The 220287-nt window shown below is 39.7% G+C and overlaps 3 protein-coding genes across 6 annotated transcripts; 2 read left to right on the top strand and 1 right to left on the bottom strand.

Annotated features, from left to right (window-relative positions):
• The first annotated feature begins 12004 nt into the window (after window positions 1-12004).
• On the top strand, window positions 12005-161231 carry TULP4 (TUB like protein 4). 2 transcript variants are annotated; one of them, XM_066546915.1, is made up of 15 exons: window positions 12005-12035; window positions 38273-40558; window positions 105127-105255; window positions 105572-105733; window positions 121857-122037; window positions 124507-124641; window positions 128898-129064; window positions 138360-138584; window positions 140805-141039; window positions 141530-141674; window positions 142539-142683; window positions 143936-144029; window positions 145370-145513; window positions 148991-151575; window positions 153281-161231. In XM_066546915.1, exons 2-15 carry the CDS (start codon window positions 40307-40309, stop codon window positions 153395-153397), a joined length of 4716 nt encoding a protein of 1571 aa, XP_066403012.1. In that variant the 5' UTR covers window positions 12005-12035; window positions 38273-40306; the 3' UTR covers window positions 153398-161231. The 2 variants fall into 2 exon arrangements, with proteins under 2 accessions (XP_066403012.1, XP_066403011.1); XM_066546914.1 differs by lacking the exon at window positions 12005-12035 and adding an exon at window positions 12079-12153.
• Window positions 161232-176744: 15513 nt separating this feature from the next.
• TMEM181 (transmembrane protein 181) lies at window positions 176745-210231 on the top strand. Of its 3 annotated transcripts, none has more exons than XM_066546911.1 (17): window positions 176745-176906; window positions 187992-188095; window positions 191982-192037; window positions 193304-193394; window positions 193952-194070; window positions 195137-195259; window positions 197189-197269; window positions 198221-198320; window positions 199044-199174; window positions 199778-199869; window positions 200970-201027; window positions 201678-201780; window positions 201877-201928; window positions 202519-202601; window positions 203680-203769; window positions 205382-205448; window positions 206334-210231. In XM_066546911.1, exons 1-17 carry the CDS (start codon window positions 176776-176778, stop codon window positions 206410-206412), a joined length of 1560 nt encoding a protein of 519 aa, XP_066403008.1. In that variant the 5' UTR covers window positions 176745-176775; the 3' UTR covers window positions 206413-210231. The 3 variants fall into 3 exon arrangements, with proteins under 3 accessions (XP_066403008.1, XP_066403009.1, XP_066403010.1); XM_066546912.1 differs by lacking the exon at window positions 206334-210231 and adding an exon at window positions 205638-206322; XM_066546913.1 differs by lacking the exon at window positions 176745-176906 and adding an exon at window positions 183270-183330.
• A 2875-nt stretch (window positions 210232-213106) lies between these two features.
• On the bottom strand, window positions 213107-218208 carry DYNLT1 (dynein light chain Tctex-type 1). The gene is made up of 5 exons (XM_066545709.1): window positions 218105-218208; window positions 215375-215416; window positions 214103-214226; window positions 213811-213888; window positions 213107-213514 (listed from the first exon to the last, which is right to left on the bottom strand). Exons 1-5 carry the CDS (start codon window positions 218129-218131, stop codon window positions 213444-213446), a joined length of 342 nt encoding a protein of 113 aa, XP_066401806.1. The 5' UTR covers window positions 218132-218208; the 3' UTR covers window positions 213107-213443.
• Between the last annotated feature and the right edge of the window lie 2079 nt (window positions 218209-220287).

Below are 220287 nucleotides of genomic sequence, written 5' to 3'. Positions count from 1 at the left end.
TCTTGAATCACTAGTATGGTGAAGGAAATTCAATGAGGAAACTTTTAGAAATTTAGTATGTGTATGATTTTAAAAAGCAAACAAACAAAAAACCCAAGCAAGGGTTTCTGTGATTTGAATAAACTTGGACCTCTGAAAGGTTTTGATTGTTTTTAAATGCATATAGTCCTAGAACTTTCATGCTTCAACAACAACAAAAATATTTGCCCAAATGGAGAAGAATAGAAACTAATGTTAAAAATATTTATACATTTTGAGATAATCAGTATTTACACTTACAGATTTTAAACGTTTGTGCTGTTTTTCATTCAGGTGCGAAATATTATTAGTGAGTACAGCTTGGAATGAAACACTGTGTTAAAGATACGTTTTTTAAAGTCTGGAAACATTTGAGAATAAAAGCTGTAGGAGATCTGTTTAAATATATCCATGCTTTGATAAAAGAGTTGATAGGGTGAGAAAGTCAGCTCTCACTGTATTTGGAATATTGTATGTAATTTAATGTTTGTATCCATAACTAATATGTTCACTTTTTTACTAGTGTCTATCAAAGAATTAGTGTTCTCAGGTCCTGCTTGAGCAGCAAAAATAGAGTTTGAATGACAGACTTGTTGCTGCTTGTAAAAGCACCAAATTTTATCTTGAAGGGCTTTCACTTCTATCTCTCAGTTTGAGTTGAAAGTATTTTGTGTACTGGAAGAAGAGCATGGTAGTACAATTACATAAAAGACACTTACTTGAACTTCTTTTATTACTTGCTACTTATTTATACTTAGATCTAAATAAGATTGCAAGTTCACTTGTTAGCATTTTGTGATGTAAACAGTTGTTCTTGTGTAGTTATTGTAACTTGAACATGCTCATAAATTCTTTTGTTAACACATGCAGAAGCTAAAGAGTTGTATTTGATAGAGGATGAGACATGTATTTGAGAGGATGAGCAAGGTAAGAGAATTTGAACAACTTAAACAACATGTTATGTGGGAAGAGAGGGATGGAAACTGGAAGTGCAGCTTCCTAGTGAAATAAAGCAATAACATTTCATTTTTATTGAAGATTATACTTCTGGGCATTTTGGTTTTTTTGTTCAAAACCTCAGATTTTTTAAAAATTTTGCTTATTAATGGCCTTCAAAGAAAGTTGTGTAAAAAGCAAATAAGTCTAAATGCTGTCACATATTTAGTCTTATAAATTGTGGGATAAGCTAATTCTGGAGAGGGGGTTATTTTAGCAGAGGGGTTGGCAGCACAATGAGTATGACCCTGGCTGGTTGGTATAGATGGGGGTTGTAATGACTTGGTTCACTTGTGACCAGTGCCTGAGTCCCTCTTCCTTCTCTCTGGTACAACAACTGGGCCAGGAAGAATAATTGTCCAGTATGGTAAAGGAGGAAATGACCAACAATCACTAGAGAGAATGGATGTGTCCTCAAGAAAGAAAATAGAGAATGCTTTAGGAAATTCTATCATTTTACCAGAGAGTGGATTTGATACTGTAGCTAAACTGCCTGTGTTTCACCAAAAAAAGTAGGCATCTGAATCCATTTGAATAATAGTGGTTTTTGTTTATTTGTTTAATCTACTTATAATGATAATTGGAGGACTTGGGGGGGGGGGGTTATTTCAGATTTTTAGCTTTTGGTACTTAGTGGTGAGAGCTAGATGCTGTCTGATGTGCTGTACTAAACCTCCTCCAAGTGCTGTTATACATTAAGAAATCCTGTTCTACAGTCTTTCCAGGTTTATAGGGTACATTCAAAAGCATATCCTCTAATTCCCTCTTTTTTTTTTCCTAATGTGCCATAACAACAGATTTTACAGTTTTTTTCTCACTCAGCTCTGCATGGCCACCTCATGTGCGTGAGAACAATTCAGAGAACATGTATTTTATGCATTAACAGGATTGTTTACTGTGAGCTGAAGTAAACAAGATTGTTTGCTATGAATTAAAGATAATGGTATTTCATGGTGTCATTAAAATTACTTATATTTAACCTTTCTTAGTTGGCATCTTCACCATAAAAGTTCAGTCAGCCCCTAGGCTGAATTTACAAATACAGGGCACTAAAAATCATATATGAATGGGTATACATACATACATATCTATATCTGTGTCTATACATGTATTTCAAGCACTGTTTAATCATATAAACCAGCACAGTCTGAGAGGTATGTTTTGCTCTTAAATTCAAACAATAGGCCATTGAAGCTTTCATAATAGATTTTTTTTGTAGTTCCAAATTTCCATGCTGACTCCTGACTATCCCACAAATGATCCCATTGAAGCTGGTGGTGGTTACTGTGAAATGAGTGCATTACTCAGTATGTTAGAATTGGATGTTTGTTCTGTAATTTAGGCTGTAGCAAGGCCTGTATGTGCTGTACAAAATCAAGGATTCAAAATAAGTTAAGGTTCACAGTGATGGAAGAACAATTTCTTCCTAAACTAAGTTTAGGGTTTATGACCTAGCAGCTAATCAGAAACGTAAACAATAGGATATCTGATATAAATTTGATGTAGACCTGGGTTTTTGTTTGGTTTTTAGGTTGTTTTTTTTCCAAAATGTGGAATATAAGTAATGTTTTACCTGTCTTTGTTTCAAATAAAATATTTTCAGGACTGAAGAGCTGATAGTTTGAAAGCAGACCAGTAAGGGGAGCTCTTGCCAATATTTTAAGCTGCTTTAAAAAAATTGTTGCAGCCTGGGCCGTGGTAGGTCAGAGACTTACTGTGCTTTGGACCATCAGATATGCTTTCAGCTAGAGATGAATATTCAGCTTCAAAGTGTCCTTCTAAAGAGATATTCACTGTTGGAGATTTTGGAATATTTTTAGCTCAGAAATTTCGTAGCTGTTTAGGTATCCAGTGTTTTCTCTTTAAGTGTAGGTACACAGCCGTGTCACATTAAAATGATGAGTCTGAAATGTGGTCTTGCTGTCAGATGTTACTGGTAGGTCTGTGTATCTCCACACCATGAGCCTGCTTTAGAAGTTGCTCCATATTAAGTTACATAGATTTTAGTGAGTGTAAATAAAAAGAATTCATTGTTGATAAGAAGTAAGATTTATTAATTTTTTCCTCTTTATTTCCTCATAATACAAAATGCATGTGACTGTAGGGTACCTGTTCCTCAAATCACATGCATCATACTGTGTGGAAGACCATACGACATTCAATCTTACTGTATTTCAGTCTGCACTGGGGATTTCTGCATCTTTCTCCATACAGTGTTGCTCATAATGCATGGAAGTGAGACATACAGAAAGTTTTTCCCTCCTTGGCCCCCAGATGAGTAGCCTTATTGGTTTTACGGATATGTGATGGTAAAATTCAGTACATTCCCTAACCAAACAAAAAACTACAACACCTACCAATTAAGTTTTAATATGAGGGGCAACCCCCTCCCATGGTCTGTGAATATTAGGGATTTTATTTTTCATATAGACGGAAAAAGTAATTTTCTTACTTCTGATTGCTTAGCACTAAAAAGAAGATTAAGACTAGAAACAGACTATAAAATTGCTGCCCGGTGAAAAAGAATTTAAAGTTTTAGAACATTTTAGAGCATTACTGCTCGCTTTTAGCTTTTTGTGCTTGAGCAATTCTAGGTATTAGTAACAAGAAGTGTAAGGTTCCTGGAAGAAGTCTTAAGACTCATAATACCAATGCTGGAATGTGCTTGAACACACCAAAGAAAACCCATCCAACACCAAAACTGACAGATCACCGACTGGCCACATAACTAGCCCCTCAGGAAAGAAACAGCAACATTTCTGGATGACTACAGACTGAAGAAGTTGACTGTCAGAGCTGTACAGCTGTTCATTTTTCTATTACAGAAAAGATGGCCCCAGCTGTAAATGGCAGGATGTGCAGAGCCATGGGTACCCTTGCAGCTCTGAAGATCTCCCTTGCAGATAAGAGAGTGTTGCATGTTTCTGCAGTGGTGGCACAGCTCATATACACTGTCAGTAGAGAGAGGTACATACAATGAGCAAATGATCTCTCACCATTTCCTGTGTTGTGCTCCAGATGTACCAAAGCTAGAGGGGTGACATGGGAGGGCAAAAGAGAAAAAAGGCAGGAAAGAGGGGGAAGAGTATTTTAGGCTTGTAATTATTATTTCTTGTTAATTCTGAAATTTAATGAGATCAGGAGCATAAGGATGAAAAAATTTATTTGCAATTAACTAGATCTTAATTGGTTTACAAAAGGCTCTGTGTTTATCCAACCAGAGACCAATTATATTTCTTAATATTTCTCCTACTTAATATTTCTCAATATTAATTTCTTAATAATTAAATATTAATGACTAATATTTTATTTAATATTAAATATTCATTTCTTAATATTTCACCTACCTTTCTTAATATTACACCCACATTCTACTTGGCTCTGTCCTGAATGGGACCACTTTTCTCTGTGGAATGATAGTATATTTTTACTTCCTCTTGATCTCTTAATTCTCCTACACTGGCAACTTTATTGTGTGTAAGACATGTTTTGCCTGTGTGTCATATCATTAGATATACAGGTATTCCAGAACCTAGAGTTTCAGCAGAAGTGAGTAACCCTGGAATAATGATGACCTTCTGAATCATCAACCAGATATGAAAGAAAAATTTCTCTTCAGCTGTAAAATGAAGCATGCTCCCTATATTTAATTTTACTTTTGGTCTAATCAGAGACTAATTTTATCTTTTAATATTAGGAAAGTTATAAAATCAGTATAAAACTGAAGAAAAAAGAAGCCTGGTTTCTTAATGAATATTTGAACTCAATATTGTTAAACACAACCACATCAAGGCCAATGTAATGAAGGACTGTGAGAGCTTTTAGTGTTGGTCAGATTTTGGGGAGAGGGAGCTGCAAATAGCACTTGAGAGGAGCCCTAGAGGAGGGATGAGGAGTGGGCAAAGCTAAGCATCTGACCAAATCTGTCGGGAGGACTAGGGAACCTGAAGTCTTGGAGTCAGTAAATGTTTCTCCTTTAGGTTTTGAGTAGGGTTTTTTAAAGCTATTTCTGCCTGTTTAGCCTGCTGTGTGACAGCAGAAGCCAGAAGGAGCTGTAAGGAGTGGGAAGGAACAATTCTGAGGGTGGATGTGTTTCAGAAGGTGGTTCCTAAAGTAGTTTGCTGCAAGTATGAAAAACTAGACCAAATTGAGACTGTCTTTTCAATGTGCAGTTATTCTAGCTCATTTTTAATGTACTATAAAACAAAAGAAACTGAAGGTTTGTGAAGGTCCAACAAAAAACTTTTATTGTTTGACTTAGTAGCTATGAGAAGCAATCCACTACACTCTAAATTTGAAACAGCGAAGGAAGCTTTCATGTAAAGCATTTTTGCATTGTCATCATAGTTACATGAATATCATAACCAAAGCGAGTCATAAAAACAAATAGAGAAGACTGTGAATATAGTGTGCCTGGACTTTAGTAAAGCCTTTGACACCATTTCTCACTGCATTCTCCTGGAGAAACTGCCTGCTCATGGTTTGGCCTGGTGCTGTTTGCTGGGTAAAAAGCTGGCTGGATGGCAGGGCCCAGAGAGAGGTGGTGAATGGTGCTGCATCCAGCTGACAGTCTGTCACTTGTGGTAGGCTGAGTCCTGGGGTCAGTCCTGTTTAACAACTTTATCAGTGATCTGGACAAGGGGATTCAGGGCACCTTCAATCAGTTTGCAGGTGACACCAAGCTGGGTGGGAGTGTTGATCTGCTGGAGGGCAGGAAGGCTCTGCAGGGACATCTCTGGACCTGTGGGCTGAGGCCAGTGGTACAAGGTTCAGTAAGGCCAAGGGCCAGGTCCTGCCCTTGGGTCACAACAGCCCCAGGCAGGGCTACAGGCTGGGGAAGAGTGGCTGGAAAGTGGCCCAGGGAAAAAGGACCTGGGGGTGCTGGAAAACAGCTGAGCATGACCCAGCTGTGCCCAGGTGGCCAAGAAGGCCGATGGCATCCTGGCCTGGCTCAGCAATGGTGTGGCCAGCAGGAGCAGGGCAGGGATTGTCCCCCTGTACTCAGCACTGGTGAGGCCTCACCTCAAATCCTGTGTCCAGTTCTGGGCCCCTCACTACAACAAAGATATTGAAGCACAGGAGTGAGTCCAAAGAAGGGGAGCTGAGCTAGTGAAGGGTTGGAGCACAAATCTTACAAGGAATGGCTGTGGGAGCTGGGTGTTTAGCCTGGAGAAAAGAAGTCTTGTGGGAGACCTTATCACTCGCTACAACAACCTGAAAGGAGGTTGTGGTGGGGTGCGGGTTGGTCTCTTTTCCCAAGTAACAAGTGATAAGAGGAAATGGCCTCCAGTTTTTCCAGGGGAGGTTTAGGTTGGATATTAGGAAAAATTTCTTCACCAAAAGGTTGGTCTGGCATTGGAACAGGTTGCCCAGGGAAGTGGTGGAATCACCAGCTCTGGAAGTGTTCAAATGGCATGTGGATGTGGCACTTGGGTACATGGTCTTATGGTAACCATGGCAGTGCTGGGTTAACAGTTGGACTTGGTGATCTTAGAGTTCTTTTCCAGCCTTAATGATTCTATGATTCTACAGCATGCTTAATCTCTGGGAGAAAGAGACCTTTCCTTGCCCAACAATATTTCTTAACATTTAGGGAGGAAAGGGATTTTGCAGTCCTTACACTGAGTGGCATTACTGTAAGATGGAGGTCTCAAGGGGGAACAAACATAGAAAATTGAATGCTAATAAGGATAACCAGACCCTTTCACATCTAGAAGTTATTTTTGTGTCCTTCTAACACTGGGATTAAAAGGACAGTGAAATCCCTAATCAGGTATTCATGAAAGTAAGGGTTGTTTCTTAAATAATTTTGTTTGGACACCGAGCTTTCTATCATTGTATTATATTTTGCTAAAACCATTAAAAATGCAAAAAGTCATCATATTCATGCAGTGTATTTTTCTACTCTTAAATCTAGGTTGAAATGTGGTTTTTTTCCCCAGTGGAATAAATGGACTTAAATATTTGGTCATGTTCCTCTATAGAACTACCCACAATAACACAGGCATTATGCTGTAATTAAGCTGGGTTTAATTTGGGTGTTTTTTAAAATGAATTAACATTTGTTTTTGCAACAGTCTCTGTATTTGTCATATCTTCTAAAATGGAAGGTGACAGTACAGGGTATACACTAATTTGGCACTCTGGTGCTAAACTGTGCTTAAGACCTTGAATATTTTGGTGCCTTTTCTCTTATTTCACATTTTCCAAGATTTCTCTCTTTATTTTTGTATTTGAATATTATCTCCATTGAATTTTGGAGGAAAAAAAAAAAGGACTGCTTAAGTTTTGCTGCACTGTCCTTTTACTCTTTTACTTAAGCTGCTCATGAGACCACACTTGGAAATAAGAGATTTTGAAGAAATTATATATGGTATGGGTCTCTTTAGATTTAAGCTGAAAAAGATATAAATTTATATCTCAGCCATTAAGGCACTTGTCTGAAAAGCCTAGGGACCTTGGAAATATTTCTACCAGCTGCTATTTGTTTTAATATTCTAATGTGCTCTTTGCTGAGAAAGTTAAATTAATGTATCTTTTTTATATTGTAGACATATTCAAAGGGCTCACATTGAACTAGGGTTTCATAATGCTGGACTTCTTGTGAAGTGCAAAAAAGAGGAGCCTAACCTGATGCAGTAAGTAAAATAGGCAAAATTACTCTGTTTAATAGAGTAACACACAGATAGTCATGTCTATTTCTCCTGGCCCTCCTTAGTACCCATTTCAAGTTTAATTTAATTCTTCAATGTAATTGATCAGCATATTGTATGGACCAGCACACTCTTTTTCATATTCCAGAACCTCTTTGAAATTCTGGGAGTATTAGCTTCTTTCAATATGTCATCAAACACCTTACATGTTTGATGAATAACCTTACAGGTTATTCTCTTGCTGACTGACAGATGCAGATTTTTCTTCTCCTGTCTTTTCACTTGATGCCTTCAGTTTAAAATTTTCAAGTCCTTCAATTAATGATTTTGTACTATCATATTTAATCCTATTCTTTTTAGTGGTCTGCTTCTGGGGGTCATCCATTGTTTTCTGAATGATGTATCTATTTTGAGTCTAGGCTGTATTGTTGATCCTCAGGTTTGTGTGATCAGCAAATTTTATTAGCACACTCATATTTTGGTTCTAGGGTCACCTAACAAAAATATTAGAAAGGACAGTATCATGACTAATGCTTCAGGGACTCCATTTATTGTATCTCCTCAGTCTGTTTTCTTTGGAGCACCACCCACTGCCACGCTTAAATAGTTCCAATCCCTTGCCATCTGTACTAACCTTCATCTCTTCAGTTATTATCTTGTATGCCATAATTTGAAACACTATATAAGGTTAAAAAACCCCAAAAAACAACCCACACATGAATACATTTCCCTTGTGTAGCAGTGTAGTGGTTTGACCCTGGCTGGGTGCCAGGACTCACCAAAGCCATTCTATCACACCCCTCCACAACTGAACATGGGAGAGAAAAGGGCTGACCTAAGGACAGAGAGAGATCACTCATCAAATACTGTCATGGCCAAATCAGACTTGAATAAGAGATATTAATTGCATTTATTACTAACAAAATCAGAGCAGAAAAATAAAATAAGACCTTAAAAACACCTTCCCCTCCACCCCTCCCTCCTTCCCAGCTCCACCTCATCCCCCTCAGTGGTGCAGGGAGACAGGGAATGAGGTTCTGGTCAGTTCATCACCATATGTTTCTCCCACTGCTCAGGGACAAGAGTCCTTCCCCTGTTCCAGCATGGGGTCCCTCCCATGGGAGACAGTCCCCCATGAACTTCTCCAGTGTGAGGCCATCCCATGGGCAACAGTTCTCCCCAAACTGCTGCAATGTGGGTCACTGCTCCATCGGATGCAGTCCTGCAGGCACAGCCTGCTCCAGCCTGGACTCCCCACAGGGTCACAAGTCCTACCAGGAATCCTGCTCCAGTGTGAACTTCTCTCCGAGGGGCTCCAGGTCTTGTTTTCCCTGTTCAGGTCTTGAAGAAGGGGGGCAAAATATATGTGGAAGGTTGGAGCTGCTTCCACAACAAAAACAGGCAGGAAAAAGCTGGAGTGAGCAGCCAGGCAAGTGGAGGGTTTGGTCAGTCCTCCTTCAGCTTGGCTATTCCCTCAGCTACGAAGGAAATCCTTGCTCTGTTGAGGAATCTGCCTAGGTTAGCTGACTTGTTCTTTTTTTGATGTGTTCCTCTGTGGTAGATGAAAATTCAGGGTGAGGTACATCAAAAGGAAATGCCTTTTGGAATCAGTTGAGCATATGAAACTAACAAAAATGCATTGAGTGGAAGGAGTGAATAGATTTGCATGTGAAAAAAGGGAGCAACTTTGCGTATGAAACTCTCTAATGCATTAAAATTGGACAGTCATTCATGCTGTAAATCCAGACAGAGGTGAAGGAGGAAAGTAGAATAATGGAGGCATCTACAAAAGCAGCTTTTGCATAGCAAGACACTTCAGTACCTATTCTAGGTTCTGTGAGGTAGTGTTCTGCAAGGTGAATTCTATGTGCCTTTTTTTTTTTTTTACAACTTATAAAGGAAATGTTTCTATTTCTTTTAATTTTTATACTGTTAGCACCATAATCCAATGAACTGGTACTTTAGGTCAGACTTTAGTAGACTGGAGGAGGAAGGGATGAACAGGCTAGTGAAGGAAAAAGTTGTCTATTTCCTTTGGGTTTTATATGTTTTGTATATATTTTCAAGAAATACTGTGAAGTGTGAATTAAGTATGCTTTAAAATTCTTCATTATCCTAAAGAGGTGCTCTTAATCACAGTAAAATACGGTTCAAAAAAGTACAAAATAGTTTCACAAACCTGATGCAGTACAGCAGTGGTATTTTCCCAAGAGTGATCTCCTGTTCCATTTATAGAGCAACAGTGTCCCATAGGCAAGTTACAGGACCATGGTCTATTGCTATAAATAGTAGAGATCTTAACTTCTATTTTCACTTTGGAAGATGAGGCCTTGTCTTATCTGTAAGGATACCCCTGGGTTCCACTCAATGAGATTACTGACTTCATCTGAGATTGCTGTAGCTTCCCTTCTGCACATGGAGGAATGCTGTAGTCCATTCCCAGCATGGAAAAAGATCTTGTTGATTCACACATGTAGATGAAAAAGATGGGGGATTGTTCCTCTGTTGCAAGGTTTAAACACCTGAAGTATCTGGTTCTAGTTCCTGGGACTCTTGTGCATCTGTGTAAATTCAATTTTGGAAAACAAATGTGTTATGTTGATAGAGTGAGACGGAACAAACATCTTCCCATGTATTTTCCTTCGGTCCTCATCACAAAACAGGGTGCAGAATGGGTGGGATTCCTGCAAGGTATCAGTCATGGTCATAGTGTGTAGAGGCTGGTGAACAACTACCAAACAGATTTCTCTTGTGATTAGGAACAGCCACAACTTCTCTTGCAGCTCATGAGGGATTAGTGGGCAGGGCAACACTTTTGCACCACAGTTAGTCTGCCTGGGGTGAAAAGGACAGGATTACAAAGGCAATTAAAGCTGCAGTGGTGCTTTGCAAACCTCTCTTTGATTTTTTTTTCCTTTCCTACCTAAATTTAATTCTTATGATGGCCAGTAAACTAGGAATTGAGCTAAGACACAGATAGCTGAAGTCAGACACAAGAATTGAGTGAACAATGGTTTGAATTCAATTGCTCCTCAAAATTTTCTACTGAAATATAAGCCTACCAGTGGTGGTGATGGCTGTCTTGTGAAAATATCCAGTGAGCAATTCAGGGAAGAACCTGGTCTTCACAGCTCACCAGTTGATAACAACTCTGTAATGCACCCAGATATTGAGCCTGACAGCTTTTATTTATTTAGCTATAGGATCTTTTAAGAGGTGTCCCAGGGTTTAGCTGTGTAGTGTAATTGAAAATCTTCAATAAAAAGCAACTTTTTTTCTAAATGAGAATTTTATTAACAGACAATATGTATACCCAACTCTAACACATTATCTCAGGCTTCAGTCTTTCAGATTTTTGCACACGTAGCTGGTCCTCTGGCACAAAGTTTGTCCCCTTCTTGCTATAGATTGTAAGATAAAATCCTCGTGGAGCTTTGGGCAATGGTGTGAAAAATATGTACCTTTTTAGTTTCTGAAATGGTCTGTAAGTTTTGTTTACTAAAGCCAGCAGGGGCTAGGGCCTTTTCACTTTCTGCTCCCCATGTACTATCCCTTGGATGGCTTTTCTAGAGCTGATAATTGCAGTTCATTCGAGGTTTTCTTAAACTACTGAGTGCTTCACACCTTTCATGTTCAGGCATTTTGTCATTCCTTTCTGAAGAAAGTGAATGTGCATTGAATGTGATACCAGAACACAGCGTGACAGTTTGCTTTTACCGAGGCTCCCCCAGGTCTTGTAGTGTTGGTATCTCTGGACTGTATCCCGAATTTCCAAGTTTGAAGGATAAAGGCATTCTCTCCGACAAGACACCCCCGTGACCCATTACTGTAAGCATTATTTTCTGGGACCAAAGATTACGCTTAGCACAGAACATTGGTCAGCACAGTTAATTTTCGCTCGCTGTGTTTGGTGTGAGTCAAAAATGCAGGAATACAGCGTTTGTTATTCCTGCGGGGAGGAGTGCGAAATACACGATGGGGCTCGATGCCCCCGATATTGGCACCCACTTACTCTCCTTCTTTCTCAGCCCTGAAGGCAGAAGGGGCAAGCCCGCTCTCAGCGCTTTGCTGTCACATCACGCCCGCTATTGTGGTTTCAGCGGGCGGTGAGGGGCTGGGGGGGCACAGGGATTTCTTCCCCCGTCAGACGAGCTGTTCCCACGCCGCGCTGCGGTGTGTCCCCGCCGTGGCCGTGGCCCGGCCGGGTCCCGCGGGCCGGGCTTGCGGACCAGCCCCGCTCCCGGCGGGGCCCATCCCGGCGCGGCCGGGGGGGCGGCGGGGGCGGAGCCGGGCCGGGGCAGGGCGGCGGTCACGTGGCGGGGTCACGTGGTGGGGGAGCCGGGCCCAGCCGCCGCCGCTCCGGGAGCGGTGAGAGACGGAGCCGGGAGGGCGGGCAGGGAAGGAGGGAGGGGAACAGGGAGCGGGAGGGAGGGAGCCCGCGGGCGCGAGTGGCCGCCGCCCGCTCCGCCGCCGCTGCCGCGCCGAGGTGAGTGCGGGAGGTGGGGCGGGATGGGCCGGGAGCTGTGTGGGGCCGCGGGCGGCTCCGGGGCTGTTTTCCTTTTGTTCCGGTGGGCGCCGGCCGCTGGCAGGGCGGTCCCGCTCCCTGCGGGCGGGGGTCCCGGTGCGCCGCCGGGACGTGCGTGTCCGCCGTGCGCCGCGTCCTTCCCGCCGCGGCTCCCCCGCGCCCGCCGGGCACCGGCCGGGATGAGCCCCGGCACGGCGGGCGGGAGGCTGCCCGGAGCCCCCATCCTGCCCGTGCACCTGCGGCTCCGGGCCGTGGGGCAGGGGTGGTGCCCGCCCTTCCTCCCCCGGAGGTCCGGGAGCGGCCGGGGGGTCCGGGAGCCCCGGGCGGCGGCGGCGGCGGGGAGGGAAGCGCCGGTTCCGGCATCACCTGTGACTCTCCGTGCACCGCCTGTAGCGCTGCCATTTGTAAATATTTTTGTCTTTTTCTTCCATTTTTCCCCTTTCCCGCTCCGTCCCCGCCGTGCCCCCGCCTCAGTGGGGCTGGGGGTGGCGGGGGCCGCACGGCTCGGAGCTGTGCCCCGCGATGTGCCCAGATCCGCCTCAGGAGCGTAACTCCTTCGCATTCTTTGTGTTGTGGCTTCTCGTCGTACCTTTCCGTAAGCGTCTGTGTGCGAACGCGTTCCAGCACCTTGGCTCTCTAAAGGTTTCCGAAAAAGTGTAGGAATCGTTCACCAGTTCAGTGCTTAAATTTGACTGAGGCATTAGAACAGGCGATTAAAAGCAGCTGTATGGGGTGAGATCAAAGGTCTGTCTTGTTTGGATTGCCGTTTCTGCAAGTGGCACATAGCAGATGCTTAGGAAACACCATAACAACAGGGTGAGCGTGCTGTGATTCTTTGGGAAACCAGCCAGGCCTCCAGCAATTTGAGGTTAAGGGATTGCCTGAGTCAAATGTGATGTTTTTGTATTTAAGAGTCCTTTTTTGCCCGTGGTTTAGATATACATGTTTTTCAAACAAGAACTAAACAAAGGCCTCTTAATAGAAAATGTTTATCTTTAAAAAAATACAATTGCACTCATATTATTGTCATAGGTAGTTTCATTTTGCCAGGATTAAATTTGCCTGTCCAAGGATTACTGATTCATGAGCAACATCCTGTGTTTTGAATAGGGAAGGGGTATTTGCAATGGGTATTTTCTATCTATGAAAACTGTAAATAAAAAAAATATTTCTTAATGTTTGTTTTTGAAAATAATTTGCAAATTTTGAATCTTAAAGTATCTGTTTAATAAAATGAAGTATAGTAAGAGCTGTGTCAAAATAGCAAGTGTTTTGCCATAATACAATATTGACAGCTTTGGAGACGATCATTTGAACCACTAACATTTAACTGTTTATACTTAAGCTTAAAGACTTAAATTGTTGTCTCATTGTGTCAAGATTTCTGGTAAAATTATTTTGAGGATACCATCACAGATTTTTCCACAATAGCAAAATCATGGTGATCCCCAGGGATGCTAGCTATCAGCTTGATCCTGTAATCCTAATTCAAGAAATAGCTTCATGCCAGCAGTTCCTAACCTGATTGCTCTTATAAGGAACATTTGTGCGAGTGGGCCTCATTTTTCACAGGCAGTGGGAATGTCAGGCAAAGTAGAGCTATTTCAAAAAACTGCATATTCCCCCACGCCCCCAATGGAATTTTGTAAGAAGGTCATTAGCAGTTTCTTGGGGGCTGAAAGGAGGTAGTGGGTTGATAGTATATATAGATAGCTATTTATAAGATTAAAAATAGCTTAGAAAACTGACAACTGGAACTGTTATGAATGATTTTCATAGAAAGACAATTTTTTTTTTGTACATTGCATCACTGCTTCTGACAACAGATTCGATTTCTCACCTAGTCAACAGATGTTTATTGTAAAACCTTTAACACATTCATTATTCTATGAAAACCCTACTCACGTTGAACTATACTGAGCCTGTGGTGGACAGCTTGAAATATTCATTATATTTCCTTCAGTAAGGCAATGAATAGATTTAAATGGTTCTATTGTGAACTTGCACCAAGAAAGCTGATGTAGTGCAGCTGATTCATTTTTGTCACAAAAAATTGATTGATTCAGCTGAACTTTCAAATAAAATCAGTTTTGTTTATAGCTAGCCTTTAGAAAAAGTTGTACTTGTTTTATGTAGTTATTAAGCATACTTACAATACGCAGCTTTTAGCATTGCTTTTCATTAGTAGGTCTCAAAGCATCTTGTAAAAGAATTCAGTGTAATTATTCTCTTCTTATCTTAGGGTAATTATTATGTTATCTAGTGCTCATAAAGAGATCATTGTCTGCTGTGATTGCTATAAGAAGCTCTATATGAAGGTCTAATAATAAAATCAGACTTTTTGATTTAGTTCTTTTTTTATACAATAAAACCCCAACAAACTCACCTTTCTGTTTCTGTTGTTCATTTAACGAGGACTGAGGTAATTTCATACCATACCTTCCATGCCAGTGTTGGGAGCTAAGCCTATGCTTTATGGAGGAAAGACTTCTCTTCCTAGTGTCAGAAGAAACCTTGCCTAAGGCTTAACTAAATTCATGGATGAGTTAGGAAATGTTTCAGGACAGTTCCTGTTAAGGTGATCCAGGTACTAATGCTGCATGTCTCTAGTTCAGTTCTCAGGGAGCTTGGCTGCTCAGAGAGTTTGTCCATATGTCTCTTGATATTGATCAGGATAAAAAAAAGTGTGTGTGAATGAGTGAGGTACATGGCCAGCATTATGTGTTTTACTTCATCTCTACTGTGGTGGAGCTGGTAGAAATGGTACAAAATCTTTCATTTTTTAGAGTCACTATCAGTGTCTCACTTGTGTAATGCAGCTGGTGGCAGAACAACTTCTGATGCTAGGGATGTGAAGTACACATCTTTAAGTTGTTTTCCAACTGTCTCTATCAGTTGGGATGTGCAGTTGATTATTACTAATTACATTATTAGTGCATTTTCATAGTTGCTTAGGACTTGAGGTCTTATGATGGCTTGATAGTTGGCAAAATAAAACAAAAAGGTGTTAGTTTTTCTAAAATTCAAGATAATATATTAGGCCATTGTCATTTAGGGATAAAATACAAATTAGGAAATGTATGGTAAATTTGATAATGGAAAGATTATGACTTGAAAACTGTATAGTGTAATATATGCTAAATAATATGGAAACTGTATTTCTAGACTGTGCAATGCTATCAAGAAATAGAAGCTATGATTATAGATCTAAGAAGATCTAGAAGGAGTTATAGAAGATCTGTAACTTAGATCTAAGTTGTAATCCTTTTAAGGCTTAGCTACTGTAGTAAAATGTTTGTCAGAAGTTGGGCAGGTTTAGTCAGTGATTATGGTTGGCTCTCTGTAGAAACAATGCCTTGTTGGCAGACTTGCATCTAGATTTTGCTTAGATTTGTGTGGCTTTGGATTATTTGGAAAAAGGTCCAAGAGGAAATGTTTTGAGAAGTCCAATTTCAAGAAACTGCCTGTTGCTGTGCTCATTGTTTTTGTTTGACTCTTGTTTTGATCCATGCTTTTATTATTTGATCCATTGTTTCTCTATTGTGTAATTTTTGATTAATGCCTTTGTTTACATCATTTTACAGTATTTAAAACTTTAGTATCTTTTAAGTGGTTCACAATAATAGTTTTCACTTTGTGCTCACACCCATGAAAGGCCTCAGTATTAATCTGCTTTGTGCCATATCCTTGAAAGCTGTGTATACCAGATCTGGTCTGGAGAACCTCCCACTGGAAAGCTGGGCTGTGTGGTGTGGAGGTCCTTTGTGGCCTTCTGCACAGTTTGAGGGCTAACAGACCCAGCTGGTAGTCATATACTTTCCTGGTGTCCTGGGTTGGAATAGTCTCCAACATCCTTGTCTAGAGCAAAATACTCTTTGCAAAACATTCACTTGAAGGCTGACTCTCGCATTAGAATAGAAAGATCTAGCATTTCTCAATACTCACATCAATCCATCCTATCAGTTCCTCCTCTGCTTTGTACGTGCCATGGAATAGATTCCTCTCCTTTGAAAACACTCTTTTCAGGACATGTTTGTTGAAGCAAATATCTAGCAGCTGAACTGTTTTCTAAATAAAATCCTTGTTTATCTCTTGTTTCACTAGTTTGAACAGTACATTTCAAAGGTGGCCAAATCCATGCATATAGCCATTTAAAGAGAATTGGTACAAATACTTTACCAGGGGTCTCTGGTACCACTTAGGCAGACAAAAGACACGAAAAGGAGCCATAAATGTTGGACACAATATGCAAGAAAAGAAGCCGTCTGCATGTATAGCAAGAATATGATAGAAGAGCAGTGTTTTTGAAGATAAGTAGCAAGTAAAGTTATTGGGAAAAGCAAAGGTTGACTGCCTGCTGTGATTATGATGGATCACAGTCCACAGGAGACTCTTTAGTTGGGGAAAGACCATAACTAACAAAATTCTTAAATGAGGGAGAAAGCACTCTCACTTTTATTCTCTTTTGCATGCAGTATCTAATACAATGGCAACCTTGGTCTTTTGAGTATGCAAGCATTAGTAGCAATGTTATTGCTGTCTCTGCTTTATAAAGAACAGATCTCTCTATTCTATTGCAATGGTGGCTTGACTTTTATGAAATCCTTTCAGTTGTAAATAACGAAAAAATGAAACACAACCCTAGAGATCTACCTATCTAAAATCTGATTAAAATACACAGAAGGTAGATTGACTAACACAAATCCTGTCTTGCAGATCATAGAGGGTATGGGTAATAGTTACTGTTGTATAAAAATAGAAAAAAATGTTACTCATAAAGCTATTTTAAGTGTTAAGCAAAACTTTTAAGGGGGAGTGAATTCAGCTAAGGGAGAGGGAGGAAGAGTTACATACTTGTGGTGTCTTCCCCAGCTCTCACGAGTCATGTAAGTATATTAAGAACTGTTACTATATAAATATCCTGGCTGCCATACAAGTGCCCTACATAGTGTTTGGAAATGAGGGACTTGAACAGTGTAGGTGTTGAACCAGCTTTAGATATTGTACCTTCTTTTTTCTCAGGCACAAAAATATGGACCTATGAATGGCATATCAGCTGAGACCAGAGGTATTTCTGCATTGGTATCTTGTTTTTAACAGTGAATGATAGCAGATGCCCAGGGCAGAGTATGATAGGGTGTGCAAATAGCTGAGTGTCTGAAGGGAAGTGTCACTGGGTTCTAGCAGGGTGGAGTTTAGGGGTCTGTGGGCAGGTATTTAATCATTTGGGTTTTAATAGTTGGAGTGAATTTATGCCATCTTTTTTTTGAACCCTTGATTGCTTTAGCATCTGCAGCATCCTGTGGCACAAGAATGACAGAAGTTTAACATGTATATTTTTAATTTGTCTGTTGCCAGCTTGAGAGTTAAAATCTTCCATGCATTTAATTTGTTTGATGTAAACCCCTGTTTTTTTCAGTTTGTAAAATTTGATAAGAAACTTTTATGGATAAAGTTGATGTGGAACACATGGAATGTCAGCCTTGTATGCAAACTCCTGTTTGCTGTAAAATTTATAGAAAGGACTCTTTATAAAAGTTCTTTTCACTTTGAGTAAAGTCCATTCATCTTAACATGGAACCTGAGAAATTCTTATAGGAGTTTTGCTCTTAACAGTGTTTCTTTTTTTTTTGTAAAAACTCTGTGGTTCCTATCTACTGTATATGAATTCTATCTGTAGAAACACTGTGAGCATAAAATATGGCCTTTCTATAGTTGCATAGTAGAAGACTGGTATTATATGCATATTTGTCCCATTAGTCATGCAAAAAAGAAAAGACATTCCTGAATAATTTGGAAACAGAACAATGTGTAAATGAAATAGCTCTTTCCTATGGTCAGTAAAGGAACTTTCACATTATCTGTAAAGAAATAATAATGTAGTCAAAAGGGTTTGATTTGCATTTCCCAGCTTGGATTGGGCTGGAGTCTGTTGAGGACTTTTCTAGTTTGATGTGGACTTATCCCTGGTTTGGATTTCTCTTTCTTTCTCTTATCTGGTAGGGTTTGTTAGAAGATCTTTAATTATGTTTGATGCTTAAGGCAGAGGATTCTTTACAGAACATACATATATGTATTTCTGTTTTTTAATTTCTCATCAGAAAATGGGGCTACACCTTCCATTGTCCTGTAAGTGTTTATGAATTCAATTTGCTATAGCAATTAAAGTGTTTGAATTCTAGGAGAGAATTAAATAAATGCATTTGTATTTTATATTGACATGGGAAGCTACGCAGTGAAAATCTGCTAACTTGCATGTATGATCAAGGGATAAAATTAAACCAGCTCATGTTACAGGTATGCAGTTTGGAACCATTTGCTGTTTTTCCAAAGTGAAGATGAAGATATAAAATAGATTAAAAATAGATTAGACCAGCGGGGAAGGGACATGGTTCTTCTGAAGATACCTATATGAAGTCTTATGGTGAATTGTAGCAGAGCATTATGAGCAAGAATTAGTCTGTTTTTCTCAACAGACAAAGCTTTGATGCAGCAATAGGGTTCCATTAAAAGCAAATACAAATCATAATATTAAGTCTTCTTTCTCTGAGTTGCAGACCTTTCAGAGGTGCATTCCTTCCAGATTTTGCCAGCCCACTGAGGAGATGTTCTGCCTTCATTTATACCAGTAGAATAACCCTGTGGAACATGTATTAAATCCAATACAAGTTATTTCTCAGTGTTGCAAAGAGAATTTTTGAATTTGAAAGTCTGTTCACTGGACCTGTAATAAGATTGAGGAAAGTATACTATATAAAAAAAGTATATTTTGAGCTCAGTACTTGTGCTAAGAGTGTGCCTGTGCAGTATTAGTCCCTCCATCCAGAGGCCTCAGGGGCTCATGCTGGGTGAGTGCAGTGGCAGCATCTCCTGAAAAACACCTCAGCCTTCATGCTGCAGTCTGATTAGAAAGGTGCTGGTATGCTCTTCTACAGAGGAGATGAACATAGAAAGAAGACATAAGTAAACTAGCAAAGATGAAGTGTACAGTCACATGTCATCCACATATTATCATGAGAACTGTGTATTATCTACTTTGCAGTAGCAAATTGCTGACTGTGTCCTTTAGGAAAACATATTCTGTCAAAAAATACCCATATCCAATGGATGAATAACCAACATGTGGACAGAGAGATGGTGGAGGTGCACAGAGGGGTGAAGTGAAGCAGTATGAGAATTTAATAACCATATTGGCTCTCATGGGTAGGATGCACGATTTTAGAGTCTGGCTGCTGTGGCTTTTGCATGGTATTCTTTAAATCCTTTTAAGGAGTTATAGAGGACTTTGTTTCCTTAGTTGTTATGAATTAGAAGGCAATAACAGACATCTTCCCCCCCTCCCCCAAACTAGTACTTACTCTTATTAATAAAGGAATTGGAAATTGCTCTTTCTTCCAAGGATTTAAATGAAAAACCACTGAAGAGAGAGTGATGTTGTAGCTTGGGAGTTGAGGAAGAAGATGTATAGAAAATTCTTAAAGTACAATTTCATTTTCAGTGATGTATTGGTCTGTTTTGCAGTTATTAATGCAGAAAGCAGGTGACCTGAATGAATGGTGGTTGTTCTGGGCTAGAAGTGACCATTAATGCTGCAAGATCTCATAAAAGATAGTCTCCTATTTCCATGAGATGCAACAGTAAAGTCTTTTGTCTCAGTCATAGGAAGTTTATGTTCCAAAGGTTGGATAGTTGTCTTCCCCTTCTCCCTTTGGAGTTTGCTTTAAATATTTCTGGTGGCTTGGAGAGAAAATATTTGTGATTTGATTGTCTGGTGCTGTGGTGCCAGAACAAGCTCTTGCAGTTTTAAAATAGTATTACTTGTTCAAGCTCCAGAAATACAGGAAAACTTTGTTGCCTGCTTTGGATTTGAAATTATGTCCATCCTTATCATCCAAGGATGCACAGGGAAACCAAGAAATAGTCAGCATTTGTTTAATGAAAATTCTCCTAAAAAAATCAAATTACCTTTGCATGGGAAATTATAAGAAAAATTTTATAGTGCCTTCAGGAGGAGATTTGCTATTAGTTGTCCATTTTTTGTTAAGAAAGACAGAATGGGACAGATAGAATCTGGATCATACTGATTTGCCTCCAGGGGCGTTGTTTCAGGTTTGACAAATACCATGCCTGATGACTGAGTGTCCATAGTGATGTGCAGCTGTCTGTTTTCACTTACATTTACTTCTGCTTTGTTTTCTTGGTGTGGAGGCTTAAAATCTCGTGGCTTTCTGAGCTTAACACTTGCTCAAGCTGTGAATAACTTTTCTGCCTTGGAGTATCCTGAGAGGTTTGGGTTGTTGCCTTTTTCACTGGCAGGACCAGTGTGGAAGGACTGAATGGAAAATCCTTAAGTGCTGACATTGCTTAGTTTTGTTTCTGTTTTGATTGTCCCTAATGACATCTTTAAGTGCACCCATCCACGTGTGGGGTTGATAACACTTGATGAGAATAGGCTTGAGGTGATGAAGGTTTAATGTAGAAGGCACTGGAGAACCTCCTAAGGAGTACATGAGTTCTTTCAGTTTGTGCTCTTAATTAGGCTGTGAGCTTGAGGCATGTATGGTGTATTGTTTAAGTGTATTTTCAATTGCTTGTTTGTTATGGTTTTGATTTCGAATTATTTTTCAATGTTTAGGGCAATTTCTTCCAGTCTTTCTGGTTAAGAGTTAGGACCATATTTCCTGGGTGTTGGTTGTTGTTACTATCTTTGCCTCCATTGAAATTCACAATTTTGTGATTTTGTGGAATGCCAGGCAAGAGACTGCATTTTGTTATTGCTTCCTGATTTCCTCTACATCTTTATAGGAAATGTGATCAAGAGACAAATCTTGGGGGTTTCTTTTGTCGAGTTTTTAAAATACCTCGTTCTTTTAGCTGATCTACCTGGAAAATTACTCCAATTTAAGAATAAATAACAATTGCATGCAGGCATACTTGGCTGCACAGCAAGATCTATTTTTGGAGAAGGTTTCTGCCCTGTTTTTACTTCATTTTAGATTCGGAGTTTTACCTTCCTTTGAGACATTCTAAGGAATTTTGGCTTATTTTCCAGTCCTTCATAATAGATAAATGCATGCATCCTCTGGATCAGATTTCAGAATTGTTTTTGTAAGGGAAGCCATGCTTATCTTCATGTAACCTCAGGTATTCTAGTAATTCCTAAGGGTGTGTTTGAGGTTCTGCCTCAGCTTGTTTGTTGTTTACTCGTGGGTCTTGTGGTTGGGAAGGTGAAGTAGGTTGTAGGAGGCTGCTGCCATGTGAGTGCAACAACTTAAAAAACAATTGCAACCTCATGCAAATGGGTGTTCTGATGAAATGATAATTTAGGAAAAAACCAAAGCCATCTTATGTCAGTCTAAAGTAACGCCTAAATTTTGATTTTTTTTCACTAGTTGATGATTACAGCAGCAGGCTAGGAGGCAGAACTCCTGTACTTCTCTCTCAATTCTGCCATAAGCTTGTGTACTCCCTTGAGATGTTTAAATTGTCTTTTACTTAGCAGTATAGTGGGAATAATGCTATTTTACTACTTTTCTTAGAATCGCTGACACTAGTAGAGCACTCCTAGGACACTGGATAAAGCGTTCAAAATATCAGGGTCATGTTAAAAGAAATCATGGTGTAGTTGCAATAGAGACAAATGTTCATTCAACTGAAGATGACTAGTCTAGGTACACCTTAAGCTAAAAAGGTTGTAGAAAGAGAGGGGCCTGAAATGGGAGAGGTGAAACTATAAGTACAGTTATGCAATTCCTTATTTCCTGGTGTTCTTGTTGATTCTTGATACTTGGCTTATCCCTTAATGTCTGTAAACCATCAGAGCAACACTGCTAAAGTTACAATACTTCCAAATATTATTAATACTGGCAAAAGTGCATGGCTGGATGAGGTACCCAGATAGGGTATGTGTTTGAACATATCCACTGAAGTGCACTTGTACTGAAAAATTCCTCCATGTGTTTGTAGCAGACAGTGAATCTCAGGGTCCACAGTGTTGCTGAGAGTACTGTGTGTTGGGAGCTTTGGGAGTTAGCAATGACAAGTCTTTATCACTCATTCATTGGTAAGGGTGTATTTGTGAAAAAAGGTTAGTACATTTTATTCACCCCTATATAATCAAAAACATATCTGTGGAGTGTTCAGCTTAATTCATAGAGACGCTTTTTGGCTGCAGATATTTATGTAAGGTTGTGGGAGTTTTCATTTTCACAGTCCTTTAGCAATGTTTGTATTTACTCAAGCAGTACAAATAAAGCAGGGATGCTGTTTTGTTGGATGGTCTTAGCCTACCTGTTTGGGATTGTTTCTGGAGAACAGACTGCTAATTCCAGTTACAATTTTCTTTAATACTTAACTCAGCTATTATGCCTCAGATTTATTTTTGGACAGTGCAGTATACAATATGCCAAATACAATTTATCAATGTCAATGTTAAGATGAAAATGAAACATTAGGGTTATGAAGTCTGAAGTTCCACACAGCACTGTCTTTGGATTATATGTGAAGATGAGTGCTTCCATTAAAGTGGTGTTCTTTTCAGAGGAAGTAAGATGTAAATTCATGGTGCAGGTATGAAGCTTGCTCTCAGACAGTCCACTGTTAATAGGCCTGCTGTTTTCTTGTGCCTGGATATAGGCAGAGACCTTGTGAAGAAGAGAATTGTACTCCAGGCAAAGAGGCAAATATAAAATTCCTCGGGTCACAGAGAGAAGTAGGAAAAGTCAAGAAGGTCTTTTTTGTGGTTTGTGGGTGTTTAGGTGCAAATATTTGTTCAGAAATTCACCTGAACAAATGAAACATGCCATGAAAAATGCAATGAACAAAATCACATTCTCCTCTGGTAATTTTCTTCACTATGTTTCTCAAGTTGTGATGCAAAGCTTCCTGTGTGTCTCACCTTGAGCTACTTGTTACCTCTCTTTGTTCACATCTCTTGTTCACCTATCCTTTTTTCTTTCTATTTTTTGAGGGACTTATTCTTTGCCTTTGCAGGTTTACTTGTATTCTTTGAGTAACTGAGTAAATTCAGGGATCTCTCAGGGTTTTAAATTCATCAGAAGATGATAGCACTGTCATTTTTCTTCCTTTTTCCCTCTGCATTTTTGAGTTGTTCTTTCAGGATAGGCTCCTGTGGCTATGTGGATGATAATGTGCACAGATCCTCAAAGTGAGACTGTTAAGGTTTTCGCTCTCTAGACTGTGATGTTTGTTAGGTGGCCTGTACCATAGTACTCAGGTCTTCTCTTTCAAGCTTTTCTTGCAGGATATTTCAAAGCTGTCTGTTTTAAAGTAGAATAAGTGATAATAGGGAGAGAGAAGTTGGGGGAAATGCTGGATTCCATACCAAATGAAAATCAAAGTGCACAGCTTGTTTGGCAGCATTAGGTTCTCTAGTGCACTTTGCAGCACACTTGCTGTGAACTGAGAGCCAGAGACCTTTTGTTCACTGTTTTAGAAAATTTCAGGCTCAGAACTCTGGCCAAAACAGTATTTAGACAAAAAAATGGTGTATAGACACTGCTCTGGAAAGCCATAGTTTCCCTTCTAACGTTGAGGTTTTTGGACCATTCTCTCTACTATTGTAAGGATCAAAGGCTTAATGAATAAGATACTTCAAATTGTGAATTATTTGCTCTAGCACTCGTTCACATGCAGTACCTTCTGCAGAATTTTTCTAGTATTTAGTAACAAAGTAGACAGGTTTTCCTCAAGTAGTTTTGTTTAGTCTGTGTGTAATTTTTTTTGTTTTGTTCCCCTCTAGATTCAAAATCTTTACTGATTATAAACAAGACATTCTCTCATGCTGGTGATAAGTCTAAATCTGCCTTGGGACAATTGCCTCTTTCTTAGCATGATGTTAGTGAAAAGCCTGAAAGTACTGCCACACTGCAGTTTGCTTTCTCAGCTAGAAAAGCATTGTTGATAGTCAGTGGTTGTTTGGCCCTTTGTGTCATAGAAATTGGTTGTGTATAACAGAGTAGTGACATCCTTTGGTCAAATGCCCTGACTCTTTATGGTGATACCCACAATCAGCAGGGTATCATGGTGTGTTCATGGCTTGAGAACATAAAGACATATTTTGCTGAACCTAGGCCTTGTTCAACTGGAAAGATTTCTTCCTGCTTTCTACTGCTGGTTATTTTGTTGTTGTTGTTGTTGTTATTGCATGTTTGTGTCATGCAGAAATGAAAATGAAACAAAGGTACACGGGTTTCAGCTGAGACAGATGTATTGGTTGTCAGAGAGGTGTTTTTGTGTGTCCTAATCTGTTCCTCCAGCTGTGTTTTGTGGTTACAGTAGTAGCCAAAAATATGTCTGGAAAGAATCCAGCATAAGGATAACACTCTTCTCTGAGGAGCATGCAATCTGTATAATTTTTTAAGGCAAACACCTATTATATATTTCTATCAATTGAGTCTTTAGGAGAATAATATGAAGGGAATCACTTCCCTTCTAAATTTTTCTTCAGCATTTTCCTCTGTTTTGCTTAATTGCTGAATGTACATTGTTTTTTAAATAAAACAGTCCTATCTCCCTATGTGAACTTAGTATCTGATTTATGGAGACAGGACTGTCTTGCATAGTGGATTTTATGGACATGTAATTTCTCATGTAAAACAATGTAGCGTTTCATTAGCATGCTGATAAAAATGCATCAGCAACTTTGGTTCTATATAGTTTGGGTTTGGTTTTTGTTTGTTTATTTGGGTTTGTGTTTTTGATTTTTGTCTGTTTGTTTTTGGGTGGTGGTGGGTTTCTTTGGGAGTTTTTTGAGTGTAAAAGTGTCTTACAAACACTATTACTAGTCTGAAGGGCACAGATTCTCCCACTTCCCTTCCCCTCAAACCCTGTATCCCTGCTTAGCTAATTAAACATCCCTTGTACTAGATGGCTGATGATGCTCTAACATGTGTGTACAGATTCTTGGCCTGTTTACTCAGTCCAGGTAATTGGTACCATGCCTGAAGTTTGATTTGAGCCTTTTGGCCAAGAACTTTAGCATCATGGCTTCAAAATGAAACTGCATGACTTCCACATGTTACTCTAGTGCTCTTTTTACCTTGTGAACCACCTGCCCCTTTCCAGTATGACCTTAATTCATCCCATTTTCCCAGAAGGAAGCTTGCTCCTTTTGTCTTTGCTTTCCTCTTAGAGGGATTCCCTCCGGCTCTGCCATCAGTTGCATGACTGGGATAATGCTTGACCTGACCTGATGTCACAGGTGGAGGGGAGCACATCAGCCACTGGTCAGGTCAGGTTAGAGCCAGCTTCTAAAGATGGGCTCACTGCTGCCATATGACACTGCATGGTTTGGCAAATAACCATTGCAATTTTTCTTGTCATATGCATATGTAGGTGGCCTTGAATGAGGGGAAGTAGAAGTACAAATTTCTGCATAGCAGTCTTTTATGGACAGGATATATGCATTGCTCATGTCATATTCATCCATCTGAAATCTTGTGGATGTTGAGATTGGAATTATGAAGGCTCTATTTTTTCCTGAAGTTTTAAATAAATAAAACTAATACATCCAAAGAGATTTTTTTTTTGTCTGCAAAGCAGACAAAATGTGTCAAAGTCTGGCTTTGTCCTTTCAATATGTCTTCTCCTGCTGTACCTGGTAGAGACTATCACAGATTTGCTGCTGAATGGTTAGAAGAGGATGTGTGCCTGTACCTCGTGCAATTCTCTTTAGAATTTGGCTTTTTTGATTTATCCTCAGTATTTTCAACTGAGATTTGGGACCTTTTAGTGTTGTGATGAAAATGCCATGGATCTGTCATGGCAGAGGAGCCTATGGCAATAGCATTGCCAAGTCTTTTTTTACTATGCTGAATTAGAGAACATTTACAGGGTAGCTAAAAATGGATATAAAAAGATACTATTTTTAAGTAGGACTTTCTTTGTCTTAGTCTATTGTAGTAAATTTAGCCTTTCATAAAAGTTGTCAAATTGAATTAAAATAGCTTTAATAATAAATTGTGTGAGTATGTATTGCTTAAATGTTTTTGCTGAGGTTTTAAAAGTGCCACAGATCACTAAAATGAGGGAAATTGCTGGGTAAATAACTGGCTTCAGTTTGCTGAAGGAGCAGATCAGCTTGCAACAGATTTTCTTCAGGCATAGAGGAAAAATTGTGTTTATTTCAGTATAGTTTATGTAATTTTTTTTTCAAGGAGAAACTGAAAAGGATTGTTTTCTTCTTGGAAAATGGAAAAAAAAAAGAAATTTGATGTTGAGATTAGCTATTTCTACTGATTTAGTGATTCAGCATCTAAAAAGTCACCTCAGGTCAGAAGCTAAAGGTAGTTCTTCCTTTTGTTTAAAAACAAATTAATTTTTGATGAAAAACATGATTAATATGAAACTGAAGCATCTAGTATGTAGTTTTATTAGTAACATTCTCTAAATCTTCTAAACCTTGAATTTCTGTAAATGGAATTCTAGTTTCCTTTGAAAGTAACTTGATACCATTGTGAGTTTGGAAGATAATCCTAAAATGTAATTCTTTAAAATACTACTTTTTTGGGGGAATTTTTTTTTCTGTTACCCCAGCATTGTTGGAGATTAGAGAGACATTAGATTCTGGACTGTTGTCAGCCTTGTTCTAGCCCGGGGCTTACAACACTTCTGGGTACCTTGTGTACTTGCAGTTTTATGTATGCATACATTGTGTGTCAGTGGGGCATATGTGGCAGTTTGGAAAACATTATTCCAGAAGGAAGGACCATTTAACCATTCATTTTTTGAATGCAGACTAGAAATGGGCAGAAATATTTTAAAGCAAGATAGAAATAGACTGGAAAACATCAGATGAGCTACACTCAGGGGTCATACCACCGACTGGAAGCCAGTAATGTTAAATTCTGCCTTCTCATTTATGAAGAATGCTATTTTTCCCTTCGGTATTAAGAAAGTTGCTCCAGCTCTGTCTCATGGGTGAAGTTCCATGGTGCAGCTGAGCTGAGCTAACATCTTTCTGTTTCTGAAAGGTCTTCCTGCACCTCAGTCTTGTGTCTGCTCCTTAGCTGCAGTTCCAACACTCACCTGACCCATTAGTGATTTAATCCAAATCCCTAAAGCCACAGAATATTTCTCACTTTTTAAAATATTTATTTTGTGGTGTTGTAAGAAACTGAGTCTGCCCAAGGAGAGGTCGGACGGGCACGGGGCAGTGAAAACAGGGATGGGGGCCAAGTGGACCTAGGAAGGGAAACTGGAGTGGCTCACTGAGGTGTCAGAGATTAAGAAGTCTTTTTACAGCTTAGGCTTCTTTGAACAGTTTGCTGTCTTGCAGGCCTTTGAGAAGGAATTGTACTTATCTATCTGACAGAGTTGCTAAAAAGACTCTGTAGTGTGTGCATTCAAGGCATCATGGGGTGTGAGAGATTTTATAGGAGCAATCCTGCCTTACTGTATATGGAATGTACTACTACTTTGGCCATAAAACTTTATTTCTCAAGAGACAAGATGTCATAAAGCTGTTGGATTGCCAGTGGTAGTGGTGGCTCTGCCAGTCACGTACCAGCTCTTTTGCTGAGGATGGATGTAGTGCTCTTAGTAATTTTGTGGTAAGAGCAGGGCTCTCTGAGTCATTGGAGGTTGCTATGAGAAACCCAGTAGTGTTTCCATAGGGCATAGCAATGTAATTATAGAAGCTTCATTTGAAAATGGGTGAGGTGTCAGTTATTTGTAGCTCTGCTTCAGAGCAAGAGAAACAATAAATGTTGAAATTATTTTCTCTGCATCTGCATGTGGTCTTCCAGGAGATAGGCTTGGGTTTGCTTTTTGTCTGCTGGAGCTCTTGCTGATCTGGGTACTGTTCTGAGAACCAACAATAAAGGACATTCCCTATCAACCCAGAACAATTGCTTTGTAGTTTGGCTTTTGGCTCTTGCAAGGAAAGCAACAGATCCAAGAATCACAGAACACATTGCATGAGTGAATGTTATTAAACAGTAAATGCCTTGCTATGCTCTGCTTAAAAATTTTGAAAAAATGTTGAAGCATTGAGAGAGAATAATCCTGCAACATCTGTAAGGCTCTACATAAGAAACACTGTTTTATTGTAGAACATCCCAGCAGATGTGCTCCCCATCCCAGTGGGAGGCTGACTGCCTGGCAGGAGATAGTCTGTAATCAGATCCCTGCAGCTCTGCATTGCTCTAGTGTGTCTGTTTAGAATCTAGCAGTGTCTTGCTTCATTTTATGGTTCATATTGCTTTCTGTGAGATGGATTTCCTCATCCGAAATGAAAATTGGTAAACATGCAAGTGCAAAATAAAGCTTGTGAGTTGGATTTATGAAAACCTATGTTATTGGTTTCAGTCAACTGAAAAATCAATTTAACTGGTTTTTTCTGGATGTGAGCTCTAGCTTCTCAAGCTTTAATCAACATAACATAAATTTCCAGCCTTTTTTGCTGACATTGATTACAAGACTTCATAAAGTATATTTAATTACAATTAGCATCTGAAGCAAAATGTAGGGATTGGAAATGATACTATTTTATTGACATTTTGCTCTTCAAGGGGGGGAAACATCCATGAAACTTGTTAATACTACCTCCTACCTAATTATCCATTAAAAATAAAAAAATATATGCATGATAATTAAACAGATTAGATAGGCTTTGCGGATAATTTATAGCTGCCTTAGAATACTGAGAGTAGAATATCTCAGTCTGCATGGATAGGAACAAGAAAGAAGTGTTAAGAGATTTCTAAAATCTAGTGTTATGCTTTGATTGCTCCTGAGAACAGGGGGAAAAAATTTTGGGTTTATTTGCAGGCCCCTTAAATGTCACATTTGTGTGGGATTTTTTTGTGGCTAAGTTGCTTAAGGATTTTGTTTACAATAGGGATTTGACAGGAAAGAATGGAATATTTGTTTTATGGGTTATCCATCAGTAAAGAATTGTTTATTCCAATTCTTAGTGATAGATTCTGGTAGGATTACTGTGGTATTGACACTGTGGGAATAAAAACAAAACTGATGTATTTGCACCTGTGAGATAATGCACATATCTCTCAGGTGCATTAATTTATAAAATTATTTGCTCCTATATGATGATTGCCTTTAGGGGTTTGCTTTTTGCAAGCTTACTGTGGAACATTTATCCACTCACTTCTATGTTAGGGTTATTTAACATTCTTGGAATGGTGTATGCCATCTCCTTGCACTGTCTTATGGCCTTGTGGTTTTGTTAATTACACTGAATTCCTCATCCTAGGAATGTAATGAGCAGATTATTATTTTTTTTTCCTCATAGATAATCCTAGCAACCTTTCCACATTCTGTTTTGACCAGTGGCACAAGCATTACACAGCCCCTTTTACAAGATAAAGACGTTGCAATATAGATGTAAGGAGAAAAAACAGCAGCAGTAAAACAGCTCTGCTGTGACAGTGTACAGGTATAAACAAGGCAGTATATTCACATGTAATGTAAATCTTGTTTTATGCCTTTTTAGAAAAGAAATAGACTGATTTCAGACAAACATATAATCTGTGAATTATATATTAAGTATAACAGATTTTTTTTAAATTTTTTTTAAGTCTTGCAGCATTTTAATCACACAGCTAAGTAGTGAGTTGTTACGTTGACAATCCAATGAAATCAGCATCTGTCAGGTAATGTTCGAGGTTTTAGAGTCACTGAGTAACTAGATGTTCCCATATTTAATTTAGGTATTTAATTCTTTTAATAGCTAGGAAGAGAATTTTTGTATTCTGATATTGTAATTTCTGTTTGTTCGTCATCTTTGTTTCATGCTGTCATTCAGTAGAAAAGTGAAAAGTAATATATCATTTTAGTTATTGGGATAGAATTTTCTTACAATATCATTAGGTTACCTAATTTCAGAAGCATTGTATGAAAATACTTTATCTAATACCATATTTAACCTTTTTCTCTAATGTTTATTGTGTGCATCCATCTGTTACAGATCAAATGTAATGTCAGTTTCAAGCAGATGCTGAACTGTTGAATTCATTGTAATCTAGCTCATAGAGGTAACAACAAAGCATATAGTTTCCTCATAGTAACCTGTGATTATGTGGTCTGTGAATAATACACAGTTAATGGAGAATGTATTAAGGTGTCAGTGCAGCATTAGGCACTGAAGTACTGCACTGTCTTATGTTCCCTGAATGTAAGAGGGAACTGGAATATCCTGATCCTCTTAAGCTACTGAATTAAAATCCTGAAAAAGATGTTTTCATGTAATTTGTTTTAATAGACTTTGTAAGCTCAAGGGGATGACTGACACTGCAAGATTATAATGTTACCTTGCCAAGCTGCTTACCAGAAAAAGCAGCAGAATTCTCCTTACACCGTTTGCCAGCAGACTTTTTAAATACAGATGTTGAACCTTCAGTACAGATGTTGAGTTTTACAGAGGGAACTATCAGAGTAGATTATCTGTTGTTTCTTCTCTCTGATTGTTCTGTTTTTTCACCTCTTCTCAAAACTCTTAACATGGTAAATATTGAGCTTTCATACAGTTCTGGGGTACTTTGTGAAGTACTTATTTAACTAAAAGAAGATTGTGCTGAAATAGGCTTGTCTAAACATATAGTAGTCTTAGGCATAGAAGGAAAAAAGTAATGATAAAATTTTACATCAAAATTATGAAATTACCTCAGATTGCTTTTGTCTTACTGTTACTTTTGTCTAGAAAATGTAAAGCGTGCTTGAGCAAAGTGTGATTGCAGGACTCTGACCCATATTTGTCAGACTTAGCAGGAGCTGTCTGCTAAGTAGCACATCATCTACTAAATGCAATCATATTACTTTCCCAAATCCAAGTTTCTAAAATGAAGTACAAAATGTATGAAGCTAATATTCTTCAACCAAATCAATCTTTCCTCTGGCTATTTTGAAAAGTTTACTGTCTTCCTCTGAAGATCCTTGTGTTCCTTGGGAAAGGCAGTAAGGTGTAACTTGGCAATGGGAAAGAAGAAAATCCAAAGGGAAAAAAACCCCACACCAGCATTCTTTCTCTTGTTTAGTCATGCATAACTTTAGCTTTAATTGTATGCGAGTGCATTTGCTCTGTGTGAGTGTTTATCTAAAAGATCAGATTTAACTGTGATGATGAATCTTCCCTTTTGATTCTCATGCTTTGTAGACTCTGAATCTGAGCTTTACAAAAAAAGCATTCCTTTTGGGTATAGGTTAGATAGAGGTGCATTTAAAGAGGCATTGAGAGTTTTCTGTTGACAAAGAGAAGTAATTGGGTCCAAGTAGTTTGACAGTTATTTCATTTATGTAACTTCCTGGGGATAAAAACAACAGAATGAAGTTAATTACAGCACTAGCTACTACCAAGTAATGAGAATATTACTTTTCCTCACAAAACCCATGCCAATTTACAACATTTGTTGACTTTCTTGATGAAACGTGAACACTTGTTCAGTGGAAGAGCATTTTCATAATTTTGTAGAGATTGGAGTTAGAAGCAACCACTATCTGGTAGTTGTACAGAGGGCATTGAATGAAATATTCAGAATTCCTACTTAAAATAACTCGTGTTGCTTTTTGAATATACTTTTCTAGAGTTTTTGCAACCCTTTTCCTATTCATTCATTTTCATCTGCGATCATTTTAACACATTGATTTTTCATGTTTAAGAGAAGAGAAGACACAGTCATTGGTAGCCATCCTCCCACTGAATACCTCTGTAACTGGCAATTTTTGGCTATTATGGATTTCTTAATAGAAAGGTTGTAGTGTTCTAGTCATGCATGAGGAGTAGTATACTGCTACTTCTTATCCCCACTTCAAAATTCTGTATTTTAAGATATCTACTATTTAATATTCATATTTATATGAAATAGACATACTTCATATGTCTAGCAGGAGCTAGGCCAGTAAGAAGAGAGAATTGTGAAGACATGTATAAAATAAAACTGCTTGGGCACAAGACTGCTCTGTGAATTTACCTAGGTGCAGATCTGCCTTCAGCTCACCCACCAGACCATGGCTGTGCCTGGTGGACACCTGTGTCTTTCTGACCTCCTTGCTTCTGTCTGGACAGGTGAGCAGTCAGCACTTGGCATATTAATACAGAGCAGATCAAAGCCATCATTCACCTAACAGAGCACAAGTGTATGCAGCTGATCTTGTGCCCTCTGAGCCTTGGCAGTGAAACAGCAACTTTCAGAGGTCTTTGCTTTGCTCCAAGCATTTATTTAAAGCTCCTGACTTTACTGCATTTGTTTAAAGCATTTGACTTTTACAAATGCTTCTTTAGTGATTCTTGATTATCAAGGCTGCCTCTAAAGGAACTGCTCCTTGAGTTAGTCTGTTTCCTTTAATCCAGAGATCTTGACATGACCTTCCAGAAACAAGAGGAAAAAACATGGAACTTGGAGAAAAAGAGAGGGATGAGATGAAGCTGTTCTTAAGGTTTGCATCTCTTTGTTGCAAGGGCAGAGTATCCCTGCTCTGCATCTGGACCTCTGAGCAGTGGTGGTGAGGTGAGTGCAGGTCCTCAAACCAACCTGGAATCTTGAGTTACAGCACGTTCGGGACAGCCAGGACTAGAGTTCAGTTCTTCATCCCAAAGCCAAAGACTGGGAAACCCAAGCTGTTTGAAAAATGCAACTCCTGTCTTTGTATTTTTAAATGCACACACACACACAAACACACAATCTCAGAATCCATCAACACCTGTGGTGCAGCTTGCAGGCATCACCAGGAGCTTCCTCTCTGCTGCAGCACACTGCACTTACACCGCTTCTCAGCAATTATCAGGTTTCTGACTTAAATATGTCTTGCTGTCCAAAAGACATAATTCTTGTTTATGAGGCTCTTCTGAATTTTAAAAACTGATGACATCTGTTGTTCTCTCCCTTCATCTCCCTTTCTTTTTTTTTATGTTGTTTGTTTCCATTGTAGTAGTGCATCACATACAAAGGTATATTGGGATTTTTGAGGAGAATATCGAAAGTTCAGTGTATGTTCATAAGAAAGTATTAAAGAGCCTGTGGGCAGATATTGGAGATAATTAGGAACTAGCTGGAACTGCTGGAGACTCGAGGGATGTTTGCAGGCTGCAGAATGTTCCTACGGGAAAGAAATTGCTCTGTAATTACCGGCAGGGTCAGCGCAGTCAGTTCAATGGAAAAGAGATGGTGAGAGCTGGGGCGCCCTCCCATGAAGGTCATTGAATATTCTTAGTAAGACACAGTTGTTGCCACTTTTTGATGAAGTCCCTAGTGAAGTATACATTGTCTAGGGCTTCTCTGTCCTGTGAGGGTTGTAGCCTTTTCTTGAGAAAGAAGATTGATACAAGTGTCAGGAATTTCTTGGTCACACTTGACAGTTTCTTTGAATCTCTAAAGTGTTTGGATGTGTTTTTCAGTGGTGTGAATCTCCCAACTCTTTAAAAGGCTACTATGTCTTATTTGTGCATTTTTATTTCCTGAAGCAGGTTTTTCAACACCTGTCTGGAGTGTTTCAGCTCACTTTTTTTTAATTTGAAAATGAGGCATATTTTCATGGCTCATGTGTAGCTTTGGCTCCAGGACATCCAAGCCATCTTAAATTCATCTTCAAGAGGAAAAACTTTGCTTCCCTTTCTTCTAAGGACAAAGACCTGAGTTCAGAAATATTCTGTGCCCAAACTTTGTTATCAGTAGTCTTCAAGCAGCATACTAGTTGCAGGTACTCCTCCCTTCTGTTTCTCACTTGTTTTGTGCCTTTCCCAGTTTGCCAGTGCAGCTGAATGTGGGACAACACTGGGGCTGTGGCGGGGATTGATTCTACTTAAAAGAGCAAAAACTTTTGGGCACAGCTCAAACTGATTGAAATTGCCACAATTCCTAACCCTTTTGTGCATGGTGACTTCAGGAAGGGAAGCTCTCTTAAAATCAATCGCTGTTTTTGGAGAGTAAGTTTTCAGAGAGATCAGCTTCCAAGCCAGTTAATTTTTTTCTTCAGGCTTTTTAGGAAAGTAGTTAGTCTTGTTAAATAATTTTCTTTCACTTTTTTGATAGAATTGTTTAATGATTTTTGTTAATTTAGAGATTGGACTAAATAACAAATTGTATCATCTTACCAGCTTCTGTCTCTATAGTATTTAGCCTGTAATACAGTAACTCTATTACATGATGTGCCAATTTTGTACTGTAGTGTTCAGCAGTGACCTTAGAGGTTGCTCCCACAGTCCCCATTTGATAGCTGGTGGTATCATCTGCCATGAGCTTGTGCCAAAGCAGTTGTGGCTGGCACTTTTAAAATACCTTGCTATCTTCATGGACACTGGTGTACAGTTTTTCCTTCTTAGACTGCAAAAGGAGGGAAAACTACAATTTCCTTTCACCTTATGCAGGTTTGGCAGGTAGGGAATCTGGTTAGGCTGAAAAGTCCTGAAGTCTTTTCAAAGACTCTTTATCTTCTATTTCTTTCCTTAGGATGTTTGGGTCATCAGAATCTTCCAAAAGCAGGCTGTGAGTCCTTATTTGTTTTGGTTTCTTGGAGATAATAATTCAGAAGTACTCACTTCACTTTTCCCTCTTTCCTTTCCTTCCCTTCCCAGTCCCCTTTTATCCTCGCCTTCAGATTCTCTGCTCTGCAGCCTTGAAGAGTAGAGGTTTGAATAAATATGAAATACTGAAGAGCTTGCTGCAGCATTGCTGCATTTGGCTGTGCTTGGCTTCTTTCTGTCAACAAAAGAGACACCTCAATGAAAGACGCATGAGAACAAACAAATATTTTTCTGGTTGTCCAACTGTGGCTTAATGCACTTTATATAAGTTAGTAGGAACAGAAGATAAAAATGATGAGTTAAATATTGACACTACAATAAGAGAGCTACTGTTTATAAGCACATTTTTAAAAATTAGTACCTAAATTTTCTGCAGAAACGTAACTTGCTGCTGGGTTTTGCATTTGAGAAGAGCTATGCTTTCAAAACAAAATGAAATAAAATAATTGTGGATCCTGCTTTCCTTTGTCACAGGTCTAATATGTTTTTGTCTGTACTTAAATGTCTTACATCACTGGGCTTAGACTCAACAGTATTAGAGGATGAGTTCAAGTAGCATCTCCCTTTGTTAAAGGGGAAATCCAGAGAAAATATATTTTCAACTATCTTTTAAGTGAGAGTGAAGGTAGAGAATTCAGAGAATTCATTGATATTTATTGTCCTAGTAGTGTCAGAAACAATTCACCAGCAAAATCAGATGGTAGTGCACTTCTGTGATTAGTCCTTGCACTAATTTATATTAGGAAGGAAAGGTGTAGAAAATTTGGTGATTAAAAATCTTCAGTTAAAAATTTAGTTTTGATGAGTTCCATCTGGAAGGCCAAGTTCTCTTTCTGTGGTCAGCCCAAACTGACTTTGGGCCTTTGGGCTAGTGGTAGGATTGTGCAGGTGACACCCAGCTCTTCTTGCTATCATGCTTTTTATCCTCTGCTATTACACACTTCACAACAGAGGTGGAAGCCATTACCCTGGTGTTCCATGGAGGGGAAAAGCTTGGTTTCAAAATATGAAAATGAGCAGAACTGTGAGGCTGCTGTAATGGTGGTAGAAGAGGAGCGTCTAAATTATGGATTTTTTTTAAGAGAAGACTAGCACTTGAATCTTTTAGTTAGGTTATTTCCTAGGAACTACAGAGTGCATGGAAATGAAGAAGAAGGGAATGGAAAGCATTAATATATAATACATGTAATCTTAATTCAGTCTGTATTTTGAGTGTTTGATACTACAGTCTTAAAAGTATTTTTTTTTCTTGTCTCTGAATGTAACATAAAGGTAGTGTCGATCCTCAGTGACTCAAAGGTACAATATTCTCAGAGGTTGTATTGTATTGAGAAAGTGTTGTGTTTGAATAATGCATTTGAATAATGGCTGATTTTATTACTTTTGTAGTTATTTTAGATTTTCATCTCTCCCTGACCAGCATTTCTAATGCAGTTAGGATATTTTTAAGAGGAGAAGCCTTTGGTCTGTCTAAAGGCTTAATAACTAATCTTGAAAGTGATGGTAAATGGGACTAAGGTGAGAGAAGGTTATTGACCAAGATGCAGATGAGTCCTTTTCTCAACCTTGTTAGTCTTGGGTGCAGTGAATAAGGACAGAAGTTGCATACAGATTATATGCAAAGCCACTGTATCTATAGTTACCTGTATTTTAAAATCCACTTGTAAACTCTGGATTCTTGTACAGTTCAAACAACCCTGTTTAGTGCTTATCTCTGCTCTGATATTTCAGAGACTTTGTTTTCTCAGTAAATATTTTTTTTTTATTTCTCTGCAGGATTAGTAAAGGCTTGCATCATAATACTCATGCTGCTAATATAAAATGTCAACTTTTGAATGCAGATGTCCGTTAGGAAGATTTCAGTGGGTACGGAAACAATGGCACTGATCCTTCAGAGGATCAAGTTTGCTTATGGGATAAATGCAGAAGTTTGTCTACAAACCATTGTACTCTGAAAGTTTTTCTATGTTTTCCTATATATGAGCTTTCTCTGGGCTGTAATTGATAAGCACCAGAAATTTGGAAAGGTGACATTTGTCATATCATCATCTTGCCATGATGAAAAAGAAATTAATAGCAGTCATTATTTTTAAAACTTCAGTGAGATGTAGTGCTGAAGAGGTCTGGCAGTGACTCACCAAATCTCGGGGACAGTGTTTCTGATAAGTCAGCCAGCTGTGTAGTGTTGTAAACTACTTTACAACTTTGCCTTTGTGTCCGTAAATTTGTTTTCTTATCTAGTCTCTTTTTTTTAAACAAAATTAATTAATATGTCCATGCTAGAATGAAATAAGTGGTTAATTACAGGAAACATGAGGTTAGTATAGTGCTTTATGTAATAAAGACAAGACCATTTTTACAGCTCTGATGACTATTATGAATGCAGCTCTGAATTTAAATGAGCTCTCTTTAGCAGTGACTGTGTAGATGCAATAACTGCATATGTGTGCACTTCGGATACAACTACTGGAATATCCTGAATGGCCTTTTGCTTGGTCTCTTGTGCTTTATTTGTGTACACTCTTTTGTATAAAATTGACTTTGGGGAATTTTTCTCCCCTTTTTTAAATGGAGATTTAAGCAGCATTTGAATAGTCTTTAAATTCATCTGTGTTGATTCAGACTTTTAGGCTTTAATTTTGAAGTACCTTAGATCTCTTCAAAGCAGTAGTTTAAGCCCTGGAGGAATCTTTCCAGTCTCTTTGAGACTGATAAGTTCAGTACTGTATTTTCATGGTTTGGAGCATCTTTTCTATGAGGAAAGTCTGAGAGCTGAGACTTCAGCCTGGAGAAGAAAAAGCCTAAGGAGATCTTCTTGTGTACAGTTGATGGGAGGGAATTGAATGAGAGAGACAGGCTCTTAATGGTGGTATCCAGTGACAGAACCAGAGGCAATGAGCACAAACTGAAACACAGATGGTTCCCTCTAAACATCAGGAAACACTTTTCTGTGAGGATGACTGAGCACTGGCGCAGGTTGCCCAGAGAATTCATAGGGTTTTCATCCTTGGAGATATTTAGAAACTGCCTGGATACAATCCTGGGTAACTGACTCTTTCTTGGTGACCCTGCTTGAGCAGTGTTTGGACCAGATGATGTCCAGAGGTCCCTTCCAGGTCAGCCATTCTGTTTGTGTGTGCCTCAGGGTCTGTGCAGCCACCCTGTGCCTGCTCTATCACTAACATCTCCCTTCCCCATCTTCACTTCAAAGCTGTGAAATCTTTAAGACTTTGCCCCAGAGACTGTGAGCAGGACAAAGCTCTTCCCCCTCCTCTCCCCCCCTCTGAAGTATCCTTCCCAGATACATTTCATTAGCTATACATGTCCATCGTGAAAGTTTTGGCAATTTTGGAAGTGAAAAAGAAAATTTTGTATTTTGTCTTTGTGTGTCTATCAAATACAAATATATTAAACATGTATGTTCTCAATAATGCTTTATCTATATATAATACACTGTGTAGGAGTCCAGTATACAATCCAATAGTTCAATTACTGTAACAGTAGTACCAGTATCTTTAACTTGTTTTGTGATTTATTTTATTCACTTTTTTCTTTTTGTGTGTGTGTGTGTGCTTTGCTTTGCAGAGTTGGAAGAATCCAGGGATTTCAAGTTTTGAGTAGCAGGCATCTTACAAGATTACCACACCTAAACTGAAAAGGGAGATGCAGCTCTGAGTACCAGACTGGTGTGTGCACTCCATGTACATGAAAACGCACGTGCTTTTGTCATCACGTAGACTTGCTCTGGCATATTCCTGAGAGCTTTGCAATTGATGAAAATTAATTTGAGAACCAGATGGAGCACCTTTGCAACACAGGAATCAGTAATCCATGGAAAGACACCTGCCAGTAATGTTCAACTTCCCACATGGTCTTCACGGGTGAAAAAAGTCTGCAAGAAGAGAAAGAAAAAACACCCTCTGTGCAGGAGAAGCCTAATAAATACCTCCACAATCTAAATCAATAGCTGTGAGGGAAACAGAAGAATCAAGAGGGCAGAAGAAACTGATTTAGTTCTAGCAGAGGAATAATGTATGGTCTTGGGCACGTTTTGCTTTGGGCTCAGTAGATGTGAATGGACAATAAATCGTGACCTTCTGCTGAGCAATGATGACTGGAAGTAAATAAGTTGAGGAACTATGGGACAAGTCTGGGCATTGAACTGAGCAAACCCTCGCCGTCCTTCTTGAGTTAACCAGGTCATCAAACTTGCATATCCCTTCTCCCTCTCCTTTTTCCTCTTTTCACTTAGTGTGATATAAATACTAGCTAATTGAGCTCATAAATGTTATTCAAATAAAACGATTGGAATACTTCATATGTTTCCTTCTTGTACAGCTGCAAATGTTGTGTCTGGAACTATGAATCTGTGCTGTAGACAAGCATCAAGAAGGAAAGATCCTGTCAAACAAGCAAGGAAAATACCTAGAGAAATAGTGAACCCAGGAAGTCAGATTTTTAATGCTGCTTCTCTTTCTTTTTTAGATGATTATATTTCTTCCTTCCTTGAATTTTAGAAGATTTTGAAAGAGTGCTTACTTGATGTGCTTTAATTCTGGCATTTGTTTTTTATGGTAGAATGAAAAGTCTGTGATTCCTTGTAGCAGAAAAAAAAGGGAAAAGTAAAGGAAAAACAGCTTGATGTTGTAGCCCGTTTCACAGGAGAAAGAACTTCATGGTTCACCTGAGGCAAACTTACCTACTTTGAAAGCTAAAAGCTCTTAAGCATTTTTGATTCTGCTATAAATGAAGAGGGGGTTCTTTTTCATTCGTGTGTGGCAGCAAAAAGTGGGAAAGCAGGCAAGATAGCGTGATAAACAGTTCAGGCTGTGTTGGGTCTCTGGTGGAAAAAAAAGTGCTGCGATGAAAATTGGATTGGCTTTGGATTGCAAAAACTTTTGAGTCCAACGAGCGGTTCAGTACCAAGAGGAATTTCCTAACTGGCCTGGCACACCAGTGCCTGCACAAGTTCGGGTCTGTTGTTTCACACGGTTTGTGTGCCTTTTTTTCCCTTTATGCAATCTCTTTCAGCTTTAGCAGCAGAAATACATCAGATGGAAAAGATATGCCAGAGGGCAGCTTGGAAAAGAGGAATGTCATATATATACATATATATGTATGTGCGTGTGTTTAAATTTCTGCAACTGAACTTTTGAAGAAAATCTGACTGGAGGAAGTTTTAAAAGCCTTAAGTTACTTGAAACCTACACATTTGCAACTCTTTGTCTCTGGAATTGCATTACGCTAAACTGGAATCTCAGGCTGAATAAAGATTATATCAAGTTGAGCAAAAAGATGACTTAACCATTTCTTGAGCGCCTCTTATGAAGTAGCTGTTTCTCCAAAGGATAAGTGCACCCCCACTCTACAGACTCAAAACAAAAATGAACCTGAATTTTTTTTTAAGTGTTACTTTTTCTTAGCCAACTGCCATCATCTTTTATAGAGGAATTTTTCACTATGCATTTGGTGGATATTTATAAACACTGACCCCATCCTCCTCCCTTTCAATGATCTATCCAGGTCAGTCTTATCAATAAAAAAAAAAAAAATTTGATTTAAATTTTGTGCACTAGACATATTACTTTCTTATGTCAAAAAATAAAATATTTAAAAAGCATGTATGCAGCAGTGGAACATGGGCCTGTTCTTTGCAGCGATTCCAACATCCTCTGCCTCTCCTGGAAAGGCAGAGTCCCCAAAAGTGAGAAGGAGAAACCGGTGTGCAGGAGGCGGTACTATGAGGAAGGCTGGCTGGCAACGGGCAATGGCAGAGGAGTTGTGGGTGTCACTTTCACTTCCAGCCATTGCAGGAGGGACCGGAACACCCCTCAGAGAATCAACTTCAATTTGAGGGGCCACAACAGTGAGGTAAGCAAAACATGTGTTACACTCTAAAGAAAATGATAGCTACCTTTTTTTCTTCTTCTCTTCTCTTCTCTTCTCTTCTCTTCTCTTCTCTTCTCTTCTCTTCTCTTCTCTTCTCTTCTCTTCTCTTCTCTTCTCTTCTCTTCTCTTCTCTTCTCTTCTCTTCTCTTCTCTTCTCTTCTCTTCTCTTCTCGTTTAAGTATTTCTGCTTGGAATTTGACAGAGTGATATGAAGGAGGCTCAAGACTAAACCAAATGGGATTTGGGTCAGTTGGAATTTTTCTGGTAAATTCAAGCATACACGACTGATGGTGGGAGGTTCTCTGGAAATGTGTCTTGTTTTGGTCTGGCCTACTTTCTCCTTCATTCCCCAGCACCTGCCAGTTTCCAAGCAAATGCAATAAATGCATGTTAATGGAAGTTGAAAGCTGTGAGAGTCAACTGCTTTCACACGGTGGTGAAGTCTGGCCTGGAAGACAAATGGAAAGGCAGGGCAATAGGAAAAAAGCTTGCTTGAAGTCTGCCAGATTTTCAGAAGCTGCAAACTGGAATGGCCTGTGACAGGAGATAGCTGTTTTATCTGGAAAAGCTTCTCATTTTGTTAGAATCAAGGCCAACTGTGACTTCTCAGAGAAATGCTGAGGTGCCTTGCAGTAAAATGCCATAACTTCAGTGTGCAAAACATTGTCCTGAGTACAATGATACAAAAACTTTTCCATTCGTGTTTTCTGAAAGGCATAAATCTGTTGGTATAAACTGGTATTTCAGCTGTGCTTTATCATCTTCCTGGCACCCATCTGTTTGTATAATGCTTCATGGAAAGTGCAGGTGATGCCCAGTAACATACCAAGTGTCTTAGACAACAGGGAGGACCTAGTTTGTTTCTGCCTTTTAGTTAGGATGTGTTTGGATGTGCTCTTTGAGAAGAGTCTGTTCAAATCAAAGATTTGCTGTTAGGTTGGTGGGTGGAATGGCATTTTAAATACTGAAATGAAAACCAAAGATACACCAAATTTACAATGTGTTTTTTCTTGTCTTTTTTGCTATTTATTGGGTGGACTCTGGGAATGTGTGTTGCCCTTTCAACCCAAGCTGCACCAAAGTTTCAGAAGTGGGTAGTTTTGGTTCTTGTGTAACATTAGTAACAATCCTCTTTAAGCAAAAAAAGGGAGCAGCTGTCGAATACTTAGTCCGAAATAATTGCTTCCACATGCTTTGTGTATATGGAGGTGTGTTGGTGTATGGTAAATCATACAGACTTCTATGTGTATAGATGAAAGACAGATTCATGTATATGTTTGTATCAGGTTAATTCAAAGAAATTACAGCCACATTTTCCTGAAGGGAAGAATGATATTTGAATCCAGCATTTTGGTTTGAATGACAGCTAGTTGTCTGTTTAATTTTTAATTACAAATTGCATTTTATTTTTTAAGTGTGTGTGACACAATGATCACTTTGCGTTTCTCCATATTTTGTTATTTAAATTTTCAGTGAACCTGGGCACTTGTTTCTCTTCTTTTGTGTAATATATGTTTTCACAACAATATAGGAAGTTTCTGTTTCTGTGAAGTCTTATTGCAGAACTTGGAAATACAAGACTAGGTTTCAGTATGTGCCCATTTAAGCGGAGAAGATGCTCATATGCATGCTGCCCTTTGGGTTTGGCTAGTTTTGCTTTATTTACTCCATTGGCCCTTGGAGTCTCTTTGTGGGTCATTGCATCATTGCTGTGTGGATTTAGCTGTGCTGTTTGCACATCCTTTCAGCTAACAATGATTGGCATGAGAGAGAGAGATTCAAATGAAATGAAACTTCTCTATTTGAATCTTTTTGTTGTGGTTGTTTGGGTCAAGCTTGTGATTAATAAAGGGTTGTGTTCCTGTAAGTAATCCTCCTGACAGCAGGAATTGTGTCAATGACCAGAGTAGAGGCTTCCAATTTATGTCTCCGTAAAACAAAACTGACATGGTGGGATAGAGAAGTGGCTTTAGTGGAACTAGCTTTCTGTGATGAGTCTGTGGCTGCTATCAGACTTTCCTACTGTTATGTGTTTCTGACCATCGTTGTAAATAAAAGTTCATTTTTACAAGATGATGTGTTACACAGCACTCTTCACCAGGCTTACTGAATTTAATCCTTTTATAGGAGAATCCCACTGGTTTGGATTAGAATGTTAAAGATATATAGTTCAATGGGCAGCGAGATTCTTTCTTTAGAAGACACCTTTTCTTCTAAGTCTGTCTGCTGAAAGATTCTTGAAAGAAAATATTGAACAGCAGTGCTTATTGCTACTATTTGCATAAGAAGAAGTAGTAAATGTTTTGTTTTCTTATTGTCCTGTTAAAAAAGGCCAACAACAACGTGGTCTCTATTGTGTACCACCATTCATAATGGAAAATGCTGATTTTGCAAGCACATCCTGGTATGTGTGTCTGATGAGGACCTATGTGTGTCTGATTAAAGCCACGTTTGTTGCTCAGAGTGGGCCCTTAGATTGTGGTTGACTTAAAACTCATAAGAGCCTGTTTGATTTGCTGACTAGTTCTAGAAGCATATTGTGTTATCTTGTTCCCAAAAATGGTGATTTATACCTATTTTAGAGTTGATTTATAAATGGTGATTTATACCTATATTTTTCTCTGGGATAAAGCTAGGGTGCCAAGTGAGGTTTATTGCTTTTCAGTCATACAGTGCTACTTCAACATTAGTATGTGTTCAATTAAGTATAAAATGCTGAAATGAGCAGAATGGAAGAGTGACAATATAGAAGCAATATAAATGTTTTCCATTTAGAGTGTAATTAACAATATGCTGTGGGCAGAGCACTACATTGTATTTAAAGTGAAAATCTAGAAGAAGGGGTAATGTGGCAGCACTGTGCTTCTGGCAAGAATGTGAGACTATTTTTAAGTAAGTCAAGAAGGTGAATGCTTGTGATGGATTTTTGCAATCTTTTTATGACTGCTGGAGAGATTCGCTGAAATCTTTTTGGTTTATTTTCTTGACTCTAATAAAATGCCTGTAGCCTATAAGAACAAACAAGAATGAGGAATCCCCAGGACTGAATTACTGACATGCATATTATAGTGCTGGATTTGAATGACTCATCATGTTGAACAGTAATTGAGAATTAAAAGCATTGTAATGTGAGCCACACTTATGTTTCTGCAATTGTTTTGCTTAGTTCTTATTTATTCTGTGGCAAGGGGTGAAAGTATTGCATTTTGTGATACAAAATTGTGAGCAGTACACTCTGAAGTGTGCCAGACTGAGTATTTTTTTATAGTGCTACAAAGATACCAACTTTCAGTATCTGATCCATCTTGAGTTTTCTGGGGAGAGATTTCCAGGGGGCTTTGTGAGAGATAACTCAAAAAAAAGAGCCCACATTTAATTTAGGAGGCTTCAATTAGCCTTATGGGGATTTTCCTTCCAGTGAAATATTTTGCAAATCTAATTGGTTGGATGGTGCCATTGTAAGTGTTTCTTCTAATGGTTTCTGTTGTGTCTAGAGTATTAAGATGGTACCAATTTTTATAGCACTTAATGTTTCTTAAATTGCTAGTGCTTAAAAAAATGTTTTGCAGGTGTACATTTACTTTTGACTTTGCTAACTAAAAAGACATCTTTGATATATTTAATAAGAATCAGTATGCTAATTGCTAGACTGAGGCATTAAAAAGTATTACAGGTATATGCAAATTAGATGCAGTGAATTAAGTAACAAGCTGAATACATTATTGAGCATATATAACATTTTTTACTGTAAAGATAAAGGAAATTATTTATTTACATCTGTCATTAATTGAGTGTTCCAAGCACATATCTACAGCTGCAAAAAACCCACCCTGTTTCATTTAGCACAGGTTTTAGTAGATAGGGATGTAAACATGTCTCAGCTGGACTGTCAAATGAATTAGTTACAGCTTTTCAAAGGAACACTGTCCTTTAAAAATATTCAATACATGTTGGTTTTCATACTGCATTAGTTATGGAAGTCTGCACAGTTCTTGGTTTTGTTTTGGTTTAGAGTAGAAGGAGCTTAAAATGTTTTTTCCTGGTTTTAAAAAGAAAGAAAGCTTTTCTTTATCCTCTCCCGTTTTTTTGAGGTTTTATGTATCTTGCAGAGCAGATTTTTTCCAGCAGTCTATTGCTTGTTTGGGAAATAAATTTTAAAAACCCAAACAAATAAGCGTTTTCAGTAGTGTTTCTTGGTTTGTAGTGTCACTGGGAAGAATACAGAAAAACAATATAGGAAAATTTTTTTGTTTGTTTAAACTTTGTTTTAATGTAACTGGCATTTGAAAGTTAAATGGGATTTTTATTATGATTCTTGGACAGAAGAATTGAATCAGCATGTGACTCTTTACAGTATGGATCCCTCGTATCAAATGTTGCTTTCAGACACAGCTGGAACAGTTGTTACTGGTGAATAATTAAAAAATCCTGAGGTAGAATGATGCCATGATGATCCCTTTTGGCTTTAGAAGTCTCAGTGGTACAAGACATACGCTGTTGTAAACTGCAGTGGTACTGCAGATCTCTTTTCTGTTTTTCTGTCACTGCACAAAGAAGACAGGACGTTTGTTGGCAGAAATACTGTCTCTTTGTTAAAGCAAGTTAGTGTAATTGGAAAAGACAGACAAGCTTTTGGGCATACAAGGTTCTAAAGAAGGACTTTTATTTGTGAAAGCCTGTGTTGTTTTTACATCCTACCTGATACAATGCTAAATCTTTCTTCAAACCATGCCCTTCCTCTGTCCTTAAGCTATTAGGGCTACAGAAAAATAGTGCTGCAGAGAGGCAGAACTAGTGGGGAGTGACTTGTAGGACAGTAGGTCCTGTGCCTGCCTGTGTGGCTCTGTTTGCTTTGTACTGTGGCTGGTATTGCCAGGCTGTTCTCACTGCCTGCTTACAGAAAGGACAGACACGTTGGGCTTTCATGCAGGCTCCTTAATGCACCTTCTTGAACTGCCTGCTCTGCAATTAGTCTGGGTGCTTGAGTGCTTTTATTTCTTCAAGCAAATATTAAAAGAGCCAAAATACATTTTAAACCTTTTTGGTAGTCTTTTATCAGTCTTTTCAACCTTTGCTGAAGTTTAAACATGCTCCATGGCATGCAGAGGTGTCTTTCATAGCCTTCTCTTAGGAGAATCGTTAAAGAAAATAAATGGAGTAATAAGTTGGAAATGGTTGATCCTTTCCCCTTAAATGACAAATAGCAGTCTTGCTGTTTCCCATTTCTATGTCCTGTGTCAGTTTACAAATGCCAAGGTATGGCCTAAACTTGTGTACCAGCACGACTCCTGTATAGTTCGTTCACTCTAAGAACTGTGACCACTTTCAGTGGGTCTTTTTCTTTGTGGTACTGTCTTTTTTCCAGCCACACCCAGCTCCTACTTTCACAAATATTTTTGTGAAAAGCCTTTCTTTCTGTCCATTTTTCTCAATTGCCTTAGAATCTCAGCCTCTCTGTTCAATGTTTATTCTTATGCAGTTGTGGCTTTGAAGCAAACCATCCAATATTGCCACAATTGTTGCTGAGTAATGAGAGTTGGTAATGCTGCATTGATCTGCTACTTGGAAATTGCTCTTGTAGGTCATGCAGCAGTTCGTTTCTTGCAAAGGTTAGGTCATCAGCTTTGGAAAATTTTACATTACAGTTTTTCTGGTTTGTAGTAATAAGCATCTAGATAATTACCCCGAAAGCTGAGGAAAAAAGGAATATATAATGTGAAAAAATACTGTCAGCTTTTAAGCAAAATTAATTATATTTGTAAGTGGGTCATCCATGCAGTTTAAAATTTTATCATGAAGAAAATGTAGCTATAGTTTTGTTGTTAGATAAGTCTACTCAGAAAAGTTTGAAGTGGAATCAAGCTCACTTAAATCAGAAATTACTCCAAATTTTTTTTCAAAAAATTGCTGAAAGATAACAACATGCATATTTTAGGATAATGACATGCCTGAGGGGCATTTCTTGCTTTTTGAATTAGGGTGAAAATACTTTGTTCTTCTGTACAGAAGCAGTTGTTCCACATGATAATTTGTGTGTTCAAGCAAAATAAATGCATTTTCTTTAACATAAATTTAATGATGAGGATCTATTGATGTACTGAATAGACGAGATTACTCACGTATTAGACAGTGGATACCCAAGCTTGGAACATGAGTACTTTCTGAGTAAAGTGTTCAATAAAGAATTTATTATGAACTTCTGAAGGCCTTGTATATATTGAGCATCTGAAGAGTAGAGAAATTCAGTTTTATGATGGCATTTCTGAGCCATAATAATCATTAAGGACACTGCCTTGGTTTAAACAGTTCCCAGAGGAGTTCATCAAATTACAGATAGTCTGAACAGATAAGATACCCATTACAAACTATAAACATTTCACAATATAATTGAATGTAGAGTACCAAGTAACTGCTTGTCAAGTGTAGCTAGAATGTAGTAGGACAGACAAAAGATATTTTATAGGCACTTATCCTTGGGCGACCAGCATCTCTGCTTTAATAGCAATCCTTTGTGAACATGCATGAACTTCTGAGGAAATTCTCAATATCCTCTTTGCATTAGGAACTTCTTTAAAGAGAAATAATCCACTTGTATAATACAATTGTTATGGGAAGTAATGAAATGAAGTTGAATTGGGGAAATTCTTGTGCATTTTCAAAAAGAAATGCTGGTTTATGATTTTCATCAGAATTGTGATATTCCAGTTCTAGAATTACTTAACAAATTCATATACTGGGAAATAGTATCCTTATGCATTGATTTTTCTATTATTGTTATTATTTTAAGGATATTACATGTATGTAGATGACTTTACTAATGAATAAAACACAGCTTTGTTTACCCTAATCAGAATGTTGAACATGAGCTAGCAGTGTAACCCTTACTGAAAAAGGGCAAATGTGTCCCTGGTGACATCAGGAGAAGTATTGCCAGCTGTTTAAGGCAGGTGGTCCTTACCCTCTGCACAGCTCTGGTGAGGCCACACCTGGAGGATCATGTTCTGGGGTTGGGGTTCCCCAGTAAGAGAGGTCAGTGAAGGGCCACAAAAATGACTGAGGGACTGGAGCACCTCACCTGTGAGGAAAGAGAGAGAGCTGAGACTGTTCAGCCTAAAGAGAAGGTCCAGAAGAATGTTTTTCATGTATGTAAGTACCTGCAGGGAGGGTGCAAAGAAGATGGAGCCAGGCTGTTTTTGGTGGTTCCCAGAGACAAAGGTAAAGGGCACAAACTAAACTGCAGGAGGTTACCCATGAACATCAGAAAATGTTTTTTTACTGTGAAGGCAGGTGGCATAGATAGCCCAGAGGTTTTGGAGTCTCCATCCTTGGAAATAATCAAAAGAGCCACCTGAACACAGTCCTGGGCAAGAAAATCCATGTCCCTGCTTGAGCAGGGAGCTCAGAATTTCCAGAGGTTCCACCCCAATCACTCTGAGATTCTGTGAAATATATTTGTAAATCTAAGTGAAATCTCTTGCACAAAAATTGGTGAAGCAGCATCAAAAAACAGCTCTTGAGGCAGGCAGGAAGTGTTAAGCATACAGAAGTGTGGAGAGAATCCATTCAAGTTTGGCTAAAATGAGAACAAACTGCTGTGCTAGAAGAGGAGGATTTTTTTTTTTTCCTGAGGAGAAATCCATATGGTTTCCCAAGTAGTCAAAGAGTTGGAGAGCATAGTCAAAATCCTCATGCAGAGTTGCAGGCAGAGGTTATTAAAATGCAGAAGAAAGTCAAGCTGTTGGATGTGAGTGACTTCATATGAGAAACAGAATTTGCGAAGGAAAATTGTCATTGAGCTGAAGAGAGGGAACTGTCTAGATGCACAAATCATGGTGTTTGAAAAGTTTTAGAAGAAGCTACAGAACGTGAGTCTGTTGTAAACTATAGAAACCTACAGCTTTGCATCAAACAAAATGATAAAAATGCTAAATTGTAGACACTGAAAGATCAGACTTCTGGAGGAAATTGTATCACAAGCAGTGCCCCAGTTACTGAGTTGGCTCATCTGCTTGTAAAATGAGAAAATGGCAAGTAATTGTTTCATCTGGGAAAGACAAGGCAGAAGTGTGAAGAAGCCTGCAGCAGCAGACGCACACTGCCTGGGAGAGGTGTGGGCAAGCACCTGCCCATGTTCAGGAGCCACAGGTGCAGCTGGAGTGCAACCAGTCTCAAAATGTCAGGGTGGAGAATGGCACTGGCTTTTGTGAAGCTGAGCAAACATGTGGGGGATCTGGCAGGCACTGACAGTCAGCAGAAGGCAGCAGTCAGTTGCACAGATGTAGCTTCCAGAGGATAATGGCCAACAGCAGAAGGCTGATTATCAGCAGTATGGCCATGTCCTGCTAATGTCTTGAGTGGTGTCCTGGAGAGGGAGCCAAATATAAGCACCTGCAAGAGATGTTGGAGAAGTTGGGAAAGAGTGAATATTTCACCCTGTTAAAGAAGAAATGCAGTCTTCTGAGTAAGGTGGCAAAAAGAGAGTTCTTCCACCTAGAGAAGAGACAGTTCTAAAGCCTCAAACCTGAAAGAGCTAGAGGAGGTTGAGTTTACAGGAAAACCAATTCCCCCCAAAGGAATATCAAGGTCATTCTTCAGGTAGATGCACAACAGAGAATTATGTCAGTGAAAAAAAAAATAAAGGTAGAAAGGAGACTCAAAAATCTTGATTATTTGATTACAAAATACTAAAAATGGGGATATTTAACCTTAAGCTGTGCCAGGGAAGTTTGGGTTAAAAATCAGAAAAAAATTCGTCACTGAAATAGTGATTGGGCACTGGAATCATCTGCCCAGGGAGGTGGTAGAGTCACCATCCCTGGATGTATTTAGAAAGAGTCAGGGTGTGGCACTCAGTGCCATGGTTTATTTGATAAGGAGGTGTTAGGTTATAGGTTGGACTTGATGATCTCAAAGGCCTTTTCCAATCTAGTTCATTCTGTGATTCTGTGTGATTCGTAGCTTCCCTAATGAGGACCTTTCTTGAGGAATGACCTTATCTGTCAAGGGTGCACCTGTGAAGATACCCCAGAAGCTGTTCAGAGGATAGAGTGAGACTGCTTTCTGGTGCTCTGCTGTGGGTAAAAGGAGTGTTGATGGCATACTAGAGAGCTTAGTTTGTAAGGGATACAACAGGACATTAAGAAAAGTGATCCTGTTTCTTCTTCTTTCCCTTTCCCCAATTCTGATTTGATCCTGTGCAGTATTTTTTGAGCCTGAAAATATACAAATATCTTCCTCTTCAGCTGAGCAGTTTCCTATGAGCATACAATGGAACTGTGGTTCCTGCTGCTGCACAGAAGTGAGAATGCCAAATGTCTGATTCATTAATAAAGAGTGTTGCTGTGGAGGGAGTTGTGTTTATTTTAAGGAATGGATGCTCAAAAGGTTTAGTTCCTTGAAATAAGGTGTCTTAAAAATATGCAGAGGATTAAGTGGCTAAGAAAGGCTGTAGATTGAGGGTACCTGTCACTTCTTGTTCTGGTAGTATCTTGAGCCAGGCCTATGCTTGATAACCTAAATGGGACCAGTATTGAACAAAATGTATGAAATGGAAGAACATTTTTTGTTCTTCCATCCAGGCTCAGATTAGTTTACTGTACAAAATGGGGCTTTAGCTTAAGTTATGTTTATTGGTGTCTGAGATAAATGTTTTCTCATTTACATTATCTTAGCAATTCTGCTTTTGGCCAGAAGGTACCCCATTGATCACAGATGTTAGAGTAGGAATTACTGTTTTCCTATGAAAAATCATCATCTATGTGTTTATTTACATTTCAGTGCATTTCCAGCATTCTTACTGTTTCCAGAATAATACTTTCAACTGGTTTCCTCAGATTTAGTAGTCCTCCTACTAATTAGAGATTCCAGACTCTGCATTTCACTTGTGAGAGAAATCTGGTGTCATTAACTTTCTTGAATATCAGCAACAATTATGCAAGTTACAAAAATGTAAACCAAGGCTTGTTTATTGAGAAATACCTGTTGGCATATACATAGATGTTCATGTTTGAAGGAAATCAGAAGTCTTTTGAAGCAGTGCTTCAAATTGAGAGTTGTTCATAATGACAGAATTTCTCCTGCCCTAACCTTTCTCCAGAAGAAACAAATCCAGCAGGGAGGTTAACAAATGAGATTTTGATATTGTCATTTTCATACATACTATTTATGAAACCAGTTATACTTTGTTATTATGCTTTATGGCTGCCATAAAGTTACTCTGTTGAATAAACAGATTTGAATTAGGTTTTGACACAATGTTGTTATGTCTTATTAAAGGGCCTATCTGAAGCTGGTGTTTCTTTGAGTTAATTATGGTAAGAGTTCTAGTCTCTGTGGTCACTTAGTAAGGGTTAAAATTGTCCTCCCTCAGCCAGGCTCCTCCTGGAGTGGAGAAGTGAGATCTACTTGTGATTGCACTGGTTGGGGAGATAACTGTGTGTACTGCAAGGCAGTGGGTGTCAGGAATTATAGGTGGAGGTCATTTTTCCATCCTGAAGGTCTTGCTACTGACAGCTAAAATGAGCCATCTAAAGCGTAAAAAGGGAGAAGAGGCTTCTCTAAAACCAGGTGATCCTATACTACCATTTGAGGCAAATATGTCTAATTTTGTTTCCATGCATACAGAATATTTTCATAATGCCTTGTTCACATTTTAATTGCTCTTTCTGCAGCTTTGATGCATAATTGTAACAGTAATCAGAACAGGTTTGCCTGATTTGAAAAACTTCCATCTTGTCCATAAGACTAGAAAGCACAGTATAAAGAATTTGTATGCTATGCACAAGGCATTTTATGACTTCATTTGAGATTTTTTCAATGTAATTTCTGAGCCAGAGACTTTTATACTGAGATGCACCAAGGTTTAGTAGCAAGTGTATCTCCTTTTTGAAAATAATAAGACAGAGACTTAAAATATTTTAAACTTGATGGGTTTGGGCAGCTGGTTTTTAAGTTTCTTGTGGCCTTTACATTTTTAATCTTAAGGACAGAAATTTGAAAGCTATTTAATATGAAAGACACTCTAGTCTCCTAGGTTGTTTTTTTCTAAAACTACTAGTAGTATCAGAAATACCTTGCTATTAAAATTTTCTTTTTAATCCATTGGTGCAAATACTGGTAGCAACTGAACTGCTAGTTTTACTTCTACTCACTCTATTATTATTATGGTTATGCTATTGAAAAATATATAGTATTACCTAGTGGGCATCCATTAGTACTTTTACTAGAATCTGTTCCAGCAGAGGTTTTGATTTACTTGATGTAGGCATCTAATATGTAATTATTTTAAACATTAAGTGATAGCAGCTTTTATGAAAATAGGGAAAGGGCTCAGAATTAGATAGAAGTGGGAATGAGCCTGAAGTGTAGGTAGGGTGGGAGTTTTGGGACTGTTTGGATTCAAGATGCATGGATAGCTGGAGGAAATAGATGTCAGAGAAGAGGGCAAACCTGCCTGATGCTTTTCCTATGTGGCTTTCTGCCAGGCCTTGGGGTTGGATCTATAGTTGTGATGTCCTGAATTCATAAACAGCTATCAGATGTCATCACAGTATCTTCATCCTCTGCAATGAGTGGTCCAAACCAGAGATGACAACGTTAATAGCTGTTAGTTAAATGTAGATAGTAGATATCAGTCCTGCTCATCGCTTTGTGGGTTGATGGTGGATGTCAGGAGCAACATGTAGGTTTATCCTACTTCTTTTGTAAAACCTTAGCAATTTGTCAGACAGCCATTGTGTATCAGAGAGAAAGATTGAGCTCTCAGAAGTTATGTAATGTCAGCATTAGCTGCACTTGATTTACCATGTCAGTTCATTTCTTTGAATGTGTTGGTGCACACGTATTGTGATTCAGTTTTCAATTACCTGGATGCATACTCTTTTTTTTGACTCCTTGTCATTCTCTTCCATTCAGTGCCTGTGCAGTGCTTGTGGGTGAGGGAAAGTTGCCCAAACAAGTTCCATATTACTTGTTTTGGAAAGGAGTAAGTATGCAGGGAAGAGCATGAAAAAAACCAAAGGCTAATGGTTCGGCAGCTCAGTGTTGCTGTGAAGGATTGGTTTTTTTGTTTGTTGTTTTTTTTTGTTTGGTTGGTTTTGGTTTTTTTGGTGTTTTTTTTGTTGTTGTTTTTTTTTGCACATAGCTTTTCACCATAACCTGGATGTATTTCTCATTTTCTGAAAAGTGGAAAAATGGTAGTTCTAATTTTTCTGTCTTTGGAACTGTAAAGATGAATCAATTCATTTTCATTAAATGATCTGATACTGTAATTCTACACAGGTAGCCAACATTTCTTGGCATTTGTCTTTGTCAGTTTAATCTTGGTATTCTTCTGAGTATTTGATTTCACGAGCCAATTTAAAAATAAATTTTCATGACTCATCTTCAGAGTTTGATCATGAGTAATATTTGACCCCACTGAACGTGGGCACCAGTACAGTGAGGTTTTTTGGTATATATCTAGCTAATCTCAAGGAATTCCTCAATGGACAGCATAGCTACCTTCAAAGCTCAAAACCTGGGTCTACAGCAGTCAGAATAAGGGGATATTTAGCTATGTTTTACATCCAGCTCGCTGTGATTCAGTCAATTAAACAGCTTACAAATCACCTGTTCTGAGCTTTAGACCAATTGTAATGATGAGGATTGTGCCCAGAGGATGGATAACATGATTCATGTCAGTGAGAGGTTTTAATAATTGAGTTTAGTGTTGTTGTAATAACATTAGTGATGTCAGATCTAACATGTTCTTATTAAGCTTGACTTTTAAAAGTATGCTAAAAAAGAAAATAATCTGTGATGTATTTATATGCTGCAGTGATTATTAAGACTGAGAATCACAGGTATTTGAGTCTGAAAGATGGTGTGTGACTCCCTTGGGTAGGTGTGAAAGCTAGAAGAAAGTCAGTTAGTAATTGAAGTTTCTTATTGCCAATTAACTTCAGAATCACTTGAGAAATGATGGGAAATGATGAGAAACTTGGCAGTTTATCAGCCAACTTAGTGTATCCTCACCAATACAGCAAATACCTCCCTGGTCCAAAAACCAAGTGGAGCTTTTAATCCTCACCAGTAAAGAAAGTTTTGTAGGTTAATGTAGGTTTGCTCACCTAGATATTCTGTGAAACGTGTATTTCAAACAGGTTTCAGTGTGTTTAATGGAACATACTGTTGCATTTCTTTACTGTGATAACTTTGAGGTGTTAACTTTTTATCTTGAATGTCAGTGTAAGTGAGTTTTGAATACACATGGGAACAAATTCATTGAGTATATAGCTGCTACTGTTAAATAAATCAACCTTAAGACTGCATTTTCTAGTCCTTACATTGCCAAAGTGAGGCAGAGGCCCATAAAATAACCTGCAGAAGGTGCATGAACTGTACTGGAGGCTGTAAAAAGAGGGTTAAATGTATTTTAAAATAATTTTTATACTTCCAGGCTGTGGCAGAGAATGCTTTTTCAGATTCACTGTCCAATGTGATGATGGCTGATTTTCTAAATTATTTTTACCAGTGTTCTTTAACAGTGACAGCTCCATCATACTGTGCTGTGGCACTCATGGATAACTTCTGTCAGTGTAGATTTAGCTACTATTCTTGTGAAATGGGTATTTTCCCTCACAGAGAAAGATGGGTTATTATTTTTTAAATATTTGTGAGGATGGTACTGCTTTTAGTGGAATGTGTTAGATTCTGTAAAATTTTAGTCTAATCTGTTTATAGTGACAACTTTGTTTTGGGTTTTTATTGGTTTTGCTTTTACAAATTGAGAGTATTTGAACTTTCCATTTAAAATACAAAAAAGCTTTTGAAAGCCATTTGCTTACTCCTCTTCATCTTTGTATTTCTGCTTAAAAATAGTCTGCTGCCTTCTCCATTCACTATTTGGGATGAGTAAGGAAGGGAAGCCTTGAAAACACTTCATTTGAAATTGAAGACACACACTTCTATTTCTGTGAGCCAATAATAGTTGAAGATAAGAGGTTTGTTTTGAGGTTTTTTAATCAGCTGAAAATTTTTGGAGCAACTCTAGTCACGACAGTCACAGAAATGTTTGATAGAAGGCTGCTCACCAATTTGTATTCATTTTTGGGTGGTTATTAGCAAGCTAATAACTCTGGCTGCTCTTTTGAAATTTCCTGTCACTTTGTCATTGTTCTGGAAGCAGATGAACAAAGATCTTATTCAGGTGTTAAGAGAAAATTGGGTGCTTTGGCTTCTCCTCTGCCACATGGCTGGACTTGGTGTGGGGCACTGCTGTGATGTCCTTCCCAGAACCAATAAAAGCAAACAGGTACCTTGTACCAGTGGCTTGTGTTTGTCCCTCAGGTGGAAGTTACCTGAGCAGCAGCTGGAGAATGGGCTGACAAATGTGCTTTGCTGGTGGTGTGTATGTGGAGCCCAGGGGCTGTGGCACAGCCCTGCTGAGGAGTGAGGTCTGCTGGCCTGGCTCCTTTGTGTTGTTAGCACCAGTGATGATAAATGGTTATGCCTTACACAGCTGCATGTCCACAGTACTCTGTGTTGGAGGTAGCTGGAGCTGATCTGTTGCTGGAGCCAGGTTATCCCTGAAGCTGGAACAGAAGCTCTTTGCTTGCTTCTGCTGTTCTGCAAGGCTTTTTTTCAGTGAGAGATGCCAGCAGTAGGTGACCAAGTTAAGCTACAGAGCAGAAAAGATGGAGGCAGGATCTCTCAGTCACAAGGATGCCAAACCAGGTGACATCAAAAAGCTGTTAAAATTTACAAGTGTATGACAAACTCTAGTAGAAATAGAATGCTGGATCTTTTAGGATATTAATCTATTTTATGATCTCGCTTTTATAAACAAAGCTGTATAACAATGTGCTCCAGGGTCCTTTCAGATGAAAGGCATTAGATAATGGCACCTTTAGATTTTACTTCTTGTCTGGGCCTGTGAAGTCTCTTTTATCACTGAAATGCTTTATTGCAACAACTCTGTTCTTGCCCGTGTGTGGTGTGAAACCATTTGAATGTCATAGTTATTTATTTTAGATAATTTATTAAGTTTCCTATTGAGGCCTCTATGGCCTGAATTAAAACACTAAAAGGAAATCTCTACATAAAGCTGCCAAATAAAATATATAGCCAGGCAAGATTAAAAATAAATAAATAACTAAATAAAAATCAGGGAAGAGGTCTGATGGGCTTGTCCTTGTGCAAGCCATCCACAAAGGGATTAGTTCCCAGTTACTGAAAGGAATGGAAAAAATATGAGTAGCAGATAAAAGAGCATAGGGAGGCAAAATAGACAAAAATAGCTCAGTTGGAATAAACAAGTCTTGCAGAAAAGGGCAAGAGAAGAAGTGCATGCTGAAAAGTTAACACAAAAATGTGAGTTGTTATACAGGAGTGGAACTCATGGTGCAATGGGGCATCCTGGGCCTGGATCTGATCCAGAGCAGGCAGGCTGACATGCAAACTGCAGGTTGCAGTTTGGTTTGGCCTGGTTTTCCCTTTCTACCTGCCCATGAGTGACCAGCTGCAAGAAAGGAGATGGCAGTGCTGATACAAGTAAGAAAGCTGCTTTTCTGAAATGCGAGTTTGCTTGCTTTGCTTGGAATTGCTGTATTAGGACCCTTATCCACCCATTAAGCACAGAATACTCATGCAATTCACTGTTTTGTAGGATGAAGCCCAGAAGTGTAAAGATGCATCCTTTTGAGGCTTTGGATGTTACTGGCCTGGGTGATATCTTCTTGCTGTCTTTCCAAAGGAAAGTCTTTTGGGGCCATCAGAATGTTATAGGCAATTGAAGATCAATGACAAGGAGTTATTTAAATCTTCCTGGTTTTTATAGATTTCTCCATAAGTGGATCTTCCTTGTTATAAGATAATTTAAATGAAATCTGTGTTGCTGCCATGTTTGTTATCTGAACTGTAATCCTTTACTGTGCCAAATTATTGTCTGCAAACAGGTTAAATGATTGAGGGCAGAAGAAAAGTTTATAACATGACTTAGTACATTGGAAGGGTCCATCTATGCTCTCAACTCTAAATTTCTAAACAAACACACTCTGAACATCATGCTGTGCTTTTATTATACCTTCTGGCAACCTGTGATTGGTTTCTGCATTGCATGGCTGCCACCTCATGATGGCATTGTTGATGGGGGTTTTTTCCACGTGACCCTTTGAGATGTTTATTTAAATGGTACAAATAAGCAAATGATGATGATGCTAGTAGCAATAATAATAACAACAACAACAATCATCATCATCTTAGCTTTAATTTTGCTTTTCTGTTTTCCTAGTATTTTTCATTTGGAAATGAAACTTTTCAGCTTTACCTCATTCTTAGTGCAACTTTGGCTCATCTGACTCCTTGTCTTAATTACATCTGCCTCAAACCCCATCTGTGTTTCTGAAATGACTCAGTCCTACTTTGTTGTGCCATTTAGGTGCCCTCTGCTTAATTGTTTGGGCCAGAGGTTTCTGCCTGAACTTTATGGTGTTAAGACAACTTGAGGAGTTTCACAAGGTCTTCAGGTGTTTATTGCAATTGTGATTTGAACATTTGGTCTGGTAAGGCTCAATGCTGACATGTTATAGAAAAAGAAGTATATTAAACTGCCTGTGTATGCTAGCTTGCTTATAGATATACTGCTCAATGTTCTTAAGATGTCCCTTGACAGAATTTATTATACAATTGAACTTTTGATGTGATGAGAAAATAAAAGATACTTAAAACTTCAAATATTGACCTTTTGAAAACAGGAGTGAAAAAGAAATGCAGAGCAGATTTTGCCAAAGGCAGAGAGAGAGAGAAAAAAAGGTTAATAATGTTGGATCTGGCAATTTTTAAAACTGATTTACAATCAATCCTAAAATATAATTAATAATAGAATTAATTGTCACTTGTTTGAGACAGGACAGCATGAAGTTTTACATGTTAAAGGCTTTGTCCACAGTGGTTAAAAACATCCATAGGGTATCAGATCAAACATCCACATGGCACAGTGTCCTGTCTCTTTCAGTGACTGGTAGTTAACACACAGGCAAGAGTTTAGGCACCAGTTTGCTCATAATTTTGCTTTTCTGGTACAGCTTCAGATGTCTGCAGCTCAGGAGCTCTCTGGGCCAGGTACACAGGTCTTGTTCTTATGACTTTCTTTTGTGAATTTGCCTTACTGCTATTTGCATCAAGTGTAAAATTTTGACCCATCCTGTATAATGAATTGTGCGATTTACCTATGGGTTGTGTGGAAAAAGTATTTCCTTTGTTGTTTGAATATTCATACTTCAGATTTTGTTCAATGGTCTTTTTTTCTTCTGCACTGGAAAAGGTCGCAACAGTTGTTAATTATTTATTCCATGCCACTTCAGTAATTTATTTTCCTGATTTGAATCATGCTAGTCTGTTGCTCATACAGAATCTAATGTACCCCTACATCTGAATCATGTTTTTTTTCCCTGTTCTGAGTGTTTTGAAGCTGATTTATGTGCGTTTTGAGACTAGAGGAACAACAGCTACACGTAGCAGTAATGAAAACCCTAGAGTGGCATAATGCTGGTCTCTGTTTTCCCTTTCTTCTCCACCTCCTTACAGTTACTAATGAAGGCCAATATAATAATGACAGTTGCCACTTGTTATAGTTAGGGCTGATGTTTCTTTGAAAGAAAGCCTAGTGGGGAACATTTTTACTGGTGACAGATAGAGGACCTGACATGGGCTCCCAGTACAATTCCTGCTTCTTTGTTCCATGTAATATTTGTCAAAACAGTGGTGATGAATGAGGATACGTATTTATTTTATTTTCAGCGTGAAGGATGGCTACATTCAGCATGCACACAGGCAGATAAAAGAAGTTGAACAGCTTCAAAAGCTGTGTCAGTCAGACTGTCAAAATCATACTGGCAGACCTGGAGTCCTGTAAGTACAGATGGGACCTGAAAGTAAGATCTGTTTGCTCATGGGGGTAAAGGGAGCTTGATTTGATGAGACTACTGCAGGGAACAGCTGGCTTGCTTGGCTGGGACTGCATCTTCACATGTCTCTTAAGATGCTTGCACTAAATCTCTATCTTTTCTTTTATTTTTTTTTTCCCTGCAAGCCATGTTTCTCTCTTAGAGATTTGCAGCATTTTTGCACCATGGCCTCTTTGCTGCCCTGGCCCTGGGGTGCTCCTGAGCTGCTCATTGCGTAGGGCTTCACATGAGGGGTGAACTGGCAGGAAAGCTGCTGCCTCAGTCTGCCTTTGCCAGTGCTCTGAAGAGCCTGCAGGGAAGGCAACAGAGGAACAGAGGCCACTTTCCATGTAGTGGAGTTATGGTAGGAGAGCACAAAGCAAGCAGGTTGCAGGCTGTGAGCCCTCATTCCTGAGCCTTCCCAGGGGTCTGAATTCTTACTGGGTTTTGTGTTGAGGTGTGTCTGTGCTCACGAAATCCATCCTGCATCCCTTGGAGAAATCTTATTAAGTGGCATCAAGCCTTGAAGCTAAAGCAAAGTCAGTTACCTGTTTGCTAGAAGATCGGGGGGGTTTTGTTAAACAGTTGTCAATTCAGAGCAGCTCTTCACCTACCAAGTGAATGGAAATACATGTATTTGGAATGTTGGGAGATTCTTCTTTCTGGCATCTGTAGCCTTTGTATATTTAATGTTGTTGTATAATCAGTTATCTGTATCTTATACTTTCGTCATAAGAAATAAGATCATCTTTATTTGTTTTAAAATGTGAGCACTAAAATATTTGTGCATGTAGGCAGTATATTTGACTTGTCTCTCTTGATTGGAGAATAGGTATGAATTACTTTGCTAGGCTTGATCCATGGTAATATTGGTGTACTGAAGTATTGGTCTGTTTTCTGGTGACTGGTTTCTGTGATTGCCTTTCTCAGAGAGATTTCATGCATTGAGGGAAAGACTTTTGGGTTTTACTGGAAGTGTCCACTTTCCTGGCTTTGATCATGCTGTGTGCAGTGCATAATCTGCTCTCAGTTAGCAGATCAAATAATTCAGTAACATTTGTCATCCCAGAAAATGGTGAGCATTTTAAAAAGCTTTTTTAAAGTTTTAGTGAGGAAGACATTAAATGTCAAATACCTGTGTTGTTGAATGTAGTAAAGTAAATATATGGAAATGATGCAGCTTAATGAGCATGTTTCTTTGAGAAAATACTAAACTGCAAAGAGTAGGTGAAGCACACAGGCACTTACAAACTATAGCAAACGTACAAATGAACAAAATTGCCATAAGATAAAGATTTGGAAAGAACAGAAAAAACTAGGACACAATAGAAGTTAAAGGGCTACCTTTATTGCTACCTAAATTGCTACCTAAAATGTTCTTTAAAATGTCAGAAGCACTTACTTTTATTGTCCCTTAAGTCCTTGTAAATTCTGGTTTTTGCAATTTTTGATTTTTGTCTGAGTAGAGAGTTGAATTATTCCCAGTGACAAGCCCAAACTGAAAGACAGAAAATTCTCTTTAAACAACAGAAAATGCTATTTTACTGGGAGGCTGACTGAGCTCTGGGACAAGTTGCCTAGAGGTTGTCAACTTAGAAGTACTCAAAAGCCACCTGAACGTGGTCCTGGGCAGCCAAGTCTAGGTGTGACGCTCCTTGAGCTTGGGCTTGTGCCAAATGACCTCCAGAGGTCCCTTCCAAGCTCAGCTGTGCTGTATTTCTGCAAAAATGTCCTTTAATTTTAAAAAGGAACATTTTATTGGTATTTGCATATGAAGTGCTTAGCCAACATAGTGGATACTTTTAAAAAGATACATTCACCTGTAGATACTAAAATGAGCTTTCCAACCAAATCAATGTTTAAAACTATTTATTTCAGTGATAAATTAGGGCAAAAGGGAAGCTTCAGACCAGTGTGAATTGGGGGTTTTATGTTCTCTAGCTGCAGAATAGAGGTTTTGCATAGCACTGTTGATTAAACATCTTATTATGGAGGATAATATTCAGAAACAACCTTGCTGGGGCCTTGTTAGCAGCACTGAGTATTCAGTGTTTGACTCACTGGGATGCTTACTAATGTATTCCTGGGTGAGATCTAAAGCCTTTTGTCTGAGAAATTATTTTTTTAAAGGAGAAATGCAAAATTAATGGAGAGATTAATTGCCAACCAAATCTGATTATTTGGCAGGACTTCATGTGTAAATCCATTGGCATCATTGCTTGGTCTAAAATTATTATGACATTGACACTAAAATGTGAAGCACTGGCATTTTAAGATGACTCACTTCAGGAAGAAATACTTATTTAAAATCAATCCTTCACTCTGAGCTGCAGACTGGGAGAATGTTATTTGCTTTTGATAAGGGATATGAAAAAATAATTGATCGAAAGTTTACTGAGGGACAGAAATGTTGCAGGCATGCAAAGTTAGACAAGGTAAAGCCCTCTGGAGAGGACTGTAGAGGAAAAGCCTACTTTCAAAGACACAGAATACTATGTGTGATCCAAGACAGATACAAGCTAATTGGCTGACCTTACTGCATTTTCTATGAAGTTTGGCTTGAAAAGCAGAGAAGGAGCATCCAGTGGAAGGAAATTTTGTGTCAGCTCCTTCGAACTTCATTCTATGACTTGCATTAGTAATTATCAATGTAGCTTGAGCTGAATTGTAACTTTTAAAAGTGGTACAGTATTCTTTTATTCTAGTTAGTTCACATTTTCATTGCTTTGAATGTGAAAGAAGCTGTGGGAGTGTAAAGGGTTGTTGTATCTTTGGACCACTAGGCCCAGTTTATTTACTTGCATTAATTTGTGCTCCAGTTCCACCCTCCCTATGATTTCTCTTTGTCTTCATATCTGCATCTTATATTGCTTGGAATAGATGGCTTAGCTGGGAATAAAGCTGAATATTTCAAAATTTTTCTCAGAATCACTTAATGACTATTTGTGATGCTAGTTTCCATAAGGAGTGCATCCATATTTTTCTTAGTTTTTTCCTTTTTTTTGAGATTATTCAAAACTTTACATTGTTTTGCTATGTCTAAATCTAAATGTTAGTATTTATTTACTTTTTTTTCTGAATGGCAAAAGTATCTTTTTATTACTTAAAAAAACCCCATACCTAATATGAAATGCTGTCTTAATTCCCTGATATGTGACACAGCAGTAATCAAATATACTGTGTTTCATTCTCCATATCAGAGATTTACATAACACTTGAGTCTTCTGTGACTGTGGAGTTTAATAAAATTTAAATTGCATCTTTGCTTTGATATAGAAGTTATTGTTTTTCAAGATACTGGATTTTGCTTCTTATATTTCCTCTCCACATAACTGTAACTGATAGATGCAAATCCATCTGCAGTTCAGCTCACTCTCTTGCTGCCTGCTACAAGATAAATTTGATTTTTATGGAGCAACTTGAAATAATACTTTAATAAGAAAGAATGGTTAAGTTTATGAAAAGAATATTGCTTTTTGCTGTCTGAGAAACCAGACTTTGCCTTTCTAGATGTCTTTGAAAAAAAGAAAATGCCATGGAAACAGAAGGTCGTCTTAATATTGGGGGGAAAAAAAAAAAGGAAAATTAGGGTAAGCAACATCTTGGTTCCTATTTAGTTGGCCTATTTGGATTTCAACATTTATGGGAAAAAGTGCTGTCTGCAGGTTTTTAAAAGTTAAACCATCCAATTACAGATTCTGTGCTGGTTCATAAACGGAAAAGATTCAAAAAGTTAATTGCAAGTAAAACTAGTCAGTTGGGATTAAATTGCTTCAGTCAGTAGGAAAAAAATGTTTCTGGGGAGTCTGACATATGTTTGCTTAGAAAAAAATTTGTGATAATAATAATGTCCATTTAGCAGAAGCTATTCACAGCAGGAACTTCACTTTAGAAGTCTGGTAGCAAGCACCATGTAGTTAAATGGTTTGGCTTGCTGGGGGAGCATGTAGGATGCTCTCTCTGGCTGCTGTGCAATGGCAGCAGTGTTTTCAGGGTGGTGAAAGAAATGAGATGGGAGAACACAGCAGAGGAAGAAAGGAGATTAAAGCAGAAGCTCACTCCAATAATAATGAAAAAGAAAATATCCTGCAAGACCCCTGTTCTCTTTGTCCCTTTTCCTACTTGATGGTACTGAGTAGTGTTTGAAGCAGAACAGGAAACAGCTTTTCTTTTCAGCAGCTGTCTTCCAGGAATTTCCAGTAGTGACTAAATAGATGTGTTCAACACTGGGGCTGCATGTTTCTTTTTATAGGCAGATACTATTTTTGTTATGATCCATTTATAATGCTTTATTTTTTTATTTCACTGGAGAAAAGCTTGTTTTTCATATTAGCATCTTTTGGTCCTCACATTTTCCATGCCTTGGGAAGCTTCTGCTGAGTTGTTTCAAAAGTTAGGGTTTTTTTAAAAAATAATTTTTAAAAGTGGTTGGTGACTTGAAGCTGCAGTGACTTCTAGATAGGTGATCAAGCTGTTGGGTTGTTAATAGGCTTAATTTTAGATTATTTTAATTTTCTTGAAAGATCTGTGATGGCCAGCACTGTTCAGTTCTCTCATTATTTGTAGAACTCTGCTTTTGAATGTTCTGAGTCCAGTAGGAAAAAACCAAATAAGCAACTCTGATTTTTTTGTAAACATTAGAGAAATCATTGAAAAAAAGAAAAGAGATTGAAAGCTGCAAAAGTCAATAAGCTTATATGATCTTCTGGAGAAAGAATGTAGATGTACTCTGCAGGTTGTCATTTACAGTGAAAAAAAAAATTGGTACTAGTACTATTAGTATGTCAGTGCAAGCTATGATGATGAGTTCTTTTAATCATTATGTCAATGTTTACATCATGAGTTGCAAGAATTAAACTCTTCAAAGTGGTAGGAATCCAAAGAAACAGGACAGTGCATCATCAGATTTGGCCACCAGCAGGTCACAAACTAATACCAAGTTCACTGCAGAATTCAATAACTTGCAAATTGATCACACAAGTTGTGTTGGATAAAAATTCTCTTTTGCAGTTTAAAAATGTCCACTCCTTTTGTCTCAGGTGTTGCAAGTTTCTATTTCATTGAGGAAATGAAAATTGTAAGTCCTTGTGATTTTTTTTTTCCTTGCCTCTAAGTAAATGTCTAGTGGCAGCATCATTGATAATCTGTAATTGCTCCAAAGTACACTGAAATAGTAACCCTCTGCCATGTAGCTGTCAGGAGAAGTGCAGAGGGCTACTTGATACAGATTAATTGGTGGGAGTTAATGGGACCCCAAGGCTGCCTGCTTGTACCTGTGTGCAGAGATAACTGAGGCTCCACTCCCAGGATTGCCTTCCTCATAGTGTCAGAAGCTTTTTAAGTGTCTGTTATTGTTCTAACCAAGGACTGCAGATATTTCACAAAATCAATTATTTCAGTCTTTTCCTCTGGGCAAAGGAAAATTGAAGTAGTGTTTCATGTGATTGCTGAATTGCTACCAAAAGTGCCCCAAAACCAATCCTTTGTGTGAGATGTCTCAACACATGCTGCCTTTTTCCACTCGTATACGGACTGTGGAGAGATCAAAATACAAGTGCAATGCAGCTGAGTTACCCCTCTTAAACATAGTGGAAAATCACCTAAATTATCTGAAGTTGCCAGAAAATTAATGCACTCAGGGTGGGTTATGAAAAAGAAAAAAACTTGTCTACATAATAGCTGTTCTTGGGATTATGTGTTTACGTGAATATTTTGGCTTGTTTTATACATTGCCTATTTTTTCAGCTTAAAATGGGTGCAGGGATTATCACCTACAATATTTTTAGGCTTTAGGGCAGTTTCTGAAGCAAGAAAGTAAATTATCGAATCTAAACATGGAACTCTTTTGTGAGGGGCTTGGTGAAAATCTATTTCATTTTGGTCATCCTCCTTAAACTTGATTTCTGTTCTGCCTTTAGGGGAACAGTGCTACCATGCATTTTAATAGTGTAAAGTAAGTTATTAATTTTGGAGTCTTGAATACTTGATAGTATTTCTATCAAGAAATACTTGATAGCATTTCTATACAATTCTATTGCTACCTCTTATGGATTGGTTGTGGCTCTTTTTTCTTTCTCAGCCTAGCAATAGGCTGGGGATTACTTCAGACCCTGTCACCACTGGTTCATATTCAAGCAGAAGAATGACAGCCAAGCTGAATGCTGGCCTGAGAGTGCAGCTCTGTAGCAGTTCCAGCTCCTGCAGTCCCAGGCAGGCAGACTGGGAAAAAGAGCCAAATTTTCCTCTCAGAAGAGCTGCAGCCACATCAGTGAAGCCACTTGGATTGAAGGCTGCTTAATGGTTCTGTAAGTCAGGTTAACTCTCTATGCCTCCTTTTGGGCTATGCTAAACTGGCCACTTCTGCACTGTCTGTACAGTGACAGTTGCCATGGATAAAAGAATTACATAATTTTTTCTACTTTTTTTGACATACAGTGCCCAAGCAAGGCACAAAAATTGGCTTCAGAGCCACAGGAAGTATGTCAGCCCTCCAGATGCTCAATAAAAACAATTAAAATTCTCTTCTGATTGCAGTAGAATCAGTCATGGTTTTAGCTTCACAATGAATAATGTATTTGTGAAAGGATGCATAGCCTTAAAAAATATTACGTGTAATAATTATTGTATATTAGGATTTTTCTTCAGGAGGATGAACTAGTAATAAAAGAAACACTGCTATATTTTTATGGAATGTTTTATTGCTTACAGCATATTAATGACAGATGGCAGTTGTCACTAATTATATTACTACAGAGGAAGCAGTCTAGAATGAGCTTCTTTTTTTTGTCTCTTGCTTATCTTTTATTCTGAGAGGAAAGTCCAATCCCCAAATGGTTTGGTGTATTGAAATTGAAAGCATCTGTGCTGGTAAGCCACCTTCTTACTCACTAAATGCTTTCATTTTACCTAAAGTAGGATTATGCTAGGCAGTTGCTTGGCATGTTGCACCTGTTCTGGTGTTGAAATGAGTGAGTACAATATATTTTAAAAAGTGTGAAAGAGCACTATGGCAGATGAAACACTGAGTGCCCAAATGTCACAAAATTCCTGAATTAAATTTGTCAGTGACACAAGTTTCTAATTTATGCACAGGCTTCATGAACAACTCTTTTAACTACACAACCACATATTGGGATTTTCTCTCTTTCCTAAAGCAGAATAGTTAGCCTGCTTGCATTTACTGTGGAAGCCTCCAAAACCAGCTTGGCATCATCGCTTGTTATAATGGTGCTCAAAAGTAAAAAGACTTCAAAAAGCCTGTGGAGGAGAAGTACCAACCTATGATAAATGTTTGTCACTGCCAGTTGTCTGTGATAGTACAGGATCCCTTGGAAATTGTTTAAAAATTAGTGTTTAAATCCTTGACCAGTATGCAGTAAGAGGTTTGCTAACAAGGTTTAAAGGTTAGGAGAGTTGTAGCACATAGCCACAGAAATTTATATCTGGAGTTTTGCAGCTGTGAAGAACAATGCCCATTTCACATATCAAAATGAAAGGTGCTAAAAATTACAAAACTAATTGTGTTTCTACTTTGTATTATACTTAAAGTAGCATAAATTTAAAAAGTGTAAGTACAGACTAGTGATGAAGAATCAACCTGAGTAGGTGTTGACGGATTAGAATTGCATTGTTAGTAATAGACAATAATAATAATTTCATAATGATAATAAAAATATGAAACTATATAATAAAATATTGCAAGACATTATGTATGCATAATAATAGAAAATATACTATATGCCCTGTACAATATATATTACATTATGTAATTATAATATAATAATAGTATAGGACGAGAATAGGCTTTGATCTCATAGTTGACCTTGCTTTGAAGATACTTGCAGTGATCTCTTCTGGAGTCAGTTCCTGGGCTGAGGCTGCATTCCCCAAATGCTGCAGTGGAGTGAGTGTTTGTACAGGCTTCGACACAAGAGCAGAGATTATCTTAAGGGACAGGAAGATAACTGTGCTCACCAGTTTTTCTGCACCAGACCTAGTGCTTGTTGGCTCTGGGGAGGGTCAGATGCAGTCCCTGAGTCCCTACAAAATTTATTTTGTAGAGGAATTAGTGCCATTTTTTCTCTTTTGGAAGTTGCTGTCCATTTTACTTATTCGGATCATTGTGTGTATGAGCTGTTCACTGATTCCTTGGGTTGTGCTTAGCAGTTTGTGGGCTCTTCAGTCATGTACACTGCACAGATTAACCTGTAAAGCTCATCATGTGCATTTTATGTGGCAGTGATTGGGGTTTTAATGTGGCCTTGTGTTTAGTTCTGAATGAGGAGAAAAGAGAATCACAAAGCCATCATGTATTTTAAAGGGGAGTAAGAAAGGAACCGAAGGAAGGCTGTGTGTGGAAAGCAGTTTTATAGGAGTTGGGATCTTGGTTGCTCTGGCTGTTCAGGGTAAAAGAAGCAATGAACCTGTGTTGCTGCAGCCTAGAAAATTAAGGGTGCGTGAATTGAAAATGCAAGAGCAGTTATCCAGTAAACTAAATTGCCAAGGGAGATAGTAGAATTGTTAATTTAAGCCCATGTAATCATAGGACAGATGAGGCTCCATTAGAGTTGTCTTAGGACCAGTGGCATTGTTTCTGAGATGTGGCAGCAAAACTGGCTGAGGAGCTCTCCTAAAATTAAAATAAGAAACACATTAGGTATCAGTTATTTGATGGCTGTGGTAAGCATTAAGTTCAGAATAAGCTTCTCTTGATATAGGTGCTCTCATCTGAGCTGCATCTTTAGTGTCAGCTCCTCCAAGCAGGTCTGGCTTATAGAGGGAATGAAAAGGCTTTGCTTTTTCCAGTTTCAATCTTAATGTTTTGGGGGTTAGAGGAGACATTTGCTCAGTCATTTCCTTGCAGTGAATTGTTTCTGCTCTTTTAATTCACTGCTGGATTTATATGAAGATAAAAGGTTTGGGTTCATTTAGGCACCTTGAAAGGTTGCTCCTTTATGGCCAAGAAAGCTGCTCCCCATGCAGCAAGTGACCGTGAGTTCTCAGCCTTATCTATCAAAGCTTGCTAAGGAAGATGAGAGTCTTTCAGTGAGCAATAGCTGATGATTTGGTACCAGCTCCAACTGCACATTCTTTGGTAAGTGACTGTTTTGGTGAGTCACTTAATCTTTTTCTGGCTTGATTTTCCCTTTATAAAGCATCAGTAATATTAATTCCCTTGTTGCACCCTTTTGTTCATATATAGATTTTAAACTTTTAGGATGCTTTATTGTAGAGTATTTGCACAAAATCTAGCACTGTGGGATCCTTGTCTTAGTTGAAGCCTTAGAGCACTGTCATAAGAAGTGGCAGAAATAATAAGCTCCATTCTCTATTTATAAACTTCACAATAAGTAAGAGAGCTCTTTAGGTTGGTACTTAGTATAAGTCCCCACAGACTGCTGAAGGCTTTAATCAGGAAATTGTTATCATATGAACTCAACAGAAAAAAAAGTTGAATTTATTAGAGAGTTAATTTTTCAACCATATATTCCCAGTGCAAGCTGAAAGTCATGTTTGGAATGTGCACAAATAATTTAGGAGAATCTACAAAAATGTTTTAAATACTGGGAGCCATGCAGCCTGACTTTAGGGAGAGTCCCCCAAACATGAAAAGTCCTGGAGTTAATGTTAAATTTCACGTATTTGGCTTTCTTCTAAGCTCAGAAATTTAAAATGTATGAACTACTGGTCCTCTGTGATGTGCTTTAGTGGTCAGAAAGCTCTGTTGTATTCCAGTTCAGATCAGGCTGACTAATTAAAACATGTAGAAATCTGTATTTTCTATCGTTTTTTTCCCCCAAGTTTATAGCCAGAGAACAAAAAGAAATCCTTACATGTTGATTAGCAAAGGCTTTCCATGTTGCATTTTTTCTTCCCTGTGGAGGGTGGTGATTATGTTGAAAGAAAGGGACTGTCATCTTTCCTAAAGCTAGATTGCATCACTGTTCCTTCAGGTGCACTGGGATGTGGCCATCCCTCTGCATTGGGTTCTTAATGGAATTTTCTGCTACAGAGCAAAAGTCATCAGTCCCTGTTAATTTAGAAAGAGTGGGGGAAGATGACATAGCCATTAATCCTTAAACAGATAAATAGGCAGAATTTTTGAATGATGCATGAGATTTCAGGGAGCTTTTAGAGTATGTGAGAGATTCTTACAGTGAGATCCCTTGGGATGCAGGAATGATTTAAAGCAAGACTTTCAGCATTTTAGTAACCTATTCTTAATGTGATTTATATCTAGGCTTACCTCTGAGTTCTGCATTTTGTGCAAGTGTTGCACTTGCAGATGTTGGTATATGTGGTATTATTCATATATAACTGTGATTGAATTTTTGGTTTACTTGGAAAGCCTTACAATGTATAAAAATGGTATTTGGTATTTCTGCAGTATCAGAAAGAGCAAAAGTAGAAATTTGTTTTTTAAGATAGATAGAAATGCTCTCTCCCCCTCCCCAACTGTGTTTTTATAGACAAATATTGAAATAGTGTTTTTAATGCCTGCTGAAACAAAACATGTTAATAAATATTTAATTTTCTGATTATTAGCCCATTTTAAAATCTCAGTTCGTAAATATGCAGTTCAGATTTTGTCTCACTTCATTACTAGTCTAATTTCTTACTTTGAATGATACAATCTCCTGCTGAGCTAAAGTATAAGTTGCCTAGTGGATAAAATCTGCTAGGGAAGCACCTGGGCAGACCTTCAATATATCTACTTATTTGAAAGACAGAGATAATCTGCTGCAGAAATAAAAATAGCATCTGAATTATCTAGAGGAGTCAGAGAATGAAGCTACTGGACTAGAATGCTGCTCATTTGTATGTAAGTGTACTGTCTTTGTTCCTGAATTTGCTCCTTAAGTTCTGTTAATATGGAAGAGTAAGGGATGAAAACCATTCTTGAAATTGATCCAGACAGATGCACTCAGGTTAGTGCTGTGTGGCTAAATCTTGATGTACATGGTGGGGATTATCTGGAAAAAAAATAATCTATACTTGAAAAAGCCAAGGTGAATGCCTTGGGAGAGCAACACGCTGCATCTACAATTGCTGAGGCTACTGATCCTCCATTACTTTAATCATATAGAGATTTATATTTGCTAGAAAGTTTCAGTACGTAGAAAATCAACTGGTAGATGCCTGCATTTTAGCAACCATACATTGCTGTTTACCTCTGAATAAACATTGCTCAAATGAATGGAAATATTAAGTGGAAGATTTTGGGTTTTTCTCCTGACTTGGGTACAGGTTTTTTTTCCTGCAGAAAAGTGAGGGAAAGAAAGCAGGGGGGAAAAATAAAGGGAAAAAGACCCTCTTGGAGACTGAGAATTCTTAGCCAAACTTGCAAATAGTTATTTGCATATTTGAATGTTGTGTTCAGTTACCTGCAGCTTAGGCTCTCTTAACTGAGTCCTGATGCCAGGCACTTCCAGGCCATACTGAAGTTGTCATTTAGAAACTTTGTGTCATGGAAATGTACCTAAGTAAGTTTGCACACCTGGCTGTGTGGGCTTTACATGGCATTCTGTCCATACCTAAAATTATACATTCAGATCTGCTGCCATGGTTGCTCATCATGTCATGAAAGAACAGTTCTGAATCTTTCTGTAGCAGGAAAAAAATCAGGAAATAAAAATGAAGAAAACCAGAAATGCTTATTTGGAAAAAAAACATAGATATGAAATGGAGAAATTGAGAAGTAATATTAGAATTAAAGCTGTTAGTCTTCCTCAGATCATCTTCTTCATATGTGTTAGGGCTGGAAAAAGGGCAGTTAATTCAATTAATTGAAGCACTATGCATTAGAAAGACTTCCTCACATTGCACATCCCAAGAGAACGTCCCAGCAAACACTGGAGCTAAACCAGTATGACAGATGATGCTTAAGGGAAATCCAATCAACAATAGGAGGAAGCACACCAAAACAAGATACTGATGGTGAGGAGTGGATGGATGACAGAAACACAGAGAGTGGAGGAGGAAGAATAATGGGAAGAATTATGGATGACAACCGGGTATCTTGGCAAGGGGTTGGGAATAAGCACGATAACTGCAGTCCTGCAGGTCTCTCCACAGCCAGGAAATGGTGCATTCTTACAGTTTAGCAATTTTTTTCCCCCTGAAATTATGTAACTTTTATAAGTCAGATCTGATGTTCTTAAATGAGATGTTGAAAGAGGGATTATTTGCAATGAGTTTTGGATGCAGTGGGCTATTTTATCTTACAACACAGAATACTGAAAATACGTAATTAGGCAAACGACAAGAATTTTTAAAAATTTGACCTTCCCTAATGTTTGCGTTATTATATGTTAGCTTAAACTTGCAGTCAACATTGTTTTTGCTTTACCGCACTTAATCTGTCTAATGAATAGAATATTTTATATCTTCTCATGCAGTACTTGCAGTAATCAGTCTCTGGACATGCTTTTTTGCATAGAAATCATAGTTTGCTGATCTCTTTAAGTTGCATCGTTATTGGTCTGTAGCACTTGGTGTAAAATTGAGAAAGGTCATCTGAAAATAATTGTCTTGAAGGAAGAAAGCATGCTATGTTTGTTCTTTCTTGGATGGTGCATTTCACAGTCCGTTATCTCTTCCATTTGCATGACTTCTTTCCCACTTAATTTTGTCTTTTACCTCCTGGCAAATAGCAATATGCCTCAGCATAATGATGAGTAGCAGCAAAGGTAAAAAAACCAAAAATTATATTCTTGCCTGCCTTCCAAATTTAGAACTGAAAATGGAAACTAGTTAATATCTACTGTTCAGAAGAGTAATAAATAAACATAGTTTGGAGAGAAGACTGGATATGCTTCAACATTTTTCTATATTATGCTTTTCTGTAGTATGGAAAGATTTTTGTAAAATAATTTAGGAGTCATGCTAACAATGAAAAGATAAGCAGGAGGATAATCAGCTTCTGGAAACAATGTGTAGTTTTCATTTCACTGAAACTTCAGAGGCTCAAAGCTGAACACTGAAATCTGTGGCACATAAAAAACAGCATAGTATTTGCATGCAGAGTATTTGGAGTCCATCAAGGCTTGCAATAGCATCTTTAATGCACATATCCACCTACTGCTGTTTATTAATTCTGCTTACTGTTCCTCCTCACTATTAAGTTAGCCTTCTAAATACTGCAGCAGAATCCTGTGTTTCCATTGTCACTTGGGTGATCAGATGCTGGAGGATGTTGCCCACAGAGGCAGCAGAGTGTCCACTCTTGAACTACTCAAAACCTGACTGGACACAGCCCTGAGCCAGAGCAGGGGCTCCAGCTGACCCTGCTCTGAGCAGAAACAAGGTGATCTCCAGAGATCCCTTCCCACCTCAATTCTCTGATGAGGTAGCAAAGAGAGATAGCTTTTAATAGAAAGTGCTGAAAGTGTTGGGTCATGCACAGACTCTGAGTACAAGGGAAGCTGGGGTTATGTAAAGGAGGCTTAAAAAATGTTGGCAGATCATGGCATAGATTTTTTTTTTAAATGTCTCCAGAACATCTGTAGAACTAGTAATGCTAGTTAGTAATCAAAGGCAGGATGGGTGTGACAAGAATGTTATCAATAATAATGATCAGTTTAGGTACAACCCGATGTAATAGAGGGGTTGATCACAGAAGTTAGCAGGTGCTTAAAGGTTTTGAAATTAAAGAATTGGTGCCAGATTGTCCATAGCTGGAATTTTTCACATACCCATCAGTGGTTTCATTCAAAAATGGTTGTTTTAGCATTGCTTTAATGATCAAATGTTGGGGTGTTTTTTAGTTCTTTTCCTTTCCTTTTCCCTTCTGGAAAGGCAGAGGCAGGATGGCAGCAGAAGCAGTCTCTTTCAGCTGGTACCTTGTGTTCCCCTGGCAGCCACATTTGGGCAACAGAATGACCAGGGCAGCCAGCTCTGCAGGGCCATGGAGGGTCGAGGCTTGCTGGTCACAGAGATGGCTGGGGACACCAGCTGGGCCAGCACAACTTCTCCCCTCCCTCTGGAGGGCCATGAACTCATGGGGCAGGAACTCTGAAGTTGTATTTTCTTTCAGGTTCTTTCTTGACCAGGAGTGCACAGGTCTTTTGAGTTTAGAGCAGACCATTGTAAACATTCAGTCAAATCTTCTATACTCTAGGCCTTGGGGCAGCTTTCAGTTATTGTATTAATGAGCTTAGACATGGATTAGCTGTTTTTAGGAGTTTGATAGATTGGCTGTAGTTTAGCTAGGTAATTATCATCACTGTTACACATCTCCTCCTAATGATTTTCTTGCCAGAATTTAACTTGTGATGCATCTTTGTGAGTGTATGTGGATGTTGAAATAAAAAGCTTGAGGACAAACTATGGCAAAGTGAAATATACATTTATTATTAAGAATGGATTAGAAAATGTTTGCAGGAAAATTAGGTTTTAGAGGTAGATACATAGTTCTATAAACCTTTAGTGTTTTTATCCTTGGTGATGTAATTCCAAGGCCTGATGAAGAGGTGTAGCTGAGAGTGATGATGACAATCATGACTGTGAGACAGGATGTGGTCTCCTGTACAGCGATGCCAATTTAGTGGCTGATTACTGGCAAAAAGCAGGCTCCTCTTCACCCCCAATTATTTTCTCTTTTTAAAAATTTGTTTTATTTATTTTCCACTTTCCTGACAGCTTAGCTCCTGAAGTAGGGTTATGTGAGTGCTAGAAAAAAAGGCAGGACAGTTCCTTTCTGGAGCAGCCTTCAGTGAGATGGGCTCAGCAGTGTCATTCAGGTCTATGGGACCATAACAAACCCTGGGAACTAAGGATCTGACTTGGAACAACATAGTTTAGTCTTGTAGCAATGGTTTGAAAAATCTGTATTTTTTGAGATTCCCGTTCAGATTCAGGTGCTTCGGCTTTAAAATATTAAATTGAGAATGTGGAATATTACTGTATTAGGGCATTGCAGTAGGAGTACATTGTTAGTGTGGAACATGCAGAGACACTGAAGTCACAGGATTGACACTGGCACGTCCACAATTTGATAACACCTCCTGAATAATACATGTGATGGGTACAGGATGCACTCACTGGTGTTGAGTGACTGACGTGGATGTGAGGAGAGGAAAAAAGGTTAGGGCAGCACAACACCAGAAATGTGCTTCTGCCTGTTTGTCTTCCTGATCTTACATATCAGGAATTGGAAGGAAAAGGAAGAAAAGTGGATGGTGCTTTGTCATTTTGTCTCACAAAATGGTTAAAATTATAGTATGTTTCTACAGACACATGTACATTAGGGAATTTAGTAACACCATCATGTTAAAGGCTGCTCTGTAACTAGGCTTTATCTGAAGAAGCTGTTGACCTGTGATCCTTACTTTTGAAGATAATGTAGGAGAGAAAAAAGCAGTTTATTGCTATATTTTTTTGGTGTATACCCTGAAGTATTCAATATTTAAGAAAATTCTTAGGGATACATAATCCTGTGTGTCCTTACTTTACTTACTGGTTGCACTGGAGAACCAGGTAATTTGTGCTCTTTCAAACTTTCATGAAAAGCAGAAATTGCATGAAACATTTAACAAAAAAAGATTTTTTTTTCTGGAATATTGTTCAGCCTGTATTTGACTGTAGGCCATCAGAAATAAATAATGAGGAGTTTTATTCACTGAAGGAAAAAATATCTCCCCTTTTCAGATCTTTAAAGTGTGTGATGTTAATATATGGATATATTTTTATAGTGGCATAGAAGGCTTGGCAGTTCTGATATAAAAATATATGGGGTATTTTAACAATGGGGTATTTTAACAATGAACACCACCACTCCACCCACCCACCCACCCAAGAAAAGCCAAAATCAAATCCCTTTGGATTTGTGTGCATGAACATGAAACATGTAGTTCTGTGTATGCTTATAATGGGGCAGAGTGACCATAGTGGTTTCCTTTGTGTCTGATTATATTTGTAAAAAAAGCCTTTCCACTCCAACACCAATATTTGAATGGGATAAAGCCTCATTCCCCTGAGTTTACTCAAGTCTGTAACTATGCAGAATCACAGAATAACTGAGTTTTAAGGGACCTCTGGAGATTGTGTGGTCCCACCCCTGTGCTCAAAGCAGTGTTAGCTGGGGCACCAGCACTATGTCCAGTCACATTTTGAGCATCTCTGGGAATTGTGACTCCACAACTTCCCTGAGTCCAAATAGCACAGTGTGTGGTACAAAACATTGAATCTGGGACAGGAAGGGAGATGAAGAGCCAAGTTTTATGATCCACACTCCATGGAAGCATTTGAGCATATACTTCAGTCTTGCTACACTAAACACAGTTAATGTTTGGGTTTAAGTGCAGTACTGAGCTAGAGTCATTGGTAATGTTTATTTACATTTAATGGTGCTTTTGTTATTATATTCAATCACAGAAATCAGATGGACAATTTGCTGCCTTTATTTGTGCCCTTTTATTTTCCTAATGTCAGAAGGAGCTACAGTTATAAAGGGACCCAGGTACAGCAATGTAACTCTGTGGGCTTTGGTCAGTTTTATGCCTAGTGACTAGGAATATGTTTTCATTTTTGTTACTGTAATACTACATAGAACTGTAGGAATTTATAATGTTTGCATATGTACAGGTGTCATTTATTTAAAATGTGTGCAGTAATATTTTTTTATGTCATAAACTGTTTACATAAAGCCTTTGAAAAAGTAATAAAGCTGCAGCAGGCCTGTGCAATAATCTTGTCATCCTTAAATTATTTTTCTGAAGCACTGCCTCTCAAGCTGTCATGTGGGCTACTTTAATCTCTTTTGCTGATGGCATTCTGTGTGTCCGCTTCCAGGGCAGCCACAGGCAGACCTCTTTAGAAAAACAGATGAAGCAGTTTATATATAGCATTCCATTTATTCCTAATGAAATCAAATGGCCTTGTGGCCAGGACTTGGTTTAAAAAGAGCAGTTTATTGAGAATCTCTAAATAGATAAAAAGAGTAACAAATGGTGCTGTATTCCCAGGCTAGTTGCCTTTTCAATCACATGGAAAATTTCCCACTGAAATGGAAAGAAATCACCACACCCTGTTTATGTAGAGGTGAGTCAGTACTTCCTTGAAGATTTTATGAATAGTAAAAAAAAAAAAAAAAAAAAAAAAGAAAGATAAGAAAGATATGCCCCCTGTGGCATTGGATGTCAGAACTGGGACACCAGAGTGACTGACATGTAATATTTATCAGGTTTCACAGTGTCCCTTCATAAGCAGGTATGTCTGACTATATGTTATTTTTAATTGAAATGAAAGGACAATTAAAAAAAATACTGTAATTCCATTGCAATAACGAATTTGGAGGGTAAGCCTGAGACTCATTTTTATAAATGCAGGGCCACAAAGACCTACTGACCATGATTCCTCATGGGCAGAGCTCTAAGTAGAAAGTGTGTTTTATCTGTGAGTGCCCAGGCTAATTTCCTAGATAGGGATGCCTTTTCCCTGGATGCATTTCTTCATACATTTTCTCCAGGTCACCACTGATTTTCTACCTCTTTCTTCACTCTTTTAATCTCTTTTGATTTTCAGTACTTGGACACTTAGATAATGTTAATTCTCAAGGGCCAGTTGATTGAGACAGTTGACTCAGATTTCAATCAGGCTTGAGAGAGCACCTTCCATGGATGTGTGCCTAATTGTAATAATCCTGTAGAAGAAAATTTTATGAACTCCAGCATCTTTACAGTTGAAGTGGTAGTTATTACTTGAAAGCCACATTTTTCAAATGCTAAGAAAAGTATGTATTTTTTAAGTGCTAGAATTTGCAGATTCTGGATGCTGAAAGTAACTTTTCATTGACCCAGCTGAATGTTTTGGCAGTTATTGGAAGAGAGGCGTGTGTAGCAAATTGTTCTTAATTAGGTACCATGGGCAATTCACTTTTTTTAATGTTGTAATATCAGAATTTACTGAATGAAAAAAAAATTACATGCTGAGCTTTTATTTGGTTTCAGTAAGATTTATCTTTTAAATTTTATATAGTTTTGTGCTAATTTAGGTTTGAAGCTTCCTAGCCTTTAACAGCCAAAGGCAGAAGTGGCCTTGGTTTCAAGAAGGAAACAAAAATATGGACAGTAGTAGAGCTCTTCTTCAGCCACAGGACACTGCTCTTCCACTTGTCCTCAGCTCTCCAACCTCACTTTTCCAGTGCTATTGCAGATAGTATTTCTGAGATTTCATCTTCAGGATTTCTTTTAAAAACTGAAGGAGACCAACTGCAGAGAGCAAAGCCTGCCCTGCAGCCAAATGTAAACTTAGATTGTTTATCTTTTTCCTCGTCTGTAAAGCTTTAGTTCTGTCTCATATATTGTTCTTTGCTTGCCAGCCCAGGAGTCAGATATCAATATGAACTGTTACAATATACACTGTGTCATGTAGAAGACACAGGTAAATACACCCACCAACCTGTAGAGAAGGGGCTGGTGCCTAAGGATGATTACTTTGAAATAAAGGAATAAGATATTTTAGTGAAAACAAAAGGACTGCAGTTTTTATTTGTCCTTATTTTTCTTCCTAAACTTCCTTTAAAAAGTGTGTTTGTAAGCAGCTGATTCCAGACAGTTTTATGACACTGAGACTGTGCTCCTGGGCTGTGCTCAGCAGAGACCTCCATGTCCACATCCCACCATGTGGTTCATGCCCCGTCGGTCAGAGCCTGGCAGAGGCACTGCCATCCATCTGGGCCATTTAGCAGCTTTGACTGCAGTTGCTATTTTGGAGCTTTCAAACAGCCACAGATAACAAAAAGAAATTATTTCGTAGTTAATCATATGGTGCTGAAAAGCAAGTAAACCACTGAAATCATTGCAAGAATCAAAATATAGGGAAAGGAGAGGCAGGAGTACAGAAGTGGAAGAGGCATACACAGATAAAGGAGATGGAGTGTCACAGGTGTTAAAGAGATGAATAAAGGTGAGGAAAATATACATGCCATAGGAACTTGAATTTTAAATTAATATCAGTTTATATTGTAATGTCAGGGTTATACTTTATAGCTGGAACAAGAACTCTGTCATAAATCCAGTTTAACCTGTTTGGTCTTCAAGAAATGGACTGAAGAATGACTCACTCTTCCTCAGAATTTATGTGCTGTTATTGTTCACAGAAGGATGCATTGCCTGTTACACTCTTTGGAAATGAAGGTGTTTTCCCAAGTATTTTGAATACCATATTTGCATGCCTAACCACGGTTTCCAGGAAGGAGGTTTGACCTGGCCCATGCTTTGAGCCACCTTCCTGGAATACTCTGGGAAATGTGTTGAAATATTGGTCTGCTACCTCCCTTCCCAGGCATTCCTTTGACTTGCCTTATAATTCACATTAAGTCAGGTTAAGGTAGGAGCAAATGTTATTTTATTTATGAAGTTTTCTTTATACAACACAATGTATAATGTACCTGATAGGCACAAAAAATGTAAAAGAAAAACAATTGTCTGTCTGTTAGGTTAAATCAGGGTATTCCTCCTAGCCTTTATGGAGTAGCTCACAGCTTGCTAGAAATTCATGTCCCCATGGCTGAGGAGATGTTTTACAAGGAAATCTCTGGTCTTAGATGTAGAGGTGGAAGAGGGTTAAGGTTAAATATAAACTGCTAGCCCCCAACCATTTTTTGCTGTTTACTGGGGTTTCATTTGTAGTTAAATCTTCTTTTCCTTCTCTTTAATTCTTCCACATGTGTAAGAAGTACTGATCCATAGTTTATTCAGTTATAGATGCCATCTGATCTGTTAAATAGGGTCACTTCTTTGAAATACAAGGATCTCTTTGGCTAGATTTCCTGTAAGGCAGTAGGTTGCCTTTTTGGTAGATGATTTTCTTTACTTGATTAAACTGTTGCTAAAATGTTAATTCAATGAAGAGGAAAACCATGGTTCTCATCTGCTCAGGAAACAGAAGAATCTCTATATAGTGCCTTTTCATGCTCTAGACCTCATGAGCATTCAGTTCAGCACCTTCATACAGATACATAAACCAAGACTGAAGTATGTATTGCTGACTCTTGAATTTGTCTCTATGTGACTCTCTATAAACCACTTTGGGGTAAAAAAAAGCTTGAGATAGCTGCCTTTTTTTCTCCTCCTCCTTAAATTGTTTACCTTTTTTTTCCCCTTGATCCTTTTCCTAAAAGTCATAGATCTGTGTCTTTTGCTTCCCACGTGATGGCAATGAAAAGGTGCAATCCCATTGTAGGCTTAGTTTCTCAGTCTGTAATGTTGGACATTTTCTGATATGATGATGAGTCATTTCTGCCTCTATTAGCATATGGCCAGAGCAGTGGGTCATGCACTTTCCTATAGTAAGCTTTTGTAATTAAAGGTTCCAGGTTTTATTTTATGGACTGGAAACTATTAGAATGCCAAAGTTGGTTTCCAGGGGCCTTGTAGGAGACATTGCATGAAAAATCTGGTGTCTTTGCACAGCTGCATGATTGAATTCAGTAGGTTTGCCCTTTGCACTTTGAGGGGAGTAATTCTCATGTTACTATTTTTAATCTTGTACAAATCTTTTGATTTGTCATTGCCTTAACTTTTGTGGAGCTAATTAAAATTCCTTCTTTCAAGAAACCATTACAATAATTGGGGAAAAAAAAGGCCTGAAAAATGTACTGCCACCCTGAGCTATAAATGCACTATGGAAATGTGGAGTGTCATGCATAGATCTGTAATCCTTCAGGGATAGCATTAGCCTTTGATGGATCATTCAGTGAAACTGCAATGTGAACAGCTCTTTAAGATGGTGAGATTTTGAAATAGCTTTTAAAATAGAATAGAGTTTGTTGTAACCATTCTGACTGAAATGCTGAATTCCTATTACCGGGTTTATTTTTACATTTATTTCTTGTCTTTAGCAAGCTTTAGAGAAGTCCCATCTCCTGATGTTTCTTAGGTGTTTGGGTAACTGCATTATGTGTTTGTTTTGATATGTTCCCTGTATTTGTCTTGTCGTTTGGTGCCAGCTTGAAGGAAAATAGGAGTGCTCATGAACCTTTGCTGAATGGGTCTTTGCTCTTTTGCTCAAAATTGGTGTGGAGGGAATGGGTGTTGATGAAGGAAAGCAGCTGCTGCTTTTTGCTGCTCCCTGAGGAGGTATTCTGTGTTCCTAACAGTAATGCTGGAAGTCAGGCAGGACTTCTGCAGGTCAGCAAGGCTTCTCCTCTTTGAACTTGATTGTAGGCTGTCCTGTAATAACCCCAGTGCACTGTTGTATTAGTCATGGCAGCATTGCTGAGGGTATTTTTTGGTATCTGAAAAAAGCCAACTCCTTACTTGAATGATTGCTGGATTTGTTTGTTTATTTCTTTAGGCATACTGTTGAATGAATGACCTCCAAAGCCTCAGGCAAAAAAGCACCAATATGGTTATTTGCTTAGTTTTAGAAAAGAAGAATCCAGCATTGTTTTAATTTACATTGTATCAGTCCCAAGCCCCTCTGCTAACTTCATCCACATATCGGGTATTTTTGTACATAACTTTTTTTTCTGAGAGTTTCTGAGAGCAAAACACAGCCTGTAATTTAACACCAGAAAGACCCCTCTGAAGTATTGCCTTTAAAATAATTTCCTTGCACTGAACTGTTAAATTGAGAACTCTATTTGACATAGCTTTAGTTTTTGATCTACAACCAGCAAATACTGGAAGTTACTTAATAGTTATGCAAAAAGCAAAGAATAAATCAACAGCCGAATAATGTCCTCCTTTAATTACTTTTTGCTCTCATTTTATATTTAATTTTACATCAAATGAAGTGTTCCTTAGAGTAAGTCAGATGTTGATTAGTTAAATGGATTATTCATGGCTAAAAAAAAATTAATTGAAGTGAAATCAAACATCTTTGCATATATGTGAACAAATCCAGGCAATATTGTTTTTTCCATCTAATTTGCTTTTAGCTGACTAACAGCAGGAATATCACAGCTCACAAGGTAGTTTTTGTCATGTATATAGTTACTGAGTTCTCACTTGAGAACAAAAGTTTATTATTTTTGGTATACGGTGTTTTTACTTTGGCTGCTTACGAGAGAAGAATTGCTGGGGAAGAGTGTGGGGAGGATTCAAAGCCTCTGATTTCTTGGTGCTTGGCAGGAACAGAGCCTAGAAAAAGAATACACTAGGTGATGTAACTGAATGGAATACTTAACCTGCATTGGGAGCATTACACTTATTTTTTCAGAGGTGTTTCTTTCTCTGCACCAAATTTTTGCCAGAAAATGAGGGTCCTCGCTGCTTCTTCTTAAGATGAAGTTGTTAAGCTGTCAGGAAAGCAAAGCAAAGTAATTTTAATTTCAGAAGGTTTTATTGTTAGATGGCTTTAAAATTAATCTGTCTAAATACAAATAGTTGTACAGTAACAGTGAAGAAACCAGATACTGCTATGGAAACTTCACTGGATATAATATAGAGAGATCTGCTTTGGTACAGTTGCATTTAGCTTGGAAAATCCATATTGTGAGTTTTGTGTGCAGAGGATGTATTTTAGGAGCAGAGCAGGCATGAGGTTGTTAGGTATAGTGTGTGAATCACAGAGAGGAGTGGGTGCAGCAGACGTGTCCTCTGCTGCTCCTTAGAGCAAGTGCAGCTTGAGTTAGCAGCAGAGATTTTGCTGGGAGGGGAATTTTATCTTAATGTCCTGAGTAATGCAGCAAGGTAGTCTCTTAGTGGAAAGGCTTGCATGTTACTGAGGTGGTGTGACACCTCTTGTTAGCCACTGTGCTTTACAGTGCTTACAGGTTTGTCAGCTGGGACCTCTTGGGCTGAAATTTTTATTACTGGTTTGTCTGGTTTCAAGATGATTCTTCTTTTTTCTTTGAACACTTCTGTTATCTCTGTATCAAGGAATAGGGATTTCCATCTCCATATTCCCCAGGTCTGCTTTTAGACCACTTTATAACTCCTTGAAATCTGAGGGGAGAAAGTTAAATTTTAGCAGTTAAATGTTTTCCTGTGTGGGTCAAACTGTCCCTGCATCCATCCCACAAAGTGACTCAGTGCAATGGTATCTGATGCTCCAGGGATGAGCTTGGGCTGAAGGTTTCTGCTTCACCTGCTTCTGCATTGAAACAACCAAGCTGAGGGTGGGAATAGGGAAAAGAGAGAGCAGGTAAAATGAAAATGATATGTATCATCAGAAATGGTTGGGAGGGGAGAGCAGAATTCATGAGGAAGGGCTGTGGTAGGAGAAGACAAGTGAAATTGTCTGGGAAAGGAGACTGGAAGGTCAGGAAAGGCATTGACTGAAGGGAGGTTTGAAATGGAAAGCCCATCGAGGAGACTGGGAGTGGGAACTGTCAAGGGGGAAAGAAAGGAAATGGTTGAGGAATGGTGCTTCACAAGGAGATGAGGAAGCAGAGGAAGGGAAACTAGAATGAGGTTATACAAAGATGTGGTGGTGGGGAAGAAATAGGATGAGTTTGGATACAAAGGGGCTAAGGAAATTTAAGCGTGGTATGAAAGGGAAAACAGTGTTTAACACCATGGCCTGCCGTTGCCATGATAAGCCCTGCATTCATGAGTCCCTTGTCAGTAAATGTCTGTGAAGGCCGCAAGGAAAATCCCCCAGCACTGTGCAGAGGGGGGGATCTGGGGTACAGCAGGCCACTAACATTCAGTGGGAAAAAAAATAGAAGAATTTAGGTAGTTCTTTTGACTTAGTGAGACACAGAAGAACCTGAAAATACCAACAGAATTATGACCACTTTATCCACTTGATCCACTTGGTGCTATTTAAAAGCCAGCATTTGCCCTCAGCAGTGTCAGCTCCTCCTTTTTCTCACTGTATGGTTAATGTAGGAACCTGCCACCCTGTTGGAGATACTAGTGGTTTGGAACTCCAGATGCATGGGTTTAATCCCAAATTGGCCAGTCACAGGCTGTATGATCTTGGACTAGCTAATCTACCAGAACGTGCTTTATTTTCCCCATCAATAATTTGGGGATAATGATTTCTAACCACCCTCTGTAGAGGCCTCCACGAATGCCACAGTTCACGGAAGAGCTGAGAAGTGCTTTTAATGTGTGCTTTTAATGACAGTTTCTTTCTATCTGACTGGTGACTGTTTCCTTTTTCTCTTTGGACCATTGTGTGACTGTATTAGGACAGAAATTGAGAAGAAAGAAAGGAACTGCTGGGGATAATAGGTATGGTGTAATGGGGACAGCTTTCTGTCTTATTATCCAGACTCACTGCTCGGCCAAAACTGGATGCATTTGTGTCTGCAGGCTGGACTGACTCAGACTTCGTAGGGAGTCATTTCAAAGACATACAGACCTCCCTAATGACACTTAGTTTATATGAAATCATTCTAAAGAATCTGGCTTTATTAAGTAATTGTGAGCAAGCTGGACCCTGGCACCGAGTGCTCGTTTGTAGCTGCTGTGACAGTGCCGCGCGTGCTGGGATCTTTGGGCTGCGGGATCAGGCAGCGCCACAGGAATGTGGAAGGCTGAGAGACAGGACTAGGAAGGGGGAAACTGTAGAGTAGCACATTTATTGCACATCATACATTGTTACATGAATGTTTTAAGAACTCTGTGCACCTGCCAATCTTTGAACAAGACAGCTTTTTTGTTTCCTGTTTGTTCTCGCTCTTCTTACTACTTGCAGCTCTCTTCAAGCAGAGAAAGCACCTCAGTGCTGTACTGTAGATGGTTCAGGTGCTGATTTATGGTGTGTATCTGTGTGTATGAATTTGGATTTGAATTCAAATGAGAAACTGTGTCAATGTCATAGGTATCTAACATTGAGAAGCAATTGCCTTTCAGTGGTTTATGTGCTATATTTAGTACGATTCTTATGAATATTTTCAACTCTTGTCATTCTGTCAGAGTTGTCATTGAGGAACATGCTCAGGTCAGAAAGCTTTTGGTATGGCTTATTGTTAAAGGAGAAGATGCTATTGTATATGCCATAGAGATGAAGAAAATTCTCATTGACTTCCAGTTTTTGAAGTAGCAATCAGTGCATTGCTGCATTTGTAGGAGTCCGTGAAAGTAGTCAGGCTCAAAAGGCAGTTGGCTGAGAAAGTGCAGAGTTAATTCTATTAAGGTCTTGCAGTAACACCACTTCTTGTATTAGATTAGAATCTTTCCTTCTTTCCAGCTCTTTTTGATTGTTGTTTTTATTCTTGAAATTTAGTGACTTTTTACAAGGGCATGTAGTGATAGGACAATGGAAAATGGCTTTAAACTGAAGGAGGGTAGTTTAGATTAGATAATAGGAAGAAATTCTTTACTGTGAGGGTGGCAAGGCTCTGGAGCAGGTTGCCCAGGGAAGCTGTGAATGCTCCATCTCTGGAAGTGCTCAAAGCCAGAATCAAGGCCAGTGTTCAAGAATGGTGCTCGCAGCAACCAGGTCTAGTGCAAGGTGTCCCTGCCCCTGGCAGGGGATTGGATCTAGATGGTCTTCAAGTTTTCTTCCCGTCTCCAACCACTCTGAGATTCTATGATTCTCTGCTCTGAGAGTGAGCCTAGCAGGAAGCCAGCAGATGGTAGACTGGCTCTGCAGCCCAGTGGCTGTGCTGCTGCTTTGCTCCCAGAAGTTTCTGCAACTTTGGTCCTCAAAGAAGCTCCAAACCCTTCTGGGAGGCTGGTACAAGAGCAGATTAAAGTACTTAGATGTTCTTTTTGGGAACAAGCCCAATTCAGCTGGTTTTGAAGAACCAGATGCTTGTGAACTTTAGAGGCTGATATCTTTCTCAACTGCAGTATTTCTTTAAACCTCTTTCTTTAGTTGTTTCTGTCCTAGCTCTTCCTCAGTAACCTATGCCTGTTGGGTAACAGAAGCCAAAACTTGGATTAAAGTATTTTGATATTCTTTTGTCTCAAATCTGTGTGAAAAGGTACAAATGCAGATTTTTTTTCCCCTGGGGAAACTTTCACAAAACATTATATTGGAAATATATTAGGTAAATATATATTTTATGTTACATTTCCATGTAGTGTAGCATTACCTTGGGAGAGCTCTTGTCTGTGTGCCATATGACACAGTTCTTCCTTACAAACCTGGCTCTGGGGCTGTTCCCTTTCTTACAATGTGCCTGTGGTTATGCTTAGGAGTCTTAAAACCCTCCCTGGCAAGTTGATGTTGTTGCTTTTATCATACTTAGCTGTTGTCATAATATTTCCCTTTATGCACTGCTGGTTGAAAATAGTCCCTTAAGCCACTCCAGATTGTTCAGTCCAGTGCTGTAGAATGGTCTTTCTGCACTGACCTCTCTTTGAAAAACAGGGGTTTTTTTAATATCTTCCTCTCATTGGTTTTCAGAAGAGGGTGGCTGTAATTCCTGAATGCTCTTCATGATTCTCCAGCTGAGAATTTTTGTCCTAGAATAAGTACCTCCAATGTCTGCCATTATCAGTCATGAAATACCTTGACTAGTGAACAAAATACAGTACTGTAAATTGTGGTTAATATCATGCAGTGGTGATACAAAGTGGGCTTTATGCTTATTTTTAACTATAAAATGTAGTTAGTGTATGCTTCAGGAATAGAGAATGTCATTAGAAAAGATGATTTAACTGAATCGGATTTTTTTTTAGCAAGAGAATTAAAAAATCAAGAAGGTTAATGAAGTAATTGTAGTTTGTGGTCCATGGGAGCCTTTTAATCTTTCTTTCTGTTCTTAAGAGTAGTATTGTTGTGTCCTTCATGTAGTAACTGTAGACTTCAGATTTAAAAAAGTGGGGTTTGTCAATTTTACCCTTATTTCTGGAGCTTGATTCTCATTTTGCTGGATCGTGATAAAAATGAGAATTACTTAAATCCGACATCCAGGGAGTCAGGTTTTGGACTCTGAGACCAGAAATGGCTTAAAAGTATTATGTAGACTTCAAATGCTTGGGCTGTATGAGCAGGGATGAGTCTCAAATGAGAGCTTTGTTAAATAGTAAGAGTATGCACAGCTTGAGTCTTAGAACAGTGTGGATTTAGCTAAAAAAAAGGGAAAAAAAAGGGAAGACAAACTCTTTTCTGTGGATAAATTGTCATATCCTCTAGATTTTGGGTACATGGTGAGAGAGTGAATTAGCCTGGATCACTTAGCTGCCCAAAAAGAAAGGGGTTTTAGAATCTGTTTGTAGACTATGTATAATTCTGGCCTTCACCCTCTATTAAATCACTTCACATGAGGATTGTGCATTATTTATAGTGAGTGTGGGAGATGGAAAGAGTACTGTGGAAGAAAGAAAAATAAACCTTTCAATCATAAATTCTGTTTTTGGCTGCAATGCCAGTTTGGGGCAAGGTGCCAATAATTTTGCACCCAAAATAGAAGTGCTAAAATCCCCCAAAATTCAGCAGTCTCACTCATGATCTGAATATTTTCTCAGATTATAGTTAGGAAGCAAAACACAGAGTCTTGAGGCATGCATCATCCTCGTGATGAGAAGAGCAGATCACCCTCTTTTAACTCGTGTCCTCCTGCTGCCTTTAATGGCCAGAGGGGACCTCTGTGCTCAGGGCTTGTAAAAACAAACCACAGGCTCCTTGGGTTTTCTTCTCCAGTGCTTGGTGCTCCAGCCTGGGCTGTACACCAGCACAGGCTTCCTCTTGGCTGGGGCCAGGCATGCCCAGAGCTCCCTCTGAAGGCACCCAGGTTTTGGAGCTCCCTGAGACTGTAGCCTGTCTTTGGCTCCAGGGTTAACCAGACAGGTGGAACTCAGTGTAGAAGTTGAGCAGCACTGGGGAGAAGAGCCACTGCCATCAGATGAACGTGCTCTACATCACACCAGGCTGCTTCTGTCACTGCCACGCTGTCCAGGGGGCATGGATGCACTTCCATGGGCAGCTTGGTGGTATCACAGCTTATTCAAGAAGTTTATTTTCCTGCACCGTAGTTCAGCAGCAACTTAATAGTTGTGAGGCATTCTTTCTGCAATCTGATGTGTGGTGTGGCCACTCACACAACTGCATTGGCCCAAATGAAGGAACAGTAAGATGGGAACCAGCCATGGGAACAAGCAGCTGAAGTGGGAATTTTACCCACTGAAGAAAATTTATACTGCTGCTCTTCCTGAGTCTCCACCAAAGAATGATGCTTAGAAGAGTCCTCTCAACCAGCCTGAGAGGGTTTATGTAGATCCTAAGCACTGCCCTGGCACTGTTCAACAGTGCCAGCTTCTTGTTGAAGGTATGCATCATGTCGTGCCATTTCATGCGTTTCTTGTTTCACTTACAGCTGAACTGTTCATTCTGTTTAGTTCTACGGCAAGAATGACTCGAAGAGTTGTTTAGAAAACAGGAGGATTGCATACTGTGACTGTCAGCTCAGGTTACTTGTAAGGGAAGGCAATGCCCTGCATTGTTAAAGCAAGTCAAATGTTATTTATTTTGGGCCTTGTTACAGAGTAGCCTAATAAATCCCTATTCAGCCTAGGTAACAGAGAATGGAAAGACTGTAATGCTTGAGAATGTAATGCTTGAGAGGAACAAAAGGATCAAACAGGGCAGGGTTTTTTGTTGGGTTGGTTTTTTTGGGGGTTTTGTGGTTTTGTTTTTTTTTTTTGGTAGGTTTTTTTGGTGGTGGTGGTGGTGGTGGTTTTTTTTTGTTTGTTTTTTGTATATTTTACTTTTAACATACTCTACTTGCTCTTCTATGGTTGCTAGAGACTGCAGAGGGACACTGTGTGTTTAAAGTACCTTACATATAGACGCTATATAGCTGTGATGAGTAGGGCAAAGAGTAAGACACAGGGATTCAGCCTGAATCTCTTGTGGAGCTGTTGACTCTCCTTATCTCATAAGAAAAGGTGAGAGCGGGTCTGTAGGATAAGGGAGATAAGGTCTATAGGTGATTGACCTTCTCAGTAATTCATTTTCTTAGTTAATGTCTATCATGTTCATTTACTCAAGCATTCAAAAGTCATCTCAGATGCAAAATTTACAAATCTAAACGTAAAAATATTAAACTTTTACAGCTTTTTGTCAGTTGAACTGTTAATATTTGTTATTCTACTCCTGATGACCACATTAAAATACTTGAATTGTTTTTTTGTGTTCATCTATACATGAGATTACTTTGTAGCCTTCTGGTGTGTTTTGAAATCGGACAAACAGGGAGAAAGTTGCAGCAAAAGTGTTTCCTTACACAGGCTTTAACACCAGGAACGTTTTTTCCTGTAGTCCTGCAAGTGAGAGAAGCAGGGAAGGGAGAATCTGTTCTTCCATCCACAGTACATCCTGGGCAGTACTTCTGCCCTGAGGTTCTGAGATCCAGTAACTTGATGGCTTTTGTGTGCTCCTTGCCTGGAGAGAAGAAAACCACTGTCTTCAGAAGGTGCTTAACTCTGGGACCCTCAAAAGAAAAGTAAGCCCAAAAAGTAATCCTACTGCACATAAAAATGAACCCCAAAAGGCCAAAATGCTGGCAGTGGAGCATACAGCTGAAGGAAAAAAAGAACAAGTAACAGAATGTGCTTTAAATGAATGCGAAGCTGGAAGTTGGTGAGATAACTGATGGGCCTGCTGGGTGAATTGCTGTGCACAGAGGGAGCAGTTCAAGAAAGCAGAATATTGCAGAAATGTTAAATTATTTATTAGTACCGATCCTCACCGCAGATTTATGTCTAAATTTATTGAGAGCTCAAGTATGAGGTGGCTGAGGTGTTAGACAAAATATGTGAAGTCTTATTAGAAACAGCATCATAAGAATGTGGAACTATAAATGTGTTAGAAGGCTCTAGAAAGCATCTAGAGAATTACATCCCAGTAAGCTTATACTGGTAGTTGGGAAATTAGCCGAAATAAGAATTACATACAGGTCACAATTCATAGCTTGCAGCTGCTGAGATTGCACAGGAGGAAATGATGCCAGACTGATGGGGAGAAAGGTGTTTTGGAATATGGAAAATAATTTGATTCAAATAATGAAAGCTTTTAGAAAGTTTTGTTGTCCTTCGTGGGTGGTTATTAAGAAACATGGTATGACTAAGATGGCTCAAAACCTGTATTGAACACAGAAGCAAAAGGTGCATTACCCAGTTTAGATCTGTTAACAGTGGTGTGTTGATAGATCCCTACTTCAAACTGGTGGGGACTGCTCTGTTCTCAGAAGCATGAAACAGCACAGTTGTGCCATTTTGCCTGCACCATTAGCCCTACTGAAAGGCAGTTTTGGGAATTGCCTAAATGGTGTCTGGTCCCTGAGCTTGGAGAGCTATGAGGCTGTCAGTCCTACACCCCCCCTTGGAGAACTCCACTTAGGAAGGAGCTGGACCTGAGAATAGCAAGCTCTTTTTTGGTATGTGGCTGACTTGAAAAATACAATAGTAATAGAAACAATCCAAGTAATTTTGAAAACATGTAATTAAGAATGGCCATTAAGAATAGGAAAAGTAATAAAGAACAGCATGGAGATTGTTACCAGAAATAAAAGCTGATATGTCTAGAACGCCCTTGTCTTACCTCAAAATAGCATTCAAGAGTTAGTGGGAGTTCTGGGAACACAAGATGAAACAGAAAAAGAATTTGGGAAGTCTCAGTCGTGGAGAGTAACTGAAGAAAATTGTGACTCTTTACCTTAGAAAGCAGATGAGTCAGAGAAGAGGCATGCTAAAACTGTAAAAACCAGCAAATGGTAATGAGAAGGTAGATTGGGGTAAGTTTCTGTTTGCTTGTCTTAAAGCACTAAAGTGAATGACTATTTAAAGAAATCAGAAGGTTGAAATTCCAAAAGTGATAAAAGGAAATTCTTCTTCAGATCTATGATTAAAGTATGAAAGTCACTACAGCACTAAGTTGTTGTGCTGAAGAATTCAACAAGGTTTTTAAAAGGTTATCTTAATGGATATCAGAAATATTTACAGCTGCCATAATCCATGTTGGACAGTTTTGGAGGGAATATTAGACTTAAGTTTTTAATACTAGCTGCCAGGGATATCTTCATATTCTGTTGCTGGTTGTCCTTCTTTCTTAACATAAAGTGTTAGGTTAGTGGTGTAATTCATCAGTAGCTGTCTGCAAGGTGTGAAAATACTTCTGATTCTCAGTAATGAGCTAGAAAGCACCCCTGTGTGGGTGGTGCCTGAATTCAGAGCAGCTTGATCTCTTTTCAGGCATTGAAAACAGAGTTACCCAGGTAAGGGTCATTCACAGCATCTCTTTGAAGTCACCAAGATCTGTGGCTAACAGGTGCATGCAGGGATGGGATTCCAGAAATGTAATGTCAGGTCAGGAACTGATGTGATTTTATATCTGGGTAGAAAGTGTTAAGTTGCTTTTTTTTGGTCATATGGGCATTACATGTGTGAGTAGAAGATCTTTGTCTCTTAAAAGGGCCCTAAAGCAAGAGAGCTTTCTGCACTTGTGTTCTGGAGTTTGTTTCACTTACAGTGACTGGAAGGCATGATGTAAGGAACTGTTGTCTTTGCCTGAAGTTTTCAGTTAAATGGTTAAAGGAAATAATCAAACCTAAGCTGAGAAAATTATTGGTTTTTATTATTACAGGATGTGCCTGTAAAAGCACATCTCATTGGGGCAGTTCCAGTACTCATGGTTTTCATGGCTATGCCTGTATGTGGATGTGTATATAAGTACATGGTGATGAGCAATTCACAGTTTTTGTCAAGATTTTGGTTGGATTAAATTATATTTGCCTGTAAGTGAATTTGATGCTGGCAAGACATCAGCTAGGCAGGTCATGAAGTCCTGCCATTTTACCTGATAGTAACCTCCCCAGAAACAATACCTGCAGTCTTACATCCAGCTCAGAGCTGGTGTAGTTATTCTCTTGGTTTGTGCTTCTTTGTAGGTGACATGATATTTTAGGATAATTCAAAATATTCTGAACAATAATTAATGATGTTGTGTATAAATTTCAAAGGTATGAGTTAGATATTTGAAAATACCTTAGTAATCAAATCCTCCTGAGAAGGGAAAGCTATATATGCAAAAAAAAAAAGAAACTAATTTCTGCTTAATTGCCAGAAGATAAGGTAATTCCAAAATGTTAATGGAAAATGCTGATATTTGGCCTTCAAATGGCAAGCATAATGCAAACCTGCTGATTGGAATCAGTGAAATGGTATGGAAAAAAACCCTCCCTACTTGAGAGTTTGGGGAAATCAATGCCTGATAAATTGTGCATGTGCCTTTGCAGTAACAATAACAGAATTCTGGAAAGATTAAGAAGGCTGGCATGATTTCTGTTAAAATAGCGTTAACTAACTGGGTCATAAATGCAAATAAGATTATTAACTCTAGATGGCTGGCTTATGGTTACAATGTCTCAGCTACTGGGCTTTCATGGCATTAACAGCCGACTCTCCAGTGCATGAGTCCGCATCACATGGTTTTATTTTTAGTACTGATAAATGGAATATTTCAAGATCATGTAAAGCTGGGCACTGAAGGTTTCTCAGTAGCTGCCTCTTCTGCACTCCCTGACTCTGCAGGGAGACTCTGCCCAGGGCTCCCTGAATCGTGCTCTGTCCTGCTCAACAGAAGTGTCAGCTTTGGCAATTTCCACGTTAGGAGCAAAATCATTCTTCTAATACTGAGTTTGGGATTTGGTGATTCATGCAGTGTCAGGATGGTTGGGAGGATGGCTGCAGGCCAGGCAGGACGCCCTGCCATGGCTCATACCAAGCAGCGCTCGGGTGTGAGCATCATGGATACTTGGGCACAACATTTTTGTTGGTATTTCCTACAGAAATGCACTTGAAAGGAATTACTGTGTAGAAATGATGGCAAAGTGGGATATAACTGCGAGGATGTGGTTGGTGCTGACACGGAGGTTTGCTGAAATACTTCTGGCTGGTGGGCTGGCATGGCAAAGCAGGAGGAGGCAGCGGTTGCCATGAGCTGCATATCCAGCTTCCAGCTGAAGCTCTGGGATAGTGGATGATGGGAGAAGCTAGTAGGTGAGAGCTGTGGCTGTGGGATCTCTGTGCTCCACTCTTTGGGGATGCTTAGCTGGAGCCTTCTCAGCTCAGCTTCATCTCCTGCCCTGTGCTAGCTGAGCTTGGTCATGAGTCAGCTTTCTGGGGTTCCCTCCCTCCTGCATCTAAACATGGAGGTACTTGATGGTCCCTGTAGTATCCTTGAGTCCAGCACAGAGTACTCTTTGGTACTGCATAAAGAACTTGGTGAAAACCACTCTCTGTTGGATCTAGGGTTCCAGTGTTGATTCCATGCTTTTGATCTGTGGCTCTAGCACTCCATCTCCCTGCTTTTGGAGAGAGGGAGACCACCTGATTTCTCTGTTATGATATGATACACTCAGAACCAGCCATGCAGTTAGTCTCTCTCCCAAGACCACTAGCTGTTTGATATGAGCAAACAATTTCCAAGTAGAGCTGTTTGATCATCATGCTAGTGATGTCACTGCTCTAATTATTAACATTTCTGAGAAAGTGAATGTTTCCTGGGCTGTTTCACTCCATTGCTCTGTAGGAAATGTTGTGCTCTGGAAATGCAGGCAAACTAACATTTCAAAGTGTAACAAGAGCACACACAGAGCAAAACTTACTGGAATGACTGATTGCTTGCAGACATGAAAATAGCTCTCAGACCATCTAGACAGCCAGCCCCTATACCCCCAGACTACAGACAGACACAAAAATGTGATTTAATCACACATTTAATTAAGATCATTCCTCTTTACTCTCCTGCACTGAATAGGACTGTTCTATATGCTATACAGAATAGGAATTCTGTAAAAAGAATTCCCAAAAAGAATTTTTCTTTATCACATACTTATCCTGAAATAATGTCTTTAGTCTATATATGTGCAAGACTTCAGCACTGAAATAAAATTTAAAGTCATAGTGTTCTGTAAAAACATTAGAAAATTAAAGTAATTTATGTTCATCAATAAACCACAATTATTTTTCTTAACTCTCAGTTAACGAATAAGAAAACAGTGTTTTAATAAGAGAACCACAGAACTTCAATAACCACATCAGTTAAAAAAAATTCCCTGCAATATACCTTTTTACAATATGTGAAAGTTTGTATGAAGTGATTCCAAAGGTTGGCTTCATTCCACCTTTTCTTTTAGAAGACCGTTCAACTATTCCATTCATTGCTGAAAGCTTTACTTGATATTTAACCTAAAGTACAGTTTCCTGAATATCATTCTATTTCTTACACTAACATTTAATAATATCGTGCCTTCCTTGTTTATTCATGTCATTCCAGTACTTGCTGACCCTTTACATGAGTACTTTGCCAGTATGCATTCTTTTATTTTATTATTTACCTCTAATACAATATCTCAAAATTTGGATTGCTTTCCATGCTTTAAAACTCTTTTTAAGAAGCACAAAACTTACTTTAAAATCTGTAAATCATAAAGAAATGGAAATTATGCATAGAATGAAGGCAAGTGTTTTCTTCAGCCCTGTCTGAAATAATGCTGTAGATAAGGGGTCAGTGTTTTCTGGTTTTGAGTTTGAATTCATTGGACTGTGACAGTCAGAGACCTGACCTGACCTCTTCCTAAAGCACCCCAGGATGCCACTGACCTTCTTGGCCACCAGGACCCACTGTTGGCTCATGGACAGCTTGTTTTCCACCAGGACCTCCAGGACCTTCTCTACAGAGCTGCTTCCCAGCAGATGAGCCCCCAACCTGTGCTGGTGCCTGGGATTATTCTTCCCAAGAGACAGGACCCTGCATTTGCCTTTGTTGAACTTCAGACAGTTCCTCTCTGCTCCTGTCTGCAGCTCTTCTGAAGGGCTGCACAGCCCTCTGGGCTGTCAGACACTCCTCCCAGCTTTGAGTGTCAGTGAAACCTCCAAAGAGGCATCTGTCCCTTTGTTCAAGTCACTCATGAGCAAGTTAAACAACACTGGGCCCAGTGTTGAACCTTGGGGGAACACCACTAGTGACAAGTGTCCAACTGGACCCCGTGCCATTAGTGATGACCCCAAAATGTATTCTAAACATTGAATATTCCATATGCCGGTTGACATGCAAGTGACTTGAGATGGAAAACATCTGCTGATTTTGCCTGGTGAAATTTTCTTAAGGATTTTACTGAGGGGGAAAAAAAAGAACCGAAATGTTTGTACTTACTGCTTTTCCTCCCTCTTTTTTTTTTGAGTGAAGCAAAGGATAAACTAGACTATAAAAATTACTTTCAAGTGATGCAGTGCATATAAGCTAGCTGGCTCAGACTCTTGCATACAGATCAGACAACTTCCATCTCTAGTCTGTGGTTCCTCTACTGGTTGGGTTGTTAAGGTTGAATATTGCTGCTCTTTGGTCTCTGCAAGTCAGTTTTACCTCAGTTCCTTGAAAACTGCTTTTTGAACCACTGGTAATCAATACATTTGTTAATATTTGCGTTAGATGAGGAGTGATATTGTCCTTAGATATGTGTTACCTATCACCCTTCCTGCCAGCACTCTTACAGTGTCACGGTGACCCCTACAACCCAGGGATTACGTTCCCAACCTATAGTTCACCCCTCTGGAGGCTAATAGTAATTTTACAGTTCTGTAGAGCAAACCTTCCCTAGCCTGGTTTTTGCTTTGTCTTCAAGTCTAAAAACTCCAAAGGCTTGATCATAACATGTACAGTTCCAACAACATGGGGGTCAATTTTAGTTGAGACTTCTGTGTGCCACAGTGGTAAACAATAGCAGTGATTTGTGCTTTCTGGGGTTGTCCACTTTGCCTGTCCAAGTAACTAATTTAACCCTGTATTTATAGCTCCCTTGTGTTCTCTGGAAAGTCAGGCAAGGGAAATTATTGGTCACTTGGCCAACTGAATCATGATACAGTTTTTATTTCACGGAGAAATAGCAAATGTAGATAAAACTTCCTAAGAGAGGTTTGCTCTGAAAACAGTCTGTGCAGAATTGCAGGCCAGCCAAGGCAAGGATAGCATTTTGAAAATCTGCTATTTGGCATTTCCTAGAATATGGCATTTCTTTATCTGGTATTCACATTGTCAGAAGTTTGTATCATATTATTGCAAATTAAGTGGACCAGTGTGTCTCAAGCTTGAATCAGAGCCTCCAGAGGGGCAATATATGTGTGTATATATTAACAAAATAATTCTTGGTAGGTATCTGTTGTCTTATTTATTCTAATATGCTAAAGTGAATGTCTTGCATGTAAATATTGGGAGTTTTAGTTATTGTGTTGTTAATTTAGTTCTCCTCTTTATACTTTTCTGTCCTGAGAGGTGAAGGTGCTGAGTGACTTTTCTGCCCTTTCTGCATTCCCTGTTTTACTGACTGCTCCCTCCCTCATATTGTCCTTCTTGGAAGTAACACGATTTCATTTTCCACTTTGTTCTCTATGTCCATCTCAGCATTTATACAGTCCCTTCAATAGCTGATAAACACAACTGTTTACATGTCCTAAACACTACTAGCTGAACCTTGTATGAGTGACCCCACTGGGGCACCCAGCAGATGGGGTTCAGGTGTGGCCTTGTGCTGGAAGTCAAAGCAGGTGTCCTACCTTTGCAAAATAACATGTTTATATAATAACAGTTTCAAGGTGGAGTTTCCTCAGTCTCACAAAAGGATTAGGGATGCACAGTCTCCATGAGTCACACAAAGACAATCCAGGCAGTCCAATAAAAATGTATATAATTGCTTTCTTTTCTCAGTATCTGTGACTAATAAAAGGTCACCAGCATTCCTCAGGTGGACAGAAATGTTCTATAATGGTGTGTAACTCACACAGAGGTCATATGGGTGGGCTTGATGATTGGGATAACAATAGTTGGGTATTTCAGATAGCAAAGTAGTCTCACTCCAGCAGTGAAGTGCCCAGCTGTACCATCTGTCTCAAATCCACCTTATAACTCAGCTTAATTACATTAGTGCACAGCTATTATCACCTGGGAGATCATAATAGATTTGGAGAGCTGATCTGTGCTTCTGCTGAAGTTTGGTTTATTTTTAGCTCCTTGTGTTTGAAAAAAATAACTGAGGCTGAAGTATTGTAGCTCTTGGGGAAATAATCATGCTTGGACAACACTCTCAGATGCTCCTTGTGAATTTTAAGGTCTTTTCTGTTTACATGGCTGACAAAAATCAAGTTTTTAATGTATCTCTTAAGGAGTAAAGTTCATCTCCTTGGAGAGGGCTTGCATGAATTTTGTGCTGCAGTCAGGTTCTATCTAAGGTTTGTTTGGTGGACCTTTACAGTGATTTCATCTAAGCAAGTTCAAGCTAAACTACAGTCTAACCTGTAAAATCCTGAAGATAGTCACTGATCAGCTTCTGATTATAAAATGTCTACCACAAATGCTAATTATGATATTCAGAAACCTGGAATAATGTTACTTAACTGTTGTGCTGTATGAGTTTGAATATCTGATGAGCAAAAAATGATCTGTCACCTTGGTATATTTGAGATAAACAGACGTAGTGTATTTGATAGGGGCAGATCCTCTGTGTGTGGTCGTGAGACACCATTATTTTTCTGGCACTTCTCAGAATATACTCCAGAAGGTGAAGAATTTGTGTTACCTCCTTCCTCTTGTTAACTAGCACAGTTTTATATAACAGAATTTATATTACATTTTTAAGAGTTTTCTTTTCAAATTTCCTAGCAGATTATTTTTTTCCTTCTTGAATAATTTCTTTTCAGTTAATATATGCATGTAAAGTTATAAAATTATATTTCACTATTATATGAACACTTGATCAGGAATTTTTAGCCACTGAATTGGGGAGATTGAGTATAAGGGAGAGTCTGTCTGTCATAGTCACTTCATGGCTTCTTGCAGCAATACATTGCCCTGGGGATATTCCTGAACAGATACCATTTACAAGGTGGGAAGGTAGTGCAGGAATTCTTAAGTAGATGCTGTTAGAAAGTAGAGCAGAGCTAGTTGATTCAGAGTTGGAATGGTTTTCAGTAGTGTTTATTGTTAATCTGTTTCCTCTTTAATTTTTTTGGATTTTTTTAGGAGGTGGATATTTGGGTATTTTTAAAAGGAAGAGAGACAAGAAAAGCCATAGATTCTCTTACAAGGTTTCTCTATCTCGGCATCCAATATTTTTCTCTATTTTTAGCCAGGTAAAAAAAAAAGATAGTATTTTAAATCTGCTTTATGCTTGGGGTCTTTTGGTTGGATTTTTTCTTCCCTCAAAACTTCTAACAAAGATGTGTATGGACTCTGAATTCATATAGCCCTGATGAGGCATTGGTGGATGTCAGTGAGCGTTATTTTTGTTCATAAGGTTCATTTATAATGGGCTTCTCGTACACAGTCCAAAAGTGAATGTAAATGTTTAGGTTTTTGAAATGGTCCTGATTTTTACCATCTGTAATGTAATTTTGTCAGATGTTAGTTAAATGAGCATTAGACTCATGTACTTTTAATTTAGTGTACACTAAATACCAGAGATTTTAAATCTACTGCCTTTTTTTTTTCTTGTGGGAAAATACTCCACCATAAATGCTCAAACCCAGGGAACTTCCAGCTCAGCACAGTTATTGCATGTGTCTTATTTTAACAGGAATTAACCTTTCCTAATGGTGCTCATCGGTGATTTGCTAGAAAGCAGGGGAACAATATTGTTTTTGGTCTTTTGATCTTATAGCAAAATGGTTGTTCATCTTGAGCTAAAATAGTTGTCTCTGCATTATTTGTTGCAGTGTTTTATCTGTTTGGAAGCTACAACAAAGTGAAATCTTTTTCTTACAGACAATGAAAGTACTATTTTATCCTTTGGTCATCCTTCCCAACATTCAGTTTTGATTCAGTTTTATTTAACTTGGACTTACCCTTGCATTTAAATGGAGTATGTATGGGCAATTAAACAGACATATCTTACAGCCCAAGTACAGGATGACCATTGACAAGAGACAGTGGTAGGAATGTGCATGCTGTAAAGGAATTTGCCTCAATGGAACTGAGTGTGGCTTAACTTTAAAGCTGTTTTTCTGTGGAAACAGCTGTCTTTTCTGTGAAGGAGCTTTTGGGACTTGAGGATCCCTGTAAAGGGAAAGGAGTCAAAAGCACACCACAGACCTTCTCACTATCACACTGTTGTGTGCAAGATGGGAGAAGAGCAGACCTCCACCAGTTTCCCTTTCAAGAACATAAGAGTGTGCAGCTATCTTGTGCGTATAGATGACTAAGTCTTAATTTTTCATGCCTTAATTATTTTCCTTCAGATTCTCACCAACTATTTTCTTTAATAGCCCTTGAAGGAATAGTTAAACTTACTCAACTGAGAACCAGTAGCTAGATACCAACATCTTCTCATCCATGTTATATTCATATCACCTGTTATTTTTCTCACATCCAACCTTCTGTTCTGACCTGTCAAATCTTCTGCTCCCCAAACATATGTATGGGATATACTTTGGATACAGCAAATTTCTCTTGGTGTGGGGTTTTTTTTAATGTCCCACAAAACTGTGGTTTTCTGAAGTCACAATTAAATGTGGTGAATCCAAAGTGAAAAGAGGAATTCCTTTAGAACTGTGAGCCACTTCATTCATAGGAGCATGATACTTTCTGTTTGGTACCTGTGAGGAGTCTTGGGCCTGTTTTCCTCTGAAGTAGGCGATACCGTAACACATTCTGTGTTCTGTGAACAAATAAAATAGTTATGTGGTAAATCCTTGGGACTAATAGACATTGAGGAGGGTGTATTTCTTAAAATGAAGTGTATCACTTAAGGAGACGTGTAAAGCTTTAGAGCCTTTCTGAGTCCTCATCTTGGCACTTTACTGTCAAGGCCCTTAAATGTATTCAGTGAGATGTTGACAGTCTAGGTATTTTTAAGACAACATCTTACACTAAAGGCATTCCTTCCTCAAAACAACTCTCAAAAGAATTTTTTTTGCCATTGTCTATTTGCCAAAATCGTTTCCTCAAGCTTTTAAAGATCAGACTGGCATTCGTTAGGGATTTCATGCCAACCATATGATTCCTTTCAAAAATAGGTATATGTGATGGGTTGGGTGCCAACCTCAAGATACCTTTTAAAAATAGGTGTGTTTGTCATTCATCTGCAAAGCAAATTAACAAAACTTGCTGGGGAGCATCAACATTCTTCCCAGAGGGTGAGCAAAAACCATACTGTTACTTGCAGAGGCTACCAGCTACTGACACACAGAGTAAGTGAGTGCTGGGGGAATGGATACCTCCCCTGCACATACTCAGAGGGTTGTTCCTGGTGAGCTGCACTGTTCCTACCTGGCCCCTTCTCCTTCTGCAGATCCACAGGTGATCCCAGTCTTTGTTAGCCTGGTGTGCCCTGAGCATTATGAAAACAAACACCAAGGAGAAAGGGGGAAAAAGTTAGAGCAAGTGTGTCTAACAAAATGGCACAGAGCTGATGTATCCTACATTGAACTTAACTTCAGAGCTTTACCTGAGGTGTTTGAGTTAGGGATTTGGAGTAGGGTTACACATGAAAGCCACAGAGAAGTCTGTGGTCAGGAGAAGGTACAGGGTTGGACCTTTCATGTCCATTAAGGTCAGCACTTTCTTGCTGGTCCAGCCTTACCTCTGATTTCATTTAGCACAAGGCAAAGTCCCCAGGTGACATGCTTAGCTTATTGACAATGTTATACCATGAAATCAGATTGTAAGCTTAAAAGAAAAATAAAAGAATTGAAACTCCTTTTCAAAGAGTAGAACAAGCAAGATGACAGCAGCTGCAGGATAATACACCTCTTTCAATGAAAATGTAGGATCCTGGGATACAGGATGTACTAGTGGCAGTGAAAAGCTGTGCCAGTGGCAGCAGCTGAACCCCAGGGGCTGTGAGCAGCTGCTGTGCCCTCGGCGCAGGGCACCACTGACCAAAGCTTATCCTGAGGCATGGATAGGGAATATTACATGACATCTGTCCCTCAGATATCTGGAGGCTGCTCCAGCCCTTCTAGGAGGAGAGCTCACTTTCATTGTTTAGTCTAGAGAAACATGAAGAATTTTGAATTTTGGTGTTTTCTATCTCCCAGAGCTTCTTTGCCATTCATTTGCACCCTCTGTAACCTGCAGCCCCTATTGTGAGTTGGCAATTTTTTTCAAGAAATGTAAATGCCATAACAGATTTGCCATTCTTTAGCTGCAGCTCAATGTTTGTTATTAATAGTAGTAGTTTCTCAGTAATAATAATTCCTTGATGGGTATCATACCTAGGAAGGTGACAGCTCCATATGCAAATGAGGCACTTCATCCGGTTGTAATGTCACTGGAAACAAAAAGTCAGAGCTCTGCAGGTGTGGGAGAGATAGGGAGTGTATCATTAGAGAATGCAATAGAAGACAAGGAGGATAGGAAAAATGGGTGATGCCAGCTTGCTGTCTAACACATCTGCTGCTTTTTTGTCTGGTATTATTAGGAGGAGAAATACTTGCTTGATGCGCTTTGTGTGATTGAATTAGTTTGAATGGAGAGAATTATCCTGACATTATTGTAATGGCACAAAAATAAAGGTCATAAGGGAAGGTGAAAGTAAGAACAATTGCAAACAATCTGCAGTGTGAGAAACTAGGAGAGAGAAAACTTAGAGAACCTTTATGCTAAAAAATACGAATATTTAAATGTTTAATTGAACTAAACATTTGCAGAACCATTTAGAGCTAAATATTGGTTATAGGTAAAGTATGGTGAGAAGCAATAGCTCGTTAACTGCAACTCTGCTGCTTATTCTGAGGGCCTGTTCCAACTTCCAAATTATGTTTTAGTTACAAAAATCTACTTCACTTAATTAGCTACAGTTAGTTAGCTAGTGAATGTACAAAGCTGGCACAGGTTCCTCAAGGATTGATAGGGATGTGTATTCATGCACGTACCCATGTTACAGGTATGTGATGTATATACACATATGTGTGTATATGTGTAGCTGTATCTCTCTGTACAATGGAGGGAGAGGCACTGAAATGCCTTTACTGCACATAAAGGTGTTTTCTCTGGTTCTTGTACTTCAGTGTTCCATTTCTGCTCCCCACTCCCCACCCATCTTTTTTCTTTAGAAGATACACTTAGGGATTTTTTTCAGCTCTGTGCCCAGTAATAAACTGTAATGTGTGCCAGTGTGTTGCACCTACTGTATGCACATATTTATCCTTAGTTGTATCCATGACTAAAGACCAATGTATTTATTAGGGAGTTGCATGACAGGACTACTTGATAAAGCAAATAGGTGATGCTTAGTGATTCCAGGTAGATTGTCCAACCCCTTTTGTCAGTGGTTTTTTCAACCTTTATATGTTCCTTTAAAAAGTTGAGTACTTTCCTAAAAGCTTAGGATTGGAAGACGTCTTTGGATAGACTGAGTGCTGTACTGGTCTGCTGTAGGCAATAGCCTGATCTCCTTTGTTATTCTGTCCTGGAAACAGTTAGGTCTCGTGCTGCCACTGCTTGGAAGGTGGAACTATGTCAATAACTTTCAATAGCATTAGAAATGTAGTATGATTTATCTGGGGAGGGAAAGGCCAGCTATTCTGTATGCTCAGTGGAGTTAGAATGCATCTCATCCTGGGCACTGCGCAAAGATGTCAACTTCACTTGTAATTGCAGAAATGCTCATGCTGGATACAGGAATGTGGCACTTCAGGTGTAGCAAATTGGTCAGTAATCAAACATTGGCATGGAGTATTCTCTGCTCTCTATTGCTGTGGCAGTCCATCTGCAAGCACATATCCATAGCATATGTGAAAATGAATGCTGGAGAAGACCTCTATCTTTAGAGCATATGCCTCTCCCCAGTAAAATGGATGGAGGATCAGAGATTTGAAAAAATGAGTCACTGTGACTCACTACAGTACATCCATAATAAAATCTATCTAAATTTGGTAAGGAACTCTAGGAACTAATTGCCCTAGTTACATACCTCTTTTATTTTTTTGTAGATGTTTGTCCCTCTCTTCTCTAGCAATTATGTACTGTATGTACAGAAATAAGATTTCAGTAATGACTGTTGTGTGGTATTCTAGATTAAGGACTTCTGCTCTTGCAAAACTGATTTGGGTCATATTTTCAATTATCTCCTTCAAAAACCGTATCGAAATTAGGAATAACAAAAGCTCTCCGAATGCTTTGGATTTTAGTGGTCTTGTATTGTGTTAGAAAAATGTGAAAAAATTATTAAAAGTTTCAATAGCATGTAATAAATTTCGATTATCAAACCTGATTTCCATTGGGAAGAGATCACATTTGCTATAACTCACACATTTGTTACTCCAAAACTACAGTTACTCAAAATTTCTTGTCTAAAATCTTAAATAGATAATTGTTAGCAGCATTAAAGTATGCAGTCAGTTCTTGGGTAGACTTTCTAGCACATTTAGGATTAATTAAATTTAATTCCTAAACATCAAGTTGGTAATTAAACCAGAGGTGTTGAAGGTCCTGAATGCTGAACTTTTAAAACAAATTTTTTACCACTATTCCTTGTATAAAAAGGAGCTCAAAGAAAACACAGGGCTGACTCAAAAGCTCACAGCTTTGTGGAAAGCATCCTGTTTAGGGGCAAATTGTTGGCCTTTACATTGTATTTAATATCTCAGGCCAAGTTTATTTCATGAGAGATCCTATCCTGTGTAAGACAGTTGTTTAGAAGCTGATTAATACCTGTGATACTTTTTTTTTTTCCAAGAGTAGAACAAGCACAATTTGTGTTTGCTATAGAATTAAAAAAACCCACAACCAACCAACCAGCAAACAAAAATAATTAGACAATATAGAAAGGCTGTGTGGACCACAAATGGTCCCCAGACAACTTACTTTTGTGTACCAACATTCTTGCTCTTTTGAGTACAAGATAAAACAGTTCAGACCTTCAATACCTGTGTGAAGATGCTAAGTAGAAAGCAGAGAACCATAAAGGCAGAAGTAGAAATGGGTCCTCTGTGACTTGAAGCTGTTAGTGAAAGTAATGATATCTTTGCATTTATGGGTTAGCAGTAAAATTCCTCTTTGTAGAGGGGTAATTCAAGCTTATGCGTTATTTAAGTGCACTATCAATGGGACATGTTTTCATATGCTTTACATTTGAGCCAACATAAAAGCCAAAAGTCATCTTAATACTCGGGGCAATCCTTCCTTTCTTTATCTCTTCTTCAGCATGCTAAGTGTCTGACATGAAATTGGAAATACTCAAAGCAGTTGTGGACTCAGTACCTGTAGTCAGATGTTAAATGTAAATTACAGCATCATCTTTAAAATGACCTCGTAAAATAACATTTGCTCTGTGTTTAAATGGGTTGAATTTTCAAATTACAAATTTGCTTCCTTATGAGGCTGTTATCAGAAGGCATAGAAAAATCATTGTCTTGCTTTCATTTCTCATTATAAAGCAATAAGTTTATTTTGGAAGTTACTAATTTGTATCTAATTGAGATGGATGGAGGCTCTAGTTAATCTTGTTTACATTCAAATGTACTCTTGGATATTTTATCAAGTCTAAACAAAAGACAGGTTGTACAGAATCTGAATTAAAATTTTCAAGTTTTAACAAGATTTCTGTTTAAAATAGAAAAGAAACAAAACACAACAAAGTAACTCTTGTCACTTTGCCCATAATTCATATTACAAAGTCAGCTTGTGTGTCTAATTTATAAAATAGTGTGTTTATCTCAAATCTTTGCCAGACTGAACAGGGCAATTTTAAGACAGGTAGTAGCATTCTTAATGATGTTAGCTAAAGCATTCATGTTATTTGAACAACTAGTTTTCTATTTTTTCCTAAATTTTGTCCAGCAATTCATTCTGGTTTGATGCAGAATTCATTTGGTGTGATCTGTGAAACATGAGCAGTGTTTAAGTGTCGAAAGATTGGTGTTTTGGTGATGATAAGTACTTTCCACTCATTAATGGTCATCATTAGCCTTAGCAGCTCCCAGCTTTTAAAGATGAAGATTTTTTTCAATGTTATCCTTGAGTTTTTCTTCACTTCTTTCATAATACTGTTAGGCATTGCTGGCAAGTACACTTACTTCATTGTTGCATTTTGCCTCAGGGTGAATGAAATTATGGCTCTGTGGATTTGATTTAGACCAAAATGAAAACAAAATTTTGACAAATCTGTGCTATTCTTGTTTAGGTGGAAGGGATAGAGTGAAACCTCCAACGAAATGCATCTGCTTGCATTGCTATAATGGAATATTTTATTTACTGCTCTTCCAACATAAGAATTTTTTTTAGAAGCTGTGTGTGATATAATCCATCTAGGGGCATTGTATAATTTGCCCAGCTGGAAACAGGACTAGTGACTTAGAGTGCAGCTGCAAGGTTATATTAAGTAGAAGCCAGTGTTTTTCTGCAAAATCTCAAATGGGATTCGTCTAAGCAGTGTAACAACAGAGAGGTCATTTGTCATACTTGCTTCTCCCCATAAGCTTTATGTATGAACAAAGAAATGGTTTTCCTGTGGTTGTTTAATAGTTCAAGGGTTGATGCTCCAGGCTGGTCAGCTCCAGTGGTAGACACATTCTTGAGCTGTGACCTTGACACTCTGAATAAGTGTGAGATCATCCCTCAGCTGTCAAGTTTAGGTTTTAGGTATGCACATCAATATCCTAGTTCTGAAAATGAATGCTGATTTCTTTGTGAAGCAGGAAGGGTCTGTCTACTTAGATCTCATCTTGGGACTGGAATCTTTAGGAGGATCAGTCTATCTCTGTAAACAGCAAAATATATTCCAGGAAAATTTTGCTTGTTGCTTTTAGATGATTAATTATCTATTTAGTTTTATGAAAAGTGTCATTACAGCTGGATGTTTATTAAGTAGTTGAAATGACACTCTACTAATTGAGTATTTAATATATGTTTACTTTGTTTGCATACTCTCTGTCTCAGTAAAATAGCTGGGGGGGAATTTACTTGTGTGTGAATGTAAGTGTCCCATATATATCTGCATGTTTTTGAAATAAAACTATTTTGGAAAAAATGTTTTTTAAATAAAACTAATTTGGAAAAAATGGTTTTTAAGAAAAAGTCACTAACAGAAGGTAAATTATTTTATTGCTAATTTTTGCTTCAGGCTCTTGGAAGACATGCTTTTTTCAGTTTTATACTGAGGTCTCGAGAGATACTGTATTTGTTAAATTGGTATTAATTAAAAATGAGAGAGCAATTGGTCGGTTTAGACTTTATTAGGTTCTCCAGAAAAGCTCAGATAGCTCTAATGTGGAGAGAAGAACCTAAAGCTGCTTTATATTCCTTCTGCACTCAGTAGCAAAGCAACTTTCCTATGAAATTTCTATTTTTTAATAATTTGAGACTCTCAGGGGTTGTTTTGAATATGAGTATTCAATCTGAGTATTTAAATTGTGTGCAGAGCATGCCACTTTATTTGAAGTCAGCAAGAAGTGATGATTTGTTGAAGAGTCTGACAGTCTCTGAGATTATAGTGGGGGAATCATTTGAGGGAGTGTTGGATAATCTGTGCAGGGCTTCCTGTTTGCAGCTTCTATAATGGAGTCCTGTGTTCCAGTGCTCCCTGTGATTTTATTGAAAGTGTGCAGTGCCTTCTAAAAAGGCCTGACAGTGAGAGATTGTGCATTTCCTGACAACCATGGCAAAATGATTCCAGCTGTTCTTGAGAGGTGCCTAATGCTGGGCCGAAAATTGCTATTTTGTGCTTCTTTAGGGTTTAAGTGCAATGATATTTATTTGGCAGTGTTGTTTAACTGGTTCTTGTTAAATAACTGTTAGCACAACATGCAGTTTTGGTAATGCTGGTTTTGTTTGTAATCTTTTAAGGTTGTGCTGGTGAGGTGGAATGAACCATTCCAGAAATTAGCAACCTGCGATGCAGATGGAGGAATATTTGTTTGGATACAATACGAAGGCAGATGGTCTGTGGAGCTCGTGAACGATCGTGGGGCACAGGTTGGTATGCATTTTTTCTCTGCAGCCAAGAGGGATCAGCTCCTGAGAAGCCAAATGAAGAGGGCAAGGAATGGGACTTTATACCTTTCAAAAAGCACAGGAGAAAATGAAACATTTGTTTATTGAAAGGAACGTGCAAGAATGGTCACAAAGGCACTTGGCAAGCACAGTGCTTTCTCCAGTAGGCATGACATCAGAGCTTCAGCTGGGCTAATAGTTGGCCTGTCTCATTCTGTGCACTGCTGCCTTTTACTAAAAGAGCAAAAGAAATCCTACATGGCTCATATATCTATTTTCTTGTCTTTGATATGTTAAGGTAAGCGACTTTACATGGAGCCACGATGGGACTCAGGCACTTATCTCCTATAGAGATGGATTTGTGCTGGTCGGTTCAGTCAGTGGACAAAGACACTGGTCTTCAGAAATAAACTTGGAGAGTCAGATCACCTGTGGCATATGGACTCCAGATGACCAACAGGTAATGAAAATGGGGCATTTAGGGGTGTCACTTGGGTTGCATTGTTGTGCTATAGAATACACCTCTTAAAAAGTTACGAAGTAAAATGGTCACGTGGTAAGATCAGTTTCCATCAAAACTGCTGCTCCCACTGATAATGAAAATTTGGTTAACCCTGTTGTTCTTATTAGGTGAATATGATAGTGTACCAAGTTCCCTGTCATCACTTTTCACCCTCATTCACACACAGTCTTATTCAAAGTTAGTTGTTTGAGACAGGAATCTGTTAATTGTAGCCTTAATTTATTGTTACAGCTATCTTATCTCTGCATTTGAGCAGAGGTACAGCCTGGACTATTAAACATCTGATTGAACATTTCTGTGTGGGTTTGTCCAGTCTGCACTTGCAGCAGAAGCAGTTCCAGCAGCACATATGGTTATGTTTTGCATTCACATAAGGACATGTATGTAATTGAGTGTTGAAGAGATGTCTCAACCTTATGCAAATAAAATTTAAAAGAATAAGTTTTGCTGAGCTTTGAAAAAGCCAGTTAAAAAAATGTTCTTTACCATTTTTCTGAACAATTATATGATAGTGGACACAGCAGCATTTCCAGCATGGCTGGAGCACAGGAGCACTGGTTTCATTTGCAGGATTTACACTTCTCCCTTGCCTTTCACTGCTGAGCTGACTGGATTGGTCTTTCCTTCCTCATGCTTGCTGCCACTGTGGTTGTGAATGGGTGTATAAGTCAGTGCTGAAGGAAATGATGGCCATAGAATAGTGCCAAGAGAAACCCTGTTAGGATCACAGCTGGATTGTTTTCCTTCCTTCATTTTACACCACCATGGAAAAGATTCTGGTTCAAGACTCAAGGTACCACTCAATTTAGAATACTATAAATTCATCCAAGGTAGAGTTATTTTGGGAATTGCTAGTGAAATATAATAGCACTAATAATATACATTTCTACAGCAGCATCTAATAATTTTAGAGTACTCTGCATAGAATAATGAATTAATTATTGCAATACTGCTTTTTAAAGCCAGCAAGCCTGCCTGCCTCTTTTTGAATCTAGGGAAATGTAAATCTTGACAATAAATAATTTACTTGAGATCAAGAGGAAGAGACAAGCAGCACAAGTAGGAGGGGAAGCTAAGATCTAATAGCTCTCAGTCCTATGTTTTAAACATGAGGCTACCCCATTTGTGTGATGCTCAGTTGTTGCTACTGTGTTTGGAAATATCTTCACTTGAGTGTTTAATTTGGAGTGGCTGACTGCCTTTAATTCAGTTTAGCCAATATGTTTGTACTTTCTAATCTGGATGCTCCATAAGTGGTTATTCCAGGAAACAAACACTTGTTCAGTGTCCAGATAAATGCTTTCAAACATAATGGCCAATTCCAGCTATGTGAAAATGACTTGCATGACTTACAGACTCTGCTGCTGACAAATTCACTGAAATAGAGACCCAAACCAGCCTCGAGTTTGATGTTGCTCTGCACAGTTCTCCCTAACTATGTGGTTTGCAGGGGTTTGCATGTTAAGCGATGATGGATCTTTGTACTATTCCCTGGAGCTGGTGGAAAGAAGTGATCTTCTAAAATATATTTAGATGTACTTGCCTCTGGAGGCACGAGGAAACATGAATCACAGAGGTGCTGGGTGAGAGACTATGCTCAGTTCAAATTAAAAATAGCAAACCGGGGGGAAGGACGTTGCATACATTATACATAAATAAATGTTTATGGAAATGGATACCCTTACTAGCTAATTGCCTTACCCAAATTTTCTCCTGATTGGTATGTGTGCAAATGAGAACAGAGTACTATTCTAGTCTACAGTAGCTTCAGTATCTTCCCTATTGCTTAATGTACTCTGCTTGTCAGTACAGTGACTGAAAGATAAATGTTGGCATTTAAATTTAGACTTTTCTACTGTTCTTTTTGTTACTCCTCTGGCACCTTGAAGGTTGCTGGTGAAAGTATTCCTGGAAAGTATTATACACCACAGTCCCGTGACCTTCAACACAATTATCTTTAAAATTTACGTTTCCGGGGGATTGTATTGTTCAGTATCATGTTTCTATTATCCTGATAGAAATCTGTTCAGTGTAGTGTGTCTGTTCACTTCACTCTTCAGTTCTCTCGACTTTCTCCTTCACTCCCTTCTGCATGCATCCTGGTGGTTTCTCCTGTCTCCTCCATCTTTTCTCCTGTATATTCAGCACCAGTAAGCTGTCACTCCTTGCTGTGGATGGCTGTGTGGCAGCTCTGCAAGAGGAGGGTAATTTTCTACCACCACCTTTCTGCTGTGGACAAGGAAAAGCTGGAGCTGCAATATTGGCACCATCATCTTGTTGGACAGTGTGTGTGGCCTCTGGGTTTGTGTCATTACTGTGCTTGAAGTAAAGCACCTTTGAGGTAGTGGCTAATGTGTAGAGATGGGATGAGAGCTACAGAGGTGGCCAGGGTGGACTACAGTCCTGCTGAAATTGAGCATATAATTGTATCTTTTAACTGATGTGGTACATACTCTGCCCTGGTTATCGGCTGATTTTATTAATACTAGCCAAAATTGTTCTGCATTTTCTTTTAGGAAGAGAGTGTTACCATTCTTCTTGTAGCTGAGTTGTTTTTCAGGTTTTTTGAGCTCTCCTTGTTTGCTGGGGACAAACTTACTTTGAGTCACATGGTTGACTGCAGTGCTTTCCCTCAGCATCATCTCTCTCAGATGAACTTCTCATGAAGGTCATCAGCAGATTTCTGCTGTAGTTCACACCCAGATCTCGAGTATGGACTTGGAGCTGAGGGCTTCTTCAGCCAATTCTATACATAGGCCTTTTGAATGTGATTCTGCATGTTTAGTTCAGAGGACTAGAAGTCAGTTTTCTCACCTCACAGTGTGTCTGTAGTCTCACTCATTCAGGCATTTCCTCCTCCTGTACCTTAGAACCAGAGCTCCTATCTAGCCAAGATGTGGCCCCATTGGGCTCTTGGGGATGTACAAATGGAAGATTTTATAAGACTGGGCTGTCTGTCTCTCAGGCAGAGTGCCATTCTTGTGTTAAACTTGGATGGATGGGATTACGGGAGCGGGACTTTCCTTGCAGTTTTTAAATGTTTTTTTTCAGGGCTGCAAGAGGCTATAGGAGTCATGTGGAGTATTTTTCTGGTGAGCAGGCTCACTTACGATCATGTTAGGGATGAAAAGTATACATGAAATTAAAAATAAATTTGAAATATCAGAGAAGGCTGTGTCCTGTCTTGAGACAGTTCTGTGGCATTTTCCCATGCTTGTTTTCCAAGAGGGAGTGTACATACCAAGCAGATTGAGGACTTCATAAGTGAGAAAAGCTTCACTTTTGTCTAACCAAAGGGTTTATTTATATTTATAGAAGCAACATCAATAAGTAAATTGAGGATTTTCCCTAAACCCACAAGTCATACAAAACATCTTTCCAGTGCTTTATCTCCCTTCCTGTGTGTTTGCTGAGCTTGCAGTGACATTCTTCTGTCAACAACTGCTGCCCTCAGGCCACCCTTTCCCTCTTCTTCTCCCTATATTTAACTCATTAAAGAGATTATCTCTCTTCATGATGGAGAAAGTGTCAGAGAACTGGGTGGGAACTGTAGAGGATTATCCCTTTGTTTATAGCAATATAGTGTAACTCCTTGAACTTCCCTGGGGTTGTTGCTGTCGCTGTTTCTGTGTGTGAGAAGGGAAATCACTTTCCAATAGAGGAAACCGTCAATGAAAATGAACTAATGTATTTTAATTCCTGGATATCCCAGGAGATGCTAGTAACCTATATTTGTTCCCTGCTTCTCTGCTAGTACAAATTATTAGACTTTTGTGACAGCTGTAAGTGCCTATTTCTGGTTTTCCCCCCTCCCTTTTTCCTGTTGTAAGCTTTTATTTGTGGAAATTCAGGGACTGGACAGGATTCTGTTTGGCTAGGACATGACAGGTATACATGTATACACACACACACACACACACACATATATATATATACGTATATATATATGTGTGTGTGTATATATATATATATATACACAGGTATATATGAACTTTGCCAGCATGCTTCCTTTGGTTTGGTTTGAAAATAAGTATATAAGCAAGCAGGCTAATTTGATTTGCATCCTGCTGGGTACAACATTAACCGTTGTACCTGATCCCATTGCGATGCAACATGCAGCAGTACTAAAAATTTGTAAATACAAGCCCCAAGGTTCGGCCTCTTCTGTGCCTAATCAGACAAAATGGTGCTCTTGGTGAAACAGAAAAGCCAGCACCGTGTTAGGAGCGGATACCCTGTGCACTGAAAGGTCCTGTAATGCCCTGGAAGAGAACAGAGAGAGCAGCAGCAGATGAATTGCATGGTATCAAACACAAAGCAGGGTGCAGGAGCTCTCTATGTTGTGAAGTCTCGTGCAGCTTGCAGTAGCTGTGCAGGGAGGCAGTTTCTAAGCTGTTACTCACTCCTGCTCCCAGCACTTGCCATCCTATTCCCATGGCAACTGCAGAGACGCTTCAGCAGCATCTTTGTTCCATGACAAGCAGGAGGCAGGGCAGGCCTCAGCTCCTTCCCCCTGCCTGCAGTGCATCAGGGTGGAGCCAGACGGGAGCTCCACGTGAAGAAGGGGATGTGTGTTGTTCCTGGGCCCAGCAGTGGGGTGGGGTGACATCCCTGTGCTGGCACAGCACACGGTGCCATACGTGTCCCTGCACAGGATCAGGGCAGTAGGAGCTGATTAACAAGAGATGCTGTCAAATGGTTACCAGTAGCATCGGGTATTTCATGAGCTTCTCTCTCAGAGTTCTTGAGTTTGGTATGGCTTTAGTCCTTGGCAGGAATTTTACCTAATAAATCCCCTTTAGTACAGTCTGCTTTTGGATCCCCTGTTTTCATCTGTGAACTATGATTTGCAGTTGCTACTACCTTTTCAAGGGAATGGTGTTTTCAACAGCTCCTAAGCTGAAAGTAAGGATAGTAGCCTTACCTAGCTTCCAGAACACAGCTTAAAAACACAGAATTTATAAGTGTTTGAAAATCTTGCATCTGTTTGGGCCCTGCTGTTGCCTTCCCACCTACATCTGCATTTGCCTGTGGCTCTGAAATGAGATGTTTGTGCTCCCACTCACCCTCCTGCTTTGGTTTTATTCAGGTGCTGTAGCACACATTTAATTTGGGCAGTCCTTGCTGTTATGGTAGTCACACTGGTCAAGTTTAATTATTCTCAGGCATCTGGAGTTGTGGAAAAAAGTCTTAAAGATGGCCTTCTAATGAGTTGACAGAATGATGAAAGGGAGCTACAAAGGGGCAACTGGGGCAGTATGGGGAAGGTAGCTATTTACCATAATTGTTATGAATGAAGAGAAGGAAGGACAAAATGAAAAAGGTTACAGCCTTTAAAATTTGAAAATGTAAGCAATTATTTTGGTCTTTATTCAAATAATTCTTGTTCCTATTAAGGATTTATAGGTTCACATAAAGGAGCCTTAAAGATGCCAGGGAATAATTGTATTTTTGTGTCTTAACATATAAAAATGCATTGTTTTCTCCCAGCAATTCTGGATTGTAGAGGCTACCAAATGATGGTTACAATGACTAGGGCCACTCAAAATTGCACTGTAAGATACAGTCGTTGAGGAAGATCTGATTTTTATTGATGGATGAATTACTCAGATTACTGGGAAAAAAGGCTGGAGGCTTTTTAGGCTTTTTATAGCATTGAAGATGTGTCATTAATTAACTAGGCAGTTTATTCAAGCCACAAGGACTGCAGACAATGGTTAAATCACATATAAGCATTTTAGCATTGCATGCTGCATAATTGAGCAGCAGCATTAAAATGCAGAAAGAGGACAGGGGAAGGAGACTTCATCTGTCTTTCAAGATAAATCCGTTTGTTATATAAAACAAACAGATAAAACCCATCACAGCTTAACTGTCTAATATTTTGGACTGTTTTTAGAAGCATTTCAAACCTTCGTGGCAAGCTTGCTATTAAAATTAATGATTTCTGTGTACTTGTGCTAAGAGGTCTGTAAATATTTACTAAGCTATTTCAGCCTTTTGTAAACAAAATATGGGGGGGGGTTATATAAACTGAAAATGTTTAAATATTTTTGCAGAGTTTTATATATTTATACTGGTGGAAGATAGTAACATTGTTTTTGCTCTTTGCTTGGGAGACTTGATTTTTATGATGGTACATAATAGTGACAGATTTTGTGGGAAAAGTAATGTGAATTTTAAGTGGTGTTTTGCCTTTCTTTCTCCCATCTCTTTTTATTATATTGTTTTCAGGCTGTATTGTGCTATTTCCTAAATAATAGATATCTCTTTTTTTTCTCCCCTTTTTTCTGATAGCAGTGTATAGCTGTATTAGCATTGTTTTTCCTTTGCCTTTTTGTCTCAACTAGGTTCTTATGCATCATTCTGCTGAGAATACAGCTTCTAAAAAGAAGGAAGGAGTAAACTTAGCTTGGTGCACTGTTGTCATTTATTGGTTGTGCTTTCCTTTTTCACTAGCAACGAGCAGCTACACTGCAGATTTTTGTACTCAGATGAAGACTTTTTAGGCTTTGCCTTGAGTTTTGGGGAGGGTAGGCAACAAGGATGTTCTCCTTGGAGCCTCTAGGGCTCATCCACAGCTTCAGGAGCTATGGCATCTATCTGTGGGTTTATTCCAGACAAATTTTTCCTGCCAGAAAGCCTGGTCTGTGCTGCACAGTTACTGAGCAGGTAATTGGAGGAGCAGAGCAATAAGGTGATACTTCAATGTGCTTTCTTCTTCCCACTTGCTTCATCTGTGCCTTGCCTAATCTTTCCCTGGTTGCTCTTCATCCAGCCTGCAGAGGCAAGGCACTGGGAGAGCTAACGAGATGGTGCCATTTGTTCTAGTCATGAGAGCTGTGCCATGGGGGTTGTTTATGGGCTGACGGCATCAGGGCTCGTTTTCTCAGCAGCTCCTGCAGTGTTTCGTGTCAGGGCTGTTTCAGATGAGTCTTGCACAGAAATTTTTCTCTTAATGACTCTGTCTGAAAGGAGTAATACAACTGTTTTAATGTTTTGCTCGTCCTTGTAGACAGGGTGTTTGATGTTTGTTAGTGCAAAAAGCAAATGCCTGAATGGATTTCTGCATCACTTTGGAAGCATGGTGTACTAGGATGTACAGATCAGCCTCAACAGTGCACCTTGTAACTCTTTCCCTTTGACTCTCAGGTCACAATATTGCTATTTTAGTTGACTGGAATCTGAAGTTTAAATGCTGCACATTCTGCCACGTCTTTGCCTCCCTCAGGAAAGAAGAATGTTGATGGCAGTGACAAGCCAGAGGTGGAGGGAGAGATGAAAACTTGTGCTATTCAATTAATGTGTCCACTTAGCATTTTTATACCCAGTGCCGTTTTACATTTTTGAAGCATCAATGTTTGAGTCAGCAAAGTAAAGATGAGTGCAAATAGAAACAAGACCAGTCTCTGTGTGGGAGGTGTCAGGAAGAAAGGAGTCATTTGCCTCTCCTCTCACCTTGCTGGCACCTGTACAGAAGATTTTGCTTCTATAGCCTGAAGTCTTTAGTTCTCAGAGACAGGGAGTTTACTTGAACTTGTGGTTTTGAAAAGCTCTGTGCTATGCTTCAGCCCTGAGGCAAATAGTAAGCGTGAGGCTTTGCAGTGCACCTCTGCAAGGGAGCAGCATGCACTTAGGCTGTGTTTTAGGCAGTGTAGGGAAAAAATTGAACCTTCTGCAGGAAGGTGCTTTCTAAGGAGAAGTCATATGTACGTTAGGAGAATTGCTTTGTTTGTTCAGATTTTGAACTGGTCAGGAGAGGGCACATGAGTGGAAGTGTAATTCTTACAGCGGAAAAGCTCTCCAAACTGTGAAGGTTTTACAGCATTTTTCAGGAAAAGTCCATTATTCCACTGCCAAAGCCACTTGGCTGACAATACTTTGGCCCCAGGATCCCTTGGGTTCATCTAGAGCATTGTGGTCTTTTCACTTCAAAATAAATGTAGCTGCCAGTGTAGTTGATTTGAACTTTATCATCACTGGTACTTAATCCATCAATTTTTTGGAAGTTTAGTAAGAAGACCAGGAGCCAAATGGGGTCTTGAACTTGGGGTCAGATGTCTTCAAGCCTGTAGTCTGAAACCTTGGTGCCGAAAACAGGGATTAGAGTGATTGAATCTCGAGGAGGATGTTGTGGATTTCTGCACTAGGTTTTGTCTGGGAAAGAAAGGCCAAGTTTCGTAGTAATAGCAGAGGAAAGGTGATATTTTTGGAAAGTGATACCACATAGTCTTTCCATTGATTGGACAAAAAGAGATAGGATACCAATGGAAAGAAGGAGCAATATCTCTTTATTCTCCAAAACCTTTCCCATCAAGGTTTCATCCTGCATGTGTTCAACTTGAGCTCTCTGTTCTTTGTCCAGGATCCAGTTTCTTGTCAGTGTTCAGATGTTGAGGGATTGTTGGCAAGCTAAAAAGGAATTAATCCTTCCTTGCTTTCCTTGCTTTTTAAGAGAATAGTCATTCTTCTTCAGTGCCTCATTCGGTAACAGTTTATCACTCAGCCTGACTCCATGTTGACTCAGTTACACTTGACCTCACCCATTCCACCTATTTCCTGACCATGCTGAGTTACTGCTCTCTGCCAGCACCCAAGACCTCGAAGGAGAGGGCAGAAGTAGAGGGACTAACTTGCATTAGTGTATAGCTTAACTCAGGGACTTCTTGATTTTATGTTATGAAATTCAAAACAGCAAGGACATTGCTTCTAAATTGCTTTGTATTGCATTTTCACTGGTTGAGAGTGCTGTCCTTTTTTCTAAATAATACTATTTTCAATTAGGGAAAAAAAAAACAAACCACAAAACCCCAGCAGAAACTCTCAGACTTCTAAATCTCTGAATGAGATTTTAGCTTCAGCAGTCAGCATATCTTTCAGGAAATAACTAAAACCTGACTTGGGAATAATGCAGGAGACTGCCAAGTGTATCAGTTGACTTCTTTTCCTGATTGAGTGTTTGTTGGTAAAACTAATTGCATTTTCCCACCAGATGTTGTTTTAGTTGCTATGTATAATTGCATGTTTGTGAAGAATATGTGTTTTCAGAGACAGACTTTCCTGGCAGTTTTGTGGGCAATCAGAAAACAACACTGCTCGAAGAATATCCCAGAGGATTTCTGCTGTGGGAACTCAGTGGTTCAGGCTTGGAGTCCTGTCCAAGTTAATTGTCACAGAAGATGTTCTCTAGAAGGTGTTCAGCTGTTGGACTTTTATTCATTTTGCATGCTGCTTCAAATATAATTTTTTTCACATTTTAAGTAAACTGAGGCATATCATTAATGCCATGAACATTATATAGGAGGGCAACTCTTCACTTAAAAATCTAATTGCTGTAAGATGCTTGCTCAAAAAATGTCTTGAGAGTCAAGAAGGAATATAGAAGAAATATGTGTGCCTGGAGTACACAAGTCAGAATTAGTCCAGGTATAATTACAGGAATGTATAATAATCAGTCTTTCTGTGATTTGCTAGAATGCTTTCATATAACATTTCATAAAACATCTTTGCCTGGACAATTGCTTCTATCCCCACATGTCCAGAGTAGTTAATAGCTTGAGATCCTGGTTTTAAGACTACTTATATTTTTGACTCCTGAAGTGGCATGCAAGACTGTATCTCATTTACAATCATTCAACTACATTATACTATTTTAGAGAGAAATAAAGCCAGTGCAGTTTGAATCCCCAGTTTTTAGTATTTCAATATTTATTAAATGGATTCGTCACCAAGATCTCTGATGGATTTACTTTGCCTTCTCATTTGATGGCTTTGTAATAGTTATCTAGATCCTATGGACTTGGTAAAAGAGAGAATGAACAAGCCTGAAAGCAGGTAATTCAGCCAGTGCTGCTTTTGAAAGGATTAATGACCTCAAATGAGAATAACACCGCTGTGTGTATGTTTATAAATGTGGTTAGCTGAATGATCCTGGGCTGTAGCAGCCATGGGGGGGGGGGGCTGGTAACTGCTCACATCCAAAGGAAACAGTCTTCCAAGATTTTTGGACATAAAGGCAGTCAAGAAAAATCTAGTGCTTTCCCCCTGAGCTTGTATGTGAATTTTAGTGATGTCTCTTTTTGTGTCAGTTCAAGAAATCATTTTACAGTGGCTGAATTTTTAATGGAAATAAAAAAGTATTCAGCAGGAGACCAGCTGTCTCCCTCACTCTGCTTTTCTTTATTTCTCTCTGTATTTTGAGGTAAAAAGAAGGAAAGCCAGAAATATGACACTGAGAAAAAACAAACTTTCACTTTTTAATGGATCCTAAGAGGAGTTTGCTGCACTGTCTCCTGCTTTGTGGTGGAGAAACAGTAAACAAGAAAAGCCCAAGCAAAATGCTAATATTACATCTAAATGGACTGCAGAATGCTGGAGATAAGCCTTGGCAAGACTGACATTCGTTTGTTCGACTAATGAATGAAAATAATTAATGGCAATAATTTTCCCTGCACTTTCTTTGTTACTAAGCCTACCTGCATAAATAGAAGGTTGATCCATCGTTTTGTGTATTTACCACTTTATAGTTCAGTTAATTTTGAATCAGCAAAATAGATTTATCTCTATTAGTGTGATGGCAGTATGGTGACAGCTGTGAAGGCTGTTCCTATCATAAATACTGAAGTTGGTACAGGTGGCTAAATCAGAGCAAACAGAACTAATTCAGCTTCCTTGAACTGCTCAGCCACTTCTGACAGTGTAAATGGTTGACCTTATTAGCATTTTTGCAAAGTGTATTTTCTGAGGTGCCTAGTTTTTCCTGTAGGGGAAGATGGGGGAGGAGACTGAAGAAGAACGCATAAAGACAGGTCTAAATCTTGAGAAAGTGAAGGTCAGTGAAGCAAAACATAAAATGAGGCAGCTGTGAATGCAGAGCTGCGCAGGACAATTTTTTAAGTGGCAACAGTGATACGGCCTGCTATGATGGCACCAAGATTTTAGCAGGTGTGTGTACCAAACACACACACAAAGGCAAAGAGTAAAACAAAATACTGAAAGGGTAAGGTTTCCAAGTGGTTAAGAAGAGGAGTCCTTCAAACTTTGAAAGTACAGCCCTGGAGAATGTTAAAAACCAAAAGTGGCTACCTGTCCTGTGGGAGAAGGGAGATCTGTAATTAGAGAAATTGGTCAGTGGAGTTACTGACAGCTTAGCCATATCTTAGGGAAGATTAGAGCACTTAAGATTTAATGACAGATTACATTAATTTTCAGAATGTTTCAGTGTGTTCAGGAATTTAGATCAATCTGTTCATGCACCTTGCATAGTCCTACAAGGCAAGTTCTGCCTGTATGTGAAAATTTGCGGTTTTAAGAACCAGATTGTACTAGGATGGAGTTTGCTAGAATCATTTTTAGTGCTGTTGAAGTTAATGGAGTCTATGAGTTGTTTTGTGTTTGTGAGTTGTCAGATGTTTGTTCTTTGTAGAAAGTCAAGAGGATCTGTTAAAAATCCCAAGCCAGCAGGAGTAAAACAGATGCATGTTCCTTTTTTTAGCTTTCCAACATCACAATACTGGAATATCTCACTTGCAAAGTGCTACCCTAAAGTAGCCTCCAACAGCTTTATATTTCTTCCAGCTGCTATAGCAAATCCAGCTTCTAATGCTTTAACTTCAGCTTCAGTCAAAGGTTTGGTTGTTTCCCTGATGCAGAATGACAGTTCCTGTTCTGAAAATGTATTGATTAGATTTCCTGGGAGTTTTGTTTAACCAGCAACATTAGAAACCTTCAGTGTTAGTACTAAATGTCACAAATGGAGGCATCTTGTTTTATCGATATCTTTCTGTAACATTATTGACTGTTCAGTTTGTACAACCAAAACCTGAGATTGGGAATAATTCTGCCTTCTACTTCTCACATGTATTCCCATTATGATAAAGTTTGAGCATTCTTACTGTTGATGAGTTCTATTTACTTACATTAAACCAAATTAAATAGCAGCAAAATGTGTTATGTGTCAAAAAAGCAGTGGTCTTACAAAATTATACTTCTGCAAAACAGTGGGCTTCCTGAGCTGGACCTTCAATGTACCAGGTCTTTGGTCACTCCACTGTAGCATTGTGAATCTTGGTGCTGCCAAACCACTTTCTGCTGGTGCTGTGTCTGGTCCAGAGCATTGCAGCATCACAACAGATCTTACAGGAACTGCGGAGTTCGGCGCAGTATTACTGAAATTTACGTAGCAAAGCCACCCAACATGTCCAAGCCGTTCCTCTTGAGCTGAATTTTTAGCTTCTTGGCTGTTGTAATATTAATCTCTTCATAAGAGGAATACTTCAGAGCAAAATACCCCATCTTTTGCTTACCATATGTCTTTTAGAAATTGGTGTATTTCAGACTGTTAGTTGAAATGTCTTTGATATCTTGGGCATTTAAGGGGTTGCAATATTGAATGCTAAGTTTCATGGATGATAGTTCAGAAATCTTTGCTTGAAAAAACTATTAATTTACCAAAACTAGGTTGTGAAACTCACCTCAAGTTAGCACATAGACTGAAGAGGTCAGTGCATTCCAGAGAAGGGTGTTTGTCAGGTATTCAGATTTGTTATAACAGATAGAAGTCACCCCAAGCTTGGGTTTCATGGGGAACTAAGACACTTGTGTTTCAGAACTGAACCCCCCTTTCATCTCTGGGTACACTTGGAAAACCATGTGTGCTTTCCCAGTGCTGTTAACCACAGTTTCCCTTGAAAGCACACAACATCTGGGCACTACAGGAGCCCTGCATTTGTGTGACTTTATTCAGTTGCAGCTTCACTGTAGTGTAGGCTTGGTCATGTGTGATATTGTGTAAAGACATACTGCATTTATGTTGTGGTACTGACTCACACTCAGAAGGTACTGGGTGATTTTAGGTATTGGGTTATCGGATTTTCCATATTCTGCAAATGCAATTCTGCAGTTGGTAATACATGTAAGATCAGTTGTAATAACAAGCAGTAGGAAAGGAGAAGAGATGAGTCAAGAGAAGAACAGAACAAGGGGCCAAAGAACCACTTCAAAATAAGTACTAAGGTTTTTTAAATTATTCTTATTATCACTTAGCTTTTGTGTTCAAGGGTTAACAAACCACCAAAACTTGTTCCCTTTTGCAACATTCTGTCTGACCTCCTAGATCTGCAAACACACACACAAAAAATTATTTAAGTATCTAAAATGTAACTTCTTAATTTCTCTGTTAGATCCTTTAGGGATATCCTGTGGCTCAACCTTTTGTCTGAAGGTCAAGAGAGTTTTATTCATCTGACATAAGTAGCTTGAGTGTGGCATTTATAACCTGAGTAATGTTATGGATGATAACACCATTAGACATTTTTACAGCTTCAGCAGGAGTTCAGCCAGCAGGACTATCAGGCTGATAAATGCTTTCATCTTAAAGGTTGTATTGCTACAATAACCCTGAAACTTACAGCTGCTCCTTGAAACCTACAGCCTGGCTGAAGAGATGAAGTGTGCCCTCTGATATTTCTAGGTTGCTAAAGAGCTCTCTCAAGTTCCAGTGCAAGAATTAATATGCTGACATGCAGCTGTTCTGAACTGGAAATTACTGAGGACTTCATAATTTTAAATTATTTGGGGGCAGTGTTACTCAAAAGAATTAGCTTTGGATTGAGATGAGAGTGAACTGTTGAGTGATGAATACAAAGATTTTGTTCCTACCCAATTATAAAATGCTTCTGCGGGGTTTTAGGAGGCAGACTCTTGTACTGCTATTTTCAGAAACAACAGAGGCTCAGCTCCCCTCTCTGGGTATTTGCAGTTCCAGAACTTCTTGTAGACTAGCTAGAAACTGATCCCTAGTAGACTGAGAGTGGTGTGAAAAGCTAGCAGTGACGACTGGTAGGATTTTGCCTTTGTAAAAGTTTGTTTTGTTGAGATCAGAGAGTGTTTTGAAAATGAATAGTGACAGTGGCCGTGCACTGATCATGCATGTGAAAACAGTGGAAATAGTGAACAGTGTGAAAGGAGATGTGATGATACAAGTGGAAGAAGAATAGAATAAGGGATCACAAGGGAGGATAGTGTGAGATGAACAAAGGTTGAATGCTTGCTCTTACACCTAAGAATAGTATTGTGAGGCTTGTAGCAAACTTCAGTTGCTGTTTTAACCCAGCAACTATTTAACACAAAAATATTTGTAACATGTAATGATTACAGTAAGGCAGCCAGATACTGATTTTTTAAAATATTTTTGATAATGGGAAACAAACAACTCCATTGTTTTCCTTAAGATTTTGATGACTTTATGGGAGTTCTGTTAAATTGCCATTCTAGTTTACAACCTTCATTATGTTGATCATAAAAAGAACTCTAATTGTTTTTGTTTGTTTGTTTGTTTTGGTTTGTGGTTGGTTTTTTTTGTGTTTTGGGGTTTTTTTGGTTTGGTGGTTTTTTTTTTCTTTTTGTTGGTTTGGTTTGGGTTTTTTTGCTTTGGCATGTTTTTTGGGGTTTTTTACTTAGGCTTAAGGAACCACACTTCCTTTCTGAACTTTCAAAAGTGCAATAATGACAATTGCTTCCTAGGAGACTACTGTTGAATAAATGTAATACAATACACACATTGCTTGCTGCAAGTCTGACACAGCCTCTCAGTAGGAAGATAGAAAAGAAGACCTCTGACCGCAGAGGTCACTGAGGGTGATTGGAGGCTTTGAACAAGAAGTGTACATGGAGATCTTAAGTGGGCTGTGATTCTTCAGCTTGGGAAAGAGATGACCAGGCAATTACATAATAGAGGTCTGTAAATTTGTGACCAATGTTAAGAATGTAAGTAGGGAACAATTATTCGTGTTTCTTTCAGTGTAGAGAGCTAAAGGTTGCCAAATGAAATTATAAATTATCAGAGAAGAGGGATTGTGGGGTTTTTTTTGTTGAAAGCTGCAGGAGTGTGGGGGGAGATGCTTGCTCAGTGCATCCTGTTCTTTTACTCTTCTCCAAACACTTGACCATTCCTAAGGGTAAGATCCAAGGCTAGGTGAATTTCTGACCTGGGCATTTAATTGTTAGAACCTTAAATTTACTGGAAATAGGTGGTTGACTGAAGAGCAAGTGTAAGGTTTGACCTTCCTTTGAGCTTCATTTTTAATGCTGGCTAGTTTTCAAGTTGATGGGTGCTTTTAAACTTGCTTTAAAGTGTATTTGCCTCATACAGAATTATGTGATGGCAGCAACAGCCTTGGCTAATCCATTTATTGCTTTAGGATTTATTAGTCCTTATTTCCTGATTTTTCTCTTAAAATTCATCAAATATGCAAGATCTTAACTTTCTTAAATCCTCAAGAAGAATTTATTAAAAAGGAAGTTGCAGGTTCCAGTCAGTCTGACTTCAGTCTGTGATTGGCTATGGAGTTGTTTAAGGACAAGAAAAAACTTGGATTATCCATTTTCTGTTTGAAATGGTGGGCGGAAGCTCTTCTCATCTCTTCCTGGATGTGCAGCATGTTGCCTTATTACCTTCCCCTTGGCCTGTGTTAATCTCCTTCCAGCTGCCTGATCATACTGCTTTTGCCTCTTTTTTGTTTTTGGAAGGCATTCTCCCACTTTGTCTACTCATCAGCTGAATAACCTGTCCTTCTCTATTAAGCTTTCTATTTCTCATGAATCATTTGAAATCTCTGCTAGGACCTCACTTTGGTCAGCTGTGACTTTTCTTTTGATATTGTTATGACTGATGCACACCTTTTCTGCCACCAGGTTTAGGAGTTTTTGTATTATCCAAGAATACTACATCTGTGGTAGCCTTTCTGCCAGCTCACTTTAATTTTGGTAATAATCAAGTTGAAATGAAGTGTAATGTCTCATATTAAAGTGAATGAAATGCATCCACCATGAAACATTACTTGCTCACAGATTTTACAAACTTGCCTGTAGACTCTGCTGCTTTAACTTCATTCTTCACATTCATCTTTGATTGCAGGGTCCTATTCTGGCACCCTTTCACATCCATGACTGCTTTGCTTTCAGTTGATTTCCAGGATGGCTGGTTAATGACAACATGCATTTGAAGGAGGGCCCCGTGGCTGACATTTGGTGGGACTGAGGGTTGTTGTGTCATTTTTAGGTACTGTTTGGCACTGCTGATGGACAGGTTATTGTCATGGACTGCCACGGGCGCATGCTGGCCCACGTGCTCCTTCATGAGTCAGATGGCATCCTCAACATGTCCTGGAACTACCCCAGCTTCCTGGTGGAGGACAGCAGCGAGAGCGACACGGACTCGGACGACTATTCCCCACCACAGGGTAGGTCCTGTGCACATCCTTCTGCTTCAGCTTTGCACCTGCTCATGAAGGCATCCCAAATGCCAGGGCGATGTCACGCCCTACAAAACCAGCAGGGTGGCCACAGTTTCAAGCTCTCGTGGAGCAGAAGCCTGGTATGGGAGAGTGGGTTTGTTCCCAGCTCTGCCACCAGCCTTGCTGCAGGTCATGCCTCATCTGTGCTGCTCTGCCTCTGTTTGCACAAATGAAATAACATCACAAAGCTCAATAAGTTTTCAGTAAGGCTGAGTGAAAAACAGTAGACACGGATATGTCAGGTTTCACTGATAAGCAGGCATGAGGTATTGCAGTGGTTGGTGTGTATGGAGGTACAGAGTGCAGCCACAGAAATTAATGCACTATTATATAGATTCATGTGAAAAGGCAGCAGTACTAGACATGGTGTGAAGTACTATATATTTAGTGTTATCTCTGTTTTGTAGGATTTCTGTAAAGCTCATCGTTACATTCCCATCCTTCATAGTCCTGACATAAAGAGTTCCATAAATACTGCAGAAGGCTCAGAAATGAAGATATTTCCTGCAATGACATGGGGTAGAAGCAGGGTGACTGGAGTTGGCTGGAGTTATTAATTCACATGCTTCAGAGCACATTGCCAGTTTGAGAGTCAGGAATAAATCCTTCTCTCTCCTTAAGTCTCAATACAACTTGTTTGGTGAAATATTTTGGTTTTAAAGTCTTTGGAAATCATCAGTAGCAGAGACTTACAAGGCTTAGGTGCTCATGCACAGTCTGTCCCACCCTTCTCATTCAAGTAATGACAATACTTCCCACTGATGTGACTGATCACTTTATAAGCTCTAGGTGAGCTGTTTCAGTGTATAAAGCCTGAACTACATTAAGAACTAACTTTCTATAACAGTCAGTGATTGTACAGTGAAAATTTTAAATACATAACAATTATTCAAAAATAATTCTGAATTTGGGTCTTGGATCTGAACCTCTGAATTGAGAACTTTTGCAGTTTTAACTCTAATTTGGATTCACACTAAAAAATCTACCTTTTCCACTATATAACAAGCTTATGTATTTAACAAACATTGAAGGGAGATAATCTGATCACCTGGTAAAATGTTAGAATATTTTAAAACTGGATTTTGTTTTGGCTTTCATGCCTTACTTCTGGTAATGGGTGAGATTTCTTCCCTTAGAAGGAAAGAAACTAACTTCAACCTAGCAAGCTCCTAAAGCAAGACAGACAACAACAATAAATTGGATTTTTCCTGGGGTTTTGTTGTGTTTTTCAGAAATACTGAGGTTCCATTTGGAGGATGGTGAAATTGCAGATGAGAGCTTAAATGATCCAAATGTGTGTGTTAGCTTTTTCTGAGTCAGTCAGGGGGTGGGTGGACTCGTTACAAGCCTATTTTAATGATTACCCAAACATGATCTGTTTTCTTTAGAGCAGATGCAGCATAAACCTCTCAAAGGTGACAAGCCTTTGACTCACACAGATGTGTAGGAAGGACTAGAAGTTTGTTGGGATTTTCTTATTAAATTATATACACACAGAGGTGCCAGTTACTAGACATTCTTCTCCAAAATTCTTTCTCATCAGCTTTTTTACAAGTTCGGGAAACAATACTACTCCTAACTGGTTCTGACATTTTTGTTGACTGGAAAGATGTTGGCTGGGCCTTGACAGGCACTTAATCAGGGACAAGTGGCATCTCCTCTCAGAAACTGTAAACAGGAGTTAAACACCAAAAGCTGCAGATGCCAATATAGGTCATGAAGTATTTGAGCAAAGGAATTTTAGTGAATTGCTGAAAAACAAGCTCAGAGGACCAGAGAATTTGCAAAAATGGTTTTTAAAGCCAAGTGTTCCATTTGGGCTCACCTCTGCTTTTGGGTGCATTGGATCCTGTTATGCAGAATGGCAGGTATCTTTTCATGCTGCTGCCTAGACATTTAGAATGCAGTAATTTGTGAAAGGTCAGTATGTTCTCTTTGAAGTTCTTAAAATGTCTCTGTGTGACCTCAGGAGTCCCTGGTACCTGCCCAAGCAAAAAGGGTATAGAACAAATAGCTTTTAATGTCATTATATTGTTCATCATGCTGGTTTTCAACTGAGATTCTGAGGAAGTCTTCTAAGGCACTGGTTTTCCATTTTTTTTGGTCACTTTGGGGAGTTGAGAATGGAGAAAGACTGAAAAAACACCACAATGTGACATAATAGTATATGCATAAATCACTGTGGATATGGTGCAGTGAAAATTGACAAAGTAAAAGCACTGAGGTTTCACAGAAACAGAGAAGCTTAACTAGCTAAACCTGCTTTGCTTGTGCCCACAGATGTTGCAGAAATAAGCAGGTAGAGAGGCTTGGAACAACTCCTGATGGTGGTAGGCTGAAGTACAGTGTGTTTTGACCTGGATGTGATTATTTTTGGTTGCTCACCTTTTGCTCACTCAGAGCCTTGTTTTGCAGATGGACCAGCTGCCTATCCAGTCCCGGTGCAGAACACCAAGCCACTACTGACTGTCAGCTTCACGTCAGGAGACATCAGTTTAATGAACAATTACGATGACTTGTCTCCCACTATCATCCGCTCAGGGTTGAAAGGTACGAATAAGAAGCTGTTTCTCCCTCTCCCGTGCCCTGTTTTTCTTGTATTTTTGATGATGTGTGCATAGGTTACATTGTTGTGCCTCTTGCTCCTTAACCCAGGAGCCCTGAGCGCTGTTATTGCCATTTCCAGCAGTGACACCTGCTGGAGGAAGAGCAGTTCTTGGCTGATGGAGTTTCTGTGTTTGAAAAAATGCTTCACAATATTTTTGAGATCGTGTTTTTGTGGCAGTTTTGTAGGGCAACTGATTTGCTCTGCAGTTTTCCAGCAGAGTGCATTAATATTATTACAGTTCTTTGTGTGAATGTCTCTGCTACATAACACTTCTTTTGCATGTCTAATTCACAAGATCTTCCATGCTTTTGGTAACCTGTATAAATTGCAATTCTGCTTTGGTTCTCACAATTATTGAAAACTTGCTAGAATTATTAATTGTCAAGAGGCAAGTTGTTCTGAGAGAGAAAACATTCCAGTGATTATTACTATAAATTTTGCTAAGTGATCTGCACAAATGTTTGTACAATCAGTATTCCATGTAAAATCTTTAACTCACATTGAAATTTTTACTGTTCTTACCTATTAAAAATGTCCTTTACTTTGCCAGCACTCTCTGTGCAATTTACTGTGCTTTGCCTGCAGAGACATTTTAATTCAATACAGCACATAGGCACATGCTTAAATATAGGTTCCATCGAAGCTTTTTCATCTCCACAGGTGAATTAGTTTTAAATTAGATGAAAAGAGAATTAGGCTGTTGGAGCAGACTCTTAGCTGTTCTGAAATAGTGGGATGTTTTTGGTGAAAAGTTGCCCTTACACTGTCCCCACAGTTTTTTGGTGATCCATTATGTACAGTAGTCTTGGGAGGTAAAAACATCACCTGTAAGGTTTCTGTTCCATTCCTTTCTCCTGTGCCAGCCCCAGAAATGTGTGAGTGCCAAAACACAGCATCATAAGACAGCCCTAGAATCCAGAAAACTTCATCAGTGAAAGGATACCAAAAGTGTGGAGAACTGGGGCCAACTTAAAAAAGCTCTTGTGATAATCACCAATGGGTCTGCTCAGCATTTCTACAGTATTAGAGTAATCAGGGTACAGAGCAGTCTTGAGTTGTCATCTAGTCTAGCTTTCAACTAGAAACAGTAGGAGAAACAGACCCCATCTTATTCTCTGTTTAGAGTTGCAGGGCTCTATCTTGCTGAGGATGTGTGTCCTGTTTCTCCTTCCCCACTGACTTTCACTGGTGCAAAAAAGATCCCTTAAATTTATTACCCTCCTGTAGCAAAATATTAATGTGCTAGATTGGGTAGGAATATTTTTATTAGTTATAAGCTTGACTACATTTTTGTCCTCAGTAGACAAAAAACATGCAGCATCTTACTGGATTGGGAATGTGTGTGAGACAGAAAAAGATGATTGGGATATTGTTGTTTTAAGCACTCTACAGTGGAAAGTATTTTATGTCTGGTTCTATGTAGATGTTCACACTTCCTGTAGCTTCATAATTTTTTTCAAGTGACTCTAAATTTTACTGGATTTTATCACAGGCAAGAATGTGCAAAACCACTGCAAGTCCTTTTTCACGTGTTTGTGTTTAAAATCTCAAAGTATTGCTCTGTGATCTCTGCAGCAGATATCCTTGCCTTTATTGGCCGCTGTAGGCTACTCATTGTATTTTTAAAGTAGGCAACTATGAAATTATTTCAAGCAGTAGCAATATATTTTTAATATATAGAGAATATACATATTGTACTAGTTTTGCAGAGTTGTCATTTTACTGATAATATTTCTGTTAAATTGACAGAGGAGAAACCTTGATAATTTGATTACCCAAATAAAAGTTCTTTTGATCCAGCTTGAACAGTCCTGGTAGTTTTGCGAGTCCTGGTGGAGGTCCTGAACTGTTCAAATGTATCCTTTATTTTTTTGGTGCTTTTTAACTCTGATTCTCAGTGCACTGCTTCCTGCAGAACTGCTGAGCTACATCTATTAATTCTACTAGTTAGCCACAACTACTGCCGGCAGAGCTGTTGCACATTTACAGTGCTCTGTGTTCAAGGTTTGCTGATTTCCATGCCTGTGCTGGCTGGAAAGTAGGGGTGACTGACCCACTGATTCACTTGTAGACCATTACCCTAAATGAAACCTCCATTTGATTTTTAATCTCTGTGCTAGTGCTGAGAACCTGTTCACCAGTTATTTTGTGTAAAGGTCCAGTAGTCATTGAAGATCCTCCCGGCAGTGCCAAGTCTGTCAGTAGAGCCACAACGCCCTGGAGGGATGCTGCAGTCCACATCCACCCCCTTTGCTGCCTTTGCAGCAGTCTAATCTAGGACTTTGAGAGAGAGAGAGAGAGAAAACTGCTGGACACTCATCTTCCTCTTGTCATGGAAATCAGCTGAAAGTTTTACCTGAGGACATGTATCCAAAAGAGACAGTTTTTTCATTATGGTAGTTCCATAGTTATCCAGTTACCAAAAGTGGAGCTGATCAGCTTGCCTTGTTTATTTCTAACCTGCCTATTTTTTCCTGTCCAAGAAACATTAATTAAATCCCATTGTAGGTTAGTTTTAAAGGGCTGAAAACTAAGAGAAAACAAGAGGCATACAATGCCTAGCTGTGGAAAAATTACCTTGAGGAACATGCGGCTTCCCTCTGATATGTACAGGAGCATAATTCCCATGAGAAATATCAGAAGGTTGAAATAATACAAAACCATTTTAAATTACACATAAAAGTCCCTATAAATGACAAGTTGACAACTTGAAACAATTTTGAGATCCTTCCTGCCAACTCTCATTTCTCTCTTGCTTCTTCATTTGAAGACAGCTTCTCGCCCACAAGTGTCTTCAAAAGGTTCTTGGCAGACTGAGCATCCCAGAGCACAAAAGTTTTGTCTTTACTTTCACTTTGTCTCAGCACAAAATAGCTGCCTTTCACCTCTGGCTTAAGAGTAAAAAGATTTAAATACTAGCTTGGTATTCCTTCAACATGGAAATCTGCCTTTGAAACACAAGCAGAAATGCAAAATGCTTTTTTAGAATTACTCTAGAAGTGTGACAAAGAACTAGAGGGTATGAGTTTGAAATAAGCATCCCCAAATTAAGCTGTGGGCGTCCCTCATCATGAGGTGCCTGTAAGAGAAGTAACTGATATCTATATTCATATCCATGTATATGAGAGTCTGAGCAGTCCCTGTGTGATTCCAGTAAAACCCTGCTAAGCAGCTGAGTTGATTTTTACAAGTCAGAATCACAGAATCATTAGGGTTGGAAGGGAACTCTGGGGATCAGCCAGTCCAACCTCCCTGCCAAGGTAGGGTCCTCCAGAACAGGTTGCATAGGGACTTGTCTTGGTGGGTTTTGAATGTCTCCAGAGAGGGAGACTCCTCAGCCTCTTCCTCTGCTGCCCTCAGTGTAAAGAAGTTCTTCCTCATGAGGTTGAATTTCTTGTGATTTAGTTTATGGCCATTGCTCCTTGTCCTGTCACTGGGCACCACTGAAAAGAGTCTGGCACCATCCTCTCTGCACAAAACTTTGAGATAATAATGAGGTCCACTTTCTGGCTGCTCTAGACCAAACCTGCCCAGCTCCCTTAGTCTCTCCTTGTAAGAGAGATTCTCCAGAGCCCTCATCATCTTTGTGTGATGGTGGCAAAAGAAAACATATGACATGTGGGCCATCTGTATTTATGGACACAATCCAAGTGCTTTTAGGTTCATGCTATGCTGTTGTAACTCTAGTTTGAGTGGTGTTAAAAGTTACATTGACAGCCATGAGAACATGAGGCATTGCCAGATATTCTGCTTTTTTGCATTATAGGCCTTTGCAGACAAACACTCTTTGCTACTCTCTTAGTAAGATTATTTATCTGCATATTAACTTAATTCCACTTACTTACCCAAAGCTGTATGTAGGATCTTCCACATCAGTTTCAACTCTGATTGACTGAATTTACTCTAGTAAATTCTTGTTCTTAGGTATTTAGGAGCAACTACTGATTACATTCTAGACTCACAATAGAGTGAAAAGAATGTTTTTTACACATTTTTTTCAGTTTACAAAATAAGGAGTCTTTCTCAAAAGTGCATCTGTGGCATATTTTCTACTATTTCAATGAAAGGATATAGGTTTCTAAGTACTTAAGGAACTTCTGAGAGCATGTTTTATCTGTTCAAGTCACTTTGTAGCATCTGGAAGTGCTGTTCCTGTTGTTTCTAGTGAGTGGTGATTCAGACATCTTTGTGGTTTCAGATGTGGTGGTGCAGTGGTGCACACAAGGAGACCTGCTGGCAGTAGCAGGCATGGAGAAGCAGAACCAGCTGCTTGACCTCAGCAATGGCTCCCTGCTGAAAAGCGCGCTGGTCAAGTTCTACAATGTGCGTGGGGAACACATCTACACCCTGGAGACACCTGTGCAGGTAGGAGGCATTTTTAAAGTCAGTTCTCCCAGCTTTGCTGACATGTTTTTCCCACTTTAGCTCATTGCTGTAGACCTGCAATGTAGAAAAGGTTGCAAAATGTCCCGAATCCATCCTAAAACACAATATAGATAAAAATGAGCTATAAACAATGGTTGTTTGCATTAAGGGAGACATGCAAGACTGCACCTGATTCTAAGGTCCACTGTGGTAGGTATTGTGGAAATACAAAAGGAGAAAGTCTGTTTCAAAAACTCACTGGGCCATGAACAGACAAAGAGAAAAAGAAAATTCCATTGTTTTATGGATAAGTGACTGAGGAGAAAAAACCCTGAATAATTTGCTTAATGTTGTATCAGAGCCAAGAGCAGGACAAAAATATTCCAAGTCCAGTATCATAACTACCAGATTATTCCATTACTGTAATTTTCTAATGTACAGTCATTTGGTGTGATGCAGTAACCTCAGTCATGTAACTTGCAAAGTTAATGCCAGCATATGGTCTGTGAGCTGCTCAGGAGCAAAACATGCTTCATAGGTGTTTGCTGGTACTTCAGAGCCCAGCTGAATTCTGTGTCATTTTCTGCAGAATAGGGATGACTCCATTCTGGCTTCTTCTGCTAGTAATGAAACTTTATAATAGCTTTGAAATCTAAAAGTGAAGGAAAATGCTGTAGATATATTAATTATATTTAATGATGATACCATGTATTATCATTTTTTTTCCAGTACCCTGACCTGGAATGGATGCAAAAGGGTGACATAGTAAACCATCTGCCAAGCCTTTGTGTTTGCTTATATTTAGCATTAACCTGTGCTTATTAACCTTAGCACTCTAATTTAGATAGAATTCTTTAGTTGTGTAAAGTGTAAAATAATGGTCTCTAAAGCCAACTTAAATATGTACAGTGATGTCTAATGCTGATTTAGGTACCTAAAGGACTCACCCATAAACACAGCTGTGTTGTCTCCAATGTAGCCCTTGCAGCAAAGTAGCCCAGCCCTTTCCTCTCTGGGTCAGTTCTGAAGAAAACATATTTATATCAGTGTTGCTTTTTCCCAGCCCAGGTGAAAGCAAACCTTGTTCTGTTACTTCAGTACCAGAGCTCAGTATGTGCAGATCAGCTGTTGAACCCTCTGGTGCCAGGCTGTGAAATCACTCTGTGGTTTGAGCATCAGAACCCACCAGGTCAGGTTGTGACTTATGTGTGTGCAGGCTTTTCTCTCACTGCTTTTTTCCTGCTAATTTCAAATTCTCCTTAATTTAAATACTTTCATCACCCCTAGTTCTCCATGTATGGCTTCAACTTCTTTTCATGTTTTCAGCTCTTTCCTTTCTCCTCCACCCAACCAGCTGGGAGAAAGCACATATTGTGCCTGATGTGGGGGCTAATTATTCTGCCATTATGTGAGTGCTTACAGGGCAGCTGAGAGGTCAGACAGAACAGGTGCATGCCAAGTTTGTACTGCAGTATTTCAAATAGTGGAAGTAGTAATATAAGCCTTTCTACTCTTTCCAGCAGCAATTTTTGTTTGGAATAGCAATATTTTAATATAATGGAGATTTCTTCCCCCATTATCAATTGCAGACTAAAAGCCAACTTCAGAAGTTGTAAGCCAGGTTGTTAAGTGAAGGATGAGGACACTCAGGGAGAGGCAACCACCAATTAATAGCAGAATCAAGGAGTCTCACTTCCTTGGGAAATTAGGATAAAAGTAGCATTCAAACTCATATATTTATGTTTATTAAAAAGCTGTGCGCATAAACCTACCTAAAATTAGAGCCACCCCTCTTCTCTTATTAGTCAGTGTTTAGTCTCTTTATTTGGTGCATCTAAATTCATATTTACTCAGCTGCAGGAGGAAGTGAGTGATCTTTCAGAAGAACACCTGTGTCTACTCTCATGGATTTTATTCTCCTATGTATTTGAATGCTGGTCTAGCAGTATTACCAGCTAAATGACAGGTATGCTGGAACATTGTTAAGTATTTGGTTTAGTGACAAAACCAGATAAAAACCAGTGTTGCAAAAAAATTACTGGCAAGTTCTGCTATGCTGTGCCTGTGCTCCAAAGATGTATGTGCAAAGATGAGAGTGAGTCAGTGGTCCTAGTAATTTGTCTCATGACAAATTCATCAGAATAAATTAATTAGTTTTCTGTACCATGGCAGTCAGCCTTGTAATGGGATTTTATAAGATTCATCACTGGTTACTGAACTAAAAAAAAAAAAAAAAAAAAAAAAAAAAGAAGAAAACAAAAGAATTTCCTCTTTCCTCATTTTGAACTCTTCTGCTAAGACTTTCTTGTCTTAGCAGAAGAGCAAGAAGAAGCAAATGTGTAACTGGAAATGATTGAACAGTCATTGATTATAAATGACTGTTGTTCTGAATACAAAAGCCAGGAAAAATAAAATAACCATCAGTACAAAAAATAATGGATTACAGTTACAAAACCGATTTTCAGTGTGGTTACCTGTCCTAATTCTTTGACATAGCAAATGTCTGAAAATTTTATCAGTAAAATATACTGAACTGTTTTGTTTCTGCTGTTTTTCTGTCCTGTCTTTGGTAGGATAGTCAGGAAGCAGATTTTATTGTTTATAACAAAACTCAGTCTAAGACTGACAGGATTTGTATGCAACTTAGCTAGAGTGTTACTGAACATAAAGTCACTGCAAACCCCAGTGGTAGAATAGATTTGGGAACTGCAGGTAACTCATCTGAATGATGACTGTTGTCATGGATCCCTTCAAGATGTTCCATATGCTGCCTTCTGCTCCAGCTTTAGTGTGGTTTTGGCATCCTCTGTCTCGTTTGATTAACTCTCTTCAGCTTTTACCTTCAGTGTAGGAATTTATAGTTCATAAACCTAGTTTGCTGACTATAAAGCTCAAGATAGGGAAATCACACTTGTTTAGAAGTATTGGAATAAAAGCAGTAGCTTTGCTTGAAAAACAACATTCATAAACAGAGTGGTAGTTTTGGCATAGTGTAGCATTCGCTCCTGTTCCTGGCTCTGGGGCTTCAGCCTGGCATCCTGCAAGGATGTGTTTGCAGAATAGAGTGGAAAGAGCTGAAAAAGCATCGGTAAGGGCTGGTCAAATACTGAACTGAATTCTATGCAGAGAGCATATGTTAAGGGCTGGTGATCAGCTGATGGCTATTCAAATACATACTATCAGTTTCTGTAAAATTTACCTCTTACTATGCCCATCCTTGTATGCACTACAAACACCAATGTGAGGTATGAAAAATATGCCCAGGTTTTTCATGGTCCTGCTTTTTCAGTATTTAAAAATGAGACTGCAACAGCAGGCTGCCCTGCTGGTCATAATGTTTTTATTGGAAGGATGTTAATTTCTTATATTGTTTGGTAAGTCCTCACAGCCTTTCCCCGGCATCAAGCAGGGATGAGAATAATCAACTCCTTTAAGACTGTTTTATAATCCTGCTAAAATTGTTTACCAAATGCTGCAACCTAGTTCTGTCACTTTAGAAGATCTCCTCTAATGTGCAGACAGGTCTTTATTATATCAACTAACTTTACCTGCTGTCACTTCTGATTGGAAACAGATGCTTCATATCTTCCTATATCCTGAACTTTGAACAGGAGTCTCCTACAGGATCTCTTCAACATCATCTAACTGCCAACTTTAACAAACTTGTGATTTTTTTCTTTGTAACGGTTCAGTCTTGTGGCTTATATTTGGTCCCTTCTTCAGGTTTTATGACTTTTTAATATGCCCCAGAGAGGACCAGGGGAACAAGAGCACTGATTTAGAAGCTACAATGCAGATCTCCTCCATACACCTTTAATTCTACAGTAAATTTACATGACTTTAAGGTTTTATATCAATGTGTAGCTGATGTGAGTACAGATTACATCTCGAGTGCAGTGAAGGAGGATGAGAGGGAGCTAAGCTTCACATGTGGTATAGACAACAAAATTAAATGTAAAAAACCCATGTTTATCTGTGTAATATTTTTAAACCAAATTCAAGGTGATGTACCAAAGACTAAATTTTTATGGAATAAGTTTCCAGAAGTCTTTGAGAAGAAAACCAGCTTGCTATAGACCTGCTGCTGTCAGCATTTCACAGACTGCTTCTCTGCTGGAAATGTCCCAGCATCTAAATGAATAGATTGAAGATTATATGATCCTGCAGAAACCTGGTAGTTCTGTAAAGGCTAGAGAAGGAAGGTGCAATTTTAGGTTTAATTCAGATCAAAAGGTTCTGAAAGAAGAGGCTGCTTTTTTATGTTATTCAGCTGGGTAGACCTTGCTTACTTTTCTTCATTTATTTCACACAGAGTTTTCAGGTTTGTTGCATCTGAATTAATGTTGCCTTTCATTTATATTGCCTAAAATCAATTTTATTTAGTTGTTATAGGATGACAACAAAGCTTCAAGAAGAGTTTATTTTCCTACAGGAAGAAAAAGCAACAGTTTAGAACTAACTGGTGAAACATGCTTTAGTACATCAATAAGGACCTTGGTGTTCTTTATATAGGCACAGGATCATCTCTGCTGCACAAATGGATTTTGATCAGCACTGGAAATTGAAGACACTTTTCTCAGCAACTCTTTCTGTTAAAATGGAATCTTGTTGTATTGACTTCTTAAAAGATACTGTAGAAGTAGAGAGGGTATAAGAAACAGCTGCAAATCAAATAAGAGTTTATGACATCAAAAATCATATCAGGCCACAGCAGTGGCAGATTTCTCATCATTTGTCACCATCAATTCTTAGCAGTTAATATTTTTCCCACTGTAAATATGAGGAGCAGAAGAATGAAGGAGTTGCTTTCCCACACCATCCATGAACGCTGTGGCAGCACAGAGGTGTGCACAAGAGCCAGGTGGTCACTGCAGCCATTGCACCTTTCAGCTTGTCTCTGAGAGGGAAGAATGTGCATCTCTGCATCAGCAGTCTGGAGTGAGAGCAAGCAGGCAACCTACTTACACATGCCATTCACTGGATACTGTTTCGCAGCTGTGTTCTTCCTCCTGAGAAAAGTCCTGCTAGTTCCTGGGCTTTCTGCCCTGGAATACTATTTTTACTTCATTACCAGTGGGAGTCCCAGTGCTAACAAACAAGGGATTAGTTCAAGCAGCAGGCAGACCCCATGGCTCAGGATTTCTGAGCTCAAGGCAGGCAGCAAGAATCAGCTAAAACAGTGTTTTCATTGCCTGAACTGCATACAAGTGATAGGATGTATATCTATTATGTTCTCTCCTGTAATAGATACAGTAGGGTGACTCATAAGAAGCAACCACAGGACTTTGAGTGGGAATATCCATTCCTGCATGCTCTTCTAAGGGGAATCAACATCCCAGCTGAGGTGGGATGTTGATTCCCCTTAGAAGAACATGCAGGAATTAGTAGATTTGAGTAGCTGTAGCTCACTTTCAAGCCCACTTAGAAAGAAATGGCAAAAGAGCTCCTTGTTAGTCACTTGGTGAGATGTGTTTTCAGTCAGTATTTCTCCTGATAAAGCATTTTTTTTCTTGTGCTTTAGCCAGTATTTTCTAATATATAATTGTCATAGAGCTACATGTTGGTATTTAAATCCTGGAATTCATTCAGGTATTTACAGTTTATGCTGAGATTTTTCACAACCTGATGATATTTTTATATGCAAAGTGAGATTAGAAATTCTCATGTTATATTGGTAGCTGCATTTCTTCATTCCTAGCAGAAAAAAAACCCCGACTGTGCAAACATGAAAAATAAAATTCTTCTGTCCTAGAATCTGCTTGTTCATTTTTTAACAGGTGGATACAACAACAATTTGTGTACAACAACTTTTGTCCTTCCTTGTTTTGCTAAAACAAGTGCAAAAAAGTGGAAGCTTTATGAGGAACAATACTTTTATGTTGGATGCTGGAGGTCAATTGCTTTTTCTCAGTAGAGTTTGAAAAGAAAGCTGTGGCCAGCTCATAACTGACTTGCTGCAGTAATTGATTCATATCTCTTGTCCAGCAAGGGAAAGACTGGGAAGCATAGTTATTGAAAAATATTATTGGAGCAGTACTTTAAAGGTCAGGTCAGATCTGGCATTTGGGCGATCTTTTATTTCTCCAAGCCTGTAATGACAGGCTAATTTTCCTTGAAGCTCATCTGAAGTCTTAGCCCTTCACTGTAAATTAAATGTTGCTGACCACTGGGCTGGAGGTGCACCAAGGGTCTGACCATTTCAGAGAAAGGAAGGCAAGGTATGTCTGGTGGTGTGGTGCAATTGCCCTTTGTTGAGGTTGAAAATATTAAAACATAATGAGGTATGTGGGGAAACTAATTGTACAAATGGAAGAGTAGAAATGTCATGATTTACAAACAGTACAGCTCATGTAGGTATTGTGTGTGGGTTTGTTTAATCATCCACCCACTCACATATTGTTTGCATATACATTCATAAGCAGAATATAGGAGCATCATACATTGAGAAGTTTAGAAGGTGACTGAATTATGGTTGCCTGTAGGGAAACAGTGGTGAAGTTTTCAACTTCTGACTTTCTGCTCCTCAGAGCTCCACAGTGCTGTGTTGCCAGAGGTCCTACCCTGCATTTCAAAGCTTCTGAAAAACCTTTCCCTTGAGAAAGTGTTTTAGATTGCAAAGGTTCCTGCACTGCTACTGTCTGCACCTCTGGTGCTCTATGAGTGCAGCAGTAACCTGAGGAAAGAGGTGGTTTTTATTTGACTCTGTTTGGATGAAGAATGTCCTACCTGGGTGTGATGTTTTGGGTTATAATAGCTGCAATATGAGACATCGGGTCTGGGTGTGCTGTATTGGGATTATGATAGCTGGGATATTCAACTTCTCTTCTGCTATTAAAGTCTATCCAATAAATAAACATTTGTGTGCCAAGTCACATACTTGTTTGTCCCCTCACTGTGTTTGTAGGTAAGCTGTAGCTGATGCAAAGTGAACAGCAGGATGCAGTTTGGATCCCACAGTAATGATCAGGTAGATAGTGCTGTCCATGCTGGGATTCAGCTCTTGGGGAAAATCAGGGTCACTTCTACTGTGCTTTCTCAGGCTGTCCTGTAGTAGATGTGGCAGGTACCTACATTTTGCCAGTGCCTTTTCAGTTGCATTTATTTGGTAAACAGCTTGAACTGTCTCATTGCTGCCAGACAGTGTGAGGGCCGAGCCACACTCACAAATCATGAAAATACCAATCAGTAGGGGATACCTCATGTGGCCTCTCCCCAAATGCAAGGCTGTATCCCACAGATTATGGTTATGGCAAACCATGTAGAATTATTGATGGCACACAAAGGATTTCTCAATTCTTTTGAAGTTCTCCACTACAAAATGCATTCAGCAATTACTCTGAAAATCACAAGGTGCGCATGTTGCTTCTTTCTATTTGCGTATCAGTCAGCCTGAAGATTTGTGCCTTCCTGGAGGTGTGTGTGTGGTATTGCCTAGATGTAATTAAAAAGAAATTCCTTCATTCCTCCTACTTTAAAATCAGTATTTTCCTCGAAATTTAAATCTAGGATAAGTTGACATAGCAGGGAAGATCTCTTAGGTTTTTCATCCAATGCTTAAATGTTGGTATAGTGCTGTTCCAGCTGCATTTTGCTTCATATCAGTCACATAAACCAATCTTTTCCCAGTTTCTTGCCTCTAAGCATCTTGAATTTGTAAATGGAAGGGAGGCTTTTTCCCCAGACCAGGTGAGTAACCTCTGGGTTGATCTAACCCTGCTACCTGGGACCATCCTGCTAATAGAGGAGTGAATAAAAGCTCTTATTGCTGCTGTCTTGACCCTGTCTTCTTGTTTGATGTGTCTTGTGAAAAGATATTCCAAATATACCCTGACTTTTCAATAAATACAGTTCATTATTTAGATGAAAAACATGTTTGCTTAAACTTTTGAGTGTCACAGATGGTGAAAACAAGGAAGACCTTCACAGAAAGGAGTAAATCTTTTGTAGTTGATGACAACCTGCTGTATAGCATTCTTCATGGAGTTAGAGCTTCATCTTTACTTTGTGTTGTTTATTTGCACAGAGGTAGCAGATGGGATTGAAATACCACAGGGTGTGTGTATATAAGCAAATACAGGAGCTTTGTAACACAGAAAGCAAGAGATGACAGGTGGATGCAAGTAACACTTAAGGGCAAAAGTAATGATGATAAGGCTGGAGGAGGTCACAACGGACTGGTACTTTACAAAAAAGTATGGGATTTAGAAGTGAAGTTTAGGGAGCTCCTTGCAAGCAGGAAATAAACGTTCTAAGCAGCAGTGTTTGTTCATTGTTACTCTGTTCCACATTGTGACATTTTGTATCAGTTGGCCCTGACTCCTTCTGGTTTTACTGTCATGATTTGGACATTTCTGAGTGTAGACAAGTAGAAGACAAAAGGCCATTCTCTGTTGCATTTCTGGTGCTCTTTCACAATTCAGTTCCTCCGGGAATAGTTCAAAAGAGACACTACAGCAGAAGACTTGGCACAAAACAAGAAAGCTGGTTGGGTTTTGTCCACTTGTTTTTTAAGTGTCTCCAGGCATATCATTTAACTTTTCAGATGTAAAATACGAGCTGTTACCAATGGGTGAAGACTGATTAGATGACTGAATAAACCATTTGGATTGGCCATCAAAAGATCCTACTTCTCAACACCCTGTGTCTTTAAAGTCACTTAAACCTATCTAGGTACTTAATTTGGTAGCTGATTCCTTGTGTGAAGAGTTTAAGCATCCTGAGTAAAAAGCACTGAATAAACATCAGCTGCTGTTTTTGATGATTTGATGTCATTATAGAGCACGACACAGTACAAAGTACCACGACTCCATCAGAAGGGTGCAAGAGAGATTTATTAGAGCAACATGTTGCTTTTATTCTTTTCTAAGATACTTACATTCACTTAACATACACATTCTCTGCCCATTAGTTATAGGAAGGAAACAAAGTTCTCAGTGGGTGACCAAGGAGCCATGTCATTCTGTGAGCCAGCTAGAGTCTATATCTCTTAACTTTCTCTCCTTCATCACATCTCCATAGTGACAACCTTGGTGTCTTCCTCAAAGGAGATATGGGGCTTTCCTTTATCTTCAGGAGGCCTTTGGTGGTTCACAAGAACAGCACAGAATGTCTTTCCTACAATTTGAGTTGTTCATATTCTACTTCTAGGGGCAGTGGTGGGCACTTGAAGTTTCTGGAAGACTTTAGGGTAATGTGATCGGTGTGAATTCATGTGATCACTTCTTGCACAGCCATCTTGGAAAAAGCTCTTTTGCACAAAATCTTTTGAAGTTGTATCCTTTTGCTCTTCATGCAGCGTCCCATCATCTCCATCTGTTGGGGTCACAGGGATTCCCGCCTGCTGATGGCCTCTGGGCCCGCGCTGTACGTGGTCAGAGTGGAGCACAGGGTCTCCAGCCTGCAGCTGCTGTGCCAGCAGACCATCGCCAGCTGCCTGCGGGATGACAAGGACATCAGCAAGCTGACCCTACCCCCTCGGCTCTGCTCGTACCTCACCACTGCCTTCATACCAACAATCAAGGTAAAAAGAAAGAAATGGGTGCCTTGTGAAGAGGGAAGTGTTGCTAGATCTGCCCCCTCCACGGTGCTCCTAAGTGGCAATGGCTAAATGATAAGATCTTATAATTTTAAAAGCTTTCGCATCCTCTTCAAGACCCCACTGATGCATTTGGTTCCTATTAAAAATCTGAAAGGAAGCTCACACATGCTGATCTGCATTATTCCATGGAGATGGCCTTTCCAAGTATGTAACAAGGGTAAAATATGCTGGTGACTCACAAAGACTTCTGAAGAAGCTCACGCTGGTGATAATGCTCTGTCACGGTTATAGGAGGGATTCACAGGGGTAAAAGTGTACCCCCTCTACATGTCACAGGAGTGCTTATAGTCCCAGGAAGGTTAGGCTTAAGACCTGGGGCTGCCCAAACATTTCTACTAACACTGAGTTCTGCTAATCTTACTGCTCCAACAGTGCTATGGAATAATGAGCTAGGTATCACACCTTTTCCTGTACCACCAGCAGAATCATCTGCACAACCTGTTTGTTTCATGGTTTCTGCACAACCTGTTTGTTTCATAGTTTGGCCCTCAGAACATCTTGGGATTTCTAAGCTGTTTATCACAGCCTATAAACCAGAGCATTAGCTGGTAAATGCTTGGCATTCAAACTTACATTTTTGTGATTTTTTGTGTACGTATTACACCAGTCCTCTTCATCCAGAGGTCCTCGTTAAAACAATGCAGAGCTAGAACAACTAATTTGAAATCAGTGGGGCTGACCCAGCTTAAATGAGAAAAAATTATGCCTACAAAATAATAATTCAGTATGGTTCCATTTGGGTTCTGCTAATCAGGGCAGTTTGTGCAACTGTAAATAATTTCATTTGTCAAAGAACAATATAAATGCCTTGCTGTAACCATAACTCCTGGATCTCCAAAGATGCAGAGCATTTACCAAGCCAGAAGTCTCCAGTTCTTTCTAGTTCTTTCCATCCGAGGTTCTCCCCAGGATGCTTCCCATGTTGTTCCAGAGCCACTCTTCTCTAGAGCATCAGTGTCAATTCCTGGCTGTCAGGGCAGGCAGGGAAGAGGAGGGGATGGGCTGGATGAAGGCAGCAGTTGGCTGGGAGCCCTGGTGGGGGTCAGAGGGCAGTGCAGGGACACATCATTGCCAGCAGTCCTTGTGTCACCTCCTAGTGGAGATGCAACGATGCAAAGCGGTTGTGGTGCTGCATAGCTGAGAGGTGGGAGCAGGGTTTCCAGAAGCCACATGCCTGTCCTGTTTCATGGCTGTTTCTGGAGCCTCATCAGCACTTATGCTTTACCCTGGCTCATCCCAGTCACCCACTGAACCTATGTTGTCAGCCATGCCTTCAGTGCTAGGCAAGGCACCCTTTTCCCTGCAAATATTCCTCTTCCCCCTCCAGCTTGCAGACCACATTACAGGTCACTCCTCAGCCTATATCCATTTGCCAGGTTAAGGAAGCCTATTTTTTTCCTACCTTTTTTTCCTTATACTTTCATTTTGAAAGAAACTCTGTTGACTTACACACATTAATAGTATTCGTGTCATACAGGCTATATTGTCCTAGACAAAAGCAGTCCTACTGTTTTAGGATTGAGTTTTTCATGGATTAATACAGTGTCCAGGCAAGCAGGGAAAAGTAATCCAAGCTTTGTGTTTGTATTTCTGTACATGGGACACAAATAGGCCCTCAGCTAGGATGGGACATGTGCTTGGAAGTGATATAAAAAGTACAAGCTTCTTCTAGAGTTGACAGCATTGTAGCATAGTGGCATAGCATGTACCAGTACTAACCAGGAATGGGATCTGAGTGTCCAGGTGCACTTCCAGGGCCTGCAGGAGACAAGATACTCTGATACTTGACTTGACCACATTACTCAAGTTCAAAAAGAAGTTTCTGATAAGAGCTGGAACTTGATGACAGGTTTGTTGTCTCATTCAGTGCTCTGACCCACAGGTTCAACCTTCCTTTTTGATGTAACTAGTTTTAGTTTTTATTTTCTGTATACAACTGCTTTTGATCTAACTAAATAACACACAGCCATTCCATCTTGCATGTGCGTCCTGCATAACTCATGAAGTAACCTATACTAATCTTCACCTGCCAAATTAGAGCTGGGTTCAAGTTCAGTTAGTTGTGTTGGGATTAAGTCACCACAGAAAAGAACCCCAACCAATACTGGAAAACTTTCTCTTTCCTTCCGCTGTTGAATGAAGCCTCCAATCCCAGACCCAAACAATATGAGAGATTTTGTCAGCTACCCAACAGCTGGGAATGAGCGGCTGCACTGCACCATGAAGCGGACGGAGGATGACCCAGAGGTCGGGGGTCCCTGTTACACACTGTACTTGGAATACCTTGGGGGGCTGGTGCCCATCCTGAAAGGACGTCGGATCAGCAAGCTGCGGCCGGAGTTTGTCATCATGGATCCTAAAACAGACGGAAAAGCAGGTACAATTCAGTTGTTGCTCTGTGTAAAAATGATTTAGCAACACTTTGGATGCTAAATCCTCAGGAGTTTTAAAAAATACATACGTGCAGCATGGATGGTGGCATCTGATATTTTTTTCTGATGTGAAAAAAATCTTTAGCGTGACCTAGAAGCTTCTGAAATTATACCCTGCTGCCTTCGGTTTCACAGAAGAGAACTTCTTGTATTCTGAGTAAAGGAATATAGATTGCTAATTAGCAGAAAATATTCTTTAGTCTCAATTTCGAAGTCAGTTGAATGCCATTCATCCCTCTGAATAATGTTCACTTGAGTTCAAACTATTGGAAATTTGGAGTTGGAAGGCAGAGTGGAGAACATTTAATTTTCCTCTGCAAAGTTTTATTTCAACTGCTGCCTGTGGATCGGGTTTATGCTTCTGATGACTGAGAGTTATAATTTATACCAGTTTTCTGAAGCAGCACCTAAATTTTCTGGGGCCTGTCTTGATAGATGAAATCTATGGAAACAGCTTGATTTCCACTGTGATTGACAGCTGCAACTGCTCTGACTCCAGCGATATCGAACTCAGCGATGACTGGGCAGCAAAGAAATCTCCAAAAATCAGTCGAGCTAGCAAATCACCTAAACTCCCCAGGTAATAACCTCTTGGATAGTTCTTCTTTTTCCTCAAGTGGCCTCTCTTCCTCCCTGCCTCTCCTTCTCTCTCTTGACACCTTGTAAAATGAAAAGTAAACTCCTATGGGCACATAGGAATTCTCTGTAAGATTGGGATCCTCTGCAATGTGCAGTTCTGGGGTGATCTCAGAGACTGGCATAGAGCTGGACTTAGGGGAAGATTTCTGGGACAAAATGTAATGGGAAACAATAGAGCACAATTTCTCCCCAGGCAGTCTCAAAGAAAGATTTTATAAACTCTCCCACCTTTCCTTTTCTTTCTCTCTTGCCTCCATGGAATATATTTTGTCCTTCCAACAGACTGTTTTGTACTTTTGTTTGTTACATTTCTGCCAGTGAACTCTTTAGGTGCTTGAGCTGGTATTCTTGACTCTGCCTTGTATAGTGGGAGGTAGAAATAACTTTTGGCTTAGGGTAGGAACACTGACAACATTTCTGGAGCCTTTGGTTTGCTGTATATACTAATGTGAAAATCTGTCAGCTGAGGTGTCATGTTCTCATTTCTTGAGACTTTGCTCAAAGTCTGCAGAGCTGAGATCATTCATCTCTACATCTTTTTGGGATTAGTGGAAGACAAATTTTATCTGGCAGAGCTGCTGGAAGCTTTGTTAGATTAATTAGAAAGCATCTAGCATGAGTTACTGCAAGTGTATCAGGTCTTCAAATTTGACCCATAATTCTCCATCCTGTAGGCTCTACAGTCTTTATTAGTCATTTTGAGGACATCCTACCAGTTGTCTTCTTACAGATTTCCGTTCAAAGACATGAGTTTTGTGCATTTTAGCCTGCCTATTGTTGATTCCAAGTATTGCTTTACCTGCAGAATCAATATAGAAGCTCGCAAATCTCCAAAGATGTCACGAGCTGCACAGGAGATCTCAAGATCACCACGGTTACCAATAAGGAAACCCTCTATTGGTTCTCCAAGCCTGACACGAAGAGAGTTTCCTTTAGAAGATATTACTCAGGTATTGTGCACATTGTTACCATACCTGATTCAAATGCATTTTTTTTCATGAGGCAGCATATTGTGGTAGAGATCAAATGACCAGCAATGAAAGTTTGCATTATATTACAATAAGTAGATAGAACTAGAGAATTGCATCTTCCAGTTCAGTACTAATGTTTGAAAGTGCCAGTAGAGTATGAGGTGGTGTTTGGCAAGTACCAGGACCAGTTACTTTTGTCAGCGTGAATCCATGTGAGATGCTTTATTCTACGTGATGTTGTTGGCTTTTTGAAAGTGTATGTGAAAACACTTCATCAGTTTTTCAGACCCATCTTAATGCCACCATGATTCTCTGCTTTGCTAGGGATTGCAGAGATAGGGAAATGTTTGCTTCAGAGGACCACATGGTCTGGTTCATAATTAACATGAAACAGTCTTAATTGGAAGGAAGGAAAGGAATTACCACTTTGTTCTCTTCATGGTATTCATGTCCTCTGGGTAAATGAAACTTAGCAGGCTGTAGAACTGTCTAGGTTGTATATTTCATTAATAACAGCCTGTGTTATTGTAATTTTCTTTTGTTTGGCTTGGTTTTTTCTGCTCTCTTGTTTTTCCTTTTTATGAAAAATTCTAAACAGCTACACGAAGCTAGGACCAAAAACCCTCTGAGTAGAGCAGAAGACCTGAGGCTTAGATCCTGCTCCTGATACTAGCAGCATAACTCCTGGCCTTTGAGAAAAATCTGTTGGTCTTTCAGACCCATAAATATGTGTACCATGGCAACAGTGGTTTGGGAAGTTGCTTTAGGAGCTCCAGGGGAATATATGTTTGTTGTTATGAGTAATTAATTTCTGTCTTGTTTATTGTTCTATAAAGTGATTCATGAGCATAGAACCAACGGGCAGGGTGTATCACTCTGAAATACAGAATAGCCGTGGTCCTGCTGGGCAGGAGCAGTAAGTGCCAGAAAACAGACCTGTTCTCACTAAACAGGCATTCTCCACTAAGTGTTGCTCAGATCTTCAATAGCTCTAATCACCCTGTGGCTGATGCATACATCATTTCTGATGGTGTTAAGATATCAGAATGAGTCTTCTTAATGACTGGATAAAACTGTTGCTACATAGGCACTTTAGGCTGTTTCAATACAATAAAAACAAGATAGACTGAAATTGCATTATCACTTGCAATAGCTTGATTGCTCTGCAGTTTTTTATTAGAGCTTGATACCGATTTTATTGGATAAAAATGATCTTGTTTTTGTTTTGCAGCACAACTACCTTGCTCAGGTCACATCTAATATCTGGGGAACCAAATTTAAAATTGTGGGTTTGGCTGCTTTCCTACCAACTAACCTTGGTGCAGGTAAAAGTAAACTGTTGGGTTTTTTGCATGTCAATTTCTTTCTAACAAACAAGAAACTTACACCATGAGATTTTTTTGTAACTGATCAAAAGGCTTCCTTAACAAAGCACTTATTTTCTGTGGACAGTGGGAGTTAGATTTTATTAAATTCACTGTAACTAAAGAAGATTAAAATCTATAAATACAATAAGGAGCTATCAATAAAATGCTAAAAATCTCACTTGTAATAAGACAGTAAATCAACATTTGAGCCCAGACCTCTATTTTTACAGTTTATTGGAACAAAACCCACACAAATAAAAAAAGGGTTTTGCAAGAGGACTATAGAAATAATAGGTTTTAAGTTACTGCCATAGAAGTATTTTTAAAAGTCAGATTTTTATAATTATTTAGCTACAAGTTATATGAAAAAGCTATTATGGCCTCATGCTCAAGATTCTTCAAGTCAGTGCAGAGCCTCATCACATGGTTCTCCTGCTGGAGCATCAGTAATCTGGTAGCCATCATTAAAAACAGCAGTTGTCTATTATCAGCCTTTTTCTGGGGAGGCCAGTTCTGCCCAATAGTCCTGTTGGGAAGGAAGAAGGCTGGGTAAAAAACAGGGTACCACACTGCAGAACTGAGCTCTGAACTGAAATATTAACACAAGTCTAGCAGTTTAATGAGCTCTTTAAAACACTTATTTTGTCCCATGTTGCATTATGTAGTTGGGTCAGGAGTACATAAAGGTGCCCTGGGTGCAGAATTAGGTGGATAGCTTTTGTGGCTATATGGACTGCTATCAGCAGTTGAATGACCACAGGTCATTCTAATTCTCTCACTGCCGGTGGCAGATAGGGAAGGATTTAAATGTAGAGTAAATGGATAGTGATACTTCTTTCAAATGTTCTCCCAGTCTCCAATGGTTTGGTTCCCAGGGATTTCCTGAGCCCAGTGGGATTTCTTTGTATGTGGTAACCGTCAGCAGATTTCCTTCCTGAGAGCTTTCCAGTTTTCCCCTGTAAATTGGTAGAATCCTGTGGTGAAAAGTTTCAAAAGTAGAATGGAAAAAAGTCTTTTCCTTCCATAAAAATAGATGTGAATACAAGATGAAGTAATTAATTATTTAATTACAGAGATGTTGCTTCCATTTAAAGAGAAATAGCTGAAAGCAACAGTCTTTTTTATCTCATTTATGCAAAGTGTTAGATAGTGATTTGACAAATAATGGCTCGCTCATGAACATGTGTACAGTACATAACAATATTCATAGCCCTTCTGTCTGCTTTGAATTGCTTCTTCCTTGGCTTTACATGCTATCTGTGTAACGAACTTCTTTGTTTCTTATGTTCTTTCTCTAGTAATATATAAAACCAGTCTGCTACATCTGCAGCCCAGGCAAATGACAATATATCTCCCAGAAGTGCGGAAGATTTCAATGGACTACATTAACATGCCTGTCTTTAATCCAAATGTTTTCAGCGAAGACGAAGATGATTTACCAGGTAAGGAGGAGCTGGTGGGCTGCCATGTTTTGGGTTAAGTTAGATGGAGGTCAGGTCGGTTGTGTCATGGTCCCCTCTGGTAAACACACAAATCAAAATCCTTTAGTCTGATGGGGTTCTGTAGAACTGAGTTAGAATAAGGCTAAATATGTATTATGGGCATTGTTTTCTATGATGTGTGGAAAATATAATCCATAAAGAGCTCCTTAGTTTCAAGTTCATTGGGAAATTAGTTGTCTGCTAATTCATCTTAGTTCACTAGGGAATTCTCCACAGACTGAAGCCTTGCATTCTGCATCTTGATAGGACAGAATTGTAATCTGTTGGAAATCCAGACAGGCTGTTCTTGATACCTGATGGCATCAAAGCTGATAGGAGCTTGCGTTGGAGAGCAGGTTCCCATAAAACTCAGCCACCCTTTGAGAAGTGATAAATGCGCATTTGTGCTTTTATCACTACTAAGAGTCTGAAGTAGTAAAGTAGTCGACAAACAAAGCAGGATCAGGAAGAATTTTTCACTTCACTGAGGTGAAGATTTAAGCAGTGCAGGGAAGGTTTGGGTGCAGGTGATGTGATGTGGGAGGGGAAAGGACTGGAAGTACTCAAGACCTCCTCCAATCAAAACAAAGTCGTCATGCCAATAAAATTAACAAACAGAAAATAAGATAAATTAATACATTTTCAGAATTTTCATATGACTGAGGGATTCCTGTTGCCCGGTCACAGGTTTTTTGGAACTATGGAAGTTGCTGTCATGCCAGTACCCTTTAAAAAGGAAGGAGTGTGAGCACTGCAAAGCAATTAAGAACAGTGCTAAAATCTACTGAAATAAATGGAAATGTTCTCATTATTTCAGACCAGGGTTTCAACTGCTGACAGTGGCAAAGCTTTTGTCTGACCCAAGCATCAGAATAGTCCTCTGGACTTCTAAAGAAATACTTGTATGTTTCAAATTAAGCCCATTTTTTTCACAATCTGGGGGACTTGTCCTGCTTAATTTCTGTCTACGTGATACTCACCTGTAGTGTCTGAAGAAAATAGTAGAGACATGGGTGACCGTATATATATTATTAATAGGAAGCACCCAACATTCGCTATTATGAAACACAGTCCAAACTGTCAGAAAGTAATATAAAAACTAAATAGAAAAGAAAGAAGTTAATACAAAGTTTTCACATCTCTTCCTGAAAATTGGGTTGAATCGGCACTAACAGATGAAATGGTGCTTATAATTGCAGGTACATAAACAGAGAGAAAATTATTAGAGACTCTTGTAACAGCTCTTTGAGAAGGCTATATAAGAATTATACTACCCTGTCCTTCTAACAGCCTTCCTCTTGTTCATTTTTTCTAGTTTCTTCTGAAAATGTATTTTTGAGTTAGTAAATGGTGGCCACTTAAATCTTCAAAAATGTTTTTGGGGATATCCTTTCTAAAGCCTGCACAAAAAGGAAGAAAGTACCATCTACTAAAGGAAAAAGTATTGCAGGGTAAATAATGATTACCTGATAGATTTAAAAAAACATGGTAGAAAGCTGCTCTTGGGCAGTGTAATGTTCATAGTGAGATACACTTGGGACAGGTGTTTTTTAATGTGGTCACTAAAGATTTGGCAAGACAAATGCACAGTGAATTGATTTCACTTACAAAGTATGCAAACTAATCAATTAAAAACCATTGGAGAAATGAAGAAAACGTTGGATTTAAACACTCAGGAGTAATAAGCAACACCCACAACAAATGGTATTTTGTTGGATAAGGTAAAATGACAGCAACATTTGGGGCTGCTCAAGCCAAGCTAAAAATTAAACCTCAGGCTCTGGCAGCTAAATTGCTAAGCCTGCAGGCATCAGGGTGAAAGTATGGCCTGCCAGCCAAGCACAGAACCACAGAACTGCCTTGGGGTCACTTAAGTTTGGCTCTTGGTCTTCCTCTAAAGGAATGAAGTGAACTACCATAAGTATTTGCCAGTCCAGCCACAGTGCTGTCTGTACACCCCTCCCACGTTCATGACTGATGCTGGTAAAAGCCTGATGTTACCGAAAATGTAATCATAGGGCATAGGTAGATTACCTGAATTTTAATTAGAAATTAATTAGGAACTGGGCAGTGTTTGGAGGGGTCCTGACTAATGGATCTCTTACATGATCTGGTCTTGCAAATCAGAGGTCTCCACAGAATTTGGCACACTTAAATATGGATATAGAACTGGATAAAAATTGGATATGACACTAGATCCTTGGTCTCTTTTCCTTCCACAAACTTACTGATACAACTCACTCACCATTTTCTGTGGGGTTTTTTACAGGAAGTTTAATAAAAATAAAGAACTTGCAATATTCTTGGAAGTTCTAATATAGTATTTACTGTTTTCCCTCTTTATTCTGTTTTGTTCCTTTTTGACTACTGCATCTCTACTTGGATCCAGTGTCTTCATTTTCCTGCTCTAGCTTTTCAGTGGTAGTTCCTATTGGAATCATCACTTTTTGCAAAAGGAACTGCAAACAATTGAGCACTCTTCACTCTTCTGCTCAAAATCATGCGAATTTCTTCTTGCCACATTTTCCCTTTTTCAATGCCACCACATGTGTGAAATTTTTCCTCATATGCATATGCTTCTTTATACATTTCTGATTGCAACCTGTCCAAACATTAATGCTGCAGTTGCCCTGACTACAGTATCCACTTCCTGAATCTTCTTGGCTTCCCATCTATTTCCTCACATTTTCTCCTTACAAATCTGACAACTTATTCTAAGTTTTGTCTGCATTTCATTCTATCATATTCCCCTCTCTCTGTTTCAGCTTCCTTGCTTTTGCATGGCTGGTAGGTTTGTCACCCACTATACTCAGCTTTTGCCCACGATTGTCTGTGTTCTCCAGTTCTCCCCAGCTCAGTGAGTCTAGGAACCTTATATTAGATATTATACAGTGTCTTCAGTGCAGGTCTTCAACTTTCTTAGCCTCCACTTCTTTTGTTTATTTGCTTGTTTGCTTTGTTGCAGTTGTTTGTTGATTTGTTGTATTTACTATTGAAAGTCCCTCCCTGAAAACTAGTGAGTCCTGATTTAGCAAAACTTTTACTGATTTGAGCAGAAGCAGTTAAAACCTGATGATGACTGAATGCTAAGTGATATCACGATAGCCCATGGGATCCTGGTGTAGGCTGAAAGCATGCTCCCAACTTGACCTCTGAAGTGTCACTCCCAAGAAGTGGCTTTAAAGCTGGTCACCAGCTGGTACAAGTAGCTCTTGTGCGATGGGAGTCACGGGAGACAGGCTGGAGACGTGTTTCCACTGAGGTCTGATCCACCGGTTTGGGAACAGGTAGCAGCAGAGTCCCTACAGGTAGCAAACAGTTTGACAGGCCCCTCTGTGACTGGGGCAGGCCCCGGCCCAGGCCTGGCCACGGCAGGGGAGGTTTGCTGGGCGGGAGCGGAGGCCGGGCGGCGGTGACGCTCTCTGTTGTCCCTTGCAGTGCCCGGCGCCCCCGGCGCGCCCGCCAGCAGCCCGCCCTGCACCGTCAACATCCCCATCGCGCCCATCCACAGCTCGGCGCAGGCCATGTCGCCCACGCAGAGCATCGGCCTGGTGCAGTCGCTGCTCGCCAACCAGAACGTGCAGCTGGACGTGCTGGCAAACCCGCCGGCCGAGGCGGGCGGCGAGGGGCCGGGGCCCTTCCCGGGGGCTCCGGGCCGCTTTCCCGGCCCCGGGGCGGGGGCGCTGGCCGTGGGCGAGCTGGGCCGCCCGGCCCCGCCGCCGCTCGCCCCGCCGCCCCCGGCGCCCCCCGCCATCGCCCTGGCCGACCTGCGGGACCACGGCGACCGCGAGCATGAGCCGCCGCCCAAGGCCAAGGCCCCGCGGCCCGGGCCGCCGCTGGTGGAAGGGGACGCCGTCATCTTCGGGGCCGCTCAGGAGCTGCAGCTGAACAAGATGAACCCGCCGCCGCCCTACCCCGGCACCATCCCCGCCGTGCCCCCCACCCCCCTGCCGCCCCCGCCCGGGCCCCCGCAGCCGCCCCTCGATCTCTGCCTCAAGAAGGGCGAGTTCTCCCTCTACCCGGCGGGGCACTACCAGACGCCCCTGGGCTACGAGCGGATAACGACGTTCGACAGCAGCGGGAACGTGGAAGAGGTGTGCCGGCCTCGCACCAGGATGCTCTGTGCCCAGAGCACCTACACCCTGCCGGGCCCCGGCAGCTCCGCCACTTTGCGCATCACGGCTGCCGAGAAGAAGATGCAGCAGCCCTGTGCCAGCGCCACCTTGAACCGGCTCACGGTGCCCCGCTACTCCATCCCGGCCGGGGACCCGCCGCCCTACCCTGACATTGCCAGCCAGCTGTCCCAGGGCAGAAGCATGGCGCAGAGGCTGGACAGCAGTATCATTCATGCTACTCTGCGGAGGAATAGCAGAGAGGCAGCCCTGAAAATGGCTCAGCTGATGGAGGGTCAGAGAGCCACCTTGCAACTTCCTCCTAAGGCCAAGAGCAACATTGTGTCCGCACAGTACCAGCAGAGAGTCCCTACGGCCTTGTACACCTGCAGCCAATGCAGCAGTGGCAGCGCTGGCAGCAGCAGCAGTGCGAGCGCTGGTGGCGCAGGCAACATCACTAGTGCCAATGCTGGTAGCAGCACTTCCAGCATTGGTGCCATGAGACCAGATCTGAGCACAGGGAGTGGCTCCCAACACAGCTCTGTCATTGCTCACTCTGTCAGTACTTCGCCTCTGGCCTCCCAGTCCTCCTACAGCTTGCTGAGCCCGCCTGACAATTCCCGTGACCGAGCGGATTATATCAACTCCGCTTTCACGGAGGATGAGGCCCTTTCTCAGCACTGCCCAGTGGAGAAATCAGTACGGCACGTACCTGCGTCCTTGACAGAGGCTACCCTAAGTGTAAAACGGCCGCCACCGTACCAGTGGGATCCTATGGTGAGCGAAGACATATGGGTTCCTCAGGAAAGGACATCTCAGAGCTCAGTGCCCAACCCTCTAAAACCTCCTCCGCTCATCATTGGTCAAGCTCAACATCTGGATATGTCTCGAGTGCCATTTGTTTCCCCCAAGTCTCCAACCAGTCCCACTGCCACTTTTCAGACGAGTTATGGGGTTGGAGTACCTTACCCAGGAAGCTACAGCGCCCCACCCCTTCAGGGAATGCAGGCCCCCTGCTCCCCCAAAGAAGCTCTGGCCCCAACACAGTTTGCACAGCAGGAGCCCACAGTTGTGCTTCAGCCAGGTTACTCATCCAACCTCCCCTACTGCCCTTTGCCACCCATGTACCCGGGAAGCAGCACTTGCTCTAGTTTACAGCTGCCACCGATCGCCTTGCACCCCTGGAGCTCCTACAGCGCCTGCCCACCCGTACAGAACCCCCAGGGCACGCTGCCCCCCAAGCCGCTCCTCGTGGTGGAGAAGCCAGTGATGTCTCCCCCGCCAGCAGAGCTGCAGGGCCACGTGGGCACAGAGGTAATGGTGGAGACAGCAGACACTTTCCAGGAGGTGCTCTCCTTGACAGAAAGCCCTGTTCCCCAAAGGACAGACAAATTTGGCAAGAAGAGCCGGAAACGCCTGGACAGTCGAGCCGAGGAAGGAAATGTGCAGGCTATCACTGAGGGCAAGGTCAAAAAGGAGGCAAGGACACTGACTGACTTCAATTCACTGATAGCCAGCCCTCGGCTGGGGAGGGAGAAAAAGAAGGTCAAGAGCCAAAAAGATCAGCTGAAGTCCAAGAAACTAAACAAGACAAATGAGTTTCAGGACAGTTCAGAGAGTGAGCCGGAGCTTTTTATCAGCGGAGATGAACTGATGAACCAGAGCCAGGGCAGTAAAAAGGGTTGGAAAACTAAAAGGAGTTTGAGGACAGCCAATGAGCTGGATGAATTCAAGTGCCGGAAGGCCAGTGAGAAGGAGGATGGGCGCCTGGGAAGCCAAGGCTTTGTGTATGTGATGGCCAACAAGCAGCCACTGTGGAACGAGGCAACGCAAGTCTACCAGCTGGACTTCGGAGGGCGGGTGACCCAGGAGTCGGCAAAAAACTTCCAGATTGAGCTGGAAGGACGACAGGTAGGAAGGGTTGGCACGTGCTTGCTGGAATGGGGGCCAGGATGTGGGAAAGCTATGCCAGGAGTAAGCTGTCACTCATGCTGCAGAGTGCCTCTTGCTTGTGTCAGCTGTTCCATGAAAAAAAGCTTTGCCATATAGTTGATAAAAAACAACTGTCAAAGGTCTAAGTTCAGTATGTAGGGTGAAGTTCAGCTGTAAAGTAAATACACAAAATACGTTTGGTCTTATTGCAGTCAGACATGGGAACAAGGGCCTCCTTTAGTCTGGCTGGCTCTCACTGCTAAAGGTTTTGTAACAAACACAGTAGTTCTCTGCACTGGTAGCTGCACTTGCCATCAGTGGTGGTTGTGGATGGCAGCTAATTGAGTGAACACTGCTCCCTTCTTGCCCTGCTCACATTGCCAGGCAGCACGTAGCTAAGGCAGTTAGCTTCCCTTCATGCCAAAATTTCCACTTGTGAACAGCTACTGGGCCCTTGGGGTTGACTCTTCGTGCTAGAGGAGACACTGACCCACCCCAAAGCAAAGTGCTCCTGGGCTACTTTTGAACTGCCTGTGGATAGAAGGATCAGTGGCTATTTCAAAAAATCAAAACATTTAATTTTGGCCTGGGAGTGGTATGTTACTACTACTACACCAAACCCAGGCATGTAAATGGTGCTAATTAGCAGGATGCTGGACTGAGATTCAGGAGACTCATATTTATTTCCTTGTCCAGCTGTAAGTCACTTCTGGTTCACTAAAGATTCCTCTGATTTAAGTTGGGAGTTAGGTGTCTTAAGTATCCAACATGCATGACCAGTGGAAGTCTTTTGGTTTTGCTTCTATGAAACAACAGCTCAAAGGCAGCGATCAGAGCCTTTCTTCTTCAGTTAAATGGCTGTGGATATGTGCCCATGGGCAGCTGTGCAAAGCCACCCAACCAAGGGGTTTTTTCTTGCCAGGGGTAACAAATCCAGCCTTGATTTGCAGTCAGTCCCCAGTCTAGCTCAAGGATCTTTGCTGTACAGCAAATAAAATCTGTATTTCCGATGAAGTGAATGAAAAAACAGTAATAATAGGCCAAACTTCAGGTATTCCCTGTGGAAGAGCAATGAACAACCTGACTGGTTTTGCTTTTTTTGCATTTCAAACAGCTCTTACTGCCCCTTTGCTAATACGTTCTTGCTGTTATTACGTGCTAGTGAAGATATTTATGCAGAGGAAAACAGAACTGCAAAGAATGAACACCTTATCAGCTATGAAGTGCTAGAGTAGGGAAATTGGTTATTCCCCTTCCCTGAAAGCTCCTTTCTTTGAAAACAAAATCTGGTTTTCTGTTGGGTTGATGGTAGGATATTTCCAAGGGAGAGACTCGTACTTTCCTGCAGGAAGCATGATGCTGGTGTACCCATATCTGCTGAAGTAATTGGTGACAAGCTACTTAAACCAATGCTCTATGCAGTCTAGCATATTTTATCAGTTTACTCTGTGGAGTGAAATATTGCAGTCAAATACTCTATACAGACGAAAAGTAGAGTGCTCTCACTGTTCTTTGGCATCATACCCCATCATGTCTGTAGCTCCAATCATATTACCTGAGAAAGGGGGGGTGTTCCTACAAAGCAGAAAAAATTTGCTCTTATTCTCTTCTCTGTTTCCTTTTTGTTCATTTTTTTTGACCTTGTTCTCTTTTCCCTTCCTTTTCCTCTTCCCCTGCTTCCCAGGTGATGCAGTTTGGAAGAATTGATGGCAATGCTTACATTTTGGACTTTCAGTATCCATTTTCTGCAGTGCAAGCCTTTGCTGTTGCTCTGGCTAATGTGACTCAACGCCTCAAATGAAAAAGCAGAGACTGGAGAGAGAAAAATGTTAACCTTCTCATAAAGTCCAAATGGAAAATGTCAGGGCAGCCTGCTTTAGGTGTGCAGAGATGCCTGGGAGTTAAGAAGGCAGTAAAACGGAAAAGTCTCTTGGTGCCCGCCAGAAGGGCATTAACTCTAATCAGTCACGGGGTGGAGGGTGGGGGGCTGTTTTCTGTTTGTTTGTTTGTTTGTTAGCTCGTTTGTTTTCTGGTTTCTTTTTCTTTTCAAGCGTTGTGCTGGGTCTCAGAAAGAGCGAAGGGTTGAGAAGCGTTCAGTGTTACGTGGAGAAGTGTGGCTTTTGGCTTGTTGTGGTGGTTCTGCTGTGTGTGCTACAGTAGCTGATGTAAGCTCATGGGGGGATTAAAACAGACTGCTCTTCTTAGACCGCCTTATCTCATGCTATTCTTTTTAAAACAGGGAACGTGACTTTTTTCTGGTCCAGTTTGTACTTCTACTACTAAAACATCAGTAATAGCAGGAAAAAGTAAAAAAAGAAAAGAAGCTATAATACTTGAAGATATGTGTCTCTTCTCTGATACCTGCTATTAACTGAGCACCACAGTTTCCAAGGAGGCTTATGTAGGTAAACATTTAATTTATAAACAGTCATGTATTACTCAGAAGAGAAAAAATTGTTTCCAGTGGGTGTTTGTCATGATTTAGGAATGGTTTTCTCCGATTTAGTGTCTCCACCAAAACACTCCAAACCATGCAGCACTTGCTCACTGCCCCCTCCCCTTTTCCCTTCCCTGAGCTGGATGGAGAGGAGAATTGGAGGCACAAAAGGTAAAGATCACAGGTAGAGAGAAGAACAATTTACTGCAAACAGCAGTGAAATAAGAAAACAAACAGTAACAGCAGCAATGTTAATAACAGAGTGCATGAGAGGTGAAGGATTCACTCATGTGTGCTCACCAAGGGGAGCCTCTGCCAATACCTGACTGTGCTGCCACACTATGGGACCCTTCCCAGGGCCCCAGAAAATGATTGGAGGTGGTATAGAATAATGTCTATAGATTCTAGCCATGCCCTCTCCTGGCTACTGCAAAAATTAACTCTGTCCTGGCTAGAACCAGGATTTAAAAACCTACTGCATCAAAGAAGTTGATGTATGTTTGTTTTGTATGCTGTTAAGGGGGATAAACATCTTGCAGTAGGTGACAGAAGACAGAGAAGCAGTTACAAGCACTGCTTCTTTTGTTACTGGCATAAGCATCTTTCAGTAGGTGAAAAAAAACTGGAGAGGAAATAATAATGAGTGTGGCTTTTTTGTTCACATCGTTCAGCAGTATTCTGTGATTTGGCCTGTAGCTGGGAGAGGTACAGTGTGATCAGATGTACCTCCGAGGCCGTGCCTGTGCTTGCTCCTCATTTCAGTGTGTTTACACCATGTAAACAAAGCTTTTCCAGCAAATGAAAAGACCCAGTGCATTCAGTCCTCTTAGCAATCAGTATCAATCAAGTTCTACAGCAGTGCTTGAATTAGAAAGGAGACAGAAGTGTGTAGCAAGTCATTACAAGAAGAAATTTCATCAGGGAAGCAAATTCATTGCAGGAAACAACATCATGGCTGGCTGGAGAACAAATGAGTTTGAAAGAGAAAGGAAAAATTGGACAGAATCATGTCTTTTGGCACCCACCTTGTTACTTGCTCCAGCTAAGAGCAGGAAAACCGTGTCTACATGGAGTGTGATGGAGGAAAGCTTAATACCAGTAGTATGACTGTGCAGTTCTCTCTGGTGCACATGTGGACGTGTTGAGCATTTCAGAAGGTTGCTTCCACAGAAGTGTCCATGTGTTGTGCACATGTTTACTTGTTTTTTCTCTTTCCTTGTCAGCATTTTGCTACAGAGTATGTTTTGATATGGAAATAGTTTTGCCAGTAATGTACAAACCCCCAAACTATTCATATAATTATTTGGATATTAGATTACAAAACATCACAGCAGATTTTTGTAAAAATGGATCTTTTGAAGTTAAAAGATCACGGGGAAAGATATGCTGGTTGAGGTGTCAACAGCTGCTTTGTCTTTCATCCACGGTTTAGCTTCTTTACTTGAAAAAGCCCATATAACTTAAGATGAATAAGTGTGATTTTCTCTCTTTGTTTTTCTTGAGTCCTAGTAGTAGGGCTGATGGGTGTTGCGTTTGATTTATTCTAGAGGAACATTTCACATAAGACCCTGCTGTAGTAGAAATTGCCAATATGCAGTGAGCTGCTCTGCTGAGGTTTCCAGAGCTGTACAGCACGGAGGAGCAATGCCAGTAGAGGAGTTTCAGAGAGTTGCCAGGGGAGGTGATGAGTTAGATTGGATAATGCCCCACAGGGTAGGTCCAGGAAAAACCACCTGTGAGATGGTGTCATTGGAAGGGAGGAAGGAGAAGTAGGAAGGAAGGAGTGGGGCAGTAGATACCATGCCTGTATTATCCCAAAGCTTAGCAGCTTCTGCTTGTGTGTGGGAGTGGTCAGGCTCAACATTATCCTTGGCATCTATCAGACTGGCGTTTTCTTTAATTAATTAATTTTGTTTTCTTTAATTGTCTGGGCCCACTTGTGTTCTTTTTCATGTGCTTGATTTGCTCAACAGTTTGAGTGCCTGTATGTTTAATGTGTGTGGAGCAGAGGAACCAAAATAGATTTGGTCTGGTCCCTTGAAAATCAATGGAAATGTTTCACTTGTTGGTTTTTATAGAGGAAACACTAATAAGCCCTTTGTCTATATTGAGTTACATGCTGTAAAAACAGTAGGTTGAATTCTTAGTCCACTAATTCCAGTGCACAAGGAGGGAAATTGGCTGATGAGAGGCCTCACCTGCCCTAAGGTCTGTGCTAACCAGCTGTTCCCTAATTAGTGTTTGACAGGCACACAGTGAACACTGTAAGACAAGAAACATACCAGGGCTGGCTTGTTTGCTTGCTGAGGGAAGGGCCACTTAGTCATATGTCAGAAATAGTCAGCTGGAAGAGCATTATCAGCCAAAATTATCAGGACATGGACACAATGTGAATGTTCTTTTCTGAAGAAAATCTAATCTAAATAAGGAGTTCTGCTTGCAATTTCTTAACCTTCCAGAGAATGGTATTCCTCTTCACTTTGTTTATTGCCAAATTTTTCCAGTTATCAGTAGTTTTGTTCTAATGGAGAACCAAGAATTGAAACCAGTAAAACAAGTAACAGAGTTAGTAGTTTGGTTTCATTGGTCCAGGTCATGATTGCATCCTTCTGATGGCACTTACAAAGAGCCATGGCATAGAAAGAGCTCTGGTTTCTGCCTCAGCAAAGAACAAGGAATAATTGCCAAAAAATTGGGAAAATAAATGCTATTTCCAACATCCTTTCCATTTACTTGTCAGAAAATTCTATAAGATAAGATAGTCTTTTATCTTTTTGAAAATAATTTAGCCAAGTCTCTTTAATTAAGGATTTTAATATTTAGAGAATCCCCAATTAGAGGGAGAAAATACTCTCAAATATATAGAATGTTAATGAAAGGAATGGTAAATACATAGAAATCTGAGTGTGCAACTGGATCCTAAATTATAAAAATAACAAATGAAAGTCATTTTATTTTCAATTGAGATACAATATAGGAAACAAGTAAGAATATCCCCACTTAATCACTTATAATAGGAAGCAGTGAAGACTGCTATTGCATTCAGCGGAAAGATAGATGTTACATTTTCTATTTTGTTAGTTTTTCTGTAGGTAACTTAAGTACTTCTAGGAAGAATGTAGCAAAGTGTTCAGAAATATCTAGTTATGTTATACATGCAGTAATTTCCACTGAAAGGATGTAAAGGATGTTTTTTCCAAAGCTTATTTTTTTCAGTTGTGCAATAATTTTAACAGTCTAGGGAGCTTCTTTTGGGTTTTTTTGGGTTGGTTTTTTGTTTTGTTTTAGTTTGGGTTTGATTTTTCTGTATGGAGTTTTGAGTAGTTTTTTGAAGATAATTTAATGCAGATTTCCTGTTAATGTCCAAAAAACAAATTTTTTTTTGCATAAGGTAATGAGTGATTTAGGGATTATTTTTTTACTATGTATCAGTGAGTTATACACACTTATTTATGTTTAAAGAGCATCTTTGTAAGCAGTTGTTTGCTAGCAGTTATATTTTGCTGCAAGAAATTAAAAATGCTTATAGGAAGACCTGGTTTTGCTGGATAATATGCAAAAACTTCATAATGCAGGCAAAAATATTTTTTGGCAGCTAAACACAATGAGTTTGCTACGGAGAGCTATGCAGACTACAGAGTCTAGATGAGTTCTTTGGGACCTGCAGAAATCTGTCCTCTGTTTTCCTTCTTTATTTGTAACTATACTCTGGTGGGGAGTGGCTTAAAAAATAGAAGGCATGGTGGTTTGCTTTTTGTTGAGGTACAAGATAAGGTGAGTTATGTGATAAGAGAGGGTGTGACGGCACGGGCTGTTTGTAAGGAGGTCACTGTAGTTCAGTTGGGGTTGGTGATGGCACAATTCAATGCCAGGTGGAGGTACAGGCAAACTAGCCTGGAATCAGCTGAGACACAAGGAATAGTGCAGCAGTTTCCTCTGAAGCATTTTCCTCTGTTCAGCCTAAAAGTGCTCCTCCTGCAGTTGGGCTCAGCTGCTTCCAGTACTGCCACAGTGCTTCTGGCAAGGTGCTGCGCAGAGCTCATGGAGCTGTGCCCTGACGTTGCCTGCAGCAGCTTTGCCTCTTCAAGATGCTCCATAGGAGATCTGTTGGAGCAGGTGTTGCTCCACTCATCCTTCTAGGTCTGCTCCAAGAGCAGCATGAAGCTGCCATGGAGTTTGGCTGCAGCAGCTTTGGGCAGAGAGAGCCCTGATGCCAGCCAGCAGCTTTGTGTCCATCTGAAGTCAGAATCTGCTCTGCTGGAGTTGCAAAGGGATGAAACCAAGAACCTGATAATTTTGAAAAAATAATGGTGATATCCTTGAAATATTATTATCTCAAACAGAATCCAAAAATTTATATTTAAAGTCTGGCATAAATGGAGTGGCAACAGTAAGAATACACGTTTCTGCATTCCTACTGTTTAAACAGTAAGAATACACGTTTCTGCAACATCCTGAGAAACTACGAGAAGGTGCGCGGTAAGAGAGGGGGAAAAACAAGGAATTATCACATTAGCAATTTTGCACTCAGTTCCAGAGACTGCAGTATCATGTGCCACGGGCTGCCTGAATATCAGTAAATCTGCACACAGGTTAAGCTCAGTTACAAAAGTTTCCTGTGATGCGGCCACAGGTAAAACAGTGTTTTTATGAAGATGCATGAAGGTCTACGGGTGTCAGACAAGGATACCTAACTTTCCTGAAGCCTTCAGCCTAAACTTTCCATAGATCCAGGCTTTCCTTGAAGTGTCTTTTTAGTGTCCTCTCAGAAATTACAAACATTGGAGATTTTGGAGCTTGCCTGACTGTTGCCTCAGACAATTTCTGTGCATTTGCTTTTTGCACCCTGATGTGTGTGATCCTATGTTACCTTGCTGCTCTCTTACCTCTCAGAAACATTTTACGTCCTCATATAAAAAGAGCAGAAAGTGCAAAAACTGATTTGATGAAATGAAAGGGGAGAGAAGACACAGTAAATTTTCATTAACTTTTAAGAATGTGTTTCCCAGAGCAAGAGTTAGGAATTGCATGTCTGCAGGGCCCAAATTACTCCAGACCAGTAAATCAGACTTAGAGATTGGTAAGAGATGAGACCCTTCTGTGGCATGCTGATAGAGAGCCAACTTTCAGCCTCACCACATGGTTACACCAAGATGCATAAGAGACCAGAATCCAACCCAAAAGGTACTTCCCCATTACTGTGTGATTAAAGTTGACTTGTATGACCCATGTATATCCACTCAAGGAAATTATAGAGCATTCCCCAATAGCCGTGTTGACAGCTCAGTATAACCCTCCTTGTAGAATGCTAGAAGTAAAATCCTGGCCACAGAGTAGTCATTCAGATTTTTGACTTTTATTCCCATTTGTAGGATTCCATCACAGGACAGGAGGGCAAGCTGTTTATGTTATTTAGAGATTGGCATAATAGTTTTCCCAGTGTAAGAGAGCAAGTCACCTATACTGCTTACAAAAATGGGAAAATTCCAGTAGACAAATTGGTTTTTGTGTTCATATCTCTTCCCCTTCAAGGCACAAACCTTCATTAGTAAATACCAATTTAGAGTCTTGCTGCCCTCAGGAGTAGTCTGCAGGGAGGCACCACAGGTCCTCTTTACAGGATTGGAATCTACATGCACCATTCTCAAAGGAATAAAATTAATTGCTACTTGTGAACAATGGTCTATGTGAATTATTTGTCTTTGTATTTATTTAATATTCTTCTTAAGAAGTCCCACAGAGATGTTTTTAAGATTAAAAGACTGCTTTCCCTGTTGCCTGATATTACTGAAGATATATCAGGAGTTTCTTTGGGCAGTTTGATTGTTGCTGCATCTAGAAAATTTTTAGGGCAAAAGCAATTAATGAAACAAAAGAATGAAATAAGATTCAGTGAAGCAATTCTTGCTAAGAAAACTAAAAGCTTCACCCTTTAACTTTGGATTTTGCAAATGAATTGGTAATGAGAAATTTGTGTTTCAAGGCAAATTGATTGTTTGGGAGCACTGTGCAAGTGCACTGGTTTGCTGTCACAGAGCTGACAGAGCAGGATCAAGAAAACATGCTGTTGTGAGACAAAATTAAATAAATTAAAACACCAAATACTTACCTATCCAGAGTGTTCAATGAAAATTTCAATGATGTGATGTCAAAGCCTGCCAGTCTGTTCTTAATCCTCTGGTTTACAGTTTTAAAATACGGACTGATCAGCAATTCTAAATCCTGACAAAGGTTGTCTATTTTTTTGGAATTTTATCTGACTGGCCAAGTAGATGGCTTAAGATACAGATAAAGATTAAAGTAATAATGAAAGAGAAACATTTTGGAACAGTGTGTAGACACCTGAGTTTCAAGTATTTCACAGGAATAATGCTCGGCCAGTAATTCTTACCTATGTTGTTTGAAACTATTTGTTCAGAACTTTTCTAACTTGCCCTTTGTTTCTTTAGTTTGCTTGATACTTGATTTGCCTTTGGTTGTTTTTCATTTCTGTTTCACTATTTCAGCATTTGCTGCTTCTTTTCCTGTTTGTGTGTTGTGTGTTTGGGGAAGGGTATGTCTGTTCAAGACCTCGTTGTTTATTGTAGATACAATATATGGTGTTGTGGAATAGCATGGGGATGCATTCGATTGAAAAGGCACTGTAGTGTTTCCTGAAAAAGAAGGGGAGTTGCATTTGTTTATAAATGCATTATTTTGGTACTATAACTTTGAAAGTGATTTGGGATTTTTTTTCCTTTTTTTTTTTTTTGTTTGGTTTGGTTTGGTTTTTTAGTTTTTCTTTTCAATTTAATGAGCATAGAGTCATGCAGGTGCATGCATTCTTAAGTGAGCAAGCCCAGCATGTTTTTCTTAAGGCTTTTGAAAATTTGGTACACCATTTGTGAACTTTATTTACCTAGACTATTTTTTAATTATTTTTTTAATCTCCTTTTTTTTTTTTTTCTCCTGAATATACTTGGTTTCCATTGTACTTAAAAACTACCCTGATCTGCCTCTCCTTTTATGTATCTTGTGTAATAGATTTTGCAGGAGGTGCCTAGAAAGTATTGTTGGTTTCCCTCTAAAAGTGTGGTTTGTCCAGATTCTTTACTGTCTACATGATTGAGAGATGGACTGATTGCCCTATTTTTCCTTGATGATTTGGAGTTGTAAGAGTTGTCCAGCTGTTGCTTAATAAAATTTTGCAGACTAGAAAGTTGCTGATTTGTTTCTGTTGCATTCTGCATCTTGTCAATACCTAAATACTTTTAATGGAGATGATAAATCTGTGCTGGAACAACCTGAATAATAACTAGCCAGGTGCCATTGCACTTTCTCTTTTCAGGAACCGTACCCACAAGTTCCACTGGACGTGGTGCATGTACCAGCCCTATCATACCTTATGTCATTCACATGACAGGCTGGATGGCAAAGATTTTCTGGTGGTAATGTTCCTATCTGCCTCAATATCAGGTGGTTCTTGTGATATTTCTACCCTGCTTGCTTTCCTTTTTAAGGAGATTACTTTTGGGATTTGTGTACTTCTGATTTTGTCATTGACAAACTGAAAACCTTAACATCACCACTAAGGATTTGCTCTGTCCTCTCATCTTTAACAACAAATGCTATGATGGCCAGTGTTTATTCTCTCATTTCTTTAAAAAAAAAGAAAAAGAACCTTTTGGGAACAAAGAAAACAAAAAAAAAAAAAAAAAGGTGGCAAAGTAGCTTACCTTGCCTCATGAACATCCCAGCTATGGCACAAATGAGGAAATCCTGGCATGGATCCTCATAATAGACCTAGGTTACCATTGGAGTTTTGCAAGGGTCTGTGCTGGATCCTCACCTCCACACCATATTCGTGGGTGGCCTAGAAAAAGTTTGAACATTGAGCTACAAATTTTATTGGTGATATGAATTATTCAAAAAAGTAAAGGCAATGGGCAATTGTCAAGAATCTCAGAAAGTCATCATAAAACTTGACAATGAAATGGCATGTGAAACACAGCACAGATAAATGTGAAGTGATACATGGAGGGGGAAGAAACCATCCTAATTTCACATTTGCAATAGTGATCTCTGCAGTGATCTCTGTTACTTAGGGGAAACCTTTTGCCAGAATGATAGATAGTGCTCTGAAAACATCAGGTTGGTGCTGAGCAGCAGTCAAAAGAGGAAGCTAAAATATTGGTAGTGATTGGGAAAAGATCTGACAGCAAAGCAAAAGATGCAGGATCACTGTATAAAATTCCAGTTCACTGCACTTCACATACTGTGCAGTGCTGGTCACAGAAAAGGGAAAGATGTAGAAGAGATTCACAGAACTGCAGCAGAAGGCATAGATCAACATCTACATGAGGAATTAGTGTGAAGTCTAGAACCCTTCACCCTGGAAAAGAAACAGCTTAAAGGAACTGCTAGAGGACCAGCAGGACAGGAGTAGTGGTGAAAGGTGGATAGGGGTTACCTGATGTCTCTTCCTGCAGAAAAACTAGGAATATGAAATGAATATAAAGTCAGGCTCTGGGAAGAGGAGAAATGGAAGACTCCCAACCTCATGCCTGAATGCTTTGCAATGCAGCTGTGAAAAGTCCTCTTGTAGCTCAGAGGAGTGCTGGGGCCCTGCCAGTGTTCATTAAATCTTCCTTAGCTCAGCTAAGGCATGTACCAGGGTTATCTGATGAGTTTTCAGATCAAACTGACTTCTACTAAAATACAGAAATTATGAAATTAATAGTTAAGTTTGGAGACAGAGAAATGGAACAGAAATATAGCTTCTGGTCATGGCACTTTGCTTGGCCTTTTGCTTTTTTGCTTTGGCTATAGTGCCAGTGTTTACCTGAATTAGTATCTGGCCAGGTGAGCTGAGCTGATTAACACAGTTTCCTTATAGATCAAGGTTCCAGAAGTTTTCAGGTTTTTCCTTGTTTCCTTGTGAAAGATATTGACTTAAAATGTAGTAATCTTCTGCTTCCCTGCCCTTTTTGTGTTAATTTGGGGGTGTTCTGGCAGCTACAGCACTGGTAATTGATTCAGTCAGAGTAACAATCTGTATCTGCTTGGCTCAAGGGAACTGAGCAGGTGCAGTTTGGTTTGTTGTTCCGGAAGGTTGGTTTTGGAATGTCCCTTTCTGCTGGGTGCAACCAGCTAAGTTAACACTTGTTGTCACTTGCAGTTTGTAAGTAAACGTCAGACTTGTTGCATCACCTTCTCCACGTGTTGGAACAGGAATGTGAATAAAAGAACACTGGAGCTGTAACTGGCTCTGGAGACAGAGGAGGTATGAAAGGAGGCAAACAGATTTGGGGAGGTGGCTTGTTCTGGGGAGACAGCTACTGAAACTTGCCTGCCTGGAAATAGCAGGTGATGCAAATGCAAAATTTATCAGTAACAGGGGCTGCAGCAAACAAATAAAAATATAGACCTTTAGGAAAATACCCTAGGAAGGTTCCTGTGATTGTTTTCTTGCCTTATAGAGGGACTAATAGCATTTACTTATTCTTATTTATATATGATTGTAGTTGCTAATAATACAATCTTGTTTTTATGATTTGAGTGAACACAAGGTTTATTTATGCCTACTGCTGCCTGTTGTAGAGGTCAGGATGTGCAGGCACTGAGGGAACATTTAATCTGGGGCTTTTAAAAGACAAGCTGGTAATACAGCAACCATACATATAATTAAGTTTGTATATATAATTTAATAACTACTGGCTAGATCATGAACTTTTTCACCAAGACAGGTTTTTGCTGCTGATGTTCTCTCAGCAATGACATACTCCATTTTATATTGCCATTCCTACCAAAATGACTATCGATAATAAAATGGCAATCTTTTCTTCTAATTTTTTCAGAAGCAGCCCAGCTTTCATTATGCAATTTTAATGGGATAGGAAACTGAGTAATTACTTAGTTGTGAGAGAGTTGTACAAGATCAGAAAAAAAAACCCAAAACAACCTGGAGCACTTCATACCAATCACGATTCATCTCAGACCTTTCATCTTGCTCCTATCCATTATAGATGTCTATTGCATATCCTCATTTTCTGTTCTGTTTAAAACTGACAAATTTCAAATCCTTGTTAGATCAAAGGGAAATCAATTCATCTGGGGGAATGTTTTGTTTTGTTGCATCTCCTGGTACTTTTATCCTTTCCAGCTGTTCCACATTTTCTTCCATTTATCACTTCCCCATGGATAAGGAGGAAAGTTAGATTTGAACTGCAGGAAGTAACATTTCTTTGTTCTCCTTTCTCATTGCTCTCTGTGGCAATAATCCTCTCTCTTAAAACAAGAGTTTAGTCATTCCCTTTGTTGCACAGTTTTTGTGAGATTAATTTCTTCCTTTTTCTTTCAAAGCCATTTACCTATTTCTAACTTTTTTTGTAATCTGAAAGAATGTTTATTTTAGAGTCTGTATAAGGCTGTTATAGCCAAGGGAAAATGCTAAAGATGATTTAAATGTCCTGGAGTTTTCTAATTGCCTCACGGAGAGGCAGCCAAATGCAGAGTCTCATCTGCAGAAGTCATGTAACTGTGATTTGACTTTTAAGTAACTTCTCTGTCTCCTTTATGATTTTTCTAATGAGAGAAGCATCCTTGTTTTCATCAGATCTATGAACATACCTTAGGATTTTTGTCCTTGAGCTGATGTGGCAGCTAGTATCATCTGATGTGGCAAATGGCACATGTTGTCACTTGTAGTTTGTAAATAAACTTGAAGCTTCTTGTGTCATTTTAACAGGTTTTATTTCTGTGGCTTAGAGGGTCTCTAATGCCAATATTCCAGTTTTGTTCATAAACCCACTGCTAGTATTGCTGTGATTTATATGATACTAATAATTTTATCTGAAGCCTAAACAATAGATAGGTAGATTTGTGAATTTTAGTAGATTTGTGTCAAAAGAATACAAGTGGGAAAAGAGAGAAGACATCTTTTTAAAACCCCCAGCACATATATAATTCACACTGGAAGTTCTACTATAAACTTCAGAAGTTCCCAATGCTGATAGTGTCCTCTCAGGCCATAAACTGAGAGAGCATCATCTGGAGAACTGCCAGAATCCACAATTTGATTCCACTTTTGGAGATTATGGAAAACTCAAGCAAGAGTAAGAATGACACAGACTGAGACAATTTCATCAGAAGCATTGCAGTTTGTGCATGACAAAAAAGTTCTCCAAAGAGCAAGGTAGTAAATCTGAGAAAGGAGAGGTTTCTGGGAAGTCAGGGAAGATGTGGGATGGGGGACCAGTAGCATATGAGGCAGAATGTCAAGTAAGGACAAAAAACCTCCTGCCAAATGGAAGCATGAGCATAAATCACTTGTATTCAGATTTATAAATGCAAAATCCACAATGATGGTCACCCATGACATCATCACTAGAAAGACAGTGGCCATGGAAACTTTTTTTTTTTTTTTGTGGAAGTTTTTACTGTGTGAATATTAAATGTGAAAAGAATCAAAAAAGAATCAAAATACAGATGGTGGGAATGATGGCCTCAAGTCTAAATATTCTGAAACAGAAAATGTTGCATACTAAGAGCAATTCCCATTCCATAAGAAAATATCTTCATTTATTCAAAGAAAATAATAATAAAAAGATAATTAAAAAACAAAAAAAAAAAAAAATAATAACCTCATAGAAAGATTGCTGGCATCTCTGAAGTTATAAGCAAGCCAATGAAGAAAATATCCTAGATGTGCATCTGGATAGGTCTGAAAGATTAAAACATGGAATTAATGAAGATAAATCAATATTTATGATGTGCCAAAAGCTGTTGCATTAATCTACTATGTGTGGATTCCTGAGTGCAAGACACAAAGTTGAAAACAATTTCATCAAAAGAAAAGATGATTAAAATTATTTTGACAACTGATGATGTCAACTCATCAGTCTTTAAATTGGATCTCTACATTCTTTTGGAAGAATTCTAGTGTGGCATGCAACTGAGAAGTAATCAGCTAAAGAAATTCAAAGAACAAGATGTACAATGAAATTTGTTCTGAAGATTTTTATGTTAGGCAATAATTATATGAATGAGTTAGTAATCATACAGTGCAACCGATAGCCATGATTTAACTGATTAACTTTAAGATAACTCATGAAGAGTTAGTAAGTATGACTTCAAAATATCAGGTGGGTGTTAAAATCTTGCTAGAAAAGTTTGAGGGCACAGTGGTGTGAATGAGGCAGATGCTGTTAATCCATTTACTGCTCAGCCAATTTCCTCTCTGATGTTGGTAAAATATTAAAGTCTGCAAAGTTTGGGAAGAACATCATGATACTGGGAGGAATTGCTTTAGACATAATTCAGCTGCATAGTAACATCAAAACTAGACATCCAAGTAGAAAAATAAGATGTTTTCAAGGACCAACAGAAAGAATGGAGTTGGAAAGTACTTGGGAAAGGACACTGGACGAATTTCCTAGGAAAAATATGAATTGTTGTACAACACAGAGTTTAAGGATTCCCTGGGTATTACTGAGGCACTGGCAACACTGGATTGTTACAGGTGTGATTCCTGCTGATATCATCATCTCTGTAACTACAGAATGAATTTTATCCAAAGAATGAAGTGATAGCTAAGTGTTGGCACCATCAGGCCATTAGCACTAACCAAGTGAAGCTGCAAAATTCATGGAATGTTTGATATTTCCAAAAGATGGCAGAAGAAAGAGAAAGGTTCAGATTGATGCAACAGAGGGTGCAAAGCATGTGCTCATTTCAAGAACAGAACTGTGGAAATTAGGAGAACATAGAACTGTGTGGCTATGGAAAAAGGTTTTTAATCCCATCAGCAGCCCAATCCTCATCAAATTTATGGCAAAACAGCTACAATTACCACTGAAGACTTACTTGTACTTGAACTTAACCTGGGATGTGGCAATTTTCTATCTTAGCCAGAACATCTACTTAGCCGATGATTGAAGTACAAGCCTGGACAAGATTCACAGGCATCTGTGAAGTCAAATGCTCCCCTGAGGCTGATGTTTGTGGATCTGAAACAGATCTGAAGCCTCTGTGTCTTGTTTGGGTTGTTAACACTGCTGGGAGTGAGGAAATGTTGGGAGGCAGAAAGCTCACGCAGGTGTAGTACCAAGATCAGATGCCTTTGAAACACAGGTGAGGTGAAATCCTGTGGTGGGCAGTACTTGGTGTCACTTGGTTTCTTGTACTGGCCTTTCTTCCAGAAGGGTGAAGTAGGTCCCCGCTGTCCATGGGCTGTGTAAAGTTACACTGGAATTTGGAGGCAGTTCCCACAGTGCAAACCTCTCACTCAGTCCTGTAAGGTGTGGCCAAGCAAGTGGCACCCAGAAGAAGGTGGACAGGGAGTGGATGTTTGGATCCTCCCCACCATGGCTGCCTGTCACAGTTATTGTCAGGTGTGGAGTCTGTGCTCACTGTATATGTCAAAATCGGTAATGCTGCTGCTTGAACAAAGAGCTGCAAACTGCAGCCCTCTGCAGGTGCAAACTGCAACTCTTTGCCTAACAGAAGATCAAAATAAATACTGAATAATAACATAATTTCATTGAGATTTTTAAACAATACAGGGGAATTACTTTGTTTGAAATAGAATCTTACAAGTGTGTTATCGTTTATAAACATGTTAAGGTAAAATACTGTGTTGTCTGTTTAGGATGCTTTTAAATAGTAAATGAATATAATTCTAATTATATAAATTATCAATTTTTTTACTGATAAACATGTGAAGCTTAAATGTTACAATGCATAAAATATATTGCCAACAGACAGGGCACCATGTTAAAAAGCTTAATCGTTACTTTGAAACTACCAAAGGCTGTAGGATCTGAAAAAAAAAAATCTGGCAACACAGATGTCTTCAAAAGCATTATTAAAGTTAGCTTCTTCAAATGACTCCAGCATCTGAATTTTCTGACCTTGGTTCATTGACTCTATGAGCTGAATGCTGCTCCCAGGAGCTTCACACACAGCAAGCTCACCAAGTTAGCTGCATATTCCCCCCAGGTGCTTCCTCACAATGACTTTTCTAATGCAGTGACACAGAGAAGCCTTCTAACTACAGTTATCTGTGCTTGACTCAGAGTGATTGAATAAGCCAGCTTTTCAGCTCGACAGTGTTGCATTCTAATAGCTTCCCTTTTATTGCCTTGTTCTTTATTTCCCTGGATGTACTCATCGAGCCAATCAAAAAGGACAAAAAAATCAAAATAAAACCAACTTCAACACAACACTTTGGCTTTCCAGCTGTGTTACACTGAGCATACCAGAGAGCCTCAAAGGAATTTGATCTATTGGTGATGGTTAGGGTGGAGGGGGCAGCAAGGGTGGGCAGGGGCTTTTCATGACACCACAAGAATGAAGAGAAAACATCCACAAAGCAAACAGCAGTTCCTGAGGTGCACCTGTGGTAGGAACAGGAAGGCAGGACTGTTCACCCTAATTCATTGGGCCTGCATGAATTCATTGAGAGGGGAAATTTCCTGTGGAGCAGGTGATGAACAAAGATACAGACTGCACCAGTAGAGACTGAACATAACCTTTGGAAAGCCAGAGATCAGAGAACTGCAGGCTGCGCGAGTGTCTTATAGTATGTCACAAAAATAAAGTGACACAAATCCTTGCTGCAACAGAAGTTACATGGGACTGCAAAGCAGTGGGTTTCAGCAAAGTAGCAGGAGGAATACTCATTGTAATTCCCTGAAGGACCAGACAGTACACCCACAGGCAGCCAAAAGAGACAGCTTGGATCATCAAAGAATTTTGAGTCTTGAGAGCAGTGCTGAGATGTGAGAAAGCAAATTGTTATGCTGGATTGCTCATGGTACAGATGCAACGAGGAGTACCCAGGACATGGATTTGGTATAAACTGAGATCCAAAGAACTGTAATTTTAATACTTCTCAGCTCTTTCTTGTGGACAGCAATAACCGGGTGGAATCCTACTATAGCTTGAAACATACTGTACAGTCCCCTAATTAAATGTTTCTAAAGAAATTCCTTTCTCACATAAGAAAAGTATAGAGGCATTAGGCAGTGTATCAAGAGATTCAAAGTTCTGGAGCCAATTCTGCAGTTTTAGCTCTAAAGAAAATCATCTCTCTCCAAAGTACATGAGGTACAAAGTACATGAGCTAACTTTGAGAAAAAATGTGGGAGTCTACCAGCTCTACTTTGTCACCCTGAGCGATGCAAGATGGTATCACACACTCCTTACTGTGGGAGAACATATTGCTAGACTTGAGCACAGTTAACTCCTTCCTTCCCTTTATGCTCAAATACATGGGTAAATCAAGCACAAAAATCAAGTCTCCTGCCAAACTCATTCCTCAGTATAGTTAATGACTTGCAGTAGTAACCAGAGCTGATCTGGGTCAGTTCATCCTGTTTCAATCTTTTTTGAAGAGTTGAGACTGGACTAGTGTTACATCAAGAGTGGCACAGAGCAGGCTGAAGAGAATTCCAGCCAACTGGTAGGCAGTTTTCATGTATTTTATACAGTCTGATATATTCTAGGAGCCTGACAAAATGCTTAGCTAACAATATTTGAAAAAGAATATAGACAGCAGGAAGTAGACCAGCCATGTGGGCAAAATAAGATTATACTGGAGTCAGTTGAAAACTGGAACATAAGGATGTAAACCTTGAGAAAATAGTTTTATGTTATTCTGGAGGAAAAAAAGAGTTCTTATTCCACCGTGTCCTTTGACACTATTATTTGAGGTTATTACCTCAATTTGTAGATAAAATTTCATTCACAGGGCATTTGATAAAATAGTGCCTGGGGTTTCAATAAAGAAGTTGGCAATAGCTCGTGCGAATGAGGTGGGCTTTAAATGGATTGTGAATAAAACTAGGGATCTTACAAAGTAGCCTGCAATGTGGAATCCTTGCTGAGTGCAGCGTTTCTGGTGGGATTTTGCAGAGACGAGTGCTAGATCTGACAGTAAAGAGGGCTCAAAAGCAGATGCAGCACTGTGGTTGATCAAATCTGCATGTGGCATAAAACTGCCAGAAAGACAAATAGCACTAAGGACAAGGTAATAAAACGTGGCTGAAAAAATGCATTTTTAATGCAGGCAAATGCAAAGCTATGCATTTAGGAGCAAGGAACGTGGCCATGTCTCCAAAATCAGTAATTTAGCTCTAAGAGCTGTGGAACTGATTGGAGGCACGGGTTAAAGCAGGCATCTCAGTAGGGGAAGTTAGCAATCCTGAGATCTTCCTGCAAAAAGAGCTAGCACAATCCTCAAATCTGTAAGTAGGGCAGTGGGAGGAGGGAATTGATTTTCCCTGATAAAATACTGGGTCTGCTACTACTGGCCAGGCTTCTGAGCTGTCTTACAAGAAGGGAGAGTGTTGAAAAACTATAGTTCAAAAACGGAAGAAAATGCCTTGCAGCAAGAGATCTGTCTGCTTAGCTTATTTCAGAGAAAAGTGTAATTAAGTAATTCTCACTATCTAAAAAAACTTAACTGAATTAAAATACTGGTATCAAAAGGCACTTTAATTTAGCAGGAAAAGGCACAACAAGCAGTAATGTCTGGGGGCTGGAGCCAAGTACAAAAAGAAGCAAGACACACTTAATGATGAAAATCGTTAACATTGGAACAAGCTCAAAGAAGCCATGGATTCTCCATTCTATGAAGTGTTCCAAACAAGGCTGCTTCAGTTAGATGAATTTGGATAGATACAGAGGTAAATGTGTGAAACATGCAATGACCAAAGGCAAATTGTCTCCAGAGGAACAGGCAAGGTCTTGGTTCTCCCCTCAGCCAGATGTTGACCTATCTGGAGTACACTCCTGCTCTTTCACTGTCTGCATGCCCAGTTTTCTTTATTTCCTACAAGGGGAGGAGAAGTGAGGGCCTGAGGATGAGGAATCCCTGTGTCTTGTGGGCTCGTGACTTAGCCACACATTTTCCCAAGCCTGGGACCTTAGAAATATGCCCAGGTCCTGCAAATTAGCTGTAGTCTTAAATGGCTGAGGAGGATACCCATTTGTTGGTTTGCACAAGAAAAAGCTAATTCATTCCAGTGGGCTGCAAACACGTGCTGAAACCCCTGTATTTTAAAAGTTTTTCCATTACTTTGTAAAAAAAAAAAGTAATTTGCTATTTATAAGAGGGTATCTGTATCATCTTTGTAATTCAGAGCAGAAACCCTGACTGGAGAAAGGAGACTCCCAAGCAAAGAATGAGGCCCTCCCCTGGTGATGCTGCCTGTTTCTAGTTAGATCTAGCAGCACCTAGAGGGTCTCACTATTCATTAATGTGTGACTGCATATGTAGACAATAATCAGCTTCTAAAAGGTGAGAAGTTTTCCAAAATATCTGTCACATTTCACTATTTCCACAGTAGTTTTAATTGCTTCCCTCGAGACGTACAGACAACAGTTCAGAAAGGGAAGAATGGTAAACAATGGAAAAATTCCATGTAACCTCCTATGAGAATAATGACCTACTCTATGTGGAGCAGGTAGCCAGGTGCTGGCAGGGGGAGCTGCAGGGCTGGGTCCTGCGGGAAGGGGCCAGCGCTGCCCTGCAGGATGGGGACAGCTTCAAATTGGACCCAGCACAGGACACAGCTGAGCACACACGGGCACAGCTGGTGGCACCTCTATGGAAACATATTTAAGTTAGGGCACAGGAAAGAGGAGGGGATAAAAAGACTGGGAAGCAGCAGAGGAATGAGAGGAATAGCAGATTTGTCTTTACAAACAAGCTGTGGTTCTGCTGGTGGGTAAAACTAGCTCTGGGAGATAAACAATGGGAAGGATTCCACTGATTGATGAATGGAAAAAGATATTTGCCTTTACAAATAAACTTTAGGTTTTCTGATAAATGAAATCAAACATTGAAAGATGAAAGAAACAATGGGGAAGAAAAACCCCTAAATTCTGCAAGAATTAAAAATTAAAAGGAGGGTTATACATTAGAGGGAAATCTTTGGTATCAGGCATTTTGGGAAGTCTGTACCTTTTAAGTACCTCAGCCAATGGGGAAAGAGAAGGGAAATGCAGCTGGGAAATTGGGATAAAAAGGGAAGCTGCCAAAGTCCTCCAAAAATTTGAAAGACCCCAGGGGAATGCCCCATAGCCTCTCCCTTCATTCGAATAAAGTAAAAGGACTCCTCTGTCTTCTTTTTGGACATAAACCTCTGATGTTTGTGGATTAATTTTCCTAACAGGAACACCAAGGGTTGGAGGAGGAGGAGGTGCTCTGTTGTGGGGTAGGCCCCCCCTTCCCCAAAAGTCTGTTTGTTGTTATCCAAATCAGTGCCCAAACATTTATCTCAATCGACAATAAATTAAGTTAATTTCCCTGAGTAAAGTCTAGTTTTCTCCCAACAGTAATTGGGAATTGATCTCCCTGTCTTTATCTCTACTCATGAGCTTGTTTACTCTGGTCCTTTTTATTTTCTCCCCTATCCAGCTGGTTTCAGGGAAGGGAGTAGGAGTGAGCAAGCAATTGGGTGGGAGTTCTACTGCTCATCCAGGGTCAACCCGCCACACATTTTTAGTCTGAGATGATAAAATTTGCATGGTTATTAGTCAATTCTAATTATTCTTGAGAGATAAGACTGTTTCTCACAAGAGACATGAATTTCAAAGGAAGAGTAATAGGCATCTTAAAATCAAAACAAAGGTGTTCTGCCTAAAATAGGCATAGTAAAAGTGCTGGATGTGTCATTACATGTATTTTCTCAAACATTGTGAAACTTTTTAGAAAAATACATTTATGTAGTTTGAACATAGTGTTTAAAATTTTCTTTGAAATACGCCTGCAGCAATATGCTGTGTGAGAACTGAAAAGTAAACATGGTGATCTATTTAGTGGACTAAGATTATTAAAATACAAGTCACTGCAGTTAAAAATATGCAGTTGGTCTAAAGTCTTCACTAGTTGTTATCTAGATATCACAAGTTGTTGAGTTTTTATTTCCCTTAGTCATATTCCTTTCAATACCAGTGGGATATTTAAATTAATAAATGCCACTGGTAATTATTATTCCAAGTGCAATTGGCATTTGAAAGCCAATAATCAGAGTGAAACACCGTATAAAATGTTAATTTATATATAGGACAGGCAATCTAGTTATGCTCCCATTTCACTCTTCCCATTGCTCTCAACATGACAGTTGAGAGAAAAGCAGCCCAGGCAAGAGAAAAGCAATCCCAACCCAAGAGGGACACAGAGCATGAACAGGTGTGATCAGCGTTCCTCTTTGTCTTCCTTGAAATCACCTCACAAGAGGTTTCTCTTCAATTTTGATCAAAAGAGATTTTAAATCTTATTTTATTTTCTCGTTCTCACATCTCTTCAAAGCAGGATGGAAGCAGGGAAGATTCATCTCCAAAGAGACAGGGAGAGAGTGCTGAGTGTTTCTTGCTGCTGCTGTGAGGGTCAGGACTGCCAGCTGCAGCCCACTGTGAGGATCTTTATTCCTCCCAGCGATGACAAGAGCAGCTGCAGCTCCAGAGCTGCTGTCAGCTGAGATGATTTGTTATGGGTGATCTGTCCCAGCTGGGCTGTCCCAGCTGTGCTTCTGTGCCACCTCTTCAAATAAAGGAGAAGGTTTGCATCACAGTGAACACTGCCCTCCTGCCGAGCAACGTCACCCTGCTGTCCCCAGCAGGCACAGCAAGGGCTGCGTCACGTCATCGTCATCATCACATCGCTGCTTAGCTGTGACAAAGCAGTCTTCTGGCAGGAGAAGGCAGTCAAGCCATGATGGCCTGGGGCAAGGCAAGGGTTATTCTCTTCCAGAGTTAAGGCAGCAGTGAATAACAGGGCAGGTGGACCAAAGTCACAAGTTTTCTGTGGGGCTCAGTATGGTTTCTACTCTGCGGTTTGGGGATTCTCAGTGACAATGCCCATATGTGGTGAGACTCAGGGGCATAAATGAAGCTGTGTAACAGCAGCACAGGTTCTCTTATCTTGGCAGTCACTGCAGGCGTGTGCTTGTTTCTGTATCATCTGATGTACCCATCCTTAATTCCACATGGAAGGAAAAAGGCAGTTGCTCCTTTCAGCCAGCAGCTGCCACTACTGTCTTTCTCTGTCTCAAAACAGTTTTGAGGGAGAAAGTGTTTGTGAAGTCGGAGGACTTCTGTTTGTTTGAAGGGTTTGTTCCTTTTACTGAAATAAAAAAAGGGGAAAGAAGGGGACTTGGGCTGGCAGCATTTATTCCTTTAACTTCTCAGCACCAGCTGCTATTGCTTCTGAAAGAGTCCAGAGTAATAACCCTGGTGCTTTTCCATTGATTGCTAGGCTTTGTATTTAACCACTAACACAATATAATACATGTGGCTGATGCTGCAAAAGGCTCACTATACACAGGGGGAAAATGAGAAGGGCGACTTCTGATAAGCTTCACCCTCAAAAATAAACTCTTTCCACATTCTGTGATATGATGCAGTGCAGATGTTGATTACATCTTAGTCTTAGACTCTTGGGGCTTTTCTCTCCCTCATGAAGCCCAGAAGTACTCAGGGGATGAATTCAGTTCCAAATGCTTAAATTCTAACTGAGATTTGTAAGACTCTCAGCAGTACTTTAGACTGGTTTGTTCTTAGATGTGGTTTGATGCTACCTCTCTTTTATCATGTGCTGTGAAAATCAGTAAAATCAGGCTGACACAGAAGGTGCTGTGCTTGGATAGATGAGCTGGTGTACCCTGAAATGAGTGGGGTAAGTCATGCCCAGTGCTGGTTATCTGCTGGTGACTCTTGCACCTTTTTTGCAAAGCTGTCTATGAAACCTTGGCCTCCCTTTGCTTTTACTTAAGTTATGCTTCCTACAGAACCAAACACATTTCTGTGCCAGCCCAGTGCTGTGACACCACTGGACAGGAAAGATGGACAGCCAGTCATGGGAGAAGAATGATCTATTAGGTCTGCAAGGCTGGGGTAAGTGAGCAGCAAGCTGAAATGTTCCATTTATCAGATATCAGATCTTCACAAAAGAAAATAGATTGGTAGTTTTAACAGAAATGTCTGTTCAATATTAAAAATATGTTTTAATGCTTCTCTTGTTTACTAAAATAAGGAAACCTGAAACTTCTTTGACAAAAAGGTTTGGATGCAAGCTAATTTTTTTTTAGCTTAAAAGTGTTACTTAGGAATTGCATACAACCCTGAGTACTGCTTATTTTGTCAATGTATTGAAGTGTTGTGGAGATTCAAAATGCATTCTTGACTTCCTTAGAGTCTTTTGAGTGTTTAATATGGACCACAATGTGAATATACAGTTGCTTGTGTCTTCCCACAAGTTTTGCTATTCACAAGCCTAATTTTAATCCTATAATATCTGGTATTTGTTGGTTGAAACACTGTCTGTTTTCTTTTTTTTGATAGCAGAAGTTGGTGGGTTAATATGTGGTCAATGCTAACAGCTTCTCTGTGAATAACCTGCCAGCCTTCCATAGAAGGTGTGCTACTCTCCCATGGCATTTGAGGTGTAGAGAGACAAACACCATTGGAAGCCAGCCTGTGTAACGTTCAGCACAACAAAGAACAATTGTGTGTCTGGAATGATGCTGTTCTGGACTCTCAAAAAATTAACAAACCTCTCAAAGACTCTCAAAAAAATTAACAAAAAGCCCTTTGTCTCTGACTTAAATGTGCATGTGGCTTTTATCTGCTGCTAGTCTTCTCAATCTTAGAAATATTCACAGGTAGGAAATAGAAATTCTTGGTCAGAGATGAACCTTCCTTTCTCGCCCACCTGCTGGGGAAGATGAATTGTCTGTCTCTCTCCCACTGAGCCACCAGGAGTAACCTCTTGTCAGCACACATTTGTGAGAGATCAATTTAAGTAAAAATGCCTGTTCCAGTCTTAGTAGATGATAAAATACAGACTAAGGTAAGGCTGGCAAATAACCCAGCCCAGCTTCCTGAATGTCAACAGGGAATACATTTACATGAAAGGAGCAGTACAGAAGACTTTGATATTTATACCTTCTAGACACAATGATTGCATATCAAGAGCAATTTTCGCTTTTAATATGGATATCATCACTGCCATTAGTTGGTAGAAATTAAGGCTTCAACTGATTGAATAATTTAAACAAGTTTAAATGTGAATTTGTTTATGAAGGAAAGTTTAATATGAATGAAGCTAACATGGCGCTCTGTAAACTGACTAGAGTTCAGTTCAGAGGTTCTAGATTTAGACAGTGTAAACAGCATCATTCTTAGTTTTGGACCATTTACAGTGTCATGACCATGAAAAGTGGATTTAGCACAGGGTTTCATTTACATACCTGCTACGTTGGGGAAAAGAAGCAATAAAAATCAGGGCATTTATTTTACATAGAGCTGGTATGCTTTTGAGAACAAAACTGTTTTATTCAAAAAATAAAAAAAAATAAAAGAGATATTTTTAGCAGAAGTAATGCGAGCTCGTTGCTTACTTCCCGGCACCGGCCGCCCCTCTCCGTGGTGCTGAAGCGGCTCCCGGCGCCCCCGAGGGTGCGCGCCGTGCGCGGAGGGCCCGCCCTGCATCCTCCGCCCCTGCATCCCCTGCTGCTGCTGCATCCCCCATTCCTGCATCCTTCCTCCCTGCATCCCCCGCCCCTGCATCGGTGGTCCCTGCATTCGGCCCCTTCCCTGCATCCCCCTTCCCTGCATCCCCCGCTCCCGCATCCGCTCCCCCCCCGCATCCGCCGCCGCCGCTGCGGCTCCAGCGCCGCCCCCGCCGCGCAGCGCCGGGCGGGCTCCGGCGGGGCTCCATGGCGGAGCGCGGGGCCTGAGGCGGCGGCGCGGGCGGCATGGAGGCGGATTTCGCCGCCTTCGGGAGCCCGCTGTGCGGCGAGGTCAAGCGCTTCTGCCGGCGGGTGCGGGAGACGTACCGGGAGATCCAGGAGGACCTGACGCCCTACAAGGATGATCGCTACTACCGGTACTGCCGGGCGCGGCTCCGCCGGAATCGGGGCCGAGCGGGGGGCGAGCGGGGGGTCGGTACCGGGCATCACACGGGGAGCCCGCGGCTGAGCCCCCGGGAGCGGCCGCCTGGCCTCGGGGCTGCTCCAGGCGAGCGCCCGGATCCCGCAGCCCGGCGGCCCCGCCGCTCCGCCCGGGAGATGTGCTCTGGCAGAGCCCCCGATCAGACAGCCCCACGCCTCTCTTCCTGCCCTCACCTGTTAACACCCACATACAGGCAATTTCCATCTGCGTCCCTCCGTGCTACCACTTTTCCACTGTCGTAGCAAGCAAGGATGTGTTCTATAGGCAGCCGCGAAACAATCCTGGAACAGGATAAGAATCGATTAGGAAAATGAGAGTGGTTGGCAAAGGTTGAGGTCAGAAGGGACAGATACACTGCCTGGGCTACACCTACACTTCTTCAGAGCCTTGCCTTGTCTGCTGTTTCCGTGACTGACCAGTGATGTCTGGAGAGATGGATGGTTTGAGATTACACAAGGCTAGGAAGGGCTCCAAGGGTGTTGGGCACCTCAGTTATAAATGAAAGGAATTTTTGAATTGGAGGAAATTTCCAAAAAAGTAGAATGAACATCAGGAGAAACAGGTGCCAAGAACTATGCAGAGAATGGATGCTGTTCAGCTACGCAAATACAAGTTGGGGAACAGTTATATGCCATTTTTGTCTTAAAAGGGTATAGAAATTGTAATCTTTTATAAAATAGCCTCTTTTTGCCAGAGAAGTCTTAGATCTGGCAGATGCTGTCCTAAGACAGAGGGAAAGATAAGGTACTGTGTAAGGTCTCTTTCAGCTCTATTTTACTATGCTTCTGCACAGTAGCCCAGCTGTTCTGCTTAAGTCATTTGACTTCAGAATGTGGTTTTTCCCAGTGAAGGGGCAGGTGGTCCATTAGATTGAGTTTGTCTCATTATTCACAACATCAAAGACTACAGAGTCACAGAGCTTGGAAACACAGCCAGCTTGGCAGAGTCTTTCCTGGCAAAACAGTGGCTCCTTACACTTGAGCATGGTGTGAGAAGCCACGGGAGGTGATAAGGAGTGATGGCAATGTACCTGTGTGCATCTGGCAGCGCAATGAGGAATATTGGCACTAGAATGGAGAAAGAGGGGAGGCATTAACTTGTTGAATTAACAAATAAGAGGTCCTGGGAGACACATTTGTTCAGATTTATTTCCAGAAGAATCCTGAGCTCTCCAAGATAAACTATTATTAATTCATTTTTATGACCTTAAGAGTGTATGGAGGGACTTTCTGCATTGAAAAGAAAAGTTGCTACCTCAGTGAATCAAATGAGCTTGCAGCGTTAGTGCTAGATTGCCCTTTCTTCAGTGACAATACCCCCAAGAGGTATCAGCTGCTGGTCATCTAGAATGAAATGGAGTAATATTGGATTCTTAGCATGGAAATAATACTTCCTAACTTACAAGTCATGCTAGTAATTCCCTGCATTCCCAAGATCTTAACCTAAGTGACCTGGTGTAAAGCAAGTTACTGCCACTGCATACCTGCTGTTCTGGCAAGTGCTTCCCTTCAGCACCGTGGGTGGATGTAGCAATGGCACCTTGCTTTTTAGATTCCTGGTGTGGAGGAGGGTTCCTTGATGCTACCATGCATTCTTCTTACAGGCAATTCCCACTTACAGGAAGGAGAATTAGATTTTTAATCCTCTTGTCCCTCTTTGTTTTACTCAGGATGTTTGGTCAGGTTCTAAATGAGCCCACTCTGAGATGTAATGTAGAGATTTTACTGCTCTGACAGCAGTTGACAACTCCCCTGCTTCTCTAAGGCATTTTGAGTAGACTATTGGTATGAAAACACCTTAGTATCAATGTTACTAAGACACATTTTTATCTCTTTGACATACTAACAGTGAGATACCAAAGCTTACTGGGAGATACCAGGCTTCCCAATCAGCTGACAGATATTCTTCAGCGGGAATTTCATAACTCTATCACCTAGCTGGTGTTGAAGAATTCAGCTTGCTGGAAACATTTTTATAGGAATTGAAGAGCAGGAGGGTGGCCAAATTGTGGTCTGACATCAGAGTTGCATAACTGCAACATGGCATTCCTGAAAAATCAATTTGTAGGTTAATGAACATGTCCCACTGGCCAATCAGCTTATACAGGGAAGCACAGTGTTGATGCTGAATTTAGTAATAATACCCAGAGACTGAGATAAATGTCCTTCAATCTGCCCTGCTTTACACAAGGGATAAATTTTAAACTCCTATCATGTAATAATATGACATTTTGTACATCAAAAGGAAAAGACTCTATATAGGACATCACAAAAAGTATTTTTTAACTTGCAGCTTTAATTAATGCTTGATGTTACATAGATAATCTTCAAACCATGTGGGAAAATTTCATTGTGGTTCTGCTCCTCTGGCAAAAAGACCTGAGAAGACCACATCATTTGACTCAGCAATAGAGAGAAGCTGTTCATTTTTCCTTAGAGAACTGGTACCTGTGTGCTTCTGAGGAGAAACCTGAAGTTGCTAAAGAAGGCTGTTGTGATAAAATATACATTTCTTCAGACCAATATACGTCTTCTACCAGGACTAAAGTGGAAGTCTGTGAGAAGCCATGGGGTCAACAAGACCTTGTTGGATATCTGCAAATTCCTGGAAGGTTCATGCTGCCTTCAGCCTTGAACCAGGCAGGATCTTCAGGCTGCTTTGAGCACAGCTGGTACCCTTCTCTTGTTCTTTCAGGGTCCTGGCAATTGGAAGAACATGAATGACCCCAATGGGAAGTATATAGCTAAGGCTTGAAGTATAGAAGTATAGAAGGCTTTTAGAAGCTTATACTTTCACAGAAGTATAGAAGTATATAGAAAGCTTGAAACAGAGAGAGGAGGATGAGACTAACACTGTAGCTTCACGATCGCTTCAAGCTGCCATAAGCTGGCTTTGTGGCTGGAAAAAGCCATCCTAGCTCTCATTTCTCTGGTCACACATTCCTGCTCTTTCCTCATCTGCCCACAATTAATCCTTTATCTGCACACTGACTGAGCAACTGATTCCTAAGTGACCTTTAACTCAGATGATTTCCATTATTTGATTCACCAGTCCACTGCACTAACATGAGTGCTGGCAAAATTGAAAGAGCTCCAGCTAGAGAGAGACTGGGTTTCACCTGTTGTCACTGAAGCTGTGACTCTGTAGCTGTGAGCCATGAAAGTGTAAACTGGCCATGAAAGTACAGCTTTAGTGCTGAGGTGTTCAGTTTAAGTAGAATCCCAGCTGAGTGAGCATTCAGCCTCCTGTTGATAGCTCAGTCTGCCTTCTCTTCCAAGCCTCATTCATCACACACTGTCCAGCTCCTACAACCAATGAGGCAGACAGCAGCTTCTTGCACTATTTCATCCTAGAGCAGGTCAGACAAGGCACTCAGTGGCATCTTCTTGGAAGAAGCGACTGACTGAGTCTGTGAAGAGAGAGGAGTTTCACAGTGTCTTCCCTCCGAGTGTTTAGGTTGTGAACTCAGTGCCAAAATTTTCACAAAAAATAGCATGAAATGTACGTGTTTACAGTGTATGCACAACCCTTTGTAAGTTGGCAGATAGCAAAGAGAAATGTGGTCCCATGGCTAATTGAAGTGAGCTGGATTTCAAGCTCTGCCACCCACACAGTTCTCCAAGTGACTTTTGGCAAGGCTCAGTCTCTCTGTGCTTAAAGTTTCCTACCTACCCAATGAAAAAAACATAGTTTTGGTTTGAGGATAATAAATTCACATTAGTGAGACACCTGAGTGCCAGAGTCCTTGGAACAGCTCCGTTGTGAGCACATAAATAGAAGTGTAACTGCAGAGAGTCATAACTCCACAACCACGCTTCCCAGAACACTGGGAATGGTCACAGATGCTGTAAGCACCATTCCATCATTTTCTGGCCAGGGAGAACTTGTTGGAGAAACCTGAAGTGTGCTGAAAGCAGCACAATGCATGTCATAGTCATCCATGACCTAATGGCCAATTGTGGCTTGGCAGTGATGATAACTTCCTCTGAGCAGATACACTTCGTTAAGTTGTCCTGATTACTCAAGGCTTTATTTTCTTTCCCCCAGTTGATTCTTGTCTACAGTTTAAACTCTTGTTGATTTAAAATGTGTGGACACCTTTTCTTCATCAATTGGTACTATGTATTTCTGAAGGCAGCTATTTTTATGAGATTACTAAGTGATCATCAGTGCTGTAAACCTCTGATGTGATAAATACCAGTATCAATGACTAAATTAATTCCCAGCATGTTTTTAGGTTCAGTGGTGTTACACACCACTGTATACTGGGTCCCACAGGTCACAAGTAATGACATAACTGCCCCTAGAGTAATGGAATAAAATAAATAATATTATTAAACCTAAGTACTTTTAAAAAGGAAATGCAATTAGACCATTGTATTATTGAAATAAGCTTTTAATGAAATTATTTAACTGATGAAGAGGTAATTTTTAAATTATTTGTTGACTGATCTATCTAAGCATTTCTTTGGGGATCATCCCAAAATGGCTCTGCCTTCTGAATATAACAAACACCAAAGCTAGCTAGTTATTCTGAATTTCATTCAAGAGTACACATCAGGTATTCCCACATGTTTCAGTAACTGCAATGCTGACTTTCTATGAGCAGATGTTAGAGCTATCAAAATCAGTACAAAACATAGTTTGGTTAACCCTTACACCTTCCTACTCTTTACCATCACTACCCAGGTTGTCAATCTCTGTTGCCCAGTCTTAGGACATTTAACAGAAATTCAGAACAGAAATCCAACTTTATCTTAACATTGTGCAATAACAGAACACTGTTGAATGTGAACTAGAGATTTTTATTACATAGCGTGTTTAAAGTAATCGCTTACTCCTAGGTTTAATTTCTGTTGCTCGTGAGCTGACTGAATTCTCTGCAAACACAATACATCAATCACATCCCTTGAATGCCACAAAGCTTCCTGAGATGACTGCAGTGACAACATTTTAATTCCACTGAAAGAGCTGGTAAACAAATCGTTTATGACCCAGGTGGCACTAAACGTGTGTGTTCAGCATGGATACACTGGGCCTTTTGCCTAAATTGACAGGTTTAGACTGGATTCAGAACCACTTCTATGTCTCAAGTATTTTCTGTTTATACGGTTAAATTTCCCTCTGCTACTGGGGGTTGCTACTGCTACAGCACTAGCTGATAAAACACACTAGAAATGTGGAAAATACTGCTGTTATCCTGACACAATGACACGTTTGGCCTCATAACCAACAATATGAGGTTCAACTAGATCAAATGCTGGGCTCTACACTTTGGTCACAACCCCAGGCAGGGCTACAGGCTGGGAGAGGAATAGCTGGGAAGTGGCCTGGCAGAAAAGGACCTGGGGGTGCTGGAAAACAGCAGCTGAGCATGAGCCAGCTGTGCCCAGGTGGCCAAGAAGGCCGATGGCATCCTGGCCTGGCTCAGCAATGGTGTGGCCAGCAGGAGCAGGGCAGGGATTGTCCCCCTGTACTCAGCACTGGTGAGGCTGCACCTCAAATCCTGTGTCCAGTTCTGGGCCCCTCACTGAGGGAGGACTCTGAGGGGCTGGAGCATGTCCAGGAAAGGGCAAAGGAGCTAGGGAAGGGTCTGGAGCACAAGTCCTGTGAGGAGCAGCTGAGGGAGCTGGGAGTGTTTAGTCTGGAGAAAAGGAGGTTTGGGGAGACCTCATAGCTCTCTACAGCCACCATATAGGAGGCTGCAGCCCGGTGGGGGTTGGTCTTTTCTCCCAGGGAACCAGACACAGGACAAGAAGAAAGGCTTCACGGTGCACCAGAGGAGGTTCAGCTTGGACATTAGGAAGAATTTTTTCACAGAAAGGGTGATTAGGCATTGAACGGGCTGTCCAGGGAGGTGGTGAAGTCACCAACTTTAAAGGTGTTTAAGAAAAGACTGACGTGGCACTCCGTGCCATGGTGTAGCAGACACGGTGGTGTTAGGTCATAGGTTGCACTCGATGATCTTGGGGATCTTTTCCAACCAGGTTGTTTCATGATTCTGTGTTACTGTGATTTTGACCCCGCAGCGCTCGGCAGGCCAGGACCAGCCGTGTGCCGGCGCTGCAAGCACACTCAGCAAAGATAAGCTGTATCGCACTCCCTCCCGAAGGGTCTCTCCCGCTCTGTCTGCCGCCGCCCCGGCGGAGCATGGGCCCGTGTCCCCTCGGGCTCGCCGTAGCTCCCCCCCACCCCCAGCACCCTCGCGGCCGGGGCGCGGCGGAGCCCGTGACGTATGTGGGGCCGCGTGGCGGCCGCGCGGTGACGCACGCGGAAGGCGTCGCGCGGCGCCGGCTGTGCCACGGCGGCGGCGCGCGGAGGAGGTGCCGGCAGTGCGCGCGCGGCGCCGCCATGGAGCCGTGAGTGGGGGCGGAGGGGGGGGGGGGGCGGCGGGCGCGTGAGCCTGAGGGGCGCCGGTTCGCCCGGGTCCGGGTCCGGGAGAACAAACTGCGCTCTGTGAGGGAGGAGCTGAGTGTTGTCATTGACATAATCACAGAACGGGCAGACTCGGAAGGGACCGCGGTCATTGGGCGACTGGTCCAGCCCGCCTGCTCCGGCAGGGTCAGTCCTAGAGCGCGCGGCACGGGATTGTGTCCTGACGGGTCTCGGGTATCTCCAGGGAGGGAGAGCCCTCAGTCTCTTTGGGCGGTGTGAGTGTAATTCAGTTTATACAGGTTATCCTCCTTAAGGAAATCAGCTCTTCCAGGGTTAAATGAATGTTTCTGAGGTTGTGGTTCGCCGCTCAGAGCCCCGAGGGTGACTGTCCTTTTCTTTTGGTGAACGCTGTGAGTTTGCCTTTTATATGGCGAATAAAACCTCCCCCCACCCCCGGTATCTTCACTCTCAGATTGATTGTTAAAGGAAAAAGAAAATACTTCTTTTCCCGGATATTTCTTGGCATGGACCAAGAAGTGCATGACCAAGAGCCACAGCCGTGATTAATTATTCAGACTTAAATGAATACAACGAACTACAACTAAAAAGACAAAAAAGCCAAACCCATCCCGTGTACACATACAAAGGTAAAGCATAGCCATGTTTATCTGTCAGTTGTCATGTAGAAGTTCTATATAGTACTGACAATGTTAATTTTATGCCTCTTTTATGTAGCCATGTGCTGCCTCATTAGCTATTAACCCTTGTGGTATACATTTGCAAGAAGAAATTCAAGGTCTTCTGAGGGACACCAAAGCAGGCAATGTATTTAACCCATGAGCAAGCGCAGGGTCTATGGATAGCCCCACTACTGTCAACGTCGGTAGAATATATAATTATTCAAATCAAAGTGGGTTTGATGGTTCTATTTGGGACTGAGCCTAAAATAGAGAAGAGCAGTTGGAGGCAGAGATGTTGAGGCTAGGATTTCAGAAAAGCTGCTGTGCATAAAAGCAAGCTATTTCTGATTTTAATATTGACTCTGTGCCTTCCTACTGCTTAATCTCAGTTTCACCACAGCATTCCCTTCTTTAAAGTCAGTCTTCAGTGAAAACTGTTATATAATAGGCTCTGTTTTTCTTGATGGTCTTCATGAAAGACTTGATTGTGCAGTCATGAGAAGTGATTTGAAGGTGAGGAATATCCTGAGGAACATTTTGCTGACCCTTTGGAGACAAAACTTTACTCCAAAAGCAAGATGTAACCCTCCTTTACATCTCACATATGAATGGCTCCTGAAAGATTGCAGTAGTTTTGAGTGTGTGTTTCCAAAGTTAACTCTGTCACAGGCTGCACTAGAGCAGTTTAGTTTTACTGACTGCTACTTGAGACATTGAAGTATACGATTTCTCTGTTTTTATCTCAGTGTTTTCTCCTCCTTTGCAGTCAGTTTCGGACATAAGTTAATTATAAACCACTCCGAGTTAGGGTAAAGCTGAGTGTAGGTGGTAAAAGCTGCCTGAAAGACCTGCAGACAGTTGGATGCCTAGTCTTGAGCTTTGGACTGCTGTGGTTGGGCTGATTAAAGTATCTTCCACTTTGCTTGGTAAAGCAAAGCACAGTTCTTTACTTGTTTGAACAGGTGCATCCAGAGGGAGTAATCTTTTTTGATTTTCCTATAAATGTGCTTCCAACATTTCATTTCTTTCTTGGGCATTTCAAATGTAAGATAGAGGCTGTCAGTGGGGCATCACCAACTTGCACTTAGGTATATTGATAAACTTTATGTAATCTCTTTCCAAAAGGCAGGTGTTAAACAATGAACTCACAGGAAGGTGCTTTGACCTGCTTTGTAAGTCAGCTGGTGGTAGGTGCAACGAGACACTTAAATCTGCACAAGGAAGTTCTGCAGCTGCAGCAAGGGGCAATGGAGTGTGCATCACCTGATAGGAATGCTGTAAATTGTGGTTTGCCTTCATGAGAAATGCAGTTAAGATTTGGCTGAGTTCTTAGATTTGCTGTGAGTAAAAGTGTCCACGTTGCCTTACTGACCTCTAAAGCAGCACATTCAGTCAGTGGCTTAAATGAGACTTGAGGAGTACAGGTAGGTGTACACCTACCCATTCCAACTACTAGGTGTTGCACCATCTGGAGAGCAGCTGGAATAAAGAATGAGCCAATGTCTGGAACGTGTTCTTCAGAAGCTCACAAGCACATCTGCTCTGGCTTATGAGTAAACCAAGGTGCTAATTGCCAGTGGTTGTAACACTCTTGGCTGGGTGAGGAACTGGTGGCTTTCCTGTAAGGAGAATGGGGAGGGAGCTGCTTTTCATGTCCACATCATGCATTTTGAAATGTCTGCAATGCAAAAACTTTGAAATCAGGAAAGATATGAAAAGAACCAAGAACATGCCCAGCAAGTCAGAAGTATCCTGCATCAGCCTGTGGCTGTCAAGTGGATGCTCAGATGTGAGCTGTTCAGACAGCACAAGTCTTTGTTATGCATTACTGCAAACATGATACCCTTCCAGTTGTCAGCTATGCTCAAGCCATAAACTTTCCTGTGTTGAGACTTCCTCAGTATGTGCTCTGCCTTGAAGCATTTGGTATCCACTTGAACTCTTACAGATAATTTAGGCATGTCCACATTTTATGTACTGTTTTTGTATGTCAGGGATTTTCTTGCTAAGATTAATACTTTGGTATTTCAAGATAACATCCCATACTTGGTGTACTCAGGTAGACAGGGAACACCAGGTCATCTGTGGAACCGAAGGAGCCCCTGGAGCTGATGGAAAAATGCACCTTAGTTGTTTTAGACCTAGTACAAATTTAATAGCTTTAACATGGTTTAAGTGCATGAAGGTTGAGGTTTTAAGACATTGATATAGGAAAAATACTGCAGTTACATCCCTGCAAAAGTCATGCAGACAAGTTCTGCTTTGAAATGCCTCTATTTGTGGTTTTAAAAGTCAGCTTAAAACCCTATTTGTCTGTGAGGCTTCTGTGTGATGATCTGATATTACTTATATGGTAACTACTTGGTTGTTGCACGTATGGTTTGCCTTTTTTGGCTGTACAGTCAGCTGTTCTGACCTCTAGACTGATGCAGAATTTCTGCTGTGTGTAAAGGTGTGTGGCAAGTGTTTTGCAGGTGCTGTCCCAGGAGTCCTGCACAGCCACTTTGTGCAGGCTCGTAACATTGCAGCTTCTTGCTTGCAGTTCTCATTACTTCTCTGGGGTTTTCTTCCCTTCCCCACTTCCTTTCTGTGTTAATGAATTAAGATTTGGATCTCTCAAACTTTACAGTAAAGAAATAATGCAAATTGGATTTGGTAGTGCTTCATTTGGCGAAAATGCAGCGATTCTCAAAGGAAACAGAGGTTGTTATTATTAAATTCTTGTACTGGTTTAAAGTGAATTGTTTGCCTTGCTTTAAGGGCTGCCATGCATGCAGCACATGGTACCTGGTCCCAGAGTTCAGGCTGGGCTTATGGGGAGGATTTCACCACCTCTTCTGCAATTCTTTGTTAATGTGGTGAACCAGTAAGAGCACCATTCAGCTGGTGAAAAGAAGAAAGAAGTTTTATTCCAAGCTAAAAGGGAATGCTGTAATTAAAGTCTTAAGGTTTAATTTCTTTCCATGATGGTGCTCCTACAAATGTATTGAAAGACACCACCAGCACCCCATCAGCCCCCCCAGTCCTGCAGCTTTCCCATATAAACTGTACAGATTCCCATGATCATACCTCCTGGAACAACAGTAGAAAGTCAGAAACAGTAGAAAGCCACTGTGGTGGCTCAGTTCTGGTGTAACTCAAGAGGAAATGTTTGCTGTATTTTGAAACACGGTGGATTTGTCCACCTTATGTAAGATTAGTTATTTGATCATATTTCCCTTAGGCTAACAGAACTGGAAGTCACCTGTTTTCCAGGGAATGCAGTTGGTATTTTCAATGCACACCGCACCCCTGCCCCCGTTTTGTCTTTAACCTAATTATAACCACCAATGCATAGTGCAGGAGATGTCATTGCTAGTATGTATATTTGTGTTTAGGTGTCCAATAGCAAACTTGAGTTCAGGTTTTTATTTCCCAAGCTTTGGTGGAGCTCAGACAAGAGTTCAAAGCCTGAGCATGCAGATCTAGCAGATCTGGAGTTCTGCCCTACTCCTTGTTGGGGATGATTCTGTTAGGTTGAAATATATTTATAGGGTATAGACAACTCATCAAGATCCTGTGCAGGTAACTGAGTTGTCAGTGATGTCTGTCCCTTTAGATTAAGCTCTCATTGCAGGAGACATAGGGTGTTGGATGTTGAAGTTAATAATGTATGAAATAACACAAACAACCTTTTCTATCTTTAAGAAATGCTTTCTGTTGCTCAAGTTTTAGGACAATAGAAAACCCTAGCATTAAAAAATGGGCAAAATTCATACATTTTGGAGCACAGATGTGTGTGTACATACATGTGTTTAATAATTCCTGTTATCTTTGCTCTATGAAGCAGCATCTTTTTTCTTAGTGTTACATGTTACCTCAATGTTTGGTTTAATTTTCTTTGTTGAAGAGTGAGTGGGGTTTATTTTCTGCCCCTTTAGAAATATGGCAGACACTAATTCTGTGGTTTCTTTTGCTTCCTGTAGGCTGGCCCCGATGCGATTGTATACACTGTCCAAAAGGCATTTTGTTCTGGTCTTTGTAGTATTCTTTATTTGTTTTGGTCTGACAGTCTTCATAGGAATAGCAGGTAAGGATGTTCTCTTTTTAAAAGATAACAGTTCTCATATACTTTGTCTAAACCTGTTGGTATTTACAGATGTATTTAAATGCTGATGAGCTTACTGTTCCTGAGATGTCTGAGGAAGCCTTTGTCTTGACAGAGACAGGGAAGTTTTTCTTCTATCTCACTTTTTCATAGAAGTAGTACCTACAAAGACTTGGTATTTGCAACTGCTTTGCAGGGGAGAGACAATAAAATGAAACAAGCAGCTTCATTGCAACGTAATTTTTCAGCAGACTGCTACATTAATTGGGGTTTTTTTATGTATTTCTATATGCAAAATGGTAGTGCTAATACTTGATTTCCTGTGAGGAAACTCATAACTGTTTGTAAAGCCTACGAAATGTTTGAGTGATAGATGCCACATAAATACAAAATATTTTAGTGTAAAAATATGAACTTCACTTGTCAAACATATATGAGCTTAGGTGTCTGGTTTCAGAGATCTTTGTGAGACTCCTGACATGACCTGGGAGGCTTAAGCACATAAAGCCTGGGTAGTCATCCTGGAGATCAGAGAGATTTGTGCTAGTCTGGTCAACAAAGATGCAGTGTCACTAGGGAGTTGAAAAGCATGGGACCCTTCTTTATTTCATGCCAGAGGGCTTTTCCAGGGCTAAAACATACTTGAAAAATAAGTCAGTGTGCTCTCCTAGCAGTGTTAAATGTACTGATACTCTTCTGTCAGAAGAGCTTTATCAATACAGAAGTGACAGGGAGAAGAAAAGTGACTGGTGCTCATCAAGCAACCCACCCCTATATAAGAATTACTTTAGGTTGTTACCATCTTCCTCTGCTTTACTGCTGACTTCCACATCACTCAGCATGTCCAGTGTGTCCCTCTCTGACACTTTTAGGCCTGTTGGGTTTGTCTCTACCTCTGCCCTGTCCTTCACCTCCTTTAGAGTGAGAAGGGCTCCCAGGCCTTGGAACCATCCAGCCCTGCCTGACTTGGAAAGAAGGGTGGGTTAATTGGAGGCAGCTGTTTGGGCTTTTATGCCCATCTGTGCCTTGTAGGCAGTACATTTTTCATAATAGCCTTCAATAATAAAATTTGTCTGTGAAATAAAATCTTCTTTCCTGCTGTTTGATTTATTATAGCAGCCAAAGGTCCAAACTGGCTTTCAGTTCATAAAGGTTAACCACTGATATTCCTGTGACTTGCTGAAGGATGCTGAAGGGCATTATTTGGTCACTAAAATACTGCATCAACACATTTGCAAAAGTGCATTTTATGATAAAGGGGGGGAAAATGGAATTATTTAATTTAGTGTAATTGGTCTATTTGGCTTTAAAATTGAACAATATTTATAGTTGTGTACTTATACTGCCAGACTGCAAGAAATCAAAGAAAGTTGTTTTAAGTAAGACTAGGCAATGCTCCCGGAAGAGAAAACTGAGTGTTTTGTTCTTAATCAGTAGCAGAACCTGAGAGGGAGCTGTGCTGGTGTATTGTGTCTGCATGCAGAGTAATCTGGTGGTGTGGTTACCTTTGGCCCAGGGGACTTGGCTGCTGTAAGCAGCACTTGGTCATCTGTACCATGCTGTGATCCCAGGCCTTGCCTGTGATCCCTTTCAGGAGCTGGCATGGCTGTGGGATTCTGGTCCTTGTAAGACTGGCTTGCTGGATCGTTTGGCTGACAGTGTTCATTATTATAACTGAAATGTTTTTAAAAGAATGCTGTTTACCTTGGGAGGAGATCCAGTGAACAATTACTGTGATATTCCTCACGGCTTTTGTTGACGGCTGCTTGCTTCCTGTGAGTAGAAGGAGGGGCCCCAACAAGAGAATGCTCCCTTGTTAAAGGGTACAGTCTGAGAAAAGCTCACAAAACCCACTAAGTAAATGAAAGTATGGGAGATACATCCATATTTCTGTGCTACTTAAATGTGCCATTGCCCACAGTCAACGTCTGTACCTGCAGTTTGGGAAGCCTGGCAGAACTCCTGATTTTCATCTGAGAAATCAGTACCGTTTGATCGGAGATAGATGCTGCTCTTACAGTCCCTGTAACCCAAAACAGACACAGACTTGTTTGGACTTTTTTCCAAGTTGCACTCACTTTCTTTCTCTTTTCACAATGGGTCTGTGTTGTTTATGGGATGAGACAAGTTCAAAGAAAATCCAAGGTTCAGAACTCATTTTGGTAGCTGTGCAGTTCATCAACTCAGGGTAGTTCTTTGCCTTTATCTGTTATTATGTTAAGTGAGCAAGAGTAAAAGAAAAACAGTAACTATTTTAATTAGTCCACATTTGTAAGTAACATAGCCACAGCATCATTTTGTTTCAAAAGCTTTTATTTATCACTTGCTAGAGAACAAGCAGTTATAGCACTAGAGCTTCATTATTTGTTTGGTTGCTGTTCTTAAAAACTTTGACTGTGATTTCTCTGTCCCAGTATGGGTTCATATCATCCAATTAAGAAAATAAAAACACTTAAAAAGGCAAATTCTAGTTGTTTTGTCAAGACTTAATTACTGATATATGATGACTTACCAACTGTGAACACCTACTGAAACTCAATTTTGCTTTTTAAAACAAAAAATGCCTTTGAAAAATCTGGTTTATATGTACTTGAGAGCTGAAAAGTTCAATGATGCTGAACTGACTTTATAGTGGGCGGCTGCTAGTGATGTTGCACTGCAATTCTTATATGAAATTCTAGCTGTGATGGCTGAAATTCTTAATTTTTTCTTTTAAGTCTGTAAGATGGTTAATATTGTTATTAGGGTGGTTGTAGGAGCCCAAGCAGTGCTGCATGTTTAGAGCTGTCATGACAGCTAATCCATCTTGGACAGAGTGATCCCATGCTGCTCATTTATAAATTTCCTTCTTTTCCGTTCTTTCTTTGTAGTAACTTTGAAATGTTTGGTCTGTGTGAGAAACTGCTTTTCTTGCTTAATTTTTATAGTACTGAGTTTGCAATTGAATGAGCATATTTTGAGGGCCAAAAAATTCCATTAAATTGCCAGACTAAATATATACAGGGAGAGACCATTTGGACTGAGGGATCTTCCTGGCCCAAGTACAGGTGTATATGTCTTGCACATGTCCCTACCTGCTATACATCTTCTCTGTGTGTGTTCACAACCTGCTGTGTGGACACAGATGTTTTCCTCCTCTTCCTGTCACTTTCCTGGTTTAGTCCTTTTGTGTTTTGTGTGTATAAAACCACAAACACGTGTGCATTCCTCTTGTCCTCAGTACTCCATGCTCTTAAAGGGAAATTGTACCACTGTCTGGAACCATCTTATCAGGGGTTACAAAGAAGATGGGGCTTTTCTCAGAGGTGCAACATAAGCTGGAGCAGAAGAAATTCCAGTTAGGACATTTTTCTTACTGTAATGGTAGTTAAATACTGGAATAGGTTTCCCAGACAGGTTGTGGGAGTCTCTGTCCTTCAAGATGTTAAAGACTTAACTGGACATGGCCCTCAGCAGCCTCATCTGATTAAACAAAGGGGTTCTGCATTCCCATAAAATCCTGGGAGACATATATATGTATATAGATAGATAAAGATAGAAATATAGATGAATAAAAAACTACTACTAAAATTGTAGTAGTTTAGAGTACACATTTAGGGCTTTTGACATGGAGTTCTTGATTTATAATTTACTTTATTTAATGATGTGTAGAAGTACCATGGCAGAGATGCTTAAAGGAACATGCAGGTCAAATTTATAAATTATATTGAGATATCCGTGTGCTTTACCCTTTATCTGAAAAGTGGAATACCATTTACCTTCTTTGCAGAAGGTATTTTGTACAGTCTTTTGAAAACCTATATTTACATCATCACTTGTATGTATACTTCAATATTATTTTCTTTCTTCCTTCTTATATATTTTGTAGGTCCTAATGTAATTGAAACTTCTGTAGCAAGAACTGACTTAAATAACAGCCTAAAGGTAAGAGTTACTAAATATTGTTGGATTATATGAATGGCTTTATTTGATGTTGGTAATGTTAAACATTTCTCTCCTTCCCCCCAGTCATTTTAAATATTTAAACTTTTACTGCAGAATGTCTTAGTGGTGCTTTCCAGTTTGAAGCTGATCATGCAATATTGTACTACCACTGTGTTACTTCATGAATACCCAGCAGCAATTTCTGGTCTCTTACTGTTGGGAGCAGGTCAGATAGAGATTTCTAGGGTGTCTCTGCACAGCAGTTTCTGATAAAGAAGCATGTGAGTTTTTCCCTGGTGAATTAATGTTGGAGATTCTTGTAGGAGGTTCAGAAATAGAAATTGAGAACATGCATGGAAAAACAATGCACTCAGTGGCAACTAATGCCATCCCTCTTGTGATTTCCCTTTCTATCATCTGTAAAGAAATATTTCTTGTTAATTGTTAGCTATCATGTGACCAAGACGTGGGATCTGGCTTCCTAAGAGGAACATTCACATATTCTCAAGTACTTTCATATTTTGGTTCTCAGTTCTTGCATTTTTGTTTGTCTAACTCTTCATTGTCAACCTAATATCTAAAGTATTTTTTGTGAAAGGACTAAAAAGGTTTTTTTGTGTGTTTTTTTTCTTAAAATGCATTTCCTTTAAATACACTGGGACACTTCTTTTTTCTTTTTTTTTTTACCTACCAGTCACCTATATATGTTTAGATTGATACAGTACTGTGGGTGGGAACCACATCTTGATTTCACATTAGAGAAGTCTTTCCTGCGTGTAGGTTTTATCTGTTAATGATACCTTTCATTCTTTTGAACTCAATGTGGAATTTTTAGAAAACCTAGTGGAAAATAGGGCTTTTTTGTAATTATAGTTTAAAAAGTTTAAAACTATGTAGCAGATGAAGGCCCACAAATCTGACTTTTGATGTAAAGTTCTAAACATTATTTCTTATATTCAAGCTAGGCCTCAGGATTTTGTTTATCACATCTGAACTTTTCTGTTTTATTGCTGCTGCTTTTATAAGGTTTAGGTAGTTGTACCTTTCTTTACTTCAGTGCTTTGCAAAATACGTGTGCTGTTTAAGCTACTTCTGTGGAAGACTTCTATGTGAGCTGCTTATCACGCTGTCCACAGAGTAGCACATACAAATCTCTTCTCAAAAACATTGTCCCAAACATAACTAGCATGCCTTTCATCATTGTAACTACAGGTATGTCATGCAGCAGTGTAAAGGCTGGTGCTAACCTTGTGGGGTTTTTTACAGCTGAAGCCATTTAATTTAAGTTCGCCACCACTGTCAACTTACAACCAGCAGCTGTGGCTGACCTGTGTGGTTGAGTTGGATCAGCACGATGGTGAGAATCTGACCTAATTCTCAGGAAACTGCTATAGCAACCTGTCTATTGTACCTTTAATTCCATCTGTCACACACATGATCCTGTTGCTTTCTGGCTGTGGTTGGTGGGTTTTTCTTCTGATGTGCTTTTCTTCCACCTCACCCTCCTCCCTTGATAAAGAGATGGACAGCACTGATTGAATTGTAGGCAACAGGAGTAGGGGACAAGTTGTTTGTTATTTTTGTGAAAACAATAGTATCTAGATAATCTGTGTATTTCCTTCTTCATTTTGGGGGCAATTAGATGTGTAGATTGTAATGGTATTGATTTTTCAATACAGCTTCCCTGTATATATGTGAGAAATACTATATTAGTAATTGTTAATCTGTAGATTCAGTACAGGGCTTGTGACTTAATGCCTATGTGTAAAAATACGTACCCTATTCCAGTAATGTATAGCTGGTAAGTCTGAGTAGTATTTGGATAGCATATGTGTTTTAAACAATTTTGGAACTCTATTTGAGATTTAATTTCTGCAAGTAGCAATAGATTAATATTTCCTGTTTTAATTCCAGTATCCCTCAAGAAGAATGTGACTATGACAGTCAGAGTGCTGGGAGTGGTGAAGGATGGAAGCACACCATACGTTAACAACCAAGTTCACAATCGGACGAGGTTACTCAGTTGTGTACAGGTATGCACTTGCTTAAACAAAACTCTGATGTAGGGCATTTTCTTTAAATATGTGTGCATGCTAATTTACAAATAAGAATGTACTTGTTAAACATGTCTCAGGAAAGACTCTACAGGACAGTTTTATTTATAATGGCAACGTAGGCAGTAATGCTGACAAGACACCTTCCTGTCCATCATTTTTCTGTTTAGTTCTGTGACTTGTGTCTGTTGACTCTTAAAGACCCCTCTTGTTAGAGTTGCTCTTTGTCAGGAAAGCAGTGGGTCCTGTTCAGTCACCTAAACAGGTTTAGCAGTACTGAAGAAAGGGATGTTGTAGCAGAAGATTTGATATGGGGTTCCAGAGGAGAGAAAAATTCTTCTCCAACACCTTGCAGAATCTGCTTGAAATCAGCTGGCAACTATGTTCTGAAAAAGCCACATTTTTTGCCAGTGTGAAGAAACATTTGGAGATTCTAATGTGATTTTCACTGAAATTTTTAAGCTTGAAGACATTCAAAACAGCTTCTCCAGATGCAAATCCTTTAGGAAGGACATAGCTGAAGTTTTTTATGATAAGCATATATAGTAAATCAATGTTTTCTTTTTATATAGATATATGTACATATCTGTGAAATTTGCAGAAATTAATTAATACTGCTCCATTAGATTTAATTACATAGTCAAGAGAGCAATATACTTTGCTTTTCTCTTTTCTCCTGTTAACTTTTTAAATGAGTTAGTATAAGGTAGGCCCATCTCACCAGCTTGAGTTACTGACAGAGTTATTTGGTTCCATCCTGGTGCTGCAAGCAGTTGCTGTCACTGGCTCAGGTGAAAAGCTGGCACTTTTATTTGAGTTTATTGTTCAGCTACTGATCCACCTGACTCACTTTAGCAGTTTCTTCTGCTCTCTCTGGTACCTTTCAAGAAAATCTTGATTAGACTGACTGAGATTGGTGAGATATATATAATAAATATAATCAATATTGGACCATTTAGGAACAAGTTATCCAACCTATACTAACAGTGCATATTCTGGAATAATTTGAAGACTTCTAATTTCTATTCTCTGTGTGTGTTCACAGAAATGCAGTGAAATCATTGTTGCTCACCTGGGCTACCTGAACTACACTCAGTACAACATATTTGTTAGCTTTGAAGATCTGAACAAGCTAACAACATCCACCATCCAGAATATTACTTTCACGGTAAGTATAAAGGTTTAGTCTCCTAAAAGAAGTCTCTTTAATGCTGTATTAAAGTGTGCTTAAGCTGTAACAAAAAAGTATCAGATTTTTGAAGATAAATTAAGAAATGCATCATAATTATTTTTTCTGTCACTACTGATGTCAGAGCTGTTATAGAATTTACTGTTGATAAGGGTCAAGACTAAATTTTTTAACTCCAAAAGGAAAAAAATTCTCTCAGAACTACTGCTGCTGTATTCTGTAATAGATAAATTTAGTCTGAATGCTGGGAGATAATTTTTACAATAGGCAAGCTAGATTAGAACATCCAGTTTTCTGCATTTGCTTATAGAGATGCTGCCTGTCTGCAGGATGGTATTTTTTTTTTCAGCCTCTCCAGGAGGTGTATTTGAATTAGCAAAGTTTTCCAGACTTCATAAAAGTGTGAACTGGAAAGGTTTAACTAAGTCAAAGGAAAATGAAGAGATTTTTTTGAGGAGCACTGTGCTTATGAAGAAGAGAATTGGTTTTTTTCAGCTAGCACAAGCAGGTTACTAAAATAATTCACTCAAATGCTCTCCGGTGGAATAACTATCTCAGTTAATAGTGATAAAGATTGCTTATGAAGCACTTATATAATGTGTATTGATTGACTTCAGAAAGCAATTTAGAAACACTTGCATTGGGAGAAAAGGGAACTAAACCAAGTTTATAATATAGATTACTCTGGTATATTTACCTGTATACAGCATTCACTGTGTCAGAGCAGGTAGCAACCAAAAATCTTACTGTAAAGGAAAAATATTTTTAACATACCAAATTAGCTTTCTAAATATTAGTATTTTTAATACTCCAGTGCATAAAGAGTATAATTAAAAATAAGCTCTAAGGGGAAAAATCCCCTAGGCTTGCAAACCCTTTCTTTAGTTCCAGATTTCAAACAGAACATAGTATTGGGGCATTTATAGTTGTACAGTTTTTTATCTTCCTTTGCAGGCTGCCTTTAAGGCAGACCTGTATGCAATCCCAAAACAACTTCAACCCAAACTTTCCTGCAGCAACTGAAATTGTCACATTTATTTCATTATTACAATTGTTTTTGGTGATCTCAGTTGAAATCAATGGATTGCCTTTTGTATAATAGGTTTCTCTACATATAATTTTCGTTCTACATTTACAGTTTAAAAAGACAAGACAGAGGTTGACAGATTTAATACATTGAAAGGTAAAGCTTGTTCAGATGAGCAGAGCATGTGTTGTGCCAGGGAGCTTACATTTTCAAAATGGCTTCAGAAGAATGCCAGGTATGAGATTAATTGTCAACAGAGCAGAGTTTATGTAAACTGACATGTTATAATTAATATCTATGCCTTCTAATAATTAGAGTAGAAGAAGGAGGCTTTCCTCCTTAACCTGTGTAAAGATTTCTGTGTTTCTGGTAAGCTACCTATCCTTCCTTTACATGATTTTCTCTTTTTTAACTTCTGAGACAAGTGAGTAAGCTTTAAGAACATAGACTCCTGACAGGAAGTACACCTGTACCTTTCTGACTTCTTCATCAATTTATGCATCTGACCCTGGTAGTACCGAACAACATGCTGGATTTACTCCTATATTGGCATTCAGACTTAGATTGAAAGTGCAGTTGAGATCAATGGAGACTATCCTATTTGTCCTGAGAGTGCTTTAACATAAGACAGCACTATGTTAGGAAGTGGCAGGATAAAAGAGAAGCAAGGCTATTAGGCTGCTTTTCTTATCTCTTTATCAGATAGTCCTGTGATTACAAATTTGTCTTAATTTTTCCATGGTGACACAGTGGAATTTGGTTATACCTTTAAGTTTTAAAAAGCCACAGAACTTTTCAGTATCTGCAGTAAAGTGCTGATTATTGATGTCATATGTAGTTTGTCAAAATATTACTCATTGGGCTCTTCTGTTTTCTTGTAGTGGAAGACCTACAATCCAACCTTTTCACAAGTGGAGATATGGTTCCGATTTGTCTTTGTAGTTCTTACTTTTATGGTCACGGTAAGATTCTTTTGCAACTTTTCTGGAGTTTATTGTGTAGACAGCTGATAACAGTGCTCTGTAATGCTGGTTTAGGAATTTAACCCCAGGCAGCAAAGTTGACATGTCACTGACTGGGTGTAAAAATGTTTCTGAAATACTTATGTAGTTGCTGTTTTTATGTTTATACAAGTGGTATTGAAAGGACATTAAGAAAATAGGATAAACGGGAAAACTTGTTTTTCTAAACTCTGGGTTTGGATTAAACAGAAAAAAATTGCTTAGACAAAGGAAATTGTGATGACTAAAGGAAAGTATTATTTTGCAGCGTAGGTAGGCTCAGGAATAGGATGGCCAGAGTGTGGGCTGCTTGACCTTGATCTGACATGAAAGTTATCACTGCCTTGCATGTGAGCATGGGCCACATGACCTCCAGAGGTCCCTTACAACCTAAATTATGCTATGATTTAGATGATGTCTCCTCTCTAACCTGTCTTGGCTCCTGGAAAAGAAGTGCTTGGAAAAAAAGCCAACATAAAATCTAAAATCCTGAATTTTCAGAATAGGGACACCGAAATACTACATGCTTCCATAGCATTTTTTCTTGCAGATGATGTTGCTCAGGTAATTGTGAATATAAAATGCAATCTGCTTTTTTAATAAGTGAATTCAAGTGGAAGTCATTGGTAGTGTGTGACCAGTAACGAGGCAACATCCTTTTTTTCACACGTTGTTGATTTTCAGGTACTGGCTGCTTTACTTCCCAGTTTGCTTGAGAAAAAAGTAATTTGCATTGGGGTCAGCGAGCAAACTTGAAATAGAAACTAGGAGACCTGGTGTCCATTTTACATTGTTCTCAGTGGCAAAGGCCTCATGAAGTAGCCTTGGCAGTGTGCTCAACTCTATCCTAGCTCTGGTTAAACCATTGAAGGCTGTATTCCTTCCTTACAAATTGTTGTTGTTGTTTTACAGTGTCTGTTTGCACATTCCCTGCGGAAATTCTCCATGAGAGACTGGGGTATTGAACAGAAATGGATGTCCATCCTACTTCCTCTCTTGCTACTTTACAATGGTACTTGTATCCTTGAATTTTTGGAAAGGCACCATTTTAAAACAGAAGCAGAAAAGGAAAAGACAAAAAGAGGAGGCAAAATGGAATTTCTCCTTGAACTTAAAAGCAGTTGTTTATAAAGCTTCAGAAAACTAAATTTAAAAAAACCCCAGCCCTTTCCAAGTGTAGCAAATTCAAGGGCATGAGTGGGTGGATTTTGTTCTTCTCAGTCACATGGATGTCAACTATTTATTTAAAGCTCTGATTGGAATAGGTGCTTGCCATACTTAACCTTTCAATTTCTATTTGTCTGCTGTCTTCATTTTTCAGATATTCACACTTTAGTTAAAAATGAAGGCTACTTTTGGTCCAGTAAAAAAATTCTGCACTTTCTAGCAGTACCAAAAGAATATTTGCATCTTAGTCATTATACAATAATTTTTTAGATCGTCACCCTTAACAGTGGTTTAATAGAAAGTCTAATAAAACCTAAAATCCTCTAGAAATGTTGACAACCATTCAAGATTATTCCTACAGCAGAGTGGATTGCTGCTGGAGGCACCATTTTCTTTGTTAATTTATTTAAAATAAAGGAAGCTTCAGTTTCATTTACTGGGGCAAATTGAAAAAATCTAGGCTTTTTTTTGTTCTGCTGAAGTTAGATTCTGCTTTACTTTTCATAATGAAAGGCTTTTTTTTCTCTTTGTTTAACCTTTTTTTTTTTTTGTTGTTGTTTTGTTACAGATCCATTTTTCCCCCTTTCTTTTCTGGTGAACAGCTGGTTTCCTGGAATGCTCGATGATCTATTCCAGTCACTGTTTCTGTGTGCATTGTTGTTGTTCTGGCTTTGTGTTTACCATGGTATAAGAGTACAGGTAAGAGATGCAACAGTATCTTCTACTTACTGAGGAGACAGGACTTGTTTTGTTCAGTTCTCTCAAAAGGTGACAAAAATGAAATCAAATTCTTACAAAAACAAACATTTATATTATTCATGAAGTACAATGTGACATATGAAGCTTTGGAGTTAGAATGATTTATGGTGAAGTAGATTATTTTGAGTCAACCAAGCCTAAATGCAATAGATGAGACAGTCGTCAGAATTATGATGCCATTATGCTTCATTCTTGCTTGAAGGGTTTTGGTGTTGTATGTGGTAGTTGATTGTTTTTTTTAAACTAATTTAAAATACTACATAAGAGAAATAGGAATTCTGGAGCCTATATTTGCATTATCAGTGAAATATGTGGGACCTTATAAATAGGATGCTCCAACTCTAATTCATCTTATTAACACAAATGAGGATACAACATAATGTCTTCTCTAGTCACTTGTGCAGGATAAAAATACAAAAGATGAGTCTCTTAATCCAGTTCACATTGAGTGAAACAAAGATGACAGTTATTTTATTTTGTAAAGAACGAATAAAATCTGAAGTATGGGTTCACACTTTCACCACACTATTGTTTTCTTGACAGGGGGAAAGGAAGTGCTTAACTTTCTATCTGCCCAAATTCTTTATTGTTGGACTGTTGTGGCTGGCCTCTGTTACACTGGGAATATGGCAAACGTAAGTAATTTAAAATGTATTGCACAATATGAGCTGAGAGTGTTCAAGAATGAGAATACTGTGTGTACCTGGTGGTATCTTTTTCTTAATGCTCAGATTGTGATACAGGAATGGAGTTCAAATTCTTCATCTCTCTGTTCTGCAAATTGTGACTGATTTGAAAACACTTCTCCATGGACAACCTAGTAGTAATTAATTTCATAAATCTGAGTGTCATGTCACTCATGTCATGAGTAGAAATCATTCTACTTCGTCAGTATGTTATGGCTCCCTACAAGAATCTAGTGCTATGGCTCAATTAGTATTTGTAGCTAATTGAGTAGCTGAAGCAACAGTTTCTCTGTGGCTAATTATGACATAGTTTGACCAGACTTTCTTGACTATTAAACCTGCACTACTGGTACTGACATGGCTTAGTCAAGCTATGCTGTCTTTACTCAGAACTCTATTATTTAGCTTAGTTTAGTGGTTCTCCCTTTTTTCCAGTTTGTTGTGTTAAAGGTGTCACTCTTCCCTACCCAGAAAACTTCATCCATTTTAGTACATCTATAGTTTTACACTGTTTTAGTCTCAGGTGTTTGTCCCTTATTTTATCTCTCAGAAGGAAGATACCTTCTAACCTTCTCCTTGCTACTGTACATTTTTGAAAGCAGTTGCAGGAAATGCTCATGCTATTAGTAAAGTTGCTATGAGGGAAGGCCTCATGCACCAATTTGATAAGGATAAAATGTAGAATTTTATCCTTAGATAAGGATATTATCAGTCTTCACACTGTATTGTGAAGACTTGAAAGAATCCTGAAGGCTTGTAGGAATTTACATTATACACATTTTCTAAAAAACAAGTGGGGAGATTAGACATGGTCCCAATTTAAATCCTCCGTATTTCTTCAAATTTAGTTTGCTATATGTGGTAAATTGTCATGACTCCATTGGAATGAATGGCATTGCACCAACTTACCCAGCCAAACCCTTTTGTTATAAGCTGTACATAGTAACCTTAAACCTTTTCTTTATGAGTGGGTTTCTTGGTCAGCATGTCTTTTTAACTTTGGAATTGTGCATTGTTAATACCACTTTTTAATTTTGAATCTTTTCTAGGGTGAATGAAGTACATGACCCTACATATCAATACAGGGTTGACACAGGTAATTTCCAGGTAAGTAAAAAATTATTTCTTGCTGTCCAATTGTCAGGTACAGTTAGGCAATATAAGGAGATATAGGCCTTTTCTTTTATAAAAATGTATAACACAGTTTAGAAAACAGAAAATGCTGGTCAGACAGTCTTATTCTGACTAGAGTACTTTCATTTTTGCTTTAGATCATGAATACACCATATTGATATCTGCCCCATTGAGAAAAGTAAATTGTCTTGCAAATCTGGAGACTAAACACCACAAGTTTGTTGGGATTGAAAGAAAAAATTTTTAGTCTGTTGTTCAGTTTTGTACCTCTTAACTCCTGCCAAGGTCCCCATCCCTAGTACATTTCAGACTTTATTGTTGTAAAGGAAGATTTGATGTACATGGGTCCTTGTATTGTTCTTGGGAGCTATGTTTTTAGAGAATTATTGATATTCAGCCAACTCTGAACTCAGTTAACAAAATCCTGGTTTTTATTAAGCATCCTTTCTTTACATTCCCCAAAAACCTCCCTGAATGTATCACCATCCTTGTTTCATGAGCCTACTTTCCCTGTATAAATGGACCATTCTATGTTGTGCTTTTGGGAACTAATTATTTCTATTGACAGAAGAAGGAATAGATGAAATCTTATTAAATAATAAAACGTAACACTTTCCTTATAGGGAATGAAAATCTTCTTCCTTGTGGTGGCAACCGCATACATTCTCTACCTTTTGTTCCTGATAGTGAGGGCATGCTCAGAACTTCGAAACATGCCTTACGTTGGTAAGGAATACTTCTTTTGATTCTTCCCAAACAGGCTTGCTTCTCCTAGGTGTAGGTGTAAATTCACTGATAGCAACTTTTCTCAATCTTTTTCAGATCTCAGGTTAAAATTCTTGACTGCATTAACCTTTGTAGTGCTTGTCATTAGGTAAGGCTTTTCAAAGTACATTTGTCAGTACTCTAACTTTTTTAACCTTTTTTTCAGGGCTTTGAATACAGTTTGTTGTAATAAGTTAGTCAATGAAACTGAAGAATGCCTTTTAATATTATTGTGATGGCAAGCATTTCTTAATTTTTTAACCCTTCTGAGGCTTTTTGAGCTAAGTTTATATTATTTTGATTACCATGGCAATGCACAAGATTTAGAAGTTCACTTGGCAGAGTTCTTCTGGAGCTTTGTAGGCTTCACTTAGTCAAAGCAGAAGTCTACTGTTAATTTCTTACATTACTGTTAATATCTGTTTTCCCTACACCAGGCTGTTATTTCAAATAGCTGTTGACTGTTGGATTGTCTGTAGTGGGTGAAATCTGAGGATTTCTGCTTTTCTCAGCTGAGTGCTAACTTTTAATCACAAAAGGATCATTCTTAATTTAGAACTAGCTAAGCAAATGTATCTTTAAATAAATGGTCTGCATGTTAACATAATTACACTCTCATATACTTTTCTATCAACCTACTATTTAAATTTTGCAGCCTAAAGACACAGTACACCTATATGCTTTATTTTTTTTCCACAGCATTGTTATACTCTACCTACGCTTTGGAGCACAAGTTCTACAGGACAACTTTGTTGCTGAGCTGTCAACTCATTATCAGAACTATATCCTTGTGTTGTGATACTGCTCAAGTAGGAATGTTAATCTGTTTTCATGCAGAAGGTGCTTTAAAATGATGTACCTAAGACTGAGACCTTTGCCTTCTAGGTGGACTCTCGTAGCTGAGTCTGTTTTGTTTAGGATTTCATGTCAGCATTTTGCCATGGCTCTTGTAAAAGTTGTCTCAGTCTAGTGTGTCCACATGACATGCATCACAACTGCTCATGATACTCTCCAAGAGGAATGAAGTCTTAGATATGCATACCTTATGCATATCTAATTAATTTTAATGAGATATTATGGCAAATTTGGCTGTGTTTGCTGCCTCAGTTGTTTGCTCTATACTTACCAGTTGTCATGGGGCATGTTAAAATATGAGAAATTAATAGTTTTGATGTCACTGAAAATACATTTGTGTATTGGTCCAAGTCTACATGTGATACAGGTCACAACAGAGAATTTAAGTGGCTTGGGAAGGACTGTTTCTGATGTCTGTTGCCAGCAGGATTCTGACCTGTATTCCTGGCCCTTAACCATGAGATCCTTGCTCTGTGTGATTGCAGCTCCTCTAGTTGCTGATTAGCTTAGATATGAGTTGGGAGGTAGGAGAAAACAATGTGTAAAACCTTTAGTATTGACCTAAAACAATGGCAAGAAACCATCTTCAGAGTTCTATCCACATATAGTCCTTTCTCCTTCCTTCTTCATCTCTGTGCCAAGGAAGAACTTTTTAAAAAATAAACAAAACCAAACCCACCTGAACACCCAACTTACTCTGCTTTCTTTCAGCATTCAAGGCAGAGCTATTTGATTGACCATACACTCCACTGCTCAAGAGCAGACTGTGCCTCAGCAAATGTTACTTGTGTTAAAGCTTTGTTTCCAGTGGGAGCTTTACCTTGAAATAGGTTGAGTACATTAGTTGTCACTGAATTTAAAACATGCAGTTTTGTTTAGCCACTCATGCTCACAAACTTAAGGTAAACATTCTTTCCATTGAAACAGCCTGTGTATGGGTTGGGTCTTGTTTCCAAAGTTAATATGTGTGGAACTATATTGAGCAATATCCTTAACACTTAGTACCAGCAGAATTCTTATCATTTTATGGGTTATTGAACTTTTATCTCTACACATTAGCCTTCGTGTATTCCCCCTCGAAGAATGCACTGTATGGTAAGTGTGAGCCATTGTCTGGCAACATGCATGACAAGAGCTGCCATATTAGCAGATGCTGTGCAATGCCTTTGGATTCTGGTTGTCTCATTACTGTTCTGGTTTGCTTTGAGGTAACATAAGCAGAAGCTGCAGTCACTGCTCCTGAGCAAATTAGTATTGGAAATATGAAGGAACACATAAAATGTAATCAACTGATTAGCTGAGCTTGAATTCTTGTGCACTTAGATCAAGTTTACAGTCACTATGATGTTTGCATGTGATGCACCAACTTTTGAGGTGACTCACACACAGCCCTTAAGGAACAACATCACTTCATTTGTACTTTGTTCTAACAAAAATTAATACATCGGCATGCTGGCAAACTGGACTCTGAAATCCAAGTGCTGTTGGGAAAATAGGAGTGAAAGTGATCTCTAATATGGGAGAAATTTTGGAGAACTTTCTATGGGGAGGGCTGCACAGGGCCCATGTAAGCAGGGACAAAGCACTGAGTCAGTGGCAATTCTGGTTTTGCATTGTGACATAAAGGACACTGTCTGACTTACATGATGATTATAAAGCGTTTCCCTCACTAAAAGATAAAGATCATTAAAATAAATATTTTTACTGAGTATATTCTCTGCTTTAAGCATTCTGTTCAAGGTACAGAACCATAGAAGAGCCCAGGTTGACAGAGACCTGGAAAGATGATGTGGCCCAACCTTTAATGGGAAAGGCCTAGATGAGATTATCTAGCAACCTGTCCAATCGTGTCATGTATGCTGAGAGCTTGCAGGGAGAAGGCACTAAATAGTGCAGCTTGTCCTTTCTCTAATTTAGACTTGAGATGGACAAAACTGTTCCAGAAAAATGCTATTTTCTCATCCAGAATGGAAAAAGAACTGGCTGGATGCAGATAAAGCTGGAAGCCTTCTGCTGGGTTGCAGGAGTATTAGTTTGTAGACAGCAGAAGGTAAAATGCTGCCAGGAAAAAGTTGCTATGGCAAATTGCTAGATTGAATTTTACTTGCATATAACTATTAACTGCAGCTAAGCAGCACAGATTATGCAAGAAATTAAGCCCTTAAAACAAGCTAGAGGGACTTGTCATAAATAGCAATTGGAAAGTATGTGTTTCTTTTCATCTCACCATAAAGGTACAAGTTGTTCCTTCATCTCTTTCAAGGATAGAGAATAACTCGATAATCACTGGATAATCACTGCAGTCAAGGGATTCCAACTCTGGTCTACTATATTTTTAGCTTAGAAATTAATCAAGAAGTCTGTGCTTTTTAAATACATATGAAATTTTGATTAAGAATAATCAATTTATGTGGAGGTCAAAATATGACACAGGAAATTGCACAGGGGAGGAAATTAACTCAGACAACATGGAGAATATTTATCTAAAAATTAGATAATTATGTTGTCTGTTTAACTCTTAAGAACACTATAATTATGTGACTGAAGGGTAGTGAATTTAAAGGAGAGAATTCCTGTTTAGATATAGTTTTTTGAACTGTGGTTGTGACTGCCTTGGAAGTTGTTGTGCCTGTTGCTACAATATTGAGTTAGCACTACAGTCACATGTATTTAACACACTAAATTAACCCTTATTTGTGTTTTTCAGAATCACAGTTGAAAGACAATCCTGCTTTTTCTATGCTGAATGATTCAGATGACGATGTGATTTATGGGTAAGATTAAAAAATACCTATGGAGGGTTACTTCTGGTGTGTTATTTTTGTAATATTCTTTTACATATTAATTAAGTCACGGGTTTGTTAATGAAAGTTTTCTGCCTAAAGAATAGAAGTATAGCCTTTTCTGAAACAGAAATACAATGAGAATGCATGGTTTTTTTTCTTTGTTTTGGTTTTTAAAAGGGATTGCCATGGCACTGAAGCAAACAGGTAAGAAGGTATTATGATGCTGGTAACTCATGAAGTGAAGGCAGTAAGAGCTGTGAAGGGAAGGGGCTTCCTTTTTACACTGGGAAGGACTGCAGGAGTCAGATGGAATTAGCAAAGAGCCATCTCATGTAAATGCTTCAGGCAAGGAGAGTGGCCCATTTTGGGTCTCCAGCCCTTACTGAATGAAGAATAATCAAGTCTAGCAAAACTTCCTTGAGTTGGATGATTTTATGTGATACAAGAATTACAGTAGCACTTGAGACCCATCCCAATCAGGTGTCTTTGTGCTGGACACTGAAATACACCCGAGATGTTTTCACCTCTTACCAAAGATGCTGAAGTGAGGATGGGACCAACACTGCAGTAACCTGAACAAGTTCATGCTGGGATAGCTTGCCTTTGGTTAGTTAGATAAGTAGTGGTAGTGCCAGCTTGCTTCTTGCTATTCTGTGTGAAAAATGGCTTTCACTGGAATAACTTTTATTATGCATCATCCTCTGGAGGAAAATCCTGTGCTGTTCACAGCTCCCACAAGGAAGAAAAACAGATACCAGCTTCTTACCCAAGTAACAATTTGATGCCTCAATGTAGTTTAGAACTTTCCTCTTTATTTTCAACTTCCAATCTGAACACCATGTTGAGAAGTCACAACACGTGTCTGTTTCACAGGAGTGACTATGAAGAGATGCCTCTTCAGAATGGCCAAGCTATTAGAGCCAAGTATAAAGAAGAGTCTGACAGTGATTGATTGACTGGTTTCAATGCAGACAGACTTGTGCATCTGGAGTACAGCCACTTCTGAAGTTTTCCTAGGTGGGCAACTTCTTTGGGTTCCTACAGTCTGCTGTCATCTGAACCCCAGTTCCCAGGGACATCCTGCTTCTGTTTCTGTTTACAAGGATAAAACTGAGAAAACAAATGATGGAAATGGTTGTGGTGAAAACTGAAGAAACCAAAATTTTTACATGTCTTATAAAATGCCTAATAGCAAGATGTCTGTGAACTAAAATCTTCATCTATTTCCGTTTTAAAGTCTCGCAGATTGTATACTGAGTTTCAAATTGCTTCCTTGCTGCTCAGTTTTGGGTTGGGGTTTTTTTTGTTGTTGTTGTTTTTTTTTGGTTTTTGGGTTTTTTTGATTTTTTTTGTTGGGTTTTTGTTGTTGTTGTTGTTGTTGTTTCTTTTTAGGATGATGTACAGCATACCGCCATTAATCTGTTGCATTTTGCATTAGCTGTTTTGTTGTACTGTTCACCATGGTATGAAGTGCCTCATTTCCCTTTCAATTTTCTACCTTAGCCTTTTGAGCTGGAGGCAGTGAATCAAGTCTTTTGTTTTGTTTTTTTTTAATCAGTGCAAGAAGACACAAGCTTTCTATTCTTCCTTCAAGTAAGTGATATAGACATAAGGCCATTTTTAAAATACATTTCAGTAAGTTTACCAGATTTATAAGTGCAAGATATGGGCAAATAGGCAAGTTGTAGTGAGCTGAGCCAAAATAATCTCAGTGGTGCAAAATTATTTGTATAATTATGTGTTTCATGACATGCTTTACTGCCACAGCAGAAGTGTCTGTGTTGGTTTTTTAAAACAGCTCTTTCAAATGGAATTATTTCAGCCACAACAAATCTCAGAAGGAAGCCAGTACTGTGTTTTTATTGGTCTTCCTGTATGCTGAAGGAGATGGTTACTTGCAGAGAATAAAAGTATGAAAGTATTCTAAGGAATTACAGTTTCAAATTTGCAAACATTTCATTTTTAGAGATTTTTTTCCTACATCAATTTTCCTTTAAGTTGTATTTCTAGATAGTTACTCTACATGCTATGAACAGTTGTGGTTGCTCATGTATTGAACGTGCCTGAGAGTCAGCTTGTGAGCATGTTCTGTGTACAGTTCAGCTTCTTTGTCATACCAATCGCCACCTGTATGATGGGAACTTTTACTAGCACATGTTGTGATTATCTGTATTCCAGTCTGTGCTGGAACAAAGTTATATGGGAATTAAGTATTCCTTGCTGCTGCTTCTCTATTTAGAAGTTGGTTTTCTCCTACACCATTGTTGAGGTCTTTATTTAAGATGTTTGTTTGTAACTACTTTTGTTTTCAGATACTTGATGTTTCTAAAAGTATCTGCTTTTTTCACGTACTTACAACAGAGATTTACTCTTGTATAATTTCTCTGCCCTGCTGCTTTAAAAGATTCCCAAAAGCACTGTTAATCTACTACATGATGGTGCTGGGTTGCACTAGGGAATTGTGCTCATCATTAAAGCAGTTTAAGCAGAGTAGTGCAATGAAGTCCTGCTAGACTTGCTGAGTCACACTGGGGAAAAAGGAGATTTGTTCTGCTTTAATGCAACAACTGCTCTAAGACCGTGCCCATTGCAGTGACCTTCTGGTGGCTGTTCAGGATCATGAAGGGGAGGCTGCACAAGGCAGCAACTCACTCAGAGAGGACCAAAGGAACTCCAGCTTCATGTGGTTGTGCCCTTGTTGTCATAGAATAGTTCAGATTTAATCAGTGCTCTGCTAAAGATGTGTCATGAGATTTTGTGTGCGTCTGGGAGAGAGAAGGAAAACTTTCTAAAATTATATGGAGATGTGAAATTTTTGGAGAGTACCCGAAATGAAAACCTTTTTTTGCCAGGGATCATTTCTTTGTTAGAAGCCAAAGCACTCTTGTATGGCTAAAGCAAGGATATTGCTGGGGAGGAAGGGCAGGTTTTTCCCTTTACCTTCTTAGTCGGTATTACTTTAGAAGAACATATAGGAAAACACTAAAGAAGTAATTCAAGTAAGTGGTGGTTTTCTTTACAGAAGGTAAAATGTACCTTCAGCACTTCTTTTTAGACTATTTTGAAAGGGTATGGGAGATGCTTTGTATCTTAAAATTGTAGAGTCCATTCTCATTTTTACTATTTCTGAGATAACTCTCCCTATTTGAATGTGCAGAATTAGACTTGGCAACCAATTTGGCATTGTTTACATAAGCCAAATCCTTTCAAGTTCCGTTGGAGTAACAGTGGGTACAGGAAGTAGGTTTTCAAAAACTGATATTTACATGATTATTATATACTCAGATATTTTTCCTCTGCTATTGTTTAATTCTCTCCGAAATTGTTATGAAAGATAAAATTTGACCAATGTGCAAAGTACACCACTGTTTCTTATCAAAGTCTGAACTGGTTGTTACAGTTAACTCAAATAGTGTCATGCCTTGAGATTTCATTAACTAAAAACATATTTTAATCTAACTTGGAGATTATTTTTTCTAAGCGGTTTTCAACCAAATTCTCTTGCGGTTTTGTTTCACTTCACTACATCACTACATTCAAAGTGGAAATAGAAAAGCTTAGAATGGGAAATGTGTACTTGAAGTATCTCACTTTGAAAATAGTGAGAAAATAATTTCTGTGGTCATTTTTAGAGATTATATTTAAGCAATGTTTGCCATGCAAAATAGCTTTCTATTTTGGAAGTGCTACAGTGTTATGGTAGCTTGGTTGAATCACTGTTGCATCAAATTCAATATACAGTAAGATGCCAAAAGCAGTGAAGCAGATGAGAAACTGGTTTTGCTAGCAAGACTCCTCTTATTTCCATGACTGGAGAGCAGACAGTATTTGAAGAATATTCCAATACAGGTTGTAAACAGCTTGGGAGTAGGTGGCATAAATTCACCTCTGAGTAAAGTATTGAAATCTAAGGGTCAAACAGAAGAAATCTTTTTAAGAAGCTAGCCTGGCTTTCCTTTTATTACTGCTAAAGTAGTTATTTGCATCACTACTGCAGCTGTACAAAACAAGAAATGTACACAGGAAGGCCCCACCGCACACAGTGATCCTGGCTCTAAGGGAGACATCATCCATTAATTACTGCAAGACTTCCACGTACGTACACAGTGATTACAAGGGACTTCTAAGAAATCAATAATTGAGTGCAAGCCAGTCATACCAACTACTTTCTGTAGTATTTGCTGTACAAATACAGTCGGTGTTGAAATTGGTGGAAACTTTCCTAGGACTGGCCAAGAGGCAGCCTAAGGCTTAACACCAGTGAGAAACAGCTTGTGCATTGGATCTGTGGTACCAGTACTGGGGAGAACAGTTCCAGCTAGGAAAGACTTCGATCTGTAGTCTTTCTCTGAGCCAAATGACAACATTTCATCCATAGTCACTTGATTTCCCCACCCATTTCCTTTTGCTTATGCCAGTAATAACTTTTGCATTACTGTAAAACATTTTTTAGGAGTTTGTAAATATGTAAAATGAAAATACGGAAAAATTGTATACCAAAATGGTATAAAAATGTGTAAGATAAATGCTCTGTTTAATGAGAAGCTGTAATTAAATGCTGCTTTGAGAAAGTGTGCATGAGGACCTTTTAAATATTCTGTGTATCTGTAAGTTGTGCTAATAACAGCAAATTATGCATTTATGTTGTAAAACTTCATGCTAATGTGGAATATGAAGGAAAACTGAATATTTTACTTCAAGGAAGTTTCTTGGAAGACTTTATGTGCATAATCATTGTTAAATATGTTCATAATAAAGTTTTATATCTTTATATTGTATCCTAGGTTTATTTTCCTTGTACTGAATTTTAGTTTCCTTCTCATAAACTGTTTTCATGACTTACACATATTTTCAGTTTACATACAATTTTATGCATATGCATATTAAACTTGGTTAATTGCTTAAGGCTGGGATCCTTAAACTGTGTCATCGCAGATGTTTTGGATTGTTTTGGGGTGGGGGGGCAGTTTATTACCTTGCCCAGGCTTGAAGGTGGAAGGACAGGTTGCTAAGTTTTTTAAATACGCCAGCCAGGTTACGTAAGGGACCTAGCATTTTCAAATGGCTTCACAGTAGCTTTGCAAAGCCTGCTGTGGCCATGCTGGCAGTGAGAATTCTCTTGGTGAATGTTAATAGCAGTAATAAAAAACAGGTTTAGAGAGAGTGAAGATGCTGATGTCGTTCATCAACTTCTTACAACTCTACCTCCCAAAAGTCTGCTCATAGCTGGTAGACTGCAAAAGCGATCAGCACATCACATGCTGTTTGGGGTGATGCCATTTCTTATACCAACTCCAGGTGAGATTGAAATCTGTGCTGAACAAAATGGCCACAAACTTCCCTGTGTAAATGGATACGCAGCTTACGCCTGGCTGTAGTATCAGATACAGTGGTGCTCTTTTAGCAGCAGCAGTTAATCCTGGAGCCATTTCCTTAGGTTTTAGTTAACACAGGTCAGACTCCTCTGTGGCAGCAACAGTAAAAGGCTTCCCCCTTCCTCCTCGTCCTCCCCTGCAGACTGGTGCTGCCATGCCCCCCATTTCTGTAGCTGTAATCATATGAAGAGCCACGGCAATAAGCAAGTGACAGCAGAGACTGACTGTATAATTACCTTGACTGCTCCATCCACAGTTTGGGTTTATTTTTTTTAAGGCAAATTAATTACCTAGAGCGAGGACTCTGCCAGCTCATCACCCAAGTGCTTTACTTTGGCTGGAAAAGTGCTTAAAACTAAGGAAATGAAAATTTAAAAATCAGTTACTGTAGAACACCAAAACATGCAATTTTAAAGAAGAGCACAGTTTGAATCATGGGAGGGGGAGACCAACACCCAAAAATCCACAGGCTCTAAACCCCTTTCTGTAGTCCTAGAACTTACACTGGAAGTACTGGTTATAGCTCACATTTTAAACCATCTATAAAACTGTATCTGCCTTTCTGTAATGCAACTCCTGTTTTAATGCAACAGGGGTTTCTCCTCCCATGCAGCCTTTACACTGACAAGCATCTCAAACATTTGTTGAGGTTTTTTTGCAGCTCAGCATATGTATGAACCAAAAAACACAAAAAGATCAAGGGATTTGCTATTCTTAACACGAACAAAGAACATGGAATATCTGGATGGCTTGACCAAGAAGCAAATACTCAAAGTGCACAAAACTGTTTCTTTTAAGAGTAAAGAAATAGTTCAGTAGGTACTACACTGCCAGCATCATTCTGGCATGATGGAAAAGAGAAAAAGTATCTAAGCATCCAGATTAAAACCTTCCTTAGCAACTCAAGAGAGCAAGATTTATTCTTTTCATGACAAGTTTCTCTCTGACCTTGAGAGAAACTGTTTTAGGCATGTTATTCAATCTGCTTTTAATATTTTCTTTTTACAGGTGTTGTATCATTTCTGACTGAAGCCTGGATCTGTACTAAAGCTCTCTTACAGCAATGTAAGCGATGTGCTCCTCAGGCTAAGGTATATACAAACACAGGTGTGTATAGCCTGTACCACTCACTAGGACATATATGAAAAGAATGAAGTGGCTTGTCATGAAGGAGATGCATTTACAGAGCTGTCAGCAGAAATATGGAAGCCTTACAGCTCTATTAGAAGTCTCAAATGCACCAAGCCCAAAGCTGCTGATATGTACACCTGTTTTGCTCTTCTGACAGCAGATATGGATTGGGAAGAAGAGGGTCAAAACCTTGCCTAGCACAGGGCTTTCCACAGTCTGACTACACTGAGCAGAGTTAGCACAGAGCACATAACACTATGGCAAACAAATCCTCTCCTGCCACTTGGAATTTTTAGTATTAAATCTCTCCAGATTGTGGAATCACTGTTGTATTAGCAATCATCTCTCTCTTAAACAGCTCTAGCTGAGAGCCAGATTCTGAACACATTAGACAGGGCTTCCTACAAAGAAGCAAATCACAGATTGCTCAAACTGACTCCAGCCCAGGGATGCTCTCCCACATGGCTCTGTAACTCTTTCAGCTTCATTAGCAGTGAGCTACTGCTTGCAGAAGCAGCACAGCTGTTGGTACAGGTTTTCTGACGTTCATAGTATGCTCCTATTTCTTTAATGAGCTGACAAAACATTACCCAAGCCTATGCTGAACACGTATTTACTTGTTATTCTTCTGCAACTTTACTCGAGAAGGCAGGAGACTTACTCACTGTTATTTAGTCACATCGCCTCAAGGCAGCTTTTTCCCCTTTCAGAAAGGATCACATTTCATCAGCTACCAGAACTCATCACTCTCACTATCAGCAAAATTAACATGGCCTGTAGCAAGTCAGTTCAAGACCTACTTAACTCACGTAACTGACTGCAGAAGTGAATGATTACCCAGATATAGCTTGCTGAGCATTCCAGAATGTGAAAAATTTCTTACCTGTCTTTGTTCAATGAAGGTAGTTATTGTTCCATGCTCTAAATACCATACAAAAAGATTAAACAGGTCCCAAAAAAGCCAAATTATTTTTTGATAAACATAATCTAATTTTCTTGCAACTTTGTAGTAACTTTGGCAAAATTATGAAAGTGCTTTGCACTGTGGTATTTACCTTGACTATCTTGAAGAGAATTGAAAAAACTGAAACTTCCCCCCCAATGACAAAAGATTTAAGTTTAAATTAATCACACCAATGGTTATGAATTTCAATAATTTAATGCTAACCAAAAATACAAAGTGTGAAAGTCAGTGTCTCATTTATATTGGTCTAAGAAAAGAATCTAGAGAAAGTGTTTATACTGCAGCAGATTTCAGTATTAGCACCTTGAAGAGAAGTTTTTAAGTGATAAAAAAGTATAGAAAACACTGGTATGGTACTAGGTACAAACATAAAACAGGTAACAGCATGTTTTCAAATTTCTACCTTTGAAGAAAAGTTACTAAAAATGCATTAAAAACAAGTTCAGGTATTCACAGTTTGAGTGGAGATGGAATCAAGTGCTGGAATAGAAAAGAGAAGAATGAACAAGGCAATTATAATGCAAGTCCGAAGGCACTGACAATACAGTACATGGTCTTATTCTCCCATCTCACAGTGCAGGTTCCTGCAAATACAAAAATAAGGGTTTCAGAAATAGAAGGAAGTTAAAGTGATTACATGCATGCCCCTATATGCATTTTTATACTTGTTTCCTTTAAGAATCTTAATAACAAAACTTTCACAGCAGCCAAGCATTACATCTACAGCCCAGTTAGCATCACAGCCAAATGGAAAAAATACCTAACAGTATGCTATTACTCCAAAACTACAGACTTGGGGTGGGGGGGAAGTATGCTGCTTTGTCTTAAAGAGACTGGCATTAAGCTGCTAGTTGGAAAATCCAAGAGTTGTTTTCCTTACCATCACTGGAGTTGTCCCAGAAGCAAGAGCTTGCTGTATGTAGCCCAGCACCATTCTTTTGCATAATCACACAGGTCACTGTTAGTCAGTAGAGAAGCTTTGATTAATTTCTCACACCCATTAATTACATTTAGCTCCGTTTTTGCTCAGCTTAGCACACACATACACAAGCAAACATGCATGCTTGTGAGCAGTTTACAGACAAGGCTCTTCCTAAGATCTTCCCCCACCCCCTGCCTACTGGTGCACGTGACTGTGCCAGCTTTCAGAGAAAAGGGGAAGCTGAGCTCACCGATGTACTTGAAGGGCTTCCCCAGCTTTGTGAGCTGGCTGAGGGTTTGTTCCACCACGCTCGTTGTCCACTGGTTCACTTTGCTGTGCTGGTAGGCGTTGCCACCGATAGCACCCTCTATGGCCTGCGGGGGACAAGCAGGTGAAGGAGCTGCACCGCTGTCAACTGCAAGGTGCACATTAACCCTTCCCAACATGGACCCCATACCCACAGAAAAATCCCAAATACTGCTGGTCCACACTGGCTGTTGGAATTGTTTTCAATTATTATAAACATGCAGGTCAGATTCTGAGCCAGGCATAGGAGAAATCATCATAGATCTCACCCTCTGTTCATTTTGTGATATTTAAGATTATTTGTAAAGTCCCACAGCCATAGTTATGAAAAGAGCCCTACATTTAAACAGTCCTGAAGAGAATTTAAAAAGGCACAGTTCATTCACACATATTCTTCTATGGAAATTAAATTCCAGTTTTAGAGCAGAATCATTTTTGGGAAACAAACCCCCAGACTAAAACAGAAGACCCATGTAACTGCTGATTACTAACAGAGCATAAGCCTCCAGCCAAACAATCCATTTTACTTATGAGGATAGTTTCCCTTTTAAGCTATACATAAAAGTACACTATACCTACATGTTTTTCATTGGCACATTTTTTCATCACAGAAATTATTTTAAAAATAACCATAAAACTGAATTCAGAAGAGACAGGAGTATGTACTAAAGCACGCGTATTCAATTTACAGAGTTTGACCAAAATAGTTATTTCGCAACAACAAAAAGACTGCACTAGTCTCCAAGAGGAATTTCAAATCCTGCTAGAAATTTTCTAGACAGAAAATTCATGTTTCTTAGCAACAAGAATGTTCAATCATTCCAAACAAACAAGAATTGACTTTGGAGAAAAGCATCTTAAAAGAACACAGTAACACGCATATGCAGACAGTCTACAAAAACTCCTGTATTTTACTAAAACAAAACATCTGTTTCTACAGTGTTTAACATAAAACATCCCCCGAGAAATTCTAATAGGGATGCACTGCAACCAGAGAGGAGTGTATGAAATTACTTGGACTTGCAATATATATCACAGCTAAAGCTTGGTACAATTTCCACTGAAGTCCATACACTGGTTAAATCTACAGTTACCTGTACTTGGACAGCAACCTATCTAGGAATCTATTACAGATCAGTTATCACATTTTACTAAATGCCTTTTAGTACACATCATACAACATATCAAATTTCCACACCAAAAAAGTTTAAATTACCTCTTTAATGATGCTGCTGACTTCATCAACAAGAAAGGAAGCCTACAAAATCAAAAGAATTTTAAATAATGAGGGGACACATTCTTCTGTTTATGATGTTTGAGCTTTGTTAAGAACATGCACTAGAAATTTAATTTATCCTTGTCAGACTTCTGGCAAGTCAAAAGATACCAAGTCTGCCTTTATTTGCATATATATGTACTCTAGCTCTTTCAGCCCAGTCAAGTTCACCTTCTTAGAAAAGTAATGAAAAGTAAGAGATGAACTAATATTGGCTGGCCTTTTGAGTAAAGAAAGCTTTCAAATTTTAACTTGGAAGCATTTGAAAATAACAAGTATGGCACCTGTGTTCACATCTATTCCCCTTTCCCAACAAGCACTAATGTCCTCACATCACAGTGGGCTCACAGAGGTAACCTCAGCTGCCAGTTAAATGGAACTGATATCTCCAGGGCACTGATGTAGACAAATATCAGTTCAGAGCTGAAGGAAAACTGTCCTGACAGTCTCAGCCTAGGATAGGAAAGCTGCCCCTTGGAAACCAAAGGGGAAATGTAGCTCACTGCACCTTCAGCCTTCAGGGAGCAGAGATTAAGCACATGGAATCAGACAGTGAAGGCCCCAGCATTTTACTGATCTTCAAACTACCACCCATTTACAGGTGTGGTTTATGTTTTCTTGTTTTATGCCCTCTGCTCCTGTGGCCTCCCACGTCAGGGGGTAGAACAAGCAGCCACTCACAGGGCCAGGGAGCAGTGACTGGGGGGACCCCATGCTCACAGCCCACCCTGTCACTGCTGGCGTCTCACAGCCTCACCTCACAGACCAGCACAAAAGAAGAGCACTAAGGACAAACTGATTGATTTCAAAAGACCCAGTAAGAATGTCAAGATGAACCAGGTGTCAACTGTTGACTGGATTTTCACTGGGAGGTCAGTCAGCTTCCCCAGCTGACAGAAATAAACAACAGTGTCATTGAGGTGTGCAGGCAGGATGCAGTTACACCAGTCTAGCCAGCTTCAATGACATGTGACATTCAGAAAGATGAGAGAAGTTGGTAATTCTCCATGAGAGAAGGAACAGCACATCCTGGGAGACAAGCTGGGCAGTTCCTTTTCTGTGCCTATCTTGAAGTACAATTCAACATTTTTAAAAGCTTTTATGTGCTGTGGCAAATTGCTTTTTATTTTCAGCTTCTTGACTTGCATTTAATTTTAACATGCCTCATTTATTTTCATGGTATACTGCATTTTACAGGTGCTTACATTTTAAGGTGCACCAGTGTATTTAACCAAGTAAGAGCTACAATTATCAAAAAAAACTCTCTCCCACAAAGCTTAAGAATATGCATGGCAGACATGCTATGCTGGCAGACATGAAGACTGCTGTCAAGCAAGATGATAAACCACATACAGTTTTCTTCTTCATAAAATCTGCTCAGAAATGCCTGAGTACAAACATGGTTCACACCAAAGTAAAATGACTTAAATCCTACCCAAGTTCTCAAAGGTATTTTGAAATCTAATTTGTACTGAAAAAATAGAGAGATCTGAGAATTCAGATCTAGGGCTGATGTTACTTTTCAACCATCTTCCTTTCTTGGAATGACAAAAATGAACATAAATTTCTGATATCCAGATTTGGGATATATGTGCTATAACTGGACTATGAAATAACACAACACTACCTGTTTTATCATTATGTCATCTTTTAATAAGAAAATATTTTCTTATGTCATCTTTTAATAAGATGACATAAATACTTTTTTGTATTAAAAAATAAAGGAGGATAGAATCGGTTACTTTGCGGTTTCCCTGCCCTACCTCTCTGGCACAAAGCAAGCAGACAATGTTTTCAACACCTCGTTTAAAAAGGGTGCTCCCAAGCAACACATGCAAACTGCAGAGCAGTACTATAGCCTTTAATAATTCTGAAGACCTTTTTGTAAACAGCTGTAAGAATTATGTTCAAGTATGTTAATTATATATTTTTAAAAAACCCAAACAGTCTGTGACTGTAACACAGGCCAGGCCCTTCCATAAGGACGAGGCTTTTAGAACAGGACAAGCCTGACACACCTTCGCCCCTCTCGCTGCTTCGCTATTGTGTCACATCGCGGCTGTTTCATAGTGCAGCAGCTCAGTGACACTGTCCCTCTGCAGCAGCGCTGGCTGCTTCCTCCTCCTTAGCGGGGGGACATCAGGGGGTCATTTGACACGATAACAGATTGAGACCCTTGATTTATCCCGCTCCGTATCTTGTGAACGGGGTGTGAGCCCCACCAGTGCGCCTGTAGGACGCAGACGAGAGGCTTGGACTCCTCTTTCCGCACAGAAACAGCCTGCTCGAGTTCTGCCCCGGCCCAAACAGCACCGGCCGCCCTCCCACCAGGGCACTCGGCTGCTCCTGCGGGGCCAGCCCGAGGCCACCACACCCGTCACGCCTTTTCCCGAAGGACCTGCAGCAGCAGGGGTAGAAGCCAGAGTGGAAGAGAGCCCAGTGAACACCCGGACAGGGGCCGGCTCCCGGGGGCGGCAGAACAAAGGCCGGGCCCGTCCGCCGCCGGTGCCGGACACGCGGCTCCACCCTGGGGGAGGGCGACAGGGATGGCGGCGGGGGACGCCGAGGGGTGGGATCGGGGGCGGATGGGCACCACCTGAGACCCTCCGCTGGCCCTGAAAGGAGACGCCAGGGGGGAAGCTGCGCTCCGCCTGTTCCCCATCCTGTTACCTCCTCTGCCGCCTGGAACTCGTCCATCTTCCCGGCAGAACCCCTCACGCCGCCACCGACCCCGGCACCGGCACCGCCCCCGCGCCGCTGCGCCCCTCGCCGGCCGCCGCCCGCACTGCGCCTGCGCGCCAGCGCCCGCCGCCGCTGGGCTCGGCCCGGCGCCCGCCAAGATGGCGCCGTCGCCACAGCGACAGCGGCCGGGACGCAGGCGGGAGATGGCGCTCGGCGGGGCGGCTGTGGTGCTGTCACACGTGCGAAAGCCTGTGGCTGAGAGAGGCACGGGGCCGCTTGTCACGGCAGTGCTTTTCGTACCGATAGCTTGGCATTCGTGTTCAGCCATCCAAGAGGTCCTTCCCTGGGAAGTCCTTCCCTGAGTGTTCCTGATCTGTTCCCCAAAGAGGGAAGGAGGATCTGCTTTTTGTTTCTGGAAACGGCTTTAAAAAGGCGGCCTAGGTCACAAACTGAAAAAATTAAAAAGTAGAAAAACTCCCGCTGTATTTTCATTATATTCCATTATATTCCGTTTCCCCGCCCAGCCCCCGCGAAGTGACAGGGTGGCCTTGGTGGGCACCCGACATCCAGACAGGGTCAGCCCACCACAGAAGAATATCTGAATTCTTAGAGTTCTAAGCAGATCACATTATTTTTAGCAGACACAGCAAGAACCAGGAGAATGAATTAAAGGGCACCCTTGTCACGGTTCCTGGATGTTATTTGTGTGTGGTGTTTATAGGTTGTCCAAATCAGTGATGCTCCCAGTCCCAGAGAGCTGCTCCGGGCAATGGGAGATGCTGGTCAGGCTCAGAGGGGCCTGGATGAACTGCAGAAAGAATCTGGATGGAGGAAGAAATAACTTACTCAGGACAAGTGCAAAGAGCTGTATGGAGGCAGGAATAACCAGCTCTACAAGTACAGAACCAGCTCGCTCAGTAGCTGTTCCATAGACGTGTGGAGTTGGGAGGCATTTAAGTACAATTTATCTCAATTTCTCACATGGTGCTGTTTTAAAAAATACGGGGGAAAAAAAATTAAAAAGAGGACATAGAGCCTGGAAGCAGTATTCCTATTGCCCTCTCTGCAGTAAGGCTGCACAAAGGAATACTGTGTCCAGTTTTAGGCATTGTATTTCAAGAATGTTGAGGGAGTTACAGCTCCTGAGCAGTTTTGGTCCTGTCTCCAGTCCTTTGTCAGGCTCTGCCTCCTGTTTTTCCTGAAAAAGGAGACCCTGACCAGCCACCTGACTTTGGGGCTCTGTGGTCCCCCTGCAGGCAGCACGAGCTCCGCTCGCTCCAGAGGGATCCGGAGAGAGTGCGGCTGGGTGCTGAACACATCTTCAGCCCCATTCCAAGTCTTGTGCTTGCTGCTTCCAAAAAACAGAGACAAAAAGGTGAGGACTATGGGAAGAGTGAACAAGTGGTGCTTGTTTGAACCAAAGCATAAACGGCTGTATATTTGGTTATATCCCTAGCATGTATAAAATACTGCAGCAGTTTTCCAGGTCCAGGGATGAGAGGGAAAATTACTATGACTTAAATATATGGCAATTAAGGCCTTGATGAAATATTAGGGGGAAGCTAGTAGTAGGGCTAATATTCCACAGCCTGGATTTGGGATACAATTAATCTGTCACTGTGGGTAGTTAGAATCCTCAGGTTACTTTTGGCATCTCATTCAGTTCAAGTTTTGCCTAAAATTAAGGCCCAAATTATCCAAATATGATGCATACATGCATAGCTCTATGCCCCCACTAACAGCTGCTTTCTCTTCCATGATGCAGTTGAAGAATCAATTAAACTTGACATACACAGATGGAAATGGTTGAACCTATTTAGCTTGATGAGGTTAAATGTGCTGGCTCTTAAACTTTGCCTTGTGAGTAGAATTGCTGTGCTTTGTTTCATTTTAACTAGAAATCACAACTCTTAAAACACCTGAAACAGTTAAGAAGGGCTTCTGTGTCATATGCACAGTTTTGTAGAGCAACAAGAAAGGAGCATGAGCTGTAAGAATAACCTCTTTTTTTTTTTTCTTGACTTGACTTAAGCTGTCTAATCTGAATAATTTTTTAACTTTCAATTGTTACCTGAGGTCAGATTTCTAGTTGTGAGGTATAATAATTTTCTTCTTCTTGCAGATGCATAAAAACTGGATTCTCTTGAATTTTTATCTATGCTAATTGCTTT

This window comes from Molothrus aeneus, chromosome 3, assembly GCF_037042795.1.
Source record: "Molothrus aeneus isolate 106 chromosome 3, BPBGC_Maene_1.0, whole genome shotgun sequence".
Classification (NCBI taxonomy): domain Eukaryota; kingdom Metazoa; phylum Chordata; class Aves; order Passeriformes; family Icteridae; genus Molothrus; species Molothrus aeneus.
Note: the sequence above shows the minus strand (reverse complement) of the source record. Positions and strands in the feature narration are given on the sequence as shown.

Bases quoted from the DNA above. Each gene is read 5' to 3' on its own strand.
- DYNLT1 (XM_066545709.1), bottom strand. From the start codon at position 218,131: ATGGACGAGTTCCAGGCGGCAGAGGAG. The intron at 215,417-218,104 runs GTAACAGGATGG...TTGATTTTGTAG, and splicing joins AGTTCCAGGCGGCAGAGGAG to GCTTCCTTTCTTGTTGATGA. The intron at 213,515-213,810 runs GTAAGGAAAACA...TTGTATTTGCAG, and splicing joins CTGGGACAACTCCAGTGATG to GAACCTGCACTGTGAGATGG.
- TULP4 (XM_066546915.1), top strand. From the start codon at position 40,307: ATGTATGCAGCAGTGGAACATGGGCCTGTTCTTTGCAGCGATTCCAAC. The intron at 141,040-141,529 runs GTACAATTCAGT...CTGTCTTGATAG, and splicing joins TAAAACAGACGGAAAAGCAG to ATGAAATCTATGGAAACAGC. The intron at 145,514-148,990 runs GTAAGGAGGAGC...TGTCCCTTGCAG, and splicing joins AGACGAAGATGATTTACCAG to TGCCCGGCGCCCCCGGCGCG.
- TMEM181 (XM_066546911.1), top strand. From the start codon at position 176,776: ATGGAGGCGGATTTCGCCGCCTTCGGGAGCCCGCTGTGCGGCGAGGTC. The intron at 198,321-199,043 runs GTACTTGTATCC...GTTTTGTTACAG, and splicing joins TCTCTTGCTACTTTACAATG to ATCCATTTTTCCCCCTTTCT. The intron at 203,770-205,381 runs GTAAGTGTGAGC...TGTGTTTTTCAG, and splicing joins CTCGAAGAATGCACTGTATG to AATCACAGTTGAAAGACAAT.